This window comes from Mastigoproctus giganteus, chromosome 7 (genome assembly GCF_048544385.1).
Source record: "Mastigoproctus giganteus isolate SK-2022 chromosome 7, ASM4854438v1, whole genome shotgun sequence".
Classification (NCBI taxonomy): domain Eukaryota; kingdom Metazoa; phylum Arthropoda; class Arachnida; order Uropygi; family Thelyphonidae; genus Mastigoproctus; species Mastigoproctus giganteus.
In genome coordinates this window covers 185,801,138-186,089,495 of record NC_143581.1, presented here as the reverse complement: position 1 = coordinate 186,089,495, position 288,358 = coordinate 185,801,138, and the positions used below count along the sequence as shown (strand labels likewise).

The window sequence follows — 288,358 nt, the reverse complement described above, 5'->3', positions numbered from 1 at the left end:
GACCATGAGGGGGAGGCGGAGTTTCTGAACGCTTTGAAGTGACGTTTACACAGCAGGAATGCATCAAGAGCGAATACCTTTTCATATTACATCAGATCGAAAGATGTATTGGATGTCTCCTTGGTAACAGGAGGTATCAGCCCTGTCAGTCATTCCTAACCCATTATTGTCCGTGGGCAATACGGATGTTACCTACTTCTGACCCCACCCGGTCTGAAGAAAAACAAGCAGGTTTCTTCCTCCGGCTTGTACCACCTGGGTGACGTAATTACCACCGACAGATTCAAAGCAGCCTTGACCGAGACCGCTCAAAGGAGGAATAGGAACACTCAACAGTAATTTTTCCCTCCGAGGAAAAAAGGGGAGGAGAGCTTGAAATAGCACTGATCGTGTGTGTGTGTGTGTGTATTCGTATGCCTGCTTTTGCGCGCGTGTTGTAATGAGCTTCCGCGTTCCCCATAGGTCGTTCATCCCATTTACGAAGGTCAAGGCCATGCTAAACCCGTTACTCGAGGAACCGATAATTTTCATTTCAGCAGGTTAGGACGGTGCTTCCCTTAGACATTCTGGTACCGCTAGGCACTCAAATCACTGACCTTTTCTTCGACTCGCCATTTACACGTGCTTTCTCTCTCTCTCTCTCTCTCTCTCTTTCTGTAATGAAGTTAAAAGAAATAGTTCTTCATTAACATAAAAATCAGTCGACTGAACTGTAAGCATTTTACCAGTTGCCTTCAAATATTCCAGTTTGCTAATGTTGGTGTTAAGTCGTTCACAGTATTCACTTAAAGAAATAAATTTTCTGTTTATACTCCGGCACGACAACCCAGTCAGTAGAGTTTACAATAAATCGTCAATACAAATATTTATCGTATTTAGTAGTCACGGGCTTGAACCCCGGTCCACTCAAGGAAGGCCGTGCTATGCACGCTCGCTCCTAACCACTGTGCTACGTCAGGGTCATGCTACTTTCGCTGAGTCGTCTGCGAGTTATTTTATTGCAATCTATATACAGTACATTAGCTCAATGAAATAATAGTAATACAAAAATACTGTAAATTTTTAAGTTATTTTTTTTTAATTTTTTTTTTAAAGCCTGTGATCTATTTGCATTGGTCTGTAAAGCATATAGCCTCAGATGCAGATGCTGTTGTCTGTAAAGCATATAGCCTCAGATGCTGATGCGTCATAAACCACTAAACAAACAAATCTGTAAAACAACTATAGCTCATTTTCAGGAAATGTGTTGCCTCATCTCTTTCATAGTGTTGAGAGAAATAAAATTACTGGCACTGTTTGCTGCTCTGAATTAAGTACAGTATAAATGCAACAAACCCTTTGGGTAATAATAGCCAAAAAAAAAAAGAAGCTCACTTTAATTACGTTTAATGATATTTGTTTCAGTCTGTTCAGACAGCCTAATTTATCACACACGCAGGCAAACAATAATACACACTGAAGCGCTATGAAACATTTGTTTTTGTCTGTTTCTTTGAACGCTTTGCTATCTTTCCTAAAATAGCCTGATATTTTGCATTTGTCCTGTAGGAACTTTATGACAGAACTCAAGAAATGCTTTAAAACAAGTTAGTTGATGTATGCAGGGCGTTGCATTTTGAGACACGTTAGCAGTTAGTAAATAATTCATAATTTATAACAAAACAAAAAAAAAGAAGAAGTAAAACGCAACGACTTTTATGCGTAAACTGAGAATGTTTCGTTACTGCGCATCCGCCATATTGCCTATTCATTCCTCCAATCAGCGTATAGCAACAAACATAATATCCAGTGCTCCAGCTACAATGGTTAATATGGTTATCCTATGTGATGTGCATGAAAAAAAAAATAAATAATAATAATTATTATTGAATTTCTATTGGTTTAATTTTAATTAAATTTAGGAAGGCTCATCAAATAGTTCTGAAAGAGCCAAGTATAAAGTTTCATGAAAGTTCATCCTCTGAGAGTCGAGTTGTTAAATGCGGATGGATGGACGGGCAAAGAAATAATAATTGCCCAATTTTTCTATTAGTCTGATTTTAATGAAATTTGGGATAGCTCGACCAATATTTCTAAAAGAGCCAAATATAAATTTATGAAAAGTTATTCATGTGATAACTTTAGTTATTACATGCGGTCGGACGGACGGACATGGTAAAGACAAAGGCCCTTTGCGCATACATGCTAAAGCGCATACTAAAAATTTATATATATGTGTTTAAAAATATCATTGCTCAAAATATTTCAGTAAGTGCAAATACGAGAGTTTATTATATCAGAACACAAATGATACGAAGTATTGTATATAAAACTGTAGTAGAATGGTAAGAGCATTCTGCTGCTGCTTGAAGTATAATTTAAAAGAAATGCTATTTTTACTGTTAAAATTGTTTCACATTTTCATAAGAAACGATTTTTGAAACAAATCGAACATAAACAAATTTAATAATTAATTAAAAAATCTCAGTATTTGAGAGAAATTTGAAATTATTTGTTTCAAGATTTAATTTATTTAACAGGAAAACAAAATCGCATAACTATTTCCGAATAATCGGATTCATTAACGTGAAATAATGTGACTTGCGCTGTCATTATCTTGAACGAAAAGTATGTATTAATTTTAAAGCGTCTTTAAGCTGTGTTGCTTTCGTATAGCCCTCGTGGATGTCGCAGTGGTTATAATCACCGTCTTTCCACATAATGTAGAAGAGGCCAGGATTCTCATCCATCAATAACAGAAGTATTTCCCTTTTCGTTTAATTGTGTTCATAGTGGAGAGTTATTTGAAGGAAGACGGTGATTTAGGAGGAAAACACAGCTTGTATTATCTAGTTCTAGATTTAGGTAGTCAGGGGCACTGGCGCACAGTTTCAGAGGCACTAGTTACGGATGCCTCTAGACCAACAGTAATTGAATTTTTACATGATCTCTGTAACCTTGGGCCCCTGGAGTACCCGTCCCACTGCACCTTGGTAAATTCAGCCTTGCTTATGTTGGTGACTAGCGAATAAAAAGCAGAAGAATGACACATATCCAAATTAACAACATTTTCTTTAAATTTTCTTTAAAGGGAGTTCCCAGAAAGGCCTGGTAGTCATCTGGGACGGGAACCCCCACATTTTTTCACTCTGAAGAGGGAGGAATCAAAATATTGGTAAATTATGGGACATCAAATATAAGCCAGTATCAAAAATGCCAAAATGATTATATTCAACGATACATTACGCCCGTTTTCACGGATATATCGTTAACTTGGTCCTCTGCCCCGCCTAGTAATCCATCAAAATTTCTTATCATTGAATAATGGACCCTCCAGTAGCTTAATGGCGTCGCCCGAAACACATCAGCCATCACTATCAGCTCACCGCGCTGTCCACGATGGGATGTTATTCTGAAGAGGGTATTGGGAATATGCCATTTCCGGAATAACATCTCAATTGTGGACAGCGCTGTGGGCGAAGAAAGGCGGTGGATGAACGTGGCCGTCGACGTCTGTCTCGCATTGTTTCAGACAATCGGAGAGCGACAGTGGCACAAATCACCGCCAACTTCAACGAGGGAGGTCCCAGAAACATTTCCCCAAGATCATCAGGCGATCATTACCCACAATAGGTTATGGGCGTCGCCGACCCACCAGAGTCCCATTGCTAACACCACGACACAGGACTCTACGCCTCAACTGGGCGAAAGAACATCGGCACTGGACCTTTGATGATTGAAGACGGGTCTCCTGGTCCGATGAGTCCCGTTTCCAGTTATTTCGAGCGGACGGGAGGGTGCCTATCGGCGGAAACTACACGAAGCTATACACCCGTCATGTGAACAAGGAACTGTTCAGGCAGGTGGAAGCAGGTGAACCCTTTTGTGAACTAGTGGACTCAATGCCCCACCGTATGACTTCCTTTATCCGAGCGAAAAGTGGGCCTACCCGTTACTAGGTAGGTATCTCATGATTTCTGTCCACTCAGTGTAAGAGGAAACTAGAGGAGCCCAACAAATAATCCTGGGAGCCCTTTCTATTTTTTATCGATGAAACTAAGTTTAAGCAATGCCTTTCTCTTAGTTGTTAAAGGTGGAGAGGTACAAGAATCCCGAAAAATGACACGGAAGTGAGGTGCCTTCCAGTTTTGCCAACTACCACTGTTTTATTATTATTATCATTATTTTAATTTTGTTATTTTAGAGAAATGCTCCGTGTTTGACCATTGAAAACTACACTCAGTGATCACTGAATTGTGGCCAATATATTCATAATGGACTATACCGCATAGCTGGCAGGCAGGTGGCGGTGGTTGTTTAATATAGGGTATATTTTGCTGGCAACAACTAGTACCCCTATTGTATCGACCAATATTTCACTGGTGGGGGCTAAACTAAACTATATTAGGTTCATCTGGAAAATACATTTCACCTACCCACGTGTATTGTGTCTGTAAATTGGGTGTGTTCTCTGGTCGATTTGCCTGTTTTGCTGGACAAAAAACCCCAGTTTTTATGGGGGGAAACTTTGCTATCTACGCCTGAGACCGACTAACTCAGCCACGGTGTGAAAAAAGCCCATAAAAGTCTTTTGCGTCATCGACAGGATTCGAACTCGAGTCTTTTCTACCCGGTGTGGGGAAGACGGTGACGATACCACTGTGCTAACCGCGCAGACCACTGGTGAAGTCTACCGGCAGCTCTTAGGAGACCATGTGCAACCTGCCATGTTGCATTTTATCCCAGAAAGAATCAGGATCTTCCAATGCAATAATGCGCTGTCGTCGGGCCTGCACTGTGCACGAGTGGTTCCAAGAACATATTGGAGATATCGCCCACCTTGAGTAGCCTCCAAATTCTTCTGATCTCAATCCAAATGAACACCTGTGAGATGTTTTGGAACGGAAAGTGAGGCCTATGGACACCCAACCGTTATCTATCTATTCCGACACTGTGGAAAGGCTTGCAGGCAGCATGGCTGCCGATCCCTACCGATGTCTTCAGGCATCTAGTGGAGTCAATGCCTAGTGGCTGTTATTCGTACAAACGGGGGCCCAACACCCTATTAGGTAGATGTCACAATTCAGTGATCACTGAGTGTATTTATCAAAGGAGACGATTCCGTTTGAATACATGCAAGTTCAACTTTTCTATCCGACGTGAATTCATGGTAGTTAGAAGTGGTGTTACGATCATTATCCTTCCATACCATTTAGAAAGAGACCTAGGTTCAGATTCCCATCTAGTGAGAGGAACTGTCACGGTAAACCACTTGCACAGTATAGTGACGCCCCATGGTCTTAGTTTCCTTGAAATAAAATCTAAAATAACCAGCACAACCTTTCTTAAGTGGAAGAGAACATTTGTAAAAATTAGGAATAATAACATGAAATTATGCGAAAATAATCATCTCCCGTGAAATTGTTTAATTGGTACGATTAATTAAAAAAAATAATAATAATAATCAACACTCAGTACACACAATGGGGAAAAAATGATTAATATCAGTTTATTTCCAAGACTCAGACTACAAATACAGTAAAAACAGCAGAAGATTGAGTTGTACTTTATAACAAACCAGTTGTTTGTTATATACAGGCCACAAATACAACTAGATGGTCGCCAGAGTGCGTAATCAGTGATATATACCCTGAAACAACCGAGTAGGCAGGAGGGCTTATATTTTAAAAGAGTGAAGATACATATCAGAGAAAAAATTTTACTCGTAACGAAATCATAGATCGGACCTAAGATATGATATACATTAACATTGTCATAAAAATTAAACTTTTGAAACAAATGTCAGATGAAGTATTTACATCGATTGAAATATATCTAACGGCTAGAATCAAAAATGAAAGAGCTTTGGGGACACAAAGTAAATGATCTTTTTATTATTAAACCTAGATTACATGGACTTTATTTCAGAAATTCTTTTACAAGTCAAGTCAAAATAATTCCGATCAGACGCAAGACGGGTAGGATCAATGTTTAAGAAATTAAATTAGGCAGAGAGGAAGGTGTGTATCAGTGAAGTCTGTTAAGTATAGAAATAAATTTAGGTTTGAAATTACGTGATCTGCGAGAGTTCCTCCATACAATACTTCCCATAGATCATGACAATTAATTTTTGAAATATAGAGTGTGCAAATTGTGGAGCATTCATCATCGTGCTGAGGGCAAAGAACGATTACTCCTGAGTAATTCTGGATAACAAGTGAAGGGTAACTTTCACTCATTATAATTAAATAATAATAAGAGTAATAGTTAAAATAAATTAAAATCAAACTAGTATCAAGGAATTTCCAGGTGAGTTGTGACTAGTTATAGTAAATCCCAGCGTGGCTTGACATATAATTCTTCCTGTTTTAATGAGGATGCTTAGCAATAAGGTTTTTAACAGACAGTGAACTTTTACGTTATGGAAATAGCGTTCAATGAAGCTAACGAATAACTCACTTTTTTCTCTGCCTCGGGAAATAATCAATATCAAAAATAAAACATCATCCCTGCAGTAACAATGTTGAACATAATAAAACCTTATAAATCTACCAAATGTTCACTACTAAACATTCCTGTCTGACTTTCGGTCTCCACCCCCCACCCCACCCCCCCTGCTAATTACTGTATTATTACAGAAACGGGGAAATAACGAAGATTGCACGGAAGACCGGATCTGACTGAAGGGTGTACTGGCTGGACATATCCAGAATCACTAATCTTCATAAAGTATTAACTAAACACTCATTCATAAGCACAGTTGCGGATCTTGTTGTGTAACTGGGACATTTTCCGGTCATTTAACAACACTTTCTTAGAATTCACTTATTTATTTCTTTTATAATATATCGATTGTTATTCGTAACAGTTCCCTGACTGAATCTATACGGAAATGGTCAGGTGGCAGCAGTAGAAATAAATTTCTTTCTCGTAAACAGGCTGAGCCGTTAGTGTGGTCCGACTGGTATGATTACACCCGAGCCCCCTTCACGTGTTACTGTGTCATCCCCTGAAGGAACTTCGGTGGCATCACATTCCTTTCCATTCATCTGTAACGATTGTAGGATGAAGTTCCAGCGCTCTTAACCTGCCCCGGAGATAGGGAGAACTTTCTTTGCTGCTGTTTATCGGAAGCAATCGGTATTAACACCCAGTTGAGCGGTATGTTCACCTTCCTACAGACTTTCCTTCCTTTACAGATTGAAGTCCTCACGTGACCCAGAACAATCGGGGACTGCTTGCTCTGCTTCAGCTGCTGGAATGTGGCTCCCACACTTACAGTGACGTTCAAGGAAATACTTCACCAATGAAATAGTGACTCGGTTGAAATCCTTCAACCGAATCGCTCGTTGAAAGCAGTAATATCCACATAACGTTATTAGCAGTTAGGAATATAGAGCCAGTAGATGTCCCACGATATTGTAATTTTTTTACAGTACTTTTATCTAAACGAAATAATTTAGTAATTTTGATTTTAGATTTATGAAAAACCTTAAAAATAATAAATTGATCTCTTTCAAATGACAGACTATATTTTGTTAATATCGTTTCATAAGGTTCCATTTGTGATCCATTATCAGTTGAATCGGCTAAAAATTCCTGGGCAGGGTTGGAGACAATTTTAGGAAGAGGCACAGTGAGACAGCTACCCGATTTGTCGCGAATACTTGCTATGCAAGGATGGAGTAATGAAGTGGAGTAACGAGCCTAGAATGTATGAATAAAGACACTTCATAATAAAGTGGGGGGGGAGGTAAATTACAATAGTTACAGATTGCGTTAGAAAGTTAACTCTATTAACTTCCTGAAGTAATTGGAGATTAATTCCTCCAGGAGGCCTTGATTTGGTGGGGAAGTTAAATACAGGATAGTTATTTTAATCAGATTTGTGAAAGCTTGAGATAAACTTATGTAAATGCACAGCAACTTAAGTGAGATGGAAGTCCTTCGGTTCAGCCGATGGAGATTAAATCTTTTGATATTGTGGAATCATTGTATCTCTTAGTGGCCTGCGATTTGAATCTGTTAAACATGGCTTATGTCTTAGGATACAGAGGTCGATAATGGGAAGGGTGTGTATTAATACTATCAGAATTTCTGAACACATTTGTGAACACCACTAGAGTCCGTTGCGTGACTGTCAGCGTAATCACATTCACTATTAAAATCCACAATTCTGCCAATATTCAGATATGCATATTTCAGAAATTTTATGATTTTTATGTTTGTTGTGAAGATTTCTTGGTTCGTCGTCTAATTTGGTCATAGTATGCCAGTTAACGTGGTAGTACTATATGCGATTTCCATCATATACTACGTCTGTACAAGTGCATTCACAGAGAATGAAATTTTATGCTTTTCTCACACGGTACTGTTCTATACCAGATTTCACTGACCTCTCTTATCAATTATTTTGGAAAATATTGCACTTATGTCATCTGTAATTTAACTTTTGGATACTAGTGTAATTCCTGTCCGTACTTTGGGTTAATAACTTAAAATTCATATCCTGTAAATCTAACATTCATAGTTACAGTTAAGTAGGGTGTAAGGTATATTGTTGCCATGTGGCACCAGGGGTTTCCCCATCTCCGCGTTGCTTTTTTTGTGGGTATACCAGTTTGCTAGGAATGCCAGAGGTTTAAAAGTGTGTGGGTATTGTACCTGTGTAGTGTCGTGTACCAGTTGTTCAACTGGTCATTTAGCCGCCGGAGCCTAGCGTTGCCCCACCTTCGTTCGCCCTGTGGAGGCAGACCAGGAATCCAGTAGACTTAAGTTACTCTAGCAGGTCCTGCCGCGTAATTTCCTGAGATTTCGGCGGCTAGGACCGCCGAAATCTCAGGAAATTTTTCTGAAAATTTCCTGAGAAATTTTCAGAAAAAAAAAAAAAAAAAAAAAAAATTATGTACACATATACAACATACCTACATATACACAACAGTGATACATATATATAAATATATACGCATCCATGCAGTCGTAATTACTTTGGATATTTGCATACAGCACGTGTGCATGCATTCATATGGCAGGAGCAGGGCAGTGCGTGGGATAATTAGGCCGAGACTGGGCGAAGATTATTTTTGGACTAGATTAAATTTAATGTGTAGGGTGTTCGCGTCGTGTATAGGTAGAGTGGGGGAGAGGAGGCAGAAGGTTGGGGGGTAAAGGCAAAAGTATGGGGGCGACAGAGGAGATGCCCCCAGATGGTCAGTAAGGCATGCCCATGCCTCACCAGAAGGAAAGGTATGTATGTGTATATATATAGGTAAGGCGGCTCCCAGAACGTTCGTTCAAATCCGCCTCGTCTCGTTGTACATTATATACAGACTCTGAAAAACAGTTATATATATATATATATATATCAGGCATATGTTGATATATATATATATATATATATCAGGCATATGTTGACTTAAGACTTAAATATCAACTATCTATACAGAGGTCTTCTAAGTTGAAATACTGCTTTCGAGAACTCTTGTAAAACATCAAATTTACGCTGCCCAGAGACAAGTAAAACTTCCTGTCCAGGTATCAAGGATCCAATAACCCCACAAAGTGCCGTCCTGTAGGTCTCATAGATAGAACAATCATACAAAATGTGATACCAGTCCTCATTAGCGCCACACAGACACCTATCAGTGTCTGTGTGGCACACCAACTTCCCATTCAGAGATCCATGCCCCCCGTCACCAAGAACAGTGCTTCCAAGCAAGGAGTAAATCAACTCGTAAGATGCCTATCAACCAAAAACGTAACGTCAGGGATAAACTGTCGTGTAACTCTTCCTGTAGTTCCAGTGTCCCATCGTGTGTACAATTTGTTTATGATTTCATCAAGACACAGCTTTCTGTCACTATTAATACTAGTAAAATTATTAAGCTCAATACCTAAAATCGTAGTGGGTATTTTTCTCTTTATATAATAACACAATCCACGGTATACAAGAAACAAGTCCAACGGAATCGCTCCGGCCAAGACTTGCACAGCGGCTGTTGAAACTGTTCGACACACTCTCAATATACTAAGGCCGACCGGGCTAGCCAGGTGGGTAAAGTGCCTGCCTGGCAACCCAAAGGTCGCGGGTTCGAATCCCGCCTCGGGCTTGGATCAAAGTACTGCAAAACCTTGGGAGGTGCACTATGGCCACAGAAGCCGATGCGCCAACAACTACAAAAAATGAAATATACTAAGGAGCATCAACCGTTGAATTGAATTTAACTTAGTTTGTATCCTGACGATCATAGCCCGGTAAAACCAGGCTCCAGCAGCACACATTGTCAATGGGAGGAAAACTGCTGTGTAGTACAAAAAAGACTTCCGCAACAAACCCCAATCTGCTTTAGATATCCTAATAATTGCACTGGAGAATTTCCTTACTTTATTACTAAGATATTGTAAATGTGGAGCAAACGTTAATTTATAATCAATATATACAAGCCCAAATATTTAGTTTCCTTCACAAGTGGTATTTGTCGTCCGTTAAGCTTAATTTGCGGAGGCCCGGTTGAAATCCAGATTATTTTTAAAAAGCATCATATTAGTCGTAGTAGGACTTATAGTAAGCTTGTAATTTTTTGCCCAGGAGTACAAATTATTCAATACCATATTAGCCTTATTCTCCAAATCAACTCTTGATCTACCAGCAATTATCATTGTTAAGTCATCTGCAAAAGCAATGATTTTTGTGTTTGGAAAAGATTGAACTAACCAATTGTGCAATACCATATTCCAAATAAGGGGTCCCAACACTGATCCTTGCGGACACCCTCGCGATACCTGCTTTTTAACATAATGATATTGTGATTTTACCACCACATATCTGTTTGTGAAATAACTTCTAACAACTTATATAGTTGCAAGGGGCAGTCAGGAACTCTTAATTGTTCAAGGGCAGACTCCCGCCATAGGGAGTCAAAAGCCCCCTCAAAATCCACGTAAATCGCTAGTTCGTAATTAGACGTAGAATCTCTAATACGTGTTATAAAGTCGACCAGAGCATCCTCACACGATCTGCCAGGTGTAAATCCGTACTGACACGCAGAAACCATATCACAAGCTGTCATTAACCCAGAGACACGAAATGCCATAAGCCGTTCTAAGACCTTACCAAAATTAGCTAAAAGAGCAATTGGTCGATACGACCTGGGTTCCGTCACAGGTTTTCCTATTTTTCTAATTAACTTCAATAGGCCAACTCTCCATTCGTCAGGGAAATATCCCTCAAGTAAACACTTATTATACATTGCCAGAAGCAAATGTGGAAACAATTTATGAAACCTGAGTAGGAAAGCGTTTTCAATGAGATCCATACCGGGACATTTAGTACCATTAACTTTCTTCAAAACGTTTGTTAATTCCTCAGAGATTAACTGAGCCGTAACTGTTTGAGTTTGATAAATTTCATTATCCATCCGAATAGCTGACTGGTCATACGTATCTTTCTCAACATCATCTGTTGGAAACAATTTAGTCAATATTGCGTCAACGGTATCTTCCCAGCCTATCGTCTCTTGAGAATCAACTGTAACTGACCCAAATACGTCCGAGGAATGCAACTTGTTCCTGGAAATTTTATACAACAACCCCGATCGGTTTCGATTTCCTGATTCTTTGACGAATACCCTCCAAGTTTCTCGTTTACGTGCCGCTATGGCTCTATAGTAAGTGTTTTTAGCTGTTAAATACGTTTCATGCAACCTATTTACCTCCTCAGGCCTCCAATCTCGATGACGCTGATACTGTTTTCGCGCACAATACACAGTTCGACGAAGGGCAGTCAGTTCACTTGACCACCAAGGACAGGATTTGGGACTCCGGGCTTTCTTCTTAGCTGATTTATTTGCAGCTTTAATAATGGATTCCTGTATGGTATTAACTATAATCATTGCAGATGCTTCTACCAACTGACGTTGCCTATCCATAGTAAAATCAGCAACAACAGAGTAATCGAACACTGTCCAATCCAACTTTTTAAGGGAATACCTACTATGCTCCAATGGACATTGCTGACTGTCAGCAAGCCTTGGACCAACATCAACAGTGAAGAAAATAGCACGGTGATCACTAGATGTCCACGTTGAAATTGTTTGCCAATCCCGCACAAGGTGTCAAAGACCAGCAGAAACCAAGGTTACGTCAATGTTCGATTCTCCCATAGGTTCACAAATGTAGACAGCTGGTTAGGCCTGTTTATAACATGCAAATTATAACATGCTATTAACTCTTCAAGAAGTAGACCTCGCGTATCCGTCGTTGCACACTATACCACAAGCCGGATTTCGCATTGACATCAGCAGTTATAATAACATTATTTGGTCTTAATACATTCATAGCATGCTCCATATAATCAAACGATACGTGGAAATCCATAGACGGTAAACAATATAATGATATTAAGTAAAATGCCATTGATTTAAAGGTAATCATCACACAAGTGGCATAACTATTACACAAGCCATAAATAATTACAACATCTATGCCTCCGTTTAACACTACAATTCCTGTTTTAGATCCTTCCTGCACATGCTGAACAACACGAGAAGATAAAGAATAACCCAATATCTGAACAGACTGATCAGACCCAAATTTGGCACAGTATGGTTCTTGCAGCGATAGTATATCTAATTGATTCTCCTCAGCCGAACGCCTAACCTCATCTGCAACCAGTCTTGATCTTTGCCCGTTAATCTGCAATATCCTAATACTTTTCATACCAGCTGAAGCAATAGAAGATACTGTAACACTCTCTACAGAGTCACAAACCAGATTCTGGTTGGATGCACTATTCATAAGCAGTTCTATCTTTTGCTAATTCAAATGCTCTTTGATATTCTGAACACAGTATGTCTTTCACAGAATGTTGATGATCCCTCTTCTTGCGTTTACAGTTGCTACAACGGGGCTCCTGATCTTTGTTGGGATACTCCGCATGTACATGGCCCCCACTTTCACAGTGACCACAAGATGGTGAATTACGGGAACAAAATTTGGTTGTATGGCCATATCCTAAACAAAGAAAACATTTTGAAACTATCGTGAAAGGTCTATATCGATGGGAACTGAACGATAAGTAAATACTTTACAATGTGGCAATATATTTATACAACTGAGGCGCAAAACTCGCCACCCAATGTACAGTAGAAGTACTTCTAGACTTTGTCGTGAATCTAAAAGTCGTATCCTTTTTGACTTCTTCAAATGAATAGCCAAATTCTTCCAAATTCTTATAGTATAAATCTTCTAAAATGTCAGCTTGCCTTCAATCTTTTGAAATGTCATAAATAATAATCGACGGGTTACCCTTCTTTGGAACCCCAGTAGTTATACCTGCTGCTGCTAAAGAATCAGATGTTGAAATATTAATCAAATCTGATTTAGTAGTAGTGGCATGTGATGCAAGAAAGCAAGTGTGAGCTTATGCAGCATCAGCCAAAAAAAAAAAAAAAAAAATTCACATAACCATTCACTCTAAATGTCTGTCCAGTTCCTCCTTAAATTTATTTAACCTATCAGCTTCCACAGCGACAGATGGAAGTTTGTTCCAGCAATTAAACACCTGCTGGCTAAAGGCAAATTTCCGCACATCTGCTCTACATCTGTCTTCCTTAATTTGAATTTATGCCCCCTTAGGTTCGTAATCTGAACAAGTGGAAGAATCCCATCAGAATTCAGCGTGCTCAACCCATTCAAGGCCTTGTACACCTCAATCAGATCACCGCGCAGGTGCCTACTCACCAGGCGCTGCAATTTGCAGCACTTAAGCCTTTCTTGGTAAGATGATCCCTTCATTCCCCTCACCAATTTTGTTGCCCTTCTCTGTACATGTTCAAGTAAATCTACATCCTTCCTAAAATGAGGCCTCCAGACCTGTACGCAGTACTCAAGGCGTGGCCTCACCATTGCCTTATACAGAGGGACAATCACCTCCTTTTCCCTGCTAGCAAAATTCCTATATATCATTTACAAAACCCCATGACCTGTCCTGACAGCCTGTCTGCATTGCTCAGAAAACTTCATATCTGACTGCACGATTACCCCCAGGTCTTTTTCATTTTCTACCACCTTAAGTGTAGTACCACACAATTGGTACGTTTCTCTGGGGTTACTTCTACCCATATGCAGTACTTTGCATTTGTCAAGGTTAAACTTCAGTTGCCACTTCTCAGCCTATCTTCCCAAAATTTCTAGATCCTGTTATTACTGTCATTAACAACCCTGCCAACCTTTGTATCATCTTCAAGCTTCGACACTAAGCCTGATATACCTTCATCAATATCATTGATAAATATACAAAACAACAGTGGACCCAACACTGAACCCTGTGGGATTTCACTTCAGTTCACATTAGTCCACGAAGAGCAGCACCCATTGATTACCACCCTCTATCTTCTCTCACTCAACCATCCTTTTATCCATCGTAGCAATATACCCTTAATACCATTCTGCTCCAATTTGTACAGTAGTCTTCCATGCGTAAAAGTGTCAAAATCTTTCCTGAAATCCAAGAAATTATATCAAGATTATTTTTTGCATCTAGTTCCTTTGAAACCACATCATATTATCCTATCAAATTTGTCAGACAAGACTTTCCCTTAATAAACCCATGCTGTGTCTGAATTATTGCTGCAGTCTTGTCTAGATGATCCTGCAATGCATCTTTAACCAGTGACTCCATTATTTTACCCGAAACAGAAGTTAAACTAACTGGTCTGTACTTACTCGTGTCACCCTTCGATCCCCCTTTGTGATTGGGGATACATTTGCACATCTCCAGTCCGTGGGGACCTCCCCTGAATCTAAGGATGCTCTCATAATTATGGCTAAAGGTTTGCTTACTTCCTTTTCGGCCTCCTTTAATATAACTAGATAGATCCCATCTACTACAGGTGCCTTTCATATGTTTAACTTCAACAATTTCTCCTCCACTTTGTTCTCAGTTATTACAAAATCATTAAGCACACTGCTACAATTTGATAACCTTCTGGAATTTTCAAACCTTAATAACTTATCATGTGTGAATGTAGATGCAAAATACTCATTCAGTTTGTTTGCTAAGCAGGATCATCAACAGTCGAACCATCGATATCATGTGGACCAATCAGATTTACATCCCCTTCCTTTTAGAGTTTATATAAGTAAAGAAATCCTTGCTGTTTTTCTTAGCATCTTTTGCCAAGAATTTCTTGTAATCTGCCTTCGCCTGCCTAACTTCCTTTGTGACCTGATTACAGACTAGCTTATATATATGCTATAGGCTTCTGAATCGCTTGATAATTTATATGCATCCCATGCATTTTTCTTCTCTGTCACGAGTCTCATTAGTTCATTTGACAACAATTTAGGCCTAAACCTTGAACAATATTTCTTAATAGGTATGAAACTTTTAGTAGCATCCACGATTAATTCCTTGAATGCTTCCCACTTAGAATTTGCTGTTGGTAACATCATCAGTTGATCCCACTGTACAGAATTTAAAAACTGTCTGAGACCACTGTAGTCACCTTTACGGAAGCAAAAACCCTTTCCTTTACCCCCTGATGGTAATTATATCTTTAAGTAAATCCCACATCAGTACACTGTGATCACTGCCACCTAGTGGTTCCTTTATCTGCAAATTCTTAATACACGAATGATCACTGCTGATAACCAGATCAAGAGTATTACCCTCTCTGGTTGCCTCTCGAACATGCTACTTCAGAATACAATCATCCAATAAATCCAGAAAAGTCTTACTAGTGTAAGAGTGACGAACTAACAAGTTCCAGTAAATATCTGGGAAGTTAAAATCCCCCATTATAAGACATTCTGATGATTTAGAAGCCGTTTCGAGTAGAACTCCCTTATTCCGAACCAACCTTAAAGTTTTGATTTTTAGGAGGAAAGGTAGTTCTTTTATTGCACAGACTAGAAAGGAGCTCCAAGTGCGATGAAGTAAAAGCAGTTTAAAAGATATATATCACAAAAGGGAACGCCTTCTCTTTTTCTGACTTGGCTTTTATAGAGCATCCAACTTTGACATTTTTTGTTCATGATTTTCTTTTAATTTGACTCACAAAGAATTTTGTTGGGGATCCTTTTTCCAGATCTGTTGAGTATTTTCTTTTTCATTCTTTTAACAGCATATAATATTAATTCAATACAGAATCAATATTATATCATCAAAAAATTTTCTTTACAATAAATAAACTTATTAAGGAAATAAAATTTCTTGACATTAAGTTATAAATCAGCACATAAAACAGTTTTCCATACAAATTTATTATTTAACAGAAAAGATATAGAAATTACTACTTACAATACATTTCACACTATAAACAGAGAGTAATATTAATATGCATAGCAGCTCTAATCCACTGAATCATTAAGAATCAAATTTTCTTATTAATATTTTAATTTGAAAACGGGATTACTTCTCCTGAATCTGAAATCAACACTAGCCAACAAATTGTTAATTATATTCATTGTATGCTTTTCTCCAAATCTATTCAGTACCTTAGGGTGAGGCAAAACAATTGCTTTTGGATTCCTTAAATTACATGAAAAATTCCTTTGGTCATTCAACTTATCAAAAATATGTTAAATTTTTTTAAAATTAAGTTTAACTTCAGTTTTTGAACTGGATAAAGGATTTTATATTTTAACAAAAATTGCTATCTCTTATTCAAGTCATTCCAAGTATTTTTTTTCCCCAATATAAGTCTCAAGATCCTGCTAATTAAGTTATTTATTACCCTTACTTCTGATATATTTGCTCGTGCTCATACATTAACTAAATAATTAAGTTGGAAGTCCACTAATGCGTAATATAAGGTAACTTTTGTTCTAAGATTTAACTATATTCTTAATATAGTAAAAAAGTACACATAAAATCTTATTTTTTTATACAAATTTGTTATACGAATTGCCCAACTAAGACTGTAGTCAATCAATCAATCAATCAATCAAAACAATAATAATAATTATAATGAGAACACCTACAAGGAACCAGGAAGTCGAAATTCTGAACACCTGTAGGATAGTCAGAGAGTTCCTCGACCAACAATAACACCAGGCATAACACCACTCTGTATACTTGGTAGCAATACCCGTCACGGGGTGGAACCCCCAATCAGAGAGAAATAATATAAGAGCAATAATAATAATCAGCAGTAAATAGCCTTCATGAATAGATTAAGTCACGAATAATTAGCGTAATCTCTAAAGTTCTCGCATAGCGACGAATAACGATGTCCTAAATATTCGTGTAAGTGAGGGTATAATAGATTTAAGAGAACTTGTATATCCAGTAAAACTCATTTAGGTATACGTTGTAAATAATGACAGCTATGCTATAAGTAAATAATTCATAACAGATCACTCAGAAAAGTTAAGTTGGATGACAGCAATACGCGTATTTGTTCGTTAATTATTTTTATCGTTCGTTTAAGTTGTACTGTACATGCTGAATATCCATTACTGTGCATGATATAAATGCGAAAGTCACAATTTTACAGACAACCCAAAATTTAAAATTATTTATATGTAATTTTATTGCCGAACAGAACGATATATGTTTCATACAGGTGTGTGTATTCACGGATGGTCTGCAGTTTTCATGAAGAAAAATTAAAAACCCTGGGATAACTTACGAGAAAACCGTACCCTCTCTCGGTCTAAGGCAAAGGTGTAGGATTTCCTAAGCGCAAAGGCCTTTTAGAAATTCCTCCAGTCGCCGACAAGGTTTAATCAAGCTCTTTAGTAGCCAGCTCACTGTCACCAGGCTGCATTTATTGTTGAATATTTTGCCTGTGCTGTCTGTGCCGTACCAAAACAAACACCCCCCCCCCCTTATTTTTATCTGTGTTTTGTGGTAATGAGGTAACGGCTATTAGCCTCGTTATGCTCATTTATACACAAAACATGGCTGCTGTAATGAAATGTGTTACTGAAGACCATTAATAAAATCCGTCAAAAAAATTCAATTTTGGTATGCCCCGGGCAATATAGACCAGGCGTTGGGTCACAAGGCGGTATATGGCAAGATTTTCCTTGACATGCCAGCGGTATGAAACTTTCTAAATTTTCCATATATTTTTGCAGTTGTAACAATCGAAATGGTACTCAAAGTTGCCGATCCTGATTTAGGACCTGGTGTTCAAAGAAAGTGCATCAGCTAGGAATTTCACATTTCTAACTCTTTTTCGCGATGTTATGTTAACTTAATGACTGGCATTACAAACAGAAATATAACAAAAGATATTTATTAATAGTTAAGGCAAAGCTAAGTAATATTTTACAGGTGCTCTCAAAATATTCCAAAATGAGCATTTTCAGCCTTTATACAACAGTTTTAGTAAACACGACAATTATGACTGAAATGTTATCAGAAGCCTTCAATTTGCTTTGGTTTATCATTTTAAAGGGAAAACAAAATGAAAAGTTCACCAGGTGCAAATTATTATTTAATTGAACCGCCTCTGGCCCTGATGACAGCAGCACACCGTCCAGGATTTGACAAGGTCAATTTCTGAAGATAATCAATTGATAGATTCATAATTCTTGTTTGGAACCACGATAGGTCGTGGTTCCAAAAGAATTATGGCTTCCTGAAGTTCACGAAGGGTCTTTGGTTTCTTTCTGGCAACTGCAGATTCCACACGATTCCAACAGTGCTCTATAGGCTTCAGGTCCGAGCTGTTTCCTGGCCAGCTAACAGTTGTAATGGACCGTTCTTCCAATCATTTTTCACCTGTAACAAATGTAAACACATTACTGTCGAACCTCTAATGCAGAAATGAAGCTAAAGTGACTACAGAAGTGCCTACTTACACTTTTCGCCCGATGACAAGAAGCAGAGTCGTCCTGAAATATGCAGTTACTTCGCAGGTTGAAATGATCTCTAATGGTTGGCAGTAATTTGCCTTCCAATATAGCCAGGTGTCCATTGGCATTTACGGAACCTTTTATAAACTGCAGGTAACCTACTCCGCGATACGAAATGTACCCTGATATCATTTGGCTGGGAGGAAATTTCACTGTAGACACCATACAGTCTGGATGGTATTCTTCACCACGTCTACGGCGAATCGTTTGTCTCCCATCAGAGCCATGCAAGTTGAATTTATTCTCATCAGAGAAAATAACTGACTTGCACTGCTTGGGGGTCTATTTGACATGCTCCTTACACTAAATTAATCGGGCCTTTTTCATTTCTTGTGTGAGGAGGGGCTTCTTTTTAGGACGACGGGCTACAAGTCCATTTTTGAAGAGGCGTCTTCTGACTCTTACTGCACTTGCTACTACTACTCTATGTTCTTCCCATTCTCTTTTCAGCTCAGACGAACAAGTTTTACGGTTTTTAAGACATAAGCGCTTCAAAACGCAGTCCTGTTTTGGCGTAGAGACTCGTTTGCGTCCGGTTCCTTTTTTTTTCCTATCAGCAGAACCCGTATTCTTGAATTTGGAAAGAAATCTACGCACTGTCGACTGATTACAAGCCACTCTATAAACAATATGACGGGAAGAACATCCTTTCTCACATAAAGAAACAATAGCACTCTTTTTCGTGGCGTCAACTGCACGTAACTCGCCATCCTGACACAAGCTAGGAATGACTGCAACTCTTGTAGAGCGTGTGCTTATATAGCTGAAAGTAACGGCTGATGCAATATTACGTCATCACCTACGCGTGTCAATCTTATCTGATGCAATCTGTAAGAAATATTGCCATATACTTACGTTATTCGGACGACAATTACAATTTTAAGAGGCGATACACTTTCTTTGAACACCAGTGTATATATGGTGCTCCAAAGTTCAGACGTTAATCTTTGAATACCATGGTGTATACTGACCCATATGGACAATGATGTACACGTAGATTTACCATTCTAACCATCTCTTTGTTTTATTCTAACCATTCCTGCAGATGGTTAAGAAAATGTCTTAAAAACTTCTAGCGACGATTTTGTCAATTGCTTTTATCTTTTTATTATTATTTTTTTTATAAAGGGTCATATTTGGAGTAGGTTTCACTTTTATAAAGAGGTTTATTAATGAAATTAATCAAGCGTTCTAATTTTTAAACCTGTTCAGTGTTTTTGTTGTTGTTCTATAATGGGTAAGAGGTTTAATTTTTTATTATCCACTAGTAAGAAAAGCAAAATGTACTTCGAGACTTTCCCGATTTAATAGCCATTTAGATTTTTAAAACCATTTAAGCATGCTGTTCCTGGTGAGCTGTTACACTAGAAGCATGCTGGTTTTAGGCTCTCGCCTCTTCCGCGATGCGCGCTATCAGGAAGAGTATTTTGTGGTTTGTAGCACGGAATGAAAAAAGCATTTCAGCTCCCCGTAACTAGCAAATTGAAAAAAATAGTTAGATAACGTTTTAATGAATTACTTTTATTTAAAAAAACAACAACAAAGCGGCAGTGCTTATTTATGAAATGAATATTATAGTTAAAATAAAAAGTAATAAAGATATAAAGTTTGCAAATACTTGAAAAACACTATAATACTATGGGTTATTTAAAAGCACTCTAATACTATGGGATCAACTTGTTCAAATTTATTGTACAAAAATCTTAAAATATACTACAAAATAACTATAAAATGTTATTATAACGATAAAAAAATTCAAACGTCAGGAGTGTTTAAGTAAAAAAAAAAAACTTATTACATTTTAATTTTTGTTAATGTAAACGTAATGCTTTTAAGAACTGTTAAATAATGCACATTGTAACTGGGTTCTCTACCTGTAATGTGCTTTTGCTAAATAAATTACTATTATTAATTTTTTGGAAGAAATTTATTTTCAGGAATTGCATAATTCTAATATGTAATGTTCTATGTTTTCTATGATAACCACAAATACGGAAGTTTATTAAAGCCAAAGCTGGATTTATCCGAGTGCAATGGCGCTGTTGCTTCTGGCCCTAGACATCTGTGGTGGGGAGATCTGGGCCAACGCAATTTTTAGTGCCTTGGAGGACACACAAAAATATGTTCTCCAAGAGTCTAGACTATCTGAATCCGAAACTCTTTGGAACTGAACTGAATGGCCACTTTATTAGGTATGCATACCTAATCTAGAGTATATATGCGTACCTAATCATACCACTCGTTCATACCACTACGGATCAACCTAGATTCGTAGTGGTATGAACTCAACGAGGTGTCGAAAGCGTGCCACAGGGATGTTAGTCCCTGTTGATACAACTGTTTCCCACAGTTTCATATTGGATAGGGATCTCTACTCAAAAGCACGTTCCACCTCTTTCCACAGGTGCCAAACTGAATTGAGATCTCGTTATTGGTGTGATCACTGCAGTAGACTAAATTCGATCTCATCTTCCTAGAACCAGTTCCATATTCACATTTAGCCTGCTGGAAGAAACCATTCACAGCTGGATACATGAAGGGATGCTCCTGGTCGGAAACGATTTACAGATACATTTGACATTCAAACGTTGCTCTGCTGGTATCACTGTGCACCTCAAAAACACTCCCTCGCCAATACGCCGCCGCTAGTAGCGTATTGGCGAGGGAGTGTTCATCTCTCCCTCATCTCTTGATCATAATCAGGAATAAAACCATCAAACTTAATTGCCAATTATAAAATTGTAATGTAATAGGTGTCACACTACGAATGTGGTCGGCCATCAAGCATAATCTGTCTTCTCCTGTTAAAAACCTGCCCTGAAAACTTTTACAGTGCAAGGAAGTTTATAGAATTGGCAATAAATATTTTCATAACACTTTTATTCAATATTGGCACTGTCTTATGCAAACTGTTCCTAAATTCTGCATATAAATTGCATTCAAACCAAGATTCCACGTTTCCATTCAAACTCCATGTTTCCTCCTCACCACAAAAACTATTAGGATCAATCTTAAGTCTAAATTGGCATAACTTAGCTCTTAAAGAGCTATGGCCTGTTAAAATACACTAAGTGATCACTGAAATATGACCACCCCCCATGAAAAATGAATGCAACCCGTTGACCACGTGAGGTACGAGATTGCGGAGTTAGTCGACCTACGTAGCATAGATAAGGTGTCAGTGGTTCAGTAGGTAGTAAAGTTCCGAGCATGATATGAAAACCTCAAAAAGGTATTAGAACCTATAGTACTTAGTACCGTATATTTGTTAACATTAGACTTGAACTTCTGTAGACTGTAATTTTCAGAAAATACGTATGAAGGAAGGTTGTTCCAGAAAACGGTAGTTGAATGAATAAACGAGGAAGATGAAAAGTTGGTTCTGCGAGTTTCAGGTTGGGCAGTAAATGGATGTTGACTGGTGGCAGCACGTGTTCGGACTGTTTTGAAAGAGAGAGCGGGAATTATAGAAGCGAATTCAGAAGAACAGTGCCCATGGAAGTATCTGTAGAAAAGGCATGCAGCAGAAACACTACGTCTATGAGAGACTCTATTAGAGAGGAGTCATTAATTAACCTAACTGCCATCTTCTGAATGGAATCTAGAAGCCTGAGAGAGGCTTTGAGGGGGCACCTCCGTAGCCAGGTGGGCAGAAGCAGCAGTGCGTAGCACAGGAAAATGCGGAGGATGCGGAAAGGTCAAGGAATGACCACCGCATATCCCCGGAGCAATATGGCCTTAGTTGCTAATGCTCCTAAAAACCAAAATAACATAACATAACAGAGGCTTTGAGGGCACTGCCCCAGATGTGAGAACAATATTCTATGGTAGGGCGAATTTGCGATTTGTACAGAGTGAACAGCTGTTTGGAAAAAAGTAACGCCGAGAGCAAAAGAGAAAACCAAGTTTTTTTAGATGCAGAGGAAGCAATATTTGTAATGTGCTTGTGCCAAGAGAGATTAGAAGTCAGGGTAATCTCCAGAAGAGATATATCATTTTGCCTGGAAATCGGAGTGTCACCAAAGATAAGCATAATAGCAGAAGAATCCTTTTTGCGAGATATAAGACTAGACTCGGTTTCAGAAGGATTGAAATCAACTAAGTTGTCTTTGCCCGACTGGAGAATTACCTGGAGATCGTCATTAAAGGAATTGGTAGCAGATATTCGAGAAGTTGAAGCTGATTGAGCAGGGCAAGGTTTCTCAAAACGGAAAGTGGAATGCAATGTGCTGTCATCGGCAAAACTATGGATGGGATTTTCAGTCAATGGAAGAAGGTCATTAATATTCAAGAGGGAAAGAGTGGGGGAAGGAACTGAACCTTGGGGGTCACCAGCATTAGTGGAGAAGTTAGAAGACAGAGAGCCATCTACCATCACCCTCAGTGAGCGATCAGAGAGGAAACTGGATAACCAATTACAAAAAAACAGTTGGCAAACCATAAGATGGAAGCTTGTTTAGAAAACCTTTATGCTAAACACGATCGAAAGCCTTTGAGATGTCAAGAGCGACTGCTTGTGTTTCACCGTACGTTTCCATTGAATTTGCCCATAAATGGGTAACATAAGCCAGAATATCACTAGTGGATCGACACTGATGGAATCCATACTGGCGATCGTTGATCAGATGGAAGGTTTCTAGGTAGTTTAAGAGTTGGCGGTCAATTGATTTCTCCATTACTTTAGAAAGAGTAAAAGTAATTGCAATGGGACGATAATTGGATGGAAGGGATTTGTCACCCTTTTTAGGAACTGGCTGGATATGAGCAAATTTCCAAGCAGAAGGAAAAACACCTTTGGAATAAGAAAGTGAAAAAAGGCGGCAAAGAACAGTGGTAAGTTCAGGAACACAGGTTTTGAAAACAAGTGGAGAAATACCATCAGGACCTAGAGTTTCTTAGCATCAAGATTCGTCAAACTCCTTCCGACATCCTTTTGAAGGCCACAGGAGGCATTGAATGGAGCGTGTTGGGAATGGTAGGAGGTGTTTTACTACGATCATTAATACATGAGTTGGAAGAAAAATGGGATGCTAGCAGGTTAGCTTTATCCTTGGCCGAAGTGACAACGAACCATCTGGTTTTGACAGAGGTGGGAGCAGAGATGGGAAAAAGTTTCGGCCAATAGCTTTGGCAAGAGACCAGAATGCTCAGCTATCATTAGGTTAAGAAGTAAGTTTTCTACTCTTAGCCTGTTCAAAATCTAGTTTGGACTGATTAATAACTGCTTTACAATTGTTGCGAGCTTTGGTGTAGGCAGAAAATGAAACTGAAGAATTGGAAACAAGCCAATTACGATATGCAACGTTCTTCTCTTGAACAGCCTTAGCACATTTATTGGAAAACCAAGGTTTAGATAAAGGACGAGGTTTTAAAGTGGAGTGTGGAATAAAGGATTCCATTCCTGCAAGAATAATTTCACTGACACGATCTGAGCAAACGTCGACATCAAAAGTTTTGAAACGCTAATCAGACCAAGGAAAAGAAAAAAAGAAATCTCGCAGGTCATACCATTTTGCATTCTTGCAATGCTAAAGAATACGAGGTTCGGAATAGCCATGAGATAAAGGCTCCATTACAGAAGAGACAATCACCAAGTTGCGACCAGAGGTGTCTAAAGGACCACTCACTTCGACCGTGTACTTAGAAGGGTTTTTTGTGAGAAGAAGATGAAGCGTGTTTGGTGTATGGTTAGGATTGTTCCGTATTCTTGTAGGTAAATGAACAGTCTGTGCAAGATCATTAGTAATTGCCAAACCTCAGCATCTCGACCAACTGGGTCGGTGTAACTAGAAAACGGAAGCCAGCTGGAGTTGTGAACATTAAAATCACTTAGGAAAATTACTTCACTGTTAGGAAAGTTGGACTGGAGAAAGTCAAGTTGCAAAGAGAGGAAGTCAAAGAGCTCCAAGTCATTATTGGAGTTGGGAGAACGGTAGTGACAACAGATGAATTTGACACAATGAGGTAGAGAGATTTTAAGCCAGAGAAGATCGAAAAGAGGAGATTCCAAATTACCAAGTATCTGACAGGGAACATCGAAACGGACATATACACAAGTACCACCTTTGAGGCGAAAGGAATCACACAGCGAATAATTTGGGCAACTGAGATGAGCAGTAGTTGAATCACCTGATTACTGAGATTCTGTCGAAAAAATACATGGGGTTTGGAAGACTGCAAGTGGAAATGGACATCGTTGAGATTAGAATTGACACCACGTATATTTGTGAAATGAACTAGGAAGTGTTTGGGAGGTTTAGATCTTTTCGCAGATAAGCTTACTCTATTAGTTTGACAGTTCATGGTGTATTCAATAGGAATAAAAAGTGTTTACGATATGCAACATGCTGTATGAAGTAATGAAATTTTTCGATATGGCTTTCACATGGTAGGAATATACCCAGATCCTTGATATAACGTGGCCTCGACAATGCCCCGCATACACACACCACTCGGACTCCCTACAGTCACTATCTGGCAGAGTAGAGGTAGCAATATTATACACTAGCTGATCCGGAAGCCTCCTAAAGAGTTACCAATAGGTTCGGTCCGGTGTAATAACTAGCGGCCGGGCTGCGAACACCGTTTTAGAGCTGTACCCTCGAAGTGTAAGGTATATTGGATCTAGCCATGATGTTCATCATAACATGGGTAAAAGGAAGGATTCATCGGACTTTGATAAAGGATAAAATGGGGGTGCTCGACGAGCTGGTGCCTCGATTTTCCAAAAGGCTGAACTGGTGTGGTGTTTGAGAGTCCCTGTAGTTAGAGTGTTAGAGAATGTTAGAGGTGAGCGCCGGGTTCGTTGATTCATACAGGCGAACAGGCGCAGAACTCTTGAAGAGTTGACTACCTAGTACAACATGGGTCAACCCGGAACAATATCTGGCATGACCATGCGTCGCGCGCTCGCACGTATGGGCTATACCAGTAGACGACTCCTACGGCATTCTCTCCTAACCAAGATTCATTGGCGTAAAAGACTCGCCTGGTGCAAAGAGCATGCAAGTTGGACGTTAGAAGACTGGAAGAAGGTGTGCTGGTCGGATGAGTCATATTATTTACTCCACACCGTGGATGGTCGTGTACGGATTTGGCATGAACAACATGAGGCTCTTGATCCATCATGCATGATATCAAAAGTGCAGGCCGGTGGAGATGGTTGTATGGTGTGGGGCATGTTTCTCTGGCAGGAACTTGTATCCCTGGTGCATGTGGAACAACGTATCACTGGTCTCCGCTATCGTCAACTGCTTGCTGACTGTGTATACCCCGCTATGTTACATTTCTTCCCGAATGGCGATGGTGTCTTCCAAGATGACAATGCGCCGAGCCATCGGGCACTTGTTGTAGAAATGGTTTGAGGAACACAGTTCCGACTTCAAGCATATCGATTGACCTCCGAACTCCACCGATATCAATCCCATAGAGCATTTGTGGGACACTATGGAAAGGCATATCAGGCGTCTGCATACATCAATCACCTTCATACCTGCATTGCTGACCGCATTACACACAGCTTGGTTGGCCATACCTCCAAAACGCTTCCGACATCTTGTTGAATCAATGTCACATCGGATAGCTGCTGTACTGAGGGCAAAAGGAGGGCCTACGAAGTATTAGGCAGGTGGTCATAATTCAGTAAGAGAACATTTTATTCATTTTCATTAAGAGAACCATATCCTATAACCAGGAAGTCTCCATAGTGAGGGAAAACCAGGATTGGACAGAATTAGAGAAAGTAAAGGTGACATCAAGAAGGAATATTCTAGTAACCACCCCAACCTGGGATGTATCCCAGTGGGTCTGCCAGATGTTCACCAACTCTTGTAGCATCTGGCTTTCTCAGATTTTCGCACCTCCGTAGCCAGGAGCAGCAGTGCGTAGCACACGCTTCTTGATTAGATCGGGGTTCGAGCCCGTGCCCACCAAATACGGAGGATGTGGAAAGGTCAGGGAATGACCACCACATATCCCCGGAGCAATATAGTCTTAGTTGCTAATGCTCCTAAAAACCAAATAACAAACAAACATTATCAGATTTTGGGTCAGTGTCAAGATCAAGCTCGATGTCAAGGAACTTAGTGGGGATGTTGTTTTTAATTCTTAATACTAGTCCTCTGTACGTGGCATACAGATGCAGAGGAAGAGTTCCAGCTATGACCTGGATGGATGCTGTAGATACTGTTCTGCAAACTCTAACGGTCAATCGAAATGTTTGTCTTGTTCAGCCTTAAATTTATTTAAGCTATCAACTTCTACGACAACAGATGGGAGTCTATTCCAGCAATCAACTCCCCGCTGGCTAAAGGCAAACTTCCACACATCTATTCTACAGTTGTCATACCTCAATTTGATTCTATGCCCTCTCAGGTTCTTAATCTAAGCAAGCGGAAATATTCCGTCAGCACTGAACCTGCTCAAATCAATCAAGGCCTTATTCACCTCATTCAGATCACCTCGCAAGTGCCTAGTCTCCAGATGCTGCAACATGCAGAATTTAAGTCTTTCTTCGTAAGCGCACCCCTTCTTTCCTCTCACCAATCTTGTTGCCCTTCTCTGTACTCGTTCTAGCAACCCTACATCCTTCCTAAAATGAGGCATCAGACCTATATACAGTACTCAGGTGTGGCCTGACCATTACCTTATGCAAAGGGATAATCACCTCCTTGTCTTTGCTAGAAAAATTCCTATATATATCTATATATCATTGACAAAGCTCCATGACCTGCTCTGGCAGCCCGTCTGCACTCTAAGAGAACTTCATATCTGATTGCACAATTACCCCCAGGTCTTTTTCATTCTCCACCTCCCTGAGTGTAGTACCACACAGTTGGTACGTTTCTCGTGGGTTACTGCTACCCATATGGAGTACTTTGCATTTGTCAATATTAAACTTCAGTTGCTACTTCTCAGCCCATCTGCCTAACTTTCCCACCCGGTGTGGGGAGATCAGCTCTATCAACAAGACAAAGCGCCTTGCCACAAAGCCCAGCAGGTTGGCAATTGGTTTAAGGAACATGACAATGAATTCTCCGTCCTCCCATGTCCGCCGAACTCATCCGATTTCAACGTAAATGAGAGAGTTTGGGACCTATTGAAAGAGGATGTGCATTATTCGCTGCTGCTACCGCCCACCTAACAATGTGCTGGTATTACTGGACACATTGTATAACGAATGGGTAGCACTACCACAGGACGCACTGCAACACATTGCGGAATCCATACCAAGACGTGTACGGGCTGTATTATGGAGAAAAGGTGGCCCCACGAGGTATTAAGCAGGTATTGCTAATGCATGGTATATATATATAGAGGATTAATATTCCAAAGAACAGAAATAGAAGGTATCGAGTAAGAAGAAAAATAGTTCAGTAATCTTGTAGTTTAAATGTGAATGGTTGGTTGTTAACTATCTGTTAAATGTTGAATTTGCATAGCCACTATTCAGAAGAACAGTGACTAAGGAAATATCTGTAGTAAAGACTATTTATTGACCATCGTATGCCCGAGCAAAAATTATGTCTTGGAAGTTCGAAGTGGAATTACTCAATAATGGTATCGAGTTATTCGGCCTCAAATTTCTTTAGACTTTTTTTGTTTTCGTGTGAAACATCCTCGTGAAATATTGACTATCATTGTTGACCACTGAAATCCAAAAGTTAAGTACTGTGCAAAACATTACTCCTTACACTGCCCTACCATCAATATTCGGATACCTGTATATCTAAATAATCTTTATTTGCAGTAAAATTAATAACGTGCACTGAATCCTTTAGCTTTTATGACAACCTTTGGCCTCTGTGAAACAATCTCAGTTTTTTTTTTTTTTTTTTTTTTTTGTAAATGTTCTCCGATATTTTTAGCCATTCGGCCTTCAAAGCGGCGACCCGTTCATCCCTGTTTTTTGGACAGTCTTGCCTCACACGCACCCGACGATCCAATTCATCCCTGAGATTCTGTAAAGAATTGCCGTTAGGGTTCTGGGCTGGCCAGTCCAAGTTTTCGAAGCTCATATCTTCAACCAGTCCGTTGCAACGCGAGCAGTATGACATGGCAGCGTTGCTGCTAATACAGGTATGGGCCTTCTCCGATGTGCTGCTACAACGTAATGCATTATTGTTCAGGATGTCTAGACAGACCACAGCATTTCTTGTTTTGTCCAATAGCCAATGGTCCTAGGCCAACCATCACACTGCCTGTACTAAACTTCATTTTTGGAACGATACAGTCCGGCAGGAAGCTTTCTCTGTCATCCGCTAAACTCAGATATGACCGTTACACTGGTAGACTGTACCGTAACTTGTCACTCCAAACACAACTGTCCGTTGGTGTGCTTTCCAAGAACGGTGGGCTTTTACACTGGGCGGCGTCTGTAGTAAACATCATCATGCAGAGTCCTGCGTACTGTACTAGTGCAGAGATATGTCCCAGTCGTCTCACTATGGATTTGTGTCGGCTACAACATCGACCTACTTTTCGAGTGGAGAATTCTTTTCAGGCCGTTTCGTGACGGTTTCAGCACCAGTAATCTTCCACTTGCAGTCATATCAACACTCATCGACCTAGGAATTTCGGTGCCGTTTAAATATCACTTACAGACCAATAGTTTATGTGGCACCCTACTATCATTTCGCGCTGGAAGTCGGATGATTCCGTCAGTCGCGGCGTCTTGCATTAACAAAAAAAAAAAAAAAAAAAACACTATTATATTTAGGCCACCCGAATAATTAAATTCATCTGCCGTGCTGTGTCGTGTGTCTGCGCGGTAGCACAGTGGTATCGTCACCGTCCTCCCCACACCGGGTGGAAAAGGCCCGGTTTCGAATCCAGTCGATGACGCGGGGAACTTTAATGGGCTTTTTTTCACTCTGTGGCTGAGTTAGTCGGTCTCAGGCGTAGATGGCGAGATTTTTTTCCCCAGAAAATTGGGGTTTTTCGTCCAGCAAACAGAAAAATCGACCATAGAACACACACACAATTAGCAGACATAAGACACAGCACGGCAAATGAATTTAATTATTCAGGCGGCCTAAATATAATAGTTTTGTTAATTGCGTGTGTTCTATGGTCGATTTGTCTGTTTGCTGGACGAAAAATCCCAGTTTCTGGGGAAAAAACCTTGCTATCTACGCCTGAGACCGACTATCTCAGCCACGGAGTGAAAAAAGCCCATTAAAGTTCCTCGCGTCATCGACGGAATTAGAACCCTGGCCTTTTTCACCCGGTGTGGGGAGGACGGTGACGTGCTACACGCGCAGACTCTTACATTCACAATCGTACTACTTTGGTGGGGAAGCGTAATACTTCGCAATGTTATAAAATTTTCTGTTATCTATAAATGTGACTTAAGCGATCCAGAGCAAAAATTAATTGCATAATTTATTTCGTTATATGCTCCTATAGCATTGATTTCGATCGCATAGTATGTTCGAATCAATATTGCTCAAAATTAGTGAGCAGTACCATACGGTACCGCGAGAATCGCTTACATTTTAGCGGGGCGGTCAGTTAAATTCACCGGGTGGTTCGCCCATTCGATGGATCCTGGGGATAACACTGTAGCCCATACGCTACTGACATAGTAAATTATGCCTGTAAATCGCAATTGCGTGAGTCCTCTGGTCGGTTTGTCTGTTTTACTAGATGAAAAACTCAAGTTTCTGTGATAAAGCCCTCGCTCTAGACTGACTAATCCTACCACATTATGAAAAAAAAAAAAAAAAAAAGCCAATAAACATTCTTTCCATCTTGTAGTTGGTCCACACGATGAAGGTAAGCGGTCGTAACCCCTGTGCTAGTCGTAAAAGCAATGAATAACTAAATTCCAAATAATCAAGTCTGACTGGAAATTTTTAAAATTATTTTAGAATATTTTTCTAAAAACTGCAAGGAATAATGTAGCAGCATGTCCTTGTAAGAGTGCAATTCTTCTTTATCATAATTCATTTCCCCAGCAGATGTTCTGTATGGAATACCTTATCGTTGATTTTTTGATGATTTAATGTGCAGCGGCAACTAAAGCCATACCTCCCCATCTCCCAACGTAGTATGAAATATTCCTTAAGTGAAAATGGCATTTTTATGAAGATGATTAGGACATGTGAGAATACAATCGATTAATGTATGTTTTTATTAACGAATAAAGTACTGTATTAGATTGCAAAGATAAGAATGCATAGAAAAGACTCATAAATATTGGGAAAATGTTATATTAACGGAAAAGGTCCAATGAATAACCGAGGAGAAGCTAGCATATATGATCACAATCGCAAGCAATCTTGAACATCATTATTTCAAAGTGCCCGATGTGATCAAGGTCAGCTAGTCATCACTGACCTGGATCTAACGTTGTCTGAAGCACTGTTTATTCATGTAAGCGCAAATGCTCTTTGATTTCACAGCTGACCTTAGAATACTGTTTTGTAATTTTGTCCATTTCACCTTTTTAATGAATGGATCGGAAATCTCCCCAAAGATTCCCTTAACCTGTATGCAGTAAACTCACCAGGAAGAAGGTAAGTTATAAAGCTGCTTCCTTATCAGCTAATTTCTACGGCATTGCCGTACAGATAAAGTCTTGTCAGCTGCTGTAGTTACCTGTCCTGAAACTTGTACTCACCCGAATCTAATGTGACCCTCTGCTGTTCCAGACTAAACATCCGTTTTGAACTTCCGTCAATACCGGAATCTTGCTTGCCATTAATACTTAATGATAATATTACCACCGTTTAAATCTATAAGTATATTGTAAAGAGACCACCAACTGCTATTAATTGAACATGTGCCCGTTAAACACTCGACCACCGCAGGGAGTTTTGTGAAATGTGTGATTTTTGGCATTAAGCAAGGTTAGGGTTATCTGTATTTCAGAGTTAGCTTATACGGGAGGGAAGAGGTCTTGCATGACTGTTTTATACTCTTAAAAGTTAAATGTTTTAATAAATAGCAGGGTGATAAAAAATGCAAAGGGGGGGGGGAAATCTCTGGTGAAAGAGACTGTTTAATTTAGAATTACTAAATATGAATAATAGTACCAAGTGATGAAACTACAACTGAAAAGTCCAAAGAAATTATTTTTATTTCTAAATCCTGATTAAGGTTATCGCTTTCGCAGTTTCGATTAATACAGTATAGTATACCAAAATTCCTAACCTATTTTTACTGTCTTAAAATTAGGAACTTCTGGCTCCTGTCTTAAAAGAAAATTTGTGTATACAGTGATTATAATTTATTTATTATTTTTTATTATTACAGTTTAAAAAGATAAAAAGATTCTGCTGGAAATGCGAGTTAAGAAAATTTATTTAATGTTTGTAAAAGTACAAATGACATAGTGAACCACTCATCATCATCAGCCATTTTCGATCCACAGGATGAAGGCATCTCCGGAAACTTTCCAGTTCCTTATGTTTTGTGCAGTGGACATCCATTTACTACCCATGAACTCGTGAATTTCATCTGTCCATCTTCGTCGTTGTTTTCCAGGTTTTCCTCTAGCTCCTCTTGGGTACCATTCTGTTATTTTCTTAGTCCATCTGTCATCATGTCTTCGAGCTCTGAGTCCTGCCCAAGACCATTTTAGTTCTTTAGTTTTGATAAGAATGTCCTTTACTTGAGTTTCTGCCTAATCCATGTGCTTCTCTTCCATTCTTTTGGTGAGTGCCCAAGTTTCACTTCCATAAGTCATGGTGGGTAGTATACATTGGTTCATTATTTTACGTTTCAGACAAATTGGGATATTGCTCCTCAGTATGCGACTATATTTCCTGAATGCAACCCATCCAAAATTTATTCTTCTCTTGACTTCCAGCCATTTATCATTATTATAACTAATAACTTGTCCCAGATAAGTATATGACTCCACCGTTTCAGTTACTGCTCCTTCGATCATTATATCCCTTTCTGTGGCATACTTGTTCATCATTACTTTTGTTTTAGCCATATTCATCTTTAGTCCAAAATACTTACTAACTGTGCATAACTGATTCAGATTTTCCTCTAATTCTTTGGGATTGTGGCTTATGACCACAATATCATCCGCAAATTGTAAACGGTTTAGGTACTCTCCATTCACATTGACTCCTTTCTGCGACCAGTCTAATCTTCTGAAAGCTTCCTAAAGGGCAGCAGTAAACAACTTTGAAGATATCGTCTCCTTGTCGAACTCCTTTCTCAATTTTAAATTTGCTACAGTCTTTGTCTAGTCTAATAAAGGAGGTAGCATTCTCATATATTTTCTTCAAAATCATAATATATGGGGTATCTATGCCTTGTCTTTCCAGTGCCTGAACATTGCCTTATGCTGTACGGAGTCAAATTCTTTTTCATAATCTACAAATGCCAGGCATAATAGTGTTTTATATTCATTTGCTTTCTCCATTAGCTGTGATATTACGCGAAGGTGATTCATAGTTGAGAATCCTGTTCTAAAGTCAGCTTGCTCTTTCGGTTGATTCTCATCAAGTATTCTTTCTAATCTGTTAGTAATGACCCTTGTGAACAACTTGTAGATGTGAGATAACAAGCTAATTGGTCTATAATTTCCAATTTCTGGTTTATCTCCTTTCTTGTGCAGCAAAACTATGATTGTATTATTGTACTCCTTAGGCATCATGCCTTTCCTAATGCATTTTGTGAAGAGTCTTGCCAGTTTTTGTGTCATGTTTCTTCCTCCCAATTTTAACAACTCTACAGTAACTTCATCTTCCTCCGCGGCTTTCTGATTCTTCATTTTCTTCAACGCATGTTCTACCTCATCAGGAAGGATATCGGGTATGCTATATGTGTTACTAATTTGTGATCCATCTTCTCCACTGGTGACATCATTTCCTCGCTCCTTGTATAATTCTCTATAGTAGTCTTCTGCTATTTGAATAATGCCTTCTCTGCTATTTATAAGTACACTATCGCTATTCTTCAGTTTCAGTCATTTGTCTTACTGCTCATGGCTACTGATTTAAGTCCTTTGTTTTCCCTTAATTCGTGTTCTACTTTTCTTGTGTTAAATCTTATGTCCTCTCTGAGTCTTTTTCTAATGGCTTGCATAATTCTGTATACTCAATTTTCTCCTTGTCAGTGTTTATCTTGCTCTTCATTTGTCGTTTTCGGTTCACCATGACAAGTATTTCTTGATTAATTTTTTTCCCTTTGGATTTCTTTTTACCTATAGGTTTATTGGCCTTTATCACTTTCAGAACGTTGTAGTATTCCTCGTCGATATCTTGATCCTGAACAGTCTGCAGAAGCTCAAACTTGTTCTTAAGTTCCAGGGCATACTGTTTTTTTCTTTTCTCTTCTCTTATCTCAAAGACCGTATTATTTACTCGAGTTAGTCAAGCAAGCAAGAAAGCTTACAGGAAATAAAAAAAATAATAATAATAAAAAATAAGAGCACAAAGTCAGTATTAAAAGCAAAAAAATTAGATTTACTGAGAGCATTAGTTCTTTTAGAATTTTCGGCAAGGCAACTAAGGCCCTAAGGCCTTTATGTACTCTGTAAATTGCTTGTTTCTTTGGTCGGTTTGCCTGTTTTCCGGATTATATATATATATATATAAAAACCCTGCTTCCGGGAAAAAAAAAAAAGAAGAAGTCATTGGAGACTGACTAGCTCGGTCACCGTGCGAAAAAGTCCGACAAAAATTCTCCCACCTCTACAGAAATTGAACTCAGTTCTATACCAGACGTTTGTGAAAGAGACAGTAATTACTGTGATCCAAACATGAGTAATATTTGTTTGGAAATCATTAATAACCTTAGACCTGAAATGCTAATTGTCGCAACTCTTATATATATACAAAATGTGTTCAAAAGTATTCGGACACTCAAACAAGATAGCAATTGAAAGTAATGGACCTTTATTAAATAAATCATTTAGAAGACACTTTTTTTTTTGAAGTCCACGGATAACAGTCATGTGGAAATTGGCGCCATTTCTTTTTCATTACTTCTCAGGCGTCCAGAGTCTGCTCGGTTCCCCAGGGGCATACATTCTCACCGAGCTCACTTTCTCCCTTCTATTCCTATTTTCTCTTACAGGATGTCCGGCTCGAGAAAATTTACCCGTCCGACCTCCTCTCTCGACGTCCCCGTCATTCCTCGCTATCTGTCTAGTATTATTCCTTTATTCCTTTACCTGCTCGGGCATACTCTCTCTATCTCTCCCTCTCTCATCGTGGGAACCCTCACGGATAACATAGTGGTTATAATCGCTGTCGTTCCACACCACGAACGAAAAGCCTGGATTCAAATCCTGTCAAGACTAGAGAAATTTTTATGAGCTCTTTTCACACCGTAGCTGAGACAGCTGGTCTCGACCTGAGTTGTACTCCCGGCATAGAAACTGGGGTATTTCATATAGAAAGAAAAAAAAAGCAAATTGATCATAGAATACACTTAATTTACAGATACAATTACACTAACATCTCATAGCTTTAGTTTATTAGGGCGTAAAAACAAAACAAAAAAACAACAAAACACTATGAGAAATGGTCCGAATTCGATTCTCACCGCTGGTCTAAGTTGAAAACTATTTTCCATTAAACCGGGAAAAACGTTATGATATTTTTCATGTCGTAGTCAAGTTAGTTAGTCTGGAGTGAGAACTGCATGGTTTCTTCCTCCTGGAAACCGATTTTTCATTCCGCACAATTGTAATCTCGACCGTAGAGTACACGCAGTTAACAGATATGATACACTGACGCGTCATGATCTTAGCAGTCTCAGTGCAAATCCTAAATAACAATTCACTACTCATTTTTCGCTATTTCAACAGTCACTGTTACTGTATTACTGGAATAGTCCAGATCAAGCATTCCAGGTTGTCCTAACGGTGTTTTGTGGGACTCTGGGACAACCAGACGAATTGTGGAACTTTGTTATATTCAAACCAAGTGCTGTATGGGAAGCAGCATTAGTTTGCTGGCACATAGAAATGCCAGTTCCTTGGATTTATGTACCATGTAGTTAATCACTCACAGTTTTCCATGTTTTTACAACAATTTGGAAGGCTCCATTAGCCTCAGCAGCATGTAATACGCACCGACAGTTTTTTTACATGGCAACAGACCACCCTACTTCTTTAGTAGGGTGGTCTGTTGCCCACCCCACCAAAAACTGTGGTGTTTCCTACATGGCTTTGTGCCTCTTTCTTATCTGTAGCTTGCAACTCGCATTGGTTACTGTTTTCGACCTCCTCTCTCGACGTCCCCGTCATTCCTCGCTATCTGTCTAGTATTATTCCTTTATTCCTTTACCTGCTCGGGCATACTCTCTCTATCTCTCCCTCTCTCATCGTGGGAACCCTCACGGATAACATAGTGGTTATAATCGCTGTCGTTCCACACCACGAACGAAAAGCCTGGATTCAAATCCTGTCAAGACTAGAGAAATTTTTATGAGCTCTTTTCACACCGTAGCTGAGACAGCTGGTCTCGACCTGAGTTGTACTCCCGGCATAGAAACTGGGGTATTTCATATAGAAAGAAAAAAAAAGCAAATTGATCATAGAATACACTTAATTTACAGATACAATTACACTAACATCTCATAGCTTTAGTTTATTAGGGCGTAAAAACAAAACAAAAAAACAACAAAACACTATGAGAAATGGTCCGAATTCGATTCTCACCGCTGGTCTAAGTTGAAAACTATTTTCCATTAAACCGGGAAAAACGTTATGATATTTTTCATGTCGTAGTCAAGTTAGTTAGTCTGGAGTGAGAACTGCATGGTTTCTTCCTCCTGGAAACCGATTTTTCATTCCGCACAATTGTAATCTCGACCGTAGAGTACACGCAGTTAACAGATATGATACACTGACGCGTCATGATCTTAGCAGTCTCAGTGCAAATCCTAAATAACAATTCACTACTCATTTTTCGCTATTTCAACAGTCACTGTTACTGTATTACTGGAATAGTCCAGATCAAGCATTCCAGGTTGTCCTAACGGTGTTTTGTGGGACTCTGGGACAACCAGACGAATTGTGGAACTTTGTTATATTCAAACCAAGTGCTGTATGGGAAGCAGCATTAGTTTGCTGGCACATAGAAATGCCAGTTCCTTGGATTTATGTACCATGTAGTTAATCACTCACAGTTTTCCATGTTTTTACAACAATTTGGAAGGCTCCATTAGCCTCAGCAGCATGTAATACGCACCGACAGTTTTTTTACATGGCAACAGACCACCCTACTTCTTTAGTAGGGTGGTCTGTTGCCCACCCCACCAAAAACTGTGGTGTTTCCTACATGGCTTTGTGCCTCTTTCTTATCTGTAGCTTGCAACTCGCATTGGTTACTGTTTTCAGGGGTATCTAATACTTTTGAGAGGAGGTATATTTATATAGTGTATATATTGATACAGTATAAGAAATATATCTTACGAAAATTAAAAAGCGCAACAAAAACTAAATTTTTGAATTCTTGTGAGAATTTATATGACGAACAGCGTCAAAAAGAACTGATTTTTATTGAAGGTGCCAAAATTAAATGAATGTACGGTAGGATTGTTATTTTCTAACAACAAATATTGCGGGCAGTCGCTAATGAGCATCTCTGTATTCAACGACCTACACAAGGATTTTGAAACGTCAAAATTTGCATAAAAATAGTTGGGTTATTCGAATGTTTTGTGAATTTTTTATTTATTTTATTTTATTTATTTTTTTTTGCTTTACTTTCATTTATTGTAATTACCGTAACTCGATCATTTTTCCCAAAATTTACATGGAGTGCAGTGCTTTTAAATCTGATTCGTAAGATTACTTTTGTTTTGCTCGCCTACTCTTGAAACTGTTCCTTCTTCCGTGTATGTGTTTTCTACATGCCTTTGTGCCTATTTCTTATGTGTAGCTTATATTACCTGTTTCTTATGATGAAAAACAGCCATTTTATACTCGGACTAATATGTGTGGCAAGGTCGGGCTTATCTGTCCACATAATATCCAGAGCTTATCTGCAGTGTTGCCATTTTAGCGGTTTTCCCGCTAGATTTAGCGGAATTGCTTCAGGTTTAGCGGATAAAAATATGAAATAGCGGATAGCGGATTTTTTAGCGGGAAGAGTATAAATGTTTAGCATTTTATGTATTTTGGCAATGTAACATTTAAATTAAGAAATATTCATTTAAGAAATATTAAATTAATTGTTCAATTAATTATTTAATTAACAATAAAAATAATTCATAATTGAAATAGTAGGGATAACATATTTCATAGTTTTTTTTTATAAAGCGAAGAATCGGTTTTATATTATTCTGGATTTCCCTGACGAGAACCCCAACAATTTTACGTAGTTACGCTCGCGGTCAAACGACCTGATCATTGGGTCATAGCTTTAAATTGTTGGATCAAATCTAAAAATGTGGGAAAAATTCTAATGACGCCTTTTTTTTGAAACCGCGAAGGAATGGCATTGGATAATTTTTCTTCGTCGTATTTGTTTGGCTTCCAAGAAATGCGATCCGAATTACCGACATCTCTTTCAACGTTTCTAATAACTACAGAGTAATAAGTAATAATTATTTCTAATAACCACAGTGTAATAATATCTTAGTATAGTCAGTCCTCGTATAGCACGATAGTTGTGTTCCTAGAAACCCTCGTGCAATAAAAACAACAGGCCCTATGGGAAAAATTGGGTTAGGTGCCGACCACCCAAGACTGAACACACATTTGTAACCAAAACATTACCAAACACAATAAATAATCGTAAAAAAATACTTACGTATTTTATTACGATTATTACGTATTTTTTTTATTACGTAAAGGTCGTAATAAAATATTGCTAATGCTTTTGCTTTTATCGTAAGCAAACTTGTTTTTTGTTTGATTTTCTATCCAAACAGATAACAGCCATTCCATCTCTTCCAATTCTTTGTGTGTTAATGGATTTTAATTACACTTTGAGTTGTTCCCGCTATGAAAGTTGTTTTTATTTTCTCTGCATTCTTTGTAATTCTCGGCGTTCCCTCATTTAGGTCTGTAGCACGTGCAATATCACACGGTCTTTCATTTCGCTCAAAGCGTTTCACGATTTCATATTTTTTTCTCTATCGATAGAGGCGGACTGGCCATAAGCCTTACCTTACGGGATGGCGGACAAAAACAAAACGAAATATACCCAAAATTTTCGGAAGGAATGGTTAGCTTTTCCGCAATTCAAAGACTGGTTAGTAGAGATTCCAAAACATCCAACTGGAGCAAGATGTAAGTCTGATTTTACTGCTAAAATTTCGGACATTAAAAGTCATTTAAAAACTTTCAAACATATTAAGTCAGTAGAAGAACCATTTTCACCTAATAGATCAGGCAACCAATCTAAATTAAATTTTCCCACCAAGAATTTACAAACAGTGGAAGCTGAAGCAAAGTTAAGTTTGTTTGTTTGTGCTCACTCTTCAATACTGGCAATAGACCACCTTGGTGAATTATGTAAGAATGCATTCCAAGATCAAACAGCCAAAACTCATCGAACAAAATGCAGCGGCATTATCAAATATATCGTACACCCCCACTTTCAGAAAGATTTATTGAAGTCAGTGCTCGATGATTTTTCAAATTATAGTTTGTTACTAGATGAATCAAACGATATTAGTGTGACAAAACTATTAGGTATTGCAATTGGGTATTACGATGAGCAATTCGATAAAAGACTTTCTACGTTCTTAGCTCTTGTAGAATTAGATCAATGTAACGCTGAAAATATTTCAAATTCAATTAAAATAACGCTGGAAAAATTTAAACTTTCTTTAAATAATCTTGTGGGCATTGGGACAGATAATGCTAGCGTTATGATTGGAGTTAATAACAGCGTTTATACACATTTGAAGTCCGATGTACCGAACTTGATATTAATTAAATGCGTATGTCATTCTTTGCAATTAGCAGTATCTCATGCAACACGCGAAACATTCCCTAGAAGTCTAGTTCATTCGTGTCAAACAAGGTGGTTATCCATTGAAGTTGCTATAACAAGAATTTTAGAACAGTATATTGAATTAAAAGCCCATTTTGAAATAACTCGTTTGACTGACAAATGTTATACTGCAGAACTTCTTTATTCAATGTTCAAAGATGAAAGTAATTATCTTTTATTTTTAAAACCTATCTTATCTGAAGTACAAAGAGTAAACAAATACTGCTGATCCTACATTATTACTACACGATTTAAACACGCTATTGTCGATGATTGCCAATAAAATGTTTTTACCAAATACACATATTGAAAGGATAGAAGAGGACATTAATAATTATTTAGAACCCAAGCCATATTTAAGTTACCAATTTGAAAGAAAAATAAATGAGTTAATAATGAATAAACTTATCAGATGAAATGGCAATAAGAGAGAGAGGTCGTAATTTCTTGATTGATTTGTATCTACAATTAAACCAACGCCTTCTGGACAACATAAAAGAATTAGAAAAAATATCATTAATCTCAGTTAACAATATATTAAAGCAACAAAAAGAACCACTGATAAATTTATTACAAAATTTAAAATTGTCTGAAGTAAAAATTGAAAAAAATTGAGCAACAGTATATAAACATTACTCTCGTTAAATGGAAAACATCTACAATACAATGAATTTTTGGTAAGAAGTTTCGAAATATCGAGATGCAAGCGGTGAAAATCCATTTAAAGAAATTAGCCAATTTGCATTGGATATTTTAATTTTGCCATTATCCAATGTAGATGTGGAAAGAATATTCAGCAACTTAAATCTAGTAAAACACAAAACACACAAGCGTTGGCATGGTTAATGCAATCTTATCAGTACGATACGGGCTCAAAAGAGTTGAAAAGTGTTGTAAAAATTATGTTTTACCTGAAGAAGTGCTTCGCAAAATAAGTACACAAGAAGCATATGATGAGGAGGTATTGAATTTCGAAATTAATTTAGATTTTTAGATATTGATTTTATATTAAAAACGGAAAAATAAATAACTATTTATATATACTATTTGTTTGTTTGTTTTTATTCACTACAAAGTACAAACAAATGAAAATTTAAAAAATTTGGCGGGTCAAGTGCTAAAAATAGCGGATTTTGAGTATGCGGCTAGCGGGAAATATTATTAAGAGTTGGCAACACTGCTTATCTGTGGATATTACCAGAGAGGACAGTCAATCTTAAAAATTCGATTTTATTTAACAATAACTACAATTCAGACCAATTTTTGGAACAAATCGTGTCACTTGGTCTAGTCAAATTCATTTTCAGATTTCGCAAAGAATAAAGCATCCATACGCAGCTTTAAGAATAAGTTTGTATTCTTAAAATTTGAATATCGATTTCATTGCCACATTTAAGAAAACAGTCATTTTATCTTACAATTAAAAGTAAAAAAAAAAAGAAGCGCCAAAACAGTGTTTATTCAAAAATTATAGCCTTTTTAATTCTTTGTATGTGATAAAAGGATAATAGCTGCAATTTTATTAGCATATCCCAAAGGGTGTTTCCCAGCAGTTCCACATAACGATTAGGTCACATACTTCTCCGTATCTTCCTGGTAACCGTTACACATTTCTGGCCTTTCTGTGCAACTAGTGACAGCGCCACCATTACGCCATGTTACTTGGCCATCTCGCTACAATCGGGGTGGTATGCGCGTTCCTGAAGAGGTCTCCAGGTAATTATGAGGTTTCCTGTGAGAGATTGCCGGAAAGCCTAGGTGGTGTAGCTAACACGCACACATGCTGGGTGGAGGAATGGGGAGGGATGGATTCTGGCAGGGGAAATAAATGGGGAAAGAAAGCTGCTAGACAACAGGGAAAGGTGAGAGAGGATACTGGAAAGAGGGAGAGGAGATCGAGCTAAAGATACGCTATTACGAAACGTAAACAAAAACAACAAATATATGTAATTTATTATAACCAACTACAGGTGTGGCGCTAAGCGCCAGAGTATTCCTACAATCCTAACTGGTTCTCTTCCTCTTTTTTTTTTTTTTTTTTTTTTGTGTTTGTTTTTTAAATGACTAATAATAAGTGGAAAAATAACCAATAAAGTACTAAGTAAAGTTAACAACAACTGTATTACATTTGGCGTCTGCATTTCTTCTCAGCCGGCTGTTCACATAATTGTTTGAGAAAAATTTACTTGTGCAGTTTTCTCCACATTCGTATTTTGAAACACATCTATATTATTTTATTACTTTGTCTCCTTATGGGAATTTTTTCCACCTCGTGCCGGGTACTGGTACTGAGCGCATGGGGTGATCGGTTGTGCCCGGTTACTGTTACTGTTACTGTTATTGTTATTGTTATTACTGTTGGTCGTGGAACTCTATGACTATCCTACAGGTGTTCATGATCGCAGCTTTCTGAAGTTGCATGTCTTCCATGTAAGTGTTCCCTGGGAAGCCCGTTACTGCTAGGCTCTTATGGAGGCTCTTTAGCACCGTGCTGGTGATTGACACGGTGATCAGGGTGGTCATTACTTGTTCTGTATGTCACATTTCTTTGACTTCTCTCTCTCTCTCTCTCTCTCTCTCACACACACACACACACACACACACACACACACACACACACACACACACACACACACACACACACACACACACACACACACACACACACACACACTTCCTGATCTTTTCCTCCTAGGTTTTCTGGAAATTAGGTAACCATATCCTTCTTGCCGATGAGGGTTGTGTTCTAACTGTTGAGTCTGCATCATCCCCGGATATTTGTAGGTCTCTTCCTCTGTCATGGTTTCAAACTCTTCAACGGTCTTCACTGGTAGTCTCGGCCGACTGGATTTCCCTGGTACAATCCATGGGTCAAAAACTGTTTAGGCCAAATTGCACCTGATTTCAGTGCTGAACTCTTCGGTGATCCGGAGTAGCTGTTGGAGTCGCATGCTATTTTAATTTGGAGAAGGCGTACAAGTTCTTCCTCCCTTCTTTATCTGTACTTGCTGGTACTGAGCGTGGTGGACAGTGGGTCGAGTGCTAGACAGAACCACAGTGGGCTCGGGGCATCTCCCCGAAAGAATCCTCTTCTGATGGGGATCAGTCTCTTGTCGTGATGTTCTCGACCTTGGTGGTGGTTCTCCATTTCGCCATTATTGCCTCGGGTTGACATTGTAGATCTTCACTGTCTCTGTCAGTTAGCTATGGGGCACGGATTCGAACGCCTTGCGGTTCGAATCCGTGCTCGGCTCGGATTCGAACCGTAACCTGAACACGTAGGCCGTGTTCAGGTTACGGTGGTTCTTGTAGGGTTACTTCATAACTGCCGTGTCAATGGTCAATTGTGCCTTGCACCCTTTGGTCATCTGCTTACAACCCTTCTGCTTGGTCATAATGTTCTGACGCTCCAAATGGTCTGGTATATTCTTAGCTATGCAGCTGGTCAGGATCTTATACATTATTGGGAGAAAGGTGAGCGGTCAGTACTTCGCCGGGTTCGTGGTATCTTTGTCCTTAGCCTTGAGGTAGGTTATTCCTTGAGTCAGAGACTCTGAGATTGTCAGGGTGCCATATCATTTTTTTTTATGTTGTTGAGTCAGGGTGGCTCCTAGGCATATACCCATCTCCAACTTATTCACCTGTGACGGCGCAGAACCTCTGCGAAACGGTCTGAAAAAGGTGTTGATGTATGTGTGTTAGTCGTGTGTGTTGTTGTGTGTCAGGCCTCTTCGCACTAGGGAGCAGCCAACACCTGGGCAGCTTCCGCCTAATGTCCGTCCCAAGCTCGAGGAACCAGGTCCGGATCTATTATTCACTGTCAGTGCCCAGCGCACTAAAATCCCGCACCCGCCGGTCTACCTCCACGGGACGAAAGTGGAGCAACGTTGGGCCTCAGCAGGAGTCCAGCGGCTAAAGGACCAGAAGAACAACGGTAAATGACACTACACGTATGCAATGTCCATATACTTTTAAATCTCTGGAACACGGAGATGGGGGAACCCCTGGTGCCGCTTGACCCTAAACAATCTTTAACCGCCGGATGTAGCGCAATACCGGTGGGTGCTGTGCCTTATCATCTGGGTGAACTGATCTGCTATGTGCCTCCGTGTGCAGCTGAACTCCTTGATCCAGTAGTTCTGGACGTCATCAATCCCCAGAGTTCACCAGTTGTTGTATTTCCTGATCGACAGTTGTACTTCGTCATGTCCTTGGTTTTCTTCCGTTATAGGTCTATCCAGGGGGCACAATGACTAATTTCACTGCTTCATAAGTTTCTTCAGAACTCCTCGATCGCCTTGTGGTCGGGGATTCGTTGCCTTCTATTTACTCTTGTTCACTGTTTCTGGTTTTCATCAAATATCCGGTTGTCTGTTTTCTTCTGGGCACTCTCCCTGTATCGGCGAAAACTCGCAGAGTGCAAGGAGGTCCTGCTGCTTGAAGGTGTCCTCTGATTATATGTCTCGTGTTTCCTGTGGATGTTGTCTTTCTTGAGATGGTCTTCACTTTTCTGGCAGCTTCTTACTTTTGTTACCTCCCTGGTACTGGTCAGTTGGCCTATCTTCACTCTTAACTGTTCTATCTTTCTTCGGTCGCCTTCTTTCCCAGGCTGGTGGTATCTTGTCTTTGCGTTTTGTTTTCTGTTTATCTTTGGTTCATCTTTGTTCTTTGTAGGTGGTCGATCACATCCTGCTTGATTTTTTACAAGCCTGCAGGCGTTATCACTTTCTTCATGACGATGGTCCATTTCTGGTCTGCTTTTCGCTGTTCAGTGATTTGAACAGTCGGGAATCATTCCAACCACTTGCTGTATTAATTTCTTCCTGTACATTGTCATATCGGTCTCCTTCTTGGGTACTTTGTAATATGCTCCCTCATGCTGAAAGTAGTCATTTTGCTGCTCCACTTCGTGCGTTGGCTTTCCTTTCTTCCTGGGTGATCTCTAGTGCAGTTGCATAGGAAGCACTTCTAATTGGTTGGTTTGGATGGTCTTGCCCTTCCCTTGTGATAGCCCTTCGAGGGACGGGACACCACCACTTGCTAAATTGCCTTCCTCGGGAGACTGTCTCCAACTTTTCGAACTGACAAGTCCCGTCAATGACATGAGGAATTTTATGGATATTTTTCACAATGTGATTGAGTTAGTCGATCCCAGGCGAGGGTAGCGTGGTTTTTTTCTACCAGAAACTCGAGTATTTTGTACAGCAAACAAAAAATCGATCACACAACACACAATTTACAGAGAGTATACACGGAGCAATATGGCCTTAGTCGCTGATGCCCCTAAAACGTTACAACAACTCGATGCCGTATGCTCAACATTTCTGCTTGTCATCTTCATCCAGCGATGGAGGTGTATGTTAGGTTTGGATTTTGGCATTTTGTGGTGGGTGGTAGTTATTGGGAGCGACGCTAGATGCCGCGGCCATCATTTCGATCTTTGGGTGGGTAGGTCCGATTAAGCGACTCTCGCATTTTTTTTTTTTTTTTCTTTTTTTTGTTTGACAGGATTCGAACTTGGGTCCACCACATTGGTGGTGCTGCGTTATGATCACTGGACTAATCGTGCCCCTTTATTATTATTATTGGAACAACACCTGACGTAGCCGAGTGGTCAGGGGCGAGAGTGCATAGCACGCGTTCCTTGAGTGGACCGGGGTTCAAACCCCTGACTACTAAATACGATAAATATTTGTATTGACGATTTATTGTAAACTCTACTGACTTGGTCGTCGTGCCGGAGTATAAACAGAAAAATTATTATTATTAATAGAGAGAGAGAGAGAGAGAGAGAGTCATTTATTGCTATGAATATGAACAAAATGTATATATGATAGGCACAGTATTTAAGAATCTGACCCTTCACGGCCGAAAGGCCAGTGATTTTGCAAAAAACGATAGATTAATTAGTAGGGTGGAGCCCAACATAAAGGTAAAGGAGGCCATATCGAAAGTAACAAAGAAAATTTAGTTGCAAAATAAATTAGCGAATGTGCGTATAGTTGCGTATAGTATTGATAGGAATAAATGAAACAGAAAAAAAATATTTACAGCATAACTTAACATTAAGTGCAGACTAAGCTGCCTGAACAGTTAATCTGAAACGCGGTCAATGTTGAATGGCATGAAATCTGTCATTCAGAGATGTTTTATCTTCATAAAGGTCCACAGATGATGACATTGGCAGAGCACATAATAACTTATACTTGCTAGCCCATAGCAAATATTACTGTGATTAGTGTATTTTTCGAACCTGGAGCAGAGAAAGCCTCCAAAGATTCACACCTTCTTTAAAAAAAACGCAATTCAAATTGCGTTTTTTTTTTTTTTTTTTTTTCCCCATTCATTATTATTAACAAAGTAATAATGCTAAAAGACATGAAGTTTTTATCTGGAAACCCATGTGACAAGTATAACTGTAGTACTCGCCCCTAGAAAGCAATGTGTTGCTTTTCTTCAAAGCAGAAATGGTCGGCTATGAATTCGAATAGTGGCACTTCTCTTTTGGGACCTCTCTCACCTTTCTAGAGAAACAATATATTTTCTTGCTGGACGGATTAGTTCCCTCAACCTACTGGCAAGGATTAATATTGCCCACTTTGTATTTCCTTTGCGAGATTTTTTTTTAAATTAAAATAATATATAAAACAGTTTATGATGGACAACAAATTTTATTGTATTTATTTATTTTTTTGGTAGCATGTATAAAATAAGCTACTTTTTGACTAAAATTGTAGCAATGTTAAGTGAAAATTTTAGTTTTCGTCCTTACGCGACCTGGTGACATTATTGCCTCAGTCTGATGCAATAATGTCGCCAGTTAAAACATTTGCACAATACAATACCTGGGAGCAAGGGTTTTCCTGATAATCAGTTTGCTGAGCGTTTCAGACTCACATTCCAGTCACAATTTCCACTGTCACTATACGACACTGCAAAATTTTAACATCTTCTTCGACTGCCAAATTCAGTAAAATACAATATTACAACATTTAATGATTTTTGTTTCATAACATTCTAATAACTTCGGTGAATATATGTATTTCTTTCGAGCTTAACAGATAAAATGACTATTCTCCGAACAGTATAGCCATGCGGCAAGGAAGGTCTATGGGATCATATCGATGATTTGTAGAGCATTTTCTTGTAGGGATAGAGAGGTCATAATCTTACTTTAAAAAGCATTTTTAAGACCTAAATTGGAATATTGAGTCCAAGTTTAAAGATGGCACTTGACAAAGGACATTGAGCGCCTTGAGAGGGTCCAAAGGCGGGCAACCCACTTGGTGAGATCTGCAAAAGAGCACCGTATGAGGAAAGACTTCGAATATGTGGACTACAGAGCGTGACAAACAGCCACTTTAAAAGGAACCTCATTAAGATGTATAAGGCTCTGAGAAGGGATAGTAAAATGAATAAAGTCAAATTTTTCTCTTATAAATGATTCCAGGAATACAAGCCATAAATTCAAATTACGGGGAAGAAGAAGAAGAAGAGTGGATTACAGAAGCTGTCTTTTAGCTACCTGGTTGTTAATTACTGGAACAAGTTAATTCTGTGTATATTGGGTTGACAACTTGGAGAAAATTAGTTAGTTGCCTATGTGAGAAGAGAAACACATACGTTGCTTATTTTCTTTTTTACTTTTTTTATATACATATTTCAATTTAATTTTTATTATGTATTTTGGTGTATTTCCTATTTGTTTTTTGTATTTTGATTTTATTTATTGATTATTTATTTATTGCTATGTAGTAAACGCCTGTGGCTTCCTAGCACGTATATGGGCTAATATTAATACTAATTCTAGTCTGTAAAACCCTTGTTTTACCGTAATAATATTATTTAAAAGAGAGTAAACTTTTTCACTTATCATGCATTATGTAGACATATTAAGACAAAAGATGAAATAAAAAATAAAAATGTTAAAAATAAAATTTCAATTAAATAAAAATTAGTTTTTTCCCCCTTCTGTGTATAGTTTCACTTTCTGCATTGTATTTGAAAAACCAAGTCACCCACCCACCTTTCTTAAGAGCGTTATTCCATTATACTTATATTCTGGCAGAACCTTTCACATTTTTGTCATTAATTATTTATTTTAAATTTATTTATATTTTATAATTTTTTATTCTCAAAAAAAAAAAAAAAAAAAAAAAAATTAACAGGATAATTATAATGAAAAAATTTAAATGTTAAGGAGAGCGATGGAAGAGGGCGGGGGGACGAGGATGAACAGGCCCAGATACAGTATATGGCGAGTGATGAAAGAGAGGGTTGATTGATTGATTTTATAGTTGTTGGCGCATCGGCTTCTGTGGTCATATTGCACCTCCCAAGGTTTTTGCAGTACTTTGATCCAAGCCCGAGGTGGGAATCGAACCCACGACCTTTGGGTTGCCGGGCAGGTACTTTACCCACTCGGCTAACCCGGTCGGCTGAAAGAGAGGGATATGAGTGGCTAACAGACTTGTGTGAATAGGAAAGACGGAGAAGTGAACAGACTCGGTGACTAGGACTTTCAGACCGGCTTGAAGTGGATGGGAGGGGAGAATAGATCCGTCTTACCCTGGAGGTAGCGAAGGGCATGTGTATCGTATTCGTTATCAGTCCTTCTAGTTCTGTCTATTTTGTGTTGGCCTAACTGTTTATTCAAAGCCGAGCGAAATTTTTCGCGCGGGTTCAACGTAGTAAAGAGTAATGCACATGTTGATTCAAATTTTGAATAATTAGTGTTTCTATATAAAAGTTTCCTCCCCTCCCCATTATTCGGTTAAGAAAATGTTTAACCGAATCAGAATTTCGGTAAATAAATGAATAAAATATTAAAAAGCCTGGTATAGAACCTAAAATTATGCGGAGGCTGTTCTTCGAGACCTATAGTCCAACATATTAATTGCAATAGTAGCCGCAGACAAGAACCAAAAATATCAGAATGTTATAACCATGGTAATTTCAGTTTCAAAGATATACACTGTATGCGGATACACACATATCTCTATATACACAAAGATATAAATGGGGGGGGGGGATGACAACACTTTATGTGGCATGAAATGTACGTAATGCTGGCATGAGCCCAGCTCATAACAGCATTACGTACACCTACGCCAGTTAGCGCTGTTATACAAACGACTTATAAACTGTATCTTCGAGGATAATATTGGTTACTACTTTTATGTGCTTTCTGTTGCCAACTAAACGCTTGATTAACTTCAGCGAAAACTCCTTTACCCTGCGGCGTTGGGCTGCACTTTTGAGGTTCATCTCGAAAATTGCTGGAGTGTGTGTGTGTGAAGACCATTACAGAACGCTACGAAGATTGGAATTGTGTTTGTTCGCAATTCAAATATTACTTGACTGGAACTTATGGGTTGGGCACTCACGCACTAGTCAAGACTTTTGTGGATTTATTGGATGATTGTTTTCTGCAGCAGCATGTTCGAGAGGCAACCAGAGAAAGTAATACTCTTGATCTGGTTATCAGCAGTGATCATTCATGTACAGTATTAGGAATTTGCAGATAAAAGAACCACTCGGTGGCAGTGATCACAGTGTACTGATGTGGGGTTTACTTAAAGATTTAATTACCATCAGGGGTAAAGGAAAGGGTTTTTGCTTGCGTAAAGGCGAGTACAGTGGTCTCCGACAGTTTTTAAATTTTGTACAGTGGGATCAACTGACGATGTTACCAAAAGTAAATTCTAAGTGAGAAGCATTCAAGGAATTAATCGTGGAAGCTACTAAAAGTTTCATACCTATTAAGAAATATTGTTCAAGGTTTAGGCCTAAATGGTTGTCAAATGAACTAATGAGACTCGTAACAGAGAAGAAAAATGCATGGGATGCATATAAATTATCAAGCGACTCAGAAGCCTATGGCAGATATAAGTTAATCTGTAATCAGGTCACAAAGGAGGTTCGGCAGGCGAAGGCAGATTACGAGAAAGCCTTGGCAAAAGATGCTAAGAAAAACAGCAAGGATTTCTTTACTTATATAAACTCTAAAAGGAAGGGGATGAATCTGATTGGTCCACTTGACATCGATGGTTCGACTGTTGATGATCCTGCTCAGATAGCAAACAAACTGAATGAGTATTTTGCATCTACATTCACACGTGAGGAATTATTAAGGTTTGAAAATGGCAGAAGGTTATCAAATTGTAGCAAGATATTTAATGATTTTGTAATAACTGAGAGCAAAGTGGAAGAGAAATTGTTGAAGTTAAACGTAAGAAAAGCACCTGGGGTGGATGGGATCTATCCAGTTATATTACAGGAGGCGGCAAAGCAACTAAGCAAACCTTTAGCTATAATTATGAGAGCATCCTTGGACTCAGGGGAGGTTCCCACGAACTGGAGATGTGCAAATGTATCCCAAATTCACAAAAGGGGATCGAAGGGTGACACGAGTAATTACAGACCAGTTAGTTTAACTTCTGTTCCTGGTAAAATAATGGAGTCGCTGGTTAAAGATGCATTGCAGGATCATCTAGACAAGACTGCAGCAATAATTAAGACACAGCATGGGTTTGTTAAGGGAAAGTCTTGTCTGACAAATTTGATAGAATATTATGATGTGGTTACAAAGGAACTGGATGCAAAAAATAATTTTGATATCATATATTTGGATTTCAGGAAAGCTTTTGACACTTGCGCATGGAAGACTATTGTACAAATTGGAGCAGAATGGTATTAAGGGTAAGTTGCTACAATGGATAAAAGGATGGTTAAGTGCGAGAAGACAGAGGGTCGTAATCAATGGGTGCTGCTCTTCTTGGACTAATGTTATTAGTGGAGTCCCACAGGGTTCGGTGTTAGGTCCACTGTTGTTTTGTATATTTATCAATGATATTGATGAAGGTATATCAGGCTTAATGTCGAAGTTTGCAGATGATACAAAGTTGGCAGGGTTGTTAATGACAGTAATGGCAGTGTACTACTGCAACAGGATCTGGATAATTTGGGCAGATGGGCTAAGAAATGGCAACTGAAGTTTAACCTTGACAAATGCAAAGTACTGCATATGGGTAATGCAGACAGGCTGACAGGGCAGGTCATGGGGTTTTGTCAATGACATATAGGAATTTTGCTAGCAGGGAAAAGGAGGTGATTATCCCTGTGTATAAGGCAATGGTCAGGCCACGCCTTGAGTACTGCGTACAGGTCTGGAGGCCTCATTTTAGGAAGGATGTAGATTTACTTGAGAGTGTACAGAGAAGGGCAACAAGATTGGTGAGGGGAATGAAGGGATCCTCTTACCAAGAGAGGCTTAAGTTCTGCAAATTGCAGTGGCTGGAGACTAGGCACCTGCGCGGTGATCTGATTCAGGTATATAAGGCCTTGAATGGTTTGAGCACGCTGAATTCTGATGGGATCCTTTCACTTGTTCAGATTACGAACCTAAGGGGGCATAAATTCAAATTAAGAAAAGACAGATGTAGAATAGATGTGTGGAAATTTGCCAGCGGGTGGTTAATTTCTGGAACAAATTTCCATCTGTCGTTGTGGAAGTTGATAGGTTGAATAAATTTAAGGAGGAACTGGACAGGCATTTGGAGGGAATGGTGTGATTTTTTTTTTTTTTTTTTTGGCTGATGCTGCATAAGCTCGTACATTTGCTTTCTTGCATCACATGCCACTACTACTACTACTACTATTTGCTCTTACACTATCTGTATAATAAAGAAACAAGGCACAGACGAGCACTTAATGATATGATAGGAAGCTTATCCATAAACAGACTGATACGCTTGCATTTCCCGGTTTCCTCTTTTTCAATGAGCGCCTCAAAATACTCTGAAGAATAAATATCGTTTGTAATTTTTATTCTCGTTCTCTCTTACTCTACAACATTAGCTTGCTCTGCCTTGGAAGATTTTTTGACGATGCCCCTGTCAGCACCCAACGAGGGACATAAACGCAGAGCTGAGAATTACTGGGTTATGAGCGAGAGTGTATATACAGATAAAATAAAATCCATGACGACTGTATTCCTACCGCTTTAGGATCCAGCAACCTAGGTTTTATTTTCTGTTTATGTATACGGGAGCGTGCCCAATTCCTATTTTTGAACAACGCCACTAAGAATAGTTACAATAAAATAGTACTTGATAACTTGATAAAAATTGTATCACAGAGAATTAAAATGAAACTCGATTGCTTTACGTTTAAATAATTATAGTGGAAATGCTACTTGAAGAAGAGTAGGAACGCTAAATGTCGACCTCATAATATCTAGAGCACACATATGCTTCATAGGGGGAAGGGGTCGTAATAACCTAGTTTTTTAAAAGAAAGGATCTGCTCGTGGCTGAGAAACGAATAATGCTCTTAACTATAAATCCTAAATATAGTTTCAGGCAGATAACGTGGAAGAATTATGAACAATGGGCGTTAGGTACGGTCCACGAGAACGGATAGATAACAATAAAATTTTACATTTAATGAAAGCCCGGACTACCATCATCGTTTAAGTTTTGTTCTCATTAAGAAGGCGGTTCGGGAAGTACGGTCATCGCTGTCATTACGCCTCCTTACAGGTTTAGGTTAAGTAACGAGAAATTTTCCCCTTAACAAACATCGTTCTACATGTCTGAATCCCCAAAGCTATTACTAATAATAATATTATTATTAAAGCGAAGATGCGGCAGGTGTGTGTGTGTTTAAAGAACTTGCAAGAAACTATTGTTTTCGTACATCCTGCTGTAGGAAGTAATTGATTTGCAAATTACACACACACTTTTCCGCTTTGACTGCTATCATTGCTATGTATCCAGCTTTTATTGCTTCTTAACAATTCCAAACATTTTTACTTATCTATTATTACTTTTTCATAACTTCCATTTAATTATGCTCCAGCCCCTTATTTTTAGGCTCATATAGGCTAAACAGCATATATACGTAAAGCGCCTATTGTCTTCATCATCTCTGTCTATGCGTCTGCATGTTAGAACTCAATTCTTAGTAGTAGGATTTCATAAACTTTTATATTTGATTCTTTTAGAGCATTTATCGCGCTTTCCAAAAGGAAAGATGGACAGATAGTTCATTAAAATCGGAACAATAAAGTTAAAAAATTTGAACAATAGAAATCCAGAAATTATTATTATTTTATTTTAATTGTTTATTTACAAATATATCACATAGGCTATCCATCTACCTATATTGTAGCTGAAGCACTGGATATTACGTTTGTTGCCGTGTGCTGATTGGAGGAATGAGCGGACAATATGACGGATGCGCAGAAACGAAATGTTCTCGGTTATCGGATAAAAAGTCATTGCTTTTTTCTCTTTTTTGTTACATGAATTATTGCTATTCACGAACGCGCTTGAAATGTTCCGCACTGCGTACATTAACTTGTTCGTATATACTGTATATACGAAGTGTGGCAATAAAGTTCCACGACTGGTGCAATAAAAAGAACACAAAGTGAAGGAGCTCAAAATTGGTTTTATTTTTATTCAAAGTAATTACAACCAATTGATTTTACTCGTTAAACCGTTCTAAAAGTTTCTGGAAATATCGAAAGCGTTCAAAGAGATTATGCTCAGTTCGGCGGTTTCGTTTTTCTTTACGTCTTCAGCATCGTGAAATTTCTTTCCTTTTTGAGGGCAGTTTTTATTTTGGGAAAGAGGAAGAAGTCCAGTGTGCAAGATCAGGAGAGTAGAGTGGTTGGTTGATCTACGAAATGCCATGTTTTGTCAGAAATGTCTTCACAACAAGTGCGGAATGTGCGAAGCCATTTTCGTGCAATAAAAACCAGCTATCTTTCTTGAAACTGCGGCCTCACACGGGAATTGCCTGTGAGGCCGCAGTTTTTGAAGCACCTGTACGCAGAATGCAGTGTTGATTCTCTACCCTTCAGGTACTAATTCCTTATGAATTACATCCTGATTGTCGAAAAACATGATCAGCATCGTCTTCATCCTGGATTTCTGTAAACGAAACATTTTGGACCTTGGTGATGATTTTGAAGTCCACTGCCTTCTCTGATGCTTCTTCTCTTGGTCGTACCGAAACACCCAACACTTATCTCCAGTAATAATAGTAAAAGAAATTAGGAGTGTCTTAACAAGTTTGGATGAGGTCTTTGCATGATGACACCGTTCGTTGACGCTTTTCTGCTCATCCATGAGGCTGTGCGGCACAAATTTTGCACAGATCTTTTGCAGAATTTGTCGTCTCCTTATTCATATCCAACTCATCAGCTATCATTCTGAAGGTAAAACGACGATCTCTTGCCACAGTTTACCGAACTTTTGCAACTCTGTCCTTATTTCGAGAGTTGACGGACGCCGACTTCTCGAGTCATCGGAACACCCTGACGTCCGTCATTCAACAGCTTATACCATTCAAACACACTGGTACGACTTAACGTTTCACCACCATAAACATTTTTTAACATTTCATATATTTGCGATCATGTCTTTGAGAGCCAGAGACGTGATTCTCAAGCCATTCCTGCGCAATGAGAGCCTTGTGACAATGCGGGCATTGTCTTGTTGAGAGTTCAGTGCTATCTGAATACACAGTCGCCATCTTGTTTCGGACCACTTGGTCCGAAACAATGCCAAGTTAGGATCTGGCGGTGACGATGTATTCAGTATGGTTGCAGCTGTTCACTTGGTACCCGTGGAATGCACACGTCCATCGGCATGATAAAGCTGGAACCTTGATTCACCAGACCAGGCGACTTTTTCCAGTCGTCCAGTTTCCCGGAACGGTGCTCCTGTGCCCACTGTATGCTGAGGTGGCCGAGGTGCCGATGCGTATTATCTAGTGGTTGGTTTTGTCGAATACTTGTGCTTTATAATCATTGGTTTCATAACTCATTCTCTTTTTCGCATTTTCCCTATGAGACAAAACCCGTCGAGGAAGACCCACCTCCATGTGATCTGGGCCGTGAAGCTGGGGCCTGCCCCAGCTGGCAGAGTGGACTGTTTAGGTCTTCATCTAAATTACGCGTTTTTTTTTTGGCTTGTTTTTGGTTGAGTTTAACTTAACTATCATGTCATCTAATTTATTGACGAAAATTTCAGTTTTTATAGTTTATATTGTATTTATATTATTTAGTTTGTATTTTATTTTTTATTTTGTATAAGTAAATTTAAGAATGACATCAAGGTCGAGGAGACTTCTTCCCTCTGATCCTTTTGAAGAGGAAATACAATCTGTGACTAAATCTTTGTCTGATGCAGAGATGTCAGACATAGTAAGACACATTTTGTGAATCTGCGTGCTCGTCTGGAGTAGGGGACGCTCACCCTTGACTTAGAGAACTATGTGATTTGTTTTACTCCAGGGAGCTCTCTGGTTTTTGTTATTTTGTTAAAGTGGCGTTCTGGAGAAAGTCTAGAATACTGTAAATAGTAGTGACTTACCTCATCATGGCGAAGGCGTGATGATCCGTCCCCACCATGAGGCCAAATGATCGACACTGAATTAATTTTGTTTTGTTATTTAAGTTGGTCCGGTTGAGTCCTGTGTTCGTTGTAATAACCAACTAGATGTTGTAAGTCAATGAATGGTAAAGATGAGAAGGATTCGCATATGGGGAAAGTCCCGGTGGAGAGTCCGATGATAGTTAACTTAAATGATAATGGTAGGCAGAGGTGTCGATGACGATCGGTCTGTATGGGTACATGAACAGGTCGCCTATTCCGTAGGCTATTCCGAGTACACCATCCAGCTGACGCTCTTGCATCAGCTGATTGGTGTGCACGAAAACCTTTCTCTGTGCGCCCTGGTTGTAGTCTATCTGTCGTTAATTGAGGGATCGTGAGTCATCTATTCTTCCAGACAGCACTCGTCTTTCACCTCGACAGTCAACCAGTGGTCGTCTTCCCGTCACGGCATGTTGGGTGGTTGTATCTCTCTCTCTCTCTCTCTCTCTCTCTCTCTCTCTCTCTCTCTCTCTCTCTCTCTCTCTCTCTCTCTTCGGACCATTCCCGCGACACCTTCACTACGACGGTCCCTGAACATACAGCAATGCCTGCGGTTGCTGAGATGCTGGGCCCACCTTCCTGACGTCGCAAATCATTCCCTGCTCAAACCCCATAAGGTACTTCCTTTCCCCGTTGCACGGGCTTCGTACTGCCGAACTGACAGGCATTACCGTACCGTCACTGCATTTGCTGCACCGGTCGGTAACGTCACTTATAGGTGCTGTGGGATGCGTCCACTCATGGAGACAGGGGTGGTAATAATGTTTGGGCTCGTGTGGTATGCGCGCGCATATTTCTCACTTTTCGCTACACCTTATCAAGCGCACCAGTTTGATGAAAAAAAAAAAATTGCACAAAGTTGCAAAAATCATGTTTTCATATATACAATTAACTTTTAATCAGCTCATAAAAAGGTATGTACAGCTGTTTAAAATAAATTATAATTTTATACTAAAATCTATATCCCTTTATATGTCAGTTAATAAATATCGAAGTGAACATATACGATGTTAAATTCTGTAATACATATAATGCAAAATAAAATATAATATAAACATTAATTAATTATTGCGATTTAAATATCATGTCGTAATAAATAAATAAATAAATATTAATAAATTATCAATTTAGACTCGTGACAGCCACGTAGCGTCAGAGGAGTTTACGAAATAGAAATTACAGCAGGGTGTCCAGAGACTGACTGCTACAAGCGGGACAAACGAATTAGGATTAAACAGAAAATTTATTTATTGCTTTATTTACATAAATGAAACAGTAAATAAGTTTTTTACTTAAATTAAGTTAAATTTATTTTACTTTAGTTGAAATAAGTAGAAATATCTTCATAGGATGCACTACACCGCGAGAGTACGTAAAAAATTGCATTGCATTAAAAAAAGTACTATTTCATCAAAGATCTTTTTTGGAAATAGTGTCACATTTTCACGATTTCTCGAATACTAATCTGCAGTCGTTTCTCTGCCAGGGTTTTTTGTATACCTAATTTAATTTAAATAATTGACAAAATGAGTTATCTTTATTTATTGATATACAAGCAGTTCTCGCTTTACGAGTTTTTTTTTTTCAAAGTACCAAGTATCAACAAAATCGAAAATATGAACATTAATTTCAAAAAACGAATGTTAAACATTCATAAATACCGCAATTAAAACCACGCGCGTAGCTATACAATACAGTGTATCCAGTTTTACAATATTAATCCGTTCCAGAGACACCATCGTAATGTGAACCCAGTAACACATTGTATTTTGGTAATTCGCTCCACGACCTCGGAAGTTGAAATTTTCGCTACATAACTCTCTAAAAGGTCGTTTATATAGTGTAAATTGTACGGGTTAAAAAAAAAATCACTAAAATGCACTACACTTTCATCGTTATCATATGTTCTGTTATAAGAATCAATTTTGAACACCTTTGTAACATTTTTCTAAAGCACATTTGTGGAAGTCATAACCATAAAAACAATAAAAACAATTTGAAATTTCCGGTTTATTGGCTTTTCTGTTAGTGCATCTAATTATAAACGGGTATATATATATATATATATATATATATATATATATATATATATATAGTAGTAGTAGTAGTAGTAGCAGTAGCAGTGGCATTTGATGCAAGAAAGCAAGTGTATGAGCTTATGCAGAATCAGCCAAAAAAAAAAAAAAAAAAAAAAAAATCACACCATTCCCTCCAAATGCCTGTCCAGTTCCTCCTTAAATTTATTCACCCTATCAACTTTCACAACGACAGATGGAAGTTTGTTCCAGCAATTAACCACCTGCTGGCTAAAGGCAAATTTTCGCACATCTATTCTACATCTGTCTTGAATTTGCCTTAACTTGAATTTATGCCCCCTTATGTTCGTAATCTGAACAAGTGGAAGGATCCCATCAGAATTCAGCGTGCTCAACCCATTCAAGGCGTTATATACCTCAATCAGATCACCGCGCAGGTGCCTAGTCTCCAGCCAGTGCAGTTTGCAGAACTTAAGCTCTCTTGGTAAGAGGATCCCTTCATTCCCCTCACCAATCTTGTTGCCCTTCTCTGTACACGCTCAAGTAAATCTACATCCTTCCTAAAATGAGGCCTTCAGACCTGTACGCAGTACTCAAGGCGTGGCCTGACCATTGCCTTATACAGAGGGATAATCACCTCCTTTTCCCAGCTAGCAAAATTCCTATATATCATTGACAAAACCCCATGAACTGCCCTGGCAGCCTGTCTGCATTGCTCAGAAAACTTCATATCTGACTGCACAATTACTCCCAGGTCCTTTTCATTTTCTACCATTAAGTGTAGTACCACACAGTTGGTACGTTTCTCTGGGGTTACTTCTACCCATATGCAGTACTTTGCATTTGTCAAGGTTAAACTTCAGTTGCCATTTCTTAGCCCATCTGCCCAAATTATCTAGATCCTGTTGCAGTAGCACACTGCCATTACTGTCATTAACAACCCTGCCAACCTTTGTATCATCTGCAAACTTCGACATTAAGGCTGATATACCTTCATCAATATCATTGATAAATATACAAAACAACAGTGGACCTAACACCGAACCCTGTGGGACTCCACTAATAACATTAGTCCAAGAAGAGCAGCACCCATTGATTACCACCCTCTGTCTTCTCCCACTTAACCATCCTTTTATTCATTGTAGCAACTTACCCTTAATACCATTCTGCTCCAATTTGTACAATAGTCTTCCATGCGCAACAGTGTCAAAAGCTTTCCTGAAATCCAAATATATGATATCAAAATTATTTTTTTTCACCCTTCGACTCGTGTCACCCTTCGATCCTCCTTTGTGAATTGCGGATATATTTGCACATCTCCAGTTCGTGGGAACCTCCCCTGAGTCCAAGGACGCTCTCATAATTATGGCTAAGGGTTTGCTTAGTTGCTTTGCCGCCTCCTTTAATATAACTGGATAGATCCCATCCACCCCAGGTGCTTTTCTTATCTTTAACTTCAACAATTTCTCCTCCACTTTGCTCTCAGTTATTACAAAATCATTGAGTATCCTGCTACAATTTGATAACCTTCTGCCATTTTCAAACCTTAATAATTCCTCATGTGTGAATGTAGATGCAAAATATTCATTCAGTTCGTTTGCTATCTGAGCAGGATCATCAACAGTCGAACCATCGATGTCAAGTGGACCAATAAGATTCATCATCCCCTTCCTTTTAGAGTTTATATAAGTAAAGAAATCCCTGTTGTTTTTCTTAGCATCTTTTGCTAAGGATTTCTTGTAATCTGCCTTCGCCTGCCTAACCTCCTTTGTCACCTTTTTACAGACTAGCTTATACCTACCATAGGTTTCTGAGTCGCTTGATAATTTATATGCATCCCATGCATTTTTCTTCCCTATTACGAGTCTCATTAGTTCATTAGATAACCATTTAGGCCTAAACCTTGAACAATATTTCTTAATAGGTATGAAAATTTTAGTAGCGTCCACGATTAATTCCTTGAATGCTTCCCACTTAGAATTTACTGTTGGTAACATCGTCAGTTTATCCCACAGTACAGAATTTATATATACAAATATATATATATATAATATTTATTGTGTACAAAAGGATGTATACAATGTACCCTTCACGGCAGGAATGCCAGTGGCTTCACATTGGCTGGTGGATAAAGGCCTTGAGGACGAGGCCCACATCGAGATTCGGGTTCATCCCCCAGAGCTAACAATATAATAAGTTTCAATTAAATTATTCACAATATATTCATAAAGATATTATACAGTATTTTTGACATTATATGCAATATTATACAGACATCCTTTTTAAATTTATTATACTGCGACATTACTGTGCAGTTTGCCTGGTTGAGTTTAGGTCATCAAGGATCTCTCTCCGGTATTTGCGATCCTTGGCAAATTTGTAGAGGTCGCCGTCGATTGCTTGGACTGTAGTGAGCCTGGGGAGAAAACGTTCGCTAAGGGCTAGTCTATTATGGCTGGCTATAAGTTTTGGAGCTGACCTCAGTCCGGGTTGAGCGATTCTCCAGCTGCACAGTTCCCATATGTTTGGCTCCGAGATTATTCCAGTGGTCATTTTGGCAGTCAGTGTGAGGCGTCTTTCCATTGAAAGACAGTAGTAAACATTGGTAGTAAACTAGATGTTATTGCTGTGTGGAATTCTGTGTTTTTTTGCGTTATTATGGTGAAATGTGTTTCCCCTTTACTGAAATCTTCAATCATATAAAAAACATAAATAAATTTTCAGAATCTTCTCTTCATTCCTTTTTTTTAAAGCTTGGTAAACTTGTTACTCCGTGCAAATCGTATTAGTTGCAATTTGTGCATTCCGTTAAAAAATTCTTATGCATCTATTGAAATTTATAAATAAAATAGAAGATTATCTTGGAAACAAACACCTCTTGAAGCATCTGAAGACGACGACTCCTTATGCAACAAACCAACGAGTGCCGAACCAATAATGAGTGATCAACGAGTGTGCATTTAGTCGATGATGAAGAATAAATATTCTTTAAAATTTGTAAGTCATAAATAATTTCTTTATTATTATAATTTGCTTGATTTTACAGGCTACGTTTTAATTTCTTTGGATAAATCAATCATTGTTTAAACATAAACTAATTAGCTATCTAATATCATTGAAACTAATTAGCTAACTAATGTCATTGTTGAGAACGTAACCCCTATTTTTAACATTATTTTTATGGGATTTAATTCCCGCTTTACGAGCGCGCGCTAGGAACGAATTAACTCGTAAAGTCGAGAACTACCTGTACTACTTAATATGCCATTTAATTTACTTAATTAAATTTATATTTATATTGCCCATAAATTTGTATTAATATTAGCCGTATGGTGCAAGGAAGCCCGAAGCATTTGCTGCACCAGCCAAAAAGTGAAAAATAATAATAAAATAAAACAAAATTATCTGTCTGTTTATGCCCTCCTTACGTAAGTACAGTACTACCACACAGCTTGCCTTTGAATTCCACAAACTCAATAGGTATCTACGTGAAGAGAGACCAATTTATAACAGTGCAAATTTCAGCCTCATTCATTTTACTTTCTTTTCTCAAAGCCTCAATTATATACCTCAATTAATTCTTCTCTAAGTCTCCTCATATTGCCCTTTTGCCGATCTCACTAGATGCATTGCCCGTCTTTAACGATGCCTCTGAAGCTTCGATGTCATTTTTAGGTGCGGTCTCCGTATTTGAACCCAGTATTATTCCAAGTACGGTCGTAATTGACTTATACAGTGGGATAAGGACCTCCATATTTCTAGAAGACAGGGTGGTCATCAATAGATGGAGGGAGTTTATCCCCATAAATCGTCAATAGGACAACATGGGCTTCCTTACCGCCTGTCTACACTTCTGGAAAACTTCATGTTCTACCGTATTGTAATTCCCAGATTCCTTTCTTATACTATTTTTAATTCAACCCTACAAAGTGTATAATTATTTTAAAATTGCTGTTCCCCAAGTGAACTTGGGATTTGCTACGTTAAAAGATATCTACACTTTTCTGACCATCTCTGAAGTCCATCTAAGTCATTCCGAAGAATCGACCATGGTGAGATACATTTCAACAACAGTGTATCCGCCACTTTTCTATGCTGCAGAGATATGAGCATCTGCATCTCCCTCTACCATCAAACCAGTTTTCTCATCGGAGTACTGGCTTCTCAAGTGGGCGTGCCACAAACTTAGCCTACCTCCCCAGCTCCGAACCACCGATATGGCCAATGCACTTAACATCCCAAGGCTCATGTCGCTCATTAATGAAAGGAGGCTCGTCACAACAGTCAAACTCATGACCGATCTCATCTCCTCCCCCTCCTTCTGGGGAAACTGTGCATGGAGGATCCCACCGGCACGTCTACGAGTAATCCCCCAGTTATGTCTTCTGCAAAGACGCCTTCATCTGTCGGACCAGTTTCTTCCTCAGCAGATGCTATCTCGAGTCCAGGACTTAGATGTCGACTTCAACAAGTTCTGTCGAGATCGACAATATAGGAAAGGAATATTCAGTGGGGTAGGTGGCCAAGGCTCCTACTATTACAATTTGAGTCTTGAGCAATGTATATTCTTAACCCAAACAACTATGTACATATTTATGCATTTCAATGTATATCCTTATATTATGTATTTTGAAGCAAATGGTTGTACACTCGCTTATTGTTCTATATATATGTAGTATACTAAAGTCATTTCTCCATTTTCCTGTACTTCACTTATTTATCATTCTATTATTTATTTATGTATTTTGGCTTTTGAGGCAATAATGTCTCTGTTGTACATTGTTAACCCCTGGCCACTGTGCCGTGACGGGCTGTTGCAACTACTATTATGTAAATTATCATTCTAAGCGTTGCAATAAAGATTCTTCTTCTTCTGTGTTTGGCGCTGATCATTTGAGGTATTCTAATCTTCGCATCATCTACAAATTTTGACATCAAGCTCTTTCTATCCCTTCGTCGATGTCATTTCAGAAAATCAAAAACAACTGTGGAGGCAGTACGATACCGATCCTTGGGGAGGCTCACTTCTTACATTAGCCCAATCTGAAGAGTAATCATTAATCACAACCCTCTGCTCTCTACCTTGAAATCATCCTGCGATCCATCTAAAGATTTTCCCTGTGATTCCAACATGTTCCAGCTGATATATTACCAAATAAAGAGGATACGGAAAGATCAAGGGAATGACCACCGCATATTCCCGGAGCAATATGGCCTTAGTTGCTAATGCTCCTAAAAACCAAATAACAAACAAACAAACAAACTGATACATTAACTTTTCATGCAGGACTGAGTCAAATGCTTTGCTGAAATCAAAGTAAACAATGTCGAAATTATTTCCTTCATCAAGCTCATGAGTGACTCTATCAAAATACCTAATCAGGTCCGTTAACCATAATTTTCCCTTTACAAAACTATGCAGTGTTTAGTTTTGTAAAGAATTCCATTTCTGTCTAAATGATTCTGTGCTACACTCTTGATTATCGCTTCTTTGATTTTCTCTACCGCTGATATAAGACTCACTGGTCGGCAGTTACCCACTTCACTCTTAGAATCGCCTTTATGTATTGACGAAACATTGACACTTCTCCATTCCAAAGGAATCTCTCCTGAGTCCGGTGATGCCTTCAAAATTTACCTTAATGTTTCAATACACTCTCTTGCCTTCCTCTTAAAATTACCTGGGTACAGCCATCAACACGAGGAGACCTTTCTCTCCGCACATAGTTTCTCATCTCTGCTCCACTCTTATTTATCTTGTACTCAGACACTACACTACAGTATCACATTTTATTTTTGTTCACCATCATACTTGTTTTGTATGGTGTGTAAATAAATAAATATAGCTGAGGAAAATATAAAATAAAAATAAATAAAATATATTTGACATCTGAATTATCTCTTTAAAACAATATTTTTATATAATACAGTACATACTTCGAATTTTAATTTTGCCTCGGATATTGAAACTTTTTTCTATATCTGGGAAATCAGATTTTCTTGTTATATCTCTTTTTGAACTTAATATCATTGAGACATTTAATCATGGAGAGAAGAGTCTGGTACAACTTCAGATAACCATGGTTCAACGAGCCCAATATATTTCCCTTCCTCAGGTGACTGGCCCTATTTTTATAATGCCCAAAGTTGGACATTATAAACGTAGTGTGAATCAAGTTCAAAAACAGCATGTTCCATCACGAGATCACCGTTGGAGTTGTTTAAAAACTGATGAAACATGGATACATCACTGACCCAGAAGCCAAACGATAAAGCATAATTTGGAAACATACATCATGTTCACGATCAAAGGAATTTTGTGTCATTGTACAGTTTTCTAGGATGCTGGGGCGTTGTACTCCTTAATTTCCTCTCTCGAAGAAATTTGGTTTCCAAATCATGCTTTACTGTTTAATCCCTGGGTCATAGTGATGAATTGAGATAATAAGTCTCCAAGGTTTTTTGCAACAGTTCAGACAGTTTTCTCCATTTTCCGGCTTTTTGTTACACCCTCTACACAAATACCTATATAACAGAAAAGAACGTTAGAGAACCATAAAGTTTAGTACATGGTTCCAAAAAATATCTGTATTAACTACCTATAAAATATAAAGCAATCTTAATTCCTTAATAGTCAAAACACGGCTTCTCTAACATGATGATTTCCGGTAACGTGTTCCTTTAAAATAATTATATTTAGTCAAGATATCATCTGAATACACGTAAAATTTGGTATTCATTCTGCGTCCCTCTTTGAAATGCTTCATATCCAGTTAGTGCATAGAATTGTTGAACTTTATTATACTGTTCTAAATCTAGAACACGGTATGTAGCCGTGAGAAACAGTTAACCTTCATTTTCTAATTCGCCCTCTTAAATCCTCTTTTAAAATTTGGAGCTAGTTATTGTTTTTTTTATAACCACAGGCTGGCAAGGAAAGTCAGCAGGAAAGTTTCCCACGAGGTATGCGCCTTATTAGGTATAAGCTTATCCATTGAATAATCTCTGAGACGTAGTAATAATGCGTATAAATTGAGGTGGTTCTTTTGTATAATTCCGTCCGCTACACACGTGTCTGATGAGTTAGTATGAATGGGGGAAAGAGGTCATTATTTAAAGTAATGGTTCTTGCATGCTTGCATGACACGAATGATAATCGCAGGTAAAACCTTTCCTGCAAGTGTGAAGCTGTTATTACATTTTCTCCATCTTGATAACTATATACGATTTCAGTCTATTTTTAGTAAATGTAACGTGAGTATGCCTCTGCCTCAGTTCATATTAACTTTGAGACAGGTAGGAAATTAATTTCATGAACTAGCAATTGTTGATTTAGTGGATAAAATAATATTAATTTGATATATCATATCGGTATTCATGAATACTTTTTAATGTATTGATGAAACATTGGCTTATTAAAATTCCTGAAGCCCCCCATAAAAAGACAAAGGATATATCACAAATTTATGTGACCAACTTATAAAATTTATTCTAGAACTATGAAGAGCTGGCTCCAGAATAAAGTGGGAATGTTGTCTATTAGAAACTTCGTTAGTGTAATCCCAACACGCCACCAGCATTCAATCGTCTGCTGTACACGTTAGTACAACAGCGGGCGCAAGCCTTGCGTCTCAATGGCTAATTCTAAAAAAACAACAACTGTGTACTGTTAGTGTGAATGGGAGAAAGAGGTCATGTGAATGGAGTCAATGTGAAAATGGAGTCAATCAGAAAGGAGTTAATGTGAATGGAGAGTACCTAAACCATTTACAATTTTCAGATGACATTGTGATCGTCAGCCATGATCCCAAAGAATTAGAGGAAAATCTTAATCAGTTATGCAGAGTTAGCAAGGATTTCGGACTAAAGATGAATATGGCTAAAACAAAATAAAAGCAATGGATGTCCACTGAACAAAAAAAGGAAGGAACTGGAAAGTTGCTGGAGAGGCCTTCATCCTGCAGTGGATTGAAAATGGCTGATGATGACTTATATGCTAAGGCTGATGATGACTTATATGCTAACATATACAGTCATCATCATCATCATATTCTCTCTCTCTCTCTCTCTCTCTCTCTCTCTCTCTCTCTCTCTCTCTCTCTCTCTCTCTGTGTGTGTGCGCGCGCGCTACGATAAATGTCGTAGTGATGGGGTGTCTTCCTGAAGGTGAACCTTTCAGTCACACATTTTATCTAGCGGTTCGGTTAGAAGGAAACCTTAAAAATAATGAGAAAATGGCATGTGGCTTCTTCGTAATGACAATACGCGTCTCATGCTTTTCTTCCTGTAATTGGATATCTGGCGGAATGCATCATTCCTGTGGTAACGCATTTTCTCCATTTTCCCAATTTGTCTCCTGAGAGTCATTCCAAACGAGGGATTCCAGACATGCTTCAATAAGTTGAAGAATCGGTACAATAAAACCATTCAGTTAAAAGTACGCTACTTTGAAGGAAATATATTCCAATAGTTGTAGGTAATTTTATTTGTATATCATTCAGTTAGTCTCAGAACTTTTTTGGTGTAACCTCATACGAAAGAAAATACTGTTCGCTGGCGAATACAATAGATTACTTTTTATGGTTGATGTTACAGCCAAATTTCCCATCGTAATTACGATGATTACTAAAATGGGTACTGATCAACAAGCAAATATTTTGCGACGGATTTTGATTATGTATCAGCCCTCACGAGTAACATAGCTGGAATAATTACCGCCTTCCCCACACCGGCTGGAAAAGGGCTGGGTTCGAATCCTGTCAATGACGCGACAAATTTTTCTGTAGTTCTTTCACAACATAGTTGAGTAAGTCGGCCTCAGGTGAGGGTAACAGGGCTTTTCTCCCTGAAACTTGGGTTTTTCGTCCAGCAAACAGGCAAAATCTACCACAGAATTTACAGACTCAATATATTGATACCTCACAACATTAGTTGCTTTGACATTTAACAGGAACAAAGCAATTTACAGGAGCTGAATATTTTTATAGGTTCACATTTATGTTTCAGCTTTTCTACTATGTTCATTCAATATTCGCAGCATCGCTCTAATGAACCTCGTAATTTCAAGTTGTTAATGATTTTCAGCGATGCATCTCTAAATATTCTAGATTACATCCGTTTGCTGCCATAACTTGGGTAGTAATTTCATAACTAACCCATAATTTCATAGCATATGCAAATTGAAGGAACTTTTGAAAAATTCTTAAAGGCTTGTCTCAAATAATGTTAAAGTCTCCTTCAACTGGTTTTACCAGATAAAACAGCGATATTCAGTTATCATTTTGTACTACTGAAAATGAAATGATGTTTCCAGTAAGGAAGTTATTTCATGACTTACTATATGCTGGTAACACTACTTTACTCTTCTTGAATTATTTAAAGCAGCAAGAGAGAGAGAGAGAGAGAGAGAGAGAGAGAGAGAGAGAGAGAGAGAGAGAGTTGTGTTTTTTTAAGGAAGGATGGAAGACTGCTAATTAGCATTAATTTTAGCTCCTACACCAATTCTCCCAAAGTGCGCGAGTAAAAGAGGGTAATTCACTTAAAGCTTTATAGATTTACGAAATAGCCGGTGAGGCAGTTCAACGTTTACTTTGAATGTGTATCTGTTCATGACCTCCAGTGGACCCTGCCTGCTTTCTTATCTAGATAAGTGGATACTATCATATTGTGTCGTACAAGCATAGAAGATTTCGTGATGTACACCAAATTAACCCCATTTAGAGAGAGGGGAGGAAAATGGGGGATGAAGCCACTTTCCCACGGCAGAATCCCTCATTGCACTGTCTACTGATGCGTTACCTACATCTGCTGACCACACAGAGTACGGTGACCGCTGCATCAAACAGGTTTCCACACAGATCAGGTGGGATGCCCGTAGGTCCTGTGCTACTGACACAAATATCTAGATTTTTAGAGAGAGAGAGAGAGAGAGAGAGAGAGAGAGAGGCTGTACATGTTCCTAACGTTACACTGGTGCGTATGATATCTGGATCATTCAGGTATGCAGAGAAAATATACAGATATATCATCAAGACCGTGAACCTGTTAACATTACTTATAACGGCATCCCTTTCGGAAATCTAGGCCATCTTTGAGATTGGCAAGATCACCTCTAAGCTATTACTAAATTAAGAATACAATTACAGTAGAAAATTAAGTTTCATATAACCGTCCTTAACTTTAATATATATTTTTTATACGAGACCAGTGTTCTGACTGCTCTGATGCGCAGAGTCTCTCTCTCTCTCTCTCTCTCTCTCTCTCTCTCTCTCTCTCTCTCTCTCTCTCTCTCTCTCATTTATTCAGGTTGCAGACTAGAGGAAGCCGGATTCAGGCGGAAATGTACAGTTTTTCATCCGCATGCATGCAAACTGACGTCGAATACGGGCAATTTATAGATACTAATATACTGACGCCTCTTGACCTTATTTGCCTTGGACTTAACTCATTTTAATGTAAATGTTTAAAATTAATACGAAACAGAATTGCTAGAAGGGCTCTCTAGCAATAGCAATTCTGTTTCAAAACTAAGGTGAAATTTAATAGAAAAATCACAAAGGTGAGTGTTATGACTTTTTTTAATGGTTTTGACTGATGATTAAAAGACTGACCAAACAGAAAAAAAAATCTGTATATTCATAAATCAGAATGATTAAACTTAGGCTTTGAAAATAACACTTATCTGTTGAATTAAAGAATGTGTTAGAAGTTCTCTCAGATATGATTACATTAAAAACATCGGTGACCGACATAACGACGATCAAAATACACTATATGCCGAATAAGCCACTCTACACAAGAGTAGCAGACAACACCACTAGAAACAATTGCATTGTACAGTAATCGAAATCACGAAAAATAAATGCCCAACGAACATAGATCACGGAACTGAACAGTGGAAAAAGGTAGTCTAATCCGAAGAATCCATTGGCAGTTGAATCATGCAGATGGAAGGACCAGGCTGTGGGAAAAACGACCATGGATCCGCCATGCTTGATGGAAACACTGCTGCCAATGGTGGCAGTGTCATGAAACAGAGAATTTTTAAAGGGAAGTCATCGGAACCTCTGATACATTTAGATTAATGCTTATACAGGAGGCTGTTTAAATATCCCCCTTCGTAATCTATTTTAATATATTACCCGCCTGTAATTAACTCATTCAAGCTACCTACTTCCAGCCTGTAAAGCAGTAATTATCGCGGAAGTTCTAATAGGAACATATGATGCAAGGAAGCAAGTTTATACAGAATCAGCCAACAAAAATAAAAAATAAAAAAACTACCGCATCATTTGTCCTTCCTTAAATTTATTGAAACTACCAACTTCCACATCACTATATGGAAGTTTAGTTTATTCCAACAATCTAATACTCTGTAGCTGAAAGCGAAATTTCGCACATCTATCCTGCGACCAACATTTTCAATTTTATTTTATGTCCCGTACGAGAACGAGTAAGGATGCTATCAGCATTTAGTTTATTCAATCCAGTTAAAACATTAAATCAGGTCTCATAGTAGTACCTAGTTTCCAGTTGCCTCAGTTTATATAACAGAAGTCTTTCTTGGTAAAAGTACTCTTTGTGCCTCTGACTAATCTTGTTGCTCTTCTCTACACCGTTCCAACAGATTCACATCCTTCTTAAAATCAAGCTTCCAGCCCTATATGATATGTAATAATACTCAAGATACAGGATTAACCATTACAGTGAGACAATCTTCTCCGTGTTCCTGCTGGCATCTCACACTGCCTCGAAAGCTTCAGAAAATATCCTGTAAGAACAGTCTCTCCTGTTAAAAAGCACAGAACATGAATGAAAAATTTTACCTAATGAGCCCTGCACGGCCTTTCCAGGGCCAGATTGATTGACAAGGCTCTCTTCATAAGCTCCCTCCTATTGTGTTCCTAACTTGCTGCATTCTTCTCGACATCACCTCGTACTTGTTAAGTAAAGTACTCAGAATGCCCATGCTTAACATCATTAATACCAATATGTAGAACAATATTACCTATCCGGTCTATCCGGTCATTCTTTATGCAGCAGAAGTCTGGACCTCAACTGCCGCAACGCATCTAAGACGGATTTTTGCGGGCGAATTTTGGCTATTGAAGTGGGCCATATGGAAATTCCGACTTCCCCCTGCACGAAGGACCACCCAGATGGCAGCATCTCTAAACATCAGACGTCTTCCTGCCATTATCCATGAGAGAAGACTCGTCTTTTCTGTAAAAATGATGGTTGGCATTATTTCGCACCCAGACTTCTGGGCCAACTGCGGTTGGAGGATCCCGGTCCCAAGCCTTCGGGCCAATCCAGTCCTCCAGGCCACCCCAAACCGGTTAAAGTTATCCGATCGCTTCATACCCGTGCAAATGCTGCAGTACGTATACTCCTTGGATGGCGACCTCTACAAGTTCGCATTGGATAAAAAATACAGGCAGAACTTACTCCATCGACTTCCTTCTCAGGACCATGTCACAGGGCATTAGAACCTGCTCCCAAGGACCTGTCCATCACTCCCATGGATCCCTTACTACATTGCTCCAACTTTCTGCGCCTGCTCAGATGACTCCAACACTGTAAAAGGACTGCTCCCTGGAGGATAAATTAGCATGATAACATGCTGTTGTGTATTTACGTTCATATGTAAATTTTCCATTTGCTTTCATTACACTTGTATAATTAGTAATAAGATTATTTTTTCTCCTATCTCATCCTTGTTTATTGCAGTGTATTAGCCTTTGTAACCTTTATATTAGACTTTTACCTTGTGTTAACCTTTACTGTAAACCCCTGGCTTCTAGCCGTGAAGGGTATTGTGTACGGCATATGCATTTTGTATACAATAAAGATTTCTTCTATTTCTTCTTCTTCTTCTTCTTCTTCTTCTTCTTCTACCTTACTTACCCTTAAAAGATGATAATCGTTTTACGATATCACCAAATTTTGCCTCTGGCGACACTCTCTGATCCTATTCCACCTATCTTTATTGCGTAAAATATTCCTCACTTCACTGTTTGTTGTTGTTGTAAGATTTTAGGCGCATTAGCAACTTGGGCAATACTGTATGAACTGTCTGTAAATTGCGTGTGTTCTATGGTCGATTCCTGTTTGCTGGACGAAAACCTCGAGTTTCAGGGAGAAAAAAATCCATGTTACCCTCACTTAAGACTGACTCAAACGCGTTGTGAAAAATACCCATAAAAATTCTTTAATCATTGACTGTATTTGAACTGAGGTCTTTTCCACCTGGTGTGGAGAGAACCGTGATTATATCAACTGTGCTACCCACGAGGGTCCTCACTGTCCTGACAAGAGTCACCAACAATAGCTACTCCATTAATCTGAGTTATAGTAAGGTGGAAGGCATTAACAGTGCCTTCCACTTTACTATACTATACTGCCTGATGTATAAGTGTGGAATGTAGTCTTGAGTTGGGCAGCTGAGTACTCAATAGGTTCCTTTTTTAATTCGAGGGCAGCAACCCTGTTCTTCAAGCTTTCATCTTCGCCCATCACAACACTGAGTTGGGCTTAATTTCCTTGCGACGTATACACACAAAGACATCCCGTTTGGCTGTATCATGTCTTGCTTAGTAAAATTTCCGAAAGTAGTTCATAGTATAAAGCCATTATCGCAGAACTTTCCTTCAGCAGTTCTCCCCTCAAGCCATAGCATTCCCACTAATCTGAGTTAATTTCTTTGCTGCTCTAGTTTGATGGATAATTTTAGTTTAAATTTAAGTTAAAAGTACCACACTTTTAATTTAAAGAGAAATTAAACTAAACTAAAGAGAAACGTAAGAATGATAATAACGCCAAAATATTCCCACATTAAATGGCAATGATAACGTATAGGTTAGCGCGATAGCATAAGTAGCCATCTACCAAAGTAGTTGAATTGGCATCGTTTTAATTATATCTCATATTGTGAATACCTTCACAACGAATTGCCATGGTATTGCACTTCCTCGAATAAGTAATACTTCACCAGTGGAGAAGACTAATGTTACTTAATCTCGGCGGATACCACCACCCAGACGGCACCGTTTGAAAAAAAAATTGTGTGTGTGTGTCGGGTACGCATAGTGGAAGCTAAGTGAAACTTCTTTAAACGAACATTTATCACTTGACCGAGGACTCCGTATTGACTGTATAAATGCCGTAGGCGACGAATCTGCACGAACGGGAGCCTCGGAGATATGATACATTCCGTTACCAAATCTACTTTCGGCAAGTGCTATGGCATCGGATGATATTAAAAACCATTTGACTTCGATAGAGCCGGAATCACTTTGTTCTTGAGAGAGCCACGACAGCTGTTACAGGCCGACATCTGACTTACTCATTTGGAAATGCTGCTTGAAGAAGATCTCGAGCTGCTTACAATCTTCACATAGTTCTTCACACAAAGCCGATTACGCACGGAACAGACTGAACCGAAATCATTATCCAGGAATGTACTTTTAACCTGTGCGTGGATGCTTCGGTGTTTCTTAAAATCCTGTTGCTGTTCCGGCTGTGTATTACGCCCGCTATATGTTGAACGATTTGATGGCGTACTTCTGGCAGTCAGTTTTGGCTTCTTCGCGTTTCGTTTACTACTGGGCTTCGAGGAATTCATCGTTTTCATTTGCAGTATCAACTTCCATGACTTCTTCCAAATTCACTGCTAACATTTCTGGGGAGATTTAAGGTTTTGAAGATGTGGATGGACCTTCTCCGGCTTCTTTGTTCTACTCCATCGCACGCTGTAATTTCTTCCTCAGTCGAAATGTCTTAGATCTCTCCTTTGTACTCAGTGGAGGTGGTTTCGGTGGTCGCATTTTGCGTATACGTGCTCTATATGCCTTACAACGCTCACTATTAGTCTTCAACATGTTGAATTATAATTTTTTTCCCATGCACTTGACTAAGATTATTACTGTAAGAACTAAGTTCGTTATAAAGAACTATAAGTTTGTACTTGTTAATATGTTTACGCAACTTTTCTTAAAATTCTTGACTATATAAAATCAATGTTGGAATATTTTATAGTTTAATACAAGTACAGTATTTTATAAATTCTTTATATAAAAGTAGCTTTTTAGGAGCAATGTATGAAAATTTTACGCTGGAGTTGTCTGGATACTGTACACTGTAATCATGAAGGGGTGTACTTGGTCAGGGAATATAGAAAGGCATCGAGATTAGCAGCGATCAGAGCACCCAGGGAATGCCACATAAAAGTCTCCAAACCATACCACCATTGCCTCCGGTCTGCCAAGCACCAACAGTGTATCTAGGTGGCATGACCTCATGTCGCTCTCCAAATGCAGATACGCCCTACGAGCATGATAGAATTGGAAATGATGCGGGATTCATCAGATCAGGTAACTGATTTCCACATGCCAGTGATTCTGGATTGGTGCTAACAACGCTCAACATAGAATGTTGAGCGTTATTAATATTTCTTGTGTTTCGTCATGGGTAGTGAAGGTCGTCGACTACCGTAGCCTATACTAGTTAATGTCAGGCGCGTTGCTCTTGGTCTTGATATTCCTACGTTGTACTGGGTAGTTAGTTGAGCCACCGTGCTGCTTTGCTGCTGTATTATGAGATGAAAAACGATTCACACATAGGCGTCAGCCACACCTGGCTGTCCCGCTTATGACACCGGTGACTGGTTGTTCCACCGGTTTTGAGCCAGTCATGTAAACTCGTGACACCACAGAAGGGGAGCACTTAACCATGTTGTCTGTTACTGAGATACTAGCACTTGCACGTCTTGCCCCCACAATCATTCCATGTTCGAAGACGGAATGATCTCGATGCCGGCCCATTTTTTCTTGCAGTTACTCAAAAACTGATCATCATAGCTGATCTAAACCTGTGCGAACTACAAATTTATATCAGCCTTTCCCAACGTTGAGCCTTCACCAAAGTCACAGACCAGTCCATTGCTACACAAGGTGGGCAAAGTCTACTCAATGCAACTATAAAATTCAGAGTAAAGTAACGTGGAATTTTCTTTAAATAGCATGCGGAAAAAAAAAAAACAGACTAACGGAAAATTTTTAAATGAGAGGATTACATATGGCCTTATTTAGAGAGGGTGCCACATAAAAGGAGACGGAACAAGGAAGACTCGAGACGCATATGATTTTTCACACAGTATGTATATGATAAACTACACACTTTTGATGTGAGATTTATCACAGTGGAGAGTGGAGTAACCTGAAGGACAGCTATTGTATATTGTTCGTACAGTAAATGAGTCGTCTTATCTGTTAACGAAAGCGGAAAGAAAACTGCAGTTATGAACGGGTGGTCAACATTAAAAGGAAGTTCAAGGTGAGAAGGAAAAGGTTTGTTGTTAGAATATTGCCAAGGCAACTGAGGGCATGAGGCCTCGGTGTAACGTACCTGTATGCCTTCTATGGTCGGTTTGCCTGTTTTGCGGGTTGAAAAAACAGTAATTTGCTTGGGAAAACAAAGAAATTTTCTGGAGTGAGAGAGAGATCTAATAAAGAAGACCAGAATGAAAAAATAATACGAATGCATGAAATGCAATTCCCGTGAAAATACGAGTTAAAAATTAAAAAACAGAAATAGCTCTTTCCATTATTTCTGCTCCTATGTTTCCATACCTTTCAGCGTGAAAGTACAAAAGCAGGACGTGAGAAAAATTTGTTCCTTGTTTATTTAAGTAAGACGGTAAAACCGACAAAATATTACTGAAGTTGCTATAAAGAATGAGCGTTGTGAGTATACAGGGTTTTCCAAATGCAACCCAATTTGCAATACAGTAAACTTTTATTAAAATTATATAGAATTTAATTAAAACTGTTGAGGAATGTGTTGGAATTGCTCACCACGTCGCGTGCAGTCTTTATTAATATTATTATTATCTGTTCGACGCAGTTCTATTTTACGAGAAATATCTTCGCTAATGGTACAATTTCAGTTTGCACTCTTTTGCTTCAGTCTCTTTTTCGTACAGCTGTTTCGATCTTTATCACAAAATATCTCTTGGCACTACAAACATGATTTGGATCAAGGCAATGTTCCAAAATAAACACAAGTTTATTTCATGTTATTTCATGTTAAGGGGGGGGACTCATTGTGTGCACCACACTGAGGCTATATCACAATTCAAATACGACTGCTGAAATCGCCTGTTTCCACCTGATGACGTAATGTACCCTGTTGTCATAGTTACCTCAGTAGACACCGTTGGCTAATGAGTTCTGCAAGCTAAGGAATGAATTGCAACGTTGTATAGGCTATACCCTCAAAACTATTCAGACGGCGTGTGCTTCGAGAAAATGAAACTTTTCGCAGAAAATCGATAATTGGCGGATGCACCTTTGATAATAGAAGGACCTGAACTTCTAGTCGATCAATTTTCTGTAGTAAGCAGCGGATATCGTCCGTGACAATCTAGTGCTTTCGCCACTTTTTTCACACAGTTGAAGAGGTCCATCGTCCACTAAAGAAATTTCTTAAGGCTTAAACAATCGGAGTTGATGTAACCGATCTCAAGAGGATAGAATGAGGTTTTTCGTGACTTGGTTTATTCTTCTTCTTCTTTTTTTTATTTTTTTTTTTATTTCAGCAGCATGCAATGCAAATCTGTTATGAGAACACACTCTGGAACAGAATAACAACGGAAAAACACCGCATTAAAGTCTGCATAAAATCTTTAGATGGTCTGGAAGCAATGCATATCAGATTAGAGACCCTCTGTAGAAGAAGACTGGGCCAGAGAGGAAGAGGAAGAGGAAGAGGAGGAGACACCTGATGTTTTGTTCTTCTCCTTCAAGCCAGCTACAAAGTCAAAGAGTGATGCATTGCGGGCTAGAACATTTCGACTGAAATATTCCAGTTCGTGCCAAAGATGCTCCATTTGGGTACCAGCCAGACTAAATTTGAAATATTTTACTTCACAAATCAATAACTTTCAGGCTTGGCTTTGTGGAATGAACATTTATCATACTGCCACAATATAGACGAAATTGTCCAAAAGCTTTCCAGAACTGTCCATGGGAATTCTAGTCATCACTACGAACAATAACCATAGTCCAGATCACGAGACGATGCGTTGATACAATTGAGAGTATGAATTGCGCTTTCGAGTTGTTTACAATAAAGGCCGAGGAAATATAGACCACGAGGCGTCAGAATATCAGGTATACAGAGTGCGTCGAACTTTGGCCAGTTCGCAACTTCAAAGCAAACAACCCTAAAAGAAAAAAATTTAGGGTTAATTTGAAGGAAATATTTTGTTTTATTTTATAATTTAAGTGTAAAATATATTTTATACATTTGTATACAATATATTATTAATAAAATCCTACGCATTGTATTTATTTATTTTTTATCTGTTTATTATTATTATTATTTTTTTTTTTATGAAATTTTGAGGATATATGCAGTATACTCTGTATATATATTCAGTATATGTCCGAGGTTTTCGTTTTCAGTAGTTCGCGGCATCTCCGACTCGTTCACCTTGAACTATCGAGATTCTGTTGTATTTGAAAATGAATATTAAAATTAGACAATATATATATATATATATATATATATATATATATTATTTTTTATTTATTTATTTATTTTTTTGGCCTGCTGGATCTTTTCAGTTCCGATTAACATGAAAAATATGTGTGTGTGTGTGTGTGTGAGAGAGAGAGAGAGAGAGAGAGAGAGAGAGAGAGAGAGAGAGAGCGTAACCAAATGGGAAAGAGCGAGGGTAAAATAAATATCAAAACAAGATAAGTTGAAAGTAAATGTCATTATTAAAACTGAATAAAAGAGATTAAATGACGTTATATAGGATAGTTGTGAATGACAGGTTTTTGAATTGTAGGTATTGTCCTACAATTCATAGTATTCAATTCATAGATAAGTACGTATTTTTAAATGGCAGGTTATGAATTATAGGTATTATGTAAAATAGGTATTGTGATTGCAGGTTCATGAATAACTGATGTATTACATAGTGACATAAGAATTTAAATGAAAGGGAAAAAAAAGGATTAAGTATGCAAATGTAATATGAGTTGAATCAAGATTTTGCATTATACAATTGTAGGAATCAAATTTTAAGTCGGAGAAATAATGTTTGTAATGATAATTGTGTTCATTAAGAATTATAGACATTGTGAAATGGCAGTCGATGAAGGCTTGAAATGGGTGTTAATATAGGTTTAATTGAATCCAGTATCGTTGATTAAGAGCCAGATTTAAATATTCCGGTTATTTTTGATTAATTGAAATTGCGTTGTTAATATTGATTAAGAGAATTTTAAATGAATGAAAAAAAGAGAAATAACAGATTGGAAAATTAAATGAGAGAGAAAGCAATCTGTGTGTATAAATAGCCTTGTATATTAAATGTTTTGTTATTCTGTTTCGTGTGTCAGCTTTTAGTGCTCATGAGACACAATTCTACCCAGTGTAATATGTATGAAGAGATAAATATTACATTAGGTAGTTCTTCTGATCGTATTGCGAATCTACAGAGCATCCAGGTTGTATTGTGGGCCTAAGTGCTTTGAGGAGACCGTTGTCTCAAAAGACAGTGAGCAGTTGTTCCCTCTAAGTTGCCTGGTTGCCAAGCTCTGTAGCCGACTTAGTCGCTCTTTTCACGTACGGTCTTCCTTTTGCCGATTTCACCATGCGAGTTGCCATATTTGGATCCTTTCAAGAATTGAAGCTCGATATTTTATTTATTTTTTTAAAGATGAGGTCTCCACACTTGCACACAGCATTCCGAGTGCTGGGTCTTACAATTGCCTTATACATTGGGATTATGACCCCCACCTCCATTTCTACAGGCTGCTGTTCGATAAATCATCGATACGACACCATAGACTTTCCTGGCCACCTATTTTTTTTTTTTTTTTGGCTGATGCTACATAAGCTCCTACGCTTGCTTTCTTGCATCACATGCCTCTATTACTACTACTACTATTTACACTACTCACAGAACATCGTAACCTTCCCCCCCCCACCGTATCATAATTCCCATATCCCTTATTTAAATGTCCCTGGATTGCACTCTTAATCACTGCTTCCAAGATTTTCCCTGCGACTACAGTCAGACTAACCTATCCGTAGCTACCGACTTCACTCTTAGAACCGCCTTTATGTATTGGCGATACGTTGGCACTTCTCTAATATAAAGGAATCTCTCCCGAGTCCAATGATGCTCTCATAACTAACTTCAATGGCTCAATGCATTCTCTGGCCGCCTCAGAATTACTCGGTATATACCAGTGACTCCAGAAGCCTTGCATTTAGGTCCGAAAGTTTTTCTAATAAATAATCTCCTGAAATTTCAATATTGCTAATTTCATGCTTTCCAGCTTCACTCTCACAGCCTCTCCTCACTATGAAAGATTATTCATCAGTAAAGATCGATGCGAAGTACTTATTAAATTTATCAGCCACATCAGCTGGGTCATCCAAGACTTTTCCACACCTGATTCGTTTTCTTATTCTTTGTATTCACACACATAAAATACTCCTTAATCCTCTCCTTTGCTCTCTTAGCTAGTGCTTTCTCATACTCACTCTTGGCCGCCATAATCTTTTCTGTGTCACTATTACACGTAAGGGTCTGTGAGCCCGAGAATATACAAATATCCTCGGATATTTGTATTAAATATAAATACAATCTGCATGTTCTATACGGTCAGTAAATAGAAAATTTCGAGGTCAGCTTCGATTTCCTGGACTCTTTCGAGCATCTGGTGAGTTCGTGAAATTGAAATTTCATAATTTGATAGGTGCAGGCAAGAGCTGAGAGAGCGGCTTGTTGAGGTTGCTCTATACTGTGCAAGCGAAACCCTCCAGTACAGAAATCCCAGAAATAGGGAGATGTGATGAGGCAAATCGACCAACATCTTTGCTGTGATTACGTCTTCTTCCACCATAAAATAGTTGAAACAGTAATATAGTTAGTTTTGTCCTCCATTTAAATCCTGCAGTATGATGGAGGAGTTTTTCGATGTGATGTTTGACGCTCATCTTTTTTGTTGAAAGTAACCCCCAAATATGAGTGAAAAGGTACAGGAGGGATCATAGCTGTAGCGATTGTGTGAGATGGTTGTCTGCTCTTTTTTCAGAGTAGAGCAGTATGCACTCCGATTTTTCTGTGTTAATATTTAGGCCAACTTGATGTATCTAGCTAGTGAGAAGGGTACGTTGAGAGATTTCTTCTGTAATCTCAGGAAACAATATATCTGGTCTTTTAGCTATAAATGGGGAAAAGATTTCAGTAAAGAAAAGGGTGGAGTGACTTCCCACCCTTTGTGGAACTCGTACAAAATAAAATTATTATATTACAATTACTCGTAATTGATTACATAAACCCGTATTTGTGTCTGCAAATTTCGTGTATTCTCTGGTCGATTTGCTGGACGAAAAAACCTTGCTATCTACTCCCGAGTCCGACTAACTCAGCCACGGAGTGAAAAAAGGTCATTAAAGTTCCTCGTTTCATCGACGGGATTCGAACCCGGGCTTCTTCCACCCGGTGTAGGGAGGACGGTAACGATACCAATGCGCTACCTGCTCAGCGTGTAACTCGTACAGATATCTGAATGACATAAACCTTGTTACCGGAGCATGATTGTGCAGTCAAGGAAGAGGGATGAGAATAAAATCAATGAATCTTCACCAATACAGAAATGGTCTTTTCGAACTTTCGGGGAAGAGGAGGTACCCGAACAGCATTAAATACTGCTTCACTGTAGTAGCTAGTTATGACGATTTCTTTACTCTTAAATGTTGAAAGGATGCTGTTGGTGGTGAACAGAAGATTGGTAAGTAGTAACAAGTAGTTCTTGTTCAAAAATGAGAAATTAATTTTAGGAGGAGCATTTGAAAGTATCAAAAGATATAGGTTTACAACATTCCGTATTGGGGGAACAAAAAAAAAAAAAAAAAAAAAAAAAAACGGATTTTCTTTTTCTCTCTCAGCGTTACTTTTCCTCTAAATAACTACTCACCTTGTACAGATCTCAAATCTGCCCTATCATGGAATATTGTTTCCACATCTGGGAACAATATTCCATGCCCCCAAAACTCCTCTCAAACTTCTGACTCCATTCAAAAAAAGGTAGTCAGGTTAATTAATGACCCATCTCTTACAAAATCTCTCCAATCTCTGTCTTATAGACATTCACAATCTGCTCCGTGCATTTTCTGGACACTTCCATGGACACTGTTCTTCTGAACTGGCATCCATAATTCCTTTACTCTCTTCCAAACCAGTCCGAACTCGTAGTGCAAGTAGTCAACGTCTATTCACTGTCCAACTCTAAACTGAAGAACCAACTTTTCTTCTTCTTCATTTCTCCTTCCACTTCTGTTTTCTGAAACTACATTTCTTCAAGTATTTCTCGAAAACTACAATGTACAGAAACTAAAGTCTAACTCGAGTACAAGGACAATGGTATTAGAAAACTGTAGTTTTCTAATACCATTCGTGTTTGAGTTTTCATACAAAAAAAAAAATAATAATAAATAAATAAATAACAATAAAAAAAAATAAAATATGAGTTCTGAAAATAGGAAGGAGAATCCTAGTAATTTCAGAAGACGTAGGTTTACAGCATTCCGTATGGAGTAAAAATAATAATAATATATATATATATATATATATATTTATAATTATTGATAAAAAAGTAAAGAAAGAAAGTTAAAACGACAATAACTGTAACTAATATGTAAATAATATTTATGAGTCAATTTATGAGGCAAAAATCGAACAATTGGGTTTAAAATATTTGGACCATCCACCTTATTTACCTGACCTGGCTCCCTCTGACTACCATCTATTCCCCAATCTCAAAAATATTTTAAAAGGAAGGCGTTTTGACACCACAAATGACATCATCAGTGCTGCCAAGGCCTGGTTGGAGGAGTAAACTTCGGACTTCTATTCCAAGGGACGTTTTTCTTAGGTCCCTGATGGTATTATTATTGGATTGATTTGCTTATTCTAATGGTTCTTTATATTACCCTTAATATATATATGCAAGTTGCAGGTACGACGGGGGGATTGAAAAGTTTTTAGCCTGACCCATTTTTAAAAATATTTCACCAATTTAATTATCATATTTGTGATCAGCGATCTTTTTTAATATAAAAACCATAAATCGAGAAAAAAAAATAAAAAATAAAAATGTAATTCTTTTTTCAGCCTTTAAAGAAATGGAGTCAAGGGAAAATCACAAGTTTGAGAAGATGGAGTATTGTGCGATCATAAAATTTCAAAGGGTTTTCTGCAAAAGCAATATTTGAAGATATGACCAAAACACTAAAAGAACAGTCCTTCCTATGAAACTATAAAAAATTGGGTTGACAAATTCAAAAGAGGCAGCTTTGTCTTTGAAGATACTCCAAGGTCGGGAAGACCGATTTCTGCATCAACTCTCGAAAACATCGATCAAATTCATGAAATGATACTTGAAAATCGAAGAATTTCAGTTAGACAAAGTAAAGGAAAAATTGAACGAAAAAAGGCATGGAAAATTGAGCAAAGGCATCATCTTCCTTCAGGACAACGCACCACCACACAAGGCACACCAGACAATGGCAAAAATCGAATAATTGGGTTTAAAATATTTGGACCATCCACCTTATTCACCTGACCTGGCTCCCTCTGACTACCATCTATTCCCCAATCTCAAAAATATTTTAAAAGGAAGGCATTTTGACACCACAAATGACATCATCAGTGCGGCCAAGGCCTGGTTGGAGGAGTAAACTTCGGACTTCTATTCCAAGGGACTAAAGTGCTTGGAGGACCGATGTATAAAGTGCATTGATATAGGGGGGGGGGGAGAATATGTTGAATAAAAATAGCTTTAATTTTTTTATTTGTCTTTTTTTTATATGTTATGCTAAAAACGTTTCAACCCCCCCTCGTACGTTATGCTTTATAGTAGAGAGTCAAGTATTTGAGAACGTAAGGTCTGTGGGGGGGGTTTAAATGTGTGTTATATATTTTATTTATATTATTTTAATTTATTCCCCTATTTAAACAACTCCCCTTTATAATATCTCCCCACTTGCGCATCTGACTATTCAACTTCACAGAAGACTTCAGGTTTTGGGGGGGAAACTTCTAGATGTATTTTATTCCCTTCGGATGGGCTTGTGTTCAGTACAACAAATAATTACACAAATGTTATACACAAAAAGCAAGTTTATTATGCATATTTACAGTTAAATCATAACAAATCTCATTAAGAATAGAATTTTACTGTTTCAACACCAAGGTACTTACAACATATCCAGTCTCTTCCTATCTAACAGGCTCCTTTACAGACTTGACTTTTTTTTTTATCTCACCTTTCTCATTACGTATACACAGGTTAAATAGTTACACTCTTTATATGCTCACCTTATTCCTGCTCCTATTACAACACAATCAAATCATACCTCATAGGTGTCAATAACATTTTTTATCATTAAAGTTAAATATATCATTGATCATATTACTTTTATGTACCATCATAACTACCAATTTATTCTTTAATTCCCTATTCCTCTTTCTTATATATTTCTTTAACCATTATCAGTTACAGAACTTGATCACCAAAATACAATATTACAATCAAACACACCTTTAAGGGTTGGCAATATACATAAATTTTATCTCCACACATTTAATATTTCTATTTTTACTACAATTCCTTCCGTTCACTTTCTCATCTACATTACTATCCTCCTTATTCCAAATTACTGCCTAAACCAACCATAATTGCCTTAGAGTAGATTTTACTCCTATTTGGTTCACCCATCTAATCTTATCTTTATCATTAAATTCCCCAATTATCGCACTACAGTCCTTTCACTAGTATTTAACTTACAGTATTTATCAAAATAACTTTCTCTTATCATTGAATTCCCCAAATATCGCACTACAGTCCTTTCTCTAGCAGTTAACTTACAGTATTCTCAAATTAACTTTCACTTACTTAATTTCTATGGTCAGGTGTCTTCATAAGGGCCTTCTATCCTATCCTTATCCAGAACTGCTATCTTCTGCTATCCAGGGCAATATCTTACAGCTTTCAAGGCAACATCTTACAGCGTCCAGGGCAACATCTTACAGCTTCCAGGGCATCATCATATGGCATTCGCAACTGCTACTCCGCTTTCAGGATCTGCTACTTTTTCCTGTCAGGACGGCTACCTTTGCCTTTCAAGACTATATCAGGATATTGTCGCCTTCCTCGGTGGACTGGTGTTCTAAGGGAATCTTCTTCTCTCATTCTCACTGTTTGCAGAACTTACTTTTACTACCCCTTTCCAGTTCATCTCCTAATTTCTCACTCACTACATTACTGATAACCCCACTTCGACTTTTTTTCGTCGGCTATTTCTTCATCATCCTTTAAGCAACTCTACCCGACTCACCCTTTCACTAGCACCGCTCAAAAAATTCTCCCCTCTCCTTCTCTTCCCTTTTTCACTCTCTCTCCTCTTGTGTCCGTATCCATCCACCCACAATTTGCCCCGGAGTTTTCTACGCCTCCCCACAGTGTTTTCTTCCAACCACACTTTCTTTTTCTTATTTTTCTCTTTTCATTTGTTGGAAGGCCTAGTTCATCCTGCCCTGTAGCACGTGAATCTCCATACCCCTTTCTTTACAACCTGTTGACATCCGTTGTGTTCTTTGATGTCGGCCGAATACTTCAAAACAACTCTTCCTGTCTCATAACAGCTTGTCTCTATTGCACTAAAAAAAAACCACAAATTGTGACACTGGAGACCTTCGCGTCTATTTTTAGAGACTAGTGTGTGTTTTGTTCAGAATACGTTTCCGGTGTGTGACCCCTCATAAACCTTCAGTTGTTTTTGTAGCGCCGGACCCCCTGCTGGGTTTGTCATAGTATTCTCCATCAGTTCCCTGTTTTAACGGAAGTAAAGCTAATGGCTCTGTTTTCGTTCCTACTACTCTTTTAATTTTTATACCTCTTACCAGAATAATTCTTATTTCTGAAACTGCATATATTACCCATTTATCCTATTAATGGCAAGAATCAAAGGAAAACTAACTTTCAAAGTCTTAATAAAAATATTTTATTTAATTTTTTTTATTTATTTATTTATTTTTTTTTTTGTAAGATTTTCAAATCTTACAGGTCCGTGTAATCCTAAGGTAATATAGTGTAGGTTTTTATGCGTATGGTGGATAGAATTACTGCAAGCTCCCTTGCACTGATTCGAGCTCATTTTATACTAAATTAAACTCCTTGGTGTGCTGCCAGGCGTGTTAAATGAATAATTAAAATTCCTAATTACTTAACAAAGTACAGTGGAGGTAGTCATATTTCTAGCGTGTATTTTAGGCATGACTTTTCTACCCAAAGAAAGTGATGCTGTCTCAGATAAAATTAAACCTAATGCTAGTAACACTATTAAGGTGAAATATAAAAAGACATCTATAAAATTATAATTCACGTTTTAATGTGTGTAGCCTTAGGAAATCATTACTTTTTTCATGCATTCTAGCCAATCCTGAATAATTTTGTGAATCTGGAAGAAAACTAAACCAGAACTTGACACACACACACACACACACACACACACACACACACACACACACACACACACACACACACACACACACACACACACACGTTAACAAGTGGTTTGAAAAATTAGTGACTCCACATGAGGTCACGATTGTTCTTTGATGTATTTCGCCCCTACTGCCTCCTTGGGCAGGTAAGCTGAGGGGGAGGTTTCGAGGGACACTAAAATAGAAATATGCGGTTTCCAAATCCGGTTAGAAGTCCCGGATGGGAAGTTATTTGCACTTGGGAAATAAATACACACTTCGGGGTCAAAGCGCGAGCAGTTTTACACGTATCTCAAGCAATGTACACTTGTTATTCAGGTTTCCGGGTTACTGTGTACACTGTGACATTGAAGAGAAAAAAATACTCATCCTTCCTGTAGTCATTTCTTAAAGTCAATAAATCGAAAATAACATTCAGATTTTGTGATAATACGAGAAACGTCAATTTGGTATACAGGGGACAATGATTTAGTTTCCTAATAAGGATCAGTTGTTGCATCATTTAGAGATCACGAATCCACCACCACCACCATCTTTATCCTGTTATATACTTTATTCTTTTTCTTTTGTTACTTTAGTATAGCGGTTAACGTCAACTGCTGTTTCCCACCTTTTCTTTCTTCCTTTTCACAAGGCAATTGTAAGCCTGTTGGTATAAAAATTGTATAATTGTTTAAAAATCATCTCAAAAAGAAATAAAAAAATGTTCCAGCCACTTGTGCAATTATTTACTTGAGCAATTATTGATAATTCCATAAGTAAATAACTGAATAGAGAAATTTAATTGTTACATCCGTTTTTCAAAGCAAAGACAGTTATAAAAGTTGAGTTAACGAATAATTAGTATTAGCATTAGCATTAGCATTAGCATTAGTAGAGGCATTTGATGCAAGAAAGCAAGCTTATGCAGCATCAGCCAAAAAAAAAAAAAAAAAAAACCCACTTCCACTTCACCCCTCTGTTCGTTCGAAATACCTGTCCAGCTGAGCCTTAAACTTATTTAGGCTATCAACTTCGACGACAAGGGATGGAAGTCTGTTCCACCAACCAACCACCCGCTGGTTAAAGGCAAATTTCCGCAAGTCTATCCTACATCTGTCTTTCCTCAATTTGAATTTACGCCCTCTCAGGTGATTATTCTGAGCTAGAGGAAGAATCCCATCAGCATTGAGCATGCTCAAACCATTCAAGGCTTAATACACCTCTATCAGATCACCTCGCTGGTGGGTAGTCTCCAGACACTGTAATTTGCAAAACTTAAACCTTTCTTCGTAAGAGCACCCCTTTGTTCCATTCACTAATCTTGTTGCTCTTCTCTGTACTCGTTCCAGCAGCTCTACATCCTTCTAGAGTACTGTATACAGGCCTCCAGACCTGTATACAGTACTCTAAGTGTGGCCTGACCATTGCCTTATACAAGGGAATAATCACCTCCTTATCCCTGCTACAAAAATTCCTATATATCATTGACAATACACCATGAGCTACTCTTGCAGCCCGACTGCACTGATCACAGAACTTCATATCTGCCTGCACAACTACCCCCAGGTCCCTTTCATTCTCTACCACTGTCAGGGTAGTACCACATAGTTGATACATTGCTCTGGGGTTGCTGTTTCCCATATGTAGTACTTTACATTTGTCAATGTTAAACTTCATTTGCCACCTCTCAGCCCATCTGCTCAACCTTTCCAGATCCTGTTGCAGCAGCATAGTGTCAGTAGTGTCCTTGACAACCCTGCCAACCTCCATATCGTCTGCAAACTTGGACATTAAGCTTGATATACCATCATCAATATCATTTATAAATACAGAAAACAATAATGGACCCAACACTGAACCTTGAGGGACTCCACTGATAACATTAGTCCACGATGAGCAGTGTCCATTGATTACCACTCTCTGTCTTCTCCCCCTAAACCACCCCTTTATCCATAGCAGCAATTTTCCTCCAATGCCACACTGCTCCAATTTGTGCAGCAGTCTTCCATGTGCAACAGTATCAAAATCCTTTCTAAGATCCAAGTATATATTATCAAAGTTATTCCCTGCATCCAGTTCTTTTGTGACTGCATCATAGTATCCAATAAAATTGGTCAGGCAAGATTTCCCCTTAACAAAACCATGTTGTGTCCGAGCTATAACTGAAGTCTTGTGTAGATGACCCTGCAGTGCTTCTTTAACCAGTGCCTTCATTAATTTTCCTGGAACAGAAGTTAAACTCACAGGTCTATAATTACTTGTGTCAGCCTTTGAACCTCCTTTGTGAATTGGGGTGACATTTGCACATCTCCAGTCTGTGGGTACCTTCCCTGAGTCCAAGGAAGCTCTCATAATTATGGCTAAGGGTTTGCTTATTTCCTTTGCTGCCTCCTTTAATATAACTGGATAGATCCCATCCACCCCAGGTGCCTTTCTTGTCTTTATCTTCAACAATTTCTCCTCCACTTTACTCTCAGTTATTACAAGATTCTCTAGCTTACTGCCAGAGTCGAATACACCTCTGGCATTCCCCTCGCTGAATAACTCCTCATGTGTGAATGTCGATGCAAAATATTCATTTAGTTTGTTAGCTACCTGAGCAGGATCATCACCAGTTGACCCATCGATATCAAGTGGACCAATCTGATTATCATCCCCTTCCTTATAGAGTTTACATAAGTAAAGAACTCTTTGCTGTTTTTCTTTGCATCCCTTGCCAAAGATTTCTCGTAATCTGCCTTCGCCTGCCTAACCTCCTTTGTAACTTGGTTACAGATCAACTTGTATCTATCATAGGCTTCTGTGTCACGTGTTAATTTGTATGTATCCCATGCATTTTTCTTCTCTGCCATATGTCTCATAAGTTCATCTGACATCCATTTAGGCCTAAACCTTGAACAATATTTCCAACATAAGTTCTTTGAATGCTTCCCATTTTGAATTTGTTGTTGGTAACATCATCAGTTGGTCCCACTGTATAGAATTTAAATACTGTCTCAGCCCGTCGTAGTCGCCTTTACGAAAGCAAAAAGCTTTCCCTTTACCCCTAATGGTAGTTACCTCTTTGAGTAAATCCCACTTCAGGACACTGTGGTCACTGCCACCTAGTGGTTCATTTATCTGCAGATTCTTAATGCATGAAGAATCACTACTGATAATCAAATCAAGAGTATTACTCCCTCTAGTTGCCTCCCGAACATGGTGATGTAGAAAACAATCATCCAATAAATCCACAAAAGCCTTGCTAGTTTGTGAGTGACCAGCCCCCAAATTCCAGTCAATATCTGGGAAATTAAAATCCCCCATTATAAGACTCCCTGATTTATTGGCCCACTCTATTTCCCTGTACAGTTTCTTATTATACTCATCAGAGTCATTAGGCCTATAGCACACTCCTACTCTCAATTTTGATCTCCCAATGCTTATGTCACACCAAACTGACTCGACACTGCACTGTCAAACGATGTCGACTGGCTTCACTTCCTTGGATTTTATGTGTTTCTTAACTAATAGCATAACCCCTCCTCCCTTCCTGTCCTTTCTGTAGACTTTGTACTCCCCAAATTCCAGTTCTGCATTCCTTATTTCTGTGTGACACCACGTCTCTGATATCCCAACAATATCTGCCTTTGATTTTTTGAGCAATACCTCAAATTCATCAAATTTATTTACTAAACTCCTAGCATTGGTGTACACGCAAGTATACATGCACCTGTTTCTATTCTTAGCTACCCTAACACAACCCATGTGTTTACTTGTACCGCAATGACTCCCAGCAGTCTCTGAAATATCCTGCATCTTGTTTTTCAGGCTTCTGTTTATTCTAACAGAAGCAGTGCAAGAATCTCTTTCACCTCTGCCAGTGGCTACTGTTAATCTATTAGTCTTTGTCTCCCCCCCCCCAAAGCTAGCAGTTTTCCGACCCACCTAACACTGCTTCGATATCATCAGCAAATATTCTTGCACCCTTTCTATTTAAGTGTATACCATCCCTAATGATAAGATTCACGTCCTTATATAACTATTTCTTTTCTTTCCATTGTCATTAGAATGGATACGCGATTAGTCTTCTAATTCCAAAGTTAAAATTATGTTCCTGACTAGATATTTAACATTTTTTGTATATGTACTTAAGTGAATTTTATTCACTTAATAAAGCGTATACAGCTGGTGACTGCTCGTGTCGTATGCCTCAGATGTAACTGGTTTGGTGACAGGATCAAATTGATTTCATGACAAAGCAATTTATGTTTGCCTCTTAGAAGCACACACTAAATAAACTTCTTTTTTTTTTTTTTTAATTAAAATCCCAAACACACGAAAGGTATTAGAACCTGTAATGCTTAGCACCGTACCGTGCATGGGTTTAAGGTTGAGAAGATGGGTACTTGTTGACATTAGACTTGGATATCTGCAACAGCATTAAAAATGAAATACATGTGAAGGAAGGTTGTACCAAAAAGTTGAAGTTGAAGGGATAAATGAGAAAAAAGAAAGGTTGGTTGTGGGGGAGTTACAGGAGCCGGTTCAGAAGAACAGTGCCCCAGGAAGTATCTATAGAAAAGGCTTGCATAGTTGTATACTTGCATAGAGTGGAGAGACATCGTATATGATGGGTCATTGATTAACCTGACTGCCCTTTTTTGAATGAAGTATAGAAGCTCCAGAGAGGTTTTTGGGGGCACCACGCCAGATGGAAACAATATTCCATGGTAGGGTGGATTTAAGACTTGTAAAGAGTGATTGCGTGTGAGTAGTAGCTTAAAGAAAAATAACGCCCAGAGCAAAAGAGAAGCTTTTAGATGCAGAGGAAGCAATATTTAAGATGTGCTTATGTTAAGGGTGATTAGAAGTCGAGGTAATCCCTAACGGATATATGTGATCTTGTCTAGAGATCTGAGTATCATCGAAAATAAGTATAGGAGTAATAGACTCCTTTTTTTTGCGAGATGTAAGACAGGACTCAGTCTTAGAAAGATTGCAATTAACTGTTTTCTTTTAACCATTTGAGAATTACCCGGAGATCAGCATTTAAGGAATTGGCGGTGGATATTCGAGAAGCTGAAGCTGTTTGTACAGGGCAAGGTTTCTCAAACTGGAAGGTGGAATGAAAAAGAAGTGCTATCATCAGCAAAAACTATGGATGGGATTTCCAGACAAAGGAAGCATGTCATTAATATTCAAGAGAGTGGGAGAAAGAACTGAACCTCGGAGAACACCAGTATTAGTGGAACAGTTAGAAGACAGAGCCATCTACTATCACCTGGAATGAGCAGTCAGAGACCTGCATACCCAATTTCAAAAAAGTCGCCAATCCATAAGATGGAGGCTTGTTTGAAAACCTTTGCGGCAAATGCAATCAAAAGCGTTAGAAATGTAAAGAGCAATTGCTTGAGTTTCACCAAACTTTTCCACTGAATTTGTTCATAGATGGATAACATAAGCCAAGGTATCATCAGTGGATCGAGACTGACGAAATCCATATTGGCGATCATTAATGGGATGGAGGCTTTCAAGACAGTTTAGGACAGAGTGGGATGTTAATAGATTTCTCCATTACTTTGGAAAGAGTAGAGGTAGGTGCAACGGGACAGTAATTGGATGGTAGGGATTTGTCACCTTTTTAGGAACTGGCTGGATATGAGTAAATTTCCATTCAGAAGGAAACACACCAGTGAAATAAGAAACTGTAAAAAGGCGACACAGAAAGTAGGCTCAGGAGCATAGGTTTTGAGAATAAGTGGAGAAATACCATCAGGACCTGGAGTTCTTGGTATCAAGATTTTCAAAATTTTTCTGACATCCTTTTCATGGAAGATCACAGGAGACATTGATGTAGAGTGTACTGGGAATGGTAGGCGGTGGTTTACCAAGATTGTTAATACAAGAAGAATTAGAAGAAAAGTAGAACGCTTTTTTATTTATTTATTATATTATATTTAGGCCACCCGAATAATTAAATTCATCTGCCATGCTGTGTCTTATGTCTGTTAATTACGTGTGTTCTATGGTCGATTTGCTGGACGAAAAACGGCAGTTTCTGGGGAAAAAACCTTGCTATCTATGCCTGAGACCGACTAACTCAGCCACGGAGTTAAAAAAGCCCATTAAAGTTCCTCGCGTCATCGACGGGATTCGAACCCGGGCTTTTCCACCCGGTATGGAGAGGACGGTGACGATACAACTGTGTTACCCGCGCAGACTAGTAGGACGCTTGTAAGTCGGCTCTATCTTTAGCTGAGGAGTCAATAGAACCATCAGGTTTTAACAGAGGTGGGAGTGTAGATGGGCAAAAGTTGCTGCCAATAGCTTTGGCAAGAGAACAGAATGCTCGACTCCCATTTAGACAAGAAACAAGTTTTCTATTCTTATCCTGTTCAAAGTCTAGTTTGTACTGATTAATATTGGGTTTCCAATTGTTGCGAGCTTCAATGTAGGCAGAAAATTAACCTAGAGATTTGGATGCGAGCCAGTTGCGATATGCAACATTCTTATTTGGAAAAGCGCAGTAGACTTTTCTTAGCTAATACACTGGATACACAGGTATACACCAATGAGCGAAAATATTATGACCATCTACCTAATATGATTTTGGTCCTCCACGTGCAGCCAAAAAAGCTCGTACCTGGCGAGGCATGGACGCCATAAGATTTCTAAATGTGTCTTGTGGTATCTGGTACCAACACGTAACCAGCAGATCCTTTAACTCCTGTAAGGTCCGTGGTTGAGACGCCGCAGATCGAGGTTGCTGTTCCAACACAAACCAGAGATGCTCGATGGGATTGATGTCTGGGGAATTTGGAGGACTGGCAGTGTGGCATGGCGCATTATCCTGCTGAAAGACGGCACCGCCAGAGGGGAAGACCGTTGCCATGAAAGGGTGTACCTGGTCAGCAATGATGTTTAGGTAGGTATGTATGTATGTAAATGAAATACCTTGGCGTTGTTCTTGATAACAATCTTTCCTTCAAGCATCACCTATCCTACATTCACACAAAAATAAAAAGATACGCTGGACTACTAGCAAGAATCGCGCGACAGGACTGGGGTTTATCAAAACATACCCTCAACCTGTATTATAAAACAGTCTTCCTCCCAGCTATCTTGTACGCAGCTCCGGCTTGGTACACCAAAACAGCAATGGTTGTAAATCGGCGGACCCTGGACACAATCCAAAGAACTGTGTTACTCACTATCACGCGAGCCTGTAGCACCAGAAGCACTAACGCCCTGCAGGTCCTGGAGGGAGTTCTTCCCCTAGACTTGAAAATTGCAAACAGTGGAATCAAATACCATATAATGAAGGGACTCCCCTGCACCTTCCTAGCTTACACGGTTAACAACAGAACGCCATGCAAAGAGGAAAAGAATAGGCTTCAGAACCACCTCACCCGGATCTGGCAATGTCGTTGCACTGAAATCACCAAAGGCTGTATCACCAAAAAATTCATCCCGGACCTGGGGAAAATATTCTCGCAAACGCCCACTTGGTTCAAACCAGAACTCCAGACGTCATATGTACTGACAGGCCATGGCACCGTGAAAGAAAATCTGGCCCAGATGGGACTGGAAGAAAACTCGAGATGCGTGTGTGGTGAAACAGAGAGTTGGACACACGTCATTTATAACTGCCCAAACTATGAGACCTGCGATGTAGGTAATGACTACAATAAAGTACTTCCCAAAAAATATGGAATCACATTTTCTGGACTCGAGTGAAGAATATGGAGCACTAACAAACTTTGCTCAGCAGCTCTTCACCAGGCGAAGAACACTCATCGCCTTACAGAGTGACAAAAAATGGTGATACAGAACAATGCAACAAAATGCATACGTTCTCACCAACCCTCCCAATGTGAAACCAGACAAGACAACAACCAGAAAACCGGACTGTACAAAACGAGAAAACCGCAATTACTAGATGGAAACGACAAACGGTCTCTTTCCCCATGCACCACTGAGTGCTCCGTGGTGTAGTGACTCCTGAAAGGATTACCTAAATTCAAGGACTGGAACGTACATTCTCTGAACCTTGGACGGTTCCCTTGAAAGCTGAGGAGGACCATCTGGCAAACGGGGCTGGACATCTGTTCCAGCCTGCCTTTTTCCCCCTTTCCCAGGCAAGGGGGTGACGCTTTCGCTGTCTCCTTCCCCTCTCACCACCCTGCTTTTCCTTCTGGTGTGGCATGGGCATGCCCACTGAAAAACGAGGGGCTATCTTCTCTATCAGTCCTTTTCTTCTACTTCTATCCCCCAGTCTTCTGCCTCCCCTCCCAAAACTTTTCCTACACAGCGTATTACCTCAAAGGTCCAAATCTAATACACCAAAATTAGACCTCTAGAGAAATTCATTCAGAAAAATCCACACTCAATGTTTAAACAAACCGTATTATTAAGCAAACCGCGAATATTTTTTTTATGATCATTATTTTTTTTAAGGTCCTATCCACTGAAATCTCAGGAAAGTAGGTGGCAGGACCTGCCAGAGTACAATTAGTCTTATTGGTACACCCGGTCGGCGTCCCTGTCGGTGGGTATGGTAACGTCGGGTCCCACTAGGGGCCCGGCGGCTGAGAGAACAATGGGCACAACATACTACATTCCACTTGACCCACACACTGTCACACCTCTGGCATTGACAGGGTACTGTCACTCGATACAGAGAAAGGAGCGGAAATGGGAGAAATCCCAGGAGCCGTTAGACCCTCAAATTACCCAATATGTATGTATGTACTGTATGTATGTATGTGGCCTGTTTATAGCGGCTCCAGGACCTGAGTCCATCTTCGCAAATTGTCTCTGTCTTGTAGAATCTGTGTAAACAGGGCCTGAAATGTGAGCAGCCAACACCTGAGCAACTGCTGCCTGATGCCCGTCCCAAGGCACATCGAGCCGGGCATAATCTACTATCTGCGCCTCAGTAGTGCACTAAAATCCCACATCCACTGGAGGTAGTGCAATACCAGTGGATGCCAGCTCCCATACTCAGGATGCCCAGTCCTGAGTACCAGCAGAAAAAAATAAATAAATAAAAATAAAATAAATAAATAAATAAAAATTAAATAACTAAAATAATAATAAATAAATAAAAAACACCAGTGGTTGACATTTCTGAACAACCTCAGAAGAATTCAAGTCCAGGATGAGTGGTAGGTGACACAGGATAATTTTTACATCTCACTAGATAATTCAACAAGCTCAGCAAGATCTTGTTGAATTATCCAGTGTGGTGAAATATCTGCATTCTTCTGCTGAAGACATCTTTGGTGAAGATCTGGAGGGCTTGAGTTAGTCTCATTTTCAATTGAAGCTTTAAGATTGACTTCTGAGATGTTCTGAACGTTATTTTTAAGTATTGTCCGTTGTTCGTAGTTTGGGCAGGACAATAGGATATGGTTCCAGGATTCCGCTTCCCCACAGGAGCAATGAGGATTTGTCGCCAGTCCGAATTGGAACAGTTTCGCTTTAAGAGCGCCTGTCCTGTTATGATGAAGGACGTGCTCATGGATGGGTAGAACCAATTATAATGCAGCTTATTCATGGCAAAGGTGACATCCGGGATAAAAAGTCTAGTTGCCTCTCCAGTGGGACTTTCATCCTATCTAACCTGCCAAAGGGAGAGGAGTTTATTCCATAGGTTTCCTTTTTCCTGTTTGATATTTGTAGCAGGATTGGAGTCTATTCCAAGGAGTGGTAGGCCTTTTTTGTGCTTGTAGATGCAGCCTCTATAAGCCATATATAGGTCCAGTGGAAGCCCCCCCCCCCTTATATAACCTGCAGGGCATTAGTTGAGGTTGCTGTTGGTACTCGGTGTGTCGCAAGCAGCATGGAAAGGAGTTCGGCCCGGATTTTACTGTTAGTGACCCTATGGAACCAGACCCCAGCAGCATAGGAGGCAATTGACAAGAATACAGCTTTATAGTAGAGAGATAGGGTTCTTTTGGTGACTCCCCAGTCCGAACGGGAGAGCCTGATGACGGCTGCAGTGAAGGCTCTGGTTTTGTTTGCCAAACTGTTTACGTGTGGTTGGAAACTGAGCCTGTCGTCCAACACGATGCCAAGGTGTTTAGTTTGTGCCACATATGGAATTTGCTTCCCGTGAATAAGCACGTTAGGGGGTCTGCGGTAATAAAATCTGTTTTTTAAGATAATTAGCTTTGTTTTTGTGTTTGATAATTTTAATTTATTTGTGAGGGTCCAGCTTACCAGGTCATCCAGGGCAATCTTTGCTCGGTCCTCAAGGGTTCTCCTGGATCTTCCTGCAATGCAAATAACCAAGTCATCTGCATAGGCGAAATTGATGCAGTTGTCAAAACGTCTGGTGAGCCAGTTATCAAGTACGGAGTTCAAAAGGAGTGGTCCTAGCACTGGCCTCTGTGGGCAACCTCTGTTTATAAATTTTGAATATGACAAGTGTTGGGCAGTGACCTGAATTGATCTGTTACTGAAGTAGGATCTTATGACTTTGTAAAGATATTGATTGCAGTTTGCCAGTCTAAGGGACCTGAGGGAACTCTCCCACCAAATGATATCAAAGGCACACTCAAAATCCACAAAGATGGCCATCTCATAGAGTGCTCTGCAATGTGTACAGTGTTTTACAAGGGTTGCAATGGCATTTTCCGCGGAGGATCCTTTCTTGCAGCCATACTGCGAGTTGGATGATAGGTTTTGTGAGTTTAGGACAGTGTGGATTCTGGGACCCATCATTCTTTCAAACAGCCTTCCCAGGTTGGCTAACTGAGAGATTGGGTGGTACACTCTTGGGTCGGTATTAGGTTTTCCCGGTTTTTGAATAATTTTAAGCAGTGCCTGCTTCCAGAAACTGGGGAATGTGCCTTCCAAGAGGCACTTGTAAAGATTTAACAAAATATTAGGGTAGAGCTCATGAAATCTGGTGATGACTGCATTTTTCTACCAGGTCAAGGCCTGGACACTTTTTAGGATTCAACTTAGCCACTTTAGCAACAAGTTCAACAACAGTGAAAAGATCAACGTCCAGAGTACCTTCGTAAGTGACACTGTCTGCTCGAATCTGAATTTGGTGCATATTGTCAAGACTGAGATCATCTTTGGGAAAGATGCGTTCAATAATTTTCTCAACTGTTGCGTGCCAGTCGTATGTTTCGCTGTTTTGCGGAGCAATACGGCCTTAGTTGCTAATGCTCCTAAAAACCAAATAACAAACAACAAACACTGTTTTGATATTGCAGTGTATTTGGGCAGATAATTTTGTTCCTACAGATCTTGTATATGATCCCCAGGGGTCAGTGTTCCCAAAGGAAATTATCTCCAAGACCTTAATTTGTTCTCCGCGATGGCTTTATGGTAGATCTTTTGCTTCCCCTTGTACTCTTGCTTGAGAGCATTAACTTCAAGATCAGGGCAGTGCCTGTGTTGTTGAAAGGCTCTCTGTGCAACATTCGTTTGTTTTCTGAGAACGGTAAGTTCCTGTGTCCACCAAGGAGTTTGAGGAGTGTGCACTTTCTTTCGTTTGGCAGCATATTCAGTGGTTCTGAAGAGGGATCAGCTGCAGAGAGGTTGTTAAAGTTTGGAGCTGTCGCTTTGAAGTCAAGGTTCAGAGATGCTCTAAATTTAGCCGAATTAATGTTTCGGATTGAGAATCTTCTAAGGTCCTCCAGTTTGCTGCCATTGTTCTTTGATACTGCAGCTGTGATAGTGAAGGAGCTGGCTTGGTGATCACTGTTAGAAATGTCTGTAGGAATGTCCCACTCTTCAATGTGATTAGAAACTAGCGGTGAGGTTAAAGTGAGGTCGATATTGGACTCCCCATGCACGTTGGAGAAAGTGTAGGGTTCATTGTGTACTGCCCAGTTGTGGACCAGAATGAAGTCCTCAAGGAGGACGCCACGAGAATCAGTTTGGTTACTGTGCCGAAGATTGGATCTGGCATTAGAATCTGTTGTTAGTACGGTGAGGTGTAAGGTGTATTTAGTGTCAGATGGCACCAGGGGTTTCCCCCAATCTCCGCGTAGTGTTCATTGTGGGTGTACTAGTTTGCTGGAAATGCCAGAGGTTTAAAAGTGTATGGATATTGTATATGTGTAGTGTCATGTACTGTTGTTCATCTGGTCGTTTAGCCGCCGGACCCTGCTGAGGCCCAACGTTGCCCTACCTTTTCCCCGTGGAGGCAAACCAGGAACCCAGTAGTTTTAGTTTTACTCTGGCAGGTCCTGCCACCTAATTTCCTGAGATTTCAGTGGCTAGGACTTAAAAAAAAAAAAAACAACGATCGGTCTTTTATTTGCACGTACGTACAGACAGATCCATATATATATGCGATATATATATCCATCATCGTCTGTTTTGATGATCGTTAGGTGAGGGGGATAACGCTTGCATAATAAAGGCCGAAAAAAGAGGCGAACGGTAATTTTGACATAATTAAGTTTTTTTGTGTGGGGGGAGGGGGGGAATTCGCTGGCATAAAGATAAGAGTGGGTGGGAGACTGAAGGCTGGGGGGTTAAGGTAGAAATATGGGGATGATAGTGTAGCCAACCCCAGAAGTCAGTGAGGCAGGCTCATGCCTCACCAGGAGAAAAAAAAAAAAAAAAAATACTATATTAGGGTTACCCGTAAATGATTACATTAACCCGTATTCGTGTCTGTAAATTGCGTATGTTCTCTGGTCGATTTGCCTGTTTGCTGGACGAAAAAACCCCAGTTTCTGAGGAAAAAAACCTTCCTATCTACGCCTGAGACCGACTAACTCAGTCAAGGAGTGAAAAAAGCCCACTAAAGTTCCTCGCGTCATCGACGGGATTTGAACCCGGGCCTTTTCCACCCGGTGTCGGGAGGACGGTGACGATACCACTGTGCTACCCACGCAGACTCTCACCAGGAGAAAGTAGGGGGTGCCGGGGGACCGTCCGACCACCGGCTCAGGGGGAGGGGATGGAAAGGCACCAGGCAAGGGTGCCCGGTGTGATCGCCAACAAGCGTCTGCAGGAAAACTATACAATGACCCTGTTGGTGGTGTCCAATCTGGTGCCATGTCCGAGTTGTCAACCTTGGGACCCGGGTCCCGTCCATGTTAGTCCTTTACCTTAGTGTGGTTTATTTCCTAAGCCTTCCAGTTCTCAGGAATGTGTCTTGTTCACATAGACCCAGCTGGTGGGGTGTCTAAGTTTGGTAGTCATCTCCATTTGTCATTCATGGGACATGGGCCTGTCCATGTTAGTCTATTTTGGTATAGTTTGTTTCTTGAGTTTTCTAATTCTTGGGGGTGGGTCATTTCTGGTGTCCCAGTCCAAGCGAGCTGAAGAACAGACGTTCGTTAGTTATAATAGTAGTGGGTTGTGGGCTGCGGCCATTTGGTTTCTCCTCCTCGCGAACAGTGCCTGTGCGTAATTCGAGAAGGCTTGATACTCCTCCTTCGTATCTAGGAGGTGATATTATTGTCCCTGTGGTAAGTAGTGGATTCTGGTGAGTAAAACACCACGTAGGTCTTCATAGAGCCTGCAGTCATTCATGATGTGCTGCCAGCTCTCCAGGCCCCCACAAATGCAAGTTGGATCATCCTGGATCCCAAGTAAAGACAGTTTGGCATTAATCGCTCCGTGTCGAGTTAAGAGGTAAGTTACTTGTAGATCTAGGGAGAACCAGTTGGGTGAGGTTGGGTAGTTTTGTTCAATATTGGGTAGAAACTTCTTTGTGATCTCTCCCTTTTGAGAGTTGCTCCACCTTTTCTGCCATGCCAGCTGAAGGTGAGTTTGTATCCTCTTTTCCACATTTCTCTTACTGGTTAAGTCAAGAGTGAACCCCAGAAAAGTCTGTGGGATACCTTTGTCTAGGTAGTACAGTAGGCCCCGCGTTGTATGATTTCTAAGTCCAGCGGGAGAGTCCCAGCGAGCACCTGCAGTGCATTGGTGCTCGCCATGCGGCAAGCGCGAGTGATGGTTAGGAGGATGGATTTGTGAATTTGGTCTGTGATACGTCTGTTTACTGCTGTTGTAGTTTTTTGAAACCATGCGCCGGATACGTAGGTGAAGATCGGAGTGAAGATAGTTTTGTAGAACAGTTGGAGGACTCGCTTTTTCAATCACATTCTTTACGCGTGACCCTGGCAACCATGTCTGCGTTGCGTCTTATTTTTTCACGGAGATATTTCAGATGGTCCTGAAATGACAGGTTTTGGTCCAATATCATGCCTAGGTATTTCAGTTGGTTGGAGAATTTGATTGTTTCCTGCCCAATTTTTATTTGCGGAGGCCGCCTAAGATCAAGGCGTCCCTTTAGTAGGATGAAGTTTGTTTTTGTGGGGGATATTTTGAGTTGATTTCGGTTTACCCATTCTTGGAGAGTAGTCAGGGCCCGATTTGCGAGGACCTCTAACGTGGCTCTTGAGTTTGCCTGTATCGTCAGAATGAGATCATCCGCAGATGCCTGAGCTTGTACTTCATGGAGATCGATGTTAAGAAAGGTGTCCAAGACAATATTCCACAGTAGTGGGCCAAGGACCGAACCTTGAGGGCAGTCCCAATGGACATGCCTGGAGAGTGTGCCATAGGGGGCGGTGACTTTGATGGTTCTGTTGCTTGCTATGCACACTATGTAACACATAGTGTGCATAGTGTTAGGGTCGGGCGCCACCTGTGGTTTCCCACATCTGCGCCATATGTACACTGTGAAGAAATGCAGACCACTGTAAATGCCAGAAAAAAGTGTAGTGTGTTGAATGTGTAGTATTGTGTTGGGTTCTGTTGTGTGTCCTGGCATTTGGCCGCGGGATCCCTGATGGGGCCTCACGTTGCCCGCACACACCACTAGGAGGTAGCCATGCTGCCCATTATTCTCTGGCAGGTCTCCGTCAGGGTCGCCTGAGCTTCCTGAACGGAGACCAATTAAAAAAATAATAATAATAAATAATAATAATAAAAATAATAATAATAATAAATAATAATAATAAAAAATAATAATAATAATAATAATAATAAATAAATAATACAATACAATACAATACAATACAATAATAATAATAATAATAAAATAAATAATAATAATAATAATAAATATATATAATGAAATAAAAAAATAAATAAATAAAAAATAAGGTAGAGTGCGGCAGTACAGGGTGCACGGAAGAAGATGGGGGATGAAAGTAAGAGTAAGGGGATGTAGGTGAGGGCATCCCCTAAATTGACAGTGGAGCGTATGCCCCACTAGGAGAAAAGGGGGGGGGATAACTCCAGAAGGGTAGAAAAGCCACTCAGCGAGAGTGCTGAGTGTGACTTATATTTTGCGGTGGAGTGGTCAAGACCATTGGAGCCTACCCAACCATGTGGAAAGTTAGCAGATAATCCTACTCTGGATGTTCCAGGGTTAGCAAGTCGATGATGGTAAAACGGTCAAGTACAGATTTTTTATTTCAAGTTTGAGCAAGTCCCTTTACAGGTTTGTATCCCTAGCTTGAGTTGGTTGTAGAGTCCTGCGCCTAGAAAAGAGGTTCTGTGCGTACTCCGTTAATAATTTGTAGTATTGTTCATCAGAAAGTAACAGGTGCTCCTGTCCTTGAGGTATGTGTTGGAGACTGGTGTACAGTGTTCCTCGAAGATCGTCATAAATTGGGCAGTTATAAAGAAGATGGTCCCAATCTTCAATTTCTCCACATGTACAGTAGGGCTTATTGATGATTCCCAAGGTAGTCAACTTATGATTTATAGGGCTGTGTCCAGTTATAATATATGTACAGTAGAGGCCAGGAGAGAACCAAGGCGGCGACATTGGATAAACTAGTTTGACATCCTGGATGAATTTCTTAGTTATTAGGCCCTTGTCCATCTCCTACCATCTTGTCTGCCAGATTTGTAGTAGCATGGCAGCTAGTTTCTTCTTTTCTTGCTTACAGTCAGTGCGGGTGTTGATGGTATGTCCAAAGATGGTAGCTGGGATTCCCCCGAAGAAGACTCAGAGCACAATACGTGCTCTGAGTCTTCTGATGACGGTTAATCAACGGCTCAATGGGAAAGCCTACATTTCTATCATCGCCGACCAAGTACACTCCATCATGATTACATTGTATCCAGACAACTCCTGCGTCCATCAATAAGACAACGCGTACGTCTTATTGACGTATGTGCCAGTCAGCAACCTGACGGGCCACCACGAAGCCCGTCAGGTTGCTAACTGTTTTCAGGAACATGACAATGAATTTCCTGTCCACACATGGTTGCCAGTTCACCCGATCTCGACCAAATTGAGGATTTTGGGGATCTACTGTAAAAGGACATTCGATGCTATGACTATCCACACGATAATGTATGGGCATTACTGGCCACACTGTGCAACAAATGAACAGCATTACCACAGGGAACCCTCCAACTCCTTGTTGAGTCCATTCTGTTACCAGCAAAAGTATTTGGTAGGTTTTGATGCAAAGCCAACTCAATGTATGTAATAATGATTTTGTAGTTTTTTTACTATTTACATGACTATTTACATTATTATTGTGTACAGTTCTTATCAAATGTATTGCTAGACAAATTTACATTCCATGAATATTTACAAATTCTGAATTAGATAATTCTTTAACCTTATTATAATAACAGTAAATGTATATAAACCATATAACTAATCAAAATATTGTATAGTCCGATAATAATTTACTAATCTCTTCAAGCCTTTTTATTCTTAAACGGTCACTTCCAGATGTTTTTATCCATTCCATAGGTTTATTATTCTTAAAGTGTTTACAAGAGTCTGTCTCCTGTATTTTTTGTCCAGTGGATTTACTTTTCTGGATTTATATCCAAGCCATTGAAATATCCTAAGGTGTTCGGTGGAAACATGTAATTTAAATGGGTAAGATTTTTCCAAGTATTAATTTATCATATTTCTGCAGCTGGCTGTCGGTCTTGTAATGATGTAATTTGCGCAGTATGCTCCAGTCCTACCTGTCAGACGTTTCGCAGTAAAAAATTAAAAAAAAGTAAAGTGCAGCCATTATCAACCCACTGAAGGACGGACGCCTCCTCAACAATTCATGCTGAGGGAAAAATGGACCATAATCTGCCACGCTGGTCCGGTGCGGGTTGGCAGATCGACCGTGTTCAGCAGTCAGGGGCTTGAACCCTGGTCTACTCAAAGAGCGTGTGCTACTGCACTCCCGCTCCTGCCCACTCGGCTACGGAGGCCGTCCTGCACTCCCGCTCCTGCCCACTACGGCTACGGTTTCGCAGTATCACAGCCTAATTTTTTTTCTTATTTTTTTTTAAGTTAGCCTGTAATACTGACCTGGAGATGGTAAAAGATCCCCTCTCTACAGCCGGTTTAACCATCTCATAATCCAGTATTTCAGAGCAAGAAAATGCCTCTGATAATAAGATGGTACAGAAGACCAGATCTCGCATACATAGAGCGGAATCGGTGTTGGAGAACGTCTTATATCGTGTAATAATACGTTGATTGTGTATTTCAAACGTTTCTTGCCGTATGGCCCATGAGGAGGCACCATACATCTTTTTAATCTTTTGAAGAAAAAGTGGTCTTTGAAGGTAAGCGCCTCATCCTACGTTAGTCCGAAATCCATGTGCGTCAATACTCGCATAATTCTGTCAACATTAATCTTTACGTAAATATCACTTTTTGATCTCCTAGTAATCAGTTCTTGATAACTGTGCTGGTTTAGTTACATTCCCACCATATTCTTCCAGTATTTTCATCTGTGATTGCGCTTTGTCGTTCCCCATTTAATGCTGTTCCTTCGGCAACGAGGTATTTAAAGTCGTCATCAGCATAGCATTAACATTAGCAGAGGCATATGATGCAAGAAAGCAAGCTTATGCAGCATCAGCAAATAAAAAACAAGGGGAAAAAAACCAGCTTCCCGTTAATTTCACCCATCCATTCGCTCCAAAAGTTTGTCCAATTCTCCCTTGAATTTATTTAAGCTATCAACTTTCACAACGACAGATGGGAGTTTGTTCCAGCAATCAACTACCCGCTGGCTGAAGGCAAATTTCCACACATCTATTATACAACTGTCCTTCCTCAATTTGAGTTTATGCCCCCCTCGGGTTCGTAATCTGAGCAAGTGGAAGAATCCCATCAGTATTGAGCTTGCTCAAACCATTCAGGGCCTTATACACCTCAATCGGATCACCTCGTAGGTGCCTAGTCTCCAGACGCTGCAATTTGCAAAACTCTTAAAACCTTTCTTGGTAAGAGCACTCCTTTGTTCTCCTCACCAGTCTTGTTGTCCTTCTCTGTACTCTTTCTAGCAACTCTAAGTCCTTCCTAAAATGAGGCCTCCATACCTGTACGCAATACTCAAAGTGTGACCGGACCATTGCTTTATACAAGGGAGTAATCACCTCGTTATCCCTGCTAGCAAAGTTCCTGTATATCATTGACAAGATACCATAAACTCATCTTGCAGCCTGTTTGCACTGTTCAGAAAGATTCATATCTGACTGCACAATTACACCGGGTCCTTTTCATTCTCCACTGCCCTGAATGTAGTACTGCACAGTTGGTATAAGGTACTCTGGAGTTACTGCTACCCATATACAGTACTTTGCATTTGTCAATGTTAAACTTCAGTTGCCACGTCTCAGTCCATCTACCCAGGATTTATAGATCCTCTTGCACTAACATACTGTCATTAACAACCCTGCCAACCTTCGTATTGTCTGCAAACTTGGACATTAAGCCTGATAAACCTTCACCAATATCATTGATAAATATACAAAACAAGAATGGGCCCAGCACCGAACCCTGGAGGACTCCATTAATGACATTAGTTCACGAAGAGCAGTGTCCATTGATTACCAAACTCTGTCTTATCCCACTCAACCATCCTTTTATCCATTGTAGCAACTTTCCCTTAATGCCACCTGCTCCAATTTGTACAGTAGTTTCCCATGTTCAACAGTATTAGCTTTCCTGAAATCCAAATATATGATAGCAAAAATATTTTTTTACATCTAGTTTCTTTGTGACCACATCATAGTATCCAATCAAATTGGTAGACAAGACTTCCCCGTAACAAATCCATGCTGTGTCTGAATTATTACTGCAGTCTTGTCTAAATGATCCTGCAATGCTTCTTTAACCAATGACTCCCTTATTTTCCCAGAAATAGAAGTTAAACTAACAGGTCTGTGGGGACCTCCCCTGACTCCAAGGATGCTCTCATAATTATGCCTAAGGGTTTTATTACTTCCTCTGCCGCCTCGTTCAATATAACTGGATTGATCCCATCCAGCCCAGGTGCCTTTCTTGTGTTTAACTTCAAAAGTTTCTCCTCCACTTTGCTCTCAGTCATTACAAAGTCATTTAGCTCCCTGTTAGATTTTAATAAGCTTCTGTCCTCCACTTCTCTACGGAATTCCTCGTGTGTGAATGTAGATGCAAAATTCTCATTCAGCTTTTTAGCTATCCAAGCAGGATCATCAACAGTCGAACCATCGATAACAAATGAGCCAATCTGATTCGTTCCCTTCCTTCTAGAGTTTATATAAGTAAAGAAGTTTTTGCTCTTTTTCTTTGCATCCTTTGCCAAAGATTTCTCATAATTTGCCTTCGCTTGCCATAGGTCAGGAAGTTTCATTTTCAGCTAAAAATGGCTCAGACACCACCGCTAAAAAGATGGAAGACATCACCCCTCCCTGCGGAATGTATTGCTTCATTGCTTATTTGTTTTATGTTCTCCACAGATCATTACTAACTGTATTGTATGCAAAAGGGATTTGAATATGGAGACCAATTTTTCAGTATATGAAACAAGAAGGAAAGTGTACATTGTCATAAGCATGACATAATATCTAGGAACACGGTATCTAACTGAGCTCTATAACTTCAAGGTTTTCTAAAAGTTGATCTATACCGTAGGTCTGTATGGAGGTAATCCGGACGGCGAGAAAAGCAGTGTTCTACAATGGATAGTTGAATGAATTTTTCAAAGATTTTTAATAATGTGCAGCCAATGGTAAAAACAGGTCTCCAATAGTTCAATGTTCTTGGATGATTTTTCTTCTTAGGAATGAGTTTTTTGACATAGTAGGCCTTCCAAAAGGAAGGGATGGTACCTGTTTTCAAGATCTGCTGGAAAATGTGTAGAAAAGTATCTGCAATCTATATACAGCGTACTTTGACAATAAACGTAGGAAGCCATCAGGCCCCGCCATCGCCACGTGGAGGCTAGCCAGGTGTTACCAGTGAGTCAATTGTACTCTGGCAGGTCCTGCTGCTTACTTTCCTGGGATTTTAGTAAAATAAAATAAAATTAGAACGAGCGCGGTTGAATTTAATTCAGTTACATTAAAGCGATAATATGGGTTTTGACACTGAAAGCCTGTTTCTGAAGTGCCTAAAAAGGTCGGGCGAAATTTTTTTGGTGTATTTTAAATTTGGACGTGTAGGGCTATGCGCTGTGCAAGAGAAAATGCTGGGAGGGGAGAGTGAAGGCTGGAGGGTGAAATAGGAAGAAGAGGATCGATAGGATAGGTGACCCCCTATTATTCAGTGAGGCATGCCCATGCCCCTCCAGAGGGAAGGAATGGTGTGGTAAGGGAGAGAGGAGACAGCCCTGCCAAGTGTGGGAGAAAAAGGGTTGCACCACACAAGAGAGTGCAGAGCCTTGAGCCAATGTGGCTCCGTCAAGGCGGCAACTTGGAGTTTCTATGCAATATGAGATCTTCGTCGGTCTTCTCTGTCATCAGTTGTCTTTAGTGTCCAGGTTTGTCCTCCTCAGCTTTGAACACTGGTCAGGTTTGTTGTCAGTCCGTTATCAATGGCTGTGGTTCTCTTCATCATGGAAAGATCCGCATCTGTATCCATTGGGTTATTCTTGCGTTCGCTAGGTATTAGATATTGTTAGTAGTGAGCAGGTTCCTGAGGGAGGTTGTCCCTGAGTCCTCTCCACGCATGTTCTGTGTCTCATTTTTTTTTTTTAATCTGTTTCTTCTGTTGATGGCTATCAGTGTTTTACGCCTAGCAAATAGTTTTCGTGCATATTCCTTTAGCTCCCTATATTCCTCTAGTGAGTCCAGTAGATGTGATTTCAGGTTCTTGGGGAGGTAGTGTATCGCGGTGATCAGTCTGAACCAGAGGTCCTCATAATGTGCGCGGTCGTACATAATGTAATTCCAGGTTCTTGGGGAGGAGTGTATCGCGGTGATCAGTCTGAACCTGAGGTCCTCATAATGTGTGCAATCGTACATAATGTGTTCCCAGCACTCAAGCTCCCCACAGCGCAGCTCGGATCCTCCTCAGTTCCCAGCGCTGTCAGCTTGGCTTTAAAGGCTCTGTCCAGTCAGTAAATAGGTGGTATATAAGCCGGGTTGAAACCAAATTGAGGGACTGGGGTACATCCTGTCGATGTTCCGAAGGAATTTCCTTTGTGTGAGTGGACCCAGCGCTGCTGCAAAACTTGCATAAGGTGTTTGACTAGAGCAACGTTCCTTCTTTGGAAGATCTCATCCATACCCCAGTGAAGATGACGCTTCTACTATATTCGTTTAGACTGACCGATTTCTCGCTATCTGACTTTTAATTAGTTGTGATGTATGTACAGGGCAGTGAAAGCAATTACTTTTATATCTTATTATTTGATCGATTAGTAATTATTTGATAACAAGATAATTAGTCATTTACTTTTCACATCTATTAATCACAGAAAATGAAAAAGGGGAAAAAAACCCCGCTTAACTTAAGAAATAAAAATTGAACTCTGAAATGTAACGCACAGCGAACGTCACCTAACTTGTTATTGTATGCTGAGGTATGGTGTTCTTTTAACCGTATATCGGGATTCTGTGTTGTTCGCAATGCTGTTTTACTTTCCTTTAGTGGTGTGGAAAGGCCAGCGGACGTCTTGGACTGAAAGGTGCATATTTTGATTTGTTTCTGAAGAAGAATCCGATTTATAATTTGATAGATCTCTTCCCTTTCTTCGTACTTATCTGACTTAAGTTAACACTGTATTGCCAACATTAAAGTCGAGACTGCAAAGTTCAGGCTTTTTACCTATGAAATAAGAAATCATTTATAATAATAGTTCTCCGAACAGATTCCGATTCGGGTCACTACCATTAGAGGCTACTTTTTCCCCTTGCTTTCTTTTTCTTTTCTTTTCGTTTTTAATTTTTTTTTTCTTGCAAAGAGGTAAAAGAAAAGGATAAAAGAACACTCCAGATGGGTAATGATTACCTCAAAGGGACATCAAAAATCGAAACCTCATTGCCTCTTCTAAGGTTAACGGTAGTATATTCATGACTTACCTTAGCTTCATATGAGGCGTAGCGAAATAAAGTTAAGAGGTTGGTTAAGCATGACGTTCAGTAAAAATGTGTGTGGACGGAAGTAGAGCAGGCGGAACACTCTCTCAGTGTAGTAAGTGCTCTCTGTACTTTTAGAGGGCTAAAAAGATGAACGCCGAAATGGAACACTGAATATTCAAAGACTGGAAAAAATTCAGTAACTCCTTGTTAGTTCGGAAACATTCTTATTACATGAAAGTTTTGGAGTTTGCCCTTAATCTTGAATTAGCATTGAGGTAATATCCATTGCTAAAAAAAATTTGTTTTGTAGAGACGGGATACACTTAAACAAAGGTGGTGCAAAAGTTTTTGCCAGTATTATTGAGGATACCTTAAAGGTTCAGGGAAACTGCTAGTTAGGGGGGATGTGGGTAATACTGACACGCGTTTATCTGATAATATTGGTCAATGTAACTCTTGCACATACCTTAAGAGTTCTTATCTGTTACCCCAACTGGACGTATTATCTAGATGTTCTGGGGGCAAAGACGTTTCACGTGAGCGGGTAGCTAATATCAGGGAAGAGAGCCTAAAAAACTTCAAGGGTTGTGTTAGGGTTGTTAAATATACAAGAACAGTAAATCTTAATTGTTTATACAGTAACGTTAGAAGTGTCGTCAATAAAATGAGCGAATTCGAACTGCTGGTTAAAACAAGTAACGCGGACATAATAGGGCTTACAGAGACGTGGTGCCACCCGGAAATTGGGGATGATGAGTTTCAGTAGGGCTTGTATAATGTATTTAGGAAGGATAGGTTAGATAGAAGGGGTGGTGGGGTAATGCTTCTTATCAGAAGCAGCCTGAGTGCGACGATAGCTTTCCCGGATTCAGACATTTCACATGCTAGTATAGAGTCTGTATGGTGTGAGATAGTTGGAAACAAAGGTATAATGCGAGTAGGAGTAATCTACAGACCAGGTGATTGTGAATATTATGACCAAAGCCTCTACATGCAAATGGAATGGGCAAGTAAGCGTCAATGCCTTATTATGGGTGATTTCAATTTGCCTCTAATTGATTGGAGTAAATGGGAAGGAAACTCGACATGGGGAACAAAATTTTTAAATCAACTAGATGACTGTTATTTGTATCAACATGTCAGGGAAAGTACTAGAGAAAAGAATATCCTAGACCTCATCATCACACATGAATCAGATGACATAACAGGGCTGACAGTAGAGGAATCAGTAGCAGGAAGTGATCACGGAGTTCTACGGTGGATGATGACGAGAGAGGTAGCAGAAGTAAAAGGCAAAGGAATGGGTTTTAATTTCAGAAAAGGAAATTACGATGCCTTAAGGTACTACATGGCCTCTATTAACTGGGTAGATATCGCGCAGAGAATGAATACATTTGAACTGTGGTATGCTTTTAAAACATTAATCACAGATGCCTTGAATGCATATTTACCATTAAAAAAATACTCCACGAGGAGGGTTCCAAGTTGGATGAATAGTGAAGTTGCCACATTACTTGAGCAGAAAAAGGTGGCATGGAAAATTTTCAGAGCAATAAAAAGTACTGACGCCTATAACAGCTGCACGATTATCTGTGATAGAGCCACAGAACACAGAAAGGGTTCGACAGGCAAAGGCAGTTTATGAGAAATCACTAGCAAACAGAGCAAAGAGGGGGGATGAGGAATTCTTCACATATATAAATGCCAAGAAGAGCAGGACAAACCAGATCGGACCTTTAGGTAAGGGAAAGGGGATAGTATTAAATACACCAGCTGCCGTTGCAGATGAACTCAACAGTTATTTTGCATCGATATTTACAAATGAAAAGCCTTTTGTGGCAATGGGAAATTGTGGGAGCGAAGTTAAAAAATATGTAATTAATGATATTGAAATTTCGCAAGATTATTTAATGAAAAACCTTTCGAGCCTACAGACCAGTAAGGCTCCTGGGGTTGATGGAATATACCCTATAATTTTAAGAGATGCGGCAAGCGAGTGCATTGAACCATTGAGGCTAATTATGCGAGCATCACTAGACTCTTTGGAGATTCCCTTGGATTGGAAAAGTGCAAATGTATCTCCCATACATAAGGGTGGCTCTAAAAGTGAAGTTGGAAATTATCGACCTGTCAGTCTGACTTCAGTAGTAGGGAAAATCATGGAGGCAATGATCAAGGGTGGAATTCAGGATCATTTGGATCGAATTGAAATTCTCAAGGATACTCAGCATGGGTTTGTAAAGGGAAAATCATGTTTAACAAATCTGGTTCGCTATTTCGAAAGGGTCACTCACGAGCAGGATTTAGGGAATAATTTCGACATTGTTTATTTAGATTTCAGCAAAGCTTTTGACTCAGTCCCACATGAGCGGTTGCTTTATAAGCTGGAACAGGTTGGAATCACTGGGAAAATCCTTAGATGGATAGAAGGATGGCTTCAGGGCAGGAGGCAGAGGGTTGTGATAAATGGCTATTCCTCAGATTGGGTTGATGTAAGAAGTGGGGTTCCCCAAGGATCAGTATTAGGACCACTGTTGTTTTTAATTTTCATAAACGACATTGATGAAGGGATAGAGGGCGTGATGTCTAAATTTGCAGATGATGTTAAAATTGGTAGAGTAGTTAATGATCACTGTCAAGCTGAGTTTCTTCAGAGAGACCTAGATAGACTTTAGGAATGGTCAGAAAAATGGCAGCTCTGCTTTAATCCAACAAAGTGTAAGGTATTACACCTGGGAAACAGTAATCCCAAAAAAACTTATTCACTTGGTGGAGTTCAACTAAACCCAGTACTGGAGGAAAGGGACTTGGGTGTTACGATACGGTCAGACATGAAATTCTCTGAGCATTGTAAACAGGTTGCAAGGAAGGCCCATGGTGTCCTATCGATGATCTATCGAACTTTTGCAAGTAGAGATAGGGACGTGATAATGCCATTATATAAGGCTTATGTTAGACCACACTTGGAATACTGTGTTCAAGTATGGAGACCGCACCTAAAGAATGACATCGAGCTTCTTGAAAGGTTGCAAGGAAGGCCCATGGTATCCTATCGATGATCTATCGAACTTTTGCAAGTAGAGATAGGGACGTGATAATCCCATTATATAAGGCTTATGTTAGACCACACTTGGAACACTGTGTTCAAGTATGGAGACCGCACCTAAAGAATGACATCGAGCTTCTTGAAAGGGTGCAAAGAAGGGTAACTCGCCTGGTGAGATCGGCAAAAGGGTGTCCTTATGAAGAAAGACTTCGAATATGTGGGTTGCAGAGTTTGGAAACTAGACACCTTAGAGGAGATTTGATTGAGGTGTTTAAGGCTCTGAGAGGCATCAGTAAAATGAATGAGGACGAAATTTTCAAGATTATAAATGATGCTAGAACTAGGGGACATAAATTCAAGTTACGGGGGGAAATGTTTAGATTGGACTGCAGGAAGTTTTATTTTAGCCAGCGAGTTATAAATTACTGGAATAAGCTGCCTTCGTGGGTGGTAGAGGCCGACGTTTGGGGAAATTCAAAAGTCATCTGGATAGTACTTTTGGGTAAGGGAAGCACATAGGATGATAGGTTTAATTTCCTTTTTATTTATTTTTTATTTTATTTTATTTTTATTTATTAATTATGATTATTTAGTTATTTATTTATTTTTTGTTTTATCATTGTTTTGTTCGGATTTTTGATTTTTTTTTTTTTTTTTTTTTGGCTGGTGCAGCATAAGCCATAGGCTTTCTTGCACCATGCGGCCGTTACTAATACTAATACTAATACTAAACGCTTCACGGAATCGTAATTTAAATTGCATAGCAAGAACGGTAGCAGAAAATACACATTGCAGAAAAACGTTGCGATATTGGCTTTCTGAAGAAGCAAAATTCGGTATTATAGTAGTAGAAGTTGTTTCATTTGAAAGCTACAGATTGCAACAGGAAATAAGATTTATTCATCAATGTGTAGACAAGTTGGCAACAGAGATATTGTCTTTTCGAGGGAATACTGGAAATTGAGGAATGCAGTGGAGGTAGTGTATTGCGAAACAACTTAGATGTAGAAGGTATAAACAAAATGCGCATTAAGGCGACAGTGGTGATGAAAAGCGCTGGTAGCGAGATAATTTTGCAAAAGTGTCAGATTAAAAGACAACCACAGGAGTTTATATGACGATGTACCGGCAAGTTTGGAAAAAATGAATGGAGAGCCTTCTGAAGAATGCGTCTTGGATACGTTATATTTCTTAATTCTCAGAGGCGTTGAATGAGGATGATTCGGAAGAGTGAAATTTTGTGAATGACACAGAGACCTAGATGTCAAACTTCGTTATCAGGATCCTGTAGCCGGATGTGACAAACTTTAACTTAATGTATGTGAAAACAGACAAAACTTGTACTGGGCTAAGTTAGGTTAGGGTAATCCTTCATACAGTACTGGTCCTTTGGGGAGGGTTGAACGAGAGTGAAGTGGGTACAATGCTCCTGAATCTAGCACTGAAAATGGCTCCAAATCCCAACAAAAGGAATCTCCCTCAAGAACTCCTCCTTGATGTCCTTTTCCCCAACATTAATCCTTACCTCCGGGTCCTCTTTAAACTCTAGAACTGGCCGTGCCTCATCACTTAGAAATAAGTATGTGAATCCGCCGTATTGAAGTGAAGTGACATAATCTTGCCGCAATGGCTACCGCCAAGGACATTCCTAGGTATGTGGTGTCCAAATGAAATTTAGCATCCACCTTTAAAATTTTCTTCATATGTATATGTAAGTTTCAGGTTGTCAGGCGCCCCTTGAACGTTGGCGCCCGGATGCAATCCAACCATTACAACCTCGGGACGACCCGCCCCTGACTAACACAATGGTTACAAGTATAACTGTCCTTTCCGCACCGCGTGGTTATGGGCTACCCCTCATCATATAAAATTATCCACTGTACAAATGACCAACCATGGGCTGCGATTGTCATCAGAAACCCTGATATCACAGCAACCAAGATCACCCCACTATGCACTTCCATCAGTGCTTGTGCCCAAATCATGACATCTCTTGGATCACTGTTCATCCTTTCTCTCTACAGCCATCCAGGTGAAGACATCACTGCTGCGATCTCTCTGATTGAAATGGCACTCCAGCTCCTCCCGGGTGGGCATCTACTGATAGGCATGGACTCAAACTGTCGCTTGCCACTCTGGCACAGTCAGGCACCAGATAGGAATGCCCTAGGAAATGGCTCAAGACTGGAGGACCTTATCCTCACATCAGGCTTACAAATCTTAAACCGCCCAGAACATCTACCCACTTACAGTGGCCCACTCTGGGAGAGGGAAATTGATATCACAATGGCTACGCCTGACTTAGCCAACAAACTTTCCGGCTGGACGGTTCAGGAGTCCTGGACCACTTCAGACCACAGAGCGATCACATTCTCCCTTGTTCGCTCGGTGGAACGCGTCGCATCGATTCCAAAGGACATTGTGCGTTATAACACCAAAAAAGCGGATTGGCAACTCTTCCTTGTAGAACTGTCCAGAAGGCTACTGGATGATGTTCCTCTACCGGCTTCACTCTCGCCAGATCACTGTATACGCAATATTACTGCCATCATCAAAAGTGCCTGTGATCTGTCCATTCCGCGTAGGAGGCCATACCGCTATGCTGTCCCCTGGTGGAATACAGACCTTCGGGACTTAAGAAAGGGGGCACAACAAGCCAGGAAAACTTACCAACGTGCACGTGCCCATCTTCCCCCACATGAGGTTGAAGCTGCCCGGGAGGCATATCGGGTAGTTAGAAACATGTACACCAAGGAAATTCGTAAGTGTAAGAAGGAATCATGGCACACCCTGGTCTCTACCATGGGCAATGAAGACCCATGGGGCATGGTGTTCCCCATCGTCACCAATAGGCTGCCTAGACAACTCTCAAACCGGATGGCTCTTCAACCTTTACCTGGTCTGACTCAATAAACAATATTCTTGATTCCATTTACCCTACTGAATTTACAGCGATGTCACTGGAGCAACAGCAGTTCATCGACAGTAATCAAGCTTATCAGCCAGAGGCTACAGAACCGCCCTTCACTATGTTAGAGATGAATATGGCTCTGGCTAAAATGAAAGATGGCAAACGCCAGGTGCTGACTTACTCGAAGTCGACGTAGTCAAGAAATTCGCTGAAGTCTATCCCACCACACTCTTGAGCCTCCTCAACAGGTGCCTTGCTGAAGGAACTTTCCCTGTACCCTGGAAGACTGCTACTCTCAAGCTGATCCTGAAAAATCCAGATAAACCGCCCCAACTTCCTGCTTCCTACCGACCAATTGCTCTGCTCTCCGTTTTGGCCAAGCTTCTAGAACGACTTCTGCTGTATCGCCTTTCCATCTGCTATACCGAGAAGCAACTCACCTCACCATGTCAGTTTGGATTCAAGACAGGCTCCAGCACTGAAGACGCTATACACAACTTGATTACCCAGGCCACACATACAACTTCAAAGTATACTCTAGCCATCATGGTGGACTTTGCTGGTGCCTTCGATCGACTGTGGTGGCCCAGTGTCCTTCGGAGGCTTCGGCAGGCAACACGTCCAAAAACCTATACAATAGTCTAAAATCCTATCTCAGCAATAGAAAATTACAAGTTGTAAACAAATACCAGACTATGACAAGATGCGTTCACCGGGGTTGCCCCCAGGGCTGGTCCATTGTTCTGGACGAGTTCCTGGGGTTTGACCTGGGTGGAGCCAGACCCTTAGCCTTCGCTGATGATCTTGTTCTAGTGGTGCAAGGTGACACAAGAGCGGCACTGGAAGCAAAAGCAAATACAGCTCTGGAAAAGCTCCAAAACTGGGCAGCACTCCACAACCTCTCAATTTCTGGTGAGAAAACAAAATCGATTCTCCTCAAAGAAAAGCTACAAATACGCAGGCCTCCAACAATGAAGTTAAATAACATCCCTATACGTCTCTACACAGAAGTCAAATACCTGGGAATCTACATTGACACCGGTCTTACCTTTCACTCTCATCTGAAGTACTTATCCGCAAAAATCCGAAAGTATACGGCTATGATAAGAAGAGTCAGCAGAGCGGACTGGGGTTTGAAGCATAAAGCTTTGTCTCTCATCTATAAAGCGGCGTTTCTCCCAATTGTGTGTTATGGAGCCTCAGTTTGGTGTACAAAGGCTATCCTGGAAAAGAACAAGCGTAAACTTGACTCAATACAAAGATTCATGATGTTATCTATCTGCAGGGCATGTCGCACTGTCAGCACCCCTGTCCTACAGGTTATTACTGGATGCTTGCCACTCTATCTTGAGGTGATTAAAAGGGGACTTTACCATCGATTAAAGAAGGGAATTCCGACACAGTTGTTAAATCTTCAACTGCAGCTTACCAATGACCTGAAACAAGAAAGAAAACGTATCTTCACACACCTTCAAGGAATTTGGCAGCATTCATGGGAAACCACGCCCAAAGGAGAAATTACCAGAAGATTCCTCCCATCCATTGACATGACTTTCCCGAAGTCTCCTTCCTGGTTTTCACCTGGTCTGCAAGTTACATTCCTGATCACAGGACATGGGCCCTTTCAACAAAAATTGACAGCAATGGGAATTGAAAGCAATCCATTCTGCCACTGTGGCGAAGAGGAGTCATGGGGGATGTCATGTATGAGTGCCCTGCTGACGATGATTGTAGGCTCAAATTTTTTACTGAAATCCAGGAGAACCCTCGTAACCATGAAACATGCCTGCTTCAGAATGAAACAACATACAAAGCCTTAACGAGTTACCCACAAGCTGTCTTTACCATCAGACGGGCAAAGTTTGCTGAACTTAGAGCTGCTCAGAACAACGACCTTCAAGTGCAAACACAAACTGGGGTCGGATAGCATTTTCCCAACTGATAAAAGAGTAAGACTGAAGATTAAAATACTATGCTGGCATCATCATGGTTGGCACTCCTTGAAAAGCTGACCCCCAGAGAGTGCTTGGCCTTTGGCACTCGCACAGTGGCGCCTGCCCCTGTGACTTTTGATCCCTCTACCCATTCCCTATTTCTCCTTACTCAGGTGGACTGCCTTCTCTATCTGTCCACTTTAGCTTCTTCCTCACATTCAGATCCCTCCTCCTCTTGTTCCTCACATTCAGATCCCTCTTCCTCTTGTTCCCCAGGCCTTCTCTTCTCTTCCTCTCTTTTTTTTTTAACTTGGTCTTGGTCTCTGGCTGGTCTCCGCCAGGGACGCTCAGGCGACCCTGGCGGAGACCAGCCAGAGAATAATGGGCAGCCTGGCTACCTCCTAGCGGTGTGTGCGGGCAACGTGAGGTCCCACCAGGGGCCCTGCGGCCAAATGCCAGGACACCCAACAGAACCTAACGCAATATGTCATATACAACAGACAACACTTTTCTGGCATTTACAGTAGTTCTGTATTTCTTCACAGCGTACATATGGCGCAGATGTGAGAAATCACAGGTGGCGCCTGACCCTAACACTATGCATACTATGCACCGCGCGAAAAATGCATGCGTTATGGCCGGAGGAACTTTAACGGCATTTCTCACACCGTAGCCAAGTTAGTCATTCCCAGAAGAGGGTTGCTTGGTTTTAATTTCGGAAACTTGGATTTCTCACCCAGCAAAACAGGTAAAAATGGCCGTCGCATTCACGCAACTTATAGGTACGATATACTGAAGCTTCACGGGTTTAGATTCCTTGACGAAATTTAGAACAAACCAAACCCTTGGTTACTGTCAAAGAATACATTTTCTGGACAGCAGGTATCGCGAACGATTCGTTTTTAGCATTATTATTAGTAGAAGCATATGATGCAAAAAAGCAAGCTTATGCAGCATCAGCCAAAAAAAAAAAAAAAAAAGTACTCCAATTTCACCCCTCCGTTCGTTCGAAATATCTGTCCAGCTGAGCCTTAAATTTATTTAGGCTATCAACTTCCACAACAAGGGATGGAAGTCTGTTCCACCAACCAACTACCCGCTGGCTAAAGGCAAATTTCCGCACATCTATCCTACATCTGTCTTTCCTCAATTTGAATTTATGCCCTTTCAGGTAATTCTGAACAAGAGGAAAAATCCCATCGGCATTGAGCATGCTCAAACCATTCAAGGCTTTATACACCTCTGTCAGATCACCTCGCCGGTGCCTAGTCTCCAGGCACTGTAATTTGCAAAACTTAAGCCTTTCTTCGTAAGAACAAACCTTTGTTCCATTCACTAATCTTGTTGCCCTTCTCTGTACTCGTTCCAGCAGCTCTACATCCTTCTTGAAATGAGGCCTCCAAACCTGTATACAGTACTCAAGGTGTGGCCTGACCATTGCCTTATACAAGGGAATAATCACCTCCTTATCCCTGCTAGAAATATTCCTATATATCATTGACAAGACACCATGAGCTACTCTTGCAGCCCGTCTGCACTGTCAGAGAACTTCATATCTGCCTGCACAATTACCCCCAGGTCCTTTTCATTCTCTACCACTGTCAGTGTAGTACCATAGAGTTGATACGTTGCTCTGGGGTTACTGTTTCTCATATGTAGTACTTTACATTTGTCAATGTTAAACTTCATTTGCCACCTCTCAGTCCATCTGCTCAACCTTTCCAGATCCTGTTGCAGTAGCATAACGTCAGTAGTGTCCTTAACAACCATGCCAACCTTTGTATCGTCTTCAAACTTGGACATTAAGCTTGATATACCATCATCAATATCATTCATAAATACAGAAAACAATAATGGGCTCAACACTGAACCCTGAGGGACTCCACTAATAACATTAGTCCACGATGAGCAGTGTCCATTGATTACCACTCTCTGTCTTCTCCCCCTCAACCATCCCTTTATCCATAGCAGCAAGGGAGTACCAAAAGAGTAGCTCTCCTCCATATTGCTATTATGTCTGCTGTTGTTTCAGGAGCGTTTTGTTTCTATTACGTTTTGAAGATTTAACGGCCTGCAGATTGTGCTCGAATATAACGATACGCAAGGACTAATATCGACGCAATAAAACAATCTGATGGTGTTAAGCATCACTATTATTGCACAAGCATGCATCTCTTCTTTGTAGCGTGTACAAAGTTGTATCAACTTTGTACACGCTATTTAAAAGACATGCATTTGCAAAAACAAGTTTGAGAAAAATTACATCGACAGTTCAAATTACTCGGTTATACTGAAAAGTTCCACACTCATACATTTTATTCGTTAAAATCAGAATTACCTATATTTAAAGTTAATAAAACGACTTGAGCATTACAGAGGCATATGACGCAAGAAAAGCAAAGTTTATGCAGCTTCAACAAAAAAAAAAAAAAAAAAAACTTCGTATTTCGCTCCAAAAGTTTGTCCCGATCTTCCTTGAATACTTCACATTAATAATGCTCGTCATAACGTACACCTTGTTATAGGCTACATTCAAACTAACGGATTGAGTTTTATATTTTTACCTGCTATTTATTAGATTAATAAATTCACTTGTAATGACCATACTGAATTTTACAGTATTTTGTTTATCGCCGATAATTATACTGGCAAAAAAAAAAAAAAAAAAAAGGATACCTCCAGGGCAAAAGCTGCGGATTCTCTAGGAAATTGATCCGCTGATTACCAGAATTATGTCTCTATTATGTCCCCCATTAAAAAAAAATATACTGAAAACTTAGAACTTAACGAACGATCAATTTCACACGTCATATAATGTATTGGATACAATCTATTTATTTAGAAATATTTGCTACTCAGAGAATTTTTCTTGTGATCTATTTAGCTTTCCCATCTCTAGAAACCAGCAGTAATCTCCCATCATAGGCAGTACATTATCCCAGCGGCCGCTTTTCCGGAAATATACTGATGAAAGTTTCCCCTTCGCTCATCACTTACATCTCCCAAATTTTGAGGAAACGACTGAGATGTGAATGAAGAAAATGAATTTAAAAGATATTTGCAGCCCATACCTTAATAACATTACAATAAAGTTAACTAGAGATTCATGATCAACTTCTTCCTTCCAAGAAAATCAACTGCTTTAAATGATTGCCAAGTTGCTAGTTCTGTATCCTCTAGCTTGTTGCAGATACATCATCTTTGAGTTCTTTATTCGAGGCCTAACGATTCCGTCTTTCAGGTTTGCATCTGTTAAATTGGGAACCACTTCCTTTGGGTAGTAGAATCCACTTCCTTCTTTATCTAGATCCTTAACTCTTCATTAATCCATGCTTTACATGCAAACATTTTTGGTTCAACCAATCGAATTTATTTTATACACCAAGGTAATGATACCAAGGTGACCTCCGTCACCTTGGTATCATTACCTTGGTGACCTCCGTCTCTACGCAGGCATTCTTCTAATCTTTCACGCATGTTTCCCACGAGGGGCGCTACAGTATCTGTAAAGGAATTTCTTCAGCTCTTCAGTATTGTGTGGGCCACGAGAATATACCTTGCTTTTTAAGTATCCCCATGAAAAAAAAGAAAAAAAAAAAAAAAGAAAAGAAAAAAAAAGTTATATGCTGACAGGTATAGGTACCACAGAAATCAAGAGATATCCCCACTCTTGGAGATATGTCGTTATGGGGAGGGGAAAAAACTGGCTTCATTAATTTGAGGAAATGTAGTAGCTAGTTCATCAGTTAAAGTTTCGTTCATATTTGCATATCGGCCTGACGTTTTGACCCTTTCATTATCATCTTCAAAAAAAATGTGGGCCGACGATGCCGCGAGATGAAATTGCACGCCACACTGTTACCCGTTAATGTGCAATTGTTGCTGGTGGAACTGTGGAGGGTTTTTTTTAGACCAGGAACGAAAGTTTTTAGTTTCAAAACTGTTTAAACGAAAGTGAGCTTCATCAGGCATCCATAGATTGGAAACAAAGTCTTCATCATGCTGAATTTGAGTTTGCATTTCTTGACAAAATTTTTTTACGGATAAGGAGGAGATCACGAAGTTTTAATTCTTGAAGTACGTGTATCTTGTAAGGATGGAAATTGAAGAGTCTGGTGCAATATTCGTCGTACGCTCTTTTTGGATAAGTTCAATAACAGTGCATGCCGACGTGCAGAACGCTTTGCACTTCGTATGAGAGCGATCCTGACAGCTGTGATGTTGTCTGGTGTACGGGCGCTTCTTAATTCCATCTGGCGGCTCTTTTTGATATCAGTAGAACCAGTTCAAAATTACGTATCATGTTTTAATGGCATGAGCAGACGGTATAGGATCTTGACGCTTAAACCTAAAGTGAACGCAAATAAATGTTGAGTGGTCCTGAGCTGGATATCAGTCTTCTCTTTCTTGGTGATTCCCTTCTACTTCTCTCTCTCTCTCTCTCTCTCTCTCTCTCTCTCTCGGTAATTCAGATTTTTTTTTTTTTTTTTTTTTTTTTTGGCTGGTGCAGTTTGCATTTCTTGACAGTTTTTTTTACGGATAAGGAGATCACGAAGTTTTAATTCTTGCAGTACCTCAGGCTTACTTGCACCATATGGCTAACAACAACAACAACAACAACAATAATAATTGTAGAGTCTTTGGCACCGGTATGGTGCCAAAGACTCTACATAGCAACCTAGCAGCAATAGGTCTTCCAGAGAACACCTACAAGGAACTCCAGAAAGTCGCAATCCTGAACACCTGTAGGATAGTCAGAGAGTTCCTCGACCAACAGTAACACCAGACATTACAACCACCCTGTGTACTTAGTAGCAGTACCCGTCACGGAGTGGAATCCCCCAATCAGGGAGAAATAATATAAGAGCAACAACAATAATAATAATAAAATGCTTTGACGGCAAAAGCACATTGTGCACCACTCCACTGTTCCATGGTAATGACATGATGTGGACAAGAGTACGTCGGGTGACACAATCTTCCCCACCACACCGAAATCCATAAAATCGGTTTTTAAATCGCTTGCTTCCCTGTCCCACCCTATCTGTAAAATCAACCTGTATTGGTGATGGTCATTTGGAATACTGTCTTTAATGACCAGCTTGGTTTCTGTTCGTATTTGATATAAACTTAAATAAACATTTTATTAGCTTGTTTAAACAATTGTTTTATTTTAATAAAAATAATTAGGGGGCTTCCCCCTGCTCGCCAACCCCTTCTACATAAGGTGTAGAAGCATACGGAGAAAGTCAAATCTTGTCTACGTAAAAGACATCTGTGTAAACGCACTGATCGATAACTAATCAGGAAATGACATGTGCAATTATTTAACTGCGGTTACATAAGGTCACTTAGGATAAGGGCTTTTGCTTCGGGTTCCATAATGCATGAGGAATATTGTTGCATCCGAAAGAGCAAGACTAAAACATTTAACTGAAATATTTACAAAATACTAAACTACTGTATTTACAAATATTCATTAATATACAAAAAACATTACAATGGAACACCAAATGTTAGACAGTGAAGTTGGTGAACATTATGGAGGCAGTTGTCAATAATTAATTGCATTTGTAGTGACGTAATTGCCTCGCCCTCTTCTCCCATTGGCTCGAATAAATATCACTAGGAGGAAAACTTTTTTTTAATGTATGGAGAGAAAGGGCATATACTACGGATCCTATGTTATATTATTATGCTACCTATTATTACACCACTATATGAATTATATCAATCAGTTTCATCTTAATAAATTTTCGAATTTGTAAATGAAATTAGAAAATAGACAGTTATATACAGTATTCCGAAAATATTTTCATTTGTTAACGAACATTTTTCCCTTGTTATTTTTTTACTCGGGATTGCGCCCTAGTGGCTAGCAGCACAATTGGTAGGATCGCAGTCCTCTCCACACCAAGTGGAAAAGGCCTAAGTTCGAATCCCGTTGATGGCACGAGGAGTTTTTATGGGTCTTTTTCACAAAGTGGTTGAGTTAGCCGGTCTCAGACGAGAGTAGCATGGATTTTTCTCCCGAAAACTCGGGTTTTTCGTCCAGCAAACAGAAAATCGACCTCAGAACACATGCAATTTGCAGACGGTACACACAGAGCAACATGGCCTTAGTCGCTGATCGCACGTGAGTTGTTGTAGGTGTTCCTACAACAACTCACGATTGCATAACTGCTCCGCTACTATGTGTGTAATTTATTAATTTTATTTTGAATATCTCATAATTTAGCTTGCTAATTGTCTCCTGGTCAAAATAGGTTACGTACAAACTTATTAAATCTTTAAACTATTTAGTAATATTTCACATGGATGTTCTATCTATCATGAGGATTTGCCAATCATAAAACAACTATTTTATTGTAAACTTGATTAGCTGAAAAATTTAATTATTAGCCATACGGTGCAAGGAAGCCTGAGGCTTATGCTGCACCAGCCAAAAAAAAAAAAAAATTCCCAAGCTACCCAGAGAGAGAGAGAGAGAGAGAGAGAGAGAGAGAAGAATCACCAAGAAAGAGAAGGATGATGATATCCAGCTCAATGTTATAATTCTGTCCTGAAAATTTTCTAGATTTCCATTGATGAAGCTGCCAAAAAATATGAAAGTGTGTGTAGAACCAATTAATAGTGAATTCCCTCTGCAGAAGTTGAAATTTTCTTCATATATTCATTTGTGGTCATGACTACGATTACCTAGGACATCTGGAATTTGTCTCATATATTATTAAAACTTATTCTCGCTTAACAAGATTGGCTTATGCAAAAATTACGATTTTCCTGAACTGCTTGATTTTTTCAGTTAAAATGCTAATTAAACATCAGTTCTTTTTTAATAAGCTGCACCTAAAGACAAGAGGGTTAAATCTTTACCTGAGACCACATGAAGAGCACTCGCTCTGTTTTCCCTCTTTCTCCCCTACCTTCAAAGTGGAATGTCCCCTATTATATGTGCATTTCATGCTCATTACATAGGAGGATCGCGTTGCCTTCTCCTGCTGCTTCTCCGAACATTTCTTTGGCTTCCTTGTATAAAAAATAACAAGCTTTTCTTGCCAAAGTAGTTATAGTTTACTAGTCCTTTGGGCGAAACAGAAAATGCAAAAGAAAAAATTATTTTTCTTTTTTTTTAATTTACAATGGTGCCAGGGGGCTCCGTCCGGTGTTTGCCAGCTTCCGACTCCGCAAAACAGTCGAAATAATGAGCGTAATTTGTAACTCGATGAATGATTTACAGCAGATCTTGTATTTTGAGGGGTAAAGCGAATAATAATTAAAAGTTAAATTTAAAAAGTAAAAATTTAACCTGTTTCTTACTCTATGGGTACGTTACTGAAAATTTCTTTAATCCTACTACTGCGAATCGATTGGCATCTGTAATTTGAATTTCGACAACAACCATAGTTCTACACCGAAATAAAGCCAATTATCAGCGTATTCTGATCATGCGAACACCATACGCTCTTGAATATTTTCAAGAGTATTTTCAGGTTAAATTTTTTACTTTTTATGATAATTAACAAATGTCTCTGACATTTGTTAATTATCATAGTGAAAGCCAAATATACGGGAAATTTTCTTTAAGAACAAAAAGCAGATCGTGGTTTGCATTTGACATTATACAGAAATAGCGATAACGTTATGTTGTTTCCCACCGGTTAAGTCGAACTATCAAACGTGTCTCGTAACAAAGTCCGTCGTTAATAGAGATATTTCCTATCAATAATAATACTATTAGTATTCACCAAGGAAGTTTTAGTATACAAGGAAGCTTTAGTTATTTTCCGCACAAACAAAAAATTAAATAAAATAATAAAGTAACAAACAAAAAGTGGATAAGAAAATACAAAAATTATGCGTTTTCCTTCTCATCCAGTTCATCTTTGTATTTCTTCAAACTGTCAACCTCAACTACATGCCAAGGCAACTTGTTCCAGTCATCAACGATTCGCTAAAAGAACACTTCCTAGAATCTATTCCATACCTCTTCCCCTGTAATTTGAATTTATGGCTCATAGTTCTGGACTTCATTATAACAAATAAACAATTACATTAGGGTCACCCGGAAATTTCTCTCATATACCCATATATGTATTGTCTGTAAATTGCACGTGTTCTCTGGTCGATTTGCCTGTTTTGCTGGACGAAAAAACCCCATTTGGGGGAGGGGTAAAAATCCTTGCTATATACTCCTGAGACCAACTAACTGAACCACGGAGTGAAAATGACCATCGAAGCTACTCGCGTCATTAACGTGGCCTTTTCCGCCGGATGTGGGTTGGATGGTGGTGACGATACCATTGTGCTACCGCACAGATGGACTTTATAACAGTGAAAATTCCATCTTTATTCATTTTACTAACCCCTCTAAATCTCAATCTGGTCCCCTTTGACTGCCTCGATTCCAAGCTCTGTAGCCCACATAATCGAAGCCTTTCTTCATACGGTCGAATGTTTGCTGATTGCACCATGCGAGTTACCTGTCATTGGACACTTTCAAGAAACTCAATATCTTTTTTTTTTCCAGATGTCTCCATACTCGGACAGTGTTCCAAATGAGGTCTGACAATTGCCTTAAACAGTGGGATTATAACCTATCTCTACAGGACATTGCTTGATAAATCATCAATAGGTTACCATGGATTTTCTTGGCTGCCTGTTCACACTTCTCAGAAAACTACATATCTGCCCGAATCGTAATTCCCAGATCCCTTTCTTCCACGACTGTTTTTAATTCAACTCCATCAAGTGTATGTTATTTTGGGATTGCTGTTCCTACAGTGTAAGACGATTTTCCTGCCAATTTTCTGACCATTATTGAAGCCTGTTCAAATCATTTTGAAGGGTGCTTCTCGCCACCGATCATTAACAACTCTCCCAACCTTTACATCTGCAAATTTGGACATCACACCCTTTATCCGTTCGGCGATGTCATTTATGAAAATAAGAAACAACAGTGGCGCAGGAACCAATCCTTGGGGAATTCCACTTCTGATGTTACACCAATCTGAAAAATATCCATTAATCACAATCCATCTAAGAACCTTCCCAGTAATCTGAACATTTTCCAGCTTATACAGTAACGTCTCATGAAGAATTGAGTCAAGTCCCTTGCTAAAAGTCGGATAAACTAGGCCAAAATTGTTCCCTACATCCAGTAGCATAGCTAAGATGATCAACACCCACGGGGGGGGGGGGGGGACATGTCTTCCTATTGCCCCTGAGTGTGATAATGTAATGTAATGTGATAGATAATTCTTTCAGTTTGCACCCCTAAAGGTTGGCACTCTGGGCCACTGTCTCCCCCCCCCCCTTCACTACGCCTCTGCCTACAACCAGATCACAAGTAACTGTGCCAGAGTTTAGTGCATCAAAGCTTATTAGGTTAGTTAAACATGAGCTTCCTTTAACAAAATCATGTTGTGCCTTTCAGCATGCCATTTATATTTAAATATCCCTAGATTGCACTCTTAATCATTGCTCCTAAGCTTTTCCCTACCCCCGAAGTTAGACTAACCTCCTAGAACCACCTTTATATATTGGTGATACATTGGCACTTCTCAAATCCAATGCAAGCTCTCCTGAAGGCAATGATGCCCTCATAATTAACCTCAATTGTTGAACACTCTTTTGCCACCTCCCTCAAAATTACTGGATAAATGCAATCAGTTCCAGGAGCCTCACTTGCCTTTAGGCTGTTTTTCTAATAAACAGTCATCTGTAATTTCAGAATCAGTAATTTCATATGGCTCAGCCTCACTCACATTGTTCCCAACACTTCATGTTGGCCGACAGGGCTAGCCGAGTGGGTAAAGTACCTGCCTGGCAACCCAAAGGTCGCGGGTTCGATTCCCGCCTCGGGCTTGGATCAAAGTACTGCAAAAACCTTGGGAGGTGCAATATGGCCACAGAAGCCGATGCACCAACAACTACCAAATCAAAAAAAAAAAAAAAAAAACTTCGTGTTGAGAACACTCAACATGAAGGGTCTTTTGTCAGTGAATACCTATTCATCAGCAGTGTCGGCTAGGTTATCTAAGACTTTCCCACACCCAGTACACACGAGGGTCTGATTCGTTTTTTCTTTGTATTCACATATATACAAAAACTCCTGTTCTTATTTTTTGCTCTCTTAGCCAGAGCTTTCTTATACATAGCCTTCGTACTATTACAGATTAAAGTGTAGCTGGTGTAGGCTTTGGTAGATTTTGTCACTCTGTAACTTTCTTATGCATTCTTTTTCTGCTATATTAGGCTGGCCAGCTCCGTAGTCATTAATCTCAACGTTCTCATGTTATATTTCATTAATGATATACTAGGGGATTTTCCCCCCTGCTTTTCTACGTAAAATGTAGACATGATGGAGTAAGTCAAATCTTTTCTATGTAAAAGACACACCTGTTGAAATGCACTGATCGCTATCTAATCAGGAAATTACCTATATAATTATCTACCTGTGCATTTGTAGTGGCGTATTGCCCTGCCCACTTGAACCATGTCCCTCTTCTCCCATTGTCTACCCCACCACCTGGCATCCTCAAGGTCGAATAAATATCAGTATGTAATTATTTATCTTGATTTACATAGGTCACTTAGGAAAAGGCCTTTTGCTTCTGGTTCTATAATGCATGAGGAATATTGTTGCATCCGAAAGAGCAGGACTAAAATATTTACAAATACAAAACTATATCGGGTCCCTTCATTACAATGGAACATCAGATGATGCCAGGCGTGATCATGTATTAGACAGAGAAGCACGTGCACGTGGTTGGTGAACTTTATGGAAGCAGCTGTCTTTCAATGGAAGACAACAATGTAATTATTTGCTTGTGCATTTGTAGTGACATAATTGCCCCGCCCTCTTCTCCCATTGGCTCAAATAAATATCACTAGGAGGAAAACTTTTTTAATGTATAGAGATATGCCTTCATGGATATGTTTATTGCTTTAAAGGTATGCCATAATTCTAATGTATTTTCCCATTCTGCAATCTTCCCAATTAATAGATACCATGTAGCAACAAATTGCCATAATCCCCTTTTCTGAGATTAACACCGTGCCTTTAACTACTGCAACATCTTTCTTCATCTTCAAACTAACGATTGTGTGATTACCTCCTGCCAGTGGTTCTTGTACTGTAAGCCCTATGATGTCATCTGATTTGTGAGTAATGAGGTCTAGATTTAGTCCTTCCAGTGTTTCCTGTACTAAGCTTTATGATGTCATCTGATTTGTGAGTAATGATGAGGTCTAGATTTTTACCCCTAGTATTTTCTCTAACATACTAGTACAAATAATAATCATCCAATTTATTTTTAAAAATTTTGTTGCACATGGTAACTTTCCCTCCCACTTATTCCAATCAGTCAAGGAAAGATTGAAGTCACCCAATAACACATTCGCATTTGCCTGTCTATTCCATCTGCATATAGAGACTCTTTGTACTCTTCAATCTTCTGGTCTGTAGATTACTTCCACTCTCATTACACCTTTGCTTCCAACCAACATTTCTATAGATTCTATACAAGCAGGCATAACTTCTAACTCAACAAAAGCTCTTTTTCGTTCTCAGGCTGTTTTGATAAGCATGACCCCAGCACCTCTCCTATTTTCTCTATCCTTCCTAAATACTTTATATACACCATATTGGAACTGGTCATCCCCAATTTCCTTGTGGCATCATGTTTCTGTAAGCACTATTATGCCAACATTATTTGTCCTAATGAAATTCAAATTTGCCCTTTTTTTTGACAACACTTAGTTAAGACATAGACAAAATATTCTGCTATAGTTTATTACCCTGACACACTCCTTGAAGTTATGCTGTTTTTCCTATTTTTACCTTTCCACTCATTTAAAGGTATCCTCAATGATACTGGCAAAAACTCTTGCACCACCTTTGTTCAAATGAATACCATCCCTACAAAATAGATTCTTTCTACCTACAAGTGCAGGCCATGCTGATAAAAATTCCCCTCCCAGGGCCTTGCAGAATTCCTCAAGTCTTGAGGAAATCCATAAGACTTACAGCATATAATCCCTCCTATTGAGTATGGTAAGAATTGCACACATACACATTCTGGCCTAACTTGTGGCATTTTTTCAGCATGGTCCTATAATTAGTCAATATATCATCAAGTCATGTTCATTCTATCTTCATTTTCCATGTTTGTAGTAGTAAGCCAAAAAGTGAAGGAAGAGGCCAGGTATTCAGGTTGACACTCTTTCTTTGTTCCTACCATTAAAGCACAATTTTTGTTCCTACCATCCCTGAATTTTTGAAAAAATAAACTGAAACCTTGCCCATGCCTAAGCATTAGTTACTCATGCACTAATATGAAATTAAAATCACTTTGTTTCTTACATGTGGCAGGATGTGGTAGAGGCATCAAATCAGCTCCCCATCCCCATAATACCAGGTTCAATCGAAAATAATTTCCACCATTTTGAAGGAACAAAATGAACAAATAAAATTACAACAAAAAAGTGTTTTTGCATGTCCTTTCAACCATTCTCCATATATATTTACAGTCTAGTTGCTTAAGGAAATATAAGTAAAATAAAATTATTATTCCCTTTTCAGATACTGTCACCTGGTGCCCATACTCTTGTGTGCATATTTTGTGTGTAGAAGTGAGAGTTCACAGGCCAAAGTGCATATTATGCTGATTGAAAAACCCAAAATAACTCATGGCAGGGAAAAAAAACCTATACTCCCTCACTTCAAATCAGCTAGTTACAGCTTCACCTGAAAAGAACTTGAGAAATTACTCCAGTTGCTGACAGGAATCAAACTCAGACTTCTCCAAGAATGTGGCTGATGACAATGTATTGTGTGCCAGATACTCTGTCATGAAGGTAAATTTCTGAAAATTATATCCAAAGAAAGTATCTTAGCAAGATACTTTCTTGCTAAAGCCCATGAAAATTCTTCACATCATTGACAGGATTCAAACTCAGGCCTTTTTCTAGTGTGGACAGAATGGTAATATCCACTGTGCTACCTGGGAGGGCCTGCAAAAAATAAACTATAAAGATATACGAGATCAGGAAAGAGGCCATAACACCTCTTAAGCACTTGTGACTATGAAATCACTTCCAGGAGCCTTGCCATCTTTAACTAAGCTATAGCTTCATCCAGTTCCAAGCTGGAGGAGGCTTGCTCCCTATAATAAATATTTTAATATAAATGAATTCTGTTTATATGCCAGGACAACTACATACGGCTAGAGAAGTTCACAAGATAGAGAATACAAAGACATTATGATATTTAGTAGTTCCATGGGCACAAATTGTGATTTCCCTAGTACATCTGTACCCTCGCACTTGAACACTCAGATACAAAAGCCTGCATTCTGCCCTCAACTTATACCTCAGTGTTTTTCAACATTTTGGAAGCAGAACCCTTTTGAAAACTCGGATTTCTTTGAACATCAATATATTAAAAAAAACAGACTATCACTGTAGAAATTAAATTAAAAAATCAACAAAACATTTGCAAAACCCTTGCGATAACTTTTGGAACCCCAGAGTTCTGTAGAATACACTGTGTAAACCACTGCTCTACATTATTTTTACAAAATAAGACTTGCAATATTACTTGAATTGACTGAGCCCAATTAGTTCTCATCTTGACAACCATCCAGAACTGAATGAATAATGTTACAAAATCAAACTTTATCAGAGATTATTTTGTACTGCACATGAATTAATATTAGTCTGACTTTGAATAAAATCAATCTGCCTTTTTTTTTTTACTTTGATGAATGGTATCAACATATGTGGAGTGATTATCAAGTACTTTTCCACTTTTAAAAATTAATAACATGAAAACTACAGGTATTAACAAAATAGTTTTTGCACTGTTATCAATATATTGGTTTTTTTTTCTTTAAAAAAAATAAATAAATATAAATAAATAAGTACAAAATCTGACCACCAGGGAGTGGTCTTCCTGGAAGAATAAGATCTTGTGCAACTTTATCATTCACTGACTGGACAAAACATGATGGCTTTAATGGTCTTGTGGTTCCAATCGATGCAGACATTTATTTAATCAAGCTTGTTGCACCTGACCATTTCTTTGAATCAGTTCATGTGACGGTAATGGACAACTGCTTATAGGCTTATGAGTTAGATGGCCCCCTTCAAAACACCTTACAATATTTAATACAGTTCTTAAACAAGGAGATCTTGAGGTCTTTTTCTTTGATCTAAAGGTTGCAATAATACTATTGCCATTCTTGTAATAAAGCTTAATTAAAAGTCCTTTATCTTTAGGCAACATTGTAAAACGAACTTGACTGGACTTGGTTACTTAAGTTGGGGCTGCAGCTTTAAACTATGGATTAGCATTAGCCCTTCAAGCTTTTTACCTTGACGATGAAGGGTAGGACCACAATAAGCAAACACTCAAATTCTCTGATCTCCAAGATATCCTTTTTAGAACAAACCAAACCTAATTTATTTAAACAAATCTTCTTACACTCTGCAATTCTCAAGCAGATCAAATAGCAACTCTCAATCTAGAAAGTTGTTCATTTCATCAGGATAGTTCCTTTATACCAGTAACTATGCTTTATTGAAAACTGTGAAGCTGGTTGCAACAGCATTTTATTTGCACATTTGAAAAGCCAACATTGCATACTCCTCACTTCTTTCACTATGCTATCAAAAATATTCTACTTCTTGACTATACATCTACCTGTTTCCAACAAACTATTATGATTAGGATAACCACAAACTTCAAAAGAACTGTTATCTGTAGTTGCTAGTCATTCACCTTTCCCAGATCTTAACCAAACCTAAAACCTGTACAGGTAGTCATTTCAATAAATGAGTCCCTGTGGGAGAAGGTAGGAAGTTGACCATGCACATTATTTACAGTCCACCTAGAGGCAGAGGAAAACTTCTAGTTCAATACTTCTATTATTAAAGTTCTCCCTGCCACGACCAGTGGTAAGCAGCTTTTCAAAGGAATTGAACCCAGACCTCTCCAAACAAATGGTGGATGCTGATATATTGTTCTGACTTTATTTTAGCCAGCGAGCTAAATTATTGGAATAAGTTACCAACACGGGTGGCAGAGGCTGACAGTTTGGGAAAATTCAAAAGTCAGCAGGAGGAAAATGCAACAGGCTGTCTATTTCCTTTTCTTTTATTATCTTTTTTTTCTTATTATTATTTTATTTTTATTTTTTAGGCTGGTGCAGCATAAGCCACAGGCTTCCTTGCACCATGTGGCCATTACTAATACTAATATCTGCATGTGTATTTTGCCTGTAGAAGCATATATTCACAGGCTGATTTGCATGTTGTGTGTGGCTAACTTGACTAATTACAACCTTGATTGAAGAAAATTTTAAGGTGGTAAAGCAAAATATGAAACATTTTGCTCTTTTGAGTTTTAAAGTTAGTTTGAAATTTTTAAAGAATATCTGCGTATGAGTTTTGAAAGCTCAATCCTCTGAGCTACTAATTTTCTTTAGGTGACCCATGGCAAATACAAATGAATGAAATTTGCTATTTCAGTATTGTTCTCACAAACAACGTAAAATTTGTAAAACAGCGTAAAATTTGTAAAACATTCACTAAACATGTTTTAGTGAATGTTTTAATTTTAATATATTGTGAAATTCAAAAGCTGAGTAAGCCATCACTTAATATCAATGAGCAGTGGCGTAGCTACCATGTAGACAGGCAAGGCAATTGCCTCTGGGCACGGCGTCTTTGGCTGTCTCCTGTTTTTGCAATTTTCATTAATTAAGTAGGGGCCCGAACATGTTCTTTGCCTCCGGGCCTGAAAAAGGGTAGCTACGCTAGTGTCAATGAGTCATTAATCTTGTTCACAAACAGCAATTAGACAATTCTGTGAACTAACCAATTTCTCAATGTATTTGGAGTACAGTGAAAATTTATGGCTCTGAGGTGAAATTTTTAACTGGCAATCAGTTCTATCGTGATGAATGGACAGTATACAAACTAATTTTGCCAGTTCTACTGTGGATTGCCAGATTCAGGAGGTTTGACTGTACTTGAAGATGGTAGGTGGCACTGACCAAGTACTGGTCAGTTGCATGAATTTGGTGCTCTGATATTTTGTCTTCAAAGTGGTTCAAGGTCTTCTCTTTGGATTAAAATTGTGCCCATCAAGTTCTCTAGGTATTGGTGAGTCTATTGATGGTTTATTTGTGCCCAACTTCTAAAGCATTTCGAAAATATGAGTAATTTTAATTTCGGGCTGTGCATCGTTGCTTTCAACAGAAGACAGCGCTGAAATGCCATATAGGTTTGGCTGTTGTTAACTTTGCAATTTTCTGTTGTGGATCACCTTGATATTGCTTATTTTAAAACTTGAGTGGTGCAGTGAACTATTCTTGAATAGCAATAGTGATTCATGCTATTATTTAGATGATTGGCTCACTACAAACTAGTTTTTGCGTAGCCGAAAATTTTGTGTCTTATAATTATGTACCTATGGAGGCAGCCATTGCTTCTCCTCCGTGGTAGTAAACAAAGGCCTTTGTTTGCCATCGTTGATCACGTGACCACCACGACTGTCTGTGATTGGTGACAACCAGCCTTGATGCAGTAAGCCACTTTATTATTAACTCTAATCTCAAATAACAATTGGATACAATATTGTTGTGATCTAACTGATGGCATCATAAATATAATAATTATAGCATAAATTCCTTAAATGTTATATAATTGGAATGAGCTGTATTATTGTCTATTGAAGATGTTTTAAGAGCTGTCTAACTTATGTATAATTATTGTACATCTCAATAACTTTAGTAACTATGTCTGACGAAAATTGCTCATCTTCCATGCCAGGGGATTTGACCGTTGCCCTGGAACTGGTGGATTTCCAGGATCCTTCTATCAATATTGTTGATATTTTAGGGCAACATTTTCCCCCACTTGCACTGGTCCAAGAAAGGACAAAAGTAACTGATAATGAGAGGGTCCATTTATATGACTCTGCTGTTCTTGATTATGTTTTTGCTCTGAACAATAGTTTATTTGACTTTCTTAAGAATGGGACTAAGGTTACCCCTTCCATGATTGCCAAGGTATGGAATTCCATGGAATGCATGTTACTTGAACTAACCATTGAGAATGGAAAGCTAAAAACTGAAATTGCATGTAAAACATTGCCTGCTCAAATTTCAGCAGCTAGCTATGCTGGTGTAGCTGCTTATGGTGTAGGCAAACAGGTTAATGTGAGTGCGATCCCCTCAGGGACACAAACCAGACACGTGGTATTAGTGCGTGCTGATGACAAAAGTGAACTCAAAACAAGTGAGGAGATAAAATAAATGGTGACAAAGGAGTTTAAATCAGAATTGAAGAGAATTAAGGTAAAATCAATAAGAAAGGTTAGAGATAGAGGTATTGTAATTGAGGCTGCCTCTAATAATGATCTTGAGAAACTAAAAAAGTGTAGTATGTTTAAGGATCACAATTTAAATGTGGATCTTCCTAAGAAACTGAATCCCACTCTTATAATATATGACGTTAATAAAGAGATCACTGATAATGATCTTCTTGAGGATTTATATGATAAGAACCTTGCCGATTACAGTATAACTGGTGAAGAATTCAAAAAATGTGTCAAGATTAGATTTAAAATTAAGTCTAAAATTAAGAATAACTTTCACTGGGCCATTGAAGCCCCTGCCAACATTAGGAAAATTCTATTAAATACTGGTAATCGTGTATATATTGGATGGGCATCACATGGAGTAAAGGATTTTATTATAGCATCACGATGCATTAAATACCTCGGTTACGGGCACTCTGCACATAATTGCCATCAACCTGAATATACTTGTGGGCACTGTGGCAATCAGGGGCACCAGATTGAGTCTTGTCCTGACAAGGCTTCTCCTGCAACTTGTCCCAACTGTAAAATGCGCAAGAGGAAAGCAGATCATGCCTACTGTAACAACGGCTGTCCGAGTATATTGGCGCGCAAGAGGTGATCAAGTCTCGTACTAATTACATTTAATCGCAATATAAATCATAACACTAGCGAACCAATTAAAGTTTTGCAATTGAACTGTCAAAGGTCGATCGTGGTCTCTAATGACTTAACTAGAATAATCTCTGACTACGATATCTAAATCTTAGCCCTTCAGGAAGTGTATTCATATAAAGGAGTTGTAAAGGGATTACCATTATCATCAAAAATTGTACAATCTAATACTGAAACTACTGGAAGTGGCAGGAACACGGTGGCCAGGGTTTGGGCAGCCCTGGTTATAGTTGATCCAGGCATAATTGTCACAAAGATAAGAAGTTTGTGCTCCACATATTCTGCCTGGGCCTGTCTGGAGGGTACGTTTGGGCAAGTGTATTTTGTTTCATTGTATTTTCAATGCTCTCAACAACATCAACAAATTGAGCCTTATCTAAATTATGTAGAGGATATTCTCCACAGATTGGTGAGTAGAAGAGTTATTATGTGTATAGATGCAAATGCTGCATCTACATTATGGAGCAGTCACTTTAGAGGAGTTAACCCTAACTAAGAACTTACATCTTTAGAACACTGTAGGGCACCCCCCTACTTTTGTTTCAGCATCTGGTCAATCCTTCATAGATATCACGGTGTCCAACTCTACATTTGGACAAAACATAAGAAACTGGCAAGTTAGAACTGCATAGTCAGCAAATGACCATAACCCTATAACGTTTGAAGTTGTTATGGATTCAGGCTGTACGGCAAGAAGGAACTCATACAATTTTCCAAGGTACAGGACTCAGGGTGCAAATTGGGAAACTTTTGAGAACAGGCTGTGCGTAGAAGCCACAGCTGATAACATCGAGAGAATTGGGCAACTGCCGGCAATGGAGCAGGTGGAAGCCGTAAATGACCTAATAAGTTGGTCTGTGATGCCTCTCTCACAAAGAAAAAGAGAAAACAGAATCGTGCCCTGGTGGTCTCAGGATCTCACAAATCTGAGAAATGAATTGAAAACTGCTTGGCGTAACTACCAGCATGCCAAGAGAAATAATAGGGCAAGGGTTGAGGTGGACCATCTGGGTGACCTTTACAAGCTGGCCAGGTGGACCTATTTTAATCAAATTTATAGAGAAAAGAAGAATGCTTGGGAACAACTGGTTAAATCGACACTAAAGGATGAACCGTGGGGACTTGCTTACAAAATTGTAGCGGAGAAATTGCACCCTGGTGAGATTGTTTCGTCTATCTTGGCTGATGGGCAAGAGACTCTTTCTTGGACAGAGTCTATGAATTCAATACTGGATGGCATTATTTGCCAAGACACTTGTGTACCAAAGAGTACGGAACAAACAAACGAGGACCTGTTTACTAATCTTGAAATTAGCACAGCATGTAGGTGGTAGATGACTTTCATCAACCGGTGAAATACCACCACTTTGCTTATTGGAGGCTTGATGTGGTGAAACCCATTTTTAGTCTCTAGAGCAAAGTTTCCGGCATCCCCCCCCCCCCCCACTTCTCCTTCAACCCATGCACGGTACTAAGTACTATAGGTTTTGATACCTTTCGTGTTTGGGGTTTTCATAAAAAAAAAAAATTTGATTCTTTGAAAGATAACAAATATCCAGGCTTAGATTTCTTGAAGTTGCAATATTAAAAAGAATCAGGACAATCAAACTACAACTAATTGTTAATCTTCTTAATTCCTGTTTGGCTGATGGGCGTTTTCCAACTCCCTGGAAGCAAGCCAATCTTAAAATTCTGGTTAAAAATCCTAACAAACCTCTCAATGTTCCTTCCACCTATCGTTCTATTGCATTACTACCAGTGCTAGGCAAGGTTTTAGAAAAGGTTATTGTAACTAGATTTATGAAATATTATAAGGCTAAAAATTTACAAAAATTAACAATTAACACTCAATTTGGCTTTACAAAAGGCTGTTCAACTGTTGATGCTATAAAGTTTGCTATAAAGATGCTATAAACAAATGCTTTTGAAAGGTTATTTGAACCTGAATAGATCCCCCAATGTAAAAATTAATAATCAATCCATTAAAATTGTAAGAACGTATAAATATCTTGGAATAATGATGGACGATAGATTTAGTTTTGTAGCCCACGCAAAAAATGTGCTGAACAAAATAAGTCTTAACTGGTAAAATCATTAAAATAACTAAAAATGTCTGGGGAATTAAACCTGCAACTTTAAAGTTATACTACGAGTGTATTTTTACACCAATAATTTGTTATGCTGCAGGTGAATGGGGTTATCGTGTTAATAACTGTTTAGTTATTAACTATTTGACGTATTTGACTCAAGCACGTTTCTTTCTTTTTGCAATCACAAGAAATTGCAGAACAGTGTCGACAATGGCACTCCAAGTATTGAGTGGAAAACTTCCTATTCAATATGAAGTTATGTACCACTACTTACAATATTATCGTTGGAAAGCTCTGCCTGCAAGGGAGCAACTATTCAATTAATTTAGACATACCAACTAAGGATGATAATTGTAGAATTAGAAGAGAGTTTGTTAATAGTTGGCAATTAACTTGGTCCAATGCAGAAGTTGGTAGAGTTACTTTTAGTTACCTTCCTAACATATTAGAATTTACCAAGCAACGGTTGGCCTGGTTTTGCCCAGGTCTGAATATATCTTTTCTTCTAACAGGGCATGGCAGCTTGAACTCCAAATTTTTCACTCTGGGGTTGGCTGCCTCTCCATTATGTAAGTGTAGTGCTCCTGAGACCATGCAGCATTTAATATTTAACTGCTATCTCTATACAGACTTAAGAAATAATCTACAGCTTCTTACAGAAGTGTACAATGAAGATGACCTACCATGTTTTGTCAATGATAAAGAAAATTTCCTAGCTTTTTGTAATTTTGCAGATAAATTGTTTGCATGTAGGAAGAGACTAATTGGAGTTGATCTGTAAAGAGTGATGCCAAGTAATCCAGAGTTTGTGTTAAAGGACAAGAACTATTATGCTTTTTTGTCCATTAAATATGTTTTTCTGTAAATAAGTCCTTAGTTTTCTTTTCTTAAGTAAATATGTTGGTTCCACAATGGTAATGATGTGTTTTGTAGATTATTTGCTATAAATATAAAATTGGATTTAGTAGAATTAACAGAGAGGTTGTCTGTTGGTTGTGTTAGTGGTTCTTGAGCAGAGTGTGGTTTCTGTCAAAATGTGACTTGTAAAGACTGTCACGATATTAATAACAATTTTGTGTACAGAGGAAAAGTTGGCTATGCCTGTTGTAAATATATTTGAATTGTAAAATGCTGACAGGGTGCTACCTATGCTTGTACATGGATAGCATCTTGCCATTTGTCTCCTGAGTTTAATGCTGAAATCTGGTAGTGTCGAATCAGATAATCACAGCATCAGCAAAAAAAAAAAAAAAAAAATAGAGAGAGAGAGAGAGAGAGAGAGAGAGAGAGAGAGAGAGAGAGAGAGAGAGAGAGAGAGAGAGAGAGAGAGAGAGAGAGAGAGAGGAGGAAAAGAAAATATAAAAGAAAGAAAGAAAAAAAAGAAGTTTAGGCAAAGTGGTTGAGTCCTGCACAATGACTGGACAAGTGTGTCTGTTGCTGTGGCCTAATAGTAATACTTTTGAAATGGTGTTAATTAATGTAATGAAGTGTTATTTATAGTTTTGGTTTTCTGATTAAGTCCCCCAGGAGTGGTGATCGTACTCACTTAGCTAATAGTAAACATTGTATATAGGTACTTTTTTTTTTATTATTATTATATATATATATATATATTTTTTTTTTTTTTTCACTCTATACGCTACTGTAAACTTTTCTCTTCTATTTCATGGGAGGTCTATCTCTTGCCCTTATCTTCTATCCAACCTCCCCATCCCTTCCAATCCCCATACTTCAATTCTTATCCCCACTTCCTTTCCCTTGGGGATCCCAGGCTTGCCTGATAGCCCAGTAAGAGTCTCAGCTACAAAGTGGACCCTGGTGCGCATCCTCATGGCCAAGGTTGGGAGTTAGGGGGCAGGGGACCAGGTGTCCCCTGCCCCCTGGCTGCAAAGTCGCCAGGGCTGGCACTCAACATAACAAGACACATACACACCTACATAGATACACTTGCCAGCCTTCACCTTTTCAGATGCTACAGCGGCATATAAGGGAAACCCTGGAGACCGCAATTGAAACAAATACACCTTGTACTTGAAAATATTTCTTAGTAATGCTAGTGGTGCAGCCCAGTGGCATGCAAACTTATTTCACTTGCAACCCCCTTTATTAAATATAAAATTGATGCGACCCCTAAAAATCTGGTCATCTTACCTCAAGGTAAGATGACCAGATTTTTAGAGAAGAAAAATGTCATTTTATGAATTATGTAGTAGAAAATTTTGAGTACTGAGAAAGGAATAAAAAAATTGTTTCCATTTTAATTAACACATTAAAATAATTGTTTAATATTTTAATTGAATACAGCAAAAACAAATCAAATTCTTATTCTTCAATTAAGATTACAAAACAAAAAATGAACAATTACAAAACAATTGATATTTGGTCCATATTTGGCGCAATGTTTGAAATTACTAATCTCATGTCATCTTCTGGATGAAGTCTAGAACGCCTTTTTTGTTTTTATAACTGTTAATTTTGAGAAGCCAACCTCACATAAATATGTAGACCCAAAAGGTAGCAATATTTGTATTGCCATTTTCGATAATTCTGGATACTTGTCTAGAACAGAAAGCCAAAATTTTTCACAAGTTATCTGTCATCTTGAAACAAGCACTTATTGCTTCGTCAGACGACGGGTCGATAAGATATTCCTTTTGCTGAATCTCGGGGCATGAAGAAATTAAAAAATAAAGGGATCACCAATCCAAAACAACTTTTTCTTCTGGAGATACATTAAATTGTTTGAAAAAAATTGTTAATTAGCATTGTTAGGTGGGTGGCAATGATATCCTTAAATTGTAAAATGTCAATATTATAAACAAAATAAGAAAAGCATGGGAACATTTCAGCATTATTATGCTCAAATTTAGTTTTCCAAAGATTAAGCTTTCCTTTGAAAGTTTCTATTTTATCACTGAGTGTTAATATATTTGTTCCCTGTCCTTGAAGACTTAAATTTAAATCATTAAGATTTTCAAATATATCAGCAAGGGAACTAAGTTTTCCAAGATTTGTAAATAACTGAGCAAGGTTCTCATTTTTATCCGATAAAAACAATAAAACTTCATGTTTGAAGCCAAAAAGAAGTCGCATCACTTTACCACTGGACAACCACCTCACTTTCATGTATAAAAGAAGCGTTCCATCCCATTTCATTACAAAGCATTGTGAAAAGTCTGCTATTTAAGCTTCTACTTTTTAATAAAGTTGATCACACTTATCGCATCTTTCAAAACTTAGTGCAAATCACTTTGAATTTTCTTTTCTATTAATGCTTCCCTACATGTTGTATAATGCAACGATTCAAAACTGTATCTGGAGCAATTTCCTTTACTTTGCCCTTTAAACCTTTATTTTATCCTGTTAATGCAGTCACACCATCAGTACAAATTGCAAAGCAGTTGTTGCACGTTAGATTATTTGTTGGAAAGAAAATATTTATAACGTCAAAAATCTTCTCGCCCGTCGTTCTTCCTTCCAAAGCTTTGCAAAATAGAAAATTCTCTAAAATATCTCCCTTGTAGCAGTATCTCACATATACAATAAGTTGAGAAAGGTTTTAAATATCTGTGAATTCATCTAACTGTATTGAAAAAATTGAACTTTCTCTCGATCGATTTAATAAAATGAATTTTACGTTGTCCATGATAATTGTAATACGCTGCGAGATTGTGTCTCTGGATAGAGGAATAGTATTTAAATGTTTGCCGTACTTTTCTCCATGCATAATTGAAATCATTTTTATAGCAGCAGGGATAACAAAAGATTCAGCAATAGTATGTGATTTAAAATTTTTTCCTATTAAATATGAAACTTCCAATGATGCTCTTAAAGCTTTACAAGGAACTGCCGCATGTTTCTTCATGAAAGATTTCAGACCTTGTATGGCGTGGATGTGTTTTTTGAAAAGGATTCAGTATTTTTCATTAGCTCTGGATGCTGTGTATGCAAGTTTTTCATTGGTTAGCCATTTTTTTATAACATATTAGGCACGAAGCCATACTTCATACATTCCTTCTCTTGCATTCCTTTTGATCTGGAATATGATGGATCTCTACCATCATAGAAATTGGTGGTTGCACTACACTTGAAATAACGTTAGTGTCCAAATTTTCACATAATACATTTCTTACCCTTTCAGCTTTTGAAATATCTGTAGCAACATCAGTTTTCCAGGCCATTTATTTTCCTTCCACAAATGATATTTTAAGGGGTAACAGAAGGCTAAATCTTGTCAAGTTTATCTTCAAGCAGTGTTATTGGAATTATTGGAATAAATTACAAGGTGGTAGAGAAAGAAAGTTTTATAACATTTAAAGAGGAACTGGGCAATTAATTTTTGGTGATGAGGAGAAGGTTTTTTTTTTAAAATCCCGGATGCAGAAAAAACCTAGCTACTTGCATCATTTAGCCATTCTAATACTAACAACACCAAGTAACAGTCTTAATTTTTTGCATCCATGTTATATTCATGGTGACAGTATATCGAGAAGATGTCCTTTACAGCTGTTAACATTTCATATTTGTTTATTAAATAACTTATTTAAAGACTAAATGCACAAGGCATAATTCCAAATGGGTTTAAATTAATTACAGTAAACCCTCAATTTAACGGACCGGACAAATAATAATACAGTAATGTACATATTAATCTCAACCATATTTTTTTAGATTATACAAAACTTCACTGTTATTATCAACTAAAAATTAATAATTACCCATTCCCATTATTGTTTTGATAATTACCTACTTTTATTTGTATAATCAAATTCAGGAAATTGTTTTTTATTCTTTCTGAAAACGTGTTCATATAGCTGTTTTCCCAGATTACAGATAAGAGCAGGTGGTGACTTGCGAGCTGAATGTGACCCGGGACACTAAACTTATTCGAAGCAGTGCAAGGTATCCCGTTGTGAAGGTAGCCACAACGTGAGATATAATTAAAACAATGCCTTTATAGCACATATGTAGTATAGTTTTATGGGTTAACTATGGTGTATCTACACCGATATTATATATATAATTAAATAGCTAATTAATGATGTTATGTCTGTTATTTTTATTTCAGCAAATGCATAATGTGAACCTGGCTGTAAAATTATTTCAGACATATTTTAAAAAAATACAATACTACAAAATAAATTTTCCAGTGACAGTCCGGAAACCAGTAATAAAAGTACGATAAATTTTTATTATAACATTAAAAAAATCTTCTGAAGAACTTTACAGCATTAAATAAAAGTTTAACATAAGGATGAAAGCAGTCCAGTACTTTTACAGTAGTAAATTAATGAATAATGAAGTATTTTACCTCAAATTATCAACAATAACTTGGAGACTTAAGTTTTTAGTTTTGTTTCTTCATTTATTTTATATGAAATGAACGACTGCAGCTTATGAGCACCGACAAATGAAATGATGGCATAGCTCATAGAATATATACAATTGAACAGCTTTAGAATCACTTCACTTTCCATTCACTATAGGGGTACTTGTATCCATCTCCTCTTCCCCACCCTCACTGGTTTTAGAATCTATGAGAAAAACATTCAATAAGAGAGGAGAGTTAATAAAAATAAAAGTTCACTATTTATATCTTTAGAAATTAACACTACTCTATTAGTTAATACCAAATTTAATCCAAAGTTTTTCTTCCAAACACTACTTGACATTTCATTTATATTCAATACATTTATTCACTGCTCAATACAAAGTCATTAAGACTTTGTATTAACAAGATATGACCCAACAAATTTTGGGTCATATCTTGTTATGGACGTGATTTGCATGTTGTGTGGCTAACTTGGCTAATTATAACCTTGACTGAAGATAATTTTAAGGGGGTAAAGCAAAATGTGAAACATTTTACTCTTTCGGGTTTTAAAATTAGTTTGAGAGTTTTAAAGAATACCTGTGTATGAGTTTTACTTCATAGATTTTGGGGTGCTAAACACGGAAATAGTGCTTAAAATGGCAGATTGGCTCTTGTTTTCAAAAAAAGGAGTTTTTTTATATTTATACAAGGTATTTTTTATTTATATAGCAGTAAGATGTAGCTATGAATGTACCTGTGTCAAAAACTGGACCTTTTCGCCTTTTGTTTGTATTCAGCTTCAGGAGCATCCCTTCTCACCATCCAACAATAATCGGTTAACATGGCGGCACTCAATTTGCTTTTGTATCTTGATTCCATCGCTGCCTTTGCATTTCACTTTGATGGTGTTTCACGGAAGCACTCACCATGTTTGTCGCTGATGGCACAATAGTTTGGCGAGAAAAAAATCTTGGTGAGTGCAAGAAATGCATCTTTAATGACATGTTGCACCCCAGTTTTTCGTAAGAAGTAACGAGTTCTTCCACAAGCTGCCTCCAGTTGCTGGCTTTTGACATTTCGTAGAAAACCAATAGAAACATTTTAAAAAGCTTTCCATGCTGATTTCTTGCTATCACTAAGGACATATTCAAACTGTTCATCTTTGAAAAGTTGCCTTATTTGTGGACCAATGAAAACACCTGCCTTAATCTTCTGTGTACTAAGTCTTGGGAATTTCTCTTGCAAGTATCTGAATGCAGGACCGTTCACTTCCAAAGCCTCCATGAAATTTTTCATGTGCCCCAGTTTGCCGTGGAGTGGTGGAAACAAAACTTTATTTAGATTTACCAGAGGTTCAAATGCTATGTTCTTCATTCCAGGTATTAATGATTTTCATTCAGGCCAAACTCCTCTACTTGTAGTGCATATCATCGGCACAACTATCCCACTTGCAGAGAAGGCAACAATACTTAGTGTAACCCTTTTGCAGTCTTAATAAAATGGCAATTATCTTTAAATCACCACATATCTGCCACTCATACTTCTGGTAGTGTACACCTAAGAGGATGTTCTCCATGTTTGCGTATGTTTCTTTTTTGTGGATGGCATATGCAAGAGGTATTGAAGGCAGCATATGTCTATTGTGTAATAACACAGCCTTAAGGTTATATAAATAGACACTTCTATAAATAGTCACCTTAAGGTGACTATTTATAGAAGTGTCTATAAATAGTCACCATTCTTCGGGAATGTGCCTCATGTTCATTGCTGCCACTAGACCATCAACATCCAGTGAGTTCACGTTCTTTGATAGAATTTATGTCTTTATTTTGAGTACAAAATGTTGTTACTTTCACAGAATGATCTAGATTCTAGAAGATTCCACTGTTGTAGCCTCGAAGCCAAAAGCTCTGCCTTATTCTTCGGCAGTTTGATATCCCTGATGAGGTCATTAAGCTCACTTTCTGTGATCTTATGTGGTTCAGAAGGATAAAGGTTTGTGAAAAATGTGGATGGCTGCTGTACTTCTACATGTATATCAAGTTGTTGTTGGTGGCTATCGGTTGCAGAGGTGAACAGTCAATAAAGTTTTGAGCTCCTGCAAATGGATAAGTATTCAGGATATTTTTACTGTATTCTTGATTAATTAACATATTAAATTGTGTTTTGCAAAAATATTAAATAGGCTTAGTAGTGTTCATTAGCTTATTTTTACATTTAACTAGTGATTTTTGTAAGTTACGACTCACTGCTCATACCGCTATTGTATCAGTGTTTTGGCATGAATATCGTAGAACGTAATGCAAAAGTGCAGAAGAATAGCAGTGTTTTAATCATTTGTCGAGCATATATCTTTTGTATTTAGCTAAGGATATAACTAATTTAACATTGTAATCATTACTGTATAGTGTAACTTGATAGTGTAAGAACTAGATAGCATAATATGTATCACTGCATTAGTTTAGCATAGAATTGTCAATTAAATTTATTAACCTTATTAATTTTCATAGTTAATCAATTAAATAGTATTTAAATGGAAATCATGCCCCAGACAAAGTAAGTGCTGGGGATTTCCAGGACTACTGGGAGCCATCATGGAACAGGTAAATACATGTTCTGTGTTAGGATAACTAAGAGTAAGAACAGGTGTATGTATACTTGCATATACACCAATGCTAGGAGTTTAGTAAATAAATTTGATGAATTTGAGGTGTTGGTCAAGACATCAAAGGCAGATATTGTTGGGAATATCAGAGACGTGTCACACAGATATAAGGAATGCAGAAGGGGTTATTCTGTTAGTTAAGAAACACAAAATCTAAGGAAGTGCATCCAGCCGACATGGGTGGACAGTGCAATGTTGAGTCAGTTTGGTGTGCATAAGCACTAGGAAAGCAAAACTGAGAGTAGGAGTGTGTTATAGGCCTAATGACTGATGAGTACAATAAACAACTGTATAGAGAAATAGAGTGGGCTGGTAAATCAGATTGTCTTGTAATGGGGGATTTTAACTTCCCAGATATTAATTGAAATTTGTGGGTTGGTCATTCCTACACTAGCAAGGCTTTTGTGGGTTAATTGGATGATAATTCCCTACGGCAGCATGTTTGAGAGGCAACTAGAGGGAGTAATACTCTTGATCTGATTATCAGCAGTCATTTTTCATGCATTAAGAATCTGCAGATAAAGAAATCACTAGGTGGCAGTGATCACAGTGTGCTGATGTGGGATTTACTTAAAGATGTAACTACCATCAGAGATTTTTGCTTTCATAAGGGTGACTACAGTGGTCTCAGAAAGTTTTTAAATTCTATACAATGGAACCAACTGATGATGTTACCAACGGCAAAATTCTAAATGGGAAGCATTCCAAGAAGTAATCTTGGAAACTACTAGGATTTTTGTTTCAGCTAAGAAATACTATTCAAGGTTTAGGCCTAAATGGATGGCAGATGAACTAATGAGACTTGTGGCAGAGAAGAAAAATGCATGAGATGCATATAAATTATAAGGTGACACAGAAAACTATGGTAGATATAAGCTAGTCTGTAATCAAGTCACAAAGGAGATTAGGCAAGTGAGGGCAGATTATTTTTTATTTTTATGAAAACTCCAAACATGAGAGGTATTAGAACCTATAGTACTTAGTACCGTGCTTGGGTTGGAGATTGAGAATACGAAAGAAGATATTTGTTGACGACTTGAACTTCTGTAGACTAATTCAGGAAATACGTATGAAGGAAGGTTGTTCCAAAAAACGGCAGTTGAATGAATAAACGAGGAAGATGAAAAGTTGATCCTGGGAGTTTGAAGTTGGACAGTTGGTTGGTGATGGCACGGATTTGGACTGTTTGGAAAGAGAGAGTGGAAATTATTATAGAAGCTAATTCAGAAGAACAGTGCCCATGGAAGTATCTGTAGAAAGGGCATGCAGCAGAAACAGTACGTCTATGAGACAGCGAGTGGAGAGAGACTCTGTTAGAGAGGAGTCATTAATTAACCTAACTGCCCTCTTCTGAATGGAATCTAGAAATTTGCAATTTGTACAGAGTGAACAGCAGTTTGGAAGAAAACTAACGCCAAGAGCGAAAGAGAAAACCAAGTTTTTTAGATGCAGAGGAAGCAATATTTGTAATGTGCTTGTCATAAGAAAGATTAGAAGTCAGGGTAATCCACAAAAGAGATATATCATTTTGCCTAGAAATCGGAGTGTCACCAAAGATAAGCATAGGAGCAGAAGAATCCTTTTTGCGAGATATAAGACAAGACTGAGTTTTAGAAGGATTGAAATCAACTAAGTTGTCTTTGCCCCACTGGAGAATTATCTGGAGATCGGCATTTAAGGAATTGGTAGTAGCGGATATTCGAGAAGTTGAAGGTGATTGAGCAGGGCAAGGTTTCTCAAAATGGAAAGTGGCATGCAAATGTGCTATCATTGGCAAAACTATGGATAGGATTTCCAGTCAATGGAAGAAGGTCATTAATATACAATAGGAAAAGAGTGGGGGAAATAACTGAACCTCGGGTTATTTGGTTTTTAGGAGCATTAGCAACTAAGGCCATATTGCTCCGGGATATGCAGTCGTCATTCCCTGACCTTTCCGTATCCTCCGTATTTGGTGGTGACGGGCTCGAACCCTGGTCTAATCAAGAAGCGTGTGCTACGCTTCTTGATTAGACCAGGATGTCAGTGAAATTATTCTTGCAGGAATGGAATCCTTTATCCCACACTCCACTTAATCTCGTCCCTTATCTAAACCTTGGTTTTCTATTAAGTGTGCTAACTGTTCAAGAGAAGAACGTTGCATATCATAATTGGCTTGTTTCCAATTCTTCAATTTCATTTTCTGCCTACATCAAAGCTCGCAAAACTACGCACTGCTGCTTTCCCACCTGGCTATGGAGGCGGCATCTGAACCTTGGGGGACACCAGCATTAGTGGAGAAGTTAGAAGACAAAGAGCCATCTACCATCACCCACAGTGAGCAATCAGAGAAAAAACTGGATACCCAATTACCATTGAGATACTGAGGCTTTTGCAATTACTAATGACCTTGCACAGATTGTTCATTTATCTACAAGAATACCGGACAATCCTAACCATACAGCCAATATGCTTGATCTTTTTCTCACAAGCAACCCTTCTAAGTACACTGTCGAAGTGAGTGGTCGTTTAGGCATTTCAGATCACAACTTGGTGATTGTCTCTTCTCCAATGAAGCCTTTATCTCATGGCTATTCCCAACCTCGTATTGTTTGGCATTACAAGAATGCAAAATGGGATGACCGGCGAGATTTATTTTCTTCTTTCCCTTGGTCAGATTACTGTTTCAAAACTTCTGATGCTCAGATTATGTCAGTGAAATTATTCTTGCAGGAATGGAATCCTTTATCCCACACTCCACTTAATCTCGTCCCTTATCTAAACCTTGGTTTTCTATTAAGTGTGCTAACTGTTCAAGAGAAGAACGTTGCATATCATAATTGGCTTGTTTCCAATTCTTCAATTTCATTTTCTGCCTACATCAAAGCTCGCAACAATTGTAAAGCAGTTATTAATCAGTCCAAACTATATTTTGAACAGGCTAAGGGTAAAAAACTTGCTTCTTGCCCTAATGGTAGCCTTGAGGGTCCTTGAGGTTGTCACATATTCTCTCAGATATGCCAAACAAGTTGTACTTGCTACCTGGGAAATTAAAATGCTGATGGAACTGATATTCGGGTGACATTCAAGTCAAGTGGACCCAATTTCGACAAAGTCCGGACAGTCTGTGACAGCCAAATCCTGTGCTTGCACCTTCACGATGGTGGGACTTTTAGTAATCCTGGGTATAACCTCCATGCAAATGGTGGGTGACCACCCAGGTGTGAACCAACGTAGGCAGGGGGTCGGGTGTGGCACCAACACCACATGGAGGAATGCTGCCCCTCTGTGTTACCAGGCAAAACTAGGTGGTATATGATTCTTATCAACCGGTGCAATACCACCACTTTGCTTATTGGTGGCTTGAAGTGGTGGAACCCATGTTTAGTCTCCCTAGCTAAGTTCCGGTCAGCCCTTCCCTACCTCTTCCATCATGCTGTATGACTGATGACTTTTGAGGTTATGATGAACATCATAGTGAGATCCAATCTTCCTTATATTTTGAGGGTACAGCTCTAAAATGGTGTTCGCAGGCTGGCCGCTAGTTAGTACACTGGACCTGGACCTATTGGTAACTGTTCAGGAGGCTTCTGGATCAGCTAGTGTATAATCTTGCTACCTCTACTCTGCCAGATAGTGACTGGAGGTAATCCGAGTAGTGTGAATGCAGGGGGCATTGTCGAGGCCACGTTATGTCAAGGATCTGGGTATATTCTTACCATGTGTATGCCGTATCCAAAAATTTCATTACTTCATACAGCATGTCCTCCCCCCAACTTTTTCTTACTATTAAATACACCATGAATTGTCAAACTAATAGAGTAAGCTTATCTGCAAAAAGATCTAAACCTCCTAAACACTTCCTAGTTCATTTCACAAATATACATAGTCTCAATTCAAATCTCAATGATGTCCATTTCCACTTGCAAGTCTGCCAAACCCCATGTACTTTTTCTGACAGAATCTCAGTTATCGGTTCATTCAACTACTGCTCATCTCAGTTGCCCAAACTATTTGCTGTATGATTCCTTTTGCCTCAAAGGTGGTACTTGTGCATATGTACATTCCAATATTCCCTGTCAGAGATTTGGTAATTTGGAATCTCCTCTTTTCGATCTTCTCTTGCTTAAAATCTCTCTACCTCATTGGGTCAAATTCATCTGTTGTCTCTACCGTTCTCCCAACTGCAGTAACGAAAGGTTTAAGTTCCGCAAATTGCAGTGTCTGGAGACTAGACAACTGTGAGGTGATCTAATTGAGGTGTATAAGGCCTTGAATGGTTTGAGCAAGTTCAATACTGATGGGATTCTTCCTCTTGCTCAGATTACTCACCTGAGAGGACAAATTCAAATTGAGGAAAGACAATTGTAGAACAGATGTGTGGAAATTTGCCTTTAGACAGTGGGTGGTTGATAGTTGGAACAAACTTCCAGCTGTCACAGTGGAGGTCTACACCTTAAATAAGTTCAAGGAAGAACTAGACAAGAATTAGGAGTGAATGGGTGGCTTAAATGGAAGTTTTTTAATTATTATTATTTATTTATTTAAAACAAAATGTTTTTTTATTTGGCTGATGCAATAAAAAGTCTCCACTGTGTAGGACTGTAACTAATTCCTAAGAGTTCATTAAATCATTTATATTACTGCAAAAAACCACAGAATCGTCCTCAGAAAAGTAGGGGACTAGTTCCCGTTCCTGATGTCTGTACCATGAGAAAAACATCCCACGTGCTAGAAGATATTTTTACTTAAGTCTAGAACTAAGGAGTTCTGCAGATTCCTTTGGAAAATTTAAATCTCTTATCAGATCAACAAATTTATGCTGTGAAACCAGCTGGGGGCTGGACTCAATGTCTTCAGGCATGTCGACTTCAGTTTCATCTTTAGAAGCTTGACTTTCAGCACTTTCTACTGCCATTGTCCAGTATAAGTGGAGAGTATGGAATCAGCGAGTTATCTCCATGTGGGACTAGTCTAATGGCAGATGGAATATTAGGATACACAATGCCCTCCTTACTCTTTGCATTGTATACTTCTATATTAAATAAGCAAAAGTAAGTCCTCAACACCAGTTTGTAGGCTCCTGCCAAATCATGGGAATTGCAAATGGCATAGCCTTCTTTTTACCATTTTACCACATCTCAATAATTCAACATAGGTTTGGAAAACTTTATGTGGAGCCCACTATTTATCTTGGTCACTGAGTTTCACTCCAAAATAAGCACAATACATTTTTTTACAAATTCTGTAATAACTTGTCCTTGCTTGAGGACTACGTAATGTCCACAAATATAACAAAATAAGTTAAGATTGTTCAAACATTTGAATGAAGACATTTTACTCACTTTTCAGCACAAGTTTAACATGATAACCTCAAAAATAAATTCAGCTGACACATAAACACTGCTGCATAGAGCCCTCGAGGTCAAGAAACAAATGACTGAACGGAGCGTTACCATGTGAAGATTTAGTTTACAAATTCCCAGCATTTACTCCCAACTTAATACATTCAATAGATCAACTATAATATCAACTTAAAGTGATTTGTGTAAAAATGGTACATGATAGAAAAAAATAACATTTCTGAAATAAAAAAAAAAACAAAAAAACAAAAACAAAACTGAGTTAAAAACAGCTATACAAACATCGAAAACCATGCAGTGGTGTAATTTAAAGAAAAGAGAAGTATGAACTCACTTGTTGCTCCTTTGCGATTTGAAGCATCCTTTCCAGGAATCTGTCCTGCTTTTAGCATATGATTTAGCCTTTCAACCTCATCTAAAGTAGATGCTTTAGAAATAGCAGTCTGTAAGTAGTCAAATTAAATTTTAGTTATGTATTATAGCCTTTTGGTAACATATCAGAGGTATGGTTCTAAAAAATTATGGTGCTGTCTTTCTTGTGCTATTATAATAAATTGTGTATCTATCTTAGAAGTCATGAATGAGCATATACACTAAGAGATTAATGGGAAAGGTCATTTGGGTATCTAATTATTATATTAAATGCTTAAATATATACAATTTTGACCAGTTGAGGTTAGTCTAACTTTAGTGGTAGGGAAAATCTTAGGGGCAATGATTAAGAATGCAATCCAGGGACATTTTGATAGAGATGGCATACAGAAAGACAAAACATGTTTTTGTTAAGGGAAAATCAATTTAACTAATCTGACACAATTACACATAAGCTGGATGTAGGGTACAATTTTGGCCTAGTTTATTTATTTATTTCTTTTTTTATGTAAACCCCCAAACATGAGAGGTATTAGAAGCTATAGTACTTAGTACCGTGCTTGGGTTGGAGGTTGAGAAGATGAAAGAAGATATTTGTTGATATTGGACTTGAACTTCTGTAGACTGTAATTTTCAGGAAATACGTACGAAGGAAGGTTGTTCCAGAAAACGGCAGTTGAATGAATAAATGAGGAAGATGAAAAGTTGGTTCTGTGGGTTTGAAGTTGGACAGTAAATGGATGTTGGCTGGTGGCGGCACGTGTTCGGACTGTTTTGAAAGAGAGAGCGGGAATTATAGAAGCCAATTCAGAAGAACAGTGCCCATGGTAGTATCTGTAGAATAGGCATGCAGCAGAAACAGTGCGTCTATGAGAAAGCGAGTGGAGAGACTCTGTTAGAGATGAATCATTAATTAACCTAACTGCCCTCTTCTGAATGGAATCAAGAAGCCTGAGAGGTTTTGGGGGCACCACCCCAGATGTGGGAACAATATTCCATGGTAGGGCGGTTTTGCGATTTGTACAGAGTGAACAGCTGTTTGGAAGAAAAGTAATGCCGAGAGCGAAAGAGAAAACCAAGTTTTTTAGATACAGAGGAAGCAATATTTGTAATGTGCTTGTGCCAAGAGAGATTAGAAGTCAGGGTAATCCCCAAAAGAGATATATCATTTTGCCTAAAAATCGGAGTGTCACCAAACCAAAGATAAGCATAGGAGCAGAAGAATCCTTTTTGCGAGATATAAGACAAAACTGAGTTTTAGAAGGATTGAAATCAACTAAGTTGCCTTTGCCCCACTGGAGAATTACCTGAAGATCTGCATTTAAGGAATTGGTAGCAGATTTTTGAGAAGTTGAAGCTGATTGAGCATAGCAAGGTTTCTCAAAATGGAAAGTGGAATGCAATGTGCTATCATCGGCAAATCTATGGATAGGATTTTCAGTCAATGAAAAAAGTCATTAATATACAAGAGGAAAAGAGTGGGGGTAAGAACAGAACCTTGGGGGACACCGGCATTAGTGGAGAAGTTAGAAGACAGAGAGCCATCTACCATCACCCTCAGTGAGCGATCAGAGAGAAAACTGGATAACCAATTACAAAAAACAGATGGCAAACCATAAGATGAAAGTTTGTTTAGAAGACCTTTATGCCAAACACGATCGAAAGCCTTTGAGATATCAAGAGTAACTATTTGTGTTTCACCGAACCTTTCCATTGAATTAGTCCATAAAGGGGTAACATAAGCCATAATATCACCAGTGGATCGACACTGACGGGATCCATACTGGCGATCGCTGATGAGACGGAAGGTTTCTAGGTAGTTTAAGAGTTGGCGGTGAATGGATTTCTCCATTACTTTAGAAAGATTAGAAGTAATTGCAATGGGACGATAACTGGATGGGAGGAATTTGTCACCCTTTTTTGGAACTGGCTGGATATGAACAAATTTCCAAGCAGAAGGAAAAACACCTTTGGAATAAGAAAGTGAAAAAAGGTGGCAAAGAATAGGAGTAAGTTCAGGAACACAGATTTTGAGAACAAGTAGAGAAATACCATCTGGACCTGGAGCTTTCTTAGCATCAAGATTCGTCAAAATCCTTCTGACATCCTTTTGACGGAAGACCACAGGAGACATTGAATGGAGCGTGTTGGGAATGGTGAGAGGTGTTTTACCAAGATCATTAATACATGAGCTGGAAGAAAAATGGGATGGTAGCAGGTCAGCTTTATCCTTGGCTGAAGTGACAACAGAACCATCTGGTTTGGACAGAGGTGGGAGCAGACATGGGCAAAAGTTGTGGCCAATAGCTTTGGCAAGAGACCAGAATGCTCGGCTACCATTAGGGCAAGAAGCAAGTTTTCTACTCTTAGCCTGTTCAAACTCTAGTTTGGACTGATTAATAACTGCTTTACAATTGTCGCGAACTTTGGTGTAGGCAGAAAATGAAGCTGAAGAATTAGAAACAAGCCAAATACGATATGCAACATTCTTCTCTTGAACAGCCTTAGCACATTTATTGGAAAACCAAGGTTTAGATAAAGGGCGAGATTTTAAAGTGGAGTGTGGGATAAAGGATTCCATTCCTGCAAGAATAATTTCGCTAACATGATCAGAGCAAACGTTGACATCAGAAGTTTTGAAACAGTAATCTGACCAAGGAAAAGAAGAAAAGAAATCTCGCAGGTCATCCCATTGTGCATTCTTGTAATTCCAAACAACACGAGGCTAGGAATAGCCATGAGATAAAGGTTCCATTGGAGAAGAGACAATCACCAAGTTGTGATCTGAAGTGCCTAAAGGACCTCTCACTTCGACCGTGTACTTAGAAGGGTTGTTTGTGAGAAAAAGATCAAGCATGTTGGGTGTATGATTAGGATTGTCCAGTATTCATGTAGGTAAATGAACAATCTGTGCAAGGTCATTAGTAATTACAAAAGCCTCAGCATCTCGACCAGCTGAGTCCATGTGACTAAAAACAGAAGCCAGCTGGAGTTGTGAACATTAAAATCACCAAGGAAAATTACCTCACTGTTAGGAAAGTTGGACTGGAGAGAGTCAAGTTGCAAAGAGAGGAAGTCAAAGAGCTCCAAGTGATTAATGGAGTTGGGAGAATGGTAGAGACAACAGATGAATTCGACACAATGAGGTAGAGAGATTTTAAGCCAGAGAAAATCGAAGAGAGGAGATTCCAAATTACCAAGTCTCTGACAGGGAATATCAGAACGGACATATGCACCACCTTTGAGGCAAAAGGAATCATACAGCGAATAATTTGGGCATCTAAGATGAGCAGTAGTTGAATCAACTGATAACTGAGATTCTGTCAGAAAAAGTACATACAGCGAATAATTTGGGCATCTAAGATGAGCAGTAGTTGAATCAACTGATAACTGAGATTCTGTCAGAAAAAGTACATGGGGTTTGGAGTGGAAATGGACATCATTGAGATTAGAATTGAGACCATGTATATTTGTGAAATGAATTAGGAAGTGTTTGGGAGGTTTAGATCTTTTCGCAGATAAGCTTGCTCTATTAGTTTGACAATTCATGGTGTATTCAACAGTAAGAAAAAATGGGTGGGACATGCTGTATGAAGTAATGAAATTTTTGGATATGGCATACACATGGTAAGAATATGCCCAGATCCTTGACATAATGTGGCCTCGACAATGCCCCCACGCGCGTGCGCGCGCACACACACACACACACACTACTCGGACTGCCTCCAGAGAGTTACCAATAGGCTCCGTCCAGTATACTAACTAGCGGCCGGCCTGCGAACACCATTTTAGAGCTGTACCCTCGAAGTGTAAGGAATAATGGATCTCGCCACAATGTTCATCATAATCTCAAAAGTCATCAATCATACTGCATGATGGAAGAGATGCCGAAAGGTTGGCCGGAATTAAACTCTAGAGACTAAACATGGGTTCCACCACTTCAAGCCTCCAATAAGCAAAGTGTTGGTATTGCACCAGTTGATGAGGGTCATCTACCACCTAGTACCGCCTAGTAACATAGAGGGGCGGCATTCCTCCATGTGGTGTGGGTGCCACACCTCGACCCCTGCTTACGGCTTTTGGCAAGGCATTTTACTCAGTCCCTAAAAAGAGATTACCATACAAGCCAGAAAATGTTGGGATTGCTAGATGCAATTAATGGATATTTTTGAGATTGGTGCAACATCAGAAGTGGGATCAGTTCTTGGGCCACTGTTGGTTCCAATTTTCATAAACATCATTAAAAGGATTAAGGACAGGATGTCAAAATTTGCAAACAAAGATTGGGAGTCGTTAATGATCAGTACCAAGCAGTGCTCCTCGAAGTTGATTTGAACAGGCTTCAATGGTCTGAAAAGTGGCAGCTGTGTTTTGAGGCAGTAAAATGCAATGTCTTACACCAAGGAATAGCAACATAAAAGTCATTGGCTAAGAGCATTGTTTATGCTCTTAGCCAAAGACTTTTCATAATCTACCTTATCATACCTACCCCCTGAACAACTTGATAACAGACTAATTTATACTATTCTATAGAATAGAAAGACAGTGTCTCCTTTACAAACAACAGCATGTATTTTTCTTCTTCTCTGCTACTAAATTATTTCATCTTTGATCTAAACCTTGAATAATATCTTCATCATCATCATCATCAGCCATTTTCAATCCACTGCAGGATGAAGGCCTCTCCAGCAACTTTCCAGTTCCTTCTGTTTTGAGCACTGGCTATCCATTTACTACTCAAAAACTCATGAATTTCATCTATCCATCTCCGCCTTTGTCTTCCAGGTTTTCTTCTAGCTCCTCTTGGGTACCATTCTGTTATTTTCTTAGTCCATCTGTCATCATGTCTTCGAGCTATGTGTCCTGCCCAAGACCATTTTAGTTCTTTAGTTTTGATAAGAATGTCCTTTACTTGAGTTTGCTGCCTAATCCATGTGTTTCTCTTCTTATCTAACAGTCTGATTCCCAATATAATTCGTTCCATTCTTCGCTGTGTAGTTCTTAGCTTCTCTTCCATTCTTTTGGTGAGTGCCCAAGTTTCACTTCCATAAGTCATGGTGGGGAGTATACATTGATTCATTATTTTACATTTCAGACAAACTGGGATATTGCTCTTCAGTATGTGACTATATTTCCTGAATGCTATCCATCCAAAATTTATTCTTCTCTTGACTTCCAGCCATTTATCATTATTACAGCTAATAACTTGTCCCAGATAAGTATATGACTCCACCTTTTCAATTACTGCTCCTTCAATCATTATTTCCCTTTCCGTGGCATACTTGTTCATCATTACTTTTGTTTTAGCCATATTCATCTTTAGTCCAAAATCCTTACTAACTGTGCATAACTGATTAAGATTTTCCTCTAATTCTTTGGGATCGTGGCTTATGACCACAATGTCATCTGCAAATCGTAAATGGTTTAGGTACTCTCCGTTCACATTGACTCCTTTCTGCGACCAGTCTAATCTTCTGAAAGCTTCCTCAAGGGCAGCAGTAAACAGCTTCGGAGATATTGTGTCTCCTTGTCGAACTCCTTTCTCGATTTTAAATTTGCTACTGTCTTTGTCTAGTCTAATAAAGGATGTAGCACTCTCATATATTTTCTTCAAAATCATAATATATGGAGTATCTATGCCTTGTCTTTCCAGTGCCCGAAACATTGCCTTATGCTGTATGGAGTCAAATGCCTTTTCATAATCCACAAATGCCAGGCATAATGGTGTTTTATATTCATTTGCTTTCTCCATTAGCTGTGATATTACATGAAGGTGATCCATAGTTGAGAATCCTGTCCTAAAGCCAGCTTGCTCTTTCGGTTGATTCTCATCAAGTATTCTTTCTAATCTGTTAGTAATGACCCTTGTGAACAACTTGTAGATATGGGATAACAAGCTAATTGGTCTATAATTTCCAATTTCTGATTTATCTCCTTTCTTATGCAGCAAAACTATGATTGCATTATTCCACTGCTTAGGCATCACACCTTTTCTAATGCACTTTGTGAAGAGCCTTGCCAGTTTTTGTGTTATGTCTCTTCCTCCCAATTTTAACAACTCTACAGTAACTTCATCTTCCCCCGGGGCTTTCCGATTCTTCATTTTCTTCAATGCATGTTCTACCTCATCAGGAAGAATATCGGGTATGTCGTATGTGTTGCTACTTTGCAATCCATCTTCCTCACTGCTGGTATCATTCCCTCGCTCCTTGTATAATTCTCTATAGTAGTCTTCTGCTATTTGAATTATGCCTTCTCTGCTGTTTATAAGTACACCATCGCTATTCTTCAGTTTCAGTATCATTTGTCTTTCTGTATTACTGCTCATGGCTGCTGATTTAAATCCTTTGTTTTCCCTTAATGCTTGTTCTACTTTTCTTGTGTTAAATCTTCTTATGTCCTCTCTGAGTCTCTTTCTAATGGCTTTGCATAACTCAGTATACTCAATTTTCTCCCTGTCAGTGTTTTTCTTGCTCTTCATTTGTCGTCTTTGGTTCATCATGACAAGTGTTTCTTGACTAATTTTTTCTTCTTTGGATTTCTGTTTCCCTATAGGTTTCTTGGGCTTTATCACTTCCAGAAAGTTGTAATATTCCTCGTCGATATCTTGGTCCTGAGCAGTCTGCAGAAGCTCAAACTTGTTCTTAAGTTCCAGTACATACTGCTTTTTCTCCTCCTCTGTTATTTCAAAGACCTTTGTATTATTTACTCGAGTCAGTTTTTTCCTTTCCTTTCCTACATCTATATCAAGTGTACATCTTACCATTCTGTGATCACTTCCAACATTTACCTTATTCAGGACGGTAACATCATTCACAATATATCTTCTGTTAGTGAGGATGAAGTCGATTTCATTAGTTGTTAATCCATTTGGACTCTTCCATGTACACTTTCTGTTCACCCTTTTCTTGAAAAAAAAAAAAGTGTTCATTACTGACATTCCTTGAGATTCTGCAAATTCCACAAGTCTTTCACCTCTTTTATTTCTTTCACCAATTCCAAAATTTCCTATAGTTCCTCTTTCTGCGCTGTTTTGCCTTTTTCCAACCTTAGCATTGAAGTCGCCCATAATAATAGTGTAGTGGGTTTTCTGCTCATCTAGAAGGCTCTCAATTTCAGTGTACATTTCTTCAACCTCTTCATCATCATGGCTCGATGTTGGTGCATAAATCATTATAATCTTTAGCTTGTACCTCTTGGAAATCTTGAGTATTAGTCTTGACACCCTTGGTGATGTACTTTTGAATTCCAAAATGTTGTTTTTAAAATAAAAAGTTTAGTAAGCACCTATAATTACATCCCTGAACATTTCCCACTTGGCATTTGGTTATGTTAATAAAACAATTGCTCGAACTTTAGAGGAATTTAAAAAAAAAAAAAGGTCCAAATCCATTATAATCAGCTTTGTGAAAACAAAATTCTTTATCAATTTACTTGGCAGTAGCTATTTCTTTGAATAAATCCCAGAAATTCACTACAATCACTAATGCTTGGTGGTCGTTCATCTACTTGAAGATCATGATAAATACTGGCCAGTTCAAAAATATTACTTTCTTTTGTTTCCTTTCTGACAAAAAAAAAAAAAAAAAAAAAAAAAAAAATCATCTTGCAAATTCTCACTTACTGAGTCAGCTGCCAACCCTCAAGTTCCAATTAATATATGGAAAGTTAATTTCTCATGATAGAACATCCTGATTTACTGGCTCGCTCTTTTCTCTATAGTTGTTCATTATGCTCACCACAGTTATTTGGTATATAGCATACTCCTATTCATTTTTGTTTTCCAATGTTTATGTCACACTAGACTATGTTCAATGATTGTACTGTTTCAGAATCAACATGCTTCTTAACCATAATTCTGCCTCCATCATGTCTGTCCTTTTTGTACATAACATACTCACCATATTATTTTACATACCTTGTATCAGAGTGGCACACATTTTAAATATTCCTGTAATATTAACTTAACCATTACTTAAAATTTATCAAGTGTATTTACTGTATTAGTAAATCATTAGTGTATATAAGCACGTTTATGTGCACCTCTTTGTTCTCTTAGTAACTGCTAACAGCCCATATAATTGCTAATGCTATGTGAACCCCCAAGCATGCTTTGTAATTCCCTCCAAACTATAATTTTCCCAAACTGCATAATACTGCCTCAATTGCATGCAAATATCTTCCACCCCTTCTGTTTAAGCACATCCCATCTCTACAAAAACAGTCCCGTCTATTAAACAAAAGATCACGTAGAGAAAAATTCTACCCCATGAGCCTTGCACAATTTCTCAAAGGCCAAACTGATTGAAAAGGCTTTCATCAAGAATTCCTTCCCATCATGCATTGTCAAAATTTTATACACTTTAAAATTCATTCCTAATTTTCAGCTTAATAGATGAGGAAATTCATCATTACCTCATATGTATTAAGTAAAGCCTCAGGTCGCCATCTGTAATAAGTAAAATAATGTCATCTTTTGTACCTTTAAAACTCCTTTCCGATGAAAAGGAGTTTATGGATTTATTGCCTCTGATGGCCACCAGTTTTCGACTTCTACTTAAATCTTCAGTTAGCTGCTGTCACGAATGATCTAAATCTGCCCTCCACCTTGAAGAATTATCAGGACAACTAAAGGGACTACTATCCTTTCACTGTCTTTTCAAAAATAGTGTCCTTTTGGATTAATTCACACTTTCTTTAAAATAAAAACTTAACAAAAGAAATGTTAATACTTCATTTTACTTTGAATCACTTGACTTAAACCCCTTATGGTCAAATGGTAGCATCTAAAATTACAAATTATTAGATCACAAAGGCTTATTAAGTCATGAAGAAAACAGCTCTTGGTGGAACCTATCATATCATATATAATAAAATGTTCAATGCATTGTGTATCATCCACACATGCTTGTTAAAAAGGGCTTAAGTTAAAAATCCCCGAGGCAGAGCATACTGCTACCAGGTGTGTCCACAGGTGGTGGATAGTGGAATGATCTTCTGATATGGAGGTCAGCTGTGAATAACCAATAAACTGGTGCAGACCAAACCTGGGCTCAGCTGGCTCCGGCTGTCAGCACCCAGCAGGGCCCCTTCCTAGGGTTACAGGCTCCCATGCTCAGGATAACGAGCGATGGTCAATGGGGAAATCCACAGTTAGTAAATTGAGGAAGAAGGCAGATGAGCTACAACCTCAGAAGACAACGGTTGTTTCAAGCGGAGGAACTTCTGGGAAGAGAGATGGTGTTCTCGGTAAACACACCCGGCAGAAGGCAATGGCAAACCACTGCTGTAAAATGCCAAGAATGTCATGGTCATGCACAAGTTAAGAAAGGTAGACAACAGCGTGAAGGGGATTTCAGTGCCGTCAGATACAGATGCCTAGCTCAGTATGGATAACCAAGGACTACAGGTAGTGCCGAATCGTCAACAAGAAACTGTAAGCAGAACTAGCAACAGCAGGAACAGAAAGGAAAACAGGCAAGTGTTGAAATTGGCTACTTGGAATGTGAGGAGTCTTTTCCAATGCGGCAAACTTGATAATGTAAAACAGGAAATGGAACGAGAGCAGAGACTTCAAGACAGGGCAACAAAGAATAATTTATTCGGAAGGAGACGGACACAAAAGAGGAATTGGGGTTTTGTTGGATAGGGCAATCAGAGAGCATGTTAGGTTTGTGGGCTTTATCGGACAGAATACTGCTGGTCAAACTCAAAGGAAAACCTTTTGATATGGCCATCATTCAGGTGTATGCTCCAACAGTAGTGAAGTGGAACTAGAAAAGTTTTATGAGCAGCTGGAAACAGCAAGGAAACAATGCAAATCTCAGGAAATTATAATCATAATGGGAGACTTAAATGCAAAAGTAGGAAGTGAGCCAGATGGAGATGTGATAGGAAGATATGGATTGGGAAATCAAAATGAAAGAGGTGAAATCTGGACACAGTGGTGCAAGATAAATCAGCAAGTGATTACCAACATTTGGTTTAAAGAACATTCAAGGCACACCTGAACATGGAAAAGTCCAGGAGACAATGTAAGAAATCAAATAGACTATATCACTATAAATAAACGCTTTAGGAATGCCATCCTTCAGGCAAAGACATATCCAGGAGCAGATTGCGGAAGAGACCATGTACCAGTAGTAGCCAAACTCCTGGTCAAGCTGAAAAAACTGAAGCAAAGCACAAGAACGGAATGTTTTCAATTTGATCTATTGCAGAAAGATGATGGCATCAGGGATGCATATGCTGAGGCAGTCAGAGGCAGGTATGAGATACTTGCAAATGAAGGAAACAGCAAATGGCATACACTGAAGGAAGCCTTGACCAACACAGCATGTGAGATTATTCCAAGGAAAGAAAGTAAAAGTAAAAATTAACAGATGACAAGCAAAATCCTGAGCTTGATGAGGCAAAGGTAACAGATTTTTCCAAGACGCAGCGAAGAATATCGGAAGATGGACAAGGAAATTAAGAGGGAATGCAAAGAGGCAAAAGAAAAATGAGCAGTGCCAAGAGATTGGCACTGCTCATTGGTGGGATATAAAATCTGTCCAGAGTTAGGCTGTATAAAAGCGAAAGACGGAACAGTAATCATGGAAAAAGGCAAAGTTATGAACAGATGGACAGAATATGTCGAAGAACTCTTTCAGGACAAACGCGGAGAAAAACAAACAAGCCATAGAACCCTGAAAGGTCCGGAAATAGTGAAATTGGAAATCAGGGCAGCTGTATCCCGGTTGAAAAGCAACAAAGCAGCTGGACCAGATGCCATCGTGACAGAAACGATAAGGGCTTTGGATGATTTTGGCATTGCGAAAATAGCTGAGGTGTTAAATGAGATATATGAGAGTAGAGTGATACCAGCGGATCTTAGTAAATCCATATTCATAGCTCTGCCAAAGAAACCAGGGGCTATTGATCATGAACTACATTGCACCATTAGCTTAATGAGTAATATTACTAAAATTCTTCTAAGAATAATATTGATGAGGATAAGGAATAAAATAAGGCCGGAGATAGAACAATGCAGATTTATGCAAAATACTGGAACAAGAAATGCAGAGAGACCTGTTTATGTGTTTCATTGATCTTACGAAGGCATTCGACAGGGTGAAACATGAAGAACTCTTCAACATGCTAGATTGTTTAGACATAAGACGGGAAAGACATAAGGATACACAGGTACTTATACTGGGAACAAACAGCCAGCCTGAGAATTGGAAAAAACAGGGGTGAGAACATAAGAATTCTGAGGGGAGTAAGACAGGGCTGTGTTTACTCTCCGGACCTATTCAACCTCTACAGCGAGGAAATTATGAGAGGAACACATGGAATTGGAGGATTTGCATTTGGCGGACAGAATGTAAACAACATCAGGTATGCAGACGATATCGCTCTCATTGCCAAGACAGAAGAACTACAGGAACTTCTAAACAAAGTAGTGGAACAAGGTAGAAGAAAAGGCTTAACAATAAACATTAAAAAAAAACAGAGTGCATAGTTTTCAGCAAAAAGAAAATTGTGCCCAAATGCATACTTAAAATAGGGAATAATATCATAAGACTAGTAAAGAAATACAATTATCTAGGGAGGAGTTGTTTTTTGGTTTTTAGGAGCATTAGCAACTAAGGCCATATTGCTCCAGGATATGCGGTGGTCATTCTCTGAACCTTTCCGCATCGTCCGTATTTGGTGGTGACGGGCTCGAACCCCGGTCTAATCAAGAAGTGTGTGCTACGCACTGCTGCTGCTCCTTCCCACCTGGCTACGGAGGCGCCTCTAGGGAATTGTGTTACACAAGATGGACGATCAGACAATGAAATGAAAAGACGGATTGGTATGGCCAAGGCCACGTTTTAGAAACTGGGAAACATACTAAAAGCTAGGAAATTGTCATTGAAAACGAAAAACAGAATTTTGAACTGTTATCTTATACCTGTCCTTATGTACAGTAGTGAATGCTGGACAATCTCCCGAGGAATGGCAAAGCGTTTGGAGGCAACAGAAATATGGTTTTATAGACAGATGCTCAGAATATCCTGGACTAAACATACCATGAATGTAGAGGTACTACAAAGAGCAAGAATGCAAAGATCATTACTGAGGAACATAAGAGAAAAGCAGCTGAAATTTTTTGGACACATCACGAGGAAGATCATCATGACAGGCAAGGTGAACGGAAAGCTAAGCAGAGGAAGACAAAGAATAAACTATATTAGTAGTCTGACCAATTGGATGAATGTAGTAGTAGTGGCATGTGATGCAAGAAAGCAAGTGCATGAGCTTATGCAGGATCAGCCAAAAAAAAAAAAAAACACCATTCCCTCCAAATGCCTGTCCAGTTACTCCTTAAATTTATTAAAACTATCAACTTCCACAACGACAGATGGAAGTTTGTTCCAGCAATTAACCACCCGCTGGTTAAAGGCAAATTTCTGCACATCTATTCTACATCTGTCTTTTCTTAATTTGAATTTATGCCCCCTTAAGTTCGTAATCTGAACAAGTGGAAGGATCCCATCAGAATTCAGCGTGCTCAACCCATTCAAGGCCTTATATACCTCAATCAGATCACCGCGCAGGTGCCTAGTCTCCAGCCACTGCAATTTGCAGAACTTAAGCCTCTCTTGGTAAGAGGATCCCTTCATTCCCCTCACCAATCTTGTTGCCCTTCTCTGTACACGCTCAAGTAAATCTACATCCTTCCTAAAATGAGGCCTCCAGACCTGTACGCAGTACTCAAGGCGTGGCCTGACCATTGCCTTATACAGAGGGATAATCACCTCCTTTTCCCTGCTAGCAAAATTCCTATATATCATTGACAAAACCCCATGACCTGGCCTGGCAGCCTGTCTGCATTGCTCAGAGAACTTCATATCTGACTGCACAATTACTCCCAGTCTTTTTCATTTTCTACCACCTTAAGTGTAGTACCACACAGTTGGTACGTTTCTCTGGGGTTACTTCTACCCATATGCAGTACTTTGCATTTGTCAAGGTTAAACTTCAGTTGCCACTTCTTAGCCCATCTGCCCAAATTATCTAGATCCTGTTGCAGTAGCAGACTGCCATTACTGTCATTAACAACCCTGCCAACCTTTGTATCATCTGCAAACTTCGACATTAAGCCTGATATACCTTCATCAATATCATTGATAAATATACAAAACAACAGTGGACCTAACACCGAACCCTGTGGGACTCCACTAATAACATTAGTCCAAGAGCAGCACCCATTGATTACCACCCTCTGTCTTCTCGCACTTAACCATCCTTTTATCCATTGTAGCAACTTACCCTTAATACCATTCTGCTCCAATTTGTACAATAGTCTTCCATGCGCAACAGTGTCAAAAGCTTTCCTGAAATCCAAATATATGATATCAGAATTATTTTTTGCATCCAGTTCCTTTGTAACCACATCATAATGTCCTATCAAATTTGTCAGACAAGACTTTCCCTTAACAAACCCATGCTGTGTCTGAATTATTGCTGCAGTCTTGTCTAGATGATCCTGCAATGCATCTTTAACCAACGACTCCATTATTTTACCCGGAACAGAAGTTAAACTAACTGGTCTGTAATTACTCCTGTCACCCTTCGATCCCCCTTTGTGAATTGGGGATACATTTGCACATCTCCAGTCCGTGGGAACCTCCCCCGAGTCCAAGGATGCTCTCATAATTATGGCTAAGGGTTTGCTTAGTTGCTTTGCCGCCTCCTTTAATATAACTGGATAGATCCCATCCACCCCAGGTTCTTTTCTTATGTTTAACTAACTTCAACAATTTCTCCTCCACTTTGCTCTCAGTTATTACAAAATCATTAAGCACCCTGCTACAATTTGATAACCTTCTGCCATTTTCAAACCTTAATAACTCCTCACATGTGAATGTAGATGCAAAATACTCATTCAGTTTGTTTGCTATCTGAGCAGGATCATCAACAGTCGAACCATCGATGTCAAGTGGACCAATCAGATTCATCCCCTTCCTTTTAGAGTTTATATAAATAAAGAAATCCTTGCTGTTTTTCTTAGCATCTTTTGCCAAGGCTTTCTCGTAATCTGCCTTCGCCTGCCGAACCTCCTTTGTGACCTGATTGCAGATTAACTTATATCTGCCATAGGCTTCTGAGTCGCTTGATAATTTATATGCATCCCATGCATTTTTCTTCTCTGTTACGTGTCTCATTAGTTCATTTGACAACCATTTAGGCCTAAACCTTGAACAATATTTCTTAATAGGTATAAAACTTTTAGTAACTTCCACGATTAATTCCTTGAATGCTTCCCACTTAGAATTTACTGTTGGTAACATCGTCAGTTGATCCCACTGTACAGAATTCAAAAACTGTCGGAGACCACTGTACTCACCTTTACGGAAGCAAAAACCCTTTCCTTTACCTCTGATGGTAATTAAATCTTTAAGTAAATCCCACGTCAGTACACTGTGATCACTGCCACCTAGTGGTTCTTTTATCTGCAAATTCCTAATACATGAATGATCACTGCTGATAACCAGATCAAGAGTATTACTTTCTCTGGTTGCCTCTCGAACATGCTGCTGCAGAAAACAATCATCCAATAAATCCACAAAATTCTGACTAGTGTGTGAGTGCCCAACCCACAAGTTCCAGTCAATATCTGGGAAGTTAAAATCCCCCGTTATAAGACATTCCGATTTACTAGCCCACTCTATTTCTCTGTACAATTGTTCATTGTACTCATTAGAGTCATTAGGCCTATAACACACTCCTACTCTAATTTTTGCTTTCGCAGTGCTTATGTCACACCAAACTGACTCAACAATGCACTGTTCATCTATATCAACTGGATGCACTTCTTTTGATTTTATGTTTTTCTTTATTAACAGCATAACACATCCTCCCTTCCTATCCTGTTTATCCTTTCTGTACACATTGTACTCCCCAAATTCCAGTTCGGTATTCCTTATATCTGTGTGACACCATGTCTCTGATATCCCAACAATATCCGCCTTTGATGTCTTGACCAACACTTCAAATTCATCAAATTTATTTACTATACTTCTAGCATTGGTATACATGCACCTATTCCTATTCCCAGCCACTCTAACACATCCCATATACCCACCTGTTTCACGATGACTGACATCCGTCCCTGAAACCCCCAACACCCCTCGCTCCAGGTCGCTACTTATTCTAATAGAAGTTGTGCAAGAATCACCTTCACCTCTGCCTACGGCTACTGTTAAACTATTAGTCCTTGTATCCCCCCAAGCTAGCAGTTTTCCGACCCACCTAACACTGCCTCGATAGCATCAGCAAATATTCTTGCACCCTTTCTATTTAAGTGTATCCCATCCCTGTAGAAGCAATCTCTCCTGTTAACAAGTACAGTCCAGGCTGAAAAAAATTCTACCCCTTGAGCCTTGCACAATGAATGGAGTCTAGACCTGCTGAGAGCAGTAAAAGATGAAGAGCTGTGGAAGACCATGATCACCATCATCCTTAACGGACATGAGAGAGAGAGAGAGAGAGAGAGAGAGAGAGAGAGAGAGAGAGAGAGGGGGGGGAGGTAAAAATCAGTACTTTTCAGGAGAGACAAAACAAATTTGAAATTCTGACATCTCAATTTGTGTTATTTAAACAAAAGTAAGGGCATTACAATTTTCGGGCATCACTTTCAGATGCATAAGGGATTTTGTCAAGTTATTCAAAGCAAAGTGAAGTATTAACATTTCTTTTGTTAAGTATATATATTTATATATACAATGCATATATTTAATATTTAACATTGAAGATTAAGTCTTTTAAATATAAGCATATATGCTGCCCCTAACAACTCTAAAATTTGTTAGTCAGCACCATTAAGCTAAAAATGCCTGAAATGCACCAAATTATACCTACATCCGTTCCATGAAATCAGATCGATAATAAATTATATAGGATCAAATACATATGAATAAAGTCAAATCATATGCATATATCTAATTGTTATAGCATTAATACCACATATCAATAGCATGCTCCTAACAATCCATAATAAATAGGTTTATTTTGTTGTTATGATAAAGTATATATATATATATATAAAGTTAAGTACAATGTTTACATTATTTGGTTACTTTTTTCTTACTCATTTTTTGAAGACACAAGTTTTATCAATCAATTACTAAGAAAATGTTTATATAATTTTTAATACTAAAAAATAAAAACTATATGAATGTTAGATGGTATGCCAGCATAACCCATTTGATATCACATTAAAAATACTCCCAAAGATAAGTCTAGTCAAGTCTCTCTCTCTCAAAGCTATGCAATTGAACAATTATTGCATAATTTGATTTACAGTGATATTGTAATAGAATCATTAACCCTGCAATTGACATGGTGAAAAAGTCACATGAGTAGCCATACTGTTATGTTGCACAACACTCAAATGTTTTAGGGAGAGGAAAGCAAAAAATACAGGGTGTCCCATGATGAACTGCACTTTTGAAAAAAATCAAAATGAAACAAATATGCATTTTAAAAAACAATTTATTTATGAAAAATATTCTACACATAATGGAAAATTATTTTCTAAAAATCAATCATTGATATGACGTCCCTTACAACAACGACACTCTTCAAACCTAACCCTCAAATTTTCGATGTTGTTGTTATTTGGTTTTTAGAAGCATTAGCAACTAAGGCCATATTGCTCCGGAGATATGCGGTGGTCATTTCCTGACCTTTCCGCATCCTCCGTATTTGGTGGTCACGGGCTCGAACCCCGGTCTGATCAAGAAGCATGTGCTACGCACTGCTGCTCCTGCCCACCTGGCTATGGAGGCGCCTCAAATTTTCGAAGACGCAACAACACATTGCTGGCAGAATGCTTGTGATTTCATGGTGGATATTTTATTTTAATTGCTCCCTTGTTGGATTATTGGAGTAAACATGGCTTTTCATGTACCCCCACAAAGAAAAATCAAGTGGGGATAAATCAGGACTTCTTAGCAGGCAGTTGATGTCACCTCTACACAAAATGAGTTTTTCTGGAAACAGTTTGTAAACCACTGGTAATGTTGCATTCAATGTGTGACAAGTTGCCCCATCTTGCTGGAACCATGTCCTGGTATTGTATCCTGGAAATTCCTGCAGTTGTGGGGTCAGAAAATCTCTCAGCATTTAAACACAGTGTCTAGAATTAACCGTCACAGCATGGCTGCCCAAGTCCTCAAAGGAGTACAGGCCAATTATTCCAGAAGCTGACATTGCAGCCCAAACAGTAATAATTCAGTTTTGAATTATTCTCACTCCAATAATGACAGTTTTGTTTGTTTACTTGTCCATTCAAATGAAAATGAGCCTCATCAGAGAACAAAACGTTGTGAAATTTGGTAAATCTTTCGAACATTTCATTGGCGTAATTTACCCTGGCAATGAAGTCAGACTTTTTTAAATCTTGAACCAATTTGGATTTTGTAAGGGTGCAGAGTCAAATCTTTCTTCGATATTTGGTGTACAGACGTTTGAAGCAAGTTTAATTCTGCAGCACGCTTCCAAACTGATTGGCACAGATTCTCGCATATTGAAACATTAACGTGCTCCACACTGTCATCACTTCTTGGATGGCCCAGTGGTCACTGATTTATTGTTGAACCAGTTTCTTTGAATCTCTTGACCTATGATTTGATTGAGATTTATACTTGGACTTTCACTAATGTCATGTAAATTGTAGTGATCACGAAATCTACATCTAACAGTAATGATCGAATTGTTGTTTTAGTAAAATGTACATACATAAAAAACATGCTCTGGTCCTGTGAAGCACTCCATTGCTACGAAATTCCCAAGAACCAGTCTAATGGTAGGGACAAACCACGCGGCTTCCATCCACCACTTGTTTTTGAGTTATAAAGAAAACAAAAGTGCAGTTCTTTAATGGATACCCTGTAGTTTAAAATAGCATATTTTCAAATTTAACTATCACATTATTTTGGATCATAAGATATAAATAGGTTCAAGGCAAAAGTCTCAAGCTACACAACCTATAAAAAGTCATTGTACATGTTGAGCATAGCCTCTTCCTGTACATATCTGGAAATAAACTGGTGCTTAGTGCTTCAATCTCATACTGTAGAGGCACTTCACTATGAGTTGCCTTTTTATTGCACTACTCAAAATAATAAACACTGTTCCAATGGAGAAGTACGAATATACTGCTTTATTTAAAGTGTATGCTACAAACTAGACCTGGATTTCAACTCTGCTTTGAGTCTAACTGGCAGATTTTGTACACCAACATGCTTTTCCCCCCTACCCCCAAAAGTTAGTTTTCTAATTACAAAATAATCAATAATGCATATAAACACAAGCAAATATTAAGCACACATTAAAATTCACAATGACTTAATAATTGACACTGCAGGATTAATTAAAAAGTCAAGTGACTGGAACATCGAAAAAATGAATAGTAGTAAAGACTGCAATTTGGAGGCTGAATGACAAATATAAGGGACACAAGGATCAGTGGCAGTGATGCCTAAAATTCAAATTCAAGGTATCAGAAGTAAAGATAAAACACTCATTTTCTGATATTTAGTGCATTTTTGCACAAGATTTGGAAGTGTTGTTATACTGGAATCACCATCTCCGCCCTCTATATATCAAAAGCAGTGGTTGTTCCATGTCTACACAGAAATAAAAAAAAATAAATAAATAAATTTAAGTTATACCTTTATTGCTTCCACATCTGTGGATGATGGTCCTGAATGCTTATCTCCTGTAGGTAAACCTGCTCCTGGAACAAAAGTTTTTGATCTTTTTCCAATTTCCTTTTCTAGCTGTTTTCCTTTTTTCCCTTTAAACAACTGGGCTGCTTCTTCTCTTTCCTGAAAAAAATAACTTTCCAATAAATGCTCTTGTGTGTGTGTGTGACTAAATTTAAATACAATTATAATAATAAAGAAAATAAAACCATCAGATAAAAGAATAAGCACAGTAAGGAAAACATTAGTGGCTGCAAAGCATTACCTATTGCTGAACACAATTAGAATATGCAAGTTAAAAATTAAGAATACACCTGCAGAATGGCAAGCCAAGTAAAAAGCAAAAACCAAAGAAAACCAATAACTTAACTATAGCAACAAAAAAACAGAAGATGGGAAAAATAAGTTAAGAATAAATTATTACTGAAGCAATTCGTTCTTAAAAAATAATTTAAAAGATATGCTGATTAATATAAACTGAGCAGCACGTCCTCAATGGCACCAGGACTGAACTGTGTGAAATATCAACATAAACAGAATTGAGAAACCAACCATTACAACATAACCATTATTGTGAAACAAAACTAAAATAAATTAATATAGACTGACCACCGAGTCCCATCTCATCAAAAGGGCCAAATGGCAAACTTGGATTGCCACACACACACAGTGGATATAATCCTTAATACTTAATTTGCATAGTGTGTGTGTGTGTGTTTTGAGGGACAGTTATTTGTAACCTAAATACACAAATGTAGACAATGACAACATGGTACGAGCCACAAAAAACTTCACACTGGTAATCAATGAAAACGGTCTAAGGAGTGTGACACAGATAAAACAAGGATGTTATTTATTGCTAGAGGTATTGATTCCTATTCCTGCCATATGGGTTATACTCTCCCTCTGAAGATTTCTGTTCACTAAGAGAAGCTACAAGGATATGCATTATTATCCATTAAGAGAAAGTCTAGACCAATTTCTCCTGCAAAAGGGTAAACAAAAAGATCACAGATTTTCATCAAGAGACCATTACAACCATGAGAGTTTCTTGTGGGAACACATGGAGATCAGTATGGCACAGTCAGCGATTCCAGCCTACACCATTAAACTACCACTCCCAAATGTGTCTCTTGTGTGATTTTTGCACAATGGGATATAGTTTCCTCTATCTTCCAGTTGAAAATGTGCCAAAAATTTGAATGAAGACTATCAACTCAAGGTTCAAGGCAAAAGTCAAAAATAATAAATAACAACTTGTGTTAACATCCCTCATATATACCCTTGAAATCACTGCACTCTTATATCAGCAAACGATTTAAGTATTTATTTTTAAAAGATTTTAACACAACTGTTCCTTAGTGACAATATGGAGCTTCCCAAGCTTCACAGGCCTGAAATGCTACATTTCAATAAAATGTTTGCATTTTTAGTTCACAGAGTTTATTCTTAGAAATAAAAGAGCCATTTAAAAATAAATAAATAATAAATAAACAAATTTTATTCAGGTCTGTAACTGAAAAAATAAGACATCTGCATCTGTGAAAAATAATGCAAGCTTGATTAAACACCAGAAGGAAACTTAAATCTATTGGAGAAGTAGGAGATTATCACATCCAATTATCAAAAATTTCTGACTCAATTGGAAGAATTAGCGGATATGGATTGACACTGTACATTTCCCTCTGCCAAATAATAATAATGCTTGGGTTCGAAATCAAAGGGATTTTGAACCCAAGCATTATTGAATTTTGATTTGAAATACAATAAAAAAAAAAAAATTTGTGACCAAAAGATAAATACATCCCTTTATACAAGGCAATGGTCAGGCCACACCTAGAGTACTGTGTACTGGTCTGGAGGCCTCATTTTAGGAAGGATGTAGAGTTGCTAGAACGAGTACAAAGAAGGGCAACAAGATTGGTGAGGGGAACAAAGGTGCTCTTACCAAGAAAGGCTTAAATTCTGCAAATTGCAGGGCCTGGAGAGTAGGCACCACCTGCGAGGTGATGTGATTGAGGTGAATGGGTTGAGCAAGCTGAATGATGATGGGATTCTTCCTCTTGTTCAGGCTAAGAACCTGAGGGGGCACAGTTTCAAATTGAGGAAAGATGGTTGTAGCCTAGATGTGTGGAAATTTGCCTTTAGCCAGCGGGTAGTTGATTGGAGGAACAGACTTCCATCTTTTGTTGTGGAAGCTAATAGCCTAAATAAATTTAAGGCTGAGCTGGACAGGCAATTTGGAACGAATGGAGGGGTGAAATGGGAAGGTTTTTTTTTTTTTTTTTTTTTTTTTGTTGATGCTGCATAAGCTTACTTTCTTGCATCGTATGCCTCTACTAATGCTAATGCTAATCTAGTGAGTGTGGGTTTGGCAAACCCGGGGTCCTGAGCTGGATATCATCATTCTTCTCTTTCTTGGTGATTCCTTTCTACTTCTCTCTCTCAGAGTAATTTGGGAATTTTTTTTTGACTGGTACAGCATAAGCCTCAGGCTTCCTTGCACCATATGGCTAATGAAAATAATAATAATAATATTCTTCTCTTAAAAAAAAAAAAAAAAAAAAAAAAAAAAAGGCCAAAGTACTAATTGTTACTTTTCAGTAAGTTTCTGATATAACAAATTAAAAACAAACTTCAAAAACATTTTCCATGACTAACTGGATTTTTTTTTTTTTTTTTTTTTTTTTTCATTTTCTGAAACTTTAAGCAAGAAATTAGTCCTTTTTTGAATGACAATGCCCTTTCCAGTTTTGTACGCGTCACAATAACCAGCTTCCTTAGCTGTACTGATATTTTGCATATCAGAAGGACAATAGTTGTACAGAATACTTTCCCTCATTACTTTTTTTTTTTTTTTTTTTTTTTTCAATACATCTAAAAAAGTAAATCTTAAATGAGCCTTTGAACTGTAGACAACTAAGCCTGAAAATGTTCGATGGCCAAAATTGTTTGGGAAATGCCCTTCTAAAATGTCTTTCTCTTCTGTTTTAACTTTGCCCTTATCATTTTTGATTTCTTTAGTTATGATTTTTCCCCATTCAGAGATTTTGGCTAAATGCCTCAACCTTCCAGATCCTGATACTTGTTATCCACTTCTTTCCCAAGATTTTTCTTTAGCCTCTTTTGCATATATCTTAGTTCTCTTGTGCTTTTGTTCATATTCCGACAATGGCTTGTAAATTAAATTAAAAGTAAAATTGAGAAAGAGAAAAAAGAATGGCAAAAACATAAGAGGTGGCAGTAGCATGTCCAACAAAATGTTGCCAAGAACATAATACAAATTAAATTAAGACAGGAAAAGCACTGCAAAAAGTAAATACAACTAAAACCAATTAGAAAAAAAAAAAAAAAGCGAGAAGAGAGGGGAAAAAATTTAGAAAAAGAACAGTGTGGAAAGAATGCGCACCAAAATTTTGAATGTTTTAAACAAAAGGCAAATATACTATAAATTTAAAAGGCCACCATTAAAGGGTTACTGTTGCGCAGGCCTATTGTATTGGCATGGTTGGTTGTTGTTCATTACATATACAGTGGAATTTCTCTATTACGAACTTCTATTTAACAAAGTTCTCTATATTACGAATTTTTTTGCAAAACATTACACCTCGAAACAAAATTACATTTAAAATTAACCCCATATAGCGAAGTGTTAGTCTCTCTATAACGAATTTTTTAAAAAAATTAGTAAAAGCATTTTTGAAGATTTTCAAGCATTTACTGCTAAACAGCCGGTCAAATATACTGCCTCCTTCCCTCTGAAATTGCGTTTAATTCCAGCTGCATTAGCATCTGGAATTAAATAATCATCCTTTTAGTGAATACTTGTGATCATCGATGCCCGTAGGAAGGTCTTTGTTTCATTCTTGTTACAGTTATAAAACCAAATGGGTTTTCTTAAAATGATAAAGCAAAGATTGTTATGATATTGACCAGGGTTTTTTTTAAAAAAAAAAAGATGTTGCGGAGAAATATGGTATACCTGCAAGCAGTTTATCTACGATTTTAAAAAATCGAGAATCAATTTTAAATGCAATTGAAGGAGGAGCAGACAAGAAGCGAATTAAGTTGTGTATATATGAAGATGTTGATAAAGCTGTTCTAAAATGGGTGCAAATGATACGTGAAAAGAATATACCAATATCGAGCTCAAAAGCAACAAGCTCTGAAATTTGCCCAGTCCCTTGGACATACAGAATTTAATGCAAGTACTGGATGTCTAGATAAATTTAAGAAGCACCACAGAATTGTGGAGAAAGTGTTAATGTAGAAGAAGACTGCAACAGTTGGAGGAACAATACCTTAAAGAAGATTTTGGAAGAATATGAACCTAAGGATGTTTTTAATGCTGACGAAATGGGTTTATTTTTTAAATTTTTAAGGAATAGAACACTTGCTTTTAAGGATGATAAATGTTTTGGCAGAAAACAAAGCAAAGAAAGGATCACTGTGCTAGTTGGAGAAAATATGAGAGGAAGTGAAAAATTAAGACTTTTAGTCATCGGAAAATCAAAAAACCCAAGATGTTTTATTTAGAGGCACAAAATCTTTGAAAGTTGACTACACTTTTAATAAAAAAGCATGGATGGCAAGTAATATTTTTGAAGAATGGATATTAAAACTAGACAAGCGTGTAACAAAAGAAAAAAGGAAAATCGTTTTGGTAACTGACAACAGTCCAGCACATCCTGCCAGTATTTCTGCCAAACTTTAGTGTGAAGTTGTTGTTTTTACCACCAAACTTGACATCAAAACTCCAGCCAATGGACCAAGGCATTATTAACAATTTTAAATTTCATTATCGAAAGAGAATAATAATGAAGATTGTCAATGCATTATCAGAAAATAGAAACTTGGAGGTTACAATTAACCTTAGAGATTGCATCTCTGACTGGCAAAAGTTTGGACAAAGGATGTCACTGAATACACTATTCAAAATTGTTTTTCGAAAGCAGGATTTGAATTGAATACAGAAGTCGAACGACAACTGGATGAACAAGTTGAACTGCCCCTTTCACAACTGAAAAACTTTTGGACATTATTAGAATCGCCCGGAAACATCGAAAATGAAGATGAAATATTGCTGAACAGTGTTAGACGCGACCATGATCACGAAGAAATTAACGATGACGCTGAAGACACATCAGAACCCGTAGAAAAGCCAACTCGCAAAGAAATGATTAACGCTTTTAAAATGGTTCGTATGGGTCTACAGTTCTGTGAAACTGTTCCTGATAATGTTTTTAATGCTCTGAACAAATGTGAGGTTTTCTTTGAGAATCAGACATTTTGTGATTGTACCGTGCAAACGAAAATTACAAATTTTTTAAATTTGTGATACTTACCAGCGAAAATTGTGTAAACGTAATTTAAATAAGTGTTTTTGAAATAAAATACATTAAAAATAAATGTAGATTCATTTTCATTTTCTAATTAGATAACAATTTCTAATAAAAAAGATACTCTGTATAACGAAATTTCTCTATAACAAATTTTTTTGCTGGATTTATCGAATTCGTTATAGGGAAGTTCAACTGTATTTGTATAACGTTTGAAATGAAAGTAATTTCCACAACCTTTGTCTCATGGCCTTCTGATGATAAGAGACTCCATGGTCATCTGATATTTGGTTGTTTCATTATTTGTTTTCATGGATAGTTTCTGGTAACATTATCGTGATATTTCACATTATTTGGCCTCTGCATTATCAAAAGGGCACTGAATTTATTCTTTATTGGCTTTTAAATTTATGATATTTGCCTTTTATTTAAAATATTCAAAATTTTGGCACATTTTTTCTACAACCTTAATGTTAATCTGTTGTAGATATGCACAAAAAGAATGTGTTTATCTTTTGGTCACATTTGTTTTGATTGTAATTCAAATCAAAATTGAATAATGTTTGGGTTCAAAATCCCTTTGATTTCGAACCCAAGCATTATTGTTATTTGGCAGAGGTAAATGTACGGTGTCAGTCCATATCTGATAATTCTTCCATAAATTTAATTTCCTTCTTGTGTTTAATGGTGTTTGCAAAAAAAAAAAAAAAAAAAAAAAATTTGTAACTTGAAACAGGGCAAAGTTTGAAAAGAGTGAAAATTACAGATAGGAACTCATGTGAGTTCCTATCTGTTAAAATAGCATTTTAATGCTTTTAGGGTCCATAGTCTAATGAAGGACCCTTATAATGTCAATAGTTTGTCTGTCTGTCTGTTCGTCCGTCTGTCGCAGCATTGTATCTCTGGAACCACTCAACCTATTGACTTCAAATTTTGCATAGGTTTATCCATCATGTGGGCCAACATGATGCCATATTGATCATTGTTGACAAAAATTTGTCTGAGAAATGGGGGGGAAGAGATAAAAATGTTGTCAACAACCTATAAATAAATAAATTTTCTGTTTATACTCTTGCACGACAACCAAGTCAGTAGAGTTTACAATAAATCATTAATACAAATATTTATCGTATTTAGTAGTCACGGGCTTGAACCTCGGTCACTCAAGGAATGCGTGCTATGCACTCTCGCTCGTAGCCAGGTGGGAAGGAGCAGCAGTGCGTGGCACACGCTCCTTGATTAGATCGGGGTTCGAGCCCGTCACCACCAAATACGGAGGATGCAGAAAGGTCAGGGAATGACCACCGCATATCCCGGAGCAATATGGCCTTAGTTGCTAATGCTCCTAAAAAACCAAATAACAAACAACAGCACTCTCGCTCCTGACCACTCGGCTACGTCAGGCCTAGCTTATTATATGCTGTTGAAAAGAACTCAATGAGTAGGCTTCGAATATATTTTTAAAATTAAAAATGGCGGCGCCAAACAGGAAAATGTGAGTAATTTTCTTGTCCACTCTCCCTCTTTTCTGTCGCTAATGGAGCTAAAATTTTTAAAATTGCATTAGCTATGTATTATTCGATGCTTATCAAGGGAAAACTATTCCGACTGAAATCTATCATTTACTTTTTGTGTTAAAATTAAAAAACAATTTTTTTATTGCACTTCGATAGTGCACTTCTTTGTACTAAGTAACTCTCCTTTTGGTGACAAAAAGGTTGCTAAATAGTTAGTTAATAATTCTATAAAGGTCATTTATAAATTTTGTGACGAGAAGTATTTTTTAACAATTTTCAAAGCTGGAGTTGTCCCGGCAAAGAGGTACTCAGAGAGCCAGTGTTGAGGCAGTGGTGGTGTGAGGCAGCAGTTGAGGTGCCTGCGAGGAGTCTTGCACGGTCCTCACGTGACAGTTGCTTCTCCCACCCTTGTCACTTACAAGTGGAAAGACTCAAATAGACAGCGTTTTCGTTAGTTCCTTAGTTTTAGGCCAAGCCGGGGTACTAGAAACTTTTTTCGGTTACCATAAAGCTCTCTATTTGAGATGCTACACTAATGACCACTCATCCTGAGTGCCCGGCACTCAGTAGTTGACCGATTTATTTATATATAGAATTGGCAGCATGGGAGATGAGAGAAATGCACCATGCTATTGCAAGATAAAATATGTATTTCCATTTTGGATTTACCCTGGACTCACATCCATTTGAGTGCCCTTGAACCAGATAAGACAAAATTGAAATTGAGCAAGGGATTGCATATAAACATTTATAATGAAAAGCAAAAATTCCCCTTGTAAGACCATAAAAGTTTTTTAGATTTCACTTAGTTATAGTATTATTTTAGATGTATCAATTGTTAGTTCAGTGGTAATTTTTCTTATCTGTAAGATTAAAGATTAATATATCTAATTGGTTACCAAAAAGATCTAAGGATGGACCAAAGGAGTTCACCCTTTAAACTTGGTAATGAGTTTAATGAACAGAATATTAAGCAATTAGAAATCCTCAGTTTAAAAATGTTTCTCATATGCAGAGTAAAATATTTTTATATTCTGAAATAGTACTTAAAAATTATCTTTAACTTGTGTGTATCTTTTCATTTTTATTTGTGTTGTTAATATTTCATACCCTTAGGTCATTTTCCCTTGTAAGTTTTCTCTTGTAAGACATTCTAAACCTCCACTTCCTTGGAAAATTTCTTAATAGGGTTCTCTGTATATATAAAATGTAAATTTAATAATGTAAATTAAAGTAAGACAGTAAAAAAAGGAAAGTGCTACTAAAAGCAGGTATAACTAAAACCAATTAGAAAAACAAATGAAAGGTAGGGAGTAGACGTCAAAGTGCCCCCGGCACACGGATGACTGGACCCAGGATATCCCAGCAAAACATCGCCCAAAGCATGACACCACTGCCACCAGCTTGTTTTTGTTCCACGGTGCATCCAGGCACTATCACTTCCCCAGGTAAACGACGCACACGTACCTAGCTGTCCACATGGTGCAACAGGAAACATGATTCATCGGGCAAGACAACCTTCTTCTAATCACTCAAGGTCCAGTTTCTATGCTCGCGTACTCATCGTAGGCACTGTCGCCAGTGAACTGTGGTTAAGCATGGGCACTTGGAGCGGCCTGCGGCCACGCAGCCCAATTTTCAGCAGGTTTTGATGTACTGTGTGTTGTGACACATTACTCCCATAACCAGCATTCCAATTACCAGCGAGTTGCGCCACAGTCACCCTTCTGTTGCCACATACCATCCAGGAGAGCCTTTGCTCACCTTAAGCATCGATGAGCCATGGCTGTCCAACGCCTTATAATCTTAAGGGAGGCAACAAGCGAGTGCATTGAACCATTGATGCTAATTATCCGAGCATCACTAGACTCTGGGGAGATTCCGTTGGATTGGAAAAGTGCCAATGTATTTCCCTTACATAAGATTGGTTCTAAGAGTGAAGTGGGAAATTATCAACCTGTCAGTCTGACTTCAGTGGTAGGGAAAATCATGGCGGCAATGATCAAGGGTGGAATTCAGGATCATTTGGATAGAATTGAAATTCTCAGGGATACTCAGCATGGTTTTGTAAAGGGAAAATCATGTTTAACAAATCTAGTTCGCTATTTTGAAAGGGTCACTCATGAGCTGGATTTAGAGAATAATTTCGACATTGTTTATTTAGATTTAAGCAAAGCTTTTGACTCAGTCCCACATGAGTGGTTGCTTTATAAGCTGGAACAGGTTGGAATCACTGGGAAAATCCTTAGATGGATAGCAGGATGTCTTCAGGTCAGGAGACAGAGGGTTGTGATAAATGGCTATTCCTCAGATTGGGTTGATGTAAGAAGTGGGGTTCCCCAAGGATCAGTATTAGGACCACTGTTGTTTTAAATTTTCATAAACGACATTGATGAAGGGATAGAGGGCATCATGTCTAAATTTGCAGAGGATGTTAAAATTGATAGAGTAGTTAATGATCACTGTCAAGCTGAGCTTCTTCAGAGAGACCTAGATAGACTTCAGGAATAGTCAGAAAAATGGCAGCTATGCTTTAATCCAACAAAGTGTAAGGTATTACACCTGGGAAACAGTAATCCCAAAATAACTTATTCACTTGGTGGAGTTCAACTAAACCCAGTACTGGAGGAAAGGGACTTGGGTGTTACGATACGGTCAGACATGAAATTCTCTGAGCATTGTAAACAGGTTGCAAGGAAGGCCCATGGTGTCCTATCGATGATCTATCGAACTTTTGCAAGTAGAGATAGGGACGTGATAATCCCATTATATAAGGCTTTTGTTAGACCACACTTGGAATACTGTGTTCAAGCATGGAGACTGCACCTAAAGAAAGACATCGAGCTTCTTGAAAGGATGCAAAGATGGGTAATTCGTCTGGTGAAATCGGCAAAAGGGCATCCTTATGAAGAAAGACTTCGAATATGTGGGTTGCAGAGTTTGGAAATTAGACACCTTAGAGGAGATTTGATTGAGGTGTTTAAGGCTCTGTGAGGCATCAGTAAAATAAATGAGGACAAAATTTTCAAGATTATAAATGATGCTAGAACTAGGGGACATAAATTCAAGTTATGGGGGGAGATGTTTAGATTGGACTGCAGGAAGTTTTATTTTAGCCAGCGAGTTATAAATTACTGGAATAAGTTGCCTACATGGGTGGTAGAAGCTGACAGTTTGGGGAAATTCAAAGGACCTCTGGATAGTACCTTCGGGTGAGGGAAACACATAGGATGATAGGTTTAATTTCCTTTTCTTTTATTAATAATTAGTTTTTTTTTTTTTTTTTTTTTTTTGGCTGGTACAGCATAAGCCATAGGCTTTCTTGCACCATGCGGCCATTACTAATACCTCGCTGGCGGTTCATAGGTTTTCCCTCCTCAGACCACTTTCAGTAGGTACTAACCACGGCTGACTGTGAGCACACCACCAGCTGTGCCGTTTCAGATATGCTCTGACCCAGTTGTCTGGCCATGGCAATTTGGCCTTTGTCAAACTCGCTTAAGTCTGCTGCCTTTCCCATCTGAAGATCAAGAGTAACATTGATTAACAGAGCTCAGTATCAGGTGTTTTTATACCGTTTCCTGGCCAGTGCCGTAGTTCACGTGCAGTTGCTTTGATTTGCATAATGACTCGCTGGTCATAATGTTTTGGCTCATTGGTGTATCAGTAACTATAGTACTTAGTACTGTGTATAGGTTGAGGGCTGGCAAGACAGAAGATACTTGTTGACTTTAAGCAATTTCTGTAGACTGTAATCTTCAGGAAATACATAGGAAGTAAATTTATTCCAGAAAACAGAGGTAGAAGAGATAAATGAGAAAAAGTAAAAGTTTGTTCTTTGAGTTTGGAGTTGGACAGTGAACAGATGCTGACAGGTTATGGCACATGTTCAGGCTGGTTTTGGAGAGAGTGGGAGAATTTCAGATACCAGTTCAGAACAGTATCCATTAAAGCATCTATAGAAAAGGTATGCAACAGAAATTGAATATCTATGAGACAGACATTGTAAGAGATGGGTCATTAATTCATTAATGACTCATCTCTTACGTGGAATATTGCTCTCACATATACATCAGATGTGGGAACAATATTCCACGGTAGGGAATATTGTTCCTACATCTTCCCATATAGGGAAGATTTGTTTAGCGACTAGTTGTTTAGAAAAAAAGTATAAAACTTCTTTAAAATTATTAAATGTGTTCAATACTCTTAGTACATAAATGATCTGACGTCCCGGGATCATAGTCGAAAGCCCCACCAGACCCCAAACCCTCCAAGAAACCTTGAGTGACTGAAGACATTATGTCAAATAGGACTGACACAGCAGAGTGGTCAGGGTGAGAGTAGTGTAATAGGAAGTGCTCTTTGAGTGGGCCGGGGTTCAAGCTCGTGACTACTAAATAGGATTAATGTTTCCACTGATGATTTATTGTAAACTCTACTGACCTGGTGGTTGTGCTGGGTTTTTCATGGATAAACATTTTTTTTTTAATAAAAATATATCATGAAATAAAATCTGCTATGTAAAAATGTGACAACAAAAATAATTTAAGAAACTTTCCTTTCTTAAGATTTCATAAAAAAAAAAAGTTTCATAAATTATTTTCATTGTCACGTTTTTATTTAGCAGATTTCATTTCATGACATTTTTTATCGGCATCTATTTTTATATATATTTGACATAATGTCTTCAGTCACTCGAGGTTTCGTGGAGGGTTTGGGGCTTTTGACTGTGATCCTGGGGCATCAGATCGTTCATGTACTAAGGAGTGTTAAACACATTTAATAATTTTAATTAAGTTTTTATACATTTTAAATCGAACCTGGAGAGTAGAGTATAGAAGTCATCCTATGAAGTAGTGAGGTAACTCTTTTGTAATTTTCAAGGATTAAAAAAACAGGATATATTGAGCCATAGTTTTGCTTAGATTCATAGAAAAAAGTAGTATCAAGTGAAAAAAAAAAAATTTTTTTTTTTTTTTTTTTTTTTTTTTTATGCAGCAGGAACAATATTTGTGATGTTGTTATGCAAAAAGAAATTAGAAATAAGACAGGAATGACAACAAATAATTAGGCATATAACCAGTAAAATAAAATATCTTTAATCACAAATAGATACTTGTAGCTTTCGAGGCTGAACGTGCCTCTTTATCAACAGAAATGGAAACTTTAGAGATAAAATTATTCTAACAGAGTTGTGCGAGCAGTGAAGCGTGCGAGGGCACGAGGTAGGCTAATCAATCATTAAACTGGTGTTCATTGTTGCTGCATGGACGTGCGTAGGTTTTTCTCCAGCACTCATCTAGACTTAAAACGGCTGCCTCTAAGATGGGGTATAGTCTCATGCTTTTGCAGCGGTTCATGGCTCTCGAATTACACAGTATATTGAGTGACTCTAACCATAGGCGGTGGCAAAAGTGTCGGGAGTGGTCAATACTTCGTAGTCACGCTTGGGATTGAGGTCGTGGTGGGTGGACCAGAAGTGTTCCGCGATTGTGGACTGGTCAGTCTCAGCAAGGCGAATCACTCTGTCGTGTTCTGCAAGGCGGTCTTCAAGACGTATCTCCTATGTAGCAGCTGTCACAGTCTTTGCAGGCTATGCAGTATATTACACTGCTGCGTAAGAGAGGGGTGACCGGGGTCTTTACATTGGAAACTAGAGAATGTAAATTTCTACCAGGCAGCTGCATGCATTTTATGCGTGCAGCTGCCTGCTTAATTGAAGAGCCATGAACCGCTGCAAAGGCATGAGACTACACCCCATCTTAGAGGCAACCGTTTTAAGTCTAGATGAGCGCTGGAGAAAAAACTACGCATGTCCATGCAGCAACAATGAACACCAGTTTAATGATTGATTGGCTTACCCGTGCCCTCGCACACCTCACTGCTCGCACAACTGTGCCCGTTAGAATAATTTTATCTCTAAAGTTTCCATTTCTGTTGACAAAGAGGCACATTCAGCCTAGAAAGCTACAAGTATCTATTTGTGATTAAAGATATTTTATTTTACTGGTTATATGCCTAATTATTTGTTATCCTATGGATTCCAGTACAACAGGCCCATTTATCCTCAGGAATGAGTTTTTAGAGAGGTAAAAGTTACTAAGTTATCTTTGCCTCACTGAAGTATTATTACCTAGAGATTGGTATTTAAAGACTTGGTGGGAGATATTCAAGAAGATGAAGCTGTTGGGGACAATGTTTATCAAACTGGAAGGTGGAATGTAGCATGCCATCATCAGCAAAATTATGGATAGGGTTTCCAGTAAGTGGAAGGTCATTATTATACAAGAGGGAAAGATTGGGAGAAGCAAATGAACTGCGTGTAACATCACTATTAGTGGAGAAGTTAGAAGACAGCCATTTACGAGTTCCCACAGTGAGAGAAATGGAATGAAAATCAGAGAGAGAAACCCACATACCAAATTGCAAAAAAAAAAAAAAAAAGTTGGCAATCTATAGGATAGGCACCTTTATGAAAAACAGTCAAAAGCAACTATTTGACTACCGCTCAGTTTTCAAAAGTTTGTTGAAATTTACGTAATATAAGCCAGTATATCACGGTGGATTGACAATGGTGGAATCCACATCAGCGATCATTAATATGTAAAGTTTTAATCTCCTAGAATTTCTGCTAGTCAAACCACAACTTTTTTTTATATATCATATTTTTGCTTTGATGCTTGTTGTCATGATACAAGAACTGATGTTAGAGCATAAGAAACTATTGAATTTTGCATCTGAACATGAATATGTTATTATACTCACTATACTGGTTTATTGTAAATATGTTGCCTGTTTTGATTTTTATCAAGCAAACTTCCACCATCTCATTGTTGCCCTCACTCACACTCACACAAGTCAAACAGTAGTGAATGCGTACTATGACAATGTATGTCACGTGGTGCAACAGTCAAGAGAAATTAGAGAGAATTAAAAAAAAAAAAAAAAGCGCATTGGCTAGTTATAATCATGCTAAATTTGAAAGATATGTTATTGTTTTCAGTAACTGTGAAACAGTTGTCAAAAGTAAAAACGAGTAGCATAATTAATATCTTTGTTATTATGGTCTAGAACTACAAGAATAGGAAAGAGGATCAAAGCTAAGTTATATTATAGTTTCCCTAGTTTGAAATGCTTGTCATTGAATTTAAACTAACAACAGAAACTTGTTCCATTGTTGGTTTAAACAATTCAGATGGAAACTAATCAAAAGCAAATTTTACTAGTGCATAAACTCATTTGTTAAATGTAATGAAATTTGTTGTAAGAAGCAGGCATTTAGTCTAAACGATTATATGATCAGTATAGACGAATCGGTAAATTATTCAAATAAATTTGTTATGTACCACTTGTCAAAGAAAGGTAAACTCTCAAAAATGTGTTATTTAAATGAAAAGGGTGTTATATTTGATTCAATACTTTTATTTGGAACACCAGCACATTTATGAACTTAATCAAATGATTAGCACATTTATGAACTTAATCAAGTGATTAAGTTCATAAATGTGCTGTTCATTAAGTTCATAAAAATCAAGTTAATTTTGAGCAAAAAGAAACTTAACAAAATCATATAGCATACTGATGTGGTTTAAGAGTTGGCAGTTGATGGATCTCTCTATTATTCTGGAAAGGGCAGAGGTAAGTACAATGGAAAGATAATTAGGAGGGTGGGATTTGTCATCTTTTTTTAAGAACTGGCTGGATATGAGCAAATTTCAAAGCAGAAGTAAAAACACCAATGGAATAAAAAAGTGTAAAACTTTCTTATTCCATTGACTCTTTGAGAGAAGAAAGCTCAGGAGCACACATTCTGAGAACAAGTGGAGAAATGCCATCAGGACCTGGAGCTTTCTTGGCATCATGATTGTTCGGAATTCTTCTAACATCCTTGTCCGTGGGAAGCTCTGAGTGGAGTGTACTTAGTATGATAGTAGGTGGTTTACCAAAATTACGGATATGAGTTAGAAGGAGAAGAAAAAAAAAAAAAAAAATTATAGTAAGTTGGCTATCTTTAGCTGAAGATGCAAAAGAACCATCAAGTTTTAACAGAGGTGAGAGCATTGTTGGACAGAAGTTGCAGCCAATAGCGTTGGCAAGAGACAGGAATGCTTGACTACTGTTTGGACAAGAAACAAGTTTTCTAATCTTAGCCTTTTCAAAACTGAGCTTGGACTGATTAATAACTTTTTACAGTTGTTGCTTTATATAGGCAGAAAAATGAAGCTGTTTTTAAAATGAATGAGTTTTAAAATGAATTTATTACAGAATTCAATGAAATGTAAAGAGAAAATCCCTGTTTACAGAAAGTTAAATTGAGAGACTATACAGATAAAAATTTATAGAGGATTTATCAAAAAAAAACTAAGAGGTTTGATGTGTTTGCAAAAAAAAAAAAAAAAAAGCCACGCAAGGTGGACGCTACATTCTACTTCTCTACAACACTAGCCACAATGAGGGACTAAAACTTACTGAAAAATATAGTGTCTAAAAACTGACTATTATATAAATTTCTATTTGAAATAGTTTATGTAATACTGACTTTGTAACATTTTTTTTTTTAGAGCAAAGTTTTTATGTATTATATCAGTGTGGCTGGCATTACACAGAAGTGATATGGATGAAATTTATTCTTCTTTGCCTCCTACATAAATGATTTATACAAGCGGAGTGATAATTTTAATATCCATTTGATAGTTTTGTTTTTTATGGCTCTTTGAGTGAAATTAAGGAAAAAAATTAAAATGACAAAGACTTTGAAAAAATTTTCAGATAACTAAAATTTTCAATAAATGGAATTCTACTATATGTGTATTTATAGTTTGCTATTCTCCTTAACTAAGCATTCAAAATTTTTGGTAATGCTATTAGTATACAAGATTTCATGATTTTGTTATCCGAAATAAGAAAAAATACTGTACAAATACCTCTAGAGAGGTACACAATGCAGAAAGATTACATTAGCAATACTTTTCAGCTCGTGTAGCAGGCAAAAAGAGAGAGAAAAAAAAAGTTCAGGTGGTGAAAAGCAAGAACTATTATTATCACATAAAATAGGAATAATGCAAATAAATTAAAAATATATATATATATATAATTGGGAAAGCAATGATATTATTAAAAACCAAAAAACTTCCACAAACAAAACTTAATCATAATGTAAAAACAAATTTGTTATGATTAGATTTTACATTTACTTACTTTTTTCCGAATTTTACGAAAATCAAGAAGCCGAATCTGGGGAAGTTTGTGAATTACATATAATCTATAATGTTTCTTTGTTGCAATTGGATTTTTCAGAAGGCTGCAAAAAAAATAAAGATATTTATAAAAAAACTGAATTTCATATAAAATTGTTTTTATACAAAAAATAAGATTCATTTCCTAATAAAATTGCTTTTTTTAAAAATAAAAATAAGACTATCATCAGAAAAAAATCAAATTTACTGGAGTTTTAATATGCATTTATATGATCTGATTCAAACTACCTGCTAAACACATCTCAGCTGAGTAGAGATCTATCAGTCATTTACAATTTGTGTTTCTATCATATGTTTGTATTATATAATGCACATTAAAACTCTAATAAATTATTAATTTGCCTATACAAATATAAATAATTTATTTGTAGTTTAATTACTTCATTGAATAAGATGATTAGACCCAAAACAAATACGTAGAAGTTGTGGAATTTTTAAAATTGTCCTGCAGTTTGTGATCATACACTATATGTTCAACTGTCTGACAATCCTGTGTGGTCCACAGCAATAGAACTCTTTCAAGCTGGCACTGATGAACAAATAATTAAGTTTGCATTGGTAACTTGATGTATTTGATTCTAACACTGCTACAATAGCAGCATTAGCTATCCCCAGATGTATAAAAAATTGTATACTTGCTTACAGTTACTAACAGTAGTGTCATGTTTACAATGAAGGCAGCACAATTTTTCCAGGAGCAACACAAGTTAATAACTGAACATCCATAATCACCAGATTTTTATCTTTCAGACTGTTTTAAAGGAGTGGTACATATTCCTTTTAAAGGCCTTCGCATATTAGAAGAATTAAGACAATATCAAATCAGAACCTTCCACAATAACAAACATTAGGTCAAATCTCATCAAACATGAAGAAAAGGATCTATGCTTACATCTGAGAAGAATGTCAGTTGGTACCACCAAAAACAGTTTACTTTTGTAAACTGTTTTTGGTAACTTGATGTAAGTCTGACTCTGCAGGGATATTTTTTTAAACAAGATGTATACGTATCAAAGCTATCATAATGTCTGAGCCCATTATAATCACCTTTGTAAAAACAAATCCCTTCCCTTTACCCTCAACAGCAGTTATTTTTTTTTTAATATATCCTACATAAATATGCTATAATCACTGCCACCTAAAGGTTCCTTTACTTCAATATTCTTAATACATGATGAATCACTGCTGACAACCAGAGCAAGAATATCAATTTCTGTTGTTAACCAGTCATAAGTCTTCTAAATATGCAAAAGCTCTTTTCACACTCAGGCTACTTTTGATAAGAATGATTCCCCTTCTCTCTTTCCTAAATACATCACACATACCACATCACTGTGGTATGTGTGATGTATTTAGGAAACTCATCATCATCCCATATTTGTGGATAATACTTCATTTCTGTTAGCCCTATTATGTCAGCATTAGTTATCCTAACCAAGAGTTTTTGAATTTGCACATTTTATTGAAAACACACCTGACATTACTGTAGATAGTTAAAACTAAGTATTCTTCTATAGTTTACACACCCCTTGAAGTTTTTTAAGCTTGTTTCTCTAGCCTTTAGGACCCCTTGAGACATGAGATACCCCCTGGAAGTTCAGAAAGGTCCTCATGTACTCGCTAAGACTATTGTAGGTAGAGAACACTAAGAAAGGTGTGTTTTGCATGTGCATACTATATTATAGTGAAACCAAAAAATAATTGCTACTCAAAATGTTAAAACTAAAAAAAAAAAAAAAAAAAAGACTTACTCAGTGAATCTAATGAGACGTGTTGCGACAGATTTTTAGCGATTTTGCTGAAATTAGGTGTCAAAGCTGATAATTGACAGCGAATGTCAGTTGGAGCACCAACTCCATTTCTCCTTTTTTTTTTTTTTTTTTTTTGTGTCACAATATTTGGCAAACCCACGGTCACATAAATAAGTCATCACAAATGGTAAAAGTTTAAGAAATGCTCTGTCTGCTATATTAGGTAAAGAGTCGAACAAACTAGCTCAGAACAAAGACAGTGGAACACTAAAAAACTTTTCTTGGAATGACATCACAAAAGATATGTCAGTTTTTTTGTGGATAGTATAGAAGAGCTTCAGTTTTTCAAGAATGGGTTAGCTATCCACCTGTAATTTTCAATGTCTGTATCAACATGAAAATACTCTTCAAAAGAGGATAACAGCTGTGTGAGATGGTCAATTATTGCTTTCTGTAAGTCTGACTCTGCAGGGATATTTTTTTAAACAAGATGTATACATATCAAAGCTATCATATTGTTCAGCTTCAGCTCTCTTTCTCAAAAGAAAGATTTTATCTTTGAATGCAGAGATTTTATCATAAACCATGAAAAGTATCATGTTTTTACCTTACAGTGATGGATTCAGTTTATCAAATATATCAGCAAGGTATGCAACCCCTTGCAAATTATACTAACTAGACAAAGTCAATGAATCCCTGCAGTTTATCTTGAGTTATTTTTCTTATGACTTCAGCTTTACAATCAGTAATAAACATCACAATTTCAGAACATAATTCAGAGAATCTCATCAGCACTTTACCTCAACTCAGCCAATGTGCTCTGGTGTAAAAAAAAAAAAGCAAGCAATCATATCATTTATATATATGCAGCCTGATGCTCAAGGCCTGTTTTCTAATGCAAGCAGTCATAGTTGCTGCCAATTCATCGTAAATCTGCCAGAAAAGCCTTGTATTTAAGCCACTAGAATTCAAATAATTGATGATTTTCTATCAGTTTTGTAGGGATGTCTTTTAGGATGTTTTAGGTAAATTTACCTATGGAGTACAATGACTACTTGAACAGGAAGGGTGTGCTACTGCCTTGATTCTCAAAATACCTGAAACGGGTTCATGAATAGTCCTTGCACTGTCAGTACAGATGTCAATACGCTTCCAGTCAAGTTCATGAGCACAAAAGCTGATATTTTTTCAAAAATATCAGCTCCTGTCATAGCAGTTTTCAAATCATCACAGATAAGAATGTCTTTGTACAGCTCATCATTATACATCGAACAGATACTAACAGCACAGCTAGGCCACTGACATTAGTGCTCTCATCAAGTTGCAAGTTAAGATAAGGCGACAACTTAAGTCTACGAATGAGTTCATTGAAAACATCAGCTGAGCAGCAAAGTAAAATCCTTCCTTTTACAATGTCATTAGATAGCGAGACCTATTTTATTTGTGCTGATTTGTTGGGTCCGAATATTGTCTTGCACAGGTCAATAGTGCATGGTATTAAATTTTCACCAATAGTGTGGGCCTTCCCATGACAAGAAATGCGATAGCTCACTTTCAGTAAGGCTTCTAATAATTCTTTTTTATGACTCATAAATATAAATTTCACCAACGAAGTCTTTTTTATGTAACATTTCTTTTTCTCTTCAAAATAAGCAATGGACCTACCAATCAAGTCTCAATGATTTCTTTGAAAATTTCTAATAAGCAAAGAGGGTTTCATACAGTTATTGCTGAGTTTCTGTTCACATATTAAACACAGGGATTTCATTCTATTCATCACTATAATAATAGAAGCCATATTTCAAATATTATTTTTTAACAATGTTGTGTTTTTTTTTTTTTTTTGGTTCCTACCTGGAGCTGATTTGCTTGTAGATGAACTTGGTAAATGGTCACGATTACACTCACCTTGGGTTGTCATATTTTCAACTTGTTTCATATTTTCACCATATCTTTTCTCAGGATTTTCTGTTCTCTCTGTAGAATCTAACTTTCTCTTTGTTCCTCTTACTAAAAATTTATCCATGATTCGATGGTATGAAATAAAAATTAAAAATAGTTATGCAAAAAACAGTCACGTCGCCTCCAGCACAAACTTGCAACACAAAGCATTTCTGGGACTATTATCTGCTGTACATCCATTTTAAGAGGAAAAAATAGCTAAAAATAGGCTGTATATTCGCTTCAATATATTCAGTGGCCTAGAAATTTTTGGAAACAACAGGCCTCATCAGCAATATAAGAGTATTTCAGTGGAATACTATTACAAACAGCTACCACTAAAGAGGGATATGGCTACCATTCATCAAGTGTGGTACATTAGTTACAAAGTAAATTTTTATAAACAACAGCACATGACATCCTTTTGTCAGCTAGAAGTTACACTTTAGGATAACAAAAACTGCTACAGGCTAAACTAGACAAAAATATACATTAAGTGAGATGTGATATTATAGAGAAACCACATGACTTCACTTCGGGACTGTGATAGAACGGACAGAGTTTGGTTTTGATTTAGTTTTCTCAAAACACGATAAAGTCTAAGCATTTGAAATAAATACACAGTAAAACAGTAAAATTTCACAATTAGCTGATAAATATTTTACTAAAAACTAAGCACAAGAAAATCTGCCATTTTAAATGCAACACCCAAGGTACCTCTTGGTACCCCCCTATGGGTACTCGTACCACCCAGTTGAGGACCATAGTCTCAAGATATCCTCAGTGATACTAGCAAAACCCTTACACCACCTTTGTTCAAATGAATCCCATCTCTACAAAACCAGACTTCTACCTACAAGAATATGGCATGCTGATAAGCATTCCCCCACCCCAAAAGTCTTGTAGTTAATCCATGTTAATCCACATCTCTCAAGTCTTGAGTTAATCCACAAAGTTTTCAAAACATAATTCCTCCCATTGTGTCTGAGCAGAACTACAAACATGTTGTGACCTAACTTGTGGCATTTTTTCAGCACAGTCCTATATTTAACCAACAAATCATCACCTCATTTTGTTTAATATCATTAATCCCTGTATGAATAATAATGCTCTCTTTAACCCCCCTCCCCGACAATCTGCTGATATCGTAAAAAGTTTTCCATGACAGTCATCTCCCCCCAATAAAACTACACCTTCCTAAAACAGAGAAATGTGCACGTGACTATTCTGTTCTGGGATCCAAATTGGAGGTGCATCACTAGATACTCGAATTACCAGTTTTATTAGTCTCTAGGGCAAGCACTCATTTCTTCAGTGTCCCAAATTCATCTAATAATGCACCAAGTTTTAGCTGACACCAGAAACAAAGAAAAGAATTGGTAGTTGAGCTTAATCTGTCTACTAGACCAACCTTAGAATACATTCTACAGGCGTACAAGCAACAAACTCATGACTTGCACTGGAAACTCTTGCAACCATTTCCATCCGAGTCATGATTTCCTCAAACTAACAAGGATCTCATCAACTCCTTCATATCATGTCTTAGAAAAATTCCAATTTTAGCCCTATCTTCAGCTTTTTTCTCAACACCATCACCTCGTACTAGGTTAAGTGAAGCCTCAGAATGCCTATGCTTAACATTGTTAGCACTAACATATACAACAATATCACCTTTTGTGCCCTTAAATGATGAAAATTGTTATACAATATCACCAACTTTAGCCCCTGGCAGACATATCCTGGTTCTATTCCATAAAATATTCTCCACTGAGTTCGTCTATTGAATGTAAAAATAACAGTATGCGACATCTCTTGTTATTATCGTTTTTAAAAATTTTAAATTGTAATCACAAATTTCAATCAATTCTTTTCAAAGTTCATCTCTTGTTTCCATCTGATCTGCTTAAAAACTTGGAAACAAAGAATATACATAATCTTTTCAAGTTTAAAATATCAGATATAGTGGTTTGGTAGCTACCACATGATGTTTCAGCTCAAGAGGCTACATCTTGGATTCTTATCTGATGACTGGCCTGAATAATACTTCTAAGCAGGGAGACAAGTTCTTTGTTTGTTGATGCACAAGGTCTCTCACATTTTGCATTATGCTTAGTGATATTGTGTCCATCTTTAAAGTATGAGGTGCCACCCAAATGTTCCCAAATTTGAATGTTGTGCGGGAACTACGTCTAGTACAGACTTGTGGCGTTAGGTAACACTGCATGCATTCTTTGTGAATCAGTGTGCCACATGGCATCGGGTTGGATAGTCATTGAATATTTATGCCCAGTTCTTTCGCGGTTGTTGTTAGTTTGCGATTATTGCGATGGCTGATGTGAGAGAGCAACGTGATTGCATCAAGTTTTGTTTCCCTCTTAACGATACAGCAGCAGAAACCCATAAGAAGTTGAAACAAGCTTTTGGTGACAATGCTTTAGGCCAGACACAGAACTACTACTGGTGTCACTGTTTTAAAAATGGTTGAATGACGGTTTATGACGATGATCGCTCTGGGTGTCCACCATTGAGCACCACCCTGGAAAATGCCACAAAAGTTCGGACGACAATCCGTGAAAACTGCAAGCAGACCATCCACGACATTTGTGGCATTGTAGGACTATTGTACAGCACATGTCAGTGGATTTTGTCAGACGAGCTGAACATGAGTAGGATTGTGGCGAAGTTCGTGGCACGGTGACTGAGTGAAGACCAAAAGCAGTAGGCGCCTCTGTAGCCAGGTGGGCAGGAGCAGCAGTGCGTAGAACACGCTTCTTGATTAGACCGGGGTTCGAGCCCGTGACCACCAAATACAGAGGATGCAGAAAGGTCAGGGAATGACCACCGCATATCCCCGGAGCAATATGGCCTTAGTTGCTAATGCTCCTAAAAAAAAAAAAAAAAAAAAAAAAAAAAAACAACACACCCCGAAATAACAACAACAACCAAAAGCAGCCTTGCATGGAAGTTAGTAGAGATCTTCAAGAACAGGCTAGGAGTAATCAAAACTTCCTTTCTATGGTTATAACTGGTGACGAGAGTTGAATATATGGGTATGAAACCAAGAAACCAGAAACCAAGCAACAATCATCCCAGTGGAAGAGTCCATCTTTGCCCCAACCAAAGAAAGCCTGACAAGTGAGTAGCAATGTGAAGTCCATGCTGATCTGTTTTTTGGACATTGACGGGATGATCCATAAGGAAATGTCCCTCCTGGCCGGACTGTCAACCTGCGACGTCCTGAGGCAGTTAATGGAAGTCGTCAGGAGGGAACGTCCAGAGAAGTGGCACACAAAGAACTGGGTCCTTCATCGCGACAATGCACCGACCCACACATCTCTCACTGTGGCATAGTTTGTGGCATCAAACATGAGAATAGCCCCACCCACTTATTCGCCAGACTTAGTCCCCCTGCGACTTCTTCTACCCAAGAATGAATATAAAGCTGAAGGGTCGAAGATTTGACAGCGTAGAGGATATCCAAACCAAATCGCAGGTGGTGCTGAACACTACGATAAAGAACTTTCAGGACGCATTCAAATCATGACAGAAGCACTGGTATTGGCATTATCGCTCTCAAGGCGACTACTTCGAAGGTAACGGTGGCAAATAAGACCCAGAGTGAGTCTAATTTATTTTATAAATACCTTTCAAGAACTTTTGGGTAGCACCACGTATTGTTTGTTTTTTTTGGTTTTTAGGAGCATTAGCAACTAAGGCCATATTGCTCCGGGATATGCGGTGGTCATTCCTTGACCTTTCCGCATCCTCCGTATTTGGTGGTGACGGGCTCGAACCCCGGTCTAATCAAGAAGCGTGTGGGGTAGCACCTCGTATATGCACCATTCAAATATCCTGTCTCTTGATAAAGCTTTTCCATTATGCTTCAACAATATTTTGTTAAATTCTGAGACCAATATCACAACAAAAAGAAAATCTTACAGATCTTCCTTCAATATTCTAAAAAGAATGATGCAAAATTACTTACCTTCAAAAACAGAAAAAAAAATGTAAAAAAAAAAAAAAAAATTCAGCCATTCTAAGCTATCAAAATAAAAAAATATATCCTTGCGAATTGTGTGCACTGCTCTTACAAATGCTATATGTGTACATAGATGGGTGCAATTATGTAACCAGGCCTTTCCATGCCACCTGTTTAGTACTCTACTGCTGTGCTGGATTAAAAATATCATCATTCATACATCATCATTTTATAATACAGAATATGCTACTTCAATAAGCAAAAGTTACATAAATAAAATATGACAAAATGTCAACATAGAAAAGTCCAAAAAAAATATGAAAGAATAATGACATTAAAAGTATATTTAGATCTCAACTAATGATTAATATTTGAAGAGAAAGTTAGTTTTAGTATTGAAAGCATTAAAATTCTACGTTGAAAATCAGCTTCCCTGTAAACAATATTTCAATATGAAAGCTTGTTTTCCATATTTCTTTTTTTAAAACTTGAAAAGCAAACCCAAAAACATAACTCCTGAAAAAAAATTCCACCGACTGCTTTCATCTGATGATGAATAAATTCTTACATTGTAAAAGGGTAAGCAACAATCTACATGTGAATAAAATAAGTATGTAATAAATCGTAAATAAACTAGTATTAATTCATGTCTTTCTAATCCTGAGCATGTACCTTTATTTCAAGCTTAGTATTTTATACCTGCCATATAAATCAAGCTTAAAATTTCACATTTTTTAGTGCTTCAAAGGTCAACTTATATGCAGGAATTACGGTATATCCTACTGCAAATATTTATATTTCGAAATTTAATTGTCTGATTTACTTCCATAATGTAAATTGTACTGTACATGTGCAATCATTTTCAAAAAGATATAAAAATTGGGTTCAAAATAAAATTCTGTTGTCAGCTATTACTTATTTTTAATAATATATCAGACCTGAAATATGTTAGTACCAACCAGGACACCAAGATGACTAAATCTACCACTACCTAAACCATGATTTTCCAAAAAATCATTCTATGGATGTTCAAGACAAAAATAAAGCATGTTGCAATAAAGCATAAAGCATCTACACTAAAACTCACAAGAGTTATAAAGTTATTAATAAATTCAAACTCATTTCTGAAAAGTTCAAGAGCAGGAAATTTTTTGCTTTATGAAATGACAGTCTGGTAATTTGTCAGTCATTAGCTGCAACTTTTGCCCATCAATACTTCCAACCCTATCACACTATTATAATTCATTTGCACATTCAGTGAACAATCAGTTTGCTTATTAACTCACACTCCAGTCAATGTTTTTGTAACAGATAAGGATTTAAAAAATCCTGAATAATACTGATACCAAGCAGACTCCAGTTTGTCAATGTCATTTCTCCACTTTTTCTTAAAACCTGTGCTCTAGGGCTAACTCTAGTTATGTCTACCATTGCCAACCAACTTATCTGTGGACAAATTCAACTGAAGAATTTGGAGAAAATAACGTTTGGCATAAAGGCTTTCAAAGCAATGTTCCATCCCATGATCTTCCTTCTGATTTTTGCAATTTGGTATGCAGTTTTCTTTCTCACCCCTTATCGAATATAATAGTAGATGGCTCTGTCTTCTAACTTCTCAATTAATCCTGTTCTTTCACTCATTTTATATGGGAACCAGCATTTTTGCTAAGAAATGGGGGGGGGGGAAGTAATACTATTGCAAAGTCATGTAGTGCTTTTTATTTCTGACAACAAACTAACATCTTACAAGAGCAGGAAGTATCTATACTCAAATGCTACTGAAATATCATTATTCAGGGATTTGCTAATATACAGGCTAATCACGGAAATATTTAGCAATAAGTGATATTAAAAAACTAAATATTAAGTGATTTAGCTTTCAAAGTATCTTTTATAAAAAATCAGAGAAGGTGAAACACATACCTTAGGGAAACCAAAGTTTTAACTGATGCCATGGGATCGATATCACCTAATTCCTGAACGTGATTATTAGTCAATATTACAGCCTCTAAATTTGGCAGGCTCTCTTCCAGATTATCTCCAATACGGCTGAAATAAAATTCACAAATTAACATTCCAATAAAAATTGAATTGTGTAGCTAGAGCTTGAAATACCATAAGTTTTTCGTTAAATTATTCAGCAACAGCTTATCATTGCAGTACTCACCTCATTTAGCAATAGCAATATATTATACTCACCTATTTAGCTAATACTCACCTATTTAACAATAGCTTATCATTGCAGTACTCACCTCTGAGGTGAGTACTGCAATAATAAGCTATTGCTAAATAATTTAATGATATTCCAATAACATTAACACAGAATAAGTAATTTTATATTAATTTAATTTTAACCAAGGAGAGTGTCCAACTGATGGTACACAACAGTCATATGCTTTGTTCCTAGAAATAGGTTATACAAAGTGGTTATTAATTACATACAATAAATATAAGGACAGTGTTTTACGTTTAAAATTAAGCAAACAGTTCCTATAAACATATGGTTGCAAAAGCAAAGTGTGCAAGATGTGCACAATGTGGTACCATTCATATGGCTGTGACACGTATTTATCTGATACACAGTTTAATGCTGTTAGTGGAAGCATAGATATAACAACAACATTGCATATATAGCCACAAAATTATTAATCTGATATGCATTGTTGTTCCAAGTTCTAGACTTTCTGAATGGACCACGGTGCCACAAATGGAGTATGAACATCTTTTTTTTAAAGATTTAGTAAACGTTAAGCCACTGATATGGTGAAAGTACATAGCCTACTTGTCTAAGTTGATCCAACCCATACCTGAATACATATCTTACTAATAAAAGCATTTGTGGCCAACTGTTGTAGGAACTTTTTTTGCTTGATTTTAAATGTAGAACACCAGATTATATTTGCTACATGTAATGAAGAATCTCGCTGAAATATGTACATATACACTCCTGCCTAAAAGTTTGGAATCACATTTCATTTTTCTTAATTTTCAAAGTTTTTATTAAAATAGGACCAATTTGTTTACCAATTTTTATTTTAATAAAAATTGGTAAACAAATAAAAATATAAATATTATATATATATAAAAAACAAACAAAAAAAAAAATATATATATATATATTATTTAAGAAATATTTAAGGAATTTCTAGAATATTCCAGAAAGGTGTAGAAGGCTCCTTATAATGTTGTAGAACATTACAGATGTCTGAATGTAGCAGAACATTGTAGACGATTCTAGAATACTCTAGGAATTGGAACTATTGTTTCAATATTATAGAAGATTGCAAATGATTCTAGAGTGTTTTGCAATAATATAAATTGAAGAGTAAGAGTTGTAACATATAAAATTGAACACCCATCATTCAGAAAGAGTGTTTGGTGTGTTCCATTATAAACACAGCAAGAAATAAGGAAGCGGAGTGCTGTTATAACTCTGTATAATGAAAGTTATTCCATGAGTAGTAGTGGAAACTACCATTCAGTGATTCAAGGAGACTATCAATTTAAAGGATAAACCATGATTAGGACAACTGCACATAGTAACGGAAGCAAAAGATAAGACCATAACACTAATTTCTAAACAGAACTGATGACTTTCTGCACCTGAAATCCGAGCTGAGTTCAATAAGAGCAGAGAAACTCCTATGTCTACGTCCACTGTAAAACTTTGTCTTAAACAAGCAGGGCTTCACGTTTATATAGGTCCGAAAAGCCCTATTAAAACTGGAAAATTGAAAGAAACAGTTCGTTTGGGTCAAGAGCTATCAACATTGGACAGTTGCAAAGTGGGAAAAATGTACTGTGGACGGATGAATCTAAATTTGAAATTTTGGATCCAAGCTAGAGTTTGTGAAATGATTAAATGAAAAAAAAAAAATGGTGACACATGTGTAACCTGCTACACATTGTGGCATGGCATGCTGTCTTGCTGATGGATGCACTATCATCATCATACTTAGTTGGCAATGATAAAAGGCAGGCATTCCCATCAAGCTGTTGATTAACAGTGATCAGAGGACCCAGAGCATGGGGCATGCTACGAAAAGTCTCTAAACCATAACACTACTACCTCCAGCCTACCAAACAGTGCATCCAGGTGCCATGGCTTTCTGTTGCTTTCTCCAAATGTGGATATAACCATCAGCATGATACAGTTAGAAATGGGATTCATCAGATCAGGTGACAGGTTTCCACATGTCAGTGGCCTAGTGCTGGTGCTGACTTGCCCATGCAAGGCACAGTTTGTGTCATGCAGCAAGCATGGGTACCTATGACAGTCATTGACTCCACAGCCTATACAAGTTAATGTTTGGTGCAGAGTCCATGTGGATATTGGTCTTGCTATTCCTAAGTTTTACTGGGCTGTGCTGCATTGCTTCTGTGTTATTAGAAGGAACACCTGACAATCACCACGGGTATCAACCACACATGGGTGTTCCAGGTGTAACCTTTGGCTGGTTGTTCGACAGCTGCTGAGCCAGTCACAATAGACTCATGACACCACAGAATAGGAGCACTTAAACATGTTGGCTATTGTTGAGATCCTGGCATCTGCTCATCTTGCCACCACAATCATTCCATGTTCAAAGTCTGAAAGATCTTGAACCACTATTCTTAATCACAACCACTCAAAATCTGATTTCCACGTGTGCAAACTACAATCTTATATCAGTTGTTCTTGACTTTGGGCCTTCATTAGTGTCACAGACCAGTCCATTCCTACATAACGGAGTATTGCTAATGCAAAGCCAACTGGGTGTATATTCATGTTTTTATTTTTCTTCCAAAAGAATTAATAATAAACTTTTTGCTATGTTGAAAATAGGTATTAAAAAACAACCTTTTTTTTTATTTTTTGAATTCTTCATTAAAAAATTTTTTTAAATGCATTATATATATTGCAAGCAGAATAAAAAAAAAAAAACCCTTTTGCAGAAATAAAAAAAGAAATTATTAGGCCTGTCAGGCCTCATGCTACTATGTTTGTAACAATCAGGGACAACACCACTAATGACTATACTAGACGAGTGCTTGAAGTGCAGTGTCGGCGACACCTTCCAATGCCCAGTTTTACAGGAAGCAGAGGATAAAGGCATGCAAACTAGACAGGCACTTGGAATGCCGCATAGGACGACGCAAGCTGGTGTAAAATGCCTGCGTTACAAGTGAGTACGCCTTGGCGTTTGCATAGCCCGAGGAGACATTCTCCCCATGCATGGGGTGGTTGGCCTTAATTGGTTTATTTATTATACTTTGGGGAAGACGATGTTTGACACAGAGGAGTTTATTTGTGGGGTGGAAAGGAGACTTCCCTTGTTTGTACAACACGTCATTAAAAGACTACTCCAACAAAAAAATAAAGGCAAAGTGTTATATTGAAGTTGGAAAATAAATGTTTCCAAACTGGAATGAACCATGTAATGATGAGAAGAACCAGAAAGCTCAGTTCTGAACCTTATATTTATTGTAAATATTACTTCTATTTTAGTACTGTCTCATTAATTAACGAAATACAAGTTTGTTCACTTGCAGAGACAATTTATTGGTAGACTCTGGGTTATCTGTGTACGGAATCACGAATGCACATAATTTAAATTAATAAAGAACCTTATTATTACAAAATAAGATGAAAACAGTAGTCTTAAAACTGCTGAAGAATATCCACTGCAGCAGTACAACTAATGTACATGCTAACAAAAAAGAATTACGTGTGGTCTCTGTCTTCTTCCAAAATGAATTTTGAACCTTTTGTTTCAAACATAACTTCGGTGTCTTTCTTTTTTGAAAAGTATTGTGAAGCAATGAAAGCACGTAGTAAACCGCAAAGTACAGAGTCATTGCCGACGTGATACAGGAAAAGATATATAATAATAATAATAATAATAATAATAAAATAATACATGCAACTGTTTCTTGGCATAAAAATCATGACCCAAAGAATTGCAATGGACTGTTTTTGAAAAACAAAAAGATTGTACTTCCTTTCTTCAATGTGTATTGCATCTACTAATGCAAAATTGAGGAAATTCATCTACTGGAAGCCACACTGGAAATGGGAAAAACTGGTTTGCTTTATTGTAATTGTTTTTAGGGATCAATATCAGTACAACACCTTTTCTGGATGTATCTTCAGTACAGCACTTTATAATCAGATTATTATAATAATCGGTACAGCATCTTTTCTGGATGATTTGATCTTCTAATGAAATTTCAGGAAAATATTTCTATTGATAGCTGCATTACAAACTTCGAAAACTGATGTCTTCTCATGAACATTCATAAAATCTAACAATCCTTTATTGCATGAAAAGAACTCCGTTATAGTGTGGGTAGTGGAGAATGTTTTCTGCTTCAAATGGATGGAAAGTACTCGTCAATATTCCATCTGGAAATAATGTCGAGTCGTGGAAAGACAGGAACATAAGGTGTTTTATTCTGAGAAGTCCTGTGCGCTAAAATGAAACAGGAAGTTACTCTTTATGTTGCCGAAAGTAATTCTGTAAGACACCGAGTCTTACAAATACCTTACATCTATGAATAAGAATAGCGAGTTAGAAACAAAATAATTTCACAAACAAAGAAAACAACGTTTCAGAAATATTTCAATTAGTGGGAGTTGGCCTGTCGGTAGAGCATATAAAGCATAGATGCAAACATCAGCATTGATTTCTGCATCATGGTAATCAAATTTTGCACTCCCCCCCCATTAATTAACATTAGAAGTTCATCAAAACTGTAGCAACATTCTGAAAAAAAAAAAAAAAAAAAAAAAAATTCTTGGGAGACTTCTTGTGTGTTTTAAACATAATAATAAAACTTTTTTAAAATTTTTTTATTAACCTATTTGAATTTGCTGGATGAATCCACCATCATCATTTTCTCTTTGTACTCGCAATCAACACTATACATAAATGCGCAATGCATCCATCTTGAAACTGGGAATAGAAAAAGTAAGTTGCTGGTGATATCCAACGAAGTGTTAGAAGTGCCCTGTCCAGTTTGAAACGATCTGACGTTAGGAGTGCTACATGTAGTTTTCTGTATTGGAGGCATTCACGACGCCAGCTTACGTTCGCGCTTCAAGCGCTCGTCTAGTATAGCCCTAAGAGGTTAATTTTTTCATAAGCTTGGGAATGATGTCTAACTCTTTCTTACATATACATCTGATGAAAATGGTAAAATTTAGAAAAACAACCACTACAAAAGTAAGACAGAAATAATTACAGTGTGAAGAAAAAGAAACCACCAACCAAACTAACTTCTGAACAACTGTCTGTGGGAAACGAACACCTCTTCAGAACTCTACCTGTTATTGTAATGAACTATTCCATTACATCATGTTGGGTCTTCTCATGATAGGAGAAGAATATACTTCTATATTACTTTAGGATTCTGAATGTGAAGCAGCTGCTGTTTGGCTGCCCACCATATGATGAAAATGGTAATTTTGCACTCAAATTTTGCACTCAAATTAATCAAATTTTGCACTCCCCCCCCATTAATTAACATTAGAAGTTCATCAAAACTGTAGCAACATTCTGAAAAAAAAAAAAAAAAAAAAAATTCTTGGGAGACTTCTTGTGTGTTTTAAACATAATAATAAAACTTTTTTAAAATTTTTTTATTAACCTATTTGAATTTGCTGGATGAATCCACCATCATCATTTTCTCTTTGTACTCGCAATCAACACTATACATAAATGCGCAATGCATCCATCTTGAAACTGGGAATAGAAAAAGTAAGTTGCTGGTGATATCCAACGAAGTGTTAGAAGTGCCCTGTCCAGTTTGAAACGATCTGACGTTAGGAGTGCTACATGTAGTTTTCTGTATTGGAGGCATTCACGACGCCAGCTTACGTTCGCGCTTCAAGCGCTCGTCTAGTATAGCCCTAAGAGGTTAATTTTTTCATAAGCTTGGGAATGATGTCTAACTCTTTCTTACATATACATCTGATGAAAATGGTAAAATTTAGAAAAACAACCACTACAAAAGTAAGACAGAAATAATTACAGTGTGAAGAAAAAGAAACCACCAACCAAACTAACTTCTGAACAACTGTCTGTGGGAAACGAACACCTCTTCAGAACTCTACCTGTTATTGTAATGAACTATTCCATTACATCATGTTGGGTCTTCTCATGATAGGAGAAGAATATACTTCTATATTACTTTAGGATTCTGAATGTGAAGCAGCTGCTGTTTGGCTGCCCACCATATGATGAAAATGGTAAAATATTGAGAAATCTGTTGTCAAGGGCTCTTTCCACAAAATAATTAATTCAGATTCAGATCAATAGCAACTGCCAGGTCAATGTGCATCTCAACATTTGGAATATTTGATTGTTCCAGCAAGTATTCAAGTTGTTCTGGGATAGTTTCCAAGGAAAAGATCATCTGAGCCAATTTAAATGTATGGTTTGGAGAGTGAAGCAAGAGAGGTACATCGTCGTGTTTATTAATTTTAGGTAGTTAATTTGGGTTGGGCAGTTGCATGGGAGAATCTAAATTATCAGCTTTAAATCATCCATATAGCATATCATGTCACTTCTGTTTGCAACAAAGGGACCAAAGACTGCAGTGAATAAAATCTCCAACTGGATTTTCCATGTTGGAGGCCAACTGTAGTTTTCTTTGACAGTATTTGCTGATTTACTTTCAGCATTATAGTTCTTTCACCAACAGAGCCTGAAAGAACCTGCTAAGACTCACAACTTGGGAGAAAACTCTAATAGTTTAAAAGCAAGAGTGTTGTTGTTGTGGAGCTGTGGTGGTTTGAACAGAATATTAAAGTTTCAATTGACTGGAGGCATTGGATACAAGTCAGAACTGATCTGGTTGAGTCGTTAATTGGGTTTTTAAATGAGGTCTGCCTTTCATCTGTTCCAGCAGGGGACATACGTTGAATTGGGTTAGGATCTTAGGTCACTATTGAATATACATTAATTGCAGAATTTCATCACCTGTGGTAGTAGTACTAGTAGTAGTGGCATGTGATGCAAGAAAGCAAGTGTATGAGCTTATGCAGCATCAGCCAAAAAAAAAAAAAAAATCACACCATTCCCTCCAAATGCCTGTCCAGTTCCTCCTTAAATTTTTTCAACCTATCAACTTCCACAATGACAGATGGAAGTTTGTTCCAGCAATTAACCACCCGCTGGCTAAAGGCAAATGTCCACAGATCTATTCTACGTTTGTCTTTTCTTAATTTGAATTTATGCCCCCTTAGGTTCGTAATCTGAACAAGTGGAAGGATTCCATCAGAATTCAGCGTGCTCAACCAATTCAAGGCCTTATACACCTCAATCAGATCACCCAGGTGCCTAGTCTCCAGCCACTGCAATTTGCAGAACTTAAGCCTCTCTTAAGAACTCACCAATCTTGTTGCTCTTCTCTGTTCACGCTCAAGTAAATCTACATCCTTCCTAAAATGAGGCCTCCAGACCTGTGTGTCCTGACCATTGCCTTATACAGAGGGACAATCACCTCCTTTTCCCTGCTAGCAAAATTCCTATATATCAATGACAAAACCCCATGACCTGCCCTGGCAGCCTGTCTGCATTGCTCAGAAAACTTCATATCTGACTGCACAATTACTCCCAGGTCTTTTTCATTTTCTACCACCTTAAGTGTAGTACCACACAGTTGGTACGTTTCTCTGGGGTTACTTCTACCCATATGCAGTACTTTGCATTTGTCGAGGTTAAACTTCAGTTACCACTTCTTAGTCCATCTGTCCAAATTATATAGATCCTGTCGCAGTAGCACACTGCCATTACTGTCATTAACAACCCTGCCAACCTTTGTATCATCTGCAAACTTTGACATTAAGCTTGATATACCTTCATCAATATCATTGATAAATATACAAAACAGTGGACCAACACCGAACCCTGTGGCACTCCACTAATAACATTACTCCATGAAGAGCAGCACCCATTGATTACCACCCTGTCTTCTCCCACTTAACCATCCTTTTATCCATTGTAGCAACTTACCCTTAATACCATTCTGCTCCAATTTGTACAATAGTCTTCCATGTGCAACAGTGTCAAAAGCTTTCCTGAAATCCAAATACAGTAAACCCCCACTATTCGCGGTATCTGTATTCGCGGTTTCGCGTATTCGCGATCGCTGATTTAATATAAAATGAAACCTAAAAAAAATGTGAATTTTAAAGCGCCGTGAATATTTTCCGCCATAAAAAAAACATGGGCGTAGCTAAAATTATCTTCCCCGGTCAAAACAGCGTTCAGTGGGTGGGGGGAGAGGGGTGACAAAATCGCGAGCGTGGATGTTTCTCGCTAATCCTTGTTCAGTATGTGTTATGCGCTTATCATAGAAGGTTCGGTCGTTGGCGAAATTTTAATTTATTTTAATTCGTTTTAAAAATTTTAATTCGTTTTAATTTATATGCTTATAAATTGAATAAATCTATCAATTTATAAATTGATATGCTTACAAAAGTGATAAATCTACCATTTTGCAGTGTAAAACAGACTTTTTCGAGTGTGTTAATGGAAGAAAGTGCCTTTACCCGTATTATATTTTTACCCGTACAAAAATATGGCTACGAATAACAAGGGAAATGTGAAAATATCAAAGAAGGTGATGGCATTAGCGAATAAAATTGAGTTATTAGACAAAATTTCTAATGGTGAAAGTCTCTTCAGTGGCAAAACATTATAAAATCAATGAGTCAACGGTACGATCAATCAAAAAATCGGAAGAAAAAATCCACCATAGCGTCAGTGAAAACGCGCTAATTGCATCAAAAATTTGCTCTGTAACTCGTGATGTTAAATTAGAAAAAAATGGAAAAGGCTTTAAATCTGTGGATAGAAGTCCGAACTCAAAATATAATTCCGTTAAGTTCACTCATCATTCGTGAAAAGGCAAAACTCCTTTATCAACACTTCTGGAAACTGGTGATAGCACTGGCGGGATAAGTTTTTTTGCTAGCAAAGGCGCTGGTTTGAAAGATTTTGTTTGAAATTTCTAATAAATATTACATTTAATATTAAATTGTTTCTTATTTTCATTTCGATGCCATATGCTTGCATTTCACTATGTACTGTCTATGTACAGTCATATTATGAAGGTACATATAATACATACACATAGACAGAATTTTAGACTAGTTTTTCTTATATATTTCATACTTTGGAACGGAACTCCTTTATTACTATGGGAGCTATAACTCAGTATTCGCGTTTTCAGTATTCGCGACATTTCTCGGGAACGTAACCCCCGCGAATAGCGGGGGTTTACTGTATATGATATCACAATTATTTTTTGCATCCAGTTCCTTTGTAACCACATCATAATATCCTATCAAATTTGTCAGACAAGACTTTCCCTTAACAAACCCATGCTGTGTCTGAATTATTGCTGCAGTCTTGTCTAGATGATCCTGCAATGGATCTTTAACCAGTGACTCCATTATTTTACCCGGAACAGAAGTTAAACTAACTGGTCTGTAATTACTCCTGTCACCCTTCGATCCCCCTTTGTGAATTGGGAATACATTTGCACATCTCCAGTCCGTGGGGTCCTCCCCTGAGTCCAAGGATGTTCTCATAATTATGGCTAAGGGTTTGCTTAGTTGCTTTGCCGCCTCCTTTAATATAACTGGATAGATCCCATCCACCCCAGGTGCTTTTCTTATGTTTAACTTCAACAATTTCTCCTCCACTTTGCTTTCAGTTATTACAAAATCATTAAGTATCCTGCTACAATTTGATAACCTTCTGCCATTTTCAAACCTTAATAATTCCTCATGTGTGAATGTAGATGCAAAATACTCATTCAGTTTGTTTGCTATCTGAGCAGGATCATCAACAGTCGAACCACTGGTCAAGTGGACCAATCAGATTCATTCCCTTCCTTTTAGAGTTTATATCAGTAAAGAAATCCTTGCTGTTTTTCTTAGCATCTTTTGCCAAGGATTTCTCGTAATCTGCCTTCGCCTGCCTAACCCCCTTTGTGACCTGATTACTGATCTGGTGGTAGTCAGAGCCAAAATTCATGGCCCCGACTGCTGCCACAACTGCTGAAACTCATTCATGGGAAAAATGAATTAGTATGAGTAAAATGATGTTAAAAAAGTAAGCTTATATGGCTACAGCAACAACAACAACAACAAAAAAAAAAAAAAACTTCATTTGCCCATCCTCTCCATTCTAATAATTTGTCTAGTCCTTAAATTTATTCAAGCTATCCACTTCCAGAACACTATGAAATAAAAAAATATTCTTTAGCTGAAAGCAAATTTTGAAACACACATCTATTATGCAACTATCCTTTTTCCTAATATATTTTATGATGCCTTGAGGGCATCATCCGAAAAAGAGTAAAAGCGTAAAGATGCTATCAGCATTTAGTTTACTCAATCCATTTAAAACTTAATCAAGTCTCCTTGTGCTTAGTTTCCAGATGCTGAAATTTACAGAACAAGTCTTCTTTGGTAAGAGCACCCTTTTGTTCCTCTCACTAATCTTGTTGTTCTTCTGTGGACTCATTCCAACAGATCTATATCCTTCTTAAATAAAAGTTTCAAATCTGTATGCAGTACTCAAGATGTGACCTAACCATTGCCTTATACAATGGGCTAATCATCTCTTTGTCTCTCTGTTGGAAAAATTCCCTGTATCGTTGACAGAACCCCATGTACTGTCACAGCAACTTGCCTGTGGTACCGGGTTCCATAGATGAGTAAAGAAATTCAGTTCCACCAGTGAGAATGGTAACTAAGTTTTTAATAATAAACAGTAACTAAAATTAAGTAATTAACAGGAGCTTTTGAGATTTAAGTATCTCTTTGTCAGCTGTGTGAATGCATATATAAAACATAAAATATGAAACGTTAAAATGGAACATTTCATATTTCATGTGTGCATTCACACAGCTGACAAAGAGATACTTAAATCATGAAAGCTCCTGTTAATTACTTAATTTTAGTTACTGTTTATTATTAAAAACTTAGTTACCGTTCTCACCAGTGGAACTGAATTTCTTTACTCAGAGAACTTCATGTTGGACTCTCCAATTACTCCTAGGTCCTTTTCATTCTCCACTGCTTTGCATTTATCAGTGTTAAGCCTCAACAACCTCATATCCAATGAGACTATTAAGGCAGAATTTGTAACCAACAAATCCACACTGCGGTTATCCTCACAGCTTCGTTGCGAACAAGTTGATCATGCACTACTTCTTTAACTATTCATTCCATTTTCCTTGGCACAGAGATCAAACCACAAATCTGAAATTATCTACCTTCAGAACTATAAGCAACCCCTGTGAATAAGAGATACATTTCCACATCTCCATCTGCAAGGAGATCCTCTGACTACTCTAGGGACCCTCATTATTTATGGGCAAAAAGTCTGATCACTTCCTTTGTTGCTGCTTAAAGAGCTGAACTATACTGAGAATGTCTTGTGGAGGGTTTGGTTTCTTCAGCAAATTTTGAACAGTTACAGGTACAGTTTAGGTTGAAAATCTAGCTATATCATTCAGCTACTGATTCAGGTCAAGACTGAGATAACTTGATGCATAGCATGACACAGCGGTGTTTGCTCTTATTCAAGGCCAAGTCAAAATTGTTTGATCACTGCAGTTTAGTGGTGGTTGAAAATATCCTTGGGTGTCTACAAACTTCTTAAGCAAGGGGGACAATTATAACTACCTTTGTGGCTCTAAATTGGGTTCATTTTGATTCAATTCATCAGGAGGTCAATTATGAGGTGAAGGGACTGACAAGACTGTCTCAATTTTCATTCAATTATGAGGTGAAGGGACTGACAAGACTGTCTCAATGCACTGGGATGGATTCAAGTACTTTGGTGATATGAATGTTTTAAGGTTTTGCTTTTTGGGAACCTTGAAGTTAGTAGCTGGTAGGTGTATTCTTGCTCTGATGGTATAGTAATAGTAATCATGGCATGTGATGCAAAAAAGCAAACGTATGAGCTTATGCAGCATCAGCCAAAAAAAAAAAAAAAAAAAAAATTCACACAACCATTCCCTCTAAATGTTTGTCCAGTTCCTACTTAAATTTATTTAACCTATCAACTTCCACGACAGGTGGAAGTTTGTTCCAGCAATTAATCACCCGCTGGCTAAAGGCAAATTTCAGCACATCTATTCTACAGCTGTCTTTCCTCAATTTGAATTTATGCCCCTTATATTCATTATCTGAATAAGTGGAAGAATCCCATCAGTATTCAGTGTGCTCAACCCATTCAAGGCCTTATACACCTCAATCAGATCACCTCGCAGGTGTCTAGTCTCCAGCTGCTGCAATTTGCAGAACTTAAGCCTCTCTTGGTAAGAGGATCCCTTCATTCCCCACACCAATCTTGTTGCCTTCTCTGTACACGTTCAAGCAAATCTATATCCTTCCTAAAATGAGGCCTCCAGACCTGTACGCAGTATTCAAGGCGTAGCCTGACCATTCCCTTAAACAGAGGGATAATCACCTCATTTTCCCTGCTAGCAAAATTCCTGTATATCATTGAAAAAACCCCATGACCTGCTCTGGCAGACTGTCTGCATTGCTCAGAAAACTTCATATCTGACTGCACAATTACTCCCAGGTCTTTTTCATTTTTCTACCACCCTAAGTGTAGTACCATACATTTGGTACATTCCTCTGTGGTTACTTCTACCCATATGCAGTACTTTGCGCTTGTCAATGTTAAACTTCAGTTGCCACTTCACAGCCCATCTTCCCAAATTTTCTAGATCCAGTTGCAGTAGCACACTGCCATTACTGTCATTAACAACCCTGCCAACCTTTGTATCATCTGCAAACTTTGACACTAAGCCTGATATACCTTCATCAATATCATTGATAAATATACAAAACAACAGTGGACCTAACACCGAACCCTGTGGGACTCCACTAATAACAATAGTCCATGAAGAGCAGCGCCCATTGATTACCACTCTCTGTCTTCTCCTACTCAACCATCCTTTTATCCATTGTAGCAACTTACCCTTAATACATTCTGCTCCAATTTGTACAGTAGTCTTCCATGCGCAACAGTGTCAAAAGCTTTCCTGAAATCCAAATATATGATATCAAACTTATTTTTTGCATCCAGTTCCTTTGTAACCACATCACATTATCCTATCAAATTTGTCAGACAAAACTTTCCCTTAACAAACCCATGCTGTGTCTGAATTATTGCTGCAGTCTTGTCTAGATGATCCTACAATGCATCTTTAATCAGTGACTCCATTATTTTACCCAGAACAGAAGTTAAACTAACTGGTCAGTAATTACTCATGTCACCCTTTGATCCACTTTTGTAACCTGGGGATACATTTGCACATCTCCAGTCCGTGGGGACCCCTGAGTCCAAGGATGCGCTCATAATTATGACTAAGGGTTTGCTTACTTCCTTTGCCGCCTCCTTTAATATAACTGGACAAATCTCATCCACCCCAGGTGCCTTCATGTTTAACTTCAATAATTTCTCCTCCACTTTGCTCTCAGTTATTACAAAATCATTAAGCACCCTGCTACAATTTGATAACCTTCTGCAATTTTCAATCCTTAATAACTCCTCATGTGTGAATGTAGATGCAAAAATACTCATTCAGTTTGTTTGCTATCTGAGCAGGATCATCAACAGTCAAACCATTGATATCAAGTGGACCAATCAGATTCATCCCCTTCCTTTTAGAGTTTATATAAGTAAAGAAATCCTTGCTGTTTTTCTTAGCATCCTTTGCCTAAGATTTCTCGTAATCTGCCTTCACCTGCCTAACCTCCTTTGTGATTTGATTACAGACTAGCTTATATCTGCCATAGGCTTGTGTGTCACCTGATAATTTATATGCATCCCATGCATTTTGTTTTCTTTGCCACAAGTCTCATTAGTTCATTTGACAACCATTTAGGCCTAAACCTTGAACAATATTTCTTAATAGGTATGAAACTTTTAGTAGCTTCCACGATTAATTGCTTGAATGCTTCCCACTTAGAATTTCCTGTTGGTAACATCATCAGTTGATCCCACTGAAAGAATTTAAAAACTGTCTGAGACCACTGTAGTCACTTTTACGGAAGCAAAAACCCTTTCCTTTACCCCTGATGGAAATTAAATCTTTTAAGTAAATCCCACATCAGTACACTGTGATCACTGCCATCCTAGTGGTTCCTTTATCTGCAAATTCTTAATACACGAATGATCACTGCTGATAACCAGATCAAGAGTATTATCCTCTCTGGTTGCCTCTCAAAGATGCTGCTGCAGAAAACAATCATCCAATAAATCCACAAAAGTCTTACTAGTGTGCGAGTGATCAATCCACAAGTTCCAGTCAATATCTGGGAAGTTAAAATCCCCCATTATAAGACATTCTGATTTATCAGCCCACTATTTCTCTGTACAATTATTCATTGTACTCATTCGAGTCATTAGGCCTATAACACGAGGTTATAGGCGTAGGAGACCGGCGGAATTACTTGACAAGTACAGGTCACTGATGAAAAAAAGCCGTGAATTAGGGTTGAAATTGAAAGTGTCTGCAATTCTGCCCAGACACGATAGGAGGGAGTATATGATGAGAGCCCTGTCAATCAATTCGGCCCTGGAAAGATTGTGCAGGGCTCAAGGGGTAGAATTTTTTTCAGCCTGGTCTGTACTTGTTAACAGGAGAGACTGCTTCTACAGGGATGGGATACACTTAAATAGAAAGGGTGCAAGAATGTTTGCTGATGCTATCGAGGCAATGTTAGGTGGGTCGGAAAACTGCTAGATTGGGGGGATACAAGGACTAATAGATTAACAGTAGCCACTGGCAGAGGTGAAAGTGATTCTTGTACTGCTTCTATTGGAATGAGCCGCAGCCTGGAAAATAAGATGCAGGATATTTCAGAGACTGCTGGGAATCATTGGGGTACAAGTAAACACATGGGTTGTGTTAGGGTAGCTAAGAAAAAGAACAGGTGCATGTATACTTGTGTGTACACCAATGCTAGGAGTTTAGTAAATAAATTTGATGAATTTGAGGTATTGCTCAAAACATCAAAGGCAGATATTGTGGGGATTTCAGAGACGTGGTGTCACACAGATATAAGAAATGCAGAACTGGAATTTGGGGAGTACAATGTCTACAGAAAGGATAGACAGGATAGGAAGGGAGGAGGGGTTATGCTATTAGTTAAAAAACACATAAAATCCAAGGAAGTGAAGCCAGTCGACATCGCTGGACAGTGCAGTGTCGAGTCAGTTTGGTGTGACATAAGCATTGGGAGATCAAAATTGAGAGTAGGAGTGTGCTATAGGCCTAATGACTCTGATGAGTATAATAAGAAACTGTTCGGAGAAATAGAGTGGGCCAGTAAATCAGAGAGTCTTATAATGGGGGATTTTAATTTCCCCGATATTGACTGGAATTTGGGGGCTGGTCACTCACACAGTAGCAAGGCTTTTGTGGATTTATTGGATGATTGTTTTCTACATCAGCATGTTCGGGAGGCAACTAGAGGGAGTAATACTCTTGATTTGATTATCAGTAGTGATTCTTCATGCATTAAGAATCTGCAGATAAATGAACCACTTGGTGGCAGTGATCACAGTGTGCTGAAGTGGGAGTTACTCAAAGAGGTAACTACCATTAGGGGTAAAGGGAAGGGGTATTGCTTTCGTAAAGGCGACTACAATGGACTGAGACAGTATTTAAATTCTATACAGTGGGATCAACTGATGATATTGCCAACAGCAAATTCAAAATGGGAAGCATTCAAAGAACTTATCGTGGAAGCTACTAGGCTTTACATACCAACTAAGAAATATTGTTCAAGGTTTAGGCCTAAATGGTTGTCAGATGAACTAATGAGGCATATGGCAGAGAAGAAAAATGCATGGGATACATACAAATTAACACGTGACACGGACGCCTATGATAGATACAAGTTGATCTGTAACCAAGTTACAAAGGAGGTTAGGCAGGCGAAGGCAGATTACGAGAGATCCTTGGCAAGGGATGCGAAGAAAAACAGCAAAGAGTTCTTTACTTATGTAAACTCTAGAAGGAAGGGGATGAATCAGATTGGTCCACTTGAGATCGATGGGTCAACTGTTGATGACCCTGCTCGGGTAGCTAACAAACTAAATGAATATTTTGCATCGACATTCACACATGAGGAGTTATTCAGCGAGGGGAATGCCAGAGGTGTATTCAACTCTAGCAGTAAGCTAGAGAATCTTGTAATAACTGAGAGCAAAGTGGAGGAGAAATTGTTGAAGATAAACACAAGAAAGGCACCTGGGGTGGATGGGATCTATCCAGTTATATTAAAGGAGGCAGCAAAGGAGGTAAGCAAACCCTTAGCCATAATTATGAGAGCTTCCTTGGACTCAGGGGAGGTACCCATTGACTGGAGATGTGCAAATGTGACCCCAATTCACAAAGGGGGATCAAAGGCTGACACAAGTAATTATAGACCTGTGAGTTTAACTTCTGTTCCCGGAAAATTAATGGAGGCACTGGTGAAAGAAGCACTGCAGGATCATCTAGACAAGACTTCAGTTATAGCTAGGACACAGCATGGTTTTGTTAAGGGGAAGTCTTGCCTGACCAATTTGATTGGATACTATGATGCAGTCACAAAAGAACTGGATGCAGGGAATAACTTTGATATTATATACTTGGATCTTAGAAAGGCTTTTGATACTGTTGCACATGGAAGACTGCTGCACAAATTGGAGCAGTGTGGCATTGGAGGCAAGTTGCTGCTATGGATAAAGGGGTGGTTGAGGGGGAGAAGACAGAGAGTGGTAATCAATGGACACTGCTCATCGTGGACTAATGTTATTAGTGGAGTCCCTCAGGGTTCAGTATTGGGGCCTTTATTGTTTTCTGTATTTATAAATGATATTGATGATGGTATATCAGGCTTAATGTCCAAGTTTGCAGACGATACGAAGGTTGGCAGGGTTGTCAAGGACACTACTGACACTATGCTGCTGCAACAGGATTTGGAAAGGTTGAGCAGATGGGCTTCGAGGTGGCAAATGAAGTTTAACATTGACAAATGTAAAGTACTACATATGGGAAACAGCAACCCCAGAGCAACGTATCAACTCTGTGGTACTACACTGACAGTGGTAGAGAATAAAAGGGACCTGGGGGTGGTGGTGCAGGCAGATATGAAGTTCTCTGAGCAGTGCAGACGAGCTGCAAGAGTAGCTCATGGTGTATTGTCAATGATATATAGGAATTTTTCTAGCAGGGATAAGGAGGTGATTATTCCCTTGTATAAGGCAATGGTCAGGCCACACCTAGAGTACTGTATACAGGCCTGGAGGCCTCATTTCAGGAAGGATGTAGAGCTGCTGGAACGAGTACAGAGAAGGGCAACTAGATTGGTGAATGGGACAAAGGGGTTCTCTTACGAAGAAAGGCTTAAGTTTTGCAAATTACAGTGTCTGGAAACTAGGCACCAGCGGGGTGATCTGATAGAGGTGTACAAAAGCCTTGAATGGTTTGAGCATGCTCAATGCTGATGGGATTCTTCCTCTAGCTCAGAAAAATCACCTGAGAGGGCATAAATTCAAATTGAGGAAAGACAGATGTAGGATAGATGTGCGGAAATTTGCCTTTAGCCGGCGGGTGGTTGGTGGGTGGAACAGACTTCCATCCCTTGTCGTGGAAGTTGATAGCCTAAATAAGTTTAAGGCTCAGCTGGACAGGTATTTCGAACGAACAGAGGGGTGAAGTGGAAGTGGTCATTTTTATTTATTTATGTTACTTTTTTTTTTTTTTTTTTTTTTTTTTTTTTTGGCTGATGCTGCATAAGCTTGCTTTCTTGCATCAAATGCCTCTACTAATGCTAACACACTCCTACTCTTATTTTTGCTTTTGCAGTGCTTATGTCACACCAAACTGACTTAACAGTGCACTGTCCATCTATGTCAAGTGGATGCACTTCTTTTGATTTTATATTTTTCTTAATTAACAGCATAGCTCCTCTTCCCTTCCTATCCTATCCTGTCTATCCTTTCTGTACACATTGTATTCCCCAAATTCCAATTCTGCATTTCTAATATCTGTGTGACACCACGTCTCTGATATCCCAACAATATCCGCCTTTGATGTCTTGATCAACACTTCAAATTCATCAAATTTATTTACTATACTTCTAGCATTGGTATACATGCACCCATTCTTATTCTTAGTTACCCTAACACATCCCATATACCCACCTGTTTCATGATGACTGCCATCAGTCCCTGAAACACCCAGCACCCCTCGCTCCAGGCTGCTGCTTATTCTAATAGAAGTCATGCAAGAATAACCTTCACCACTGCCTGCAGCTACTTTTAACCTTTTATGATGATGATGATGATCCGAAAGGAATATTTTCTCAAGTTTATCCTCCAGCTCTCATGGGTAGCAGAAGAGAAAGCTGTATACAAAAGTCTGGGCCTTTCTGTTGGTAGGCAATTGATTAGACTGATGTAATTTCCTATTCAGATGTGTTAAGGGTATTAAGGTGGTATACTGAAGTCACTGCAAGTCACTGGTTATTAAATTATTTTTCCCGGTCAAAACAGAGCTCAGTGGGTGGGGGGAGAGGGGTGACAAAATCCCGGCATGGATGTTTCTCGCTAATCCTTGTTCAGTGTGTGTTATGCGCTTGTCATGGAAGGTTTCGTGGTTTGCTTTTAATTTAAAGTCACCACAAGTGCAACATTTCAGGGTTACTATGACAGCTTAAAAGGACTAATTATGTAACAGTGTTCCAAAGAGAAGACAGTTGTATTAAATGTTTCATGTAATCCTAATTTATTGTAATTTAAATGAAAACTGTGTGTGTGTGTGTGTGTGTGTGTGTGTGTGTGTGTGTGTGTGAGAGAGAGAGAGAGAGAGAGAGAGAGAGAGAGAGAGAGAGAGAGAGAGAGAGAGAGAGAAGAGAGAGAGAGAGAGAGAGAGAGAGAGAGAGAGAGAGAGAGAGAAACTGCAAAGTCTGATTCGGATTAGTCATTCTATTACTGAGTTTGTTCAAAAAAAATCCAGTGAATGTTACAAAAAGCTAATTCTAATTCAAATGATAAACACTTACACTGTTAATATTCTTCTGCAATCATACACTTGTTCCATCATGGCAGGTCACATTTTTGAAAGTTTCCTTTTGTAAATGCTTTTAGTTGGCCTGTCATATTTCATTGAATTTCTTGAATTGATTCAATTCGTTTGACATTACTCGCTTGTTTTTATTTTAAGAATAGCCAAAAGTTGCATGGTGCTAAATCAAGCAAATAAAGGTGGGTGCAGCATGATGGGAATGTTTTCGCTGAACATTTTTATCAATGATTATTCACTCAACATTTTTATCAAACCCTGCTTTCTGAGATATGCACTTTTCCATAATAACTTAATTGAGTAACTTGGATGAATGACTGTACATTCAAAGTTATTCATTGCATCCAGTTCTTTAGCAACTACTTTATAACACCTTAATGGACTAATTAGACAAGAGACTCGGTAAAAAAGCCAGTGCTACCCCTTCCCATATGGTCCTTTTTTTGGATTTCACTGACTTTACAAGAACTATATATCCAACTAAGTTATCTCTTTACTACCGAACCCCATATGGATGAAAGGGTGGGGTGTAAAGAGATGCCAAACACTTGAGATTGTTCACAGTAAAGTTTTTTGCATTACTAAACTTCACCCCTACTCACTTCAGCCTGATGACAAGATTCTCCCGATTCTCCAAGGGATCCAGAAATGTTGGCATTTAATAGAATTATAAAAAGTTAAATGCTGAAGTTAAATTTTTTAGTAAAGGTATAGTAACTGAGCTGGACATATACACTGGTTGTTTAATGTCCTACTGTCTACGAATTCACTATAAACTACAGAAATGTAAACAAAAAATGTGTAGTGTGTTGAATTTTATTAATTTACTACACATTTAAGTTTTTCCACCTTCTGCTAAATGCAAATCCAACCCTCTCATTAGCTAAAATTTAAATGTTAACATATTTTAACTGTTGTAAAATGAACTGATAGATGCACACTGTGAATTTTGTGCTATGATACCAATTCTTCAAGCAGCTTAGGCAATTGACATGATTGTAATTTTAATTTTTCTTTACTATAGATAAAATCAGATTAAATTAAATACAGGGGAGTCTACATTAGTTTTAAATGAAAATTATTAATATTAATAAATATTAACATTTTGTTTCCTAATAGATTTAAAATATTTTGACATACTGCATATTCTACATACTAATGTCTCATAGTAGACAGCAAGATGGTGTATTAGTTGCCACTGCAATACAAAGATAATGCTGATAACCACACAAATCAACTGCCAATTCTCACAGAAATATACAAAATCTCTAAGAAAAACGTCATTGCATCACAGTACATTAGTAACTACACCAACTCACTTGATAAAAGCCAGGCATTGATTTTCTTCAACTTCCTGCCACTTTTCAATTAAGTGACAAACTTCAGTTCCTGTACCTATAGACATTGCTAGTGTAAATCTCGAATCTATAAATATCTAATATGTATAAATTTAATAGTTAAATAATTCTATATAATGAGAGAAGAGAGAGTGAAATACATAAGCACATGCAGTCTTTTAATTATGAAATTCTGCATGAATATTTCAAAAAATATTTTATTGGCATGCACTAAATTTTTTACATTATTTCCCATATAAAATATATGGAAAATATAGCAGCAAAAATGAGTTTTCAGAATTTAGTCATAAATTCAATGGAACCGTTGAAAATCTGCTTGAACTATGAAATTTCATTGTATAAGTTGGCATCACTGTAGAAATCAGGTTAAATAATATTTCAACACCAATGTAAAATGTTTCAATGTATTTCTTATATACCATATAAGAGTACAAACTATTAACTCACTGATAGCTGCATCAAAACAAAAGCCATATGGGAGATATTTTGACCTTATTTCAACAGAAATTTTTTTGAATTTTAAAAGTAAAAAAACAGGAGGGAGAGGAATTGAACAGAATGGTTTTAAAGTGGAAAAGGCAAATGGGGATCAAGAATTATTCCCACTCACCCACCAACAGGTTAAGAAGAATAAGATTTATCAATTAAAAGCCTACTGCAACATCTGAAAAACTATTTAAATAACTGGACATTAGTTTTAAATGAATTTATCCATATATAACTCTTAAATAACAAACTATCATTATGGATAATTTATCATCCATAATAATGCTAAATTGGAAGCTTTTCAAACTCAACTTAGCATCATTATGGATGATGCTAAGTTGGGCTTTCCACGAGTTATCCGGGTTTTTCAGGTAAATAACTCATGTAAATCAGCCTACGAACAAATACTTATACAGACATAATACACAACAACCATGAAAGGTAACAGGAATTAAATGAAATTTAATTCCTGAATAATCTCCCTAATACATCTGGTCTTGGCAACCAGATTGTGAATCCTCAGCTAGAGGAATGGAACATACATACGAACAATAGATCAAACAAATTTAATACTATATATAATAATCCTATTTTACTATTATGCTAAGTATAAAGAAATAATATAATAAGATGCCAACATCAGATAAACAGGTAATCTGTTTATAATATATAAACAAATAACCTCAAATGATTTTAAAACTGGATGTTTTTAAAAACCATCCACATTTGCAATGCGTAAGTGTTTTTAAAAGCTTTTAATTATGGTAGCATTTAACAACACAAACTGCTTAGGTGAAGGCACGTCAACTTAAACACAAATACAAAGATTGACAATTAAATTTATTAAACCAAACTGAATGTTTTCACTAATAGTGTTCTTAGTCTTAATCATTAAACAAAGGGTTTTGAGGTATCAGAGTGTTGTCTGCAAACTACATATATTCTATAGTCAGGTTACCTGTTTTGCTGGATGTAAAAACCATGCAACCATTGTTCAAGAATGGTTAGCTTGGCCACGAGGGGAGAAACATCCCAGTCCTGATGCGATCTGAACCCAGGCCTTTTCCAAACAGTGTGAAAGGACAGACATGCTACAAGCAAGTGACAGAAAATGGTGTGGGAAATGGTTTATTTACAGGGAAGACATACAGGGGAGTTTACACTGATTAGTCAATTTGATTGCTGTGATGAGTTCTTTATTATAAGCAAAGATTAAGTGGTGTTCTTTAGTGTAATCAAAGAACACTGCTTAATTCAGCTAACCACCTTGGAAGCTGGATGGGCAGGCTTAACAACATTGCTTATGTGTGTCTTCTGAAGTGCTACCAGGTGGATGGACATGTCTCCCTTTTTCTTGTAACAAATCATTCCTATACCATTCCTGTAACAACTCATTACTATCCTTGAACCTTAAGAATATCAAAAATAAAGGGAACCAGACCTATATTATTATTATACTTGTTATTGTGTCCTGTTGAATATAAGTCAAAGCATTTCTTTCATGAAGTAGTAGCAGCACAGAAAAATAAATAAAAGCAACTAGAAAAAATTATAAAAATCTTCAAAAAGAAAATTACCACACCTGTTATCTATGGTAGAACCGACATGAGAAGATATCCAAATAGCCCACAGACATGCATTTGATATGTTCTTCATTTCTATCATTTGTATTGAGCCTGTATAGTTTTGTTGTGGCACTAGCAGTTAACCTGGTATGTGAATTCCCTGATCATGAGATGCATGCATGTGCCTGATTTTTTTTTTTTTTTTTTTTTTTGAGCCTTGTAAATATTCTGATGTATTCTCTGTTCTTGATATCATGTTGCTGATTTAAATTATGTACACACTGTGGTGATGCATAGCTTCACTGACAGTTTTTTTCTGAAGGGGCGATTGTAGATTTCAGAGTTGTTTTTGAAATTATGCCACTAAGAAACTTTGGTGAATGGGACAAAGGGGTTCTCTTACGAAGAAAGGCTTAAGTTTTGCAAATTACAGTGTCTGGAAACTAGGCACCAGCGGGGTGATCTGATAGAGGTGTACAAAGCCTTGAATGGTTTGAGCATGCTCAATGCTGATGGGATTCTTCCTCTAGCTCAGAAAAATCACCTGAGAGGGCATAAATTCAAATTGAGGAAAGACAGATGTAGGATAGATGTGCGGAAATTTGCCTTTAGCCAGCGGGTGGTTGGTGGGTGGAACAGACTTCCATCCCTTGTCGTGGAAGTTGATAGCCTAAATAAGTTTAAGGCTCAGCTGGACAGGTATTTCGAACGAACAGAGGGGTGAAGTGGAAGTGGTTATTTTTATTTATTTATGTTACTTTTTTTTTTTTTTTTTTTTTTGGCTGATGCTGCATAAGCTTGCTTTCTTGCATCAAATGCCTCTACTAATGCTAATGCTAATGCTAATGCTAACTTGAGGATCCTAGTTCAGCTTGAGGATGTTCCTCATGCCTTTATGCAGAGAGGTTCTTGATCTTTACATGTGCAGGTTCTAAAAGTTAGTTCTTTAACAATTTCATTGTGTTATAGAAACAAGTGAATTGTGGAGATGGATATCAAAGAATGGAATACTGGAAGCCATGAAAGTTGTCCTATTGTTCCCTGCTATAGCCATAAATAATTAAAATCTCATATCAGATTTTTCTACTTGTTCTACTTCCAAGAATTATATGTTAGTAAAGGAGAAGAATGAACTGATATGTCAGTTCTTTCTACTGTAGTAACATATATTCTTGGAAGTAAACCTGAGATAATGTATAAGTATAGGTCAAGTCAATGTCCATACTTTCTGACATGTTCCTGTACAGCAGAGTAAGAAGCTGGACTTTCTGAAAGAATTTTGTGGACCTTTTGAGCAAACATCAGTATGTATGTTGAGCTTCTTTGCTAAAATTACCTGTCCTGGGTATCATTTTCCACTAACTACCGAGTGCACTGGTCCTGTTATTTATGGATTTTATGTTTCCAATAATAAAAAGGTAGTTTTGAGTCTCTAGAGTTTAATTCAGTATGTATTTCAATGTTAATTCTGTGTGTTCAAGATGCTCCTCAACTTTTAATTATCTTTCAGGGAAGATAATTAAAAGTTGAGGGCAAACATATTGAAGGCAAACATATGTTTGCCTAAAGAATCTCTAAAATGGTGAGCACTGTTTAATCACTGATGTTTATTATAACTGCACAAGTTATAAATTTATAACTTGTGCAGTTATTTTCTCATATTAATTAAATAGCACCATTCCTAAAAATTATACAAGTTATATTCACTATAAGAATATCAGTGATATATCACCATATTTTTCGGTAGTAGTAAAAATCTACAGAAGTAGTGTAAATGGCATTGATTTAATTGTATCTCATATTGTGACTACCTTCACAACGAGTTACGATGTATTGCACTACCTCGAATAAGTAAATTTCACCAATGGAGAAGACTGTTGTTACTTATTCTCGGGGTGTACCACCACCCAGACAGCACGGTTTCAAAGCTTGTTATAGTGAATTACCAATCCGTAGCCTATTACGCCTTGTGCATTTATTCTTTTTAGTATTATTACAAGTTATATTAGACTGCTTTTGTTGTTTCCTATAGATATCATTTAATGAAAATTAGTTTAAGTAATAATGCCGAATAATATTTTATATAAGCATAACAGAAACCCGAAATTATCACTAACAATGGAGAAAGAAAAAATAATAAAATAAAAAACGTAAATGCATTTAAAGCACAACAATAAAAGTATTCAGCAGTAGAAGAAAAAATAATTACTTACCATATCCTGTTGTTATTTAAAAGCAAGCATTTCAGTCTCTTCAGTAAGGGAAATCCATCAAGCTTTCTAATATCATTGTCTGATAAATCGATTGTGTCAAACTGGTCCTATAAAATCATAGAATACCGCAGAATGATCGAAGAAATATTCATTCTTCTTTCAAAATAATTTTACTAATAAAGGTTTAACAACATGGTTTGCTTTTAATATACATTTTTAAATTTAAATTTGACACATTACTTGTCATTTTGACACATGACAAGTAATGTGTCGAAAATAAAAATAAATTAATTGTATAATTTTAGGAATTTTAATAAACTAACATACTGATGAAGAAAATTAATGTAATTGTTTTTTTATCAAGTTCAGTTACAGACTCTTGAGTTGTGCAAGACCTAACTAATGGAAATCCAACTTTGCGTTAAAATCTATGAAATAAATATACAAAATACAAAACTTCGAAGCTGGGGAAATTTATGTTAGCATATAAGCAGACTACTTACATGTCAGAATATGTGCATATACACCGATTAACTAAAACATTATGACCAGTGAGTCATTATGCAAATCGAAGCAATTGCAAGTGAACTACGTGACATGTGCGGGTCAGGACACAGTATAAAAAACACCTGACACTGAGCTCCATTAATCAATGTAACTCTTGTTCTTGAGATGAGAAAGGCAGCGGACTTAACAAGTTTGACAGAAGCCACACTGTAATGGCCAGATGACTGGGTCAAAGCATATAAGAAACAGCATGACGGGTGGGATGCTCACAGTCAGCCATGGTTAGTACCTACCGAAAGTGGTCCTAAGGAGAGAAAACTCATGAACCGTCGGCAAAGTGTTGGATGACCACGGCTCATCGATGCTCGAAGTGAGGGAAGGCTCTCCCGGATGGTACATTGCAACAGAAAGGCAACTGTGGCACAACTCGCCGGTAATTGGAATGCCAGTGACAGTAATGTGTCACAACGCACAGAACATCAAACCCTGCTGAAAATGGGACTACGTAGCTGCAGGCCACTCTGAGTGCTCATGCTAACCACGGTTCACTGGCGACAGTGCCTACAATGGGCACGCAAGCATCAAAACTGGAAGATCATCTGGTCCAATGAATCACGTTTCCTGTTGCACCATGTGGACAGCCAGGTATGTGTGTTATGTGTGTGTCATTTACCTGGGGAAGTGATGGCGCCTGGATGAAAACAAGCACCGTGGGATGAAAACAAGCCAGTGGCGGCGGTGTCATGCTTTGGGTAATGTTCTGCTGAAATACCCTGGATCCAGTCATCCATGTGCCAGGCACTCTGATGTCTACCACCTACCTAAACATCATTGCTGACCAGGTACACCCTTTCATGGCAATGGTCTTCTCCTCTGGTGGTGCCATCTTTCAGCAGGATAATGTGCCATGCCACACTGCCCAGATTGTTCGAGACTGGTTTGCAGAACATGAGGAAGACTTCCAGGTATTGCCCTGGCGTCCAAATTCCCCAGACATCAATCCCATCGAGCATCTATTACCGACTGCTATACAATCAGTAATGTAATGGCATTATCCTTAGATGAATTATGGGATAATTGTGGCATTATGCACTGAATTGTAATTAATGGTCACTATTCAGAAAGGGCTAGTATTAGAAGTGGGTCCCTCTGAGATTGGTGCCAAAACCACTCCAGTTTCTGATTTTTTTTTCAATGACATTAATGACTAAAAAATTTCAAGGATTACAAGGTATAATGTCAAAATTTGCTGATGATATAAAGATAAGGAATGTTTAATGACCAGTGGTACCTGCACATGGTTCGGAATGCCTTTTTACCTCAGTTCATGGCAATTTAGCCTCCGTGAACATCCAGTGGTTTATGCAAGGGACTGTGCTGCCCTACCAAATACAACTAATATTATATTACTTCTTTTACACTGTTTTTGGTCCTCGTATATTATCACTGTTATCTTGATGGTCATAACTACAGGCATGTGTGGCCACCTCTGAGCCCGGAATTTAACTTTCTGAAAGTTGTTCCACATGAAAGTTGCTAGGCCTATGGACTTGAGAGTGACAATTTTTCAACTGTGTCAAAAAATTACGACAAAAAAACATGTTGCCACACCATCACAAACGTGAACTTACATTTCCAGGAACTAGTTCATCAAAATAGAGGACAGACTGAACAAAAATACTGGACATAGTAAAACAAGAAAGGTTTTTCCAAGAATATAAGCATGAAAATTCTTAAATTTGTAACACTCAATGAATAAATGAATTTCTTATGAAATGTTTAAATGAATCAAAATATTGATCCATTTTGTGTGCCTCCCTATAGAACTATAATTCTGAAGCAGTTCAGAGACTATTATATAAATTCATAAACCATAATGCTGCTGGTTAACTTATAAACATCATACAGTCGAAGCTCTATATATAACGACCCCACAGGGGAATGAAAAGGAAAAGGAAAAAAAAGTAATTATGTTGGAAGGACATTATATCGATTGTTCATAAAATCAGCAATAAAACAAGTAAACGCTTGAACATTTAACATAACAAGTCAGAAGGTTGCTTAGCTCCCTTCTGCCTTTGTCACATGAACCTGAATTATACATTTATATATTTAAATTTTTTTTAGTGGGGAACCCCCAACACCCCATTCTTCAGCATTTTTGATTCGTTTTCCATTAATACAAAGAGATTTTTAGCTGACTTCAATTGTCCATGCGAAAAACATGGTGTTAAGTCAACACTCATTTCAAGAAGGATGCAGCAGGCAAATTGCTGCTATGGATAAAGGGGTGGTTGAGGGGGAGAAGACAGAGAGTGGTAATCAATGGACACTGCTCATCGTGGACTAATGTTATTAGTGGAGTCCCTCAGGGCTCAGTGTTGGGTCCATTATTGTTTTCTGTATTTATAAATGATATTGATGATGGTATATCAAGCTTAATGTCCAAGTTTGCAGATGATACAAAGGTTGGCAGGGTTGTCAAGGACACTACTGACACTATGCTGCTGCAACAGGATCTGGAAAGGTTGAGCAGATGGGCTGAGAGGTGGCAAATGAAGTTTAACATTGACAAATGTAAAGTACTACACATGGGAAACAGCAACCCCAGAGCAACGTATCAACTCTGTGGTACTACACTGACAGTGGTAGAGAATGAAAGGGACTTGGGGGTGATTGTGCAGGCAGATATGAAGTTTTCTGAGCAGTGCAGACGGGCTGCAAGAGTAGCTCATGGAGTATTGTCAATGATATACAGGAATTTTTCCAGCAGGGATAAGGAGGTGATTATTCCATTGTATAAGGCAATGGTCAGGCCACACCTAGAGTACTGTATACAGGTCTGGAGGCCTCATTTCAAGAAGGATGTAGAGCTGCTGGAACGAGTACAGAGAAGGGCAACAAGATTAGTGAATGGAACAAAGGGGTGCTCTTACGAAGAAAGGCTTAAGTTTTGCAAATTACAGTGTCTGGAGACTAGGCACCAGCGAGGTGATCTGATAGAGGTGTATAAAGCCTTGAATGGTTTAAGCATGCTCAATGCTGATGGGATTCTTCCTCTAGCTCAGAAAATTCACCTGAGAGGGCATAAATTCAAATTGAGGAAAGACAGATGTAGGATAGACGTGCGGAAATTTGCCTTTAGCCAGCGGGTGGTTGGTTGGTGGAACAGACTGCCATCCCTTGTGGTGGAGGTTGATAGCCTAAATAAGTTTAAGGCTCAGCTGGACAGGTATTTTGAACGAACAGAGGGGTGAAGTGGAAGTGGGTTTTTTTTTTTTTTTTTTTGGCTGATGCTGCATAAGCTTGCTTTCTTGCATCAAATGCCTCTACTAATGCTAATGCTAAACACAAATGTTAGATAATGTTTGACTTCGACTTTTGTTTATTGTCATACTAAAAGCCAATTTCAAGGAAACTCTGTTCATTGAAAAATGAAGTTATATTCCCCTTCATTTGAATACACATGAATCTGTGGAATATATGCTTTTGATCCAGCTCTCTCGCTTGTGATGTGTTCACAAACCAAACATTTCTTGCTTATTTCCATTACACATAGGCTTGTGATATAAAAGTAGTCTTACGTTTTTCATATCTTTCCTTTCTTAATTGTGAAGCCTTTAACTTATTATTTTCATATTTTTTAATAATTGTTTTGTTTTCTTCGATATCAGAATTTTTAAGTGCTGCTTCATACTCAAAATCTTTTCTTTTCCTCTCAGCCTTTCTGATATGATCTTTCTCTTTTCTATTACTGCCATTATTAACAACATTGCTAACAGCTGAAGAAACTTTTGAAAAAATTGAATCATTGCCTTGAGACATGTAGAATTCTAAAAATTAAAAGCACTATAAATATTCTTTTATATATAGAAAAATTTAAAGACTAAAAAATTAAGAGTTCGTAAAAGCATCTTTGAGACAGACCTGTCAATCACTTTGTTGTAGTATGACACAATAGCAGTTAGCCCCGCATTGCAGAAAGCAAAAAGTGTGCAAGTGAAAAAGCAAAATATTCTTTTATATATAGATTCTATTAATACAATATAGTATAATCTTATTTATAATAAGCACTACAGTATTAAACAAGAAAATTATGATTGTAATTTTTGCACTGATTGTAGATTGCAGTAAGGTTACAATTCAACGGTAAATGTCACAACATAGGCAAAATACCTTATCAACACCAAACAAGGGAATTATTTCATACTTTAAAATAATCTGTCAAAACATGCTGTTTTGATGATAGAGCATGTTTTAAAGGAGAATTATGATGGTTTGTGACAGCAGTTATTTCATTTTTTGTAGTTAGCCTGCTCTTGAAGGGGGGAAAAAAAAAAAAAAAAAATCGACATACAAGTTCTAATCCTTGATGAGCATCTTTCATTGAAACTTCTTGTTCCACCATAGTAGATTCCTCATCTTTCGACGCTACAAATTTTAGAAGATTCCATTACATCTGCAATGAGTTCTTCTTCATTTGTGCATATCCTGAAACATTCAATGTCTGTATCACTTCTGCATAATCGTTGAAGTTTAAGTTTTCCTGTAAGTTTAGGTGATGACGCACGTGCTCAAATATTTCTTCCCTATTATCGGATTGTTCTTCATGATTAATAGAGGAAGAAACATGCGAAATTTCACACATTTCATCATTCAAGGTGATAAATCCAGCATGTTTGAAGCAGTTGGCGATCGCTTTTTCATCAATTTTATCCCATGCAGAAACACATAAATACACTGCCTGAAGGATGTCGATTTTTTTTGTACTGAATTCTGCCCTCAACAGAGCACAATTTTGTTTAATAGCATTCTTTGGTAGTTTTTCTTAAAAAAACACTGGATATTACACCTTGATCAAGTGGCTAAAGAACTGACATCATATTTGGTGGTAGGTACTCGACAGCGATCACACACACAGGTCGTTTACTTGACAAATGAGAGGTGCAATTATCCACAAACAGCAAAATTTTTCTATTCATCTCACTCATCTTGCGATCTAAGTCTCTGATGCATTCTTTTTAGATTTGTGATGTCATTCGTGCCTTTTGGTTTGCTCGATACATAGTCAGTAATGTCTTCAAACCTTTAAAGCATCCAGACTTCTGGACTTTCCCAATGACTAAAGAGTAATTTTATCAGCATTGAAGACGTCATTGTGGTCATATGTCAGAAGTCTGGATGCTTTAAGTCTTATGTCGGGCCTTAAATTTCTGGAACCATCCATCTGAACCTTTAAATTCTTCAATATCCATTTGATGCACAAACAATTCAGCCTTAGCTTTTTAAAGATTATCATATACGGGAATGTTTTTTGAATGCATCATCATTAGCTGTTCCAAAAGTACCTTTTCAAGGTCAGAATACTTTGTCTTTCGTTCTCGAATCCTACCTAGTGTAGCAGATTTCTCTAAACTTTCGATCCTTTTCAGATTTTTCTGAATAGTGAACCGAGTATGCTTAGGAATGCCAAACTGGTTGGCAATGTCAGTCTTAGAATGCACACCATTTTTATCTACAGCTTGCAAAATCCTAATTTTATCTGTGATTGACAAAACTATCTGCTTTCTTGGAGCCATACTAACAAACATACACTAACTATGTAATGAAATGAACTTCTAGCCAATGTTCATTTCATCACTGCACTGCAAAAAAAAGAGCATGGGAAATCGTAACAATTGATTTCTCACAGTCAGGCCGCAATTACTTCAATATATTTGAAGCGTTCTGTCACTTTTCAATGCGAATATTGTAATAAAAAGTAAAAATTCAGATTAAGAGGTAGAAATTTATGGTTGTTATAAAAAAGAAATCCTTTTATTTTCAGTGTTGTTATATTGAATGTAAAATAGCATTATGTTAATGAGAAAGTGGCTGGAACCAACCATATAGGACGTTATAAAGTGTGTTGGGACATTAAAAAGAGGGCTGCTATAAAGAACTTCGACTGTATAATTTTATGCTGTATGTTATTTGTTCAATCTGTTTTACTTTTGTGCTTATTACATAATCTTTCACAATATAGGAGCAACAAGAGAATTTCATTATTAGTTTCCATACTCTTGAAACAGTCTGAACTTTTGGCTTTCTCCACCAACTGATTGCTAGCACTGTAAGTGTCAATGTAAGCATGCTTGATAATAATAACAGGATTTAGAAAGGAATACAATTGGAGGGGGGAGATTAAGGAAGACTTTCATGAATTTAAAGTGAATTTGGGCATTTTTGAACAAGCCTTGTAACTAGCTCTAAATTTATTTTTAGGAAACTTTTTCTTTTTTATCAACTGAGCAATTTGGTAAACTGTTTAAAACTTGAGTTAAATTTTAATAGTTCAAAATTTATTTTCACTTTTTATTTTCACTAAGTCAAAATTTATACTTGTAGGTGTGAAACAATTCTATCATGTTTGGATTCAAGAATCAAAACCAGAGGAATGGAATATTAGTGTCAGTAGTTACAAAGGAAGTATATTTGAAAGGAGTAAGTAAAGTTTATAAATCTAGTAAAGGTCAGCTAAGGTAAAAATATTTCTTATGGATAATCTTTTACTTGCTAAAAGATCATGCAAAATTTGTTAACTTTAAAGGAAAATGAGGTGACTAGAAATTAAAGGAACCGCTCAGAACTAAGAATAAAGTTAAAACCTTTGGTTATTTAAGGCTACATAAGAGGGTTTTTATGTTTGCTTCCTCACACACGTTTTAAAGATGGACTATTGTTTGTCAAATTGAGGGATTATTTATAAGCTATATTATAAAGTAGTATACTACTAATGGCTACAGTTATTTTAAGTTAAAATGATTGCATATCTTACTTTTTGTAAATGCACAGCTATTGATAATTCTGTACATATGTATTGCTTAATGCAATAAATAAAGGAATTGGTTTATTTGTGAAGCTTAGTTCTTTGTGTGCTCTAAATGTTCAACACTGGTTTTGGCAAAAGGCTCACCTAACATTTGGACACGAGGTAAGTTCCTTACTCTAGAACATCTCAAAATTGAGTTTTGATTTATTAATAACTAGCAAAGGTCATCATCACTAACACCTATACTATTTGTATAATGTGCTACCTTAGCAACAGGTCATCCACACTTAAAATCTTTAATCTATAATTTTATCCTTAATTGATCCTTAGCCGTGCCCCCTACTCAACAAGTCAAGTTTCAGGGACATGTTACTGCCCCTGTCCCGAGGAGGTTGATCTCTACTATCTATCAGTAAACTCTTGTTAAATGCATAAAAGTAAACTCTTGTTTAATGCATTTAACTCCAAACGATTGTGATTCTTGTTAGGCAACACAACTAAAAATATTTTTGTATTTTCTAATTTTATATTCTTTCATAATTTTCTCCCCCCCCCACCACACCTTTTTTCTCTTTCCTCTTCCTTTTTTTTTCTCCTTTTCCTTCCTTGCAAACTATAAACTCACATAAAACTTTAAACTTCCAACTCAGCAATAGGCAATATAAATAAAAACTCATCAGTGCAAAATAGCTCTGATATAAATAGCTCAAAATATAAATAGAAAATCAGTGCAAATTAAACACTTAAAAATCTATTTACATATGTACGTATTTACCCTATATACAATCCATTAATTTCTCAATCTTATATTTCTCATTTCATTAACTCCCTTAGCATAATCCAAAAAAGCTTCATACCAAACCCTATTCTTAAATAAGTCACTGCAGAGCCAATCTTAGAGAAATATTTCTCTATTCCGTGTACCTTGTACAATTTTCCAATACATGATCCATATCTTCGATATGTCCACATACACACAGCTCAGATCATTTTCTACTCCCAGTTCCACCAACCTTTTCCTCATTCCATGCCCAGTTACTATCACTATAGCCATCTGACACAAGCCTGGCCATCCATCCATTTCTCTTACTCCCTTCACTCCAGGCAGGAAGGCATATGTGACACGGCCCTTGTCAGAACAGTTTCACCTTTCTTGCCAAATACAATCTATTTCTTGTTGCAATCATTTTCCTCCCTCTTTATATCCTGCTTCCCATATACCTTATTTTTCTCAATACAAGATTTAATCCCCAATATTTCTATTCTCTTATTTTTCTTGATTACATACTCCATTACTCATTTAATCACAACCAAATCAACTGGTTCTTTTCCTGATACTACTTGTAATGCATCATTTGAAACTGTTCTACACATCCGCATCAAGGCGCCTCTGTAGCCAGGTGGGAAGAAGCAGCAGTGCGTAGCACACGCTTCTTGATTAGACCGGGGTTCGAGCCCGTCACCACCAAATATGGAGGATGCGGAAAGGCAGGGAATGACCACCGCATATCCCAGAGCAATATGGCCTTAGTTGCTAATGCTCCTAAAAACCAAATAACAACCAAACAAACATCCGCATCACAGCCAAAAGGGCAAATCTCTGAGCAGAAATTAGGCTCCTTTTTACATGACTATTAGTCACCCTATGCCCCACATGTTGTTGTTGTTTGGTTTTTAGGAGCATTAGCAACTAAGGCCATATTGCTCCGGAATATTTGTTATTGTTATTTGGTTTTTTTTTTTAGGAGCATTAGCAACTAAGGCCATATTGCTCCGGGATATGCGGTGGTCATTCCCTGAATGACCTTTCCGCATCCTCCGTATTTGGTGGTGACGGGCTCGAACCCCGGTCTAATCAAGAAGCGTGTGGTACGCACTGCTGCTCCTTCCCACCTGGCTACGGAGACGCCTGCCCCACATGTATAAGTCACAATGGGCACAGAGATACACTGATAGAGGAGATCCAAGGATTTCCCTTTTACTCCCCATTCTACTCTACTAATCTTCTTTATTTTAGAGTACAGTATATAACCCGCACTTTTTCTTTCAACTTCAGCACGTGAGATAAAAAAGGACATTTTCTCATCCACATGCATTCCAAGGTATTTGACTAAGGGGGCATATGCTACAAATTTCTAATATCTTCAAAGTGGGCTGTCTTCCTTCACTCAATCTTCCTCTGAGCAGCACCATTTTAGTCTTATCAATAGATATCTCCATCTTATGCATTATTACCCATCTTTCTAATTACCCCACAGCTTTCTTTGACCTATCCTCTATTTCTCTTCTTGAATTACCTCTCACTCATTAATAGGTCGTCCACATAAGCCACCGGCTAACATCCTTCCCACTCCTGAGCCAGTAGCTCACCCATCACCACATTCCAGTTATACAGGCCAATAATTGACCCTTGCAGGGCTCCTCTATCCACTTCTTGTGAGATTCTACCATATCGTGTAACTACTGTTACCCTCCTCTGATTAAAATAAGACTAACACACCATACTACTGCCCAGAACACTTCATTTCTCTCAGCCTTGCTAAAAAACTCTGTCACCATATTTTGTCAAATGCCCCCTTAAAGTCAATAAATATACCAAGTACATACTTCTCTGGAGCCTCTTGAACATATGTCATCATTTTATTAATAGCATCTTCAGTAGATTTACCCCTTCTAAAGCCATACTGCCTACAGCTACTCATTCCACTTTTTCCATAATATTCCTCCAATCGATTCATTAACAATCTCTCCAATAACTTTGCCATTACTGGAAATAAAGCCACTGGACTGTATGAGCTTGGGTCCATTACTACCTTATCTCAATTTTTCAACAATATTGTTATATGGGCCTCCTTCCATCTCTTTGGAAATATTTTTTCGTTTAAACATTTATTACATAATAGCAGAAATTCATTTCCCCATTTCTCTCCAAACTTCTTAACCACCTCAGGTAATAAATCATCATTTCCAGGAGCTTTCTTTAATATCATCTTCTCCAAAGCTTTTTGCAATTCTTCCTGCTCAAACTCTCTTTCCTCTTCCTCTTCTCCATCATAACCAATATTCAAACTCCTAATTCTTTTTTGTTCCCTATTCTCAATGCTTAAACAGCCCCTTGGAAACAAAGAGGAGAGCAAACACCTCACAGAGGACTCCCAATCAATAGTATACTGATCTCCTACTTGCATGGTATGGAATGCCTGTTCCATCTTCAATTTTTCAAACAATATTTTGTATGGCAACCGCCATACATCCTTGTTCATTTCCTCCTTAATGTATCTCTTCCATGTTTCTCTTTTTTAATATTGTATTTTAACAGTATGCTCCCTTCTATACTGTAAGTATTATCTTTTCAAAACCTCTTCATCCTCTAATATTCCCCTCCTTCTGGCTCTTTGATAACTCCTCCCCAACCTGTTCACCCTCCTCATATCCATCAGAACTGTATTCCACCAAGGTAGAACTCTATGTAACCTAACTCTCTTCTTCATAGACCCACAGCAACTCTCATAAATTATTTTATTCAAAATCTCACAATTTCTTTCAGCCAGACTGCAATCTAATTCGTTCCTTTCTTCACATAACCTTCTATTTACAATATCCTCAAATTTTTGCCAGCATATGGAATTCACCACAAATCTCTCCTCAAATTCATCCCTTCTTTCTATTTTAATAACTTGAATTTCATAGCAAATACATCTATGATCACTTGTAGACCAACGCGCTTTAACCCTTCAAATTCCTAATTCTTCCCAATAACGCATTAGATACTATTGTCAACTAGCAAAGGTCAGTCAGTCTACACTAATGCTCATATCAGTCTACACTAATGTTCATAACAAAGCTTATGTCATAACTGACATAAGCTTTGTTGATGCAGAAAATGAATCAAGATTTGAATACAAACAAACTGTGATATGATTTTTCTTATCTCAAACAACCTTAGCACAATTTTTGTAAAACCAGAGTTTAAATTATGAACCTTTTCTCGGTAGAGAAAAGACCATCACCAAGCTGTGATATAAGGAACCTAGAGGAGAGATTAATGTTGTATATTTTGGAAAGTTGTTGGTGAGAAAAGGAACACATTGGGTTTGTGATTAATACAGTCTGGTATTTTATTAGGTAAATGAACAAGTTGTGTATGGTCATTAGTAATAGCAAAAGCTTCAGCATTTGTACAAGAGGAATCCATACAACAAGAAAATTAAAAACAGTATGAAAATTAAAATTGTCAAAAAAAATTCTGTTAGAAATTCCATGTTGAGCAAAGCAGTTTCAGAAAGAAAGAAAGTCAAAAAGTTCTGAATGATAGAGTCAGCAAATAAATTTGACAGAAAAATAGATTCTGAGACAAAGACAAAAAAAAAAAAAGATCTCACATTAGGAAGTCTCTGACATGAAATATCAGAGAAGAACAGACAGGCACAAGTGCGACCTTTAAAGCAGAATGAATCACAGTGAATAATTATGACAGATTAAATGAATGTTAGTCAAGAACACTGATAGTTGAGATCCTGTCAGAAATTTTTGGGAAGTTTATTTCTTTTTGTAGATAAGCATAATCCATTAGTTTGACTAACAGGATTACTAAAAGTTCCTGAAGGTGCAAGCAGAGAATCTATCTATCAGAGAATGGCAAGACTTTGCCACACTCAATTCAAATTGGACCTGAGCATCAGATACATCAGTGTTCAGATTTTCAAGTGAAAGCCTTAGCCATTATCACTGGAAGAATGTCCCCAAGACACCAATTACTTTATAACAAATTCAGAAATGATTCTGGCTATTCCCAGAGAAAGCTGCAATCATCATAAAATCAGATTAAAAAAAAAAAAAAATTAACAAAGAATACATCTTTTTTTCTAAAATTTAAACTGGTAGTCAACTTTACTTACTAATCCAATATTATCAATCAAGACAGGAAAGAGTTCTTACCAAAGTTGCCCCAAGATTCTCAATAACAGGAATTTTATAACCTAAAGAGAGAGAGAGAGAAAAAATTAATAAATCCAGATTCTTAATTTCATTGTCAGTCATTCATTCAAGCAAAAAAAGTGAACCATGCAGATCTCTGTGTTTATGTGCAATCCTTGAGTGATAATAAAGACAAAGTGACATTTTTAGTTCTCTTTTATGACTTGTTCACTGTTATAAATCAGAGAAAATTCACAAATGTTAGTCAAAAAAAAATTTTTTTTTTTTTGAATGATATGGATTTTAAAGTTAAATTGTAATTAATCACTATTTTACCACACAAGGGTATTACTGAAATTACAGCAGGTATTATACTTACCAAGTACTACTGGTACCCACACTCAATTCAAACTGCCACAAAGACAAACGAAATTAGCTGATTAATAAAAATTGAATAATAAAAAATTAGAACTAGTCTATCCTAACCTCAGGAAGAATACCTCAAAGAATTCTGCTATGATGGTGTCACTGCTGCCAATATTCAAACATGACTGTAAATGGATATCCCACAGACAAATACAAACAATTTTTCTACATAGTGAATCCTGAAGTAGGCAAATTGGCATCATTTTAGTTATATCTCATATTACAAAAACCTTCACAATGAGTTGCCATGGTATTGAACTACCTCGAATAAGTTATGCTTCACCAATGGAGAAGACTAATGTTACTTATTCTCAGCAGATACAACCACCCAGATGGCACCATTTTGAGGCTTATAGGCCTCTCCTAGGTGGGCAGGTAGGTACCCTGGCATTGCAATGAGTGACAATCTAGTTATGAAGTATACCTCCACAATATGACAAAAGCCAAGTGATGTACAATAGTAGAGACTATGACAAATTTTGGGCTAAAGTTTCACACTATGATAAGATTCACTGAATGTACAAGTTAGTGAAAATGCATTATTTGCTCTGCACAGTACAAATATATATATACAGGCAACCCCCGTATAACAAAGTACTTCTCCAACATGGTTTCACTCTAACACGATTGATAAATTGCGGCAATCCTCGCACAACACAGTACTTATATAACACAGAGAATATCGGCAAAACTCACATAATGCAGTATTTTTGAGCATTTGTGAGGAGAAAACCCTATTATTATTATTACGTTGGATGCAATTTTTCAATATTTCCATCTTTTTTTGTGAATCCCCGATGTTGACTCGCTAGTCATTATGCAAAATAATAATGATGGGAAATCCCAGTGCTAGGTTCTGTGCTATTGAACTTGTGCTTGTTTGAGACCACACAAAAAAAAAAAAAAAAAAAAAAATTGCGACTTTGAAGCATTACTAAACTTTACGTATTGGAATAATTTCTTTGTTGTGAATTAAATTCCAGCTCTAAATTATGCCTAAGGAACTTGCATAATTTGGGTATCTGCCGATTTATTTAAAGAATGGTTTCTAAAGTGTTTTGTGTCAGCTGTGGAAAAATATTTAAAGTGGAAAAATCTGGTAAAGGTTTTATTACTATTGGATAAAGGTCCAGGCCATCCAAAAGATTTTCATTGAAAATGTTGAAGTACTGTTCCTACCACCTAATATAACTTCTTTAATTCAGCCATTAGATCAAGGCATTATATCTACTGCTAAAACTAATTACATCAGAAAATTTACAATGGATTTTGGAAAAAATTGATTCCAAATCTATTGAAGTGATGGAGGCATGGAAACATTTATCAATTGTGGATTGTATTGGAATCATAGCTTTATCGCTCAAAGTAATTGGTTGGGTTTTATTGGCGTATTAGCAACTAAGGCTATAATGCACCTCGCTCAAAGTAAAACCAACGGTTAACATTAACTGAGGGTTGGAAAAATGTATGGCCAGAGTCAGTTCATTCAGGAAATATGGCTGAACCAGCAGAAAACAATCAGTGTGATAATAGATATTGCTAAGTCAGTAGAATGAAAATATTCTGCAACAGAGAAAAGGTTCTTGTTTGATTGTGCTTAGCAGCAATGAAGAGGAAGAAAATTAAATGAACGTACATTATCTGACATATATATATCACAGTTTGTAACTGTTCAGTTATTACTATTTTTAATAAAAATTAAGTTTCTGATAGTTATAAAATTATGTATTTTTGTTAGCTTTTGGAACGTAACCCCCCCCCCCCTTTTGTACTGGTTCTTAGTCCGGTATAACATGGTTTTGACTACATGAGATTTTATGGGCACCTAACTACCATGTTATACGGAAGTTACCTGTATATAAAATATATACATATTATAAAATAATATATACAGACAGTAAGCATATTATAATCAAACACGAGAAAACAGAACTATTACAATATGTAAATTTAAATGTCAACTGGTAGTTAAAAAGACCAGATGCAAATAAAGTCTACAAAATCATAATACTGGGAAAATAACGCTGGTCGGCATCAATTGAAATAATTTTGACAGATTCTAGTAGAGAACATGTTCAAAAACTCAGATATGTACTTAAAAAGTTCTTATCACCCTCAGTTTTCAAATATCGTAGTTAATGATTAAAAACCAAAATCTGCAGTTGGTTTAATCATCTTTTCCATTTATTTTATCTATTTTTTCCCTGGAACATTCTGGAGATGTCTAGAGCATTCAGGAGCTTTCTACAGCATTCGAGAATGTTGATATGTGTGGAAGAAAGGTTGGAATGTTTCTGGAAGGTTCTAGAACTTTTGATGGAGTTTTCTAGAAACATTGCATGCCTTCTAGTAACTTATTTACTGGTATTTATACAAGTGGGTTCTGCACCAAGCAAGCATTTTCATATTTCAGAAAGTGCATGTGTTTCAGAGAGCAAGTTGTGAACAAAGTGAACAAGTATTTTAGTGAATTATTGTTTGTAAACAAGTGTTTTGTGCATTAGTGTAAATCGTGAAAAGTGGTTAAATTAGAAATAAAAATCTACAAGTTCTTAATTGTGTTCTTATGTGCATGTGCCTCAACCATACATGAAATATGTTGCATTCTTGCTGAAATAAGCCTGATAGCTTTAGCTACATTTGCAGAGAAATAGTATTAGAATCACCAAGGAAGCCACTGCCACAACTTGTGAGAAAAGCCTATGAACTCTATTTTGGATGTAAGGTCAGAGATCAAGATAAAGTACGAGTTCCAAAGATTTCCTGTAGTAGCTCACGTTCAAGAACATTAACAGGCTGGCTTAGAGGTAGTCATAAATCAATGCCTTTTTCTGTTCCAGTGCTATGGATGCAGGAATCTCGAGACCACATAAATGATTGTTACTTTTGCAAGACCGATATTTCTGGTTTTTTAGGGAAATCCAAACAAAGAGTATTCCAACATACCTTCTACTCTAAGGCCGATTCCTTTGATGATATAATGCTAGTGTCAAAGATACTAGAAACTTATGGACTGTACTCTGATTCAAGATCAGAAAAGGAGTCTCCAGAAGATGCAGATCCCAGAACAAGTACAGATCCAGACTTTTCAACGCTTGTTACTGCAAAGCCACATCTAATCAATCAGGCAGAATTGAACGATTTGGTCAGAGATTCGAACATATCTTTGAAGAGGTCCAAGGATCAATTACTGGGATCACAACTTCAGCAGTGGTATCTTCTTGAAAAGGGCGTCAAGGTGTCTTTTTATAGGAAGAGGCAACCTAACATAACCTATTACTCCATGGATGGTGCTTCGGTTTATTGTAACAATCTAACATAACCTATTACTCCATGGATGGTGCTTCGGTTTATTGTAACAATGTCCAGGAATTAATGAAAGAGTTACATCAGGAACACATTCCCGAGCGTGTAGACTTTTTACTGATTCATCCAAGGTCAGTTTGAAAGCAGTTTTACTACATAATGGAAATAAGTATCCATCTATACCATTGGCCCATGCAGCTCACATGAAGGAAGCATACAAGAACCTGCAGGTTCTTTTAAAAATATACATACCATCAAGAATACAAATGGAATATCTGTGGCGACCTAAAAGTGGTAGTTTTGCTGACTGGGTTGCAAGGTGGATACACTAAATACTGCTGCTTTTTATGTGAGTGGGACAGCCGAGCAAAGAAGTGGTGCCACTACAGGGGGAAAAAATGGCCAGACCATTCAGAAACTACACCAGGGCAGAAAAATGCAGCACATTCTCCTTTGGTGGATAAGTCAAAAACCTATTTGCCTCCATTGTAGCACCAAGCTAGGTTTGATTAAAATATTTGTAGAAGCGATGGACAAAAATGGAAAAGGATTTTCCCATTTGAAACAAAAGTTTCCTTGAATCAGTGAGGCTGAGATAAAAGAGGGAATTTTTGTGGGTCCTCAAATCAAACTGCTATTCCAAGATGAGGAATTCACAATAAAATTAAATGCTACAGAAATAAAAAAATCACAAAATTATAGTGATATTGTGCATGAGCTAATTTTAGCATACAGTGTTGGGATGCAACATGTCATTAAAGCTTCATTTTCTCTACATTCCCATTTAGACTTTTGTCCAGAAACCATGGGGACAGTTTCCGATGAACACAGTGAAAGGTTTCACCAAGATATTTCTCAAATGGAAAAAAGATACCAGTGAAAATGGAATCCAAATATGTTAGCAGACTACTGTTGGAATCTCGTATGGGAGACAACAATGGACGATTATAAAAGACAAAAAATTACACCTGGTGCATATGGACCAACATTTCACTGGTGAGGTCTACCAGCAGCTGTTAGGAGACCATGCACACCCTGCCATATTCCATTTTTTCCTGGACTGAAATGAGATCTTCCAAGATAACGCACCATGCCATTGGGTCCACACTGTGCATGAGTAGTTCGAAGAACACAGTGAAGATATCACCCATCTTGTTCGGTCTCCAAATTTTCCTGAACTCAATTCAATTGAACACCTGTGGAATGTTTTGGAATGGGAAGTGAGACATGTGGACAAATAACCATTATCTATTTCGACAATGTGAAAAGCCTCGCAGGCAGCATGGCTGCAGATCCCTACAGACATCTACTAAAAGCCTAAATGAATAGTGGCTGTTATCCATGTGAATGGTGGCCCAACATGGTATTAGGTAGGTGGTCATATTCAATGATCACCAAGTGTACAAAAATCATGGAATTATTGATATTTGCTCACATGCTTAAAATAATATTATAGTGGCAAATGATACAAGAAAGCAAGCTTATACAGCATAAGCAAAAAAAAAAAAAAAAAAAAAGCCAAAAAATTTCCATTCCTTCTAACAATTTATCTAGTTCTTCCTGGAATAACTGCTTTCTCTACAACAACAACATATGGGAGTTTGTTCCAACAATGACTATAAATACTATATAAATATGCCTGATAAATATATATTACTATAATTACTAATGTAAAATATTATTATAATTACTAATCAATATAAATATATATTACTATAAATATACCTGACTATATAACCATAAAGCAAATTGCCACACACTTGGGGAAAAAATTGTTCCACACAGTTTGCACAATGAAGAAAAACTCAGTCAATTAGATGTTTTCAGAGATTTTATTCAAACAGTTGATAAAGAACTGGCTTTTCTAAATAGTATTATTACTGAAAATGAGAGTTGGTGGTTTCAGTAAAATTCTGAGACCAACAGCCAAGGTGCAGAATGGCAATCACAAAGCTCACCAAGACCAAAAAAAGGCTTGTTTCCAAAAATCACATCAAAACCATGCTGATGGCATTCTTTGTTCACAAAGGAATAATCCATAAGGAATTTATTCCAGAAGGAAGGACTATTACCAGCGATTACTACTTATAGGTATTGAAAGTTTGTTGGCAAGAATCATGCATGTTTGGCCAGTCTGGTTGGTGGCTGTTGCATGAATACACTTCTCACGAAGTGATCAACACAGATGGTTCTAGCTCACAATTTGGATTGAAAGGATGCCAATTTGATAGTCATTATAACATGAAGAAGAATGTGACAGCAGAACTAAATACTATCACAGTAGACAGGTTTCCCAAGTCTTTCTAAAGCTTACTTGAAAATGCTATAACAAGTGTATTTGACCCCTTGGGGACTGTTTTGAGGGAGATGAGCAAGAAATTTTTGTCTTATCCATATTTTGTCTTATTTGAATTCAGTACTAGTACTTTTTTTTGCTGCATTGTATATAAGCCACATACAATATAATCAATTAGGCCTGGTTCATAGAATGGCCTGCAGCAATCTCCCACTCCACAGGAACCAAAGCATGCTCACTGCTCTGAGCCATATTATTAGCTGGTCTAGTCTGGGGCACAATTTTTTACTACTATTCGTTAAGCACCTCAATGGAGGCAGTTATATTGAATAACTGCTAACATTTCTATCTGAAGTAGTAGCTACAAGTAAGCAATCTTGAGTGAATGATATTGGTAAATTTTAGAAGTGGGGAGGGAAACTAACAATTACTCATTTTTATATATTTTTTTACCTTTAATATCTATAAATGTCTGCATCATTTCTCGTGTCTGAACTATCTTGAATTGTACTTGATTAAATCAAAGTGTATCACGTATCTCACCTTTAGGCTACAGCGGTATATTTTCTTTATGTTTAAGACAGGAATGTAGAAAATTCTTTGATTAGTAAAAGAAAATTAATGGAAAAATGGAAGAGAATAAATAAAAAATCCAACTCTTAACTGTAGCAAAGACGCATCACATCTGTAATGTGATGCATGTTCAAATTCTCATATGGTATATCACAAGATGTGCCACACAACAGATGTGCCCTTACCGAACTCATGTCAGTATTTAGTAAGCTTGGAATCATACATGAATAACTGAGTGGAATTATTTTCAATAACACAAGCATATGATGGTTTTTATCTGGTTAACTGTATACATTCTATGGTTATCCATATACAAAGCTCAAAAATGACAAATTTTTCTCCATCAAGTAGAGATTTTTCCCAAACATAATACATTAGCATTAGTAGAAGCATTGATATAAGAAAGCAAGCTTATGCAGCATCAGCCAAAAAAAAAAAAAAAACCACTTCCATTTGGCCCCTCTGTTTGTTCGAAATACCTGTCCAGCTGAGCCTTAAATTTATTTACGCAATCAACTTCCACAACAAGGGATGGAAGTCTGTTCCACCAACCAACTACCCGCTGGCTAAAGGCAAATTTCCGCACATCTATGCTACATCTGCCTTTCCTAAATCTGAATTTATGCCCTCTCAGGTGATTATTCTGAGCAAGAGGAAGAATCCCATTCAGCATGCTCAAACCATTCAAGGCTTTATACACCTCTATCAGATCACCTCGCCGGTGCCTAGTCTCCAGACGCTGTAATTTGCAAAACTTAAGCCTTTCTTCGTAAGAGCAACCCTTTGTTCCATTCACTAATCTTGTTGCCCTTCTCTGTACTCTTTCCAGCAGCTCTACATCCTTCTTGAAATGAGGCCTCTAGACCTGTATACAGTACTCAAGGTCTGGCCTGACCATTGCCTTATACAAGGGAATAATCACCTCCTTATCCCTGCTAGAAAAATTCCTGTATATCATTGACAAGACACCATGAGCAACTGTTGCAGGTCGTCTGCACTGCTCAGAGAACTTCATATCTGCCTGCACAATTACCCCCAGGCCCTTTTCATTCTCTACCACTGTCAGTGTAGTACCACAGAGTTGATACGTTGCTCTGGGGTTACTGTTTCTCATATGTAGTACTTTGCATTTGTCAATGTTAAACTTCATTTACCACCTCTCAGCCCATCTGCCCAACCTTTCCAGATCCTGTTGCAGCAGCATAGCGTCAGTAGTGCCCTTAACAACCCTGCCAACCTTTGTATCGTCTGCAAACTTGGACATTAAGCTTGATATACCATCATCAATATCATTTATAAAGACAGAAAACAATAATGGACCCAACACTGAACCCTGAGGGACTCCACTAATAACATTAGCCCACGATGAGCAGTGTCCATTGATTACCACTCTCTGTCTTCTCCACCTCAACCATCCGTTTATCTATAGCAGCAATTTGCCCCCAATGCCACACTGCTCCAATTTGTGCAGCAGTCTTCCATTTGCAACAGTATCAAAAGCCTTTCTAAGATCCAAATATATAATATCAAAGTTATTCCCTGCATCCAGTTCTTTTGTGACTGCATCATAGTATCCAATCAAATTGGTCAGGCAAGACTTTCCCTTAACAAAACCATGCTGTGTCCGAGCTATAACTGAAATCTTGTCTAGATTATCCTGCAGTGCTTCTTTAATCAGTGCCTCCATTAATTTTCCTGAAACAGAAGTTAAACTCACAGGTCTATAATTACTTGTGTCAGCCTTTTATCCTCTTTTGTGAATTGGGGTCACATTTGCACATCTCCAGTCTATGGGTACCTCCCCTGAGTCCAAGGAAGCTCTCATAATTATGGCTAAGGGTTTGCTTACTTCCTTTTCTACCTCCTTTAATATAACTCGATAGATCCCATCCACCCCAGGTGCCTTTCTTGTGTTTATCTTCAACAATTTCTCCTCCACTTTACTCTCAGTTATTACAAGATTATCTAACTTACTTCCAGAGTTAAATACACCTCTGGCATTTCCCTTGCTGAATAACTCCTCATGTGTGAAATGTCGATGCAAAATATTCATTTAGTTTGTTAGCTACCTGAGCAGGATCATCAACAGTTGAACCATCGATATCAAGTGGACCAATCTGATTCATACCCTTCCTTCTAGAGTTTACATAAGTAAAGAACTCTTTGCTGTTTTTCTTTGTATCCTTTGCCAAAGATTTCTCGTAATCTGCCTTCGCCTGCCTAACCTCCTTTGTAACTTGGTTACAGACCAGCTTATATCTATCATAGGCTTCTGTGTCACATGGTAATTTATATGTATCCCATGCATTTTTCTTCTCTACCATATATCTCATTAGTTCATCTGACATCCATTTAGGCCTAAACCTTGAACAATATTTCTTAGTTGGTATGTAAAGCCTAGTAGCTTCCAAGATAAGTTCTTTGAATGCTTCCCATTTTGAATTTGCTCTTGGTAACATCAGATGGTCCCACTGTATAGAATTTAAGTACTGTCTCAGACCATCGTAGTCACCTTTACGAAAGAAAAAACCCTTCCCTTTACCCCTTATGGTAGTTACCTCTTTTAGTAAATCCCACTTCAGCACACTGTGATCACTGCCATCTAGTGGTTCCTTTATCTGCAGATTCTTAATGCATGAAGAATCACTGCTGATAATCAAATCAAGAGTATTACTCCCTCTAGTTGCCTCCAGAACATGCTGATGTAGAAAACAATTATCCAATAAATCTAAGCCTTGCTAGTGTGTGAGTGACCAACCCACAAATTCTAGTCAATATCTGGGAAATTAAAATCCCCCATTATAAGACTCCCTGATTTACTGGCCCACTCTATTTCCCTGTACAGTTTCTTATTATACTGATCTGAGTCATTAGACCTATAGCACACTCCTACTCACAATTTTGATCTCTCAATGTTTATGTCACACCAAACTGACTCGACACTGTCCAGCGATGTTGACTGGCTTCACTTCCTTGGATTTTGTGTTTCTTAACTAATAGCATAACCCCTCCTCCCTTCCTATCCTGTCTATCCTTTCTGTACACACTGTACTCCCCAAATTCCAGTTCTGCATTCCTTATATCTGTGTGACACCACGTCTCTGATATCCTAACAATATCTGCCTTTGATGTTTTGAGCAATACCTCAAATTCATCAAATTTATTTACCAAACTCCTAGCATTGGTGTACACGCAAGTATACATGCACCTGTTCCTATTCTTAGTTACCCTAACACAACCCATGTGTTTATTTGTACCGCAATGACTACCAGCAGTCTCTGAAATATCCTGCATCTTGTTTTCCAAGCTGCTGCTCATTCCAATAGAAGCAGTGCAAGATTCACTTTCACCTCTGCCAGTGGCTACTGTTAATCTATTAGTCCTTGTATCCCACCCCCCCCTCCAAGCTAGCAGTTTTCCGATCGACCTAACACTGCCTTGATAGCATCAGCAAATATTCTTGCACCCTCTCTATTTAAGTGTATCCCATCCCTGTAGAAGCAGTCTCTCCTGTTAACAAGTACAGACCAGGCTGAAAAAAATTTTACCCCTTGAGCCTTGCACAATCTTTCCAGGGCCGAATTGATCGACAGGGCTCTCATCATATACTCCCTCCTATCGTGTCTGGGCAGAATTGCAGACACTTTCAAATTCAACCCTAATTCAGGGCTTTTTTTCAACAGTGACCCGTACTTGTTAAGTAATTCTGCCGGTCTTCTACTCTTAATATCATTAGTGTCAATGTGTACAATTATATCACCTTTTGTGTCCTTAAAAGATGATATCCACTCTACAACGTCATCAACCTTGGCCCCTGGCAAACATACCCTGGTCCTGTTCCACCTAGCCTTTTTACAAAGCATGTTCCCCATTTCCCTGACAATAGAGCCACCAACAACTACTAGTTTCTGTGGGACCAGCGCATTCTGCCTTGGGGATTGCCGCTGTGTTGCGTGATGACCAATTGCAAGCTCTGGCGTTGATGTGGGCAGCTGAGAGCTTGATGGGGCCCTCAATTTAGATCCTTCGAGGGCATCCACCCTGTCCTTCAAGCTCTCATATAGGCCCATAACAACGCTGAGTTGTCGCCTGATTTCCTTACAATACACTTTATTTGTTTTTGAATAATGTATGCAAAAAGGATATTGAATTGTTTATTATCACTAGCGTCATAAGTCTAGAGATCAGCTTTTATATATACATGTGTTTCTATATAAGAGTTAGGTACTGTGTGTATGAATGCCTTGGAAAATGCAAACTGCCAATTAAAATCCTTTAATATTTGGTCACTACTTTCAATTTTCAAATATACACTGTGCTTCCACTTTATTAGGTACACCCCTGCTGGGCACACAAATGGTTTGTCCCACAAAGTTGCTAATCACATGACCACAGTTGTGGATATAAATGCAGCAGAACAACTTTTCTATTATCAGTTAAGCATACAAACCATAACAAGAATGGGGAAAAGAACTGATCTAGTGGACTTCGAACGCAGCATGGTAGTAGGTGCAAGACGTGCTGGACAAAGCATCTCTGAAATGGCAGTTCTCCTGAACTTTTCACGCACCACAGTTACAACGGTGTATTGAAAATGGCGCAACGAACAGAAAACATCCTCTCAACAGCATTCCTGTGGAAGAAAATTGTTTGTTGATGAGACAGGTCAGAGAAGGATGACTAGAATTGTGCAAGCAAACGGATGGGCCACAATGTCGCACATCACGTCAGAATACAACCTTGGTACGCAGAACAAAATATCGCAACAGACCACTAGTCGCACTTTGTCGCCTCCTGTGGGCACAGCAACACCAGCACTAGACTATCGAGGATTGGAAAAACAGTTGCTTGGTCTGAAGAGTCGAAGTTCCTTGTGCATCATGTTGGCAGAAGGCTCAGAATTTTGCGAAAACAACACGAATCCATGGACCCGTCATGTCTGATGACTACTGTGCAAGGTGGTTGGGCCAGTGTTATAGTGTGGGGAATGTTTTTTTGGCACACACTGGGTCCACTGATACCCATATATTCACATCTGAATGCCACATCATACCTAAACATCGTTGCTGACCAAGTGCATCTGTTCACGTTGACAGTTTATCCTCAGTCAGATGGTTACTTCCAGAAGAACAACGCGCCGGTGCATAAAGCCCGAATCACTATGGAATGGTTCCAGGAACATGACAATGACTTTTCTTTGCTGCAGTGGCCCGCTCAGTCCGCAGATCTCAATCCTACTGAACATCTTTGGGATGAGCTGGAAAGGGCTGTTCGCTGCAGGCCTACACCTCTGTCGAATCTCAAGGAACTGCGTGACACACTGATATCTGCACGGTATTCCATTCCTGCCCAATGTTTTCAGCATCTTGTTCAATCCTTGCCTAGACGAATTCAGGCTGTTTTGAAGGCTAAAGGAGGCTCGACATGCTACTAGGTAGGTAGGTGTACCTAATAAAGGGCAGCACAATGTATATAGATAATCTCTATGTTGGGTTCTTTCTGCTATATATAGCAGAAAGAACCCAACGGACATAAATGAATGTGGATAAGTAGATTGTAAAGGGAGAGAAGATAGTCTAACGAAACTGGAAGTCAAAACTATGGAAAAAAAGGAAAGGCACCTGTAAAATAAAAAAATATAATATATTAAAGGTACTTAACGCTGCAAATCCAATGATTTTAACATCGTCATCAAGAGTCAGCAGACAAAACTAAGGGAAATACAGCAAGAAGTTTCTAACATGAAGTATACGTGTTCCTCTGTTTCTAACATGAAGTATACATGGCACGTGGTGAAAACAAATGTAAGTTACAGTGTGAGAGTATATTAACTTACATATAGAAGCCAGGATAAGGGTGGCGGTAAATATATAGAATGCTGATGTATATATTTCATGGCTGACCTGACAGAGGCAGAGAGAGGAAAAGGAAGAGAAAAAATAAATGAAACGAGAAACCGACGTGTAGGGTCAAAGATGCAAGTTACTGTTGTACCATACTGGAGTCGAAGTGTAGACTGTGTGGTGAAGATTATGAAGTTGCATTGGAAATGACAAAAGGAAATACTGGCTATTGTCAGAATAAAATATAGTATGTTATAGCGACCTCAAGAGTTGGAAGGCAGCAAGTCGGATGACATTAAGATTGCAAGGTGTGATGGGAAGGTCAGCATTAAACGAATGAAGCAGTACATCCCAGAATAGTGGAGGACAGATTAACTGTCAAAGTAGCGTAATGTAGACACTGGACTTAAAGGCAAAAAAAGCAGATTATAGCAGAAAAATAGCACCTTGATATTGCATTCATTAAACTAATGCCGCACAAGAAATAGGATATAGGGTGCTAGGATAGTGGAAAGTGATATGAGGAAGAGGAAATATAAGTGTGTTAGGGCAGTCTGGGATCACGAATCCCATTCCTACAGCATGATCCCTGAACATAGTTCTGGGATCATGCTTCAAGTGTAACTCAATTGTGTTAATAATGGTAAAAGGTTACCATTTTAAAATTACCCTTTAAAATTAATAATATTAATAAACATAATACTAATACCCCCTTGGTAGCCAATGGGTGGGCACAAGACAGCCAAAACGCTGCACTGTTTTGACACGTTTCCACCACATGGCAGTTATACCTTATATTAGAAACAGAGGCCTTACCTTCTTGCTGTAGTTCTTTGGTTTTGATGGCTGACCCTTGACATTAAACTCATCGGATTTGCAGCATTAAGTACCTTTAATATATTATTTTTTATTTTACAGGTGCCTTTGTATTTTTTCCATAGTTTCATCTTCCAGTTTCATTAGACTATCTCCTCTCCATTTACAATCTACTTATCTATCTATACTGGTGTTCAAAGAAAGTGCATCACCCCTTAAAATTGTAACTATCATCCGAATAACGTAAGTATATGGCAATATTTCTTACAGATTGCATTAGATAAGATTGACAAGCATAGGTGATGATGTAATATTGCATCATCTGTTACTTTCAACTATATAAGCACGCTCTACAAGAGTTACAGTCATTCCTTACTTGTGTCAGAATAGTGAATTACATGCAGTTGACGCCACGAAGAAAGAGTGCTATTGTTGTTTTACGTGAGGAAGGATGTTCTTCCCATCATAATGCTTATAGAGTGTCTTGTAATCAGTCGACAGTGAATCGATTTCTTTCCAAACTCAAGAATACTGGTTCTGCTAATAGGAAAAAAGGAATCGGATACAAACAAATCTCTACATCACAAGAATACGTTTTGAAGTGCTTGTGCCTTAAAAACCGTAAAGCTTCTTCGTCTGAGCTGAACAGAGAATGGGAAGAACATAGAGGAGTGGCAGCAAGTGCAGTAGCAGTCAGAAGACGCCTCTTCAAAAATGGACTTGTCGCCCAATGTCCTAAGAAAAAGCCCCTCCTCACATAAAAAATGAAAAAGGCCCAATTAATTTGGTGTAAGGAGCATGTCAAATGGACCCCTGAGCAGTGGAAGTCGGTTATTTTCTCAGATAAGAAGAAATTCAAACTGCTTGGCTCTGATGGGAAACAAATGATTCGCCGTAGACATGAAGAATACTATCCAGAATGTATGGTGTCTACAGTGAAATTCCCTACCAGCCAAATGATATGAGGGTGCTTTTCATATCGCAGAGTAGGTCACTTGCAGTTGATAAAAGGTTCCGTAAATGCTAATGAATACCTGGCTATATTGTTGTTGTTTGTTTTTTGTTTGGTTTTTAGGAGCATTAGCAACTAAGGCCATATTGCTCCGGGGATATGCGGTGGTCATTCCCTAACCTTTCCGTATCCTCCGTATTTGGTGATGACGGGCTCGAACCCCAGTCTAATCAAGAAGCATGTGCTACGCACTTCTGCTCCTGCCCACCTGGCTATGGAAGCATCCCTGGCTGGCTATATTGGAAGGCAAACTGCTGCCAACCATTAGAGACCATTTCAACGTACCAAGTAGTAGTAGTAGTAGTGACATGTGATGCAAGAAAGCAAGTGTATTAGCTTATGTAGCATCAGCCAAAAAAAATCACACCATTCCCTCCAAATTAAACCCAAATGCCCGTCCAGTTCCTCCTTAAATTTATTTAACCTATCAACTTCCACAACAACAACAGATGGAAGTTTATTCCAGCAATTAACCACCTGCTGGCTAAAGGCAAATTTCCGCACATCTATTCTACATCTGTCTTTTCTTAATTTGAATTTATGCCCCCTTAAGTTCGTAATCTGAACAAGTGGAAGGATCCCTCAGAATTCAGCATGCCCATTGAAGGCCTTATACACCTCAATGAGATCACCACGCAGGTGCCTAGTCTACAGCCACTGCAATTTGCAGAACTTAAGCCTCTCCTTGTTAAGAGGATCCCTTCACTCCCCTCACCAATCTTGTTGCCCTTCTCTGTACACGCTCAAGCAAATCTACATCCTTCCTAAAATGAGGAAGATTGACCATTGCCTTATACAGAGGGACAATCACCTCCTTCTCCCTGCTAGCAAATTTCCTATATATATCGTTGAGGAATTTATTGTAGCTTAAACACAGAGCGTACAGATAAAGCAGAAATATATGAGCTTTCGGCTATATGGTAGCCTTCGTCAGAATTAAAATACATGAATGGCAGTTGGAATGAAGATGTGCACTGCCAGGTGCGTGAGACGCGAGGTTTAATTGTTTGTTGACGTCTGTGGCTGTGACGCATGATGACGTGGCCAGCGCTTGTCCAATGACAGAACTACTGACTCTGTGATCGGGTTGACTTGGTAACCACTGTTCCTGTTTAAGGATTTATCCGAAGATTTTATATTTAATGATTCCAACCAGGTACGCTTTAGGTAATGGTGGGATCTGTCTACCACCACGACATCGCGGTGTGGGTCGATGTCGTGGTGGTAGACACGACATCGACATCTTTCTCCTCTGGTTGGCAAGACCACCCACACCGTTTCCAACAGTGTTGAATTCATAAAGAGGATTCGCACTGTATCCATCTCGCAGGATCAAGTTATGGCATCGTTCGACGTCATATCGCTCTTTGCCTCCATCCCTGTGGAACTTGCCATTTCTTGTGCAAAACAACTCTTGGACAATGATAGAACCCTCAACGAAAGAACTGGTCTCACACCCGATGACATTTCCACCGCCCTCAGACTGTGCTTAACAGGGGGTGCGATCATATTTAATGACTCAGTCTACCAGCAGATACATGGCACGGCCATGGGTTCCCCGGTCAGCTCAGTCACAGCAAACATCGTGATGGAGGAGTTAGAGGGACGTGCGTTTGCACACGCACCTAATCACATCGCCTTTTGGTGTCGCTATGTTGACGATGTGTTCGTGGTCATCCCTAGAGACTCAGGTCAGCGACTTCTATCATACCTCAACTCACTATCGCCCTTCATAAAATTCACGATTGAGCTGGAGTCGAACAACTCTTTACCATACTTAGACACACTTGTCCGACGTGAAGGCACATACCTGAGGACTACAGTTTATCGTAAGCCCATGTGTGCTGGCCAGTTTACCAACTTCCGGTCAGCACACGCGCGAGGCCACCTCCTCTCCACGGCCCGAACCTTGCTTACTCGCGCCTGGACACACTCCAGCTCCGCTGATGAAAGACGCAAAGAGGTCACTAGGGTCAAAGTAGACCTTACGAGGTGTGGCTACCCCATTGACGTCCTCGACAGGTGTGATCTACAGACACGTGACATCGTGACGACCAGCTACAACACCAACAGTGACGAGCCATCCACAAGGGCATTCATCCCATACTACCCCAACCTGTCACAACAGATCGGCAGAATCCTGAGAACGCACGGAATAAAGTGCATCCAGCTCCCAGGCAGGAAACTGCGTTCTTTCATTTCCAACGTGAAAACACCTGTCCCCACCCTTCTGCAGAGCGGTTTAGTCTACCGCATCTCTTGCCGTGACTGCACTAGCTGCTACTTCGGAGAGACTGGACGTCGACTCGAGAAACGTCTCTCGGAGCACAAAAGAGCAATCCGTTTAGCGGATATAGAACACTCAGCTATCGCCGAACATGTCTGGACAACCCACCACGACATCGACCCACACCGCGATGTCGTGGTGGTAGACAGATCCCACCATTACCTAAAGCGTACCTGGTTGGAATCATTAAATATAAAATCTTCGGATAAATCCTTAAACAGGAACAGTGGTTACCAAGTCAACCCGATCACAGAGTCAGTAGTTCTGTCATTGGACAAGCGCTGGCCACGTCATCATGCGTCACAGCCACAGACGTCAACAAACAATTAAACCTCGCGTCTCACGCACCTGGCAGTGCACATCTTCATTCCAACTGCCACTCATGTATTTTAATTCTGACGAAGGCTACCATATAGCCGAAAGCTCATATATTTCTGCTTTATCTGTACGCTCTGTGTTTAAGCTACAATAAATTCCTCAATGAATCCAGAGCGCGTAGGCCTATTTCGTTACGTTATATATATATCGTTGACAAAACCCCATGACCTGTCCTGGCAGCCTATCTGCTTTGCTCAGAAAACCTCATATCTGACGACACAATTACTCCCAGGTCTTTTTCATTTTCTACCACCTTAAGTGTAGTACCACACAGTTGGTACATTTCTCTGGGGTTACTTCTACCCATATGCAGTACTTTGCATTTGTCAAGGTTAAACTTCAGTTGCCACCTCTTACCCCATCAGCCCAAATTTTCTAGATCCTGTTGCACTAGCACACTGCCATTACTGTCATTAACAACCCTGCCAACCTTTGTATCATCTGCAAACTTCGACACTAAGCCTGATATACCTTCATCAATATCATTGATAAATATACAAAACAGTGGACCCGACACCAAACCCTGTGGCACTCCACTAATAACATTACTGCACGAAGAGCAGCACCCATTAATTACCACCCTCTGTCTTCTCCCACTCATTCATACTTTTATCCATTGTAGCAACTTACCCTTAATACCATTCTGCTCCAATTTGTACAATAGTCTTCCATGCGCAATAGTGTCAAAAGCTTTCCTGAAATCCAAATATATGATATCAAACTTATTTTTTGCATCCAGTTCCTTTGTAACCACATCATAATATCCTATCAAATTTGTCAGACAAGACTTTCCCTTAACAAACCCATGCTGTGTCTGAATTATTGCTGCAGTCTTGTCTAGATGATCCTGCATTGCATCTTTAACCAGTGACTCCATTATTTTACCCGGAACAGAAGTTAAACTAACTGGTCTATAATTACTCGTGTCACCCTTCAATCTCCCTTTGTGAATTGGGGTTTACACTTGCACATCTCCAGTCCGTGGGGACCTCCCCTGAGTCCAAGGATGCTCTCATAATTATGGCTAAGGGTTTGTTTAGTTGCTTTGCCACCTCCTTTAATATAACTGGATAGATCCCATCCACCCCAGGTTCTTTTCTTATGTTTAACTAACTTCAACAATTTCTCCTCCACTTTGCTCTCAGTTATTACAAAATCATTAAGCACCCTGCTACAATTTGATAACCTTCTGCCATTTTCAAACCTTAATAACTCCTCACATGTGAATGTAGATGCAAAATACTCATTCAGTTTGTTTGCTATCTGAGCAGGATCATCAACAGTCGAACCATCAATATCAAGTGGACCAATCAGATTCATCCCCTTCCTTTTAGAGTTTATATAAGTAAAGAAATCCTTGCTGTTTTTCTTAGCATCCTTTGCCAAAGATTTCTCATAATCTGCCTTCGACTGCCTAACCTACTTTGTGACCTGATTGCAGACTAGCTTATATCTGTCATAGGCTTCTGTGTCACATGTTAATTTATATGCATCCCATGCATTTTTCTTCTCTGTCATGAGTCTCATTAGTTCATTTGATAACCATTTAGGCCTAAACCTTGAACAATATTTCTTAATAGGTATGAAACTTTTAGTAGCTTCCACAATTAATTCCTTGAATGCTTCGCACTTAGAATTTACTGTTGGTAACATCGTCAGTTTTGATTTTATGTTTTTCTTAATTAATAGCATGACACCTCCTCCCTTCCTATCCTGTCTATCCTTTCTGTACACATTGTACTCCCCAAATTCCGATTCTGCATTCCTAATATCAGTGTGACACCACATCTCTGATATTCCAACAATATCCGCCTTTAATGTCTTGACACTTCAAATTCATCTGAAGGTAAGCAGACCTGAAAGTAACTGCGTCTTTCAGGTCTGCTTCTTGTCATCGGGCAAAAAGTGTAAGTAGGCACTTCTGTAGTTACTTCAGATTCATTTATGCATTAGAAGTTCTCAACAGTAATGTGTTTACATTTGTAACAGGTTAAAAAATGGTTGGAAGAATCATTTTTACAATGCGGTCTATAACTAGCACCAAACATTTGTCGCGACAAATTTAAGCAAGACTTTTGAAAGTCATAACTTTCAAAAGAAACTAAATAAAAAACCTTTGGTACCTTCTTCTTTGGGCTTTCCATTTAACATCTGCATGAATTCAGCCTAACTAAATATGAGTTCTTATGCTTGTTTGTTGGCTGAGATATTTTCTTTTAAAGATAGACTCAAAATCTGAAAGTCAAAATTTGACCTATCTTTAGGGGCAAATATCTTAATGTGGGACACCGTACCCCAGGGGCTCATATCTGGTGAGTATGGGCTTGGCACACCCAGGGTCCTGAGCTGGATATCATCATTCTTCTCTTTCTTGGTGATTCCTTTCTACCTCTCTCTCTCTCTGAAGGTAACTTGGGAATTTTTTTTGACTGGTGCAGCATAAGCCTCAGGCTTCCTTGCACCTGCTAATAATAATAATAATAATAATAATAATAATTCTCTCATTTTTGCCATCTTTGGAAAGAGCAGGTTTTAAGCAACAAGAATCATGGTTTTTCAGTTTTGTGTCTTACAAATTACAATACATAACTGGGGTTCACTTACATCTAATCTATTCATTTAATCTGTTAATACATGCTACCATTTCCATAAAATATCTCTCAATTAACAATCTCAACTCTCTCTACAGCTTCAAACACTAAACTAATTCAATCTTAATCACTTCCTCATATTTCTCTTAATCACCAACATCAATTCTCTTAACAACAGCAATCCATACGTCACTAACTTAATGCTAGCAATTTCATGTAATCTCTCTTAATTTAGCAATATCAATTTTCTTTGTAACTTCAATCAATACTAAACATTTCCTTATTTCTCTTGTTTCTTCAACTTTACTCTAAAATAATCTCCCACTTTCTTTAAGTACCATTTCCAAAACAACACAGTTCAGAGGACTTACCTTCCTTCTCTTTCACGATGGGATTCCTTTGTGCGGGTTCACAGAGTGCAGTGATCTCTCTCTCTTCTTAGTTGAACTCTGCATCTCTGCTGTATAGCTTTTCCAGTACTGTCTTATTTCGAGAACAGTTTTCTGTTAATACTGAAGGAAATTACCACAGCAGTAGTAGAAGCCAGGGCACTATCTGACTGGCTTGTTATTCAACTTCCAGATTAACTTCTAGCACAGGAACAAGGCTGGCAGAACCCTTCACTATACAGCTGGACACTCCCAGAACTGATCCCAGAATTACTACTGGAAGTCTGCAACCCCTCCAAACAACAACCAAACTACAAACCCCTCTTTTGGTGTGAACACCTTATTTATTTCCTTCCTTCCTTTTTATTTATTTATTGAATTGATTGCAAGTTACAATCACCCCTTGTACTACTTTTTTATACCAAGCTTATGTGCAAACTCCAGAGGAGTTTTCACACATTTATGTATTTTCCCCTATCTAATTTAAACCTGACCCAATCACGGTGTTATTCTTACTCACTCTTCTTCCTTTGGTGGGAAAAACAGAATATTTTTCCCACACAACAAAATGCTTTCATCCTTTACCTCTACATCACCTGTTCACAATACCTTTGAACTGCTCGATACCGACACCCTTTCCCAAAATGCACTGAGTGTCGCATCCTCAAGTAGCGATGTAATAGAGGGATTCAACTAATGATCAGAAGCTTTTAATTTTAACACTTCTGCACCCACCATAACATTGTTCACCATATTCCTTAATTGTACTACCAGGCCTACTGCCACTAATGGAAATATTTTCGTTATTCCTTAAGTGCTTTACTTCCACACACACACGCACTCTACTTACTAAGAGAAATATATTTGTAAGATTTTATGTCTTACAGTTTCATGACGTTTTCAGGTTTCCGTTGCACCTATACTATGTATAATAATCCCTCATTTGCAAATTCAGCAGTATTAATGATTTATTGTTGTCGATTTTATAACCTTTGTGAATAAATCATGGATAATTATTTTTTAAATTAGTATCGAAAAACCAATATTTTTGTATCAATACTGGGAAAAAATGACCGGGATCCCGGAATCTCGGTATTGTAAGCCCTAGTTACGACATTATGAATCAATGCTGAGATCAAGCAGTCACATACGTGAATTGTTAATGTAAGCGTTTCTAGAACAACTTATTCAAGGAGTGAGACAATGGAAAAGATGGAGAAGTTATTAGTGCTGTGGATAGACAATATGAACCAAAATAACATTCCTGTAACACAGGCAGTGATTATGGACAAGGCGCTAGGAGCTTGTTCAATGAAATTAACGAGGAATTTGGATGGACTGAATCATTTTCGGCTAGCAGGGGCTGGTTTTTCCAGTTCAAAAACTGGACCAGAATTCACAATGTAATAATTACTGGTGAGGCAGCTAGCACCAACACTACAGGTGCTGAGGAATATTCTCCCATATTCCAAAAGTTAATGGATGAAGGCTGCTACACCCCAGACTTGGTCTTTAATGTTGATGAAATGGGGCTGTACTGGAAGAAGATGCCTAGTAGAACGTAGGCTGTGAAGAGACATCTGCCCCTGGTTATAAGGCCGGAAAAGATCGGCTTACATTACTTCTGGGTGGTAATGCATCAGGCACTTTTAAGTTAAATCCGATGTTGATGTACCATTCAAAGAATCCACAGCTTTAGTTACGACCTAGTTATTATGAAGGACATTGTGAAGACACAATTTCCTATTTTCTGGCACTGTTAATAAGAAGGCGTGGGTAACCCAGACCCTTTTTAGTGAATGGTACACTTCATACTTTTGCCGAGAGGTGGCCCAATTTTGTGCTGCCAAACAGCTTCTCCAAAAATGTTTTAGTCCTCGACAATGCTCCAGGCCATCCAGAAAACCTTGAGGATATCCCTAACAACAGTCTGAATGTGAAGGTCGTTTATGTGCCACCCAACACCTCACTGTTGCAGCCAATGGATCAGGACATTATTGCGCCCTTCAAGGCGTACTATTTGCATACAACCTTCAAAGGGATTGTCGAGGCTGTGCTGGCATCAAATTCAGTGGCCGTGAGGAACTACCGGAGGTCCTACAGCATTCTTAAGGCCATAAGTAACATTGCTGCAGCCTGGAAAGAAGTGTCGCAATCATGCATGAATGGCATTTGGAAGAAATTATGGCCTGATGCAGTCTTACTTTTTTGAGTTTGAGCCAGTTTCAGCAGTGGCTGATGATGTAACTCGGATGGCTGAGGATGTCAGTGAGTTGCTGCAAAGCCATAGTGAGCCTCTTTCAAAGGAGGACTTCAAGGAGTTGGCTGCACAACTGGCTAAACAGGATTCTGAGGAGGCAGAGGAAGAGCAGGAGATTGTGCCAATTGGGACCCTCACCACAAAGACATTTCAATCAGCTTTGGCACAAATACAGAGGCTGTGAAACTCTATGTGATAATGATCCACACTGGGAACACAGCTCTTCCATCCAAAGAGCTGTTACTAGCATACTGAAGCCCTACTACAGAGAGAAACAGAAAGACTCAACAGATGTCACTGCTGTAGTTCTTCTCTAAGGCCAAAGAACCTGCTGAACCGGTCAACCCTCCATCAGGCCCATCCCATTAATAACACTGCCCCCATTATTCCATTGTCAGCGAACATCATGGGGGGGGGATGGCAGACAGTGGCATTACTACATACTCCAAAGAGGGCTCTATGGGAATGAAGTACTAAGTTAAATTTTTATTTTCTTACTTATATTTTATCTATAAATATTATTTATATCTCATAATTATAAAATAACCACAAAACACTTATATTAACTCTTATGGTTCGATTTTCATAGTGGAGGAACCTTTTCTCATTTAAATACATAATTCTCATTTAAATACATTATAATTCTTCCTCAATTAAGCCCACTTCAGCTAACGACCTGAAGGAGCTGGAATGTACCCCCGCGTAAATCAAGACCTACCTGTACATAATTTCTTGTCTCATGCATGATTTTCGCTTTCCTGCATCATAAGCATTTTAGTTTGTTTACAGCTTCTTAACAGACAGAACTGTAAACAAGAGTTAGGTAGAGTATTTTAACAAGTTAGCAATTTTCACAAAAGAGAACAAAAATGCTTCAAACAGTATTTTGGTTTTTCTATCCAATTATATATATTGATACTGTATTGCCACACAAATTCCAGAGCAGCCTTCTTATTTTCTGCAAGTTAAATTTGCTTAAAATTTGTTAAAAATTGAGGTTTGACAGACCCATGCATTTATATTTTTGTTTGTTCATTACTCATATTATGCCGGATTTAGTTGAGAATCCTGACACATTCCTACTCTTTCTCCTTTTTTTTGGTATTGTATCAATTAGTTATCATATGCACCTGCAAACCCTTCTCTTTTCAACTGTTCTTTCATGCGAGGATGGTAGTGATATCACAGCATTAACCCAATATGCAGCCCACCCACAATTTCTATCATCATATTTTCATTAATACTGGGCAGCTGACGAAAAAGTTTGAGAATTACTGGTCTAGTTCTTCCTTAAATTTATTCAACTAACCACTTCCACAACACCAGATGGAAGTGTGTTTTAATAATCAACTATCCATTGACTGAAAGGAAATCAGCAGTGCATGCATTTTAGCAGTGGAAATGCAAAAAATGTGTCATAAGCTAGAATGATTTGTAGACTGCATGGAATAATATCCCTGAGTGTACATAAACCCCATGATAATCAAAAGGCATCATGTTATTTTGAAATACAAGTGCTCCCTGACTTATAAAAATCCGACTTTACAAAATAAATAAATAAAAATCTGCATGGATATCGGCTGTAACTGGTGACTTCTAAAATACCTACAGTCCAGTCTCCAGTGTGAACTTTTCAAACAATTTCAAGTCAAACAAATACATTCTCCGTGTACATAGCTCACCACAACTTATCATGTGACATGCAACAACATGTATGTATCTAGAATGGAAGCTTCTTGTTCAACTAATTCTTTTGTCTCATTTTACACCCCATTATTACTACTGCTCTGCATTGCAGATAACCGTTTCTGTTTTTCCTTTTTTATTATTGTGTTACCCAGCCACTATGGCAGAAAAGCATGTGAGTGGACCTGGCAATGTTGATGTTTCGAAAAAGCGGCATATAATTAAGTTAGCAAAAATAAAAGCTGTGAAAATGTATAAAGGTTGAAAAACAACAAAGACCATTTCGCATGTTTTAAGGCTGGCAACATCCACAGTGAATACAATAGTGAAAGATAAAGAACAAACAAGTAATATAAAAAAAAAAATTTTTAAAGTCAATTCCTACTTAGGTCAACAAAGAAAAATTTTATTTTAGTTACTTTTTATTAAATAATTACAATTAATATAAATATGTATATACATATGACAGAATCACAATATTAAGTGGCAAAATAGAAAGCGAATTTCCTTGCAATTTTCCATTTTCCTTTCTATATATGGTGTTGGACTATTATTTTTATTCACATGTTTCATTTTCCATTTTGTTCCCTCCTTGACTCAGACTAGAACCCAGAATGAAAAAAGAATCTGAAAAAGAAATTTTTTTTCCAGCGATCTACACGCTTCGCCACTGACGGTATTTATTCCTAAATTTATATCCTGCTAAATATCTTATATAAGAGAAATTTTTTTCTCCCATATAAAACTAAAATTAATTAATTAAATTTAATTAATGAATTAATATTTGAAAAAACTGTATTAACATCAAGTGTCATCCACTACATGTTTAAAAAAATGTATTTGAACTTGAGTGGATGAATAACAAAAATTTATAAAAAATTATTGATTTTCGCAAGAATTGAACTCGCATTCTTCACCTTCACGTGAAAAATACTGAAATTCTTGCATTTTACCGATTGAGCTACTGCCTGTTGATTTCAATTTTATTCCTAAATTTATATCCTGCTAAATATCTTATATAAGAGAAATATTTTTCTCACATATAAAACTAAAATTAATTAATTTAATTTAATTAATGAATTAATATTTGAAAAAACTGCATTAACATCAAGTGTCATCCACTACAAGTTTAAAAAAATTTATTTGAACTTGAGTGGATGAATAAAAAGTATTTTATTAACAATTGAAAATTTGAACAAGATATATAAATATATATAGGGAGAGTGTGAACTAATAGTAGGAATTGAAATAAAAGATCCGCACCTTTAAAGTGTACTGTAAGAAAAATAAGGCATTTGTTCAAACCTCCCTATATAAATTCGTGAGAAAGATTGAGTGACCTCCTCAACTTGCAGATTCTCCGACTCCAACACCATACTTCTATGGGCCTTCCAGATCTTCAGCTACTCTTATTTTAGAGCCGGAAGAGGAGTCTTATATTGACGACATGATAGCCCTCTCTTCAACCTCATTCTCCTCCAACTAAGATCAATGTCATATATCCACCCCACCACCACACTGAAAATAAGTTATATATATATACACGTTTTAAAAGTTTTTTTTTTAAACAATATTCTAATGAATATGTAATTGTAATATAAAAATGCTATAAGACAAAGTGATTTTTAAAATCACTGACGTGTTTATGTTTATACAGAGAAACTTCTCCTAACGGACACCTCTCTACAACGGACATTTTCAAATTCCCCAACTCTCCTCTATTGGTTTTAATGTGTTTTCAGCTTCTGTCTAGCGGACATTCTCTGTAACGGACGTGGACAGGCAATCTGCACTGTTTCGTTTAGATTAGCACTTAATTTGATCTCCCCATAACGGACAGCGGCGAGCTCATGGCTCTTTTTCTAGGAACTTTTCTTCAAGTATTGCCTCAATCGTGTGTTTATTTTCTATTTCCGATTCTCTGAATTTTATCAAGGTTTACATCGCGGTTCTAAACCCTTTTTCAAGAATTTTAAGGCACGTGTAAAACTTCTGATGAATTCGGTGTGTGCAGGTGGGGGAGGGGGGGTTTGGTCGGCCTTTCGTCTTTTGAGTTTCAGTTTTCAGTTTTGTTCAGTGTCGGTGAAGTGCACAATGTCTTCTCGTAAGCATTTAACTTTAAAAGATAAAGTCGAACTCATTAATGCGTATGATCGCCAAAAAAATAGTGTTCGCAATCTCGCTGCAAAATTCAAAATCGGGAAGACGCAGGTAAGCGACATCCTAAAGAAAAAAAATGAACTGCTGAAACAATTTTGGCAACACGAAAGTGATCAGGTTCAAAAATCATTCCCGAAAACTGTTGGACTTCAAATTGAAAATGTTACGTATGAGTGGTTTTGTCGTGCACGTGCTAAAAAAATTCCCATTAATAGGCCTATTATTAGGGAAAAGGCTTTGGAGGTTGCGAAATCTATGGAAGTAAATGAGTTCAAAGCGTCTGTGGGGTGGCTAGACAAGTTCAAAACTCGGCATAAAATTTTTTGGAAAACCGTAAGTGGTAAAGGTGGATCTGTTGATACTGGGGTTGTAACAGAGTGGACTGTCAAATTGGAAGATTTGTGTCGTGATTTTGAAGCTAAGGATATTTACAACTGTGATGAAACAGGGTTGTTTTTTAAAGCTCTTCCTGAAAAAACAATGAGTCTAAAAAACGAAAAGTTCCAGGGTGGAAAAATTTCTAAGGAACGCTTGACTTTACTATTGTGTACAAATATGCTGGGAGACTTTGAACAACCTCTTTTTATAGGAAAACCACAAAATCCTTGTTGTTTCAAGGGCATAAAGTTGAATCTTTTGAATGTTGACTGGAAGTCTAATAAAAAAGCGTGAATGACACGAGATATCATGAGCGAATGGATAAGTCACTTTAACCAAAACATGATTCGTCAAAACAGTAAAATTATTCTTTTCATGGATAATGCTGCATCTCACCCGCACATTGAATTGTCCAACATTCAAATCATTTTTCTGCCACCAAACACAACTGCAGAGTGTCAGCCCTTGGATCAAGGGATAATAAAAAATTTTAAACTTCACTACAGAAAACGTGTTTTAAGACATCTCATTGCAAACATGAACGATGTAACATGTGCGAGTGGCCTTGCAAAGAAAATCAGCATCCTAGATGCGATTCAATGGATTTCCTCTTCAGTAAACGCAATTAGAAAACAAACTGTCGTGAACTGTTTTGTAAAGTCTGGCTTCTCAAACGCAAAAATTGAAGTTCTGAACAGCAATGTGGAGCAACAAGAAGAACAAGAACTTCAACATTTATTGATAATGTACGATACTTCTGCTACAAGTGACCTGGCTACAAAGATATAGACTCTAACCTCACTACAGAAGATGGTGCTCTAGATATCAGCAACATTATCATCAATATTGTTCAAGAAGTTCCTCATGAGGATGAAGAAATGGAAGAAGGCCATTCTGTCGAAGAACATATTAACAACGAACCACCGATGAAAATGGAAGAAGCGCTCATACAAATCAATCGTTTAAAAATGTTTTTCGTCACTGAAGAAGATACTGAAGGACTTTCGATGGTTTCTTCACTCCAAACAAATGTTGAAAACAAAATTATCAGCCAGAAGAAGGTACAGAAGAAAATAAGTGATTACTGTATGTATTTTTCTTAAGATAAAGTCATAATACGCATAGCACAATTGTATGTATATTATTTACAAAAATATTGTGCAAAATCTGTATATAATTTAATTTTACATTACACGTTTGACGATTTTTCTTTATCTCTTGTGTATGTAATTGTATATTATTTACAAAAATATTGTTCAAAATCTGTATATATTTTAATTTAATTTTACATTAAACGTTTAACGATTTTTCTTTCTTTTTTTTTTTTCTCCCTCAGACTTCTTGTTAGCGGACACCTCTCTAACGGACAAATTCTTGCTCCCCATGGCTGTCTGTTAAAGGGAAGTTTCAATGTATACAGATTTTGGGCGATTTACGAGTTACTGGACATAACTGGTCAGTCGGATATGAAGTTCTCTGAGCTGTACATAGAGGCTGCCAGGACAGCTCATGGGATTTTGTCAATGATACACAGGAACTTTGACAGCAGGGATAAGGTGATTATTCCCTTGTGCAAGGCAATGGTAAAGCTACATCTTCAGTACTGTATACAGCTGAGAAGGCCTCACTTTAGGAAGGATGTACATCTGCTGGAATGGGTGCAGAGAAGGGCAACCAGATTGGTGAAGAGAACAAAGGGGGTGCCCTTACCTAGAAAGTCTTTAGTTCTACAAATTGCAACTTTAGGAGACTAAGCATCTGCAAGTTGATCTGATTGGGGTGTTTAAGGTTTTGAATGGATTGAGCAAAATCAATGTTGATAGCATTCTTCCTCCTCTTTTTTTTATGAAAACCCCAAACACGAAAACTACACACATGAGGGCTCATAAATTCAAACTGAGGAAGGATGGCTGCAAGTTGGATGCATGGCAGTTTGCCTTTATCCAGCAGGTGGTTGATTGTTGGAATAAATTTTCACAAGTCGGTAGTTTTGAAACTTGTGAAAAGTTTATCAACTAGATAAACTATTGGTGGGAATGATGTGGAAGGTTTTTTTGTTGTTATTGACGCTTTATAAGCTTGCATCATTTACCACTACTAATTGGCATTGTGCCAAAGCTTGGTTACACTGATCTGTGAATGTTATTCCTTGTGACTTCTGGTTATGAGGATATCTCAAGGAGAGAATTTATCAAGGAATATTCAGCTTCTAACTAAACTGAAGGAAATCATCAGAAAGCAGGTTGCAAACAATCCTCAAGTTATGCTTCAGACAACAATTAACCATGTTTAACTGTACTTCCAGTACATCTGTAATAACATCTCAGCAACAGGAAGAGTGCTGATAGCATCCTTGCTCTACACATGAAGGGGCATAAATTCAAGTTCAGGAAGGTTAAATGTGTGGAGGTTTGCCTCCAGCCAGCAGGTCATTCATTGTTGGAACAGGCTTCTATCTGTTGTTGTGGATGGTTTGAATAAATTCAAGAACTAAACAAATTCTTGGATGGGTGAAGTGTGTACACTTTTTTTTTTTTTTTTTTGGCTGATGCTATATAAGTTTGCTTTTTTGCATCATTTGCCTTTATTATTACTACTACTATAAGGGTTTTTTTTTCTTTAACCGGTCATTGGTGAATGAGTGAAATGAGAAAGGTTTTTTTTTTTTTTTTTTTTTGGCTGATGCTATATGAGCTTGCTTTCTTGCATCATGTGCCCCTGCTAATGCTGCAGAGTTAACTGAGAGTAAATAACATCAGGTTGAGGCCGTTTCATGGAACCCCATATAGAAAAAGTTTTATTCAGGAGATGCTGTTCATAGTTTGCTCGTGGTAAAAGCTCTTGGGCTATTCTGTGCCATTGCATGAGATTTTTTTTTTCTAGCAGAAAACTGGACCGAATATTACAATGGCATCAGTGTTGAAAAACAGCAACCCTTACACACGAGTTGCCTACGTATTCTACTAGTACCAATTACACTGATATTAATACCTGGAAAATACAAAAGGATGCAACAAAGTTTGCGCATATATATTTATTACGCCATATATCTTAAGCTAAATTAAATATCATAAAGTAATCTCCCTCCCCCCAAAAAATTCTAGAAAAAGATAAGCTACCTCGAAGATCCAACTCTCGATCCCTAATAGGATTCAAATACTGAGCTGAAAGCTGTATTAATTCTGGAGTTAATTTTACCATATTCTCATATATATGCTATAATTAAAAAGAATATTAAATTAACTATAATCGTTTGACAACAAATTCAACACCACAAAACACAACCGACGACAAACATTACACACACACACAGCACGCGAAATAAATGCATCAGTCAGCGCCACCAACCAGATTTTCCCAAATTTCGCATGCAAAACACGATTTTCAGAGTATCAAATATTGTACCCGACAGTTGTCGCTGTTACTATAGGGATTTTAGGCGCACATCAGCTTTGCCCATTTCTTGAGATTATTATTATTATCATTATTATTATTAACCACATGGTGCAAGGAAGCCTAAGGCTTATGCTGCACCAGCCAAAAAAAAAATTCTGAATTACCCTGAGAGAGAGAAAAAAACAAGAGTCACAAGTATTAGCATTAACATTAGCATTTCATGATTAGCATTAGTAGAGGCATTTGATGCAAGAAAGCAAGCTTATGCAGCATCAGCCAAAAAAAAAAAAAAACCCACTTCCACTTCACCCCTCTGATCGTTCGAAATACCTGTCCAGCTGAGCCTTAAACTTATTTAGGCTATCAACTTCCACGACAAGGGATGGAAGTCTGTTCCACCAACCAACCACCCGCTGGCTAAAGGCAAATTTCCGCACGTCTATCCTACATCTGTCTTTCCTCAATTTGAATTTATGCCCTCTCAGGTGATTATTCTGAACAACAGGAAGAATCCCATCAGCATTGAGCATGCTCGAACCATTCAAGGCTTTATACACCTCTATCAGATCACCTCGCTGGTGCCCAGTCTCCAGAATCTGTAATTTGCAAAACATAAGCCTTTCTTCGTACGATTACCCCTTTGTTCGATTCGCTAACCTTGTTACCCTTCTCTGTACTCGTTCCACCAGCTCTACATCCTTCTTGAAATCAGGCCTCCAGACCTGTATACAGTACTCAAGGTGTGACCTGACCATTGCCTTATACAAGGGAATAATCACCTCCTTATCCCTGCTAGAAAAATTCCTATGAGCTACTTTTGCAGCCCGTCTGCACTGCTCAGAGAACTTCATATCTGTCTGCACAATTATCACCAGGTCCTTTTCATTCTCTACCACTATCAGTGTAGTACCACAGAGTTGATACGTTGCTCTGGGGTTGCTGTTTCCCATATGTAGTACTTTACATTTATCAATGTTAAACTTCATTTGTCACCTCTCAGTCCATCTGCTCAACCTTTCCAGATCCTGTTGCAGCAGCATAGTGTCAGTAGCGTCCTTGACAACCCTGCCAACCTTCGTATCGTCTGCAAACTTGGACATTAAGCTTGATATACCATCATCAATATCATTTATAAATACAGAAAAAAAATAATGGACCCAACACTGAACCTTGAGAGACTCCATTAATAAAATTACTCCGCGATGAGAGGTGTCCATTGATTACCACTCTCTGTCTTCTTCCCCTCAACCACCCCTTTATCCATAGCAGCAATTTGCCTCCAATGCCACACTGCTCCAATTTGTGCAGCAGTCTTCCATGTGCAACACTATCAAAAGCCTTTCTAAGATCCAAATGTATAATATCAAAGTTATTCCCTGCATCCAGTTCTTTTGCGACTACATCATAGTATCCAATCAAATTGGTCAGGCAAGACTTCCCTTTAACAAAACCATGCTTTTTCCGAGCTATAACTGAAGTCTTGTCTAGATGATCCTGCAGTGCTTCTTTAACCAGTGCCTCCATTAATTTTCCTGGAACAGAAGTTAAACTCACAGGTCTATAATTACTTGTGTCAGCCTTTGATCCTCCTTTGTGAATTGGGGTTACATTTGCACATCTCCGGTCTGTGGGTACCTCTCCTGAGTCCAAGGAAGCTCTCATAATTATGGCTAAGGCTTTGCTTACTTCATTCGCTGCCTCCTTTAATATAACTGGATAGATCCCATCCACCCCACGTGCCTTTCTTGTGTTTGTCTTCAACAATTTTTCCTCCAATTTACTCTCAGTTATTACAAGATTCTCTAGCTTACTGCCAGAGTTGAATACACCTCTGGCATTCCACTCGCTGAATAACTCCTCCTGTGTGAACGTCGATGCAAAATATTCATTTAGTTTGTTAGCTACCTGAGCAGGATTATCAACAGTTGACCCATCGATATCAAGTGGACCAATCTGATTTATCCCATTCCTTCTAGAGTTTATATAACTAAAGAACTCTTTTCTGTTTTTCTTTGCATCCCTTGCCAAAGATTTCTCGTAATCTGCCTTCGCCTGCCTAACCTCCTTTGTAACTTGGTCAGAGATCAACTTGTATCTGTCATAGGCTTCTGTGTCACGTGTTAATTTGTATGTATCCCATGCATTTTTCTTCTCTGCCATATGTCTCATTAGTTCATCTGACATCCATTTAGGCCTAAACCTTGAACAGTATTTCTTAGTTGGAATGAAACGCCTAGTAGCCCCCAAAATTAAGTCCCTAAAGGCTTCCCATTTAGAATTCATCGTTGGCAACATCATCAGTTGATCCCACTGAACAGAATTTCAAAACTGTCTGAGACCCCTGTAGTCACCTTTACGAAAGCAATAGCCCTTCCCTTTAGCCTTGATGGTAGTTACATCTTGAAGTAAATCCCACTTCAGCACACTGTGATCACTGCCATCTAGTGGTTCCTTTTTCTGCAGATTCTTAATGCATGAAGAGTCACTACTGATAATCAAATCAAGAGTATTACTCCCTCTAGTTGCCTCCCGAACATGCTGATGTAGAAAACAATCATCCAGTAAATCCACAAAAGCCTTGCTAGTGTGTGAGTGACCAGCCCCCAAATTCCAGTCAATATCTGGGAAATTAAAATCCCCCATTATAAGACTCTGTGATTTACTGGCCCACTCTATTTCCCTGTACAGTTTCTTATTATACACATCAGAGTCATTAGGCCTATAGCACACTCCTACTCTCAATTTTGATCTCCCAATGCTTATGTCACACCAAACTGACTCGACACTGCGCTGTCCAGCGATGCCGACTGGCTTCACTTCCGTGGATTTTATGTGTTTCTTAACTAATAGCATAACCCCTCCTCCCTTCCTAGCCTGTCTATCCTTTCTGTACACACTGTACTCCCCAAATTCCAGTTCTGCATTCCTTATATCTGTGTGACACCACGTCTCTGATATCCTAACAATATCTGCCTTTGATGTTTTGAGCAATACCTAAAATTCATCAAATTTATTTACTAAACTCATAGCATTGGTGTACACGCAAGTATACATGCACCTGTTTTTATTCTTAGCTACCCTAACACAACCCATGTGTTTACTTGTACCGCAATGACTCCCAGCAGTCTCTGAAATATCCTGCATCTTGTTTTTCAGGCTTCTGCTCATTCCAATAGAAGTAGAAAGGAATCACTAAGAAAGAGAAGAATGACGATATCGAGTTCAGGATCCTGGGTGTGCCAAGCCCATACTCACCGGATGTGAGCCCCTGGGGTTAAATATCAGTATTAGCATTAGCATTAGTAGAGGCAGTAGCCTAGCTACCCTTTTTCGGGCCCGCAGGCAAAGAACATGTTCGGGCTGCTACTTAATTAATGAAAATTGCAAAAAGTGGAGACAGCCGAAGACGTCGGGGCCAAGCCCGGGGGCAACTGCCTTGCCTGCCTAGATGTTAGCTACGCCACTGAGTAGAGGAACACGATGCAAGAAAGCGAATTTATGCAGCATCAGCCAAAAAAAAAAAAAAAAACTCTCATTTCACTCCTCCAATCGTTCCAAATGCCTGCCAGCGAGCCTTAAATTTATTTAGGCTATTAGCTTCCACAATAAAAGATGGAAGCCTGTTCCGCCAATCAACTACTCGCTGGCTAAAGGCAAATTTCCGCACATCTATTCTACAATCTTTCGTCAATTTCAAACTCTGCCCCATCAGGTTCTTAGTCTGAGCAAGAGGAAGAATCCCATCAACATTCAGCTTGCTCAGGCTATTCAAGGCCTTATACAACTCAAGCACATCACCTAACAGGTGCCTACTCTCCAGGCCCTGCAATTTGCAGAATGTAAGCCTTTCTTGGTAAGAGCACCCCTTTGTTTCCCTCTCCAATCTTGTTGCCCTTCTTTGTACTCGTTCTAGCAACCTACAGCTCTACATCCTTCCTAAAATGAGGTCTCCAGACCTGTACACAGTACTCAAAGTGTGGCCTTCTGTAATGGGATAATCACCTCCCTGTCCCTGCTAGAAAAATTCCTATATATCATTGACAAGACTCCATGACCTGCCCTGGCAGCCCGTCTGCACTGCTCAGCGAACTTCATATTTGACTGCACAATTACCCCTAGGTCTTTTTCATTCTCTACTATCCTGATTGCAGTACCAAACAGTTGGTACTTTTTTTTTGGGTTATTGCTACCCATATGCAGTACTTTGCATTTGTCAATGTTAAACTTCAGTTACCACTTCTCAGCCCATTTTCCCAACCTATCTAGCTCCTGTTGGAGTAGTTTACTGTCTTTACTGTTGTTAACAACCCTGCCAAATTTTGTATCATCTCTAAACTTAGTCATTAAACCTGATATACCTTCATCCAGTGCTTTTCAAAAAATAGTTCTATGGACTGACGAGTCGAAGGTCGCACTCTACCAGTCTGATGGCTGTTCCTTTGTGTGGCGAATGCAAGCCTTCAAATGATTAAGTTTGGGACTGCTTTTCATGGTTTGGCTTGACCCATTAGTCGTTATAGACAAAACCATGAATGCTGTGCAATACCAGGACATTCTCGACAATTATGCACTTCCAACATTATGGCAATACTTCGAGGAGGATCATACCTTTAACAGCAAGGCAACCCGACATGCCACACTGCTCATGTCGTTATAGAGTGGTTTAAAGACATGTGTGTGGAGAAAAGTTGGATTGGCCAGCGCAGAGCACTGATGTGAATCCCAAAGATCAGAATACTGATACAGTATTTGGGATGTATTGAAAGGCCGAGTGTAGGTAGGAACATATCTCCTAACATTTATAAAAAAGCTAGTTGACAGTATACCGCAAAGACATTAAATGACACAATAAAAGCTTTTTTTTTTTTGTCGGTCTAAAGGCAGGTGTCCGAATATTAATGGTACGTCAGTGCATATTATGTATACATTGCTTGTTTCCTGTGGTCGATCTGCCTGTTTGCTGGACGAGAAACTCGTTTTTGGTGGTGAAAGCTTCTAGTCCTCACTTCAGACGGACAAAAGTTATAAATTTATTAAATTTAAATTTACTTTTGAAATTTTAATTAGATTTGGTTTTAATAGCTTAATTTTAATTTTAAAAATTTTAAACTTAAATTTTAAAAATGCTGCATTTTAAATTATTATTAATATTATTATTATTATTATTTTATTATTATTATTATTAGCCATATAGTGCAAGAAAGCCGGAGGCTTATGCTGCACCAGCAAAAAAAAAAAAAAAATTGTCCAGTTACCCTAAGAGAGAGAGAGAGAGAGAGAGAGAAGTAAAAGGGAATCACCAAGAAGAGAAGAAGAAGAAGAAGAATGATGATATCCAGATCAGGACCTTGGGTGTGCCAAACCCATACTCACCAGATGATATACGCTTAAAATTAAGAATAGATAGGTGTGATAGGCCTAATAACTCTGATGAGTACACTGAGTGGACAGAAATCATGGGATACCTACCTAGTAACAGGTAGGAACACCTTTCGCCGGAATAAGGGCTGTCACACGGCGAGGCATTGAGTCCACCAGTTCATGAACACTTTCCACAGGTGTTTCCATTCATGCTTTGAACCGCTGTCCATAATTCCGTCGCATTGCTGGGTGGAGGATCCACAGCTTAAACGGACCTTTGCACAACATCCGAAATAGGCTCCACAGGGTTTATATCAGGTGAGGAGGCCATTCCATGGTAGTAAAATCTGCGGAATGCTCTTCGAACCATATTCTAGTTGTCGCAGCTCTGTGGGGAGCGCATTGTCCTGCTGGAAGAGTCCATTGCCCTGTGGGTGCACAATGACCACGAAGGGATACAGATGGTCTGCAAGGATGGATACGATACGTTCAGAGATGCGTCTAAACGTACCAGAGGTCCAAACGTGTGCCATTTGAACATGCCCGAGACCATTCTGCTAATGTAACCAGATGGTTCCATTAGTAAACCATCAATATATATAGAAGTACGCCGTTCACCGACTAGCTGATGAAGAGGCACTTCGCTTCGAAAGCTTCTATTTACACTGTGCTGCCACTTTATTAAGTACACCCCTGCTGGGCACACAAATGGTTTGTTCCCCAACATTGAAAGTCATATGATCACAGTTGTGGATATAAATACAGCAGAACAACCTTTCTAGTATACAAACCGTAGCAAGAATGAAGAAAAAGGAGTGATCTAACAGACTTCGAACGTGGCATGGTAGTAAGTGCAAGACGTGCTGGACAAAGCATCTCTGAAATGGCAGTTCTCCTGAACTTTTCACAAACCACAGTTTCAAGGGTGTATCGAGAATGGTGCAACGAACAGAAAACATCTTCTCAATGGCACTCCCGTGGAAGAAAATCACTTGTTCATGAAAGTGTAGAGTGTAGAGTGTATTTAGTGTCAAGCGGCACCAGGGGTTTCCCCCATCTCCGCGTTGCTTTCATTGTAGGTGTGCCAGTTCACTGGAAAGGCCAGAGATTTAAAAATGTATGGATATTGTATGAGTGTAGTGTTGTGTACCGTTGTTCTTCTGGCCATTTAGCCGCTGGACCCCTGCTGAGGCCCAACGTTGCCCACACTCAGCCCCGTGGAGGCAGGCCAGGTATATCAGCATTATAATTAATTACTCTGGCAGGTCCTGCCACCTAATTTCCTGAGATTTCAGTGGCTAGGATAGGACCTATAAAAAAAAAATAAAAAAAATAAAAATAAATAAATAAATAATAAAAAAAAAAAAAAAAAAAAATTTTGATCTTTCGCGTGGCGGGGGTAAGAGTGCTAGGATTTGAAAGGCCGAAACTATTGGCAAACAGTAATTTGGATGTGTAGGGCAATCGCTTGTGTACAGAGTAGGGGAGGGAGACTGAAGACTGGGGGGAGAGACAGAAATATGGAGTCAATAGGGAAGGCGACCCCAATAGGTGTCAGTGGGGCATGCCCATGCCCCACCAGAAGGAAAATTGGGGGTGGCGAGGAAGGGAGGAGACAAGAGGACAGGCACCTCCCCCCCCCCTGCCAGGGAAGTGGAGTGGAAAGAAAGCCAGGAAAGAGTGCCCAGCTCGGTCGCCAATTGGCGCACTGGCAGCAAATCTGCTGTTCAAGGTAGGGAAAAAGATATGGGTCCAACGAAGTAGTCGGAACCAGTTCCCCGATGTCATTCATTGGCTATGTGTCCATCCAGGTAGGTTGAGGTCAGTCACATTTATGAGTTATATACACGACCAGGGTCGTGTATATAACTCATAAACTCTCGTGGAGTGTCTCTTTTGCATCCCGGATGGGTTTGGTCAGTTGATCCTGTTTCCATCATCAGGAAGGGTGGTCTAGTGCTGCTTATAGTCCGGTGTTGTGGAAGTTTAATGTCTGCTACAAGGCATACTGTGCCCTTAGTTCCTGATCGCAGAACAGGTTCTTCTTCTGGCAAAGAGTTCCTGTGCAAATCTGGTGAGGTTCTTATATTCTTCGCTTGTGTCCAAGAGATGATGCACCTGGCCTCGCGGCACGTAGGTCAATCTTGTTATTAGATTTCCACGTAGGTCCTCGTAGTTTGTACATTCGTGCATGAGGTGGGTCCAGCTTTCCGGTTCGCCACATGAACAGCTGGGGTCTTGGAGGAGGCCCAGAGATGTTAGTTTCTCGTTGAAGGGGCCGTGACCCGTCAATAAGTAGGTGGCATACAGGCCTGGGTGGAACTTGTTCATGAGAGAGGTCAGAGGAGGATGACAAGAATTGTGCAAGCAAACAGACGGGCCACAATGTCGCACATCGCATCAGAATACAACCTTGGTGCGTAGAACAAAATATCGCAACGGAACAGTAGTCGCACTTTGTCGCAAATGGGCTACAACAGCGTACCATTGTTATCAATGAAGAACAAGAGGGCGTGCCTCCTGTGGACACAGCAACACCAGCACTGGACTATCGAGGATTGGAAAACAGTTGCTTGGTCTGACGAGTCGAAGTTCCTGGTGCATCATGTTGATGGAAGGCTCAGAATTTGGCAAAAACAACATGAATCCATGAACCTGTCATGTCTGACAACTACTGTGCAAGGTTGTGGGGCAATGTTATGGTATGGGGAATGTTTTCTTGGCACATGCTGGGTCCATTGATAGCCATATATTTACGTCTGAATATCACATTGTACCTAAACATCGTTGCCGACCAAGTGCATCCGTTCATGTTGACAGTTTACCCTCAGTCAGATGGTTACTTCCAGCAGGATAATGCCCCAGTGCACAAAGCCCGAATCACTATGGAATGGTTTCAGGAACATGACAATGACTTTTCTTTGCTGCAGTGGCCCGCTCAGTTCCCCAGATCTCAATCCAATTGAACATCTTCGGGATGAGCTGGAAAGGGCTGTTCACTGCAGGCCTGCACCTCCGTCAAATCTCAAGGAACTGCGTGACACACTGATATCTGCACGGTACTCCATTCCTGCCCAATGTTTTCAGCATCTTGTTCAATCCTTGCCTAGACGAATTCAGGCTGTTTTGAAGTCTAAAGGAGGCTCGACATGCTACTAGGTAGGTAGGTGTACCTAATAAAGTGGCAGCACAGTGTATTTTAACGCTTTTATTATTTTATTTTTTAACACTTTTATCTCATTGCATTTTAACGCCTTTATCTTATTGTATTTTAACGCTTTTATCTTATTTTATTTCTGTTTTATCTTATGTATATATCACTGTATATTTATTTTAATTAATTTATTTTAACCAGTCACAAGAAACTTGGATGATATGCAACCCGACGCACAATCCCTGTTTCTAATGTTCGTTTAATGTATGATCCGTATGTGTATGGTGTTACTGTCGGTTTGCAGAAATTGTTTATGTCTGAAGCCCGTAATAGACAACTTTTACGCTTTGCACATCGGCGTAAAGCCCGTCGTATTATTTCCAGGGATTTTAGAATCAAGGAACCGTTCGCCTGTTACCGTATGAAGCGTGCCTTCTTTGGCTTTGGTTTGAAAACGTTGTGAATCTGGATTGGTAGTGTTAATCAAGAACTGAAAAGGATCGTCATGAACAAATCCAGGCTCATGCAAGAATTAAGAGGTTTGGTCCCTCCTCCTATATTATCTACGGTGGTTCATGTTTTGTGTTCCCAAGACATGCGTGTGACTGAATCATATAGTATACATCAGCAGAATAAATTTAACGCTTTATTACGAGAAATATATACTGCTAGGAACACACATATGGGAGATAACTCGCAGTTTGTTTTGAACTTGAGTATCAAAAAATTATCTAAGGAGCAACATGATCTCTTGAACCCCAGAATGAAGTTTGCGGTCCTTCCTTGTAAACCTCCCATTACACATTTGACTATGGGTGTGAAAGCATCTCTCGACAAACTACCTGAAGAGAATGCTAATTTAATTCGCTTTAAAACAGCTTTTATTTTGCAACACATCCGGCCTTTACTAATAACCTCAGACGATGGCAACGAGAAGCTTTCTTCTTTGTGCAAAGACGGTACTATTGTAATCTTGCCTGCAGATAACTGGCGGCGCACTGTTGTCCTGGACAAGTCGGAGTATATTCGTAAAGTCCTCGCTCTATTACAGGATCGGGAGGTTTAGGAAACTGTGCAAGAGTCCCCTGTGAAAGTGTTGGATTAGCTGGCATCTAAAGTTAATAAACTTGTGCATTCTTGGTTTTTAACTAATAAGATTACCAAGAACGTCCGCTGGAAGCTTCATGCGGCAGGTACACCTACGTATGAGCTTTCTAAACATGTTGCCAAGTTATTAGAACCCCTTGTTGGGAAAACTGTTTACACTGTTTGCAGTAGTATGCATTTTCTGCGTATTATTAAGGATTTTACTATTTCTGAGAGCGAGGTTATGGTCTTCTTTGATGTGGTTTCTCTGTTCATTTCTGTTCCTGAACAACAGCCTATTGCCTGTGCGAGGCGTTTTTGAGCAGGGATACCACATTGGGAAGAAAGCACCTCGCTCTCTACAGACGATATTTGTACCGCCCTCAATCTGTGTTTAACGGAGGCGTGATCATGTTCAATGACTCTCTCTGTTTCGCCAAATACAGAGCACAGCTCTGGGTGCCCCTGCTAGTCCTATCGTGGCCAAAATCCCCATGGAGGAACTTGAGAGTCAGATCAGATTTTCTTGAACTTACCTTTTCGTATTACTCTCTGGTGTCGTAATGTTGACGATATCTTCGCAATTGTCCCCCAGGGGATCAGAGTCTCGACTGCTGCAATATCTCAGTTCCCTGTTGCTGTCATTCAGTTTACGATTGAACTAGAGGTTGATAATACTCTTCCTTTTTTGGATGTGTTACTAAACGCGCATCCAACGCGTGTATTCGCGTTTAGTAACTTCCGTTTTTAGGAAGCCAATGTGCGCAGGCCACTTTACCAATTATGGGGTTGCGCACGCCCCTGGTCATTTGCGTTGCACTGCTCGCCCTTTATTTTCCCGCGCTTGGGCGCACTCTAGTTCGACTGGTGACAGGTAATTGGAGATTTCTAAAATTAGGGCAGAGCTTTCAAATTTCGGCTATCCACCTCATGTTCTAGATAGATGTTCGCATCAAGCTCACGAATTTGTTATGCAATCTAACCCTCCTCGCGTCAACGAATTTATCTCTACCGCCTACATCCCCTATTATCCGGGCGTTTCGAAACGTCTTGTTAGGATTTTACGTCTCCATCATATACGATGGGTGCAACTTCCGAGGAGGAAATTACAGTCTATTATTTCTAAGGTGAAAACACCTGTTCCTCCTTTCCTACAGAGTGGTTCCATATACCGCATTACATGTTCGAATTCTGTGGGTGTTATATAGGTGATTCTGGTAGAATATTGGTTTCTGAGCATGAGGTGGCTCTGCGAATCGCTAATTTTGAACGCTCTGCAGTCGCCGAGCATTATTGGGTTGAGCAGCACAATCTTGATCCCTGACGGGATATTGAAATCGTCGACTATTCACGTGATTACCACCAGCGCTCATGGCTTGAAGCACTGAACATAGTTACCAATAATAGTACTATGAATCGTACGAGGGGGGGTACAGTTTCACCCCATTATAGAATGTACTGTATTGCGGTGCGATGAGCGCTGGTGGTCATCACGTGTACATAATTCTGTTCTACCGACACTAGACTCGTGATACATGATTATGCCCAGCTGACGTTTGCTAATGTAACCATAATATACAGGGTGATTCACTACGACAAATTTGCAGGAGTTGTAGGGGGTACAAAGACGAATCGGAATCACATAGCATTGCAGGGTTCGAAATGCCTTGGTCATGCAGTAGAGGACGTTGAACGGAAGGTAGCGTTAACAGTGATCCCGCTGGAAGTCAGCATTTGCGAACCGGTTCCCGAGGCAGTAGGATGGGCGAGTATTCAAACGTTGAACTGGCCGACATGCACCACGCGTATGGAGCTGCAGACTGTAACGGGCGCGCCGCTCTGCGCTTGTACCAGGAACGTTTCCCGCACAGGCGTGTCCTCATCATACGATTTTCGCACGTGTGCACAGAAGGTTACGTGAGACTGGTTGTTTCACGAGAGGTACCATGAATCGAGAGCGAACGACGAGGACGCTAGACAATGAGGAGAATGTCCTACGTCTTGCAGAAGGCAATCCGAGTACGAGCGATAGGCCAACGATTGGGTATTTCCCAATCCACTGTATGGAGGATGCTGTCAACAAACTAAATGAGTTCATACCATCTGCAACGCGTCCAATCATTGGAGCCTGCGGATTATCCACTCCGGAGGACTTTTGCTACTTGGTTTCTTCAACAGAAACGGTTCGCAAATGCTGACTTCCAGCGGAATCGCTGTTCACGCGATCTCCTGCTCAACGTCCTCTACCGCATGACGAAGGCATTTCGGACCCTGCAATGCTATGTGATTCCGATTCGTCTTTGTGCCCCTACACCTCCTGCAAGTTTGTCGCACTGGTAGTGAATCACCCTGTATACTGAAGTACACCATTCATTGACTAGCACCATTCACTGATGAGGCACTTTGCTTCGAAAGCTTCTATGTATTTTAACGCTTTTATTATATTATATTTTAACACTTATCTTATTGTATTTTAATGCTTTTATCTTCTTTTATCTCTGTTTTATCTTATGTATATATCGCTTATTTATTTTAATAAATTTATTGTAACCAGCTAGTCGGTCGTCGCAAGAAACTTGGATGATATGCAACCCGACGCACAAGGCCTGTTTTCTAACTCTTGATTCTGTCGAATTAGGACAGTGCAATTTCTGTACCACTTCCCCGATGGAGTGACTCATGCGTTGGGCACCCCCTATCATCCCTCTTTCAGAGTCGGTTAACTCACGACGTTCATCCATACTGACATCGAATTACCGTCTACGTGAATGCAATGATGCAATGTACCTATATACCTGCCAAAAGGTGGGTTCATCCACTAGCAAGAGGGGTGATAGCATCGCGTTGCCAAGGATCCAGGTATCCCAAGAATTCTGTCCTTTCAGTGTATTCTGTTTCTTTTGGGATAAGCAATATATCCTCCCTATTACCTCGTTTAAAAATAAAAAAAAGTAAATGAATCGTTAATGTGGAACATATTTTTAAAGCCACAGATTTTTTTTATTGAAATCCCATAGGATTAAATGAAAGCGCTATTTAATGTGAAATAAACAATGAATAAAGTTGTATAATCGAGGCGCCTTTTGGTGTTCCTTGATCCTAGGATTCTCTTCATTCCGAAGCCTTGTACATTATATCAAACGTATTAAAATGCCCATTCTTTAAATCTCATATTTTTTAAAGAAATTCGAAACTGGTTCTATAAATCTATTCCTAAAGTTATTTTCACAACACTTATTCCAGCAGTTAACTTCCAGTATTTAATCATTAACAATATCATCAAGGAAGTTTGTTGACTTTGTTAGTGATTTAACAACGCATCTAAGTACAGGCTCCACGCATATGACCTGCCTTCCTGTGGCAGGTATAGGGAACAGGAAGAAGCTTTTCTTCTGATAACTATTTCCTGGTAGCTAAGTCGTTGTTTTTGTAACAGGCTTTTAGGAACATCGGCGACTAAGGCTATATTGCGCAGTGTATACTGTCTCTAAATTGCATGTGTTCTGGGTCGATTTTCTGTTTGCTGGACGTAAATGTCGAGTTTCCAGGAGAAAAACCATGCTACCCTTGCCTGAGATTGACTAATTCAGCCACATTATGAAAAAAGGCCAATAAAAATTCCTCCCATCATCGACAGAACTCGAACTCGGGACTTTTCCACCCGGTGTAGGGAGGACGGCGATTATACCAACTGTACTACCGCAAGGGTAGCACAGCTAAGTCACTAGTTGACAATACTATAAAGTATTGTCGAGTATGCACCCAGAAATTATGTTTCAGAAATTATGTCACAGCAGATATGCTGTGGCTATATCTGTCCCACTGGTAGCTTCTATATGCGTCAACATGTAACAGGATAATTATATAATATAAAACAAAATGGTTTTTGTGGGCTTTGTCCCTCTCAGCCGTCCCCCACCAGTTTGTGTGTCTCCGACTACAACAAAACATAACATTACACATGCGTAAAACTAATACTATTCACATAACTGTCTTGGTTTGATACAGCATTACAGCGGATATGGGAGATATTTGAGAACCATAATCACATCAGATATATGAAACACTATGTTCCTCTGTACATTTTGGTCACTGTGTTCAAATTCTGCAATCCCAGAGTATGTATAGCACTGTAAACAATACAATATATGGAATTATAAAATATTAAGAGTTTCATGACCTCTGTTATAACATTCAGTACAAACCACAAGGTTCTTTTTTGTGGCTCTAAAAACCAAATATTGGTATTAACTGCCTCCATCTTGTGCTTATAACCGTAATTGCATTATGTTTGTTGAAGTGTGTATTCACGGGTTTGTTTGCCTTTATTATTATTATTATTATTATTATTATTATTATTATTATTATTATTATTATTATTATTATTATTATTATTATAGCTATATGGTGCAAGGAAGCCTGAGGCTTATGCTACACAAGCCAAAAAAAAAAAAAAAATTCCCGAGTTACCTTGTGAGAGAGAGAGAGAGAGAGAGAGAGAGAGAGAGAGAGAGAGAGAGAGAGAGAGAGAGAGAGAGAGAGAAGTAGAAAGGAATCACCAAGAAAGAGAAGAATGATGATATCCAGCTCAGGACCCTGGGTGTGCCAAGCCCATACTCACCAGATGTGAGCCCCTGGGGTTTGTTTGTTTGCTGGACGAAAATCCCCAGAAACTGGGGATTTTCGTCCAGCAAACAGACAAATCGACCATAGAACACATGCAATTAACAGACATAAGACACACAGCACGACAGATGAATTTAATTATTCGGGTCGTATAAATATAATAGTTTGGTTTTTTGAGTCTGTTTACATGTTGTGTCGGCTGAAAAACTTTCCCCTCCATGGTGGAACTATCATTAGCTAGCATCAGGAAATAGTTCGCGTGGGTTTTAAGAACTGTTCCCCCCCCCCCCCAACTGGTTGAAAAAGGCCTGCTCGAATCCGGTCAATGACGCGAGGTACTTTTGTGTTTTTTTTTTTTTTTTTCCACTACTTAACTGATTTTGTCGTTCTTAACTGTAGACAGCAATTTAATATTTTTTATCTCCCGAAAATTCTGGTTTCTTGCCTAGAAAAACATACCAATCCACCAGAGAACACAAACAATTTATGAACAAATTACACATGGGCAGAAGAGCTGATTATCGAGTGGCCCTAAATGGCAGTTAATTTTAAATTCTTGAAACATGTCGATGCTAGATTTTTGAGTAACAGAATACTGAAGGGCCAGCAAAGCTGCTTAGGATATTTTTATCCATTTCTCTAGATTAAAAAAAAAAAAAAAAGTCATATTTGACAGTCTACAGTCTAGACTGTCATATTAGGCCACCAGCGTGTTACCTGATATATCTTGTGTCCCTAAATTACTTTTTTTCTGTAGTCGGTTTGACTGTTTTGCTGAACGTAAAACACGAGTTTCCGAATGAAAAATCTTGCTAATCTCGTCTGAGACCGATTAACTCAGCCACGGAATTAAAAAGCCTATAAAAGTTCCTCATGCCATTGAGGGGATTCGGTGATCTTTTCCATCCGGTTTGGGAGGACGGTGATTAGAAGTTAAAACCATTATGCTACGGGTGAAGCCATCTGTTAAGCCACAGGTGTTTTTCTACTGCACTGTGTGGAAACGGCCTGGATTCGAATCCTCTTTGACGAATTTTTATAGATAGTTTTTCCATACTCTAGCCGAGTTAGTTGGTTTCGATCGTGGGACGGATATTATTATTATTATTATTATTGTTTTTTTTAATTTAGGAATTTTGGTGTTTTTATCCGCAAAATAGGTAAATCAATTACTGAACATATGAGCCCTCGCCCTAGCACAGTGGGTAGAATCGCGCCTCTGCACACCGGAGAGTTGAGTTCGAATCCGCTCAATGATGTGAGGAATTTTTATGGCCTTTTTGACAACGTGGCTGAGTTAGTTGGTCTCAGACGAGGGAACATGGTTTTTCTCCAGAAATTAGGGCTTTTCTTCCTGTAAACCAATCAACAATAGAACACCCACAATTTATAGACTTAATATAGCTTAAGTCGCTGATGCACCTAAAACATTACAACCGAATATCGGAAATTTACAGACTGGTGTGTAATAGCCATAACTGCCTTATTGGGAAAGTGATTCCATAAATAGCCCAGTGTTTTGGCGCGACGGCACATAAGTACACGTGCTTTGAGTAACCGACGTTCGAGCCTGTGTGACTATTAAATATGGTGTTATTTCTTGTATTCTTTCTCGTGTGAACTTCTTTAATTTGTGCTACCCACAAGTGCCCTCGTAGGCACAGTTGGTAATATCGCCCTCCTCTCCACACAGGGGTGGGGGGAATCCCTGCGTTCGGAACCCGTTGATGACGGCAGAAATTTTTATGGGTCTTTTTCACAGCGTGGTTGTTAGTCGTGCTCAGGAGAGGACAGCATGGTTTTTTGGTGGATGAAACACCCGGAAACTCGGGTATTTCTAGCAAACAGAAAATCGACCTCAGAACACACGCGATTTATAGACAGCATCCACGAAGTAACGTGGCCTTGTTTGCTGATGCTACTAAAACCCAACGACAATCTACCAACCGTACTCGAGTATAAACGGAAATTTTATTTATTCATTATTATTTTATTTATTTATTATTTATTTTTTTTTAACGAACTCCATCCTTCCCATTCCGTTTTTCCTCTTAGGGTTATAGTAATCTACAGGTGTCATTGTAGATTGTCAGCAATTACGTGTTTGTGTCTGTTATCATAATTCACGTGACTGATAAATGTAAATAAAAGATGACTTTATCGTGATCTCTGGGCTTTTAGGAAGGTGTCATGGTTTTGCTAATGTTAAGACAGCGGAAGGCAGTCTTTCAATTTTTGTGTTCATTATATAAGAATACAATACAGCGGAAATCAGCGTGTAAAATTAATTTAGCTTCTTTGACAAACTTGCTAGGTGTGTATATATATATATATATATATATATTGAAAGCATTTTTTAAAAGACCGAATGAATATTGAGTAATGCTCTTGCATATGAGTATTAACTAACATTGGTGGAAGCAAAGCTTAGATGCACGAAGCGACTTATTTTCAGTTTTCTTCGTTGACATTGTTGGATAGAATGATATTATACACACCATATTTGTAACTCATCCATTTCTTTTATATATTATCCACGTGTTTAATCCCTTTTTTTAAATTTACATAAGCTCTCCAGCTTAAAGTAAGTGTAGTATATGATGTGGATTCTTAGCCTTGCCTCGAAAAAAAAATAATTTTTTAATAATTTATTTTTTATTTATTTATGCAATGCTAGAATGCCAGACAAATTAAAGCAACTTACCTGTTTCGACATATTTTTTGCATTTTCAAAATTGCTTTTAATATTATATATATATATATATTTATTTATTTTTTTTTTTTTTTTGAACAAAATGTTGTGGGCTCTACGAAATTCATATTCTTGGAGATATTTACTGAAGAAATTATAAAATTCGGCAAAAAATATAATAAAAAAAAATCAGCATATATTGCCAATGAACAAGACAGTAGCAACTAATGGTAGTTTTTTTTTTTAAACAATTTTATTATTCACTTAAAACCATAATATTTGGTTGGATATCCAAGAGAATGTATAATGGCTTCACAATGCAGGGGCACAGAGCATATAAACGTTTTTTAATAAGCAACCTAAAGGTCATTGTAGAGGCCTAATTGTATGTGAAATATGTACAGATTTACTGCAGCCAGAAAAAACTCTAAGCAATTAAATTAAAGTATAAATTAAATGTGGTGTAATTAACGAATATTTCAATTTAACATTTTTCTTGCAGTATTTTATGGTACCATACTGTACTGCATGCAATAGCTCATGTTTCATATGAGAACTTTTTTTAAATTAACAATTTTTTTTTGCCTGCATCCATAGAATTTCAGTGACAATTAAATCCCATGACTTACCAGGCCAACATGATGTTTTTAAATTTCTGAATAACAAAATGTTCTTGACACTCTTTTTTTGGTAATTGACAAGGGACAGAGTCATCCTGAAAATTGAATTCTCTGTTGTCAAACAGCCCTCTTGAGGTGTTGATATTAAGCAAGAGAAAGAACATATTTGTACACTGGTATGCAAAACTTAAGGACTAACACTATTTCTAAAGGTTACAACCACAAAATCTTTACTTAAGGTACTCTTTACTGATGAGAGTAGATTCAGTCTCAACAGCAATTCTGGATGTCAGCTAATCTGGCAAGAGGTTGGCACACAGTATCACCCCGCAAACATCACTGAAAGGGATCGATATGGTGGTCGAGGTGTTCTCGTCTGGGGAGGCGTTATCTTGGATTGACGTACACAACTCCAGATACTGGAAAGCGGTACTGTAACCAGTACACGCTACTGTGCTGAGGAAATCCTTCCCCATGTGCATCTGTTCCGAGGTGCCATTGACCCCGAGTTCATGTTTATGGATGATAACACCACACCCGATCACACTGCAGCTGTGATATGCTTTTGGAAAGTGAGGACATTGTTCGTATGGATTGGCCTGCCCATTCCATCAATCTAAATCCCATCGAACACATATGGGACACTCTGGGGAGACGTCTAGCGGCAAGTCCACACCCACCAGAAAATGTTCACCAGCTGAAGATGGCGCTGACAGAGGAATGGATGAACTGCAAGAACTTATCAACAACATTGTTCTAAGTATGGACAGGTGTTGCAAAGCCTGCATTGACATTAGGGGTGGCCATATCTCCTACTGAGGACCACCTCTTCCCTTTGTTCCATCTTTGGCAATGATGCATCTGTATCATGGCAGCCAGCGCTGTGTTGCCATTTTTGAATAAAGTCCCTCTGTACCGTTTTGTTTCCGTTGTTGTGTCGGTATTGTTTCCTTCATTATTTCTGTACCTCACGAGGTTCCTTTGATATGCTTTTCCCATATCCAGGCCACTCCTATGAGAAGCTACAGGTGAAAACTTGACTGGTCCTTAAATTTTGCACACCACTATATATATATACTATATATGGTATAGTACTATATATACACACTATATATGGTATTCACTGTGCTCTCAAAGAACTTCCTTCATCTTGCATGAGTGGTGAAACTGCCATACCACCAGCGCCAGGGAAATGAGTTGGGGGGCTGATGACTGATTTGATATGGTTGGTTGTTAAAGATCATGGAGGTGCAGACTTGATAGTTTCTCTATTAATTTACATTGGTGGGAAACTAAAAAGTTTTGATTGTATTGTGAAATATGAAGAGATTTACTGCAACTGCAAAAAAACTGAGCAATTAAATAAAAGTGTAAATTAAGTGTGGCATAATTAACTAATAATGTTTCAAAATGAACATTTTATATCACATATGAAAATTTCTGCTACAAATTTCTGATGAAAATTTATGATGCCAATTGCTACCAGCAATCAAGCAATTTAAATAAACAGATAAAAGAAAACTATACAATTACAAAATGAAATAATTGCAAACCAAATTGATATGTGGGATCCTGCAAATATGAACAATGGCTGGTCCAAAATAACGTTGACGGCCTATAAGTGACCAGTAATTTTGATCTAGCACTTTATTATGATTTAATAAGAGTTTATTTTGTATATTTGCATTATGCATAGGGCCATCTTAAGTTCCAGTTGACAGTGAAATTTACATTTTATCATTTAGCTTGTTTGAGTTGTTTCCTGGGCTTAGGATATGTACTATATTTACCTGCATGTTTTCAGTTTAATCTGTCTTTATCATTTGACACTGTAAAATGTCTTGTAAAAGTCTTGGAATTTTTGGAGTGACAAATGCTCCATGAACAAGTTGTTAATCTTGTTCCCCAAAACTTTCTTTCTTCTTTAGTAGGTGTTGGTGTTTGCTTATGGGAAATGTAGGGTGTGATTTTTCTAGCAATATTTCAGGCTGCAGGTGTGCCTGATTTGGAGGATCTCATACTACTGCATTTCCCTGAGTGAGTACTGGCTCTTTCTTATTAATTTGGTATTGTTTAGTTTTAGGTTTTTTTTTTTTTTTTAATCCGTTTATTTTAATTGCTTCTATTAACCATGCTGTGTGTTATACATTGACTGGTTAGTGGACAAAGACATTGAAAAATTGGAATGGCTGGCTCAGAGTCCGTACCTTAACCCCCATTGAACACTTGTGGGATGAATTGGAACACCGGATTAGGCTATGAACAAAACAGCCTTTTTATAAATTATAAACCAGCTTTGGCCACTTTTTATATGAGAAATGGATACTTATCAGAATCTGACACTTATCAGAATTAAAAAGTATAAATATGTATAAAAGTATAAATATGTCAGCTCTATCCCAAGAAGGGATAGGGCTGACATAGGCTAAAAGTATTAGGTTTTCAAAGTAAAAGCTTTAATTTTTAATATGATATATATGATAGTTTAATATTAGATATTATATTTAACTTGTGTTATTATATTATATCTTATTAATTTCAGATATTATATTTAATATCTAATATCTACAAAACTCCAATGAGTAGCATATGGACTATGTCAACAGCGACCCTAGACTAGCTGCCAGGAGTTGTGGCCTAGGTGAATCATGCAGTTGGTACCCTATTCTTCCAAATCCTAAGACAAATGTATGCTGAAGTTTTCTGGCACCCTAGATTCACCAAGTTTGCCTGTATGGACAGGCTGCTCCAGTGTATGCTAATATACAAGACATGCTATAGTCAGATTACCGAGAAGAGATGGAATTTATTGAGAAGTAAATTATTGAAAATAGTTTAATCTTTTAAATGTCATAAATATAATATTAATAGAGTAACATGGCATGAAATTGATATATAGGCCAACCTGCATAACAGCAGTTATTGTTGCACCCTGAAGGTATAATAATTTAACCCCAGGGGGCTCACATCTGGTGAATATGGACTTGGCACACCCAGGGTCCTAAGCTGGATATCATCATTCTTCTCTTTCTTTCTTGGTGATTCCCTTTTCCTTCTGACTCTCTCTCTCTCTCTCTCTCTCTCTCTCACTCAGGGTAATGCAGAAATTTTTTTTGGCTTGTGCAGCATATGCCTTAGGCTTCCTTGCACCATATGGCTAATAATAATATACATATCCAAAACATTTTAAAGCCTGTTTTTAAAATTAGATGAGAGTTGAAATATGCTGGTATTCTTAAGTTATTCTTAAAAATTATTTATTTATAAAATTAGTGTTAAGAAAAGTTGTTACTTTTTTTTTTTTACCATTGGTGGAGGAGAATGGGGGAAACTAAGAAATTTTGAAGAAAACTTTCCTTGAACTTGTAAACACTAAGAATGTTTTACAAGTGTTGGGGAAATTCTCTTCCTTATCCTCCTCATAATGTCAACTTTTATCTTGGTGGATACCATTGTGATAAAAGTTGACATTTTTTAAATTTTTTCACTTTGCACTATAGTATACTTGTTTTGGGATATTATACCATATATATGCTGTGTTATTCAGACTGTTTTGTATGTTTTGTTTTCCTCCTTAGCTTTGTGCATAATTACAGTTGGTAACTCTGGATATGTACCAGTCAGTGGATTAGGTTTCAATTGTAGTGATCCAGCCATTCAAAAACCATTTAGTGGAGATACAATAAGTATAGGATTTCTGTTGGGCGTAACATTTATTTCACCAATAATTGTGGTAAGTAATTCATCTTTGTAAGTTATATAAGTTATTAAAGTTAAATTGAATGGAGTTTGAAATAATGGTCTTCTGAAAGTGGATGTAGGTTTAATTTATTATTTAAAGAGTTAAGCAGATTATATACAGAAGATGGCTATAATTAAAGCTCATCACTTTGGTCACCAGTAGGTGATAAATCATGACTCATCCAGAGATAGAACTTGGAATAGATAGTATCCATACCATATAGAAAGGAAAGTACAAAAAAAAAATTTTTAAATATTCCAAAAGGGACACTGCATGTAGCCACATGCAGGGTCTTTTCAAAAATTTTGGGGACTGACTTTGTACTTTGAAATTGTAGCAAGTTGCAACTTGTAGAATCATCTTTGCTGACTCATCTAGACATAGTGACACATTATTATTATTATTAGCTATATGGTGCAAGGAAGCCTGAGGCTTATGCTGCACCAGTCAAAAAAAAAAAAAAAATTCCTAGTTACCCTGAGAGAGAGAAGGGAATCACCAAGAAAAAGAAGAATGATAATATCCAGCTCAGGACCCTGGGTGTGCCAAAGCCCATACTCACCAGATGTGAGCCCCTGGGGTTATGACCCACCCATGTATCTGCAGAGTTAATTAGGACATTGAATAGAAGGTGATCTGTGTGTTTCATTGCATTTTAAAATGAATTATTTTACTGAGCTGTGAATTTGCAACAGATTTTATTTTAACCACCTGACAAGTTCTACTCAGAAATATTGTGTTAACCGAAGATAAAAAGTCTATAATGTTCTGTACTTGACATTAGTAGAGGCATATGATGCAAGAAAGCAAGCTTACATAGCATCAGCCAAAAAAAAACCCCTTCCCGTTTCACCCATCCATTCACTCCAAGTTTGTCTAATTAAGCCTTGAATTTATTTAAGCTGTCAACTTCCACAACAACAGATTGAAGTTTGTTCCAGCAATCAACCACCTGCTAGGTAAAGGCAAATTTCCTCACATCTATTCTACAACTGTCGTTCCTCAGTTTGAATTCCCCCCCCATCCAGGTGCAGAATCTGAGCAAGAGGAAGAATCCCATCATCATTGAGCTTGCTCAAACCATTCAAGGCCTTATACACCTTAATCAGATCATCTTGCAAGTGCCTAATCTCCAGATGCTGCAATTTGCAGAACTAAATCCTTTCTTGGCAAAAGGACCCTTTCATTCTCCTTACCAATCTTATTGCTCTTCACTGTACTTGTTCTAGCAACTCTACATCTTTCCTAAAATGAGGCCTCCAGACCTGTATGCAGTACTCAAAGTGTGGCCTGACCATTGCCTTATACAAGGGAATAATCACCTCCTTATCTCTCCCTGCTAGCAAAATTTCTAGATGTACTTTCTTTCCTAAATGTGGACAATTTTTTATTTGGTTTGTTTTTTAAAATGATTTTTTTGTTATGGTTTTCCCAGAGTGCTGCCCTGCTATTGTTAGGCATATTATGTATATATACAGTATATCATTTGTATGGAAATATGTCATATTTAAATTTCATATTTGGGCCTTTTAAAAAAAGATTTTTCAAGCCATTCCAAATTTCATTAAAATCACACCAATATTTGGTCTGATTTTAATGAAATTTATTATTTTTTATTATATAATTTTTAAATTTTATTTTTAATTAATTTTATTATTATTATATTATTTTAATTTTATTATAATTTTTTATTATATTATTATATATATTTTTTCCATTCTCATGCAATAACTGAACTCCCAGTGAATAGACATTTATGAAATTTTATATTTGTAGAATTCCCAAATTTCATTAAAATAGAACCAATAGAAATCTGACAATTACAAGTATTATTCCCTTTCTCCCATCCGGATGTAATAATCTTACTCCCAGTATATGGATTTCATTAAATTGTATATTTAGATCTTTCAGAAAGATTTGTAGAGCTTTCCCAAATTTCAGTAAAATTGGATCAATTTAAATGTAACAATTATTATTTGTCTGTGTCTGTCTGCATGTAATAATAAACTCAAGTGGATGGATTTTTGTGAAATATTATATTTGGTTCTTTTAAAAAAATTTGTTGAACCATCTCAAACTACATTAAAATCAGACAAATAGAAATCCAGCAATTATTATTTGTATTATTATTTTATTTTCCATATACAGTAAACCCCCGCTATTCGCGGGGGTTACGTTCCTGAGAAATGCCGCGAATACTGAAAACGCGAATACTGGGTTATGGCTCCCATAGTAATAAAGGGCTTCCGTTCCACAGTATGAAATATATTAGAAAAACTAGTCTAAAATTTTGTCTAGGTATGTATTATATGTACCTTCATAATATGACTATGTACATAGACAGTACATAGTGAAATGCAAGCATATGGCATCGAAATGAAAATAAGAAACAATTTAATATTAAATGTAATATTATTAAATGTAATTAGAAATTTAAAAGAAATCTTTCAAACCAGTGCCTTTGCTAGCTAAAAAACTTATCCCGCCAGTGCTATCACCAGTTTCACTAAAGTATTGATAAAGGAGTTTTGCCTTTTCACGAATGATGAGTGAACTTAACGGAATTTTATTTTGAGTTCGGTCTTCTATCCACATATTTAAAGCTTTTTACATTTTTTCTAAATTAACATCACGAGTTACAGAGCAAATTTTTGAAGCAATTAGCACATTTTCACGGACACTACGGCGGACTTTTTCTTCCGATTTTTTGATTGATCGTACTGTTGACTCATTGATTTTATGTTTTGCCACTGAGGAGACACTTTCACCATTAGAAATTTTGTCTAATAACTCAATTTTATTCGCTAATGTCATCACCTTCTTTGATCTTTTCACATTTCCCTTGTTATTCGTAGCCATATTTTTGTACAGGTTAGAAAGAACTTGTCCACAATAAAGTCACTTTCTTCCATTAACACACTCGAAAAAGTCTGTTTTACATTGTAAAATGGTAGATTTATCACTTTTGTAAACACATCAATTTATAAATTGATAAATTTATTCAATTTATAAGCATATAAATTAAAAGCAAATGACGAAACCTTCCTTGAAAGCGCATAACAAATACTGAACAAGGATTAGCGAGGAACATCCACGCTCGCGATTTTGTCACCCCTCTCCCCCCACCTACTGAGTGCTGTTTTGACCAGGAAAGATAATTTTAGCCACGCCCACGTTTTTTTATGGCGGAAAATGTTCACGGCGCTTTAAGATTCACATTTTTTTAGGTTTCATTTTATATTAAATCAGCGACCGCAAATATGCGAAACCTTGAATAGCGGGGGTTTATTGTATATCACACAGGCTATCTATATATCATATATTTTAACTGAAGCACTGTGATTTATGTTTTTTGGCTTATACTGGTTGGAGGGATGAGTGGACAATGTAGCAGATACACAAAAATGAAATCTTCTCAGTTTGCACATAAAAAGTCATTACTTTTTGCTTTTTTTACATTTTTTTGTTATAAAAAAAATTTATAACAAAAAAATTATAAATTTTTTTTGAACAGAAACCCTCAAAATGTTAAAAACAGCTTTCAGAGAAGACGTTGTCGTTCAAAGATTTTTCAGTGGTTCACAAAGTTTCTCTAGCTACCCATCAACTTCAATAATAAAAGTGTTAAATTACTTGTGTTTGTAATCTGATCTGGATTGATGGACCTTTAACTATCCACAAAGTTGCTAGTAAAAATAGTATTTCTTATGCCACCTCAAATCTTGTCTTAAAACCCTTAAACAACAACAGCCACCGCAATCAATTTTAATGGAAGATTTGGGAATGTGATGTTTTTGTATTGTATCCTCACCATTTTAATGGAAGATTTGGGAATGTGATGTTTTTGTATTGTATCCTCGCTGATTATCATAGAGAGTAGTGAGTTCTAGCTTGTCAGGACCTACACTTTGTTTCTTCAATCATTACTGGTGATGAATCATGGGTGTATGGCTATGACATGAAAACAAAAGCCTAATCCTCTGAATGGAAGACCCCATTTTCTCCAAAGCACAGAAAAGCAAGGCAGCATTGAGTAAATTCCAAAATCATACATTATCATATTATTTGACTTGCACAATATTCTTTATTAGGAATTTGTCCTGAATAGTCTAATGGTGAACAAAGAATACCAGAAAACAGTGTGGAAATTGCATGATGCTGTTTGAAGAAAACAATTGATAAAGTTGGCTTTAGGGTATTGGTATTTTGTATCGTGACAATGCTTCTGAATTCTAGGTGTTTTCCATCCCAGAATTTCTTGTGAAACACTTCATTGCCGTAAGTCCTCTGTTTGCTATACTCACATGATTTAGCTCACTGTAATTTTTTTTTTCCAAGCTTAAAGCAAACCTTTAAGCCAGTGGTTTCAACCTTTTTATAATAACGGCACCCCTAAGTAATTTATTTTTTTTGTGGCACCCCTACTCAATTTCTGCCTGTTAGATCCGATTCTCTCTCTGTGTGTATATATATATATATATATATATATATATATCTCTGTTGGTGATATTTCACATAAATTTGGACCTGGTGCCTATCAGAGGAGTTGCTGTTAAATTTCTATTTAATTGACTTTTGAAATTTAATGAATTATTATTTTATTATCCTTACATTTAGATGTTCTAAATTATCTTAGAGAGTTTCTGCTGCAATATTTTTACTCTTGTTACCCCTCTCTTCCCTCCCTGTTGGTTTGATCATTATGTTTAATTTTACTATTTTCGCTCTTGTCTTACCATGCTGCTGGCATTATTTTTAATTCTTATTCTAATTTATTTTTATGGTTATATATAATATTAAAAAATATATATGTTATATGATATTTATTACAATAATATAATTAAAAGATACTGTACACCTTTTTATAATGAAATAAACATATAAATTAAAAAATAATAATAAGTTTAAGTAACTTAAGCCCAAATTATGTGGCATCCCTGGAATGTTGTTGCAGCACCACAGTTGAAAACCACTGCCTTAAGCTTTAGAAAAGATCACACTCGGGGTCCACACTTTGTTTCTTCCAGAATTACTGGTGACGAATTGTAGCTGTGGCCTTGAAAGAATGGCCTGTCCTAGCGATCATCATCAGCCATTTTCAATCCACTGCAGGATGAAGGTCTCTCCAGCAACTTTCCAGTTCCTTCTGTTTTGTGCAATGGCCATCCATTTATTACCCACAAACTCATGAATTTCATCTGTCCATCTCCGTTGTTGTCTTCCAGGTTTTCTCTTACCTCTTCTTGGGTACCATTCTGTTATTTTCTTAGTCCATCTGTCATCATGTTGATGCACCAGGCAAATTTTTTTTTGCCTGGTGCAGCATAAGCCTCATGCTTCCTTGCACCATATGGCTAATAATATGAACAGATAATAAGTTTACAGAATGTAAAACTGTAAAGTTTTATTAAGTGTTCTATAAAGTTATAATCTTAGTAATTAATTGATAAGTGACATAGTGTTTTTTGTCTGGCAGCACCGGGGGTTCTCCCCCCAACTCTGCAGTTATTAATTGATAAGGAGATAACTGTATTTACTTTTCACTTCTATCAATCACAGAAATTTTAAAAAATTATATTAATTTAAGAAAACAATTGAACTTTTCCCGAAATGTAATACACTGCATACGTTACCTAACTTGTGATAACTAATATAACTTAAAATTATTGGAAGTTACAAGTACTTAAAATATATTTCATAAATAACTAAAAACAAAAATTGTTAATCAAAAATTATGTATAACTTTCATGATTACTATATCTTAAATTATTGAAAGGTACAGGTATTTAAAATTTATATTTCCTAAATAATTAAAAACAAAAATTAAACACATTTTTTACAGGAAATATTAATAGCAGTATAAGTTAGATTTTTGCAGTCATGCAAAATATCAAAAAATGTCCCTTGGGTTTTCATCATTTTAAGGGCATTGGCATATATGCATAATCATATCATATTCTTTGGTTAGACATTAACCAGTGCACATATAGCATATTGCTGTACTTGGTTGTATACAGTGGCTACATTTCAGACCACCTTAGCAGGTTAGTCGTTGGAATAATTTTGAACTTTTTTTTTTTTATTTAATATAATAAACTGTAGTTAATATATAGTTTGAATCCATACAAACACATAGGTTAGTTTATTTTTGTATTTAGTTAAGTATTCGAAAAGCTACAGCATAATATTCAGATAGCCCTTGTTATTGATATTTTGGCAGCAATATGCGGTAGTTTAAATTTGTTTGATAGCTTAAATTTAACTTCTCTAGTCGTTAAAGTTTGTCAACAGTTTAATTTCTGTAATATTTTGGTAATTTAAATTCTGTTATATTTTGGCAATTTAAATTGTATAATATATTGTAAATTTAAATTTTGTAATCTTTCTAAAGTTCATATTTTACCTTAATAATGGTTACTACAAAATCCATTTAGTATTAGTAATGGCCGCATGGTGCAAGAAAGCCTATGGCTTATGCTGCACCAGCCAAAAAAAAAAAAAAAAAAAAAAGATAAAATAAATAAATAACTAAATAATAATAATTAATAAAAAAAAAAGGAAATTAAACCTATCATCCTATGTGCTTCCCTTACCCGAAAGTACTATCCAGATGACCTTTGAATTTCCCCAAACTGTCGGCCTCTACCAACCACGAAGGCAACTTATTCCAGTAATTTATAACTCGCTGGCTAAAATAAAACTTCCTGCAGTCCAATCTAAACATTTCCCCCCGTAACTTGAATTTATGTCCCCTAGTTCTAGCATCATTTATAATCTTGAAAATTTCGTCCTCATTCATTTTACTGATGCCTCTCAGAGCCTTAAACACCTCAATCAAATCTCCTCTAAGGTGTCTAGTTTCCAAACTCTGCAACCCACATATTCGAAGTCTTTCTTCATAAGGATGCCCTTTTGCCGATCTCACCAGGCGAGTTACCCGTCTTTGCATCCTTTCAAGAAGCTCGATGTCTTTCTTTAGGTGCGGTCTCCATACTTGAACACAGTATTCCAAGTGTGGTCTAACATAAGCCTTATATAATGGGATTATCACGTCCCTATCTCTACTTGCAAAAGTTCGATAGATCATTGATAGGACACCATGGGCCTTCCTTGCAACCTGTTTACAATGTTCAGAGAAGTTCATGTCTGACTGTATCGTAACACCCAAGTCCCTTTCCTCCAGTACTGGGTTTAGTTTAGTTTAACTCCACCAAGTGAATAAGTTATTTTGGGATTACTGTTTCCCAGGTGTAATACCTTACACTTTGTTGGATTAAAGCATAGCTGCCATTTTTCTGACCATTCCTGAAGTCTATCTAGGTCTCTCTGAAGAAGCTCAGCTTGACAGTGATCATTAACTACTCTACCAATTTTAACATCATCTGCAAATTTAGACATCATGCCCTCTATCCTTTCATCAATGTCGTTTATGAAAATTAAAAACAACAGTGGTCCTAATACTGATCCTTGGGGAACTCCACTTCTTACATCAACCCAATCTGAGGAATAGCCATTTATCACAACCCTCTGCCTCCTGCCCTGAAGCCATCCTTCTATCCATCTAAGGATTTTCCCAGCGATTCCAACCTGTTCCAGCTTATAAAGCAACCGCTCATGTGGGACTGAGTCAAAAGCTTTGCTGAAATCTAAATAAACAATGTCGAAATTATTCCCTAAATCCAGCTCGTGAGTGACCCTTTCGAAATAGCGAACCAGATTTGTTAAACATGATTTTCCCTTTACAAAACCATGCTGAGTTTCCTTGAGAATTTCAATTCGATCCAAATGATCCTGAATTCCACCCAATACAAAGTCCAAGGATATTATGAACCAGACAGAAATGCCTGCAGGCATTTCTGGTGTGAATCATGAGTTTGTCATTTGTATAGCCTGTAGTGTGTGTTCTAAGATTGGTCTAGCAGACAAACCTACCTCAACTGACAATTCTATCCTTTGCACACAATGTAGGGAGTGTACTGATCTTGAATTAGAACTTGGTGCATTGCGAGAA

The 288,358-nt window shown here is 38.1% G+C and overlaps 1 protein-coding gene across 1 annotated transcript; it reads right to left on the bottom strand.

Annotated features, from left to right (window-relative positions):
• Positions 1-139,337: 139,337 nt before the first annotated feature.
• On the bottom strand, positions 139,338-258,923 carry U2A (small nuclear ribonucleoprotein polypeptide A'-like U2A). Its single transcript, XM_090377240.1, has 8 exons — positions 258,790-258,923; positions 229,291-229,331; positions 217,035-217,141; positions 192,234-192,359; positions 182,581-182,683; positions 166,491-166,646; positions 147,746-147,854; positions 139,338-139,624 (listed from the first exon to the last, which is right to left on the bottom strand). The coding sequence occupies exons 1-8, from the start codon at positions 258,869-258,871 to the stop codon at positions 139,557-139,559; spliced, it is 792 nt and encodes a 263-aa protein (XP_090233366.1). The 5' UTR covers positions 258,872-258,923; the 3' UTR covers positions 139,338-139,556.
• Positions 258,924-288,358: the final 29,435 nt, after the last annotated feature.

Excerpts from the sequence above, each read along its gene's own strand:
- U2A (XM_090377240.1), bottom strand. The coding sequence starts at position 258,871 with ATGGTAAAATTAACTCCAGAATTAATACAGCTTTCAGCTCAGTATTTG. Across the intron at positions 217,142-229,290 it reads AGAATCTTGGGGCAACTTTG|GACCAGTTTGACACAATCGA; the intron begins GTAAGAACTCTT and ends ATGATTTTATAG. Across the intron at positions 182,684-192,233 it reads AAAACTTTGGTTTCCCTAAG|CCTTCTGAAAAATCCAATTG; the intron begins GTATGTGTTTCA and ends TTTTTTTTGCAG.